The sequence below is a fragment of the Myiozetetes cayanensis genome, unplaced genomic scaffold (genome assembly GCF_022539395.1).
Source record: "Myiozetetes cayanensis isolate MyiCay16 unplaced genomic scaffold, myiCay2020 scf6-25, whole genome shotgun sequence".
In the NCBI taxonomy this organism is placed as follows: Eukaryota; Metazoa; Chordata; class Aves; order Passeriformes; family Tyrannidae; genus Myiozetetes; species Myiozetetes cayanensis.
In genome coordinates this window covers 26,173,638-26,461,995 of record NW_026087853.1, presented here as the reverse complement: position 1 = coordinate 26,461,995, position 288,358 = coordinate 26,173,638, and the positions used below count along the sequence as shown (strand labels likewise).

Here is a 288,358-nt window from a genome sequence, read left to right as displayed (position 1 = left end):
CATTTCACATGCTATTTTAAATTATTAATTCCTATTTTCACATTATTCAGTCATGACATCCTGAGATATCCAGAACACCAATTCAGTCAGGGTAGCATGGCTGGATACCAGGCATCCACCAAGAATTTCTGTCACTCTCCTTCTCTGCTGGACATGGGAGAGAAAATAAAACAAAAGTTTATGAGTTGAAAAAAATTCCAGGAAAGATCACTCACCAAATACCGTGATGGGCAAAACAGACTCAGATTGGAGATAATAACTGAATTTTATTACTAATGAAATCAGAGTAGGAAAAGGAGAAATAAAATAAATCTTAAAAAACACCTTTCCCCCACCCCTTCCTCCTACCCAAGCTCTACCTCTTCCCACCCAGAGCTGCAGGGAGACAGGGAAGGGGTTTATGGTCAGGTTGTCCCTGCCACTGCTCAGACAGAAGAGTCTTTCCCCTGCTCCATTGTGAAGTCCCTCCCATGGGAGTCAGTCCTTCACAAAACTTCTCCAATATGGGTTCATCCTACAGGCAACAGTTATCCATGAACTGCTGCAATGTGGATCACTTTTCCATGGGGTGCACTCCTTCAGGCACAGCCTGCTCCAACGTGGGTCCCCTCCAGGGCCTACTGGGAAATCTGCTCCAGAGGGGGCTCCTCCCTCCTTGGGTTAAGGGATCCCTGCCAGGACTCTGCTCCAGCACAAGCTTCCAACAGGTTCATTGCCATCCTTCGGGCATTCCCCTGCTCCAGAGTGGGTCTCCTCCACAGTCTGCAGGTGGATCTCTGCATCCCAGCAGTCCTCCATGAGCTACAGGGGCACAGCTGCTGGTACACACCACGGTCTGTACCACGGGCTGCAGGGGAACCTCAGCTCCAGCACCTGGAGCACCTCCTCCCCCTCCTTCACCAACCTTGTGTCTTCATAGTTGTGTCTCTCACATGTTCTGTCTCCACTCTTCTCTGGGTGCAATTACATCTGCACAATAATGTTTTGACTTTTTTTCTTTAAATGTTATCTCAGAGGCGTTACAACCATTTCTGATTGGCTCCGCCTTGGCCAGCATCGAATCCATCTGGGAGCCAGCTTGCATTGGCTGTACCAGACACGAAGCTACCCCTGTAGCCACACAATGTGGCCACACAAACTCAGCACAGTAAGGTTTAAAAATAATATTTTCATTTCTAGACTGAATTTACTCAGGGCTAGTTTACATCTGCTCTCTTGCAAGCATAGCTTAAATAGTTCATCCTTACTCCTGATACCTGGCTGAAGAATTTGTGTATAAGAATTATCCACCTTTTAACTTTCAATTTGCTAGATTAGACAAACCAGCAAGGTCTTTAAGCACACTTTAGACAAAACCATCTCACCAATCATCTGTTCACCCTGCTAGCCTCTCCTTACTCCTTTTCAGTTTGAATTTACCCTTTCTGAATGTTGATGTCCAGAACTGTAAAGGTGTTTCACATGAGACTTTGGATATGTGTATATATTTATTTATTTATACTAATTGCACTACCCAAATTAGTGGAAATTAGGTCAGACTCATGTTTTGCATGGGGGGATAGAGATTATGAAACTCAAATGCCAGAACAAAGTCATTTCTTGCCTTCATTTATTCCAGACATTAGGTATGAGAAACAGAAGCACACGAAAGAAAACTTGTTCATTTACAGTGCTATCTCTGTTCACTGAATTTCTCTCTAGCTACTTGGAGGTTTGTTTTTTTTTTTTTTTTTTTTTTTGCTTTTAGGCTATGAATATCCATATCTATAGCTATTTTCTATTTCATATTTTCATTTCTAAAATATCAGTTCAGTTCCCTGTAAATTTTCAATATTGTGCAGCTCATGTAATTGCATATAACAATAAATCATGCACCTTTATCATACCACTTATTCCTACTCATAACTGTCAAGAAACAACTATGCCATCATATTTCAGTTTCAGTAAAAAAAATCTTATTTTATTGTGGCTTTCACTCATTTCCAGATGTCCTCCCTTTCTTGAAAGAGACAAGTCTGGGCGATGTCAGATTAAGATGAAATATCATCATTGCAACATATTAATTTTTCTTCAGAGATCTTAAAATAGCTTTCTTATGCCTTTGCTGGAACATTTTTCATCTTGCTTCAAGGGGAAAAACACGGATAGGAAAATCAACATCATAACTTCAAATTGAGTGGTATATCCTCAAAATGTGGGCTGCAAATTTAACTGCAGTGGCACAAACACTGTGCAGAAATAAACAAATACATCCTGTTATGCTGGAGAAACATGTCCTTTTTGGAGGCTGCACCCTTTATACATAAGTAACAAGATTAATGTAAATAAGTAATATTTTCTAAGCATACTTATGAGATATATGCAAATAAGATAAAAAGGCGAACATCTTTCGTGCACATTTGAATGCTGTAGGCTTGTCTTCTGAATCAGATTTATAATTTTTAAATTCTTATAGATATATCAGCACAAATTTTGCTTGGAAAAAGTGCTCATAAAAAACACTTAGCTCAAAATCACTGACGTTATTTTCACCACTCTGGGATCTGCCAGTACCTACTTGTCTTAGTTCATATGACAGAACAGAGTTAGACTAATAAGATACAAAGTTTTACAAGGTAACTGTAGAGACATTTTCAACCAATTTAAAATAGAAAGAGAATATCAGTGCTACGTTGTACAGGAAGCTTTTAGGGTCTATGAATGTAACTGTAATTATATTTTGTTCTTGTGAAGTATTTTAAGAAAACAAACAAACAAACAAACAAACAAAAAACTTCAAAGTGGAATTACCATACAAAATATGAGAAAAATAATGAAATAAAAAGCTTTTTTTCTGGTGCTTTAATTATCAGTCAAGATAACAGTGAGGTACTGAAACACTACCAAGGAAACAATCAAGTACCAGGAAGCAAACAGGAAAAACTCATGTAAAGTTATTCTGGCAGCGAAACACCAAGTTCAGTCACTACAGGCTCTTTGTTTCAATGCTGAAGATTGAAATAGCTAATTTTGATTTTTATTTATGATTTTTCTGCCATATGCAGAACATATACTAGAGTTTCTTCATCCATTTCAGCAATTTTATGTTCTCCCTTAAGGATTAATCATTTTTGTGGCATAATAACCAACCTTAGATTTAATCTAAATACAGTTCAGATTATACTAATTATTTTTGTTAGTGAGGAGATTTTTTAAAAGAAAAGTAATTTAACTGGAGACATCTTACTTTTCTTCCATTTTGATCTTGAGAATACTGTGACTTCACACTACGATATGTTTCTTGTCGTGTTTAAGACTTAAGTGTTTCTCAATTTCTTTCTGCAGACCAGAGAGTCCATGTGACTCTCTGGTGACAAGTTCTGTCCCTCATGGTGTCACTGGGATTAGGTCTTTTCTTGGCCTGTGCAGTTGAAAAGGAGAGCTGAGAAATTAATGTAGTCCAATCTCCCAGTTTAAACATTTGCCATGTATGTAGAATAACTTAATTCACAATTTGTTGTGGTCAAGTGCAAATAGGAGGACTTACTCATGACAGCCAAAGCAGAAAACATGGTTGCAAATGTTTATAGAAGACAGAGATGCTGAAAGGGGAGGAAGAAAGCATATTTCATCTGCTTACACTAGGGATACATGAGGTTCATTGCTCTCTTTCACTTACCCAGCTGATTTTATGTCCTTCCTGAAAATGTGGCATTCAGGGCCATGGGGAGATACACTTCCCTGTGAGAAATCTGCTGTCTGAGATTTCCATCAGAGAACACTTTCAGGAGCACTCTCAAAGAGCCACCTTCAGAGGTATATTCAGGTTCTCAGGCTCAATTCCTGTGAGACATGATATTTAACTGCTCACGACCACTAAAAGTGGCAGAAAGAGGGAGAAAAGTATAAGATGAAAGGAAAATAATCTTTTTCTTTTGGCAGCAGCAATCTCTTCTGGTGAGGTAACTGCTTTTGAGATGGTAATCTTATCCCTCAGCACCCTGAGATAGCCACATTTGGTAAAAGTATATTTGCTCATACAGTTCATCTGCTTTTTGAAGTACTACTATGATTCAAAAAATTTGAAATTTTTAATTAACGTACCACAACTATAAAAATTAATAATTCATTAAAATATCATATGTAATAATAAAGATAATTGTAACAAGAAAAATAATTAGCAAACTGTGAGATTTTAAATAGCATATTGCAGGGGATTCTATATGTCCTGAAAATTTACATTAAACTTAGCCACGCAACACATGTATCAAATATTTTACTCCTTGATGATCTAAAATTTTAGCACGCAGGCAGAAGCATTCATTCACCTCAAGAGATTGCTAGATTCAATCCAGATGTTGCATTAGGAAGGCAAGAATGGATGTAATGCTGAAATTATTGAACAGAGATGCCCCCTATAAATATGTAAACCATTGGAACCTGTTATACAAAGACCAGGTCCATTCTTCTGTGCAATAGTGATGAACCTCCCTTGCTACCACTGAGTTTACCTTCTTACTGTGATTGTCCAGTGCCTCTTGCCTTTCCTTTTTTACTATAAATAATGTCCTCCAGCCTATCCATATGTCTGACTAGGAGATACACATTCCATCCACAACTTTCTGTTATGGGGTTGCTTAAAAGCCCAGCCAGGATGCACACCTTTCTTTTTATAACAGAGGGCATTGCTGTTAAATAGCTGGCATGCTAGAGAAGATCTGCAGGCTGCACAAAGTCCTTGAGCTGTATGTTATGCAGGTCTGTTCTCCAACTCAATTTTGTTTATTTTTCTGTACATCAGTAGTAGGATATGGAACTGTGATGTCTTTGCTTATTTAAATATATTAATGAATTCAAAGGCAGAGGGCTTTTAAAAATCTTTATTTCATTGATATGTTATCACTTATTTTTAATATGAATTTTTATATATGGTAGTTAGTCATCTCAGAGTAAACAACAGATGTATACACCTATATTATGGTTTAACACTGACATTACTATTAAACAATAATAAGAAAACATGTCAGAAACTTTAATGATTAATAAATGTGACAAGAAGAAGAAACACTTGAAGTTCAGTTCTGCTTTAAAAAAAATTACTGAAAAAGGCACATACTGAGTTTCAGGACATTTTAAAATACCAAAATTCCTGGTCAGACAAATATGTATTTGCTGCTATATATGGGAACTAATTTAGCACAGATTTTTTTATTATTATTATTTTCCCCCATACCATGCCTTCCCTTGCTTCTGGAGTAAATAAATACTGGAAAAAAAAAAGTTATTCCTACAGCAGCTCTAGCTATCACAAAAGTGTGTGGCTTTAGCACTGAATAAAAAGAAAGGCTTTTTAACACTTGAATGAAACCAGATTTTCTTGCTCTCTAGAAGTTTTAAGTCTCACTACTGCTCAAACCAATGTACAGCATTACCTGTGAGGTATCAAACATGAGTTGCTACCTCTGTTAAAGTAGTTGAGTAGTTCAGTCCACGTCAGTAAAAACACAGTTGTGTGACTCCAATAAGGAGAAAAGTGACTTAGTCAAAAAGTGAGAGAATGGACTTGATATGGATGACTGCAGCACCATATAAGAAATTGGTGCAGGGCCAGAGGATAGATCTGTCCATCTCAGGGTATTGGGGGAGACGTACTGAAGCATAACATATGAATAAAATTAATTTATTTTAAACATAGGCTTATTGCATAACGCTAGCCTGGACAGGAGAAAATCAAGGCCATCATCCATCAGGATGGAAATAATTTTTTATAGCTGGTTGGAGATGATGGAAAACATTTCATAAATTATTGTGTGGTAACTTACTGTCGACAAGATAGTCATGAGCACTTATGACCTGAATTGTTTAATTGTGTGTATCAATCCACTAAGCAGCACGATTTAATACTTTCTAACATGCTGTCTTTTTGTTCTCTGTAATCTCTAATAGAACTGCATTTTTAACTTGACTATCTGGGCAGGGGTAGCTCAGTGCAGGAGTAATTTTTTATAATTTCACAGCATAGGGAAAACAATGAATCAGTATTTTAAAACTGTGTCTATCTATCTGCATATACATATACACAATGCTGGATTTATTAATCGAAAAAGGTTGTATTGCAGGACTGTAGAGGCATGAAAAAATAAGTCTTGTTGATCGATGAATTGTTATATTCATTATAAGCAAGAAAAAGTAGTTTACTTTTCACTTTGCAACTAACAAACCACAACAGAGTGGTCTTAAGAAGGAGATATCAGGAAACCTTAGCTATGGAAAGATGAAAAACACCTTATCAGCAGTGTAAGGTGTTACTAACTTTTTTCCTGTCATCTACTCCATATTTGTATTCTTTCTGAGTGGTACAGTGCAGCATAAAAGTGTGTTGCAGGCAATTCTTTCAGAGTATGAGAAACATAAGTTCAGAGGGTAAATCGTTCGTCTGCACACACCCTTAATGCCTCTCAAGTTGTCCAAGTGAGGGATGCTTGCAGATAAGACAAAAGCAAGTCCTATCACATCTGCAGCTGACTGCCGAAAACTTGCAGCCTGGAGCATGGACTAGCATCCATTTAGAGAAAGACTGGACCACAGAGATATATACTTTCAGTAAATGAACTCCATGTATGTTTCATGTTCTAAAACACTCTGTATTTTTGTGAATTTTTCATATAACCGTGTTCCTCACTAATGGTTTTCCCCCATATGTCAGATTCCATGGATTCCGGGTTCCTAAAACACAAGAAAGCTTTTAGTATTATGTCCTATATCATGCACTGAGTCATCAATTAAATTAAAACTATTTGATTAATGAGGAAAAAATCTATGCTAATCAAAATGAATTTCAAATCTTGTTTAAGTCTGTCTGTAATTCCAAATCATAAGTGTAAAAACCACAACATTCTCACTAATTTGTTGTTTTTGTTCTCATTTTTTGGCATATAGATTTATCTTCTTCCAACTTCTGTGGAAAATACATTCATACAATAAACGATCATCCTTTTGTTCTGAATGTGCACATTTGTGTACAGACCTTAAAGCACTTCAGCATTGCAGCTTTACTCTTGTGATCACTTATCATCCCCTTGCTTCTGGTGATGTTTATGATGGAACAAGGAAATGTCATTCTACCTCAAACACTGGATACGATAGTACCACTTATGAATGGGTATGAAAATACTACTAGTGAGTAGCTAACCACGGTCAGCAAAGTTATCCACCTCTGCAGCTTACGACCCTTACAGCTTATCTGGAGGGGTAAGAAATAATTTAGAAAGTTTCAATTTAAGGTTCCATCCTCAGACCAGTATTGTTTAACTCATTAATCAGTTACTTGGATGAGGGGGCAGATGCCTCCTCAGCAACATCACTGATGACACAAAGCCAGGAGGAGTGGTTGATACCCCAGAGGGCTGTGTAGCCCTTCAAAAGGGACTTCAACAGGTTGGAGAGATGGGCAGAGAAGAACTGTCTAAAATTAAACAAAGGCAAATGTAGGGAGGGTCCTGAACCTGAGGAATAATAACTCCATTCACCAGTACAGGCTGGTGGCTGAACTGCTGGAAAGTAGCTCTGTTGAGAAGGACCTGGGGGTCCTGATGGACAATAGGCTGTCCATGAGACACCATTGTGTCCATGTGGCCAAGAGAGCAAATGGTATCCTGGAGTCCATTAGGAAGAGCACTGACAACAGATAGAGGGAGGTGATCTTGCCTCTCTGCTCAGCCCTTATGAGGCCACATCTGGAGTGCTGTCTCCAGTTCTGGACTCCTCAGCACAAGACAGACATGGAGCTCCTGAACCAGGTAGAGGCCAACAAAGATGATTAAGATACTGGAACGTCTCTCTTACAAGAACAGGTTGGGGGAGCTGAGGTTCAGACGGAAGCAGGATGAGAGGGGCCTCATCAGTGTATATAAGTATGTGAAGGGAAGGTGTCAAGAGGGTGGAATCAGGCTCTTCTTTGTGGTGCAAACCAACAAAAGACAATGGACAGAAACTGATGCACAGGAATTTCCATCTGAACACGAGGAAGAATTTAATGTACAGGTGACCAAGCAGTGGAACAGGTTGCCCAGAGAAACTGTAGAGTTTCGCACAGTGGAGATATTCAAGAACTGTCTGGACACAATCCTGTACCATGTGCTCTAGGATCAACCTGCTTGATAAGGGATGTTGGACCAGATGACACCCTATAGTCCCTTTCAACCTTACCCATTTTCTGATTCTGTGATTTTGTGAAATCAAATCAGTCATCTTTGTTCAGTTGTACTCTGTTGTTATAACATTTTCCATTAATTATTGAAAAACTTTCATTCACTCTTCACCTGAGTACTTGATAACTAACTGGAAAAAAATAGGTCTTGAACTTGAGCTGCAAGTGACTTAAGCACTTAGGAGGATTGTTCTATATAAGTTTAGGTTGATTTAAATTTGTAAAAGGAGTTTTGAAGATGATAGAGAATCTGTTAACCTTTGTATGATGAGTGTGAACAATGACTACTAAAGGCTATAGAAAGTCAGAATCTTTCCTGGTAAGATATTTTTAAATAAATATGGACAAAAGATTTCATGCTGAGGCTGCAAAATTGTTTTACTATACTCTAGGCAATTCATACCATTTCTGTATTTCTCAAACTGTCTATTTTCATATGACACTATCTATAACAAAATCTACATGGCTAATTTACATATATCTATGCAGTTAGTCCAAAGACATCTATGTATGTTTTTTGCATGACTATGTATATATATTAGAAAAGCTAATTACAATCTAAAAATTTATTTGAGAGCAGGTAAACTACAGAGTTAAAAGAAGTTAAAGTAATAAGTGATGGCAGTAATGAAAATTAAATACTTTATAAACTTTTTTCCAAAATAGTTGATAAGGATACGGTGACATTGGTAAAGATGATTATCCTGTTTTAAGAATGTTTTGCCAGAAATAACACTGCTGTGGTTGTCAGGCCTACTTGGTGGGGTACAGATTAAGGATAGGATGGAATTCAGTTCACCTAATTTTGGCAGACTCGGAGATGAGTGTATATGCCAATCTAAGTTATGATTGTCCACTACGGTGAACATCTTCAGAAGGCAGCTCACACCTCCTTTCTCAGATAGCTGCAGGAGCTACCCTTCTTCCCTTGACCACAACGCAAGCTTAGAAGTTGTATGCAAAGAAGATGTCTAATTTTTATATATGAAATTACATGAAATAAACATCATCTTGTGAAATATGTTTTCCAAAATAACATAAGAATTGTCTTAACTAGCAGTTTATTAGTAACCACATTTAAAACAGTAGGATGACCCAGGTGTTTTAAATACATAGGTGCCCAAATATTTTGCTTGACCTTGGTTTAAATGTGCATGTTGGGAGCATCTTTCTCTTTCAGTTGCTGAAGTTTACCAACCCTAGACTGCTTTCAGTAGCTGCCATCCACTTAGTTTTCCTGGCTGAGTTGCTGTTGAGATTGTTTTCTAGGCTATTAAAATTAAAATGAGCCAGCATAAACCATTGAAATAATAGATCGTTTCTGCTTGCCTGCTTTGCTAACTCAACTCACTTTAAAATAAATTAGGGAGTGATCACACAAGTAATTTAACCAGTGGATCTGGCAAGGCAGTATTCTCTGGCAAGAGGATGGCAACAAACAGTTGGGGGTTGGCTGGAGTTGGTAATCTCTTCAGCTGGTCCTGTGGGAGCAATAACGCAGAAACAATTACACAAAGCTCCAAACTGTATCTTCTTTCGAGGGCCATCATTTGTTTTCATCCAAGTAGTCTTCAGTCACCTCATTTACCACCAGAAATAATGCTATGGTTTCCTATTTCTCATGGGCAAAAGAAAGGACTTCATACTCTAAGTAAATAAACCTCTCAGGATATGTGACACATTTAGACCCATTTGTATCAAGAGTATGCTACCCTAAATCATAAAGAAACAAGCTTGCAGTTTACAGATCAAATTTTTGCTGAAGTTTTTTACAGAAATAGAATGCCTTGGAAATTCAAAATACCTGCCCTAATGAGGTATTATAGGAGAAACCCTGGAGTTGACATAGGCTAAAAAGAAGAAAAGAAAAAGGAAAAAAAAAAAAAAAGCTTTACCAGTGTTTTTTTGGTGGTGTCATCTTGGAGTCTGATGAGGGGGGAAAAAAACAGTATTTTTTTTTTAATTCCTGAGATATAATATGTTTAAATACTTAAACTTATTCAACAAATGGTGTGCTAATAAGTCTATTGCTGGAAAACTTGTTCAAAAAGAAGAAATCTCTACAGTTTTTATGTTGGTAATCTAGTTGTTTGACATTACTCTTGTTCTTTAAAGGAATCTAATTCTTAGACACAAGAAGGATATTCTGCTGTTCAACTCTCTTCTGCCCTTACAAGTGTCATCTTACATTGCTGCTTTATGAGTTACAGGAATGTGATCTTTTATGTGACCTGATCATCTATTAAAAAAAAACAACTTGTGGCTCAAACAAATTTTCTTTAAAAAATTTTTGCTCAGGTTTGAAAGTTCATAAAATCTCATCTGCCAGTTAAGTTTAGCATGTGTTGTTCTTTACATTTAAATAATTCACAACGTTTTATATAACTGTAGGATTGGACTTTTAAATAGTATTTCAATATAGAGTCGAGATATATTTTTTAATTAATAACTATATATGCCATTTCAAAAAATTTATTAATCAATACTTCCATAGGCATTTTTCCAATATGATTGAAATTCTGAGACATTACAGATCAATTATTTGGCAAATCTCTAAAAGGAATTCTGCTTGATACAACTCTGATACTACTTTAAGAGGTTAAATCACTTTCACACTTTCAAGGTCATTGCTTGTTTCTATCATAGATTCAAAAATATTCTCACAATTCTACCTAATTGCACAGAAAAGGTGAGCCATGAGTTTACTCAAACTAATACTAACTTTTGCTAAATATTTTCAATTTATATCTTGTGAAGAGGGTTCATATAACTTTTTACTATTCTTCTATGATATAAGTTTTACACTATTCCTAATTATTGTGAGCAATCAGAATGCCACTCTTTTCTCACTGTGGTGACTAGTCTTTGCTAGTAATTGAATGGTAGTCTTAAACAAGGTGAGGTCATGAAGCTTATTTGTCTGACACCACGAATTCTATGTAAGAGGGAAAAAGGATGGTTTTTTGCCCTCAGGGTATTAGTCATGGTCCATAGGTTCGTGGGAAAAATGTAGGAAGTCTCAAAAGTTTGTTCCTATTATTTCAAATTTTCTTAGACTTCATTTGAATCCCAAAGTGAATTTTCTATTATTCCTTTGAAGGGTACATAGGAGGGTACCAACAGTCTTTGAGGAACAACACCTGCAGTTGCATTCAAAGGCATGACTTTTCCAAGCAGTTTCTGATCTGCCTGGTATTGTCCCAGGAAGGATAAAGGCCTAGGTTTTTTACCTGACTGGCAGAACATTCCATCACCAATAGAACTCTAAACATTGTTTTAGAAGTAATGAGTCCTGCTGGTTTCATCCTGCAAGACCTTGAAATCCCACAGGGCAATGTGGATAGAAATAAAACAGAAGGCTGAGGCTTTTAATGAGTTTCCTATCCACAGATGCCATCAAGCTTTTATACTATTCATTTTATTTCTACAGCTTCAACAAAGGAACCCAGAGTTGTGGGCAATACTCTGACAAGTGCAGTTCACAAACTTGGCAGAAATCTAGACTTTAGACAATAAAAGATCATTGAAAGAAGTAATAGAAAAAGCAAAATAATAATAAAAAAAGAACTTAAATATGGGATACTTTACTTACAAAAAGCGAACATAGTGCAATTCAGACAAGTTAAACTGCTTGAAGCATTGAATGAGGATATGACTTTGAGTCTCTGTGATGTTACAGAGGTTATGATGACAAAGAAAAGTGAACTGAATAGGGCCAGTGAGAGTTCAGTGTGCATTTTGGGGATGTCCTTCAAACAACACTAAACTGACAATTTTCAAACTTTTCACTGTGCATGGATCTGAACTGTTTGAAGTCTTCCATACCATCAGAGAAAATGAAGGATGTTAATGAAGAAGCAGTATCTTTCTTATAAGAAGATGAGGGTGAGATCATCTGTGCCTATATACAAGAATATAGAACATCCATGTTTGGGAGACACTACATTTTATATCACTTTTTCCTCCTTTTACCTGTTTCACCTCTTTCACTTCCTTCTGGGCCTTCCTTAAAGGAACTTCCGTGGCATAAATAAGTACATGGTCCAAAGATCTCCAGTCCAGACTGAGTAGTGTTTTGCTGATTGCCCTTGATGCATCCTTAGTAAAATGTGGAAGATTTTGTGACTCTAAGATAAACAAACTCCACAAGTTGAAAAACTTGCCTTTCATCTTATCCTTTCAGCCCCTGTCAGATACAAATGAAAATCCTTATTGATAAGCACATGAATTTTTTTTTTTCTCATTAGTTTCTTCCTGCATTTGTTATGAACAAGTCTTGTTGAACGCTCTTGTGATGGTGGTCCAAATCAGTTCAAATGCCAGAAATTTCTTTCATTGCAACATGGGAAGGGTTATTTTTCTAAGACTTCCAGTATAATTTTGCAATCTTAGGAGCTTTCACCAAAAGATATAGATCCACTATAAACCCAATATCCATCAAGGGCAGTTTTGCTTTTTGAGTTGTGCACATTACTAGGTTTTAGATGACAAAAATATTGATGACAAATAAATTTAAGCATTTCTGAAACCAGTAACTGCATGGACTCCTTGGGTCTTTGCAATGCACAGATGTTATGCTCTAAATTTCAAGATTTGTCTTTGTTTTAGTTTCCACTGATAAAAGAAAAGAAACAATCTGCAAAAAACCTTTACAACTTGTGGACAGCTATCAGAACAGTTTACAAGTAGTCAGAACCTTCAGCATTAAATCCTGTAAATGGTATTTACTTCATATCTAGGTTTATATGTCTGTAATTTCATCTGTGGACTGTAAACACTGAGTCAGGCTTGACCTATTGACTCAGTCATGGCCAAGTAGGTTGAAATGAAGAGATGTATTTTAATGCCTCAAATTTCTGTGTGCATTCACTTTAAGAGTTTTCTAGGGCTCTCAGAAGCCCCTTACATGATCAGAATTTCTAGCTCCACATTTTGGCACTTCTCAATTCTGAACATTTCTCATTCTGTCCTCTATTAGTATCTTAGACTAATTTAGCTGTGCAATATTTAAGTTTTACTATTTAATATTGAAGGGATTCCATCCTCATTCTCTCTGTGATATTTCTCTCTCTTTTTTAAATATAAAGAAATTATGTGTTATTTGTGATTTGGTCATAAAGACAGCATTTAACAATTGGAGAATTGGCTTTTAAAGAATATATATTGTATATATACGCTATATAATCATAAATGCATGCATAGACATACATACATTCTCACATACATGATTACTATTACCAGACCTCATTGGTACAGAGCAAAATAATGCAGCATTGTAGTGTTGAACCTTTTTTAATGAAAACTTCCATCTGATTATGCATCTAATATATAATGCTGACAGTAACAACTAACCAGATATCTTCTCATAGTTCCCAATATTCATTATGTATTACAGCTTTTAATATAAAATTGAAATTACTTAATGATCAACTGGTATATTAAATATATAGCTTACAGCTACACATTCGTATCACTTTTCCCTAAATACTTCCATATTTCCCTCTACAAAGCTCAGTTTAACACCTTTTGAAATTAACTGGCACTTTTGGAATGAAATTTTGGCATTTCTCAAATCTGAACATCTCTCCTCTGTTAGCATTTTACTAACAGTGAGAAAATCATGTTTATTGATTGTAACATCTAGTTTTGTACCAAAGTCTAGAATTATATTCCAGACCTGTAACTGAATCTGCAGCATCATATGTGTCTGCTCAGCACTCCAGTTCCTTCAAGTGGGCTCTGGTTTGGTATGGGGACCTTGAGAATAATATTTGGTTTTGACAGTCTGGTATTTGGGGCATAGATCAATTTTATAAATATAGTACCTATTATATTTTGATAAAATCCTGAAAAAACAACTTAATATTTAGTAATGGGAATAAAGGAAAATAAGTAATAATGGTAAATGAATGTTCCACCTTAAGCTTATATGGCTGTTTATGGTAAAGCCACTAAAATTATTTCTTTGTCTTTCAGTGCAGTTCACATAAAAAAAAAAAAAAAAAAAAAGAAAAAAAATTAAAATATTAAAGAAGGTAGAATGAACGTTTTTCAAAAAATATGTTTTAAAATATGGGGTTTTTTCTAGTTGAGTGCAAGTTTAAGTGCTAACTAGTATTTCGAACACTTACCATGAGATATCAAACAGCATGTGCTTTCTATTTATATTGGTTACCAATCTCAGTATTCAGAGGAAGAGTGTATAAAGTTAACAAGCAATTATTTGGCAAATTAGTACTCAACAACCCTGAGTAAATAGGAAGTTTGAAACCTATCTGTTATACAGCTACTTTAATTTGCATAGCACACTGGTGTGTTTGCTTTGCAAATACTTTGCAATGAATCATCATTTGTACTATACAGTCCAAAGAAAAGCAATCAAAATTCACAGCAAGACAATGAAATTAATTATAACTGTTGAATTCTGTGGTGGTAATTCCTCCTCATGCAGGAAGATTAATTGCATTGCACTTTCCTTGCACTCCACTAAATGATCTGATGAATGTATAATCATTTACAGATTTTTCAAATGCTGAAAATTGATTACCTTTGATTAGCTCTGATCTGCACAAAGAGCTCTGACAGAGTATCAGTGAAACATTACAACATTACAGACAAAGTAACAAATGATTTAATTACCAGTGTGCTTATTAATGTTAGATTCCCTGCAGTGATCCTGGCAAATCAGAGACCTGTAATAGACCTGTGGGTTTCGCTGAATTCCATTAGGGTTTAAATAATATTTCTCACCATTTCTCAAATCCTTCTTTTCATAGCTTCTTAATAACTCTAATTAATTCTAATTTGCACAAAAATCCATTGCATCTCCATAAACTTTTAATTAGATGTAAAGTAAGATAAGTCACTGCTGTCAGAGACCAGGGAAAATGCAAACTGTGGTTTTATATGTTTCCAAATAAGTTTTTCATTAACAAAAGATATGTCTCTGTAAAGCTATTTAATGAAAGTTTTGAACTAATTTTGAATTAGGCATGTGTTTCAGCTATGCACTTTTAGTTGCAAACATAATAATAGTTGCTTATAGATTAAGCAAGTGAAAAAACAGGATGGTAAAATGTTTAGCTGACAAAATGGTAAACATAAATTTAATACTTTTTTATGTATTGCCAATATATACATTCACTCATTTTGTTAATTGTGGTAGATAAAACACTCTGATTAAGCAGCTACACTGTACAGTGAAAGACTATTTGAAAACGAAATAGCAAAGGAACACTACCCGAGTTACAGACCATGCTGAATGTTGCTGGCACAAACAAATCAAGCTCTTCCATGCTTGTACTAGTGAACACTTAGATCAATTCAGATTGGCAGCTTCTTTGGTTTTCCCTGGTTTTATGTCATTATATATGACATTAAATTATTATGAAGCAATGACAATGAAAACCCAGATGATCAGAGAAGTCAAACAGCTAAAATTAAGCTCTGTTTCTGCAAGTGTTTCTTAGAGAAAAAAATAAATGTAGGTAATTAAAAGCTTATTTAGCACTGAAGTACTAATACATAAACAACTTATAATAGTATTTTTGTATTTCAGTTGTGTAGGAAAGGAGGGACTGTAATACTGCAGGTGTTACTTTGTTATTCGTAATGCACAAGATGAAAAACTTAAAAATAGGGAATATTCAGCCCCCAGTGTGGATGATTACATTTATTACATTCACTGCTGTCAGCAGCTGAAAAGCTATCCATCACACTGAAACAGCGATAAGAGTCAGAAGTCTCTTTTTGTGGAGAAATATTGAAGTCAGATTGTTGATGTCAAAAGTCAAACTCTAGTTCAGCTATCTGTTTTATGAATCTGACTGAGACACATTGTGCCTGTGTTCAAACTGATATCTAGCAGAGCTCATTTTACCAAATGTGTGATTTAGAAGTCAGAAAAACATTCGTACCAGCAAAATATTAAGAGGAAACTGATAGGGCACTCAACAGCATTTATATTTAAATATCACATCATTCAATAATAATGCAACATTTATTTTTTCACTGATGGTTAAAAACTTGCTGTGTATGATAAAATGATGTTATTGTACTTGCATACAGTACAGTGACGACAAAAATATTTTATATTCGCAAAAGCATTTTAAATATCACCACTTTCGCTATAGTAACATAGACCTTTCTGTTGACATGGGAATAATTTTTTTTCAATTTATTTTGGATACACATACACACGCACGCACACATGGGTGTGTTTATATCTCAGGAATGATGCATTCAACTAGTTTCAAAAGGCAAGTAGAAGACTTACATGGAGGTATACTGACATAAAGATGAAGCAGTACAATAGCTGAGTGAGAAAATCCAGTATAGATATGATGAGGAAAAAAAAAAAAAAAGAATGTTTTAAACCTTTAAAGACTGATTACACGTACACCATTGGAATTATCTGTCTTTACCGACCACAGCTACGTTCACTGTACTTTAGTAGCATAAGTGAGATTCTTAGAAAAGCAATTCTTAATAAAAATACCTAAATGTATTTTCAACTCTGTCAAATTCCTCAGGTCTGACTTCAAAAAAAGTGAAATAATCAACTGCTTCTTTTCATTTCATTAGAATTTTTAAAACAGAATTTTACAAATAATTGGGAGGAAAACAGGGTCCAGATGATAAATTGTATTCCATTAAAAAGCACTAAAAATAAAACGAGAAATGTACTCACAGCTTGGAGAGTACTATTTAATATGAGTATCTTCAGTAGTTTACATCGAATATTTTAAAAGTGTTTCTTAAGGAAGGTGCTTTCTAGCTGAGAGAAAAACGTATGCGCTACACGTTATTGAACTTGCTACCGTCACTGCAGATTTTGTTCTGTTTAACAAAAACAAGCACAGTTTGTGAATTCAAGTCAGGGAGTTCCTTTTATTTTTGCTAATTTCACCATCCTTTCTCTTTTTAAGCACAGCCCTCAGGGTACATGATGTAATGGTCACCATTATAGTACAGAACAGGAAAAAAGGGTATCATGAAATGCAGAATTGAATGGTATTCTTAGAAAAGAAAAACGTATGCCAGATTTTTTCCAAGGGAGCTCTACTCAAAAACAAACAAATATGCAGATACTGTAGAAAGCTTCTTGAATCATCATTAGTGGTTAGAAAAAAAAAATTGGCAGAAAGAAAGTGGACGGTTTAAAAAAAAAAAAAAAAAGCAAGCCAAAATGGAAGGACTAATTCAATGATACCAGATGTAACACATGACTGTGGGGATTGAAGGGTCATGAGTTTGAGTCAAAACTCAACTTCGAGTTAATTGGCTGGCAGTGGGGCTGCACAAATTGCAGAGATAGAGTACTTGTTTCCTAGTGCAGTAGGTCAGCCTTCTTATGCATTTGCACTCTTTACATGGCATCCAAGAACTAACACTTTTATTTGCTAGAAAAGAGTTTTCTTGCTTGTCATCTTTTTAAGAAGAAAAAGAACTGGCTGAGCATAAAACAGAATGACACATTTAAAGAGATTCAAAAGCTGCTGTGTCTTGAACTACATGTATTTCCTTGTTCAATCTTTTTGTCTCTACAAACAATCAAGAAAACAAATGATACACATTAGTTCCAGGGAATATTTTAACCCAGTGTTATAAATTCATTGATATGGAAACCATATATGAAATATGCAATCTTAACATATTTTCACTTTTAAAAGACCAGTATAGTTCTTTCCACCTTATTCAAGTTGAAATGTTGTTATGTTTAAAAGAGGAAAATAATTGCCGTTACTGACTTTACTGGGGAAAAAAAAACTGTTCCTTAAAACATTTAAATGGGCAAGTGGGAAGAAATTTTTTTTTTAAAAAAAAAAGCTTCTAGCTGTGTGCGTGGAAACTGGCTATATGCCCGAGACATACAGCAAAAAACAACATATGGAACTCACCAGTTCCTAAAATCCCTTTCCACAAAATTCATGCCACTCCTCACCACAATAAAATGACTCACAGAGGGGTGTGTTTTATGCCTCCCAGGCAGAACTCCATAGTCCACAATTAGTCTATCTATTGAAAGGCCAAAATACCTTATTGTTTTACTTGCTGTATAATTATCTGTTATGATGAACTGTGATTCTAAGGACTATTGTCCCGAGGCTTGGATCTGTGTGTGGAGCAGTTCCCTGGATGAGACCCAGGAGTGGACCTTCCATTTAGAATCCATGCCTGAGTGATTTCCCCAGTCTCTCCCTGACTGGCTGAAACAGGGACTGTTTCTGCATGATTTCTTGGGTTGATGAGAAGCAATTATGCCTTAAATGAAGTCATTCATGTCTGCCATTTTGTTTGCATATTTTTCAGCATTCACCTGTTATTAGACCTGTTTTTAAACTGTAAACTAGTTTCAAGTAGACTTTTGTGTCTAATGCGGTTTGGTAATCAGAAAAAAATATATATGTAATGTTTTCTTCACAAATCACTCAAGCAGGAAATCTAATAGAGTGATTTGGAAGTAAAATAACATTTAAGAATTTCCCAGACATTTCATTTCTGAAGTGACAATGTATAAAGATAATAATCTCAACATATTAACTAAGATTTTTAATGTGTATTCTTTAATGTGTGTTCTTTAAATAACCTTATCTGGAAGAGATTGGCAAAACAATTATTTTACACCATTTAAAACTGGTAATACTGGTAGTGTAAACAAACTACTAGTTAATATTTAAGAATGTATTTGCATGTATGGGAAGATATTGTGTGCCATTTTTCATAATTCCTTTTGAAATGTATAATCCCTTTAAACAGACAGATTTTTTTTTTACAGAGCATTTCCTTCTGATAGCTCTTAAATGATTATAAAAATTCCTTCACTATGTATAGAATCTTCTACACAGTTAACAAATAATTTCCTGCTTTCATTCTCAGTGTCTGGTACAGCTTTTCCACAAAGCAGTTTCCAAGGTGATGTTAGGTACAATGCTGATAAAAGGTAGCCATGCCATGAAAACAAATACTGTAGAAAGAGCTTTGTCAATTTGTATTAAGCTGGATATATTTTATGCTAATTTACCAAATCTTTTGTTGATTTGTCAGGCTTCTGAATGCTTTTTTTTTTAATGAAGATGAGTGAATTTTGATAGATGCAATTTATGTCTGAGTATCTCCTCCCAAGAAACAAATTACTTTGTCACATTTTTCCCGATGGTAAATATAAAAGACAAAAAATATGTAGTCCTGACAGATCTTTATATAATTGTAAAGCTTAAAACACAAACCAATTTTCAGATATTTGAATGAATTGTATGTGCAGATCACTGATTAAAACTGTAAATGTACTTAGAAAAAAAATCCTCTTTTCATATTGAATAATCCCTATAGCTAAATATAATGAAATTAAACTGACAATATAATCTTTTTTTTTTTTTTAAGTTTATATAAAACATTGGAAGGAAGTTGTGAGTACTTTGAAGTGCATATTTTTTCACGGTAGAAAAGGGTTTTTTATTGTTGTTGTGTGCTGTTTTTTCAGAAGAGACTTGTACTAAGGTGACCTCTACTGTTTAAAAAAAAGGCTTGCAAAAGCAGCCCTCTCCTAAATCATCCAACAACCTTAAATTGTCAAGACAGACATGGATACTGCTGTGCTTAAAACTATTTGCTTAATTCACTGCCATTTGGATTACTACAAATGATTTTAAGGTTTCTTTCTCATGCATTGGAAAGTTCCCCACCATTTACTTCCTAGCCATTTGCGTGCAAATTCTGCCTGTACTGGGATCTCTGCCATTAAATTTTCTTCACACTGAAGGGTTTTCTCCGCTCCTGGCGGGGCAAAGTCATGACCCAGAAAAAAATTGATTCATGAATTCTCAGGGTGCAACTAAAGAAGAGAGGAAATATGCCTTGGCTGAGCTCCTACTAGTGACAATTTAAAACCTGTAATTAGTTTGGATTCAAGCTGCAAAAGGAATCTGAATTTAAAATGCATTAATTCAAACTGATATATTAACTTTAACAAAGTAGATCACTTATTATGTAGAATCATTATTACAGTCTGTTTTGTTAATTGTTGGATTCCAGACTTTATTAACTTAGATTTTATTAGAAAATGCAAGTAATTGCTGGTGAACACTTTATCTATGTGATGGTAAAAAAGAACTTTTTATTGGGGTTAGTTAGCTTTAACACCTCAGTTATGGATTCTATTTTTGTAAATTCCCATCATCCACATACTGCACAATGGCTGAGGCCACTTACCCCCTGCTGATATCAGGACCCCACATCCCCTTTAGCTAACTCCCTGACATTTCTATGAACTACACAGCTGAAATGTTATACAGTAATTAATGTTGATCCTAGCACACACACAGCCTCCAGTACAAATTAGGATAGAAAAGGTTATCATAATATTTTGCTAGACTGTTTGGTAGACTTGAATTGCTCCCTGTGGGGGACAAACAAGAAAAGATATTTTTAAGATTTTTATGCTGGAGGAGCATCCAGGTATTTTTATTCAGATAAAGTAAAAACTGCTTTGAACACTTGGTCTGGGAAATGTTAGTCCTTCTATTGGCATGTTCTGATACCTGCGCAGTTGCTTTCCCTTAGGAGCGGTTTGCTTGCAGTATATGTTTTTGCAAATGGAACAATGTATGGTGACTGAAACTCTTAACGAAAGCTCTGTTATCTTGTGGAGTTCAAATCCAGGTACAACCAGCAGCTGGATCCTCTCGGACTGTCAGTGGTGTCTGAAAAACACTCAGAGACTAAATAATTTAGATTACACCATTCTGACCTGTATAATTGTTTAAATGAGTAATGCAGCCACTAACTGAAAGAGGTCAACCATCTGTAGAGGAAACATAGAATTTGGTTTCATTTCCAAACAAACTTTTGAAGCCCCATACTGTGGGAGGTAGGGAAAAGTCTGCTGACAGATCAATGGCTTATCTGCTACACCAAGGTTAAAACTTCTATCACTTGTAGAAAGCAATGTTAATAGAAAATGCTTCTGAGAGAGTAGGTTTAGCACAAATAAAACTTGATCCACTCAATATGCCATTAATTGTCTTTTTTTATTTTTTGTGGTTTACAATGAATGTGCCTTAAGCAGTTGTGATTAGTATTGATGGATTCTCATTATTCATGGAGGAAGGCCACAATCTTATTTAATATTTCTGAAAAATTATATTCATCATGGAATTGCTGAATAGTGTATAGCTTGTCAGTTTTCTTTTTCAGGAGAGAAAAAACTCTAAAAAAATTGCTATTAGGTTAGAAATTACAATTTCACATCTCTTCTAAAATTGCAAAGAGAACAGGTTCCTCATCCAGAAGCAGGTATTTGTGCATATATATATATTGAATTTTTTTATTTAGCACATAAAAATGCATAATATTTGCCTTTCTACTCCCACCTTGAAATACCTATTTTCATCAGTGAAAAGGATTTTGCATGGGTAAGGGCATTTTTTTCAAATTTAAATCCAAGGTACAATTCACCTCACCAGCTTGTGCATGGGAAATTCAATGTGAAACAACATTCCCAAAGATCAATGTCCTCTATATAATTTTGATAGCATGTATATTGGTATCAAAGTTTTTTCCTGCCATTTTCTGTCTTGCTTTTTTTTTTAATTAGAGAATATATTTTATATGCAGACTGATCCTCACTTAACACTGCACAAGATTGCAACTTGACAAACGTATATTATTGAATGATGCCATTCATCACATTCAGAAACAGAAGTGAAGGCCAATTTCATTTAACAGACAGTGTGAGGATTGCCGCAGAATGCACAAATGGTACTTTGTAAATGTTGCCCCCTCATTTATTAAGGCTCTTTTAAAAGATAACTGTTCTTTAGAGACAGGAGGCAGAATCCAAGGTTTCATAGTGAAATTAAAAGAAATATGCTTTTCACATATAAGCTTATAGAAATAATACAAACTGATGAGTATGGGAAAACCACTATGATTTCTCCCCCAGTGGTGAAATTCAAATTTGTTCTCGTACAGACACTTTTTTTTGTATAGGGAACAAAATAAAGTTGGGGATTATCCCAAAGCAATGTATACCAATTCTCCTGCAAAATTCTTACATAGTAGGATGCTAGGACAATGTTCTCAAAACCCAGAATAATGATGACGAAGAAGAACCGTGTCTGTGCCTGAAAAAATATTCAATCTTTTGAAATCGAGACTGAGTTACCAAGACCCTGACTATTCTAGTAGGAAATATTCATCACAGGTCAGTGAATGAACTTGTCTCTTTTTTCACTTTATCTTTCAACTCTTTGATGTTCAGTGCCCTAACCTGAAGATGACTAAATTATGTCCCTTCTAAGATTGCTTTGTCACCAGATGCAGGTTTAAATATAGGAGCCAAGTACCTACATTCTCTAGCCTCTTCTTAAATATAACCAGATTATAAAATTTTGTTAATTGTAACAAAATGTATCAGAAACATTTTGGCTTGTAGAGATATAGTGAGACAAAACAGAAAGGGATGATTTGAGAGTCAGTCAAGAACAAGAGCATGAGCTGTAAATCTCAGTCTTTCATAGGTGCCTATGTCAAGACTCTGGAAAATCTTGGTAGGTCTATCACAAGCAGAGTATAGTATAAGAAAGTCATATGAGGAATTGACTGGGAATAGGTGTATTTCAGATATGGGCATACACACCTTGTTTTTGTAATGTCTCATTAATCTTGAAAATTTAAACTCAGAATCTTTCTACAAAAATTCAATTGTTCAAGAATAGCAATGTAACAATTGAGTCGCTGACCCATAAATATTACTCCATCAATAACCCATATCTGACATTTCAGAGAAAGGTGAAATTCCAATCACATGCCATTAATTCATTTATGTGTCCTCCACTAGGACTCAGGCCTCACATTAGCATAGTGCTATTTCAGAAATATTTGAGCCTTTTTTAATAGATCACTTTTCTGAAAAAGTTTTAGAAATGGGTTGTGGGATTTCAGCAATAGTTTTCATAAGAACATTTGAAATAGATATTCTGTCCATATATAGAGCAGATTTTTTTAGAATTACAGTTTTGAATGTAGAAGTATAAAATACTGCTTTATTAGCACAAATATGACATCATTTTTGTTACCATACATATTCTGTACTACAACACAGATTGAAAATTACGTAAATAACCACATTCTGTTATTTATGTTAAGTTAGAGTCAGTTGAGATAACTGGATTTTAACTAGTGTGACTGTGAGCTTTTGTAGGTAAGCAGAAATTGTCTTCTGTTTAAAAGACTAAGTAGGAACTAAGCGCTTCAGGGAATTTGCAAAATTGCTGCCACACACTCTGAGCACTTGACAGCTTGAACCACCAAAGCAAATGAGGTCTAAGGAATGGATATCCAGCAAGTATAAAAAGGCAGCATGATCTTCAAAATGGGCCTTGCAATCCTAGTAAGGAATGACAGATAATGACATTCAAGCAACAGATCTTCACTGCCTGTTTCTCATTCTTTTTAAAATTATCATGTTTTAATAGACAGATAGATCCACAGAGGTACAAATTAGGGTTGAGATTTACAGTCCTCATAATGACATCTGTGAACATGAATTTCTTAAAAAGAGAGAGTTCCAAATATCGTGTTAAATTTTGGCAATTTGATCTTTGCCAAAAACAGGTAGATTAATTGTAAATAAATGGTAGATTTTGTTGTAAAGGGGCTTTCTGTGGAGTTTTGTTTGTTTGATTTTCTTGGTTATGATGAATATAATAATGATACTATTATCTAATCTGGTAACTAGTAACCACAAATTTGATGCACTAAAATTCATTCTTATCATGATCATGTTCTCTGGTGCAGGTAAGGGGAATTCTTCTGGAAGTTCCAAATAGAAAACAGACTATTTAAAAAAATGAACTCGTCTTTCAGTATTAGTAGCAGAAGTACATAAGCAGATAAACAAAATTTATTCTATTTCATGGTACATTTTTCCCCTGCATGGGAGTAGTCTACATGATTTCTGCCAGTTCTTGAATATGTGCATTCCTAAACTATGGTTTATGAACATCATGAGGAACACATGCACTGCAGCTGATGTTTGTCATTATCTGTTTTATACATCATCCAAATCATGATGTAGGAGTGTCATGTTATGGTACTGTACTGACATATTTAAAAGATGGATATTTTAAAAGATGGATCTTTTAGGGTGTTTTAAAATATCCCTTAATCGATAAATCAATTTTCCACATCCTGTTTAGATGGAAAATTTCAGGATATTGATGTAACTTGATAAACTCAGTTTCACATCCCACCTAGTAGAGCTCCTTCTTATTCCTATAAGCTTGCCTGTCAGATCACATTATATGAAGAAACACCAGATGCAGACTGATAACTCAAGGTATTCACCAGTGTACTACCCACTTCCTAGTTAGTTAGGGCGTTTGCCACCTATTTTGTATTTTGAAAAGATAACTTGCTTTTAAAATGATGTGCAGAAATGCAAATTAGAATAGACTCATATAGTTGTGATGACACTTTTTCTATTTGTTACAGGCTTTGCAATATTTTGTATTTTTCTTCAAGCATAATTCTGGGGACATTTAAATATAAGGCATTAAACTGTAATTTAAAAAAAGTGTTTTGGTGAAGCGTTGGAAGGCCTAAAAGACTCAGGCGAGAGTAGGAGAATGAAAGGAACCAAAACTTTCTAGTTTCACACAAAATATTTTTATACAATTTTAATTTAATGTAATCATAGCACTGGATTATTGACAGTGTGTACTAAGGGTACGAAGTCCTGGAAAATGAAGATAGCACAATCTGCTCACATTGGTAAGACACTACTTATTTTTACATTATTTTATGCTGTAAAGATAAAAATGAAAAGATCTGGAGATTTTATAAGAGAATAGAATTTATTTAAAATCAATACAGCATAAAAAAATAGAAATAATATTCTATTTCTAATGGGAAGAAATGCTGTTTTATAATTGCAGTATACATTTGTATTTACTAGAGACAACATGCCTTCTCCTTTAAAGGATTTTAAGAACTGTTTAAGCCTCTTTTAAGTTACCAAACCTGGGACCTCTTGTACAAAACTGTGCCGTCACATCAGCATGTAAGTGCACTCTGCATAAAAAAAGATGAGGATTGATTTAGGCCGCACTACGGAGCCAACCCCAGGCTGAGAGTAGCTTTATTCTCTGCTTGTTTTCTCAGCTTTTTATTCATTTGCAATGAGGGAGTGTGGTGCTTTTTTGAAAATGACTCTCTTGATGAGGCCTCTGATTGTAAAGTACTTTCAAACTGGGAACTTCACAACCTTTGTTGCTGAGTGGATAACTTTTCCATTAAAAAATATGAACCTGCTTTCCACCAGTTCTTTTCCTCCTTTCTATTATTTTTCATGTGCATTGAAAGCGACTTTCCATACCAGAGCGCTTACAGGAAACTAGCAAAAAAGATACCATGTTCCAGTGCAATGGCACGATAGCAACCAATATTTTCATTGCCATACGGTACTAATAGAAGTTCTCTAAATGCAACTTGTGTGTTTATCTAATCCACTTTATCTCTGCAGATAGGTTTCCCTTCCCCAATTTCGTCTTACAGTACCTGTACAACCAGCATATAGATATGAAACAATTTGACGAGTTTCAGTCACAAAAGTAACTGCCTTGATGGCAGACTTTTAGTGAGAATTTGTCCCTGGAAATGCTGTCATGTCTGCAGACTACTGCTCACTACCCACAGTACTTCCACTCTTCTGATGCTTCTGCCTAAACTGAGCTCACATTGACTTACCCTCTTGCTCTCTCAGAAATAGAGACGTTTCCCTCCTCATGAAAATTGGGTGGTTTTTTCTCATTATGATTTGGAATTCGCCTCTCCTATACACTAACTTCTTCCTACTATACTATGGCTGTAGCTGTCAGATCTTCAAATCAATGGTAATTTACCAGTGAGGAAAAAAAAAAAAAAAGATAGATACTTAACATTTTAGCAAAAGTTTGGGCAATATTTAGCACTTGAGTGTTAAAAGAAGTGAGAATTCAAATTGTCAGCACTTAGCACTTTCATTCATATTCACTAATCTCAGGAAATTATGTCCTGAGAAACCAGCACATACTTAAAATTAAAACAGGCTGTTTAAAAAGGAGTCTGCATGGCATCATATTTGTCGGTATTCAAAGTAGAGATTGACTATTTTTCTTTTTCTTATTAGATTGGTAGTTGTATCTCTTAATAATTTATTGCCTCTTTGTTTGTAGCATCCCAGGACAGAATCTCTCACAACCCCTTATTGGAAGACATTACCAAACTCTGTCAAATTTGGATGTCAGATTATGTTATACATTATAAATTACAGCAGCAGATGTTCTTCGAAAAAGTTGTGGTTTCTTTAAATGATCTAGCTGATGCAACTCTTTGAGTCACTGTGGTGAGAGACAAAATTGATGACAGGTTGATTTCGTGGTGCACTTTTTAACCAACAGTTTGAAGAGATTAGAAGGTTGTCAGAAAGATATCAAGAGAGGTAAAGGGATTAATTTCAGAGGTAGTTTGAAATTAAAAAATAATGGTTAGCTTTCTTTGAAAACTCTTTTATAGCTGGGAGCACCTAAATGGAAAATGGGCTACAAAGAAATTTTTCATTTAGTATTATTTTCATTTTTTTCCTTTGGCAGATGATTTATGGATGCCCAGTAGCCTGTGAATTTTCTTGGAAAAATGTAGTGTGAACATTTCTTGGTAAGCATATTAATCAGTTAAGTTTCTTAAATATTTCTTCATCCCTGGAATGATTAAGCCTTAACAACAATAAAAGATGTCTATCAAGTCAATAGACAGGAATGTGTTTGGTTTGACAGATAAATATTTTAAATAAAATGTGAAATTGTCATTGAAGAAATAGCAATGAAGATAGAAAACTACAATTAAAATAATTTCTTTTTAAATCTGTTGCAAAGTAAATTAACGTGCAGGAAATGTTAATTAAAATATGTTTATAATTTCAAAAGAAAAAATGTTCTTATCAGAAAATGTTGGCATGGAAGATGGAATACAGATAGATTGATAACATGTGATGCAAGGCAGTGAAGCTTCCAATGGTGTAAACAAGCCATGCCTTAATAATAGTATCTGCAGGTCCAGTGTTTTTATGCCTACTCAAGTATAAAAAAAGAGGAATGGGAACTTTCAGAGACTTTTACTCTTGGATGTTTCCATGAAGTAGCTTAAATTGCCTGATTCATTGTCCCAGGTACTATTCCCAGAACTACAGTTGTTCAAGTCCTTTCCATTATAATAAATATTTTTTCAGTATGTTATAGTTTTGCCAAAATTTAGCAAACTTACCTGAACCCTACTTAAATTTCTACCTGAAATTCAGCGTTTCAGTATTTTGCTTCAAGCTATTTATATTTAATTATTTTTGCGTGCATACATGCATGTGTATATTTAAAAAAAAAAAAAAAAACCAACAAAAAAAGTAAAATAGAGCTGCTGTTTCTAAAACAAGTAGAAGGAAAAAACTCACAACAAACAAAACAAGCCCCTACCCCATTTGGTTCATGTTAAAAAATTACAGAATTATTGTAGTTCATTTGCTCTAGTACAGGGCAGGTCATGGTCCTGTCAAGAGTACCAGGGAACAAACATTTGAAGTACACATTGAAATTGGTTTCAAACTAACACCAGTGCAGGACTGTGAGAAAAATCTGAGTTCGCATGTAATCAGAGTTCTTCTCTCTGGGAAGTCCATCTCCAGTCCAAGAAAAAACCTTGGCCTTCCAGATCCCTAAGTATTGTTCCCTTTCGGCTGGCAGGCCGTGGTATGGTGGGCATAGGTCAGTATGGCCTGACTGAAGCAAGCATTTGGCCAGAATATGCAGAAATATAGCCAAAAATCAGAGGAAGGTAGCAGAACCCTGAGCAACATATTTGCAGGGGGAATAGGATCAGTATGAAGATACTGGACAATTGCAAAGGGAGGGATGAAGGAAGAAGTGAGTTGAGCACGACCAGGAAAGGCAGATTAGACTGATACATTATGTTCTACAATTAGAGTTGAGAACAGATGTCCAGAGAGCCTCACTCTTCTGCAGTTAAAAAGTAGGTATGAGGTTAATAATTTCATACACGGACCAGAGCTGGTCCACATAGAGGGTAGTTGTTGAGTTGGCATCTGATACCCTAAATTCCATAGATTCAGAAGTCTTCCTCTTGACACAAAAGTTCTTTATTTTTAGTTTGAAACTGTCCAAAATATGAGCTATTGCAAATAATACTTTGTTATAAATGCATAATGACACAGGCCTTCACTAGATAATCCTATTTGATTTCTTCCAGAGTGGCCAGATCTCTTTCAGTTAAACCAGTACTTTCTCTATGCCCCAGGTTGTCATCTGCAAAGGAGGGATAATACCACCATCTATCTTCACAGAACTTTGTGAAGACAAGTTAATTAACTTTTTATAGCATTCAGATGCCATAGTAAGTGTATCAAAATATAGAAGAAGAAATCTGTGTTGCATACTAACAAAAAAAGAGGTCACACTTTGAATAAGTGGTCAAATATTGAATAAATAACCATTCATCAAAAGAGGCAGAGACTACAAAAATAGATAGTCTCCAGTAAAGAACCATAATTGTGATACATGCATAAAGGGGTCAAATTAACATTGCTGACACTATGCTCAGTTTTAGCATTAGAAGAATGTGATTTCTTTTGCATAATCTCTTTGTAAAACCTCGAGGGTGTTATGCTATACTTCCGTCTCTGTATGAAGAATATATATGATCCACTATAGTAGCATAAATGCGTTGAAATCATCCTTTTATGTATGTTTACATCATATTCCCATGAGTTCAGAAAGGACTGTTTCTTTGCTTTTACTTTTTTAAAGTTGCTTATGAATATTCTATAAAGCACAAAAATTAGTCTGTCCTTCATTTTCCAGTTTTTCTTCAATCCATCAATCGCACTTCATTGTCTGTTTGTCCCTATTTTAAAGGAGTGTAATGTAAGAAATAGAATAAGAAAATAGTGGGTTGAAAGGTAAAGTATTAATACTAAGTAAGGAACAGCCATATGGGAATTGTAAAGTATTTCCTGGGCCCTATCTAGGAAGTGATGTATTGCCTTCTGTTCCAGTCCATGTTCATGCGTGCACGTAGTGCATTTAACTGCAAAAAAAAAGGAGGGTGAGAGGTAGGCTAATTTATCTATATACTGGTACCCTATGCTTAAACACAAAAGATGGTAAAGTGTACCATTAAGTATGTTTGAAATAATGCAGCTGGAAGCAGAAGAGTGCACTTTCTAATAATATATCTGTATTCCCACAATTATCATCTTCCAACTACTCCTACTGCCATGTAGCAGCACAGCAACTCTTTGAAGTTTTCATTAATGCAGGATTTAGCAAACTTATTTGGTATAAATTCTACTGTTCTTCATTTATGCTTGTATAATGAAAACTCTTTTGCATCATGCCACAATTCGCCACAAAAACAATGAAAATGACTGCAGTGTGAAAGCAAATATAATCTTTAGTTCACTAACCAATAGATTATTTAGATCTCAACATTACTTAATCACATTCAGGTTACAACAGAGTGGAGTAATAAATAGGACTTTTAAATATTTTGGCAGAACACATGCTCTCCCATCCATTATACCTCCCAGAGTGCTCCTATATGGCTGTCCCCTATGCTCTGCTATTAGCCACATCTAAGCAGAGGTTGTGCTACTTCAGAAACACACTCAGAGGCATACTCAGAATCATGAGCTGGCTCAGGGCCCCCAAACCTATGGTGTGCCATCAATGACACTACTATCATTACCACTTACTGTTCCTGATATTTTCATACCACCTGATTTCACATACTGCTCAGTATTTTTTAGCACTCATCATCCAAATGCTGTAAAAATCATCATCCAACTGCTTCAAAATATATATGCAATATACATATATATACCCCCACACTACCCACAAAGGAGTAGCAGAGCTGTAGGCAAGCAAAACTGAGACAGCCAAGACAGAGTGACTGAGCGGAAGGTTGGGATGCAGAGTAAGATCCAGAATATTCCTCTTGAAAGCAGAGATCAGACATAACCGTGGGCTGGGCAAATCCTTGGCCACAACAGTCTATAAGAGTGGTAAGAGCATTCTTATTCTTGTACTTAGTAGAAATCTGTCCAATATCACTGAATAGGACTGAAACCTTCATTTCATGCCTAGCAATAAGACTTAGAAATATCTCACCTGTTAATTTTGTGAGTAACTTTAAAGTTTCAGGTACTCTAGCTAGTCCTAAAATAATAGGCTTGATATAAAATCCAGCTATTTGAAATACTGTCAGCAGAGTCAGCAGTGACTCTGAAGATTGCTTAACCTGTAATTCAGTCATACTGTTCTGCTGATTATTTTGCATAGAACTTTTAGTGTACTATGTCCACTACTTGGGGTTGTTTAGTCTAAGCTCTAACAGACATAAAATATAATGTGATAAATTTGTCCAGAATATGTGGTATACAACCACCTCTTGGGGTTTGAAGGCACAAGGAGGTTGAGTGTGTACAGGCATGAAAGACCTAACACTTTAGACCTACCACAAAGAAATCAGGGCCTGCTACTCCAGGAATCTGCAATTAAATTTAAACTACTTACTCAGTTTTGTGGCTATAACATCTATTGCAACTGGAAATTTCTAGAGGTATTACATTACTCTGTTGCACTGGTGATACACATTTATATTATTAGGACTTTAGCCAATGTACCTCAGAATAAAAAGATAATATTAAAAAAAACAACCAAACAAGCAAACAAAAAAACAAAAACACAAAAACACAAAAAATTGGTGTATGACAGAAAAAGATCCAAAAGGAGTTTATGTGGAATGTAGTGTTCCTTTCCAGCAGTTCAATTACCTGGGAAGCATCATCTCCTCAGATGGTAAGATTAATGCAGAAATAGATAACAGGTTGGCAAAGGCGTACAGAGCTTTTGGTAAACTCCATAAAAGAGTGTGGCAAAACAAACTCCTGAAGAAAAGTACAAAGATCAGTGTTTACAGAGCTGTTGTACTGTCTACTCTTCTATATGGGTCCGAATCATGGGTCATTTATCGGCACCACTTGCGTCTCTTAGAATGCTTCCATCACCGCTGCCTCCGTACAATTCTAAACATCCACTGGACTGACTATGTGACCAACACGTCTGTCCTTGAACAGGCAGCAGTCACGAGCATTGAGGCCATGCTGCTGAGAACACAGCTGCGCTGGGCAGGGCACGTCTCCAGGATGCAGGACTACCGCCTCCCTAAGATCGTGCTCTATGGGGAACTTGCCACTGGCTGCCGCAAGAGAGGAGCCCCAAGAGGAGATACAAGGACTCCCTAAAACAATCCCTCAGCCTTGGCCATATTGATCACCACCATTGGTCTACCCTGGCCTCCAATCGGGAGGCCTGGAGACAGACACACCATCTATAACGCTGCTGCTGCTTTTGAGAACACACGCAGGATCACTCTCGAGGGGAAAAGACAACGCAGAAAGAATCACATCTTGTCAATATCACCTGGGGAGTCTTTCTGCTGTGCCTTCTGCAACCGGACTTGTCTATCTCGCATTGGCCTTTTTAGCCATCAGCGCGCTTGTAGCAAGCGTGGGTAGAGCCCTTCTCAAATCTTAGTTTGCAAAGCCTAGCCATGATGATGATGAGTGTTCCTTAAAGGTTCCCACAATTCAGGTATAGACACCTTTTCCATTCTTTTAAAAATTAAGTTGGAGGTAGGAGTGTTGTGGCATTTTAATTTGTTATGGTCAGAATAGGTGCAAGAGAGAGAGAAAAAAACTTGTATAATTGTCTAAACATGTTCAGTGTAAAATTTTTCATAGAATTTTCAGTACTCTCATATTAAGTTGAAGTGTTATGTAATTAACAAAATATGACATGGTTTTCCTTCTGAGAGCTCAGCAACCAGGATGGGTTCACCTTTCTATAACTCAAGTGACCCTTATTGTCTCCACTACACCATAATCAAAATGCAAAGCAACAAGAGTACCTAATGTTAATTTGGGATCTGTTTCTCTAATCATAGACTCACTTTTTAAAAATTGTTGTGGGAAAACGAAATATATCAAGTGCAAGAGGGCAAGAAATGAGGAACTATCGGATTCCTCATCCAAAGCAAGGAGTCTGCCTTGAGCAATTTCCTAGCCTAGAAATCAATTTCCAATAGCCAGCAACAGCAGTTTTGTAAGTCTACAGTAACACAGGATGCTACTGCATGTTTTCTGTTCAGAAACAGTAAGTCTGCTTCAACTAGGTTTTAAATGTCTTCCTAGTCCTGACATTATCCTAGCTACAGGGTTTGTTGAACCAAATGGTGTTTATTTTGAAACCGGTATGTTAATTACTGTAATCTGACTGCTCCTTGTAGGTCATTATCTCACCAGCAATGTACTGACCACTATACAAAAAGGTGGAAAGAGTAAAGAACCTTTAAATGATATGTTAAAGTCATGCAGTTTTGTTTGAATTATTGTGAAAGTTGTATTCATGTTTCTGTTTTCAGCTCCACTCATCAGTTGTTTGTAACTATACTAGAAAAGATTCTCTTCTGGCTGGAGCCCAGCAGATTGGTGCTCAGCTTGAGAGGAACAGTATTATTTAACTTTGAAAATATTTATTGATTCATGTTTTAATTAGCAGTAAAAAGCAATTTGTTTATTTTCAGAACATTTTCCCCCTCACATTTAAGGGCAAATTCTACTCGTTTTTGTGTTTCACTTGCATAAAGGTGACATTTTCATAGATGCTTGCTTGGCACAAGGCAGAATCATGTACTTGGTATCCTGCCCTTGCTTTTTGAAAGATTCAGAATTGGCAGCTATGGTTATGCGTAGGGGGTTTTTGCTCTCTCTATAATTTGCTACCCAGATCAAATATGGAAATTTTTAACCCATATTTTATGGCTTTACTGCATTTTTGCATTTGTAGGTGTTTTTCCTGTAATATGCTTTGTTCTGACATTTAAACACAGAACAGATATGTTTAAAATGCTTATGCCTAAAATACTATTCATCATGTTTCTAAGTTTGTACAGTGCATTCCAATGAATAGTTAACATTTTGGATCCCAAAATAATCTCTACAAAGCACCATTTCATGTAGAAGCCAGGAAAAATGGTGGCAAGTAAATCCAGGTTTAAATGATACAGCAACATGATCCAAAATCATGCATCTCGTCTATCTCAGCAGCATTCAGATAAGGAACTATTAACAATGTCACTAATGTTACTGGTACTTGTAATGAATATAAAGCACTGATAGAAAGTATTAATTATTATCATTGCGGGCTTGAAAGTTGAAGCAGTGTTATTTTATATCACAAATGCTTTAAGCATCCAACACTGGTTCTGAAACGTTAGAACTGGGCAAAATTCTCATGAGGAAGGTATTATTTATTTGTTTTCAACAACAGCAAAAAAAAAAAATTATTTTCCAACGTGCAATTGATTCAGAAGAAAATAATGACATTTTCAAAATAGTGACATTTCACTATTCATGATGTGATTATTTCCAGAAACTTGAGAAATATGTCCTTCCATACCCATATTTTCACTCATGAACATATTTAAACAACCCTAGTGAACTATATGGACAGTGGAAGCTAGCAGGTGTTGGAACACTACAGTCATTCTTATCAGACAATATTTTTAACCATTCTTTATTCACTTGAAAACTGATGCTCAGACAAGTGAAGGCATGTGCTTTGTATATCACAAGTACAAGCACTAGTATCTTGTGCTCTGTTGTTACAGTCCACAGCTGACTATGTTGTTTCTTTGCAGATTGTTTCACATGTGGAAGAGAGGAAAGAAAAGTTGATATGTATACCCACTCTCCAAACTACAACGTGCTGCTTTAATTCACTGGTGGATATTGAAGTACATGTATCAGGATGTGAAATGCAAGGCTTTATTTTGCTGACCACCTCCCCTGATGGGGTGTTAATCTCTAGCAGCAAAACACAGCAGCTAAAGAGAGGTAATAAAGTTTCTTCCTTTCTCCACTGTCATGGTAAAGAATAACAGATAACAACACAAGGCTCGCCTGAACAGCTGTTTACAGAGCAGATGTTAACTGAGTTGAATGTCACACTCAGAGTGTGTCGTGGTTTTGCCCTGGGTTAATTTGCTTTTATACCTTTCACACAACTACCATCAGTTGAGAGAAGGTTTATGCAGACAGAAGAGATTGGATTTGGGGAAAATAGTATGAGTATTTATTACTAGCAAGTTAAAATTAAAGAATTACATCTACAACAATTCTACTTAAGTAAAAATACTATGTATTTACAGAAATACTTCTCCCCACTTTATATCAGTCCAAGGAGGAAAAGCAGTCTCATTCTCCATTCTCAGAGCTCCAGCTCTCTCTCCAGTAACTTTGCAGCACCTTCATCGCAGCTGGAACTCTTTTTTTCCTTCTCTGTGTCGGCCTCCAGGGCTGGGCCTACCCCCCTCCTGGGCTAAGACCGAAGGCTGGGGGTTACCCAGGTCCTGAAGGGTCTTCTCTTCCATGGACTTGCAAGGGGACACTTGCCTACCATGGATTTTCTTCCACGGGATTACAGGGGATAATGGCTCATGAGTCCACCCCTGTTCCTTATGGAGGTCCCTCCCACGGGAGAACAGTCTTTGATAGACCTCTCCAGCATGGGTCTAGCATGGATTTCTTACTTGGATCCCCACATCTCACCCGAGCCTTTCCTGCTCCAGCATGAGGTTCTCATCTCCCTCAGGGTCATAAATCTTCAACAGCAGCAGCATGGATCTTTCACTGAGATTCCAACATCTCACCCAAGCCATTCTTGCTCCAGTGTGAGGTTCTCTCAGGGTCACAAAATTTCCAACAGGACTCTACCTTATCTCAAGTCTCTCATGAAGTCTCGGCTTCCTCATGCATCAACTTACTTCAGTGTAGGCTCTTCCACGAGCAGCACGGGGATCTCCTCACCCCAATAAACTTCCATAGGTGGCAGGGATTTATTTTTCAGTCTTTACCCTGCTGAAGGGGGAGAGCGAAAGGGGGAAGAAGCAGGCCCCCCTTCGCATTTCTCTCTCCTCTGGCTGCCAGCTTTTACCTTGGAAGTCCTTTATCTCTTCGCTGGAAATTCTCTGCAGCGGTTTCTCATCCAAGCAACCAGTCCTCTAAAGCTTTTTTCTTCTCTCTTACAACAGAGAAAGGGAGCTTCAGTGCTACACCTGCCCCCGGCCCAAGCCAGGGGAGGAGGGGGCTTTGGCCCTCCTTGGGCCTGCCACCTCTTCTACATGGCTGCTGCCCCTAATTTCAACTGCGCAATCCACCTTCTCTTCCATTTTCTTAAAGATGTAATTAACAAAGGCGTTACTGAGAGTTTTAATTGGCTTCTTGTCCAGAAATTCACCTGGACAAAACCATTCTCAGCCCCAGGGGCTGGCCGGCTGGCCAAAACCATGACAGAGTGCCTGCAAAAAAGTTCCAGCAACTATGGGCCCATGTTTGAGAAATCATCGTCCTCAAAGGCCCTTTTACATCTTGGCAACAAAGATGCCAGAATGGCTGGTGTGTCTTCTCAACCATCACTGTGACTTCAACAGGAGAATTCAGAGGCAAAAAACAGCGTGTTTGATGACAATCTTCAGAGATCCTATACTCATAAACAGTGGTCTAATTGTCAGTAATACCTTCTAGCTCATGCAAATAGTCACAAGTCTTTAGTGGTTTGCTGAAAAAAGTTTGTGAGTTTGAATTAATTCATGAATATATTACTCTCATTTTGACCCACTGGGTGAGAATCCTGATGAAACAAATCAATCCCCTCAAAATTCTTTAGATTCAATTTATATTTCTTTTTCATAGACAGAGGGGAAAAAAAATAAAAAATGTTGCTATTTTCCTGATCTGGAAGGACAATAACTCCTTTCAAGGCCCTCCCTTGCTCATCTCCTCACTTCTACCTCAGATATTTCTAACACTCTGTTGCTACCTTTGTCTAGCAGAGGAGTTCCAAAACTACCATTCAAAGTGTTTCTTTCCCCACAGATGGGATCAGATCTACTATCCATAGCATCACCAGTCTTTGTCAACCAATCTGACAGCTATGAAGTCATAAATTATAGCATCCAAAAATTCTTTCTGTTCATACTTCTTCATAATTATTTTAAAAAATATTTTAAAAATATTTATTTCAATCAATATAAACAAAAGTCTGCATTTAGCATTTCTTATAGTGAGATTCCTCTTATTCCACCATAAATCTCTAATGGCGGCAATGGAAGGGCATAATCATGGGGATTAGAGCGTGCCTGACTAGAAATAAATACCATGATTTACAGTTTATAGTGTCCTCTAAGTAAACAGTTTAGATGAGAGAAATGGTTATTTTGTATCTGACTGTTGTTTTAGCCATGCTGTGTAATTCCATGCAGTTGCACATGTAATAAACACAAAAAAGCAAACAATTTTAACCTGCAGGCCTATGCATACAGGTTATGTCTCCACTAGTGCCAAAGTTCATGTTCTGTTACTGCTGCCTTCTTGGAAAGAAACTTCAGAAACACCAAGTCCATCGCAATGCCACCACGCAGACAAACAATATATATGTGTAACTTATTAAGCCCTTAAAACTGGCTAAGTAGCTTGCCTGCACTGCACTGCAGGCAGGGTGTTCTTGATACTCACACGTGCTCCTGAATTGTTTGGAATGTCTCTCTGTACTTCATCTGTCTACACCAATCCCTTCCTGTGAGATCGAGCTCCAACCATTCCAGTAGTTCTCTTCACCAGCTTTGGTATGAGTTTATCTTCATCGCATATAGATGACCACAACAACTATATAGAGTAGTAAAAAGATCCTACCAGCTTCTTGTGCAATGGCATTAGCAAGTACACAGCCCTTCTGGAAATACCTCGATTAATTCAAAGTTAGTAAAGTAGAGGACTGTCTTTGTTTTTTAATCTATCCTTTGGCAATGAACATGAGTCAAATAAATCTAAGAAGTGCTTCTCTCCATTATTTTTTCCAGATAATGATTAATCATGCACATTTCATCACCTTTCTTTAATTTCACTTGTTAGTGATGCCTTCCTGTGGAACATTTTGATTATGATTCTCTGTCTTGTGTCATTAGAAAATTTGAAAACAAAGTTTATTTTTTTGGTCACTGTTATTAGTGAAAATACTAAGTAGCATCAGATCCCACTCAAGTCTCAGTGAAAACTGGCAATCTGATAGTTTAAACATTTGTTTTCAGTCCAGCTCATTCTTGTCTCTCTTTTAGTAATGCTACATCACCTTTACTCATTTTCCCCTTATCACATCTGTCAAGATAATCACTAGTTAAGATAACTTCAGGTGAATTCTATAATCTGCTACAATCCCATGTGAAAATGAGCGTGATGAGTTGTTGAAATGCAGTGCCTTGAGGAAAGTCTGCACTATCCTTGTGCCCCACTGGCCGTAATTGTTTTCCTCAAGTCCTAGAAACCATTGCTTTCCTCTCTCTACATTCTCTTTGTCCATTGTTTTTCATATAATTCTCATTAGACCTCTTCCACTCTTCTAGAGTGCTAAATTCTGTCTTCTCAGTGCCTTCTTCCTGATCCTATTCCTATTTCTTTTCCTAGCTAAACTCCAGACTTTGCCTTTTATGAACCCTGTAGCCTGCTTAAGTTTATTTATGTCACAGACTTTTATTCCACAAATTATTCACCAAGTTTCTCTTCTGATACTAATTTTATCTGAATTTCATTTATGAAGTAATATACCTGAAGACTACATGTGTCCAAGGTCCTTTGAGAGTGTGATTAGCTCCTTGTGGCACAAGTATTTTAGGACTATGATAACTTTATCAAATTTATGTAATTTACAAAAATTCATAAATGCTATAAAAATATGAAAGAAAAATCCTGCTTATGTCTTAAGTCTGTAAATCTTTGGCCTCTTGGATTTATGCAATGAAGAAGGAAAAAATGCAAATTGTCAATTGTCTGCATATATTTATATAGAGGCAATGTATGCATGAGTATATATATATATATTATGTATGTACATACATATATTTAAAAATATAGATGACTATAAATCTATAATACTCTTAAACTAGTTACTCCAAAGCAGTCAGCATGTATAATGCAGATTTCCATGAGGTATCATACAGCATTCAGAGAACCAAGCAAGAGACTACTACATAATTCACAGCTCTAAAAAGTTGTATAACCAAAGAAAGAAAAGATCAACTCTAACTATTGTCTTTTAAATTTTTATTTATTTATATGTTGAATATAGTTGCAATATTAAAGCATGGCCTCTGGAAGGATAGTTTTAATAAGAGTAAATTAAATATAGTTCAAGTAAAATTTTTACCAATTATGTGCACGGTCACCAAGAAGGCACTTCAGAAATTGCATCTCTTTTCTGCTACCAGTAATGTCTTTGTAACAGTCAGTGAATGGTGGATTTTTTCTGAAATAAAGGAGGTATTGTTTTATCATGTAATTCCTTATTCTAGCTTAAATATAAGGTTGTTGATTATCTGATCTGTTGATGATCTGGTGCCCAAGGTAGCCACTCATCTCCTCTTTTGTTGCTGAAATAACAGCTGAAAACACCTGAACCTTCAGGGTGAAGTAGAAAAGCAAGGCATTGGCAGCAGCAACCCCTTATTCGAGGCATATTTCATGCAATGCTCTAACAGGAGGGTTCTCCTGAACTTCAGGGCACTAAACGTGTTAACTCTAAATTCAGAGGCATCCAAACTAAGATTGTAGCTATAATTAGAAGATTCCAAGTATATGATTTCTGTTATTTTGTATTTGTATTACACAGTCAATATATTTATTGTGGTTTCTTTTGACTTGGAAACATCTGATTTATACTATATAAGTTAAACTTTTTTAGCCAATGTAGAGCATTTGGAGAAATGTCTATATTCACTCACAAGAGATAAAGGTGACTGAAGACATCGTGCAATGACATGGACTACTATAGTGTGATTGTATCATAAAAGCATGAAACAAACTGAACTGCAATCTGAAAGCCTTGGCTTACGAATACATACAAAAATTCTGCTTTGCAATAAACAAAGTACAAACTTTTTCAAAGGAAAAAAAAAGTGTGGAAAAGAAAGAGCATGTAATATACCCACATTACCAAAAAAGCATAATTTTCTTGTTACTAAATATAGGGCAATTCTCTCAACAAGGTTTCAAGACTTAAATGTATTTTTACCCATGACTGTGATCTGTTTAGAATAAAAGTTGGATGTTAAAGTCAGAACAACAATATGAAATTTAAAACAGATGTTTTCTAAAATTATGTTTTTATTTTGTTTATTTACTGAAACCTACCAACTTTGAACAAAGGAGAGTGCAAATATCAACCAAAAGAGAACATTTGTTCTTTTACTGATCTTTAGGCCTTTTCTCTTAATTTTGGAAATATTTTTCACCCTGCATTTTCTTTCCATTTAACTCATCTATTGATAAATAAAGCTCAAGTTACCACAGTTATTTAGTCATTATTATCAAATCTGGAATTTACTTTATAAGGTTTCCTGTCTAACAAATATCTCTTCAGGATTTCAGTTCTATTTTATACAGTTCATACTGACAAGGTCTCTATTTTGGGAGTACTGGGCCAAAATGACATTCTTCTTGATAAAGAAGGTACATCTAAAGATTTTATTTCATTATGAAATATGGCCACACATGAAATGCAGAGTTTTGGATATTCACTTAAACCGATAAAGAAAATTAGTTAATATTGATTTTATAAGTATTTAAGTAAATTTATATTTTGGACCTACCTATACATTTTGAATATCACAACAGCTTTTACTATCTGATCCCTAACTATTTCTTCAAAGTCTCCATCATTTTATTAGACTATTTATCATTATATTAATGGAAAGGTAGCTATTTAATAATATAAATTAGCATGTCTTCCAATATGAAAGATAAAACCATCTTTAAAAAAGTCCAGCAATGCTCGATTTTTATTCTGTTGTAGTCTTAAAAAGAACTAGCTTCTTCCTCCAACCATATACTATATATTTGTAAAACGATAAAAGAAAGCAAGCAATCTTTACTTCTTTTTTTTCCTTTTCTCATTACATTATTTTCCATGGTGGTGTGAAAATTCATGCTATAATGCAGTCAATTAATTCTAGAGAAACCAAAAATTATATTGGTCATCACTCTTTCTTCCCTCTTTGTGATTAAAAACTCCATTTACATCAAAGATTTCCATTTTTAAAAGTAGTGATTTAGTTCTCATAGCAATATGGTGTCATTCAGAACACTTCTCAGAATTCCCATAGTGAATGTAGAAGTATGTCTTGAGTTAGTCCATAAATGCCCTCTGCTGACTGTCTCAAAAAGTGCAAGCAATTTTTTCTTTAATATTACTTTTTTTAATAACCAACATGGTAGTTCAGCCAACAGAGGTTCGACTCAGCAGAAAATAAGCAAACAGCAATTTTAGAGATCAAACTTCTGTACGCAGCAAGTTGTCTTTAAGTTCTGTTTCTTTGTCAAGCCTAAGGTTTTAAGGGAAGTAATGGCAATACTAACCTGATCCAACTCAGGTCTATGGTCTTAAATTCTGTCAGAAGATAGATATGATAGATAACTTTAATTTATTTAAATAACAATTTGAAAAGCAGAGATGAAAAAATCAGAAAAATTGTCCATAAAATAAACATTTAAACATTTTTGAACCATAAAAAGGTTTACATAAAGGTCAGACTAGCAAACTGAACAGAAAGTACTTTCCTCAAAACTTCACGTAACCTATAAAATTATTAAAACAGATTAGAGCCTATTAATTCTTTCTTTAGCAAGTCATTTTCCCTATGTATTATAAATCATTGTTCCTTAGGCTGCAACAAAATTACTGAATTTGATAAATTTGATACCATTTCATCACCTGTGCAAAGAGAGCAGTTAAAGTCATAGTTTGTTCTTACAGAGTGTCCAGACTTCATCTGATGGATTTTATCAAGCTAATATAAATAAAGAGTTGAAAATTTCATTTGAAAAGCATGTAGGATTGGTAGAAAGCTCTCCAGCTTACAAAGATCACAGAATCACAGAATATTCTGAGTTGGAAAGGACCCACAAGGATCATTGAGTCCAACACGTAAGTGAATGGCCCCTATGGGAATCAAACCCGCAACCTTGGCATTATTTACACTATGTTCGAACCCATATGCACTGCATACGATTTGATTTGCTCACTCAATTGAAAATTTTCCTTGGAAGGGTTCCTTTAATTGATATCTCATTCAAGGCTAGTCAAGAAATATTTCTGAGAGAAGGTCAAGATAAGCTTTCCCAGTTTAAAAAGTCTGAAGGGGCACAGAGTGAAGACAACAGCTCACAACTGTCAGTAAAGAAAACTAAGAATTTTAGAAGTTGGAAAGGTGAGGGTAGGAAAACACGTCATTACCCACCTGATGGCCTAGTAAGAAAAAATATAATTTCCTGTCTTACTCTGACATTCAGTGGAACATATTGGGTCAATAAATACATACATTCTAATCAATCATTGTATGCCCTAATAGAAAATAATAATAAAAAAAAAAACAAAACAAAACCAAACCAAACCAACAACAAAAAAAAACAACCAAACAAAACAAAACAAAACAACAAAAAAACCCTACAATAAACAAAAACAACAAACAGATTATTCTATCCTCATTTAATTTTTTTCCTAGGAGCATTAGACATGTAATTTAAAACAATATAAAGCATTTTGTAATTATTGTGTCTAAAAGAAGATAGCCTGAGTGTATCAAGAAACATTCCAGTAAGTAGCTCACGGAATGCTCTTGTAGTAGTTGGTTTGATCGAAAATATCTGCATTGAAAAATAATTCCAAGTAATGATGGCCTTAACTCCATTACCATAACACAAGCTAATGTGATAGAATATACATAAACCAAGAAAAAGCCATATCTTGCAATTTAATTCTCTTTGGGGGAAAAAAAAAAAACAGAAAAAAAACCCTCACCCTAAAATGCTCAGCTTTTACAACGCTTTGATAATATACCAAGAGAATAAGATTTCTACATTATCTCAAATGCATCATTAAACAGTGAAAATCATGTCTTAATAAAGTCATCCTAACTGTGTCAACAACTTAATCTCAAAAAAAAAAAGGGTTTGATTTTGATTTTTACTGTGTGGGACACTATGCCAAATCCTGATGTTTCCTAAAATACAAGATTTACTATACTCAAAGTGTTCCTAAATCTTGATATGTTCAGACAACTGGTTTGCTTCATATAAGCACTGTCATGAGAGACCAAAACAGCCAAACTAAACAACAACAAAACCCCTCAACCAATCAAAACAAAACAGGAAAAACCAAACCCCACAAAAAACCCAAACAACCCCTCCCAAATCAAAACTGTTTCTATACTGTTGTAAATACAAATGGTAACATAGATGGTGTATGCTAACTTTCATTATTTTAGAAGTTAATTAAATTACCAAGAAGAGCTCAAGAAGCCTTAGTATTGACTGGAGAAATAAAATAAAATCAGAGGGGTTTTTAGGTGTCTCCTAACTGTTCCTTTCAATAAGAAATAAAAATAATTTGCTTTAGGACTCTGTGTTGTCTAGTGTCAGGGACTTGGGACATTGGAATATGTGGTACTAGATGGTCTTTAAGGTCCCTTTCAACCCAAGCCATTCTATGATTCTATGATTCAATATTTGTGCAGAATGTAATAAGTGAGTAGGTAGGTAGGTAGAGAACTCTCTAAATTTTTCAAATGAACATAAAAGTAGCTTCTGTACCAATGAGTTTTACCACTATCTTCATATTTCCCTAGTTTTTCACTTTTTAGGTAAATTCAAAAGTTTTAGAAATTTCTTTATAAAATGTTTGCCGTTTCTATCATCTGTTCCTATTTTTTTGTCACGTATCTACCTTCATGTGATTGTGATGCTGATAAATAATACTGCTTATTAGATATGGCAGGTGGAATGAAAATATTCCATTTAGACTGTAGCCCCTGGAAATGGTCAATAGCTTTATTTTTACATTGCATGTATTTTTGGTGTGGCATTGTTATAGACAAAGGAACACTGCCCAGTATGAATACCATACTTTTATCAAGATGAATCTGGAATGCTTCCTAGGTTATACATCTGCTTGCTCCATCTAATTTACATATCAGAAGATATGCTGACCAGGGGATATGGAGAGTAATTATATGTATTACAAGTTGTTAGGCTACTATTTCTACAACTGGCAAAGACTCATCACCACCACCCCCTAAATCTGAATAAGCTTCTGGTTATCTGGCTGTCAGAAGCAACTTAGACTGCTTGTGTGCCAGAAACAACTGGCTGTACTGTGTTTACATGCTATCGTGGACATATTGCAAGACTTGTCACAGGCTAAACATTTTGCCACAGACTAGAAGACAATAGATTTTAAACATTCTAACATTATATGCTGCACTTAAGATTCTTTATCCTTTTTTGACAACTTCCCATTTCTTTATTAATTGCTTTTAATAAGCTGTGTTCATCTAGTTTGTGAGCTCTGGACAAAAGCAGTGGTGGAGGCAGATTGAAAATACATGAGTTGCATTTAATGGACAGAGTCTCTTCTTACTGGTTCTCCTGTCCAGCCTAAACATGTAGGGACAGTGTCAAGACAGCAGAACACCACTCTGTAGGTGGAATGGCCTATTAAGTGGAATGACCTACTATAGTGAGGCCAACACTGGAGGAAGCCATCTAAATTTTGTTACTGTGAATGCTGCTTGACACATGCCCAACATGTGAGACTAATTATTGAGTATTGTAGTAGCTTGTACCTTACTTTTAAAGAATTTTAAATAATTTGTCTGAATGTCAGTGTTGATTAGTATTTGTCAGTACTCAGGTCAATAACTTGAGAAGAACTAGGTTTTGCATGTTTACCTTCAGAATCCAACACAAAACTTGGCTCTGTTTTCTTCCTCTCCCATTAGGAAGAGTGAAACATTAGCCTGGGTCTTTTATATTCATATAGAGTAAGTGTATAACACAGTGTCAGATACAGAATGTTTGAAAAAGAATTAGCTGGGAACATGTAGTCTTATGTAGATGTATTGCTTAGTAGTGACTGTGTCTAAGAGGCGGACTCTCATTTTCTAGATAACACGTTGATGTGTTCACTTAAACAGGTACATGTATATAAACCGTTCAGGCATGAATTTGAATTTGCACTGTGTTACATAGGTCAAAATTCTGCTCGCTGCTGACTAAATGAGAAACGTAAAATTAAATTCTGGCAGAGATTTTTCAAAAGTATCCAATATTTTTAAATGGATTTAAACCCTGATTTAGCATGAGCAGCTCAGCAGAAGGCATTGTTTCATCTACTCACCCAGTCAGGTGTTGCCTTCAGAGCAGTAGGACACTTAAATTGTCCTTAACTGCCCTTTAAAGGACAGGTAAGAAATGTGGGATGTTTGGAAGAAATGCAGGAGGTCTTTCATGTCCATGCTCTTGAAGAAATCAGGGTAAAGTTTGCCTCAGCTCTGGATTCAGATAAGAGATTACCATTTGATTTGATATAGACATACAGCTATTTCTTTGCTTATTAAAAGCGTGTGCTCAAAAAAGCACATTCCTTGAAAAAGGTTTTTCTGAATGATGTGCTAATACAGGTTCATGTTCTAAACTTCAATAGCCACTTTTGAAAAATAGTCTTTATCTTCAGAAGCATTTATATAAATCTTTCATGTTAGTAGCTTTGGCTTGTAAAAAGAGAATGACAATAATAACTGTGACGAAAAGTCCCATAGTTATGATTTTTTATGAAATAGTAGTTGATATTGAAACCTTTATTAGTGGTCATATGCTGTAGCTAGAAAACTTTCATTCATGTGATTTAAGCTACACTGAGCTAAGTTTATGAAGGGTTTTTTTTATTATCTTCAGTAGTCAGAAATCAGACAGACCCAAAGTGTTCCAAAAGTTCGGAGTCCTGAAGACGTTAGAAACCAGTTGAGATTGCAATATACAGTAGTTAAAGAATTTCTTATTTTTTAAGTGTTTTTAGTTTTTTTGAATTATCTTAAGACATCACTCCTCCTCTTTTCTTACATCATACTTTCTGTGTATAGATAACAAGATTATTGATCTGATTCTCCTGTCATACTGGTGGTGTGAAGTCTTGTCATGATGTGAAAAAAAATCTGATTACTCTACGCAGTCTTTGGATCAAATGTGCTATATAGCTCCCATAAAAGTTCTGTAACCTGCATGTTCACAACCTTTTCTCTTTGTTTTTCCTTATTAGATGTGGTCTTTAGAAATATCAAGTGTTTAGTATTGCCATGTGATCTTAAATCAGTACAACATCCAGCTTCCAGCATGGAATTTCATTTTAAAAGCTAAGAAAATGTAAACTTTAATCCCCTCAGCCAAGTTAACCGCATGTTGGATGTTAGCAGACATCTATAAAAAACTACCAATAAAGCAGAACTGGGCTTGTAGTATTGTATCTAGCAAGAGATTTTAGCTACTCTATTAGGTCTTTATAATTATAGCTATTTTATTAGCTGTAGCAAGAGATTATTATTTAAGAACCATCCAATATGAGTAATCGTATTCATTAATCTTTGAATTGCAAAATAATAATCTAAAAATATTACGATCTTAGTCTAGAAATGGAATTTCATTTTACAGGTGACAAATGCATTTAATGGCTAAAGAAACTTCAGTTAAGAGGTCTTATTTCAGACTTTAAAGACTTATTTTTATTCTTCAATAAATAAACTAAACTAAATTAAACTAAAAAAAAATATTAGGTAGCAACAAAAATTAAATACAGTATTCCAATGTTATTTTCTATGACTCTGATTCTGTTCCCTGATTGTATTCCACAAGCAACGTATTATCCATTATACTACCATACATATTTCTTTTAATTTTTCGCTACAAAAGTTGCTCACAAGACTTAATAAGATTTGATGGAAACAATTAATGAGTGACATTAGAAAGTTCCATAATTGTATTTAACTAAATCTTCTTAAAAAAAAAAGACCCCACAGCAGTACAGATTTCCTAGGTCTGGTCTCAGCACAGCTTTTGCAAGATTTCTTTATTTGTGAGAAAGTAAATTGCCCCACTATCCGTACTGTGATAAGAAATTGAATGGTATTGAAACTTTATAGGATATGTGCACTAGTCCAAATAACTGAAGAGCTGTAAACACTGCTGATGACTTATTAACTGCTTCTTTGGGATACGTGCTATGTAGAGTAGTTACACTAGGAAAATAATTTTTTCATGACAGTGATATCTAAAATGCAATGCTGTTTATTTTAGCATAAAGTGCTCAGTGTGCATACCAAATGTAAAATGTTAGTTGTTAAAAGCATTCATCTACAGGTGTTGAATGATCTAAGAACAAGTAGGGCTAAGATCATTCTGAAGATGCAGGCTATAATGAGAGGAATTACCTTTCCTCCTTCTGCACTTTTTTTTCTTATCTTTGATTTGTATCAAATCTTTGTGGTTTCTCAATTCATATTAAATATCATTTATGTCTAATGTATATAATACACACATATATACGTATTCATACGTACCTATTTCTTGAACGAATAAAATGTAAGATATGATCACTTAAGAGAACAGGATACTTTATTAGAGTATTTCAGTGGTGTTAAAATACTAAGAAACATCTGGAAGAACAGACAAAAGAGATAAATGTTTAGCTTTTGTTATGAGTAACACACTAACATACGATTAGGTTTTAATGGTTGTAACTTAACAAAACTGTTGTATGAAATATTTTGTTTAGCATTCATTAAAAACTGCTAATGTACTTGTGGCTTTTCATGGACTATATTTTTATGCATATTATTAGTGGAATACAAATATGCAAAAACCCAAACAGTTTGGTGTTATAATGTGAAAAGAAATTTACACCAATCTTATTTTTAATTTGTATGGGAACATTTTTACCACAAATTCCCTATTTTAATAATACTATCCCAACCCTATTTTTTAAACTCATTTTGTCACTGTTTTGTAACAGAAAGACTGTAAATATTATAGATGTGGTAAACTATTATACTTGTTTTCTTATAAATGAAATGATCTGTGCCAACACTGACAAAATGAATTAATGTGTTACTAAGGCAACAGTCACATTATATGCTTTCTCTTTCACAGTATGCGGTAGAGCATATGGTTTACTCTTAATGGAACACTAGCTTCTCATTAACATACCAGTAGCAATGTCAGAACTTACAAACCAGCATAACAGAGAGATGGAAAAACTTATAAATTAGACCCTTTCAGTATTATTGAGTAGAAAATGACTGATGTTCCAAGGTACAATATTTAGCTAATACAGTGCCCTTTTCTGCATCTTTCTTCTCAAGAAAAAAAAAAAAAAAAGAAACAAACAAAAAAAACCCTAACAAACCAAGAAACCAACCACTTTTCTTCTCTTCCTGTTAGAAATGCAAATATTGAGGTGCATTTCCTTTTCTATTTTAAAGTAATTGATATTCTTATCATTTTTAAAAAAATGTTTTAGTATTTTTCTTTCTCCTACCCTGTTTTACGTAAGCTTCTATTACCAGCATCTAATATACTAATACCAGCATCCTCATGGGGAAAATAAAAGTGCTCACTTCTATAATGGATTATCCCTTCAATAGATACAGTGAAATGAACAGGAATTGTAAAATGAACTGTGATGTTTCCTTGACCATTCAGGATCATACAAAAGAAATGGATACACCAGTTTGTTGGATCACCATGTGGGAACAAAATATACAGATCCTCATCAGGTTGGTTTGGTGTTGGTTACCATATTAAACTAAAGTATTTTATGTTTTTTGCCTAATGTCTTGGGAGTGCCTGTGACAGGACAGCACTATGATGTAAGTGTGTGCTGTTAAGAAGAGATTATCTAAATGTTTCTTATTTTCCGCCTTTACAAATAAATGAGTGTGAATTCTGAGTGTGATTGAACATGGCAACAGCAGAGTTAAAACCATACGTGGGATTAATATTTCCAGTTTAAAAATTGCAAACAACTAATCTTTCCCTCTGAAAGTAAAAAAACCCGAACTGTAATAATGAAGAAAATACATAATTATGCTTCATTTCCTTCAATTCAGTCCTCTTATCTTTACATCTCAATGCACCAGTGATACAGCTGGATGATGACCTGGTCGTAAGTGGTTGTGTGCTTTAAAAATCACTGCAATTTGAACTGTCTAAGACTGGGTCAGTTCAGAGTTCCATGGGAACTGAAATCTGAAGCTAAAATTTCAAGCATTTGATGCAACAAACTGTTGAATCTCCACTTTCTTGGTAGGTTGCAAAATACACTAAGGAAGAGAAAGTTCCACATCTGACTGGATTCAGCATGAGTGCTGAATTGCTGACAGTGAAACTCCTATTTCAGCAGTAGTTGATCCAGTGAATCAGTATGTGATCCAGAGAAATTATATTAAAGAACACTACAAAGACCACCACAGCCTTACCCTTTGTGTTATATTACTTTAAAAATCATAACCATAGGTGGTTTTTAGAAGTCTAGGACTGTTATACTATACTAAAGACACAAGAAAATCTTGATTAAATCTATGGGTCATTAAACATGACTTTAACATTTAAGGCAATGAAAGACTGAAAGTTTGCTCAGCTTAGTCTGCTGAGAATTTTCTTCTTATTCATTCTGTATCCACCTTTTATCTTCCCCTTTCATTTTTATTCTTTCATTTATATATTTCTTTTAATCTTGCACCATATTCTTCAGTCATTGGTGAGGTTTATACAGCTACTATTTAATGACCTAAGCTCCTTAGAGTTACTAAATAGCAACCACAGGTTAAGGGCAAAGCAAGAAAAGGCTCCATAGTCCAAAAGTAAGAACTGTTTATACCCAGGTGTGTGGGGGTGGGGGGAGGGGGAGCATCTGTGTGTGTGTGTGTAAATAAACACAGTAAGGCATACTTCATTTGTGGAATCCTATTCTTTCATTGAGAGGAAGTAATCAACAAAAAGTGTAATTATCAGACTAGCTTAGCTTCTTTTTTTTCAACTGTATTGTGTATCTGCACCTGAGTGAACCCTTATCTCACCTCATCGAGGATACCTAAGCTGCGTATCAGTTTAACTTCAAAAATACAAACTGTTACTGCAATTAGTTCTACACTAATTCAGCAGTGATGTCTGTCCTGTATATATTTTTACTAATAGAAGTAGTACATCCATATCATTTGTAGAACATAAACAGGTTAAGGAGGAGGAAACTCTGCGAACTACTTTAACTTAATGAAACACAAAGATAATTACCCTAGGTACAAATTGGTTGTTAATTCTCCATTCTTTCATGATCAACCTCTGCTAAAGAAGCACTCCTTTTTAGCATTCACCTCTGCACTTCAGTATTATAGGAAGCATAGTGCCATTTAACGGCAGTGCTGCTAACTTCTTCCACTTCAAGAAAAATAAAATGCAAAGAGCTGTTTCTTATTTCAGTATAGACTGTGTCATTACTTGATCTGTCCACTCCCTCGCTGGTCTATACTGCTTCTACAGGGAGAAATCAGTGTGAAGAAGTTGCATAGTCATTTGTAATTGTGTTACAATTCATGGCAATAAATGTCTCTGAAAGAAATTATTGATTCAAAGACATAATTAAAATGTATGCCTATCCGGCCCCATTTCCTGCCAGCTTTATGTAGCTACTATGCCACCAGCATCTTTGTTATGTTTAGACAAAGAAACTCTATGTTGTATTAACAATGAAACTCTATATTATTTTAACAATACTTAGAACAATTGCTAAAATAAACATTTGTTCCAAACTGGAGAGTGACAATACTCTTCTAATTCTGATAAGGTGTATATGGTCTTACAATGGTTTATCTTCCTAAAAAAGCATTATTTTATTGACTTTTCAAACAGTCTAGGCATCATGTAATAATAGATATTGTCTCCAAGAGAGAAAAATTAATTAGAGAGCAAAGGAAGCCAGCATGCTTATCATTTGATCAGGTCATTGACAAAAGTGCTTCACACCTAAAGCTATCTTGTACACCTGCTCAGAGGTCTCATCAATTTTATTTGAGCAGGGTAGTTCTTTTAAGCTTGTCCAGGCAAAAAGGTGGCAATTGTGATGGGGAGGGAAAAAGAGAGAAAGATGTGTTGCAAGCTCTTTATCTTGATCTCACTGTTTGTTTTTGCACTGATGTATGTAATGAAACAAAGAGGATTTAATCGTGGCAAACAGAGTCCTATTGGCACCCAGAGGGATCTCATTTTCTCTCTTACAAGTCTAATTCGTTTCAGGTTGCAACATCTTCTTTTCAACCTATCCACGAGGCTGAGTTCCTTACCTGGGGCTTAAAGTTGAGAGGCATGAAGCTCTTTTGTTTTGACAGGTGCTCTTTGTTACACATCAGCCTAGCATTGACAGCGCTAATACACAGAACAAACTTCAGATATGCTACCTGTAACTGTAACTGTTGCTACCAAAATTCTGTCTGTAATGAGTTTTATTAGTTTACTTCACCTTTAGTTCTTAGGATAAAGAGGTAAAAACAAATTGTGCCAATAGAAGAGTGAGAAAAGTGGTTGTTTGTTATGCATTGCATGGATTTCTCCAGTTTCTATAAAACTTCTGGAGTAATGGGAATATCATAAACTAGTATGTAAGAATCAGATCATAACCTCTGGCAGTATAGTATATCTGCTGCAAGGTGTTTCAAACATGAAGAAAATGTGCAGAGGAAACTTAAAATAGTCTATAATTATATGGTTTTCAAACTCTTCCAGAATGGAACATCATTTTTTTGCTGATCATCTGCCCTGAGCCTAACATATTATTTACACTTTTGATCCTTAACTAGTGGAGTAGAAGGTCATTATAATATCAATAATAAAACCTCTTTTAGAAGGAAAAGTGGACATTCAGGCCTTGAAGTTGTGAAGCAATATCCTTGTCTTGCCTTGCCTTACCTCTCCATGCCTCCCTACATCTGCCTTGCCTTGCCTTGCCATGCCTTACTTTCTCAGGAGCCTCCATCACTTATATACTCTTAGGTATATCATAGGCACAATTTGATGACTAAATATCTATTTTTATTTTGTCAATTAAATAATGTGGAGGTGATGCACATGTTGTTCTCTTGTAGTTTAGAAGGAGCTTTTAGAGCTCCCATTGTGGGGATAAAAAGCCTGAAGAAGAGTATTGGGTATGGACAAATGGCAGGAAAAAAAGAAAAGAGAGAACTCAATGTAGTAAGATGATAGAAATTAAATGCAAGGAATAACGTAGCAAAATCATTGGTAAACAATAATTCAATTACAATTTGTTTCATTTTTCTAGTGATTTCAATCCAGTTTTAGAGGGATGATTATCCCAGTGGCTTGATTTTTGTTTTCTATTTTTTTCTTTCTACTTTGAAAAAAACACAAAAAATCTGTGGAAAGTTGTAAAAACAAGAAGGTATCACTTCTCTGGAAACTATTGAGATCTCAGTGTATCAGAAGTGTCTATAAGAGGTCCACAATTCTAGTAACTTGGATTCGATGTCATCAAAGGTTTTTATTTTTCCTCACCTCCAATATTATCATATTAGTAAACTTTGGAAAAAGTTGACATTTCATTGTCCCACTAAGACATTGTCTAGAAAGGTATGTCTTGTCATCCCCATTTCAAATAATTATGAAAGAGTATGTAATAGAATCATGAAGATTGGAAAAAACCTCTAAGATCATCAAGCCCAACCATTAACACTACCAAGTCCACCAAAACCAAGGCACCAAGGGCCACATCTACATGTTTTTTGAACACTTCCAGGGATAGTAGCTTCACCACTTCCCTGAGCAGCCTGTTCCAATGCTTGACCACAATTTGAGTGAATAATTTTTCCTAATATTCAATCTGTGTATATATAGGATATCTATTGGATATGCAATATATTTCTTTCGTAATCTTGTCACTTTTGAATAAACTTGACCACTTACTATGATTAAAGCAATCATAAAACCTGAAACCAGAGTGAAGCCTCACATGTCAGAAATTGTAGGTTTTAGGCCTCAACTTTTTTTCTTAGAAAAGAAAAATTATTTTATTTAATCTGACTGAGAAACCTGAGTTTGTTAATGTCTGATGGATTTTTTGGTCAATTTTTTGGTGTTTTGTTTATTTACTTGTTTCCTGGAAGGGACTCTTGATTGTTTAAAACAAAATTTTGCATAAGCAACTTATTGGAAGTAAAATATTTGATCAGTTTTATTTATGGCTTCCAAGACCTGCATTCATACAGACTCCTACAAGGGAGAAGGAGCCTTTATTAAGACTGTGAAATTTGGAAGGGAAATTTTACCCAGGACCACCAGTACAGTACTTGCCTATGACTGAACTCTAAGGAGACATTTTAACTTAGTTCTTGCAGGTGTTCATCTCCTCACAGCAGGTTTGGCCTATTTGTTTCATAACCCTTCCAGCTTTTTTAGAGTGCAACAAAATATTCAATTTGACTTGTCTAGTTATAACTCTACTTTGAAGGAGTGTTGTATTAATCCCATATTCTAATTGGAAAAATGAAATTAATGTGTGAATCTACCAGTGTATAGTTTCTGGAGCGTAAATATTATAGATAATCCCATCAGACTGCAAAATCCACCTTGATCTCAAGTCTAAGCTATCTATTTCCCTACTTTCACTCTTCAAATTTTATTCTAGGGACTGCAGGCACAAGACCTACAACTATAAAATATAATTGCTTTAAGCAGTGGACTGACTACTTGGTAGCAGAGTTTACCTGCAAATTGCAGCAGGTGGAATAAGAAGCTTGCAGCTGATGAGGAATCCTGCTGAGGGAAGACATAGTCTTTCCCTGTCTTCCTGAAGATAGAGGAATTTTTAAGATTTTCACAAATAGGGACAGATAAAAAAAAGGCATTACATTTAGGATATTTTTTCTTTTTCCAGACCTTTATAATGTCCTCTATTTTATTCAGTAAAAAACAATCACATCTTAAAAAAGGGAGGACAAAATTTTGCTACAAGGAAAGTTGATTGCACCATATTTGGCTTTTTGGCTCTTGAAGGGTTAAATTGTAAACCAGAGAGCTCACTTTTCATGGAGATTCTAGGACTTTAGGTGACAATGCAGTTTGAATTTACTGCTGGGATAGGAAGTCGAATGGCAAGGTTCAGCTCTTATGAGAGAATCTAAGATTAAGCCAAGAGCCACAAGGTTAAAGGGCAGTGCTCAGGCTTCCCATCAGTTCCAGAGACTCCAAACATTCAGGCATTCAGTGGCTGGATTCCCTCGTGACATTCAGATGAATGGCCAGTAAGGATACAGAAATAAAACTGGTCCTGCTTTCAACTCTGTGAAACTTGCACCCTCCATTCATTTAAGTGGAGGTAATAATCAAAGAATAATTCTACTAAAAGTGATAGGCAAGAAAATTAAAGAGAAAAACTTACTTTCTCAAGTGTCTTTGAGCATAATTCCCCATGTGTCGAACCGCAAACAGAAATGCAGATAAAGCCAGTGCATGCTCTGAGAGGTCCCACTCCACTGTATCTTTTGCCACAGATGTGTTGACTAAGGTATATTTTGCCCTAAATATAGCTTTTTAAAGGACATGGCTTATCAGAACTTTTCAAAGCATGTAGTGTAGAGAGTTTACTGAAGCTCAGAGAACAAGCTGTAGTAAGCTACAACAATAAGATTAGAAGTTAGGAAAGATGAGAGCTGTTGCAGCAATCATTTTGCAGTAGAAAGACCGATTAATACTATGATGCTTATTAATGACTCCAAGCATCTAGGCAATAGGCACTGTGTGCTGCTAACCAAAAGGTTAGAATGAGAAATGTATTCTGAGTTCTGGTTGGTTACAAAGACCATGCACAATTCCTTATTTCCCTTTTCATTGTAGGTAACAAAATTGTAGGTAACATTGTAGGTAACAAAAAGGTGAGAACGTCTTTGTTCACAATTCCAGATGCTTATTGAACTGCTGAATTTTTCCCCAGCTCCTTAATTTTTGACAGGAGAATCCACAATCTCTTTGAGCAGTCTGTTTCAATGCTCTGTCACTCTCAATGTGAAGTTTTTCTTCATATTCAGATAGAAGCTTCAGTGCTCTGTCACCCTCAACATAAGGAAGCCCTTCATAACCCTTCACTGGACTCTCTTGAGGAGCTCCAGGTCTTTTGTGAACTGGGGAGTTCAGAACTGGACACAGTACTCCAAATGTGGCCTCAGCAGGGCTGAGGAAAGCGGTAGAATCACCTCCCTCTCTGTTCTGGTAGAAGAACTAAGGTTTCATATCTAGATCTTACATGGGCATTGGCAAGCTTCAAGAAAATTGTGTGCAATCTTTCTTACAACAGCATTTGCATCACATTTTTTCAGTGCAGAGTAATCAACTACACCCTGCTTGTTTTTGTGGCCTACCTTCTTTACTATAACACATATACACAGCTCCTGTCCTAACCCCACCAGAAAGTCAAAAATTGAGCCCTGGTTTTCTTTTCTTTATTCAGGCCTCTAGAAGTTCACCATGAAACCAATGAACAAGTGATAACTTAGGCATTTTAACCATGTCTAGAGGGGTTTCTATGCCAGAGCTTGACTGTCTTGTAACAGCTTACTACAATGGTTGTAAAAATCTATTTTTTACTGTTTCTGGTTGCATTTGCAGAAGACAAAAGATTTATTCATAATATCATATGCTGTGGCATATGAGAAACACAAGTTTGACAACAGATATTGGTAACAAGGGATTTTTTGTTCATTGGTTTCTTGGCAGGAAGTGATGGGGGAGACATTAAAAGAAAAAAAAAAAGGAGAAAGAGAAAAGAAAAAGAAAAAAATCTGTAAACACCAGATCTATATAATGAATCTTTTAAACCAAAGTATGTGAAATTTAGCTCTTGAGGTGCTGAAGCAATACATATAAGAGCAGTTACTATGATTCACAAAGAGCCATCTTGCCGTTTAAGTAACTCTCAGCTTCAACAGCTGTTTTGATTCATAATCTGTGCTGTAGCAAGGTTTATTTTAAAATACCAAGCAGGGGACAGGGCATTCAAACATCAATTACTTAACTGAGAGGATTCAAAACCTGACATGCTTGAAGCTGAAATGAAACACATGGCAAATATTTTGCTTCCTGTCACACAAGGGATTCGATCCTGCAAGTTGTGTCAGCAAAAAACTCCAGTTTGTCTGCAGTCAACAGGTGAAATTCTGACATTGTTGTGATCAACCAAAATCTTTCCTTCACCTTCCACAAGACCAATTTCACCACAGGGATATTCTCTGAGCAGGGTAGGGTAAGGTCTCAGAGTCTTTAAATTTTTGTCATTTAGTGCTGGGTTCCCTTCAGGCTTGTAAATATAAAATCATTTAATGATATTCTTTAGAGACTTTGAAAGAATGACAAAAATGTCATACCTTCAGTCTCTGTGAATTGAATATTTGCATTTGGCTGTTGCAGCTGTGACTAGAGCCAGTCCACATCAGCCCTTCTTTGACACTTTGCCTTCAGGTCTTCATGCGACTTAGCAGCAGTATATATGTGGTTATGTATCACTGCATCCTTTCAATCCTACTTCCAAATCTATATATATTTATCAGGGAAGAAAATGTTGGCCAGTAACTGTTAGTCTCTTCCTGTGTTTGGTAAGTCCTGATCTGCCAGCCCGAGCAAATAGGTCACCAGCGATGCAGCATGCAGAACCCTTCACCATGCCTGGGATCACTGACATGAGAGGACTGCCTGGATAAACGATTTGTGGGATTGTGCTCAGACAACACCTGGAATTGCTGAAGCGTTCAGATAAACAGATGGTTGAGAGGAACTTGTACGTGGCACTCAAATTATTTTGTTAATGGTGCCATCTCCTGGTAGCAATTTGCTAAACTCATCTTTGTCCCCACAAATTTCTTACACTTTCCATTCCAATACCATAGGACTGAAAATAGGTAAACAAAATACTTTAGATTGCTTTCTATGCTAATGTTGGTTTCATTAGTTAATAAGGAATATTCAAATAGGAAACAAGCTTTCATTAAACATTAGTGTATTTTAGAACAGAACTTTCAGGATATAAACCCAGTGCTTTTGGAAAAGATTCTATTTTTTCCCACTCAAATTGATTTCATTTATTTCTTTCCTAAGTATGAAACAATATAAAACAAGTTAGATGATACTGACAGAGAGCAGTGGGTCTGCATACCAGTGCCTGTCCTTCCCCTAATTTTGGGGAAGCAATCATGTAATTCAGAGGGGGTTAAAAATATTTGACAAATGAGCAAAGGAACTGTGCACTGAAAGACACTGATGGCACGCCTAATTCAGTAAGAAATACATCTTCAGGTTCTGAATGGGACTAGTAACGTCTGAATGCCAGAGAAGGTTCAGAGCCTTATAAGGACTCACTTTTCAAAAGATCTAGGAAATAAAGCGTGGTCGAACTTGGAAATACTCAGACATCACAGGGAAATAAGTGACATATCCAAGTAATGGGTCTAATTCCATAATACTACTCTGAGCAAAAGTGTTTTCCTGAACTTAGCCAATAATTTCTTTCACTGATACGATACAGAGGATTAGTACCTTTGCATTGTGGCAAAGATACTGTAATCTTATTTTCTGTAGTTCTTTTTCTGTTCTGGTTTTACCACAGACTATGTTGTTACTGTGAAAAAAGATGCTTAACTGAGATACATCTCAGTGTTTTTTATCAACAGAAAGAATTTGCAGCAGGATTGATGGTGGTTTGATCTTCAGACTTCTGTAAAGGTCAAATAAAATAAAGTTTTGTGAAGTGTTTCTATACTATAAAGTTCAGAGCCACACAGTAGCTAACCTAATTTGTAATACAGTTCCTGTAAATGGGTAAATTTTTAAGTAATGATGAATTTGGCTTTTACTGTACTTAGAGTTGATACATGAATTTCTCTAGGATGACAGGGTAGGTATCTTTGCACAAACATACAGTCTGCTGAATGTATGGATAACCTTTACGTACAAGGAGGAATGGACATGCATTCTGTGTAAGGACTTCACTGCTGCAGATTCCAGTTTGATGTAATTGTTTTTCTTCACATTTCTATGCTCAGAAACCAGCACCAAATTTACTCTACCCTGTACTTGAACATTGTTATACCCCAAAGTTCAATCAGCCAAAACCTCTGTCTTTTTGACTGGAGGAAAGCAGTCTTGCATTTTAATTTGCCACATATTTACCTGGTAGTTTCCATCCTGTTGCCATATAGCATCTTCTTAATCTTCCCAGCCAATCTTCCCATCTAGCAAAGGAGATGCAATGGTAATCCTGTACCAAAACAGACACTTCAGGACTGCAGCTGGTTTACCTAGACAAGTGTAAATACCTTCTAGCAGAAACGCTTTGCTAGAAGTAGGTCTTATTCAATAAATATGTAAAGGAGCCCAACCATGGCCAGTTTTGGGAGCACTCACACAAGAATCACACTGGATGATATTCCAGAAAAAAGACTATTTCTACTGCCATGTGATGCCTGATGTGCAGACAAGATGAAATGATAGCAAGGGAAATAGGGGAAATGTTGCTACCAGGTGTGTGGATTACAACAGAACAATTTGCAAGGGAGTGGAGAACTGAACTGCACACCTACTGAGAAAGGTCAGATTATGTAGGTGGCAGAATTTTTACTTGGGGAACTCCAAGAGTAGACAGATGTGAGCTACACACTAAATTACTCAATAGAGTTGAGTGTCTAGGTGTTTGTACAAAACACTTAGCTGAAGAGAGACTTTCAAAACACATAATTCGGGGGACATTACAATCAAAATGGTGAACAACAAAGCAAACTGGTTAAATTTTCAATATATATTAAAAACCAGATAGTGGACAGTTTGAAAGCAAGAGAGTGGTGGGATTGAACAGGAGGAATATCAGGAAGTAAAAAGTAAGCAGGGAAAAGAAGTCTAAGAGCAAAAATCAGCTTACATCAACTTGTAGGTAGTTTAATATCCTACCTTTATTTCTGTATTCCCAAATGCATCTCATTACAGTTTAGCTTTGTTTTCAAACTTGTTTTTCCAACTATGCTTCTATATTTCAGAGAATAATCTCTTTGATCTAGAGAAAAAAACACTGCATTTACCTTCTGTGGATGTAATTAAATGAAATTAACTTTTACGCTAATGAATACACTTTTTCTTTGACCAAATTTTCTAGAGAACTTTCAGAATCTTATTTATATTCAAATTGTTTAAACATTTTTTTAATGCAAGTTTTTAACTTCATAGACACTCTTTGTCTAACGTTAATTATCGATTAAAGGGCTAACCATTTCAATTAATTTATTTGACTTATGTATCTTACTACTGTCCTATTGATTAATGCTTTTGAACTGAAAGTGGGACATTCAGCAATGTCCCTATGCATCATTATTTTATAATTTAGCTGGAAGTGGCTGCCTGTCAGTCGCTTGGCAGCACTGCTCCGTGAACTCTGCTGACTGGAAGCTGCCAGAAGTACTATATCGATTCCTAGCTGTTGACATCTGCTTCCATATCTGAAAATAAGTTATCTCTTTGTTATGCAAATGGCAGGCAGAGGGGAACCTTATTGTTCTGAAACACAGACTAATTACCAGCGGTGGAAACTCCAAAACATTCTGACATCAGACAGGAGGAGATTTAGTACCTACCTACCTTAATACCACAGTAAGGCTGGCATATCGCATACTCCCCGTGTGCCTAAGGCTTTGTAAAAACAGAGTGATCACTGATTAATATTGGGAAAAGCCTCGGGCCTTCCGATGCATCCGAGCTGCGCTCCCGGCGGCGGTACCGCGGCTGGCCGGTAGGTGGCGAGAGCGCACGCGGCGGGACCCGCGTCTCCCGCCAGGGATGTCCCAGGGAAATTCACCGTTTCCATTTTTCTCCAAGGATGACGCCTTACTGAATATTACAGTTTAAAAACATAAAGCCTGCGCTGGGTTGGAAACAAGAAGTTGTTAATAAGCATCTAAGACCAAAAAAAAAAAAAAATTAGTCCAAAAGTATGAAAATGTATTGGGAATTGAGTGAAATCACACAGTCTCTTATTTTACAATTATCATGCAAATCAGTCAACACAAGGTAATGCTTACTGGATGGCTCAGAAAATTGGCAATGCCCTGGCATATTTGTCTTTGATCACTGGTATGAGTTCTAGAATGGTAATATTACCCACTTGGCTCCAAAGAGATTGCTTTGGTGATTTCAAGCAAATCCATGATTGTTCACATCATAAAATGATGACAGATACTTGGCAAAGTGTTTTGAAAGGGAGGCTAAGGCTTTGTCTGAACAGTAAAGTTGGGCTATTTATGAGGATTTAGTTGAAGTGATATTATTGTCTGGATCCAGTCATACTTGTATACCTATTTCAGTATAAGTAGGGATTTAACCACTATAGCTATGAGATACTTTTGTACTCATATAAATATACCTACTCTAGAAGCTGTGCCAATATTATTTTAGTGATAAATGCCCTAGCTTAGTCAAAAAAAGAGTACAAATATTAAGAGAGGATTAGAGTAATAAATTAATAATTTCATCACCCTTAAGGCTATGAATACATGAATAAGTCTGCTCAAAACAAATTAGTCAGAGTATGTCGACCATGATTTTAAATATTTGTGATAGGAGGGTTAATAAGCATGATAAATACTACATCATTTATAATACTAGTCTGGCATCCTCTGCACTACCTAGCCTTCCCCTCTGTTGTCTCCTTCCCAAAGTTGCAGAGCTCTTATCTTCATATGCTGCCTTCCCTAAGAGAGCAAGAGCTGGTAGGCAGTCTTCTTCCTTCTGTCCAAAAGCTGCCTGAGCCTCCTTTCAAGCAAAAGCACCTAGATTACAGTAGATCTGGAAACAGCCAAGGCCTGTGACATCCAAAAGGTGTTGGGTGGATGCAAGGGCTTTTGCAAGCAAAAAAAGGGGCTTTTGCAAGCAAAAAAAGCCCTTTAAAAAGGGCTTTTTAAAAGGCCAGGGGCTTTTAAAGGGAGGGTAGGGAGTGTCCCCTGCCCAAGGCACAAGAGCCTTAGGCTACAAGGTGCTTCTGAGGACATGTAAAGTCAGTTTTGGCTGGAAGGCTGGGAAAAAAAGAAGCAGAAGAAATTATATTTCTAGTATAGTCACTGACACGTCTCTCCTTTTGATCAAAAGATTGAATTATACCACGTAACCATGCTTTTTTTTTTTTTTTTTTTTTTATACAGCACTGTGGAGGATTTAAGTGCTATCATCCACCAGATAGATGGTGATGATAGACTAGTCTCTTTGTGTGTGCATTCTTTATTACACTGAGCTCCACATTTTGTACAGGGATAGGAGATGCACAGGTGCAGTTTAATCTAACACACTGTGAAACTGTATTCTATTTTGTCACAATACTTTGTTAGCAATAGGCTAAGAGATTTGTGCTAAACAAGGTTGAAAACCCATGGATCTGCCATGACTAACTAAACATACAATGCCATCAGTAGTCCTTAACTACTCATTGAAGACCTTCAATCCTATTTCAGAAGAAATCAGGAAGCCCAAGACACCTAGAAACCCTCGGGGATTCATGCTCGTAAGCATAATTCACTTCTGAGAAATGCAGTTAAGCACTCTGACCCATGACATCTGGCAAACCCAGTTACAGTAGTGTAATGCCCTCACACTCTCTCCTGCCCCTTTTCCAGATGTCAGAGTTGGCAGAACGAAGCACCACAGCTCTAATTTACAATGTGAAAAATTCACTTAAACATCAAGATAAAAGTTGTGCTTAGATGCTTCTGAGTGTCAATTAGAAAAGTTGAAATATTCTGTTTTCCCTTTGCTATAAGGCCAGTAGCAAACAGCTGAAAGCTGAGACAATAACATCTTAAACTGCTGCAGCTGTTTACTTGATAAACGTGAGCCAGGCCCCTCAAGTCAATTTTTTTTTTTTTTTGAAGACTATGCCAGTTAAGTTTCCATGTATTAAATTCAGTGACCTAACTGCTCAAATAACTCATATTTTTACATGTCTAAGTCAAGGGAGGAACCAGAATGAACTAATTGCTTTTCAAAGGGTAGTTATTGGGAATCTCTGAAAAATCAGTCTCCACTAAAAGTGTCAGAGGTCATTACCATTAAGTCAGCTGTCAAATGTATCATAATTTTATATTGAAAAATAGTTTGTCTTGATAGAAATACTTCAACAGAATCTGCCAATTTTTATCAAACTATGGTAGCATACACATGCTTACAAATTTCAACATTTGCCTTAAAGGCACATTTTCATCCTGCCTGTTTTCCTTGTAGCTCCCCTGGTTGGCACCCTGCCTGGCAGACTTCTGCAGCATGAGGCCTCAGGTTCTCCAGGCTCACAGCAGAGATAGATTCCCTTAGTTTAGGACCTCAGTGCTTGGATGCCCAAGCAAAACATTTCATTTCATGGAGCCTTTCAAAAGAGCAAGTTTTCAGTCTGAAACTGAAGTAGACTTTTGTTAAATTCTTATTTGTGAACAGCTGATGTTCAAGTTTGTAGATGTGCTCAGTAAGGTAGCAAAACGTTTATGCTTCTTATAATGTGTGTTGCCTGTTCTTCACCAAAATAAAGCAATAATTCAGCAAGAAGCACAGACAAATATTAGCTCATCCAGTAGACTCCAATTTCAGCATTCACTTGCTCCAGTTGATAGAAACAAGAGAAGCAAAAAACGAGTTGAAACTCTGCATCCTGTTCAGGTGTCAAATTTGTCAACACTGAAAAGCACCTCCTCTACCAAGACAGTTCCTCTGTTTTACGTTTGATTTGCCTGAGCTCTTTCCCAGTCTGGTATATGCACAGGAAACCCCAGGAATATGAGACTTTAGGTTCAGATGCAATAGGTCTGCTGAGGCAGAAGATGTCCAGTGCAATATGTGATGGGCTTCCTTTGTTGAATAAATTATGGCCTACTTTTCTAAGGGGGGGAAAAAAACAGTTTCTCTGTGAAAGTGATAATTTAGCAAAGTTTGCGGTGTTGAACAATTACAGGTACTGGGCGCTGGAGTATCTGCATGAAGCAGAGCTTTTCCAGGATGTCAATATTTTAGTAGACCTAGCCAAATAATAGTGCACCATAATCCATAATTACTCAACTCCAATTTTTCACCCTATGTCTTACAGACTGAAGTATTATATGGGGGTTAAGCTGCCTAGATATTTAATCTTTCAATTTCCCTAGTAGTTTTTTTCCTTTTCCTTTCTCCCTAATTTCACAAGATGCCAAGTATCTGTTCCTATTAATCCAGTAAGGGTTTAGTGTTTTTTTCAGCTTGTTAGCATTTTCCATGTCCCCTCTATGACATCATTGTCCAGAATAAATTCAGGTGTGCAGAAGAGGTGTTGATTTATCAAAAAGATGCAAAATAAATAACCTGCTTTGTTTAACCTGTCAAACAAAAAGGACCATTATTAACACAAAACCCAGATGTTTATTGCCTTGGCACAAGGGTAGGATTTACAATTTTCTATTTCATGGACAGGTGAGACTCTAGGAAGGCTTTTCAGGAGTGAGGTACAGAGGGGTAAGAAGAGGAAGAAGGGGAAGGCAGAATACCCAACTACTTTTGAAGAGATCCTGCTGAGAACAAGGAGGTTTTATGTAGCATCTGAGACAACTGGACAAAAGGCATACTGACAGGACTTCCTTCCACCCATGCGACGGTGTGGACGTTTGAATGGATGGATGGTCCCGCATGGTGGAGTACAACAGCTGTACAACAGTTGAGCTGTACAAACTGCAAAAGTCCGTGCTTTTTGCTCACCTTGTTCATTTAGTTAAACTGCCTGGATAAGACACTGGATAAACAAAGTGCATCTGAATGACTAAAGATGGTAGAAGTGAAAATAGCAACATAAATCAGAACTTCTGGCTTCCAAGTGAGTGTTGGGTACTTCTCTGTACTCCACAGCTAAGTTTTGGCACAATAAACTCACCTACAGACGTATGATTGTACACACATACTTGATATGTATAGGACATAGCATAGCACAGGAGAAAAAGCACATCCTCAGGTCAATACTTGTGTGCAGCAGAACCACTGCTGGTTTTGCTTCCATGTTGCACGTGCAGGAACTGTTTGCCTAATGTAAAATGGTAAAGGCCATGGAAACATTACTACAGAGTAGCCTACCATTCCTTTTTCCTCAGTAATGCAAGCAAGGACAACACAGTTCCACATTTGCTTCAGTACATTTTGACGCTGATGAATCTGAAAGAGCAAATTTCCATTTAGGCTTTGAGTGAGGAATCAGTGAATTCATCTGTCTGGCTGAAATGCAAACAGTTCAGATTTCACAGTGCAACATTTTTGAACAGAAGCAGGGAAAATTTTAATTTATTATATTGGGTAATGGCAATTCTTTTTTGAAAAGCAATGAATATTTGCGCAACAAGTTCCTTAAAGTGATGAAGCAAGCTTCAGTGCTCAAAAAAACCCCAAAACAGGCATGGACAGGAATAAAATATAATATGACCCTAGTAATTAAACAAGAGTTCCTTGGAAATCATATTTAGAGGTTAGTAATTTGTTTATACTTTTGTCTCTGTTCCGTTGGCAAACATTTTATCAAAAGTGCTCCATGAGATTAAATAAGTTTATTACTGTAAGTCTGTGATTAGCAAAAAAAATACACATGCTAACTGTTGTCATGGCAGAAATCAGCAGATGTTAGGATTTAGTATAAGTACTCATGTTCTTCCTTCCATGTCCTTCCAATTAAAACTTGCACTGTTTTCATTTTTGTCATCCAGTTTCTTAGAGATGCTTTTACAAGTTGCAGTGGTTTGCTTTCTCTTTTATCTCTTGACTACTGTCCATGCTTGAGAACAGAGTGACAGTATGCTATCTGATATTTTTTAGAATTTTTCTGTTGTTGAAAATTACCTTTGCTCACGAGTTGGTACACTTAATTGTAAATGAATTTTACACCCAATTACACTTAATTGTAAATGAAACCAAGCCACTAATAAAAACCTGACTTACCTAAATTGATCAGTATGAAAGCAGAGCTCTAAATCTCTGTTACTGGTTAATATAGAGGAATGAAACAAAATTAAGGCACTTTTGTGAAGTCCTGTATCCTCATGAATAGTCACAATATCAGTACCTGAACAAAGTTGGTACGATTTTGATAATTTTCCTTTTGACTTGACTCCTGGAGTCCTTCTAGAATGCAATACAATCTTTATATATTCATGAATCCACCAGTGCATCTTTAAGTGGACTTCTTTTAAACATACACGTGTTTTAAACATACACATGTCTTTTAAATATACACGTTTACTGACAGAAATTTGATAATCAGCCTGAGTCTATTTTTATGTTTACTTTACAGTTGATTGAAGATTAAGCATAAGGTTGAAAGAAAAATAAACAATGGCCAGTGATTAGCCAAATTTTAGTCTTGTAGAAATATCCTGACTGAAAATATAGATATGGCAGAAAATACAGCATGGCAGAATACTCAACACATTTGAACTCGCCCAACAAGAGCTGCTTCAGAACACGTCACAAGGCCAGTGTCATCAGAGAGCTTCTTTCAGGGTAAAACTGAAATGGAAATGGATTTCTCCTTTTTTGGTAGTGAGAGAAGAAGGTGGGCCGTAGGGAGAAGAGATTTATAAATAATTTTTCACAATACTTTTAAATTTTCTAATTTTTTTTTTTTTTTTAAATAAAGGTGCCTTTTCTTCATTTCTTCTACAGTACACACTAGCTGTCCAGCAGGGGTGCAAAACACTAAGAAAAATCCTTCTGATTTTAGTCATGTTATGTATCTGGTAAAAATTTTCTCTAGACAAAGTTCTTCTTAACAAAAGAATGGATTTATCTACCAGAGCTCATGATTGTAACAAAGCTGAGATTGGATCAGTGGAGGTTTATCATACGTTCTTCTTATCATTGCATACTTCTGCCTCTCACCCAATGTATCTTTACATTTTTAACATCAGTCTTCAATATCTACATATAAACTGTTTTTTCAGATAAAGACTGTGGCATAGAATAATTTTCAGCTTTTCACTTTTTACTCTGGCACACGTTTTACAGTGCAGCCTGAACGTTTCTCACTGTTAAAGCTAAATGGCTTAGCATTGGAACACTAATTGTTAGAAATGGCAATTAGTATCTTTCAAGTTTTCAGGGGAAGGAAAGCAAGAAAGAGCTTCAGTGCCTTCTCAGTTCAGTGAAACTGAGTGGAAAAGCAGAGGCAGCACACTTTTTTAAAAACTAAACTCCTGTTAATGCATTCTCAACTTCCCCACTTCCTTAGTATGTTTCAAAACTGATTGAATTTACAATATAAAACCAGTCTAAATGGGTTCTTACAAAATATGTTTTATAGGTACAGAGGTTAGCCAGCAGATTTTCCTACCTACTTCCACATGGTCTTCTTAATGATGAACTAATTTATTTTATCTACTTCTGGATGCCATTCCAGGGATATTTTAAATAGAAAGTTTCATCAATGAACCTATTTTAACAAGACTTTTATTGAAAACATACACAAAGTCAACACATTATTTAGCTTCTGAATGTACATACTAGAGAATATTCGTATTAGAGAAGAATATTTTAAGAAAAGGGGAAATACAAACCGACAAGCTGCAGTTTACATTACTAAGGCATTAAGGCTTAAGAGCAAGTTATACTGTGTGTATGTGTATCTGCATCTATATAGACAAACATATACACACAGGTTATCTGTTTTGAAACTGTACAGTTCTATGCAAATCATTACTGTTTGCCTTTTCTATTCTTAGGACACTAAATAAAGCACTTATCCAAATGGTAGAAGTTGTTCACAGAACAGCAGTTATAATCTACTCTTCAAGAGTTTGCTTACAATTACAATACTAACGATGCACAACAAAACCCCCAGATCTTCATGGGAAAGTTCTCTCTTACCAAAATGAGGCTCAAGAAAAATGCTAGTTTGCAAAGGCACCGTGGAGACAGGTTTTAATACATTAAATACAACATGAATCATTCACAATAACAAGTTTAGTGTTTCTGGGAACTTTTGTAAATACAACACAGTTGGTCACACAAAAATGTTTCTGTTGATTTGTCTTGGCAACTCAGATATATCAACAGTGTAACAGCATAACAGCTTTGTTCCCATCTGACAGAAAATAATGGCAGTTCTGCAAGGCAAACGTTAAACCTGACCGTATGTATTTATTAATTCCACAGTGTTTTGACAGATTATAGGGGATGCAACTTAAAGGATGCTGACACGCTCACTGAGGGCTTTCATTTCTGTTTCTTCTAGCTTGGTGTTTTCATTATGGTTAGCACTTGGACTGATAAGGTGCGCTGGATACTGCAATCCATGTTCTCCTGAATACTGTTCCCATCGGGAGTCATCACTTTCATGGGTGATGTAACGTTCCCCCATTTTACATTCCAGTTCCCTTAAATCTAACCAGGTTTGGTAGTCCTGAAATAGAATAACACTATTAGTTTTAGATTTCCTTAAATAAATTACATTCCCTTCAGCTATAAACAGTGTGCAGATGCTATTAACTCAGCTATCTAAGGGTCATTCCTATTGCACTAGAATGGAAAAATCTTATAATATATAAACACAAAATCTGCCTAAAGACAAAAATTTCATCTCTAGAGGATTGTTTGGTATTGAGATGTTACAAGTTGTTTGGTAGAATGTATGGATATGTACAGATTGCCATAATGTCTAAATGAGGCAGGGTGGTAAAGCAGTTCCTCACCCTAGTCACAAGATGAATACAGAAGAAGAAACATATTTAAATCATATATTTACATGCTAGTGATCTGTATCAGATAGTCAAGACAGCTCCTCCATCTCAGTATAATGATGCAGAACATAAATTCAGCTTGGGCTAGAAAAAACCTCCTTTTCCGAACTTGAGCAAATACTGGTGTGCTCAAAGAAACATATAAATCTAAACATCAACATACTTTGGAACTCCATGTTGACAGACAGTGAGGCTGGAAGCCTAGTTTGAGTCTCACGCTGTTTAGACCATCATTAACTGCAGCATCTGATCTGTCTAAAGTATATAACAAGTTTAATAATTTCTTTTCTTATTTCCACCCAAAGCATACATAAAGCTGCAGTAATAGACCCAATGCCAACCCCATGCAGACTAATATTTCCTCACGATCCTGTATTCAGTTCTCTTTTTATTCTGTCATCTTGTCTCAACCTAAGACACAACCTTGACCACCTAGCCAAAGCACCAGAAAGCCCAAACCCTGTAAATGCATAAAAGCCTTCATCTTTATTATCTCACATCCTTTGGCCCATTTCTTACACAGTCATCCTCTCAGAGAACACTTCTAAGTCTCACTGCCCTGTACCACTGTTACCTTTCCTTAGCCCACAAGGTAGGGCTCTTCCAGAAAGAGGATTCATCCCACCCATGATGCTAGAGCTGCTGCTGTACTGCCTCATCTTAGTTCACCTCCCCTCATTACTGCACAAGCAAAGAGGTGAAGGACCGTGTCCTGTCCTGTGAGACAGCCAGCACCCTTGCTGCAGACTGTAGTGCAGACCACCTCTGGTACCCAAAGACTCAGGCAAATGCATTATGCAATGATTGCCAGAGAGAAGAGCAGTCTTGGAGGAAGATAGGAAATCTGGGTGGAAGTAAGCCCATGATAAATGTCCCTGGGGAAGGTGGGGTGCAGGGTGGGAGGTTACACCCCTTTTCCTTCTATACCAGCAGGTCACTATCTACTTTGAGAAATAGTAGCAGCTATAAGGTACTGGAGTAGGATTCAGTGTTCTGTTTTGATACAGATTCCTTTGAAATTGTGGATTACACAATTGATCTGTGCCATGCCTGAATCACAATTACTTTCCTAGATGCAAACATGGCTCCCCTGAGAGATCTGATGGGCTGGTGTACCAGTCTGGCCTCAGCCTGTCCCCATCCCCAGAGAGTAACCCAATGCCCTGGCTACTCACTGAATGTCTTAGGCCTTGAACTTGCAGTGATTTGGCTGCTGCCAGGATAAAACCATTACCAAACGGTGAGCACAAGACAGAGGCTGCTAGCATCTCAAAAATTCCTTGCATCTAGTTTTTAGTTGAAGAATTCAACTGAAGGTGGTTAATATTTTCCTGGAAAGCATACAACCTCACTAGTTCTTCTGATGATTGTAAAGTGAAAGCCCGTTAATTAGTTTTAATAAGAAATGAATCAGGGTAAACTCCAGGCAATGATATAGTATAAGTCAAATGACTACAAGGGTGGTTTTTTATACACATAATTTTCTCAGTGGATAACTATGATAAAACATTTTTGTAGTATATTTGAAAGCACGAAACATTTCAGTATTGGAATCTAATACTTCAGAAATTAATGAGAAACTATAGGCAAATTGGTGAAGGAGCATGAGGTTCTCAGGAGCTAAAAACGTTTTTAGGTTTGCAGATTTTCTTAGATTCAACTGTGCTTAAAGATTAAGGTATTTTATATGCTTAGAGTCTGAATGCATAAGTAAAAAACATAGAATCTGTGGAAATACCTGTAACCATGGGTGACTTAATGTTTTGTCGACACTGTAGCGTTTTCTCATTTTCACTTGCAACAAATTATTTATGAGATCAATAGCTGAAAAGAAATAACATTCGAAAATGTTAGTTTAAATAGATTTGTTTCAACTAGGACACGCAAACAGAGAGCTATACACACATGGTAGTTGTAAAAAGAGGGCATTTATCCCTTCTTACTCCAGCTTTTCACAAACTGCGGTCAGTGCTGAAGTCCCTGAAGGTACCCATGCAACCTTTCCTAATGGGATTACAACTGTTTTACTGAACAGTTGCCTAAAGATAATTCTTACTTGGTTCCTGCTCAAGTGAAAAAAATCTCATGTAGGTGAGGACTATAGTATTCAGGGACCACAGTAAACATATATATATATATATTTGCTTAAGATTGTCAGTTTCACTTTTAGCTAACAGCTGCACCTTCCCAGTCACTGAATGGAGAAATCAGGCTTTGCAAGTCACCAAGTTTTGCAATACTTTCCTTTTGAACCGAGCATTGCTTCTACCCGCCAGTCAGCAGTTTGCTGTTTAGAAAAGTGAGAGAGCTTCTTTTACAAATTTCATATTTTCTGCAGCTTTGGAGTCAATGGTTCACAGAATCACAGAATGGTTTAGGTTTGAAGGGTCCCTAAAGATCATCTAGATTCAACTCCTCTACCATGGGCAGGGACATCTTCTACTAGACCAGGTTGCTCAAAGACCCATCCAACTTGATCTTGAACACTTCCATGGATGGGTCATCCACAACTTCTCTGAGCAACCTGTTCCACTGTATCACCACCCTCACAGTCAAGAATGTCCTCTTAATATCCAACCTAAACCTATCCTTTAGGTACTGGAAGGTGCTATAAAGTCTCCCTGGAGACTTCTCTTCTCTGAGCTGAACAATGACAACTCTCCTACCCTGTAGGCATGTGCGTTGCGGTGCCTGAAGGCATGAGGCCAATGAGCCAATGACCAGTGCATGAAACTGCACTGAGTGACCCATCTGGAAAAATCTCTGGAATGAGATTGCTGAGCTTTGAATGTAATTATAAAAAACATTACAAACAACAACAAAAAAATGATGGTAGCATGAAAGTTTCTATTCTTGGTGGTACGAAATATTCACCGTTGTTTTAGGGAAAAGTTACTGTTATTATAGAATAACAGACTATCCACAAGGAACAACAATATACCTGCAAATTTTCCATTTTACCACATTATCCCTTGGCTTTTCCAAAGTATTATGGTTTATATCTTTATTTCTCTGTTTATATCATGGTGACAGGGAAAGATGGTCTTGAAAGTAACACAAAAACATGGCGTCACTGAGGGGCATTGGGTCTGAAACATGTCAGATGGATACTATTGCCAGCTGGGTATTGAATCAGGTGAATAATCATCCTGTCCATTTTAAGAGTTTGAGATGGGACAGAATTCTTTAAACTGATACATCTCTGAGGTTGTATTTTGTACTGCAGTAGAGAAAAGCTTTTTTTTTTTAACAGAGACTTCCTCTCCCCAGACTTAATTTGCCAAGCAGGGCTTTATGCATGTTTCTGCCATGGGGCAGAGCACAATGAAAACAATGTACAAGAAAATGGGAATGTACACGGCAGCCTATCTGGATGTATGCAGTAAGTCTGACAGACAAACCTATTCTTAGCAATAGCAGCCTATCACTAAAGTAGCCCTGACTTCCTGGTGATGAATACTCTCTTGCAAATCAAAGCAATTGTGGGAATGACATAAAAGAAATCTCAGGACTTCAGACAAAGAAAGCATTGCCAGAGGCTCTGCCCAATCCTTCTCCTGGAACAGATGGTCCTAATTTTACTTTTCTGCTGTTTCGCATCAAGTACAGTTAATGCTAAATTCTCTAACTCGTGTTTATTTTGTTCCCTCTCAAAGTGCCAGTGAGGTGGATGTAGGATAAGAAAGTCAGTGGACAGCCAACAGGACTATTACTGATAGATAATATCACTCTGAAAACTCATTTGTTTTCCAAAACAGTGGGTTTAATCTTTTTCCTCTTTATTGGTAAGAGAAGTTCTCACATTCCAAGATATGGGGACGAGACTGGAAAGCCAGTCATGCCATGGTTTAATTACAGAGTGGCTTCTGATAACAACTGGGAGAAAGCAGTGGCCATTGTTTTTCTCTGATGCTTGGAATAGGAGAACACAGTCCCTACTCACTGCAGTAAATCTGTGTATCAGCAAACATCAGCATCTTCTGCAACACTGTCAACTTACCTCAAATTCAGCAGAATTACAATAAGACTTCAGGTTGTCTTTTGATACATAGGCCAGTGTTGAATGTGAATTCAATGGTTACCATTTCCTTATTATCTTCAGTGATATTTGGGTATACATGATCTTCAGAGATCATTTTTCATTGTTTACTATGAATCTCAGTTTGGAAAATAGGTCAAGACCTTGATGAAAGGGTTGATTGTCCTGGTAACTGCTGAGATGTAAGTGCATGCATCCCTACATGTGCCTCTGTAACTGCCAAGTACCTACTGACTACTCTTCCTGCCTTTGAGTATTGATAATGTCTCTATTATGCATCTTATGTACAACTCACTGGTAGCAGATAAGACTGTGAGCCTTAAAAGTGGTGAAATTATACATAGCTGCATACACATTAAATCTCCCTCAAGTTATAACAGGATGAGGACCCCTTTACCCCCTTTTTCACTTCAGGACAATGACATACTACATATAATAACATATTTCTTTGTATTCTTGGGGGAAATTGCCAATGGCTCGTTGGAACAGACCAGAAAGACATTGGTCTACAAAAAAATCACCAAAAAAGGTGCACAAAGAGAAACAGGGAAGAAAACTATGCCAAAAGTGAAAAGGCAGTTTCACCAGATGGTTAGAATTGTCAGTAGTGAACAATCATTTGTTCCCAAGAACAGTTTACAATAATAATCTGCTTGTTTCAACACTAGAACATTGCTGTCACTGTAACCAGTTTTGCTGTTTGTGTTTAGTTCTTTATCTAGGGTTCCTTCTGCCAAGGAAGTTTTGCGTATGACTTGCCTCTTCATAAATAAGCAGAAATAAATAAATAAGCAGAAATGCAACATGACTACTGTGAAGACTTAGTACTTAAACTATCTGATACAGTTTCATTTGCTTTAATTCTCAAAGTTTTAAAACTTAGGTGAAAAAAGAAATAAAACATGAGTTTCAACAGCAAAGAGACTTCGTTACTTTTCACCAGGAAATCACACAATCCAAGAAATGCTACTTCTCATGCACAAGAGTTCTGTCTGAGTATCAGAAGTCAAGAGGCAAGTGATGCATACGGGCAAGGTAAAAAACACTGCTGCGTCAAGCAAATAAGAAGCTGGGCAGTTCAATACTGACACTATGACTGCTGGAATTCAAATTCTTAAAGGACACATAGAAAGCTCTTGGTTACTCTCACTGTTTCAGTTTTCAAAAAAAACATATTGTTTTCACAGTGTCCAGACAGCCACTAACTTACAAAGTTTAGTCTGGCTTCAGTTCATGTAAGATGTATGAACACTAACATTCATGTTGACTCAATTTTTTAATTTAAACAAAAATCATATAATTGTTTGATGATTAAGTTTTGAGTTGTACTGATTAAAAGCACTGAGGATAAAAATTTCGAAGGTATTAACATTTATTTTAGACATGCAATTTCAGTATGATTCAGGTGACTATGCTGAGGCATCAACTGTTACAAAATTAAATATTCTGTCTAGGAAAATAAAACCATTTTGAGGAGAGGGTAGCAACTCCATTGTATTTTAAAGTAAATTTTATTCATTTTCACTAGAGACTTTTATTTTTTTTTTTAAGTCAGGTTTAAAAGTAATCTTTTCAGATATTTTAGGAGCTTTAGAAAATTTTATGGTAGTCCTCTGGGAAGTCAATCATTAAATAAATGCAGAACATTATGAAAGACCACCTGGTGGTCTGCACACCATCTTTAAGCATGCAGCAGGTTATCACCAAGGAGGCAAACTGAATGAGAGTTCTGAGAGGGCTATGGAACTGCTTTTTCTAATACTTTTATGGGTTCCTGTTTATGTTCTATAATTTAAGGATACTGTAAGCAGCCAGCTGAGGGCTTATCAAGTTCCAGGAGCTGGAAACTTTGTTAAAGGAAATAATCTAGCCAACTACTCCAGTAGAATGAGTACTGGTCATTTAGATAGGTAATCATTCAGCAGAATCCCCTCCAGGGGATTCAAATGCAACTTCAGAAAGCTCTATATCTCCTTGATTTTAGGAAAGTTGGCTCTTTAGTTTTATTTTACTGGAAAGAACCTCCAGAGTCAGGAGGTTCATGATTCTTAACTGCTTATGCAAGTTTATTAATATGGCAAATAATTAACTGTAGTAAAGACAAAGTCACGATCTTCACTCTAAGTATCAAATTAACACAGTAATTGCTTCTCATAGGAATCACTGCTTTAACTCAATTAGGGTGTGATCCGCACATAAACACAAAAGCTTACAAAATATCTGAAAACCCTATTACGAAAATACTATTCATTTAGTCCTTCCCTGCACACTTTTGCTTTTTGCATAAATTATAAACAGGAAATCATCTTAAGAATATTTTAAAAAGTAGTCATAAATTAACAATATGGTTCAGAATTTTTAAAGTACACCTATAATATTAGCTACTCTTACTGTCATTAATGTAAAAATTTAAGCTGGTGCCATTAATGTAGGAGGCCCAGGAGGTGCTGCAATTTTCTGAGAATATGTCTATGAACTACAGGTATAATTTTTTCAGACACATAAATCCCCTCCCCATTGCTGGTCAACATAGCTTTGTTAATAAACACCCTAGTGTACGTGCAGTTATTCTAGCATAAAGTAGTCTTCAACTGGCAGAGATTATTTTCAGGGACATGGATTCAGCTGTACCATCAAAAGAAATCCTTGGCAATTCTAAGCTGCACCTCTACAAAAGAGGTTTTCTAATACTAATCTATCCTAGCAAATGTGTAAGTAGAGCCAAGACCTTAGTTTTAACAGCTAGCTAAACATTTACAGAGGCAAAGAGCATCTTTGAGCTATAACATGTATTTGACCTCCTCATACTTAACGCTTGCTCGTTCATGTGACTTTCTCATTAATGTGTGAAACAGAGTTTCTATTCACATTATGCTGTAACAAGTCTGAATAAATAGTGGCTTGAAGGCAGCTGCGGTATTTATGACTCCAAAGGATCGTAACAGGCACACCATGATCAAATTTTAATGCATGGAAGGAATTCCTTTGTTTCTTCTCAAATCATTTTTATAATATTAAGTAATGTGAAGAACCTAATCAATTATGTGCACATCACATAGCTCATTAGGCTAGCAGTAATAGCTGTGTTGGTAGCTGATGAAAAAAAAATAAATATGAGTACAATGATTTATGGAAATTCCACAGCAGAACAAAATACACCATGAATAATCCAAAACTTGACATAGCAGATTTGAGGACCATATAGTTCAGAAGAACAGCCACCACAGTGAAGACATGCTAGGTAAAATATATCAAGAGGCAGACAGACAAAATCCACCAGGGAGTTCTGTCTCTATACTTAGCTACAGGTTACAAATAAGAAATACTGCTAAGTCAAAATAAATCTTTTGAGATCTTGCAAATCTGGTGGACTGAAAGGTCAAAGTTGAAAATAAAGAGTAAAGTTGTTGAAAACAGGTTTCATGTTCGAGAGACGTGAAATTTAAAGCTATAAAATAGGTAAGAATTCTGCGAGTAGATTTCTCTGTATCAATATCTAGGAAAATTTCACAATAAAATCTGAATTAAGGTCAAACTGTCATACAGCAATTCAGTGAATTTGGAAATGTAACCTGACTTAACAATCACTGAAGACAGAGCAAAAATAGCTGATTGGGCAGTGGAATGCTAAATGGCTGTTTGTTTTTAGAAAACTTGGTTTTCTAAAACATACCCAAAGTCTACCACAAAAACTGCTTATCCCCTGTAATGTCTTAAAATTCTATTTAGACATACAAACACAGTCTTGGTTTTTGGGGTGTATTCTTTCAAAAGTGTAAAGTTATTGGAAAAACATGGGAAAATGCAGCCACTTAGGTAAAAATCAGAATTCCCTATGGAGAAATCTGAGTGCTACAAAAATTGAAAGTTCTTAGTTTTCATAAGTTATATTTTAATGGTGAAAAGGACAGACAAAGCTTTACACAAAAAAAAGGCAAGAATTTCTCAGCAGGAAGAGTTGATGACATTAATCCAGAAGTTATGATATCAGATAGGCGTATTATGGAGAGAAAAGACTCATAGTCAATGACCAGATCACACTGGTGAGTGGCAGAGAAGACGGAACTGTTGATGGCAACTTAAAAACATTAGGCACTCAAAATATTAGCCTCAGATTCTGTCTTCTTTCTTGGCTTGTGATTATAGATTTTTATTTTAAGAATTGCTAGAAAATGCCACAGAAAAAGTAATTACCAAGAAAATTAACACAGACCACAATATTGCATTCATGACACACTTTTCCAAAATACAACTTATTTCCATATGCTTTTTCTCTGAACCTGTTAGACTTTAAGTGTATTTTTATCATAACCATGCAGTTTAAACTGCTACAGGTCATGTGTTTTTACAAATCTACCCACTCATCAGTGTAGTTTAAAATTTTAAAAGCCAATTTTAACTTAAGACCAATAACCAAATAAGGAACACATAAAAGGAATATTTAGGCTACTTTATCACTGTTGTTGCTTTTCCAGACATACTGTTTAGGCATGACCTTTCTCATTTTATTTTCTTTTAAGGTTTTGCTACCTTTTGCCTTCCAGCTCCCAAATTAACATGCTGCTGCTCGGCAGTTATCAGGCCAAGTATCTATTGTGCACTAAAACCAAAGTGGTGATAAACACAGCATCATTCACTCCAATTTGTGCACTGTCCATTAAATGCAAAGAAATATGTGATTTTTCCTCTCTTATTACAATCATAATAGAAGATATCAATAACTAAGTTTAGCTATTCTTAAACTTTTCACATGAGTAATGGTCTGAAGATAGCACTGAAATTACTATAGTTGCAAGTTTTACACATTTGGCTCTCTGAGCTACAGTCATAGTCATGAGCATGACACAAAAGGTTTGACTTCTGTTCTGCTTTCCTTAGCATAAATTTTTGCAATAGGCATGCAAGAGTCCCTAACCCTGCTTTCATTAGCCATTCTGCAACACATTATATACCCTTTGATAAAATCATTGTTGTACAGACACTGGCAATACTGGTTGATGATCACTTCCCTTAATCTAAACTGAAAATTGCTTAACAATGTAAAAAAACCCACAACTTTTGAAACATATACAGTTCCATTAAAAGTATATGCACAGGATTTCAATCAAATTAGTTCCTGCAGTTTAAGAAGCAGTTACCTCAGGTATATCAGCTGAATATATTTGCGATCCTAATTAGGTACAGTTGTGAAATAAACTACTCCCCCTTCTGTTGTTCTAGGGTGTCTGTCTTATCTGCCATCACTTGCCTGGCACTTCAAGTAGGATTGTTGATACAGGCAGAAATAGGTTTGAATAAATCTTTTTCTTTCTTTCTTTCTTTTCTTTCTTTCTTTCTTTCTTTCTTTCTTTCTTTCTCTTTCTTTCTTTCTTTCTTTCTTTCTTTCTTTCTTTCTTTCTTTCTTTCTTTCTCTCTCTTTCTTTCTCTTTCTTTCTCTTTCTTTCTTTTCTTCTTTCTTCCTTTCCTTTCTTTTTTTTCTTTCTTTCTTTCTTTCCTTTTTTCCTTCTTTCTTTCTCTCTCTCTTTCTCTCTCTCTCTCTTTTTCTCTCTCTCTCTTTCTTTCTTTCTTTATTACTTAGCTCAAATGTAGTTCCTTCTACTACTTGCTTTTCTGCAACAGCATTTTTAGGATAATCATTTTATCAATTCACAGCAACCAATACTAACGTATTACAGCAGTAAAAAAGAAACAGTCATATATATTAGATTTTATATGTTCAGAGAATGTGAGTGTTTTTACTGGCCTTATAAGTCAGAGAACGTCTGAATTATCTTAGATGGTGGCCTAGCTCTTCCAAGTTCACAGAATTCTCAGTTTTTGCCCGCTATTGCTGAGGCATGTAATACAGTCTCTGGATGAAGGTAGCAGTAATGTACCTAAATCTAGCTGTAATGTACTTTACATAAAGTCTGTAGTTAAAGAATGCTCGGACCCAGAACTGTGTTTTGGTCATAAAGGAAGAAAGCAAAAGGAGAAAGAAAGAACATTTACGTTAGTTTTACTTATGGTAACCTATTGACAAATCGTTCCTAGATTTCAGATTTACACAGCATAACGTTTTGAAAACATCTTTCTTACCTGCATTAAAGATAATATTTATGTTGATTTATTTTTTCTGTGACAATGACACTTATTTAATCAAGTCTGGTTTCCATTTTTAAAAATTATAGCAGTGCAGCCAAATTTTGGTTGAAGCCTTCTGTGAAGACTGTGGTTGATTATTATGTGTTAAAATTCTTTTAAATATTTGCATGAGTTTTTAAATGTCAATAATTAAACTGCATTAACTGGTGGACCTTCAACATTTTTTCTTTTTTACAAGCTAAAATCACTTACAAAATCTTGTTTAAATTTTAAAACAAAGAGTAACGCTTCTTGGAAGAAAATATCTGTGTAGATTCTTCAAGACAAACAGAAATTTCCATCATACCAACTTGAAAGAAATAGACTGATCATTGTTCATTTACAAACACCTTGCCAAATTCTGCAGCAGCATCATATTCTACGTTCTACATTCTACTCACAAGCTTGAGTGAAAGAACTAGTAGATTAATATTACCATCCTCTTGGGATAATAATATTATATAATTACGATACAGATTTCAAGGAAATAAACAGGAAATATATTGTGCCTTTAAAAGAAATCTATTCTTGATCTTTTCATAATGAAAACAAAAAATTAAAAGTAATCATAGCCATTAATGTTGAAATTTCTGTTGAGTAATGTTTAATGATTAAGAATACTGGCAAAAAGAATAACAGGGAAAATATGGCAGGGAAAATCCAGTTCATTAGCTTAACCTGTTAGGGAAGCTGGAAGAGGCTACAACAAGCTTAAGGAAGAATTTAAAGTGCACAAATGCAACCTACCGGAATTGAAACCAATTCTCTGTCTGAATTTTGTAGACTTATAGAAGAGAAGTTTATGAACCCCAGTGTCTTTGGCTTGAAATGAGTTTCACGTTACCATAGTTCACATTTAAATACACATACCTTTTCAAATTGTTTCTATTTGCAATTTTAAGTAAGCAACTTCATAAAACCTTTAAAATCATCTCTGTTTCTCCCTTAAATATTTCAATTATTTGTAGTATTAATTAACATGGCACTGTTCAGAATCATGATCCAGAGTAATGTGTTAGGACACTGGGTACAGGTTTGCATTTTAACCATGCTACATTGTCAGACATAACAGAATCTGGATGGAGCCAGCAGGTGCACAGGGCCCAACTCCTGCTCTTTTGCAAGCTATGCAGGAGAGTGGGTCAGAGAAGCTGACATAAGAAAAACATTCCCTTATTTTCCCTAAGTAATCTGGAATTTGCGTTCAAATTTGAGCTTTAAAAATCAGCATTATCAAGTAATACTTGGACAGAAATCGTGATTGTATCTCCCTGAGTTAAACATAATGGAATCTCTTCAGACTTTTTTCAGGTTTTCATTTAGTACAACAAAGTGGTTCATAAGCTAGCAATTCAAATATGTAATAAAATCACAATGTATAAGCAGACTTTAACTTAGTAATTTGTTGAAGTGGTTTTTCCCTCCCTTCTGCATGCTTGCAGCCTGGTATCCATTGACTCTTAATGAAGGCTGCAATTCTACAAATGGAGAGATAACAAGCAAGTTAGGTGAGTTTTCTGTAGGTGCTCTACTGAATCTTCACCTCTGAGCGTAAAAATTGATCTTCTGTCTACCACAGTAGAAACTTGTGGGAGACAATTTCTTGCAGCTTCCCCTGTGTTGATTGCTGTTTGCTTATCTCTAGCGACAGATAAAGCATTGCTGCCAACAGATTCTGTCAGCTTACATATCAAAGTGTGTGGAGGTTCAGGAGAACTTCAGTGTATAATTGTGCAGATTTATAGCTTTTTTTTTCCCCCAACAGATTTCAAACTTCATCTGCCACCAAGATAAAATAACAAACAATGCTCTCAGAGCATTTTTCAGCTAAGAATCTCACACGGCTATTATATTCTATGACATTTTCTCACACTGTTCCTGAAACCTCATCTACTTGGAATTGTTCTGTTTTATCTTCCCCACAAAAGACTATCAGGATATAGCATCCTATTGAACCAAAACTAAATTACTGGGACAAGTAAAACTAAATTACTGGGACAAGAAAAAGACTGTAGAGGCAATAGAGTTGAATAATGAGGTACATAAGTAAACATATGCAATGCCAATTCCAACAGCTGAGATTCCCCACAGATTCTATAAAAATCTGATCTGTAGATGGTTATGTGCCTCCTTCAAAACCTCCTAGAAAGATCCCATTAGAGGATTATGCCATATGCAGTCTATACATGCTCTGTAGGAAATGTCTAAAGCAGCTTATCGCGCAAAACAGAGACATTACATTACGGTAACTTGAAATTCTGATTTTTTTTCACTGTTATGTACAGGAAAAAATATAAATGCAAAATACAACTACCTCATTTTTAGCTTTTATAGAAAAACAGCCACAAACAGGTATTACCTTCATGAGAAATTTCTTTCCAAGGATTAGGTGGATACATGAAAGCAGCATTCTGGATTTGGTCATGTATGTCTTCATCTTCATTGAATGGAAAGGTACCACTGAGGCTTACATAAATGATGACGCCCACTGACCACATATCCAGAGATCTGTTATAGCCTTTGTTTCTCAGCACCTCTGGAGCAAGGTAGGCTGGTGTTCCTACAACTGAACGTCTAAATGATTTCTCTCCAATGATTCGGGCAAAGCCGAAATCACAAAGTTTTACCTGTTTAATGAAAAATGCTAAAGTAAGACATAAATTATTTTTATTACTAAATACATAGTTGAGGAACTTTTATCATGGTTTAGTTGCAAAATGCATCTCTACTGTTCCTTCAAGGATACTTTTTTTAAACTCATCTTTGAGAGGAATATCTTATTCCACTGAGACAATTAGTTGCTTGAAAATTCTCACTTAACAATTCAGTATAGATCCTTCCCTTCCAATTATTGGTATTGATATTATCTAAAAATTATCAATAGTACTCATTTTGAATATGGGCAGTTGAAGATTATAGATTAACTCTGCAGATCAAAGGTAAGAAAAGCTGATACAAGTAAATACCTTTTAATGAGAAATATGACCAGTCAGAAGGTATATTTAAGTATCCTGCAATCTACATGGCATTTAAATTAACAAAACGAAAGGAGGAGCAGCTCTTGTTCTTCATGAACTCTACCCCAACTGTCAGAAAAATAAGTTTCTTTCTGGATCACATCAATAAGCTAAGTAATTTGTTCTGTAATTGTGAGCAAATTAGAAACAATCATACAAGTAGCTACATCACACTTGAAAATCTAGTTGAATATTTTAGGCAAATGACAAAAGGCAAGGATTTTCAAACATGATTTCTTTGTAAAGGGTTTTGAATAAGTGATTGTTCTTTTTCTTATCTAAAAATTCTGTGTAGACAGGTCACTAATCACTTCCTTGTTTATACATAAACATTGTTAACACTTATTAATTTGAACAATTTAGCTTAAGAAAAGGGCATTTTCTACTTGCCTGTGGGAAAGGATCAGCTGATGCCAATAACACATTTTCTGGTTTGAGGTCACAATGAACAATATTTTTGAAATGAAGATGTCTTAAAGCAACAAGGATCTGTGAATAAACAAATCAAATTATGTTTGTTTGTTTTATATTGTTTTACAGTATCTGAGACCAGACAAGCAAGAACTTGTGCGAAAAAAAAACAATCTAACAAGAATGTACCTTTTATATAAATGTCAACAATGAAAAGAAAAAAAACCACCAAAAGCAAAAATGTCAGCTATTATTTGCTGTGCCTCAAGTTTTCATGATATTTCATTGCATGGAATATGAATTTTCCCTCTCCAAAGAGTTTACATTATAAACATTTTTTAAAAACTGGGTTTTAAGTATTTATTTTTTTTGTCCATGAAATCTTTGAATGTAGAAACATTTGCAGAATGATCTTCCACATCTAAATTCAACTAAAAAAAAAAAATCACAGAAATATTATATGATCCAATTTAAGTGTTTTCTTGAGGAGAGAAAGAATAAAGAGTGTTGTATGTATTTCTGTTCTGTTACATACACAAGAACACGGCAACAGAGTGTAACTGATACCCATCCTTTCTGTGTGGCTTTAACTCCATTCCTTATATTTGATTGGGACTGGCAGAATTTGCCAGGTGATGGTGAGGAGGCTGAATGAACCTGAGAATAGATTCTAGAGCTTGTGGCAGTTTTGCCCATGGACACCTTGAAACTAGGGAACCTGTTAAGTTCTACACCAAAAAATAAACTTATAATAATAAACACCATAGCACCAATGTTCCTGCTCCTTTCATTGTTCTGACTGCTAAGGCACAGGCTGCTTTGACTCTGAAGTGGCTCTCTACTCAATTGCGTATCTAAACTTAAACCAGTATTATGGACAGCTAAGGAAGCAATATAATATGACAACAGGAAGCCCCCAAAAAACCCAGATCAAATTGTTAACAGAAGCCATAAAGGAAGCCAGAGTCATTTAATCAAAAGTAGCACTGAGGTGCAATCTCAGCACTGAAAATAGGCATACCAGTGCATAGTACAAACTGCAATGGCTGGGTATGAGACAGTTCAAGAAGCTCCAATTTCTTTTTTCAGGTCTTAAACAATTTGCTTTAAGCACTTTCCATCCCTTTCTTGTGCTTCATTCTTCAAGCATATGAGAAACTGTAGCCTAATGTCCCTTTCATCCAGCAGCCAACAGCTGTATCGAGTTCTAGGTCCTCTTAATGTTTTACTACCTACCAGATAAAGTGCAGAAATGTACAGAAAGCTGTTTTACCGTCCCTGATATTACTACAACTCAGGCTTTCATAAACCAGACAGGTAAAACACATCAAAAGCAAAAGATAAGAAACAGTGATCATAATTGAACTCAAATTTCCTTCTACTTCTACAATTAATTTCTTACCTGAGTAATTAAAAACTTTGTTATTCTCTCTGGCAATCTGCCCTTTTCACTTGACAAGATCATCTCCAGCATGTCTCCATGGAGTTTTTCCATAACAACAAAGACTCTTTCCGGTGTCTCAAACATACACTCCAGATTTACAACTCCAGGATGATGAAGGTTCTATTAAAGATAAATAAAGCACTAGAGTTCCCAATATGATTGGTAGGTTTTATCACTACATGGCCAGACTTCAGATCCCGATCTAAACTGGACAATGCTTCACTACTTCATAATTTAAACTGTATGGCTAAACTGTGGACAACAGGCACAAAATTTCTCAGGACAATACAGGAGAATGTAGGAACTTCAAATCAGTTTAAGGAACATTTGTTTTCCTTATGGCACCTGGTGCTTAACACTGTAGAAATCGTAACTTCTAATGTGACATTGCAATACATTTGTTCTTGGCTGTTTATGAAGATTAAGCAGCAAAGGTACTAGTATTTTTTCAAAAACACTAGTGATTATCAGTTAAAATAATTATATTATCTGGTATTTAAGGAAATAAATAATGGAGTTAATACACTAAAAAAAAGGAAAAATTACCTGTAAAATTGCAACTTCATTTCGAAGTTGACTTTCTTGTTTAGTTGGAAATCTTAGTTTATCAATTATTTTAATGGCAACATCTCTTCCAGTTTTGCGATGTTTTCCTGCATTAATAAAACAAAAGGTCTCTAACAATTAACATCATTAATTATGAAAAGTGTTCCCCTTTCATGGATTGTACAAATGGTCACAACCAAGTAATTCTTAGAGTCCATCTGCAGCTAATTCATTATAAGTTTTCTGTCATTTCTCTTCTTTCTAGCCTTTGACAAAAGAAGTTCTTTACTGTCACCTAAGAAAGCCGTTTAAACTAGGAAGAAACATATATGGAAAGTCATCTCTGCACTTTAACAATATAGATGTAAAGTTAATTTCCTCATATCTAAATCAGCTGAAGCTGCACTGTCTGCAACTGGCCAGTTGTTGGCTTACTCCTTCATTGGTAGCTCCAGGCTAGCAAATAATGAACTAAGTGATAGCCTTTAGGCATATAAGTGCATGTCCCATGTTTATCAGAGAGTCAGAGATTCTTCAGTGAGAAATGTTAGTTCTCACTTCATACTGTCTCAAACAACAGCTGTACCTAAATACATCCCCAAAAACTGCTGAAAAAAGAAGCAAAAAGATAGAGAAAATTTACTAAGAAAAGAAAACAAGAAACAATTCTAACAAGCCACTGAAAAACAATAAAAAATACTTCACTAGAACATGTCAAGGAAAACAGAGGGAAGAATAATTTTTTTTTCCATTACAGTTCTCAAAAAGAACAACTTTCTGCACTTCACCATTTTCTTTATTAGAACTTACAGACAATATGAAGCTATTGATATACACTGACCCACTACTGGGTAGAAAACTTCAAACTACAAAAAGACTTCATCAACACAAAACATAACAATTATTTAATATATAATGCTTTTATAAAACAACAGACAGCTGATTTCTGGAACAAAACATTTCAGAGTCCAAATACTTTCACCATTCCAGAAAACTTCTATCTTAAGCACAACTGTGCAAGACAGCAAAGCCTTACCTCCATAAACAATTCCAAACTGTCCTGATCCCAATACCTCATCTGGGAAGATTTGGTATACGGTGCTAATATCCTGTTTATATAAACATAACAAATATTAAGCCCCGAGGATATGGAAACAGAATTTGTATTTCATTTGCTTTTTCTAGTGGGAAGTAGCATACATTTACTACAGTACATTTCAAAATATATTCTCTGCCAAAAAAATTCAAGCTGGTTTTCTTACAAGCCACATTAACTGTAAGTGCTGCAAAAGCTGAAAAATCTTCAACAGGTTCACTGAGAGGGGTGAAATATTCCATTTGTGCCAGAGAGGGAGTCTCATGTCTCACTGTTTCTTAGTGCCTTGATGCAGGCTAAAGCATAAGCTGTTAGCAGATTCATTTGGGACACTCAAAACATCAAATCTTGAGCTCAGTTTTATTTTCCTGATAGTTAACCAGCAGCATATATAAAAAGAGTAAAAGAATGCCTAGGAGTCGAAGATAAAGACTGTCTTGCTTCTTCTTAGGAAACAAATGGACACATCCCTAGCAGGCAATTTTGTGTCAACTACCAGAGCTGTCCCAAAGCTTGCAGGGAATAGTCCCCTTGGTTGCAGGGAATATCTATTTTTCAGCTCTGCCCATGAGACAAAAAACAAGTAGTGTTTACCTTGACCACATGTCCTGTGTCTAACTGTCCTAGCATAAAAGAAGTGTGGAGTTCTTTGTGTATTTGTAACAACACATGCAACTCTTCCTTTGGATAGAATTTAATCTTCGTACAACAGCGAATGTCTAATCTCTCAAAGATGACAGAAAATGGCATATTTATCAAGGCTTGTGGTCATCTTTAAGAAGACAAATTCCATGAAAATAATTTCTATACCTCACTTTTCCACTTGCTAATTAACATCCTGCAAGGATCCATAGTTAAAGTCTGTGTTCAGTGAAATCACCCATACATAATTCTTGCATCTCAAGTAAAGGTGCTATGAAGATGATTTTTGTCAAAAATTAACAAAGCTAATTGTTGAATTTCTACAAAATAAGTGAGAAATGGCTGATGGGAACTCCTCTAACATTCCTCTTTGCAAAACAGATCAATGATTTTGCCAGCTTAATCATAGCATGTCTAGCACCAGCATCCAGAGAACACTCACCACATTTTCTTGAACTTGGCAGTTTGACACAGAAATACTGATGGATATATCCCCTGGGGAAGAAAGCAAAATATACTTTAGATTGCTGTGCTTTTAGTTCAAACATGTAGTAATAGAAAATGACATTCACATTACATCAGTATCTACTGACAGCTCTAGAAATTGTACCAATTAGGTCAGCTTGTTCATCTACCAGCTAATATAAAATTACACCAGCCCACAAACACATGACTTGAACAACAGTTTTGCAGTGTAGGGAAAAAACCAGAATTATACATTTCATTATTAATTTTTTAATACTGGATTCTCATTTATAAGCTCCTTCTTATTGCTTTTTCCATTCTATTTTGAGGTTTTGTACCTCAAGGAAGTAACAACTGCAACTAGAGTAAACTGTTTTTATTTAGTTGATTTAATTATAATTTTTATTTACAGAGTCACCTACAATGTATTTGATGCTATTCTGATGAAGGCAAATACACATTCAAATTAGACTGCATACTGCTACAAATAATACATATTTCAACTGCCTTAACAGACATTATTAAACAGCATAATGGAAACAAAGTCTTGCACTTGTGCTTTAATACACCAAACATTAGATCCTACCTCTACCAATTCAGAGCTTAGGATGTTGTCATAAGCATTTTGAACTGCAAACCTACTGAGGGGTTCAGTAAAAACTGAGAATGTATCTACTGCTAACTGTTATACACAAAGACCAAACTTTGGGGAGGAAAGAATGCTTCTTTGTGGCATTGCCACTTCTGTCTCCTATGTAGAATCCTGTTCATGTTGACTTTCACTTTCTTAGTAAAAATTTCAGCCTTATCAAAACCAGTGGCCCCTTACTATAAATCCTGTATAACACAATGAAGGCACTCGCTACTACCCATCAGCACCAATCCTGTTGCAGTAAGTAACATGAGTAACTTCTGCTTCATGTAGCTTATTCCCTTTCCTTAGGAAGAGACTGGTTTTGGAATGGAATGTTTCAGTTACCTAGAGGATTTATTTTCAAATGTATGTACTGTTGTGTTTACATGAAAAAAAGCATGGACAAAGACATAGCCAAGTCTTACTTTGAGCAAAAGACAGAAGGTTGTTATCATTCCCACTTTCCACAGGAAATTGTTTTAAAGATCTCAGACAACCTTACTTTTTGCATATATAACCCAAAAATAACTACTAACTTGCAAAAAACATTTTTCAAACTTCCCAAGAGGGAGAGAAGACAGCTGTCATGCCCAGCCCAGCATTTCAGGTGATTTGTTCAGCTATGCTCTGCTCAAACCAGGGCCACTAGGCAACTAGTCTGATGGAAATGACATACAGAATTTGACACTATTTTATGCAAGATCCTAGTAGAGAAAGCAAAGGACATTGCCCATCTTGCCTGTTATGTGAGTTGTTGTGCCTGGAGATGCAAAGCCACAGGCTGTCATATTACTTGGTTTCCGAAGGGCTTGTGGTCTCATTAGCATTTTGTGCTGCATTAATAGCATCCAGATGTCAAGTGCTAAAGCGGGTGCATATTGCAACAAAAGGTCTAGTCCAAATTGTGTAGACATATCCAAGTTCACTTTACACTGACTAGGCTGAGCAGAAGTAACAGAGCAGCCACAGCAGCACGTGCCTAGCAGTGAGGAATTGTTTGCTCTGTGCTACTTTATTATCAGTACTCAAGCTACATTTAAACAAGCTTCATGTTTGGTTTACATAAACTGTCAACTTTGCTAAAGAATTACACAAAGGTATGTAAATTGGAGGCAATGGCATATTCATCCTTTTGTTCCTGGGTATCACACATGCCTTTTGCTTAGAATAGCTGTTCTTCACACTTGAGCTCTTTTCATCTCAGCATGGGACAATGTTTCAGGCAATTGTACAGCCAAATGTGATGACAGGGACCATATCATCTATGCTGCAGTGACCTAAAGGGTGAAGAGCTGCTTCTGCAGACAGTTAGAAATAACAATTATCAGTCAGCGAAAAGATCTATCAGTTCCAAACTGGAGCTCCAAAGACTTAATCCCTCTGAACAAGGAAGCTGTTTCTCACATCAGCAATACAAATTTGAATCAGATGCCTTACTAATATCATAACTATCTGCTCACTAACAAATCTGCACCCTGTATTAATACAGATGTCCTACTATAAACCGAAAACACATGGATGAGAAACAGTGGTGTCTAAATAATACGCAGACAAGTAATAAGCCATGACAGGATAGCCTTTACCAGCTGTGCAATACATCCTTTCAATGTGTGCAGAAGACTGAGCATGTCATTTGTGGTATAACTTTATTCATCTGAAATGGAGGAAATGAATAAACTTACTGTGCAGGCTGGGTCCTGACCCAGTCGATGCCCCTTTAGGGATGACAGGCATCAGGGCGTGCTGTATTGCCATCTCCCACATTCGTGCCACGTCGATGCCAATACCACTGCTGATAACACTGTTATTCAGTGGAACACTTGAGAGGTTTTCTATGTTTTCTCCAACATAATAGACTATATTTGCTGTGCTTATTTCAAAACAGTGAGGATTGGCCCCTTGAGGCAGCAAAGTGAAAGTTTTTGCAGGTTCCAGAGACAAAATTTCAGACAATGGGATTTCCTAAAATGAAGAAAGTATTTTACTTCCTGTGTAAAGATTATCAACATAGAAAATTAAAGCTTGAACTTTATTTAAGTAATTGATGATATTAGCCATTGTGTTTTACCACATGCTCCTTCTACAAACAAAAAGGCTCTTGTAACCTGAAACTGTGACTCAGAGGACTGTTGATGGTAAAGTACTAAAGGTTTCTTTCCAAGACCAAGTAGAACTTTGATTACTTAATTGAACTGATCAAAGAGAGTAGTGAGGTTCCTTCAGAAAAAAGGCAAGATCATGCAGATACTAACAGAACTCTATTAGAAAATAAAACCCTGTTGAGTTCTTGTATAAAACCTTTCCATTTCCACAACATCTGTTTTACAGGTCCTTGATAGCTGACATCTTTCTGATCAGAGATTTGCTTGTGAAAAGCAAAATACATATATGTAGCTTAAATAATTAAAAAACCCCATTGATAGAAGTTATACTACTAGTTTACTTTTAGTAAGTATGAATTTAGCAATTCAGTCTTTGTATTTCTCTGGTAAAAAAAGAGATTGAAAAATATTCCTTACTTTATAATATTTGCTTCCAGTATCATTTTGAAAAAGTGTAATGCATTTGCTGTCCAGTCTCCAGTAGTGTCGCTTTCTCTGCAACAAAAAAAACAAGTGAAAAATAGTTCTAGCACTTTCCAAGTAAATTAATGAAATTTTCATTTCTCAAGAACACCACTGCCAAACTGTTTCACTTTAGTTTGAAGAGGTGTATTGTGAACAACAAAGATTCATTTGCTATTACAAGACTTTAATGAAGACTTCATAACTGAATTTAAGATTTATAGGGCCATGCTCTTTTTCTTTCGGTAATAGCTCTGCTAAAATTGTACAAGTTTTAAAAATCTAAAATGTCATTTCCATGTCTGCATTACATTCAGCACAATTTGCTACCAGTATGCTCCCAGTTCATTTTTGAAGGTCATATATTAAAGGCTTTAATCCTGTTTCAGCAAGTCGGAATGAAAATGGCTTTTTTCTACGCTACACCTACTTTACAAAAGTCTCAAGTCAGCTAGCAGTATCTGTGAGACAGCAGCTGAAAGGTAAAAGCTACTTTACAGAAGTCTTAATGTGTTAACATTACGTTTTACTTCCTTCAGCATGTCTTTACATTTGGCTTCCTATAATGCAACAGACATATTCAATTGGTTTTTTGTATGTTTTAACTGTCTCCTGTTCTTATAAGCAGTACCAGTTCTTAGATATGATGAGAGTTGGGACCTTAGGAATCACAAAACTGCAAAAAATGCCTCACATGAGTGATGGTAAATTATCAGTGTATTGTTAGAATTTGAATCTGTGCAGTCATATAGTATGTACAGTAAGACAGGTCTTCCTTAACATTTCTTACCAGTGTGTCCTTGCTTGTATAGTGAACCATCCAACCCTCCTTCATTACTGTGCTACTTCTCCTTTTTGTGTGTTTCACAGACTGTACGATTCTCATTAATGGAATATTGTTGCTGGTTGAAGGGCTTAAGAATAAATCATTAAAGGCTTTTAAAAAGAAAAAAACTTTGGACAAAAAGAAAAAAACTCTTTTAAAACAGAATATATATATATATATATATATACATACACACACACACACACATACACACTATCCACATTTATTTTTATAATTGCTAGCAGACCAGGACTGCACACTATTTTGTTTTGCCATTCCAAGTATTATGAACATGAAATATTATGAAGAAAAATTATTGCAATGCTACACCATGAGAATGTCAGAGACCATATGAAGGCTTACACACACTCTTCCAAAAATATTCCTTAAGATGAGCTAAGAAAATGGGCAAATGACTAGGGGCTCAGCTAGGCTATGGGAGCCATAGCTCAAGCCTGTGCTATGTATGATTCAGACCAGTACTTGATCTTGAATCTCTCATAACCTTAGTAAACACTGTCCATTAGTTTACTGTCCTGGGATCTTCCTTGGGTTCAAACACACAATGGAGTGATGGCAATTTACAGAGTAGAAAACGTGTCAGCTGCCCAGCTGCACATGCCCTGGTCGGGCACAGCAGAGAATCTGCTGAACCTCTCAGAGGAAGAGGTTTAAGCTAACACAATTTACCCATAAAGACTTAAACTGAAACCCTACGGCCTTGCCCTGTGGGGTACGCACACTGCAACTTTCCCCCACTCAGCTGAGTTACTTACACACAGTAGGTCGGGGAGGCAGGGAACGTGACAGTGTGTCTGACAGCACCGTCACACAAAAACTGGTAGTAACCAGACTCAAGGAAACCCATCTTCCTTGCTGTTAGAGTTAACAATTCCTAAAGCAGGTTCTGTTTAGTGGAATATGGACTCAATCTACTTCAATCCAAAACATGAATGCTTAGTTATTTCTGGCAGAACTTTAAACAGTGATGTTGTATTGTATGTGAATACACAGTACATAAAGAGCTCATGTATTTTGCCCCGCTGCCAAAGCTATCAGTGCAACAACTCCAACAAAAAAAAGGTTGAAACTGCTCAGGAAAAGAATAATATGTTAAGTTTCCACAGTTGTTGTGACTATGGATGTCTGCAGATGGCCCTGCTTCACTGTAATGCATCCTGGAAACAAGAAACCTTTTATGAATTGGTAGTTTTTCCATCAAAATGCAAAAAGTGTGCTGTCTTAAATGTGTCATTAAGTCTGTAACATACAGTTAACATCTCTTTTTTGCCTAAAAATGATCAAACTATCTGCAGTTCCTATTTAACTGTTCTTGTCTGTAATGACAAAAGGTTTACTTTTTATTTGTCTTTTATAGATCACTTAAAAATATCCATTCATATGGAAACTACCCTTAGAAATAACTGGGGGAAGGTATTACTGGAAATACAGGAATGTCCCTCAAATACTAAAATGTGTTCCTTAATTATGAATTTTTATTAGTAGAACTGGGCATCTTTATTTTAAAAACCTGTAATACTGTCCATTTAATACAGCTTGGATGTTTAAAATGTTCTATGACATTGATTTTGGGATATATGCACAGGTTTACATTCCAATAATAACAAGATTGTGTACAAATCATGTCTATGCAAATAAATATGACAGTAGTTCACTGCCACAGGAAGTAAAACTGCGTATTGTTGAAATGTATTGCTTTCTATTAGTGCAACAGATGTATGATAGTAACAGAGAATTAAGGAGAACATGTTACTGAAAGAGACTCCAAGTAAGCAAACTAAAAGAGGAAATTTCAGGTCAAACAGACCTGTGAAAGAAAAATATTCTTTCGTTCTTAAAGGTCTAGATCCCTTGCATCAAGGAAATTACAGATGATATTACCTTAATTCATTTTAGGTTCTGTGACAATGAATAATCCCTACTTTTTCACTACTATTCACACAGTCCCATTAAGCGAATAATGCTTTTTTCTCTTCAGACATTTCTGAGGAATGCTTCATAACTCAATTCCTATTGTCCTTCCCGAGAAATCATTTCAATGCACTGATCTATTTTGTAACTTCCTTCTAATTACTGCTTCAAGTTTGTCAAACTTTCCTTTTTTCTAAAGGCATCTAAAAATACAAACAAACAATTCATCTAGATCTGATATACAACACCCACTTGCACAAATTTTTTTGTTGTTTATTTAAACAATCAGGCACTGTGCTATTAGTCAGGGTCAAGATGCTTTGGAAAATAAATCAGTAAAAAATAAATGAAAAAAAATTTACTATTGCTCATGCACAAATAGTTTCATGTCATTTTCATATGAGAATAGACCTGTAGAAACTATTTGTCCATCAGTTTTCAAGTGCTACTTCACCATGACAATAATTTCCAAGCTTCTCTTAAACTACTAATGCATATAATCAGTGAAGCAATCTCACTGAAATTACAGAACCACCACATATCACTAGTACTCTCCAAGCCCACGTAGATTCCCCCTTGATCCCTAGACACAATACTTACAAATAAACACAAAAGAAGATGGAAGGTACACTCACTCCTCAGCTCACCTGATCATCCTGTTGGATTCATCATGATCCAGATCAGCATCTTGCATTTCCCCGTTGTCACTATGGCATCCTGTCATGGACATCTCTGAATCCTGAGCCATAGATTCTTCCATGTCATCTATAAAACCACTGTTTCTTTCACTGTCATTGTCATCACTCCCTTCTTCCATGACCACATCAGACTCAGCCCCAGGACTAAGAAGATCTGCAATATCATTTCTCAAGTTATTATCTGAAAACGTACAATACTCTGATCACAACATCCTGGCATATTTTAAGCTTCTAAAAAACTCAGGTTCTCCTTGGAATTCTATTGCCTGTATCCATCTCTACTCAGCACATTTGTGTACTGGTGAAATGTGGCATTTAACCAGTCATTTAAAAAATCACAACAGAAAACTGAAAAAGCATCAAAGAAAATATTTTCAGAAATACAACTTTTTAATAAAAAATGCTAAAGTCAAAGCAGAATTTCTTATCCGTGGACTTCTACTGAAGATTCTATACTCATGAGCTTTATTGCTGAGATCTTCTGGCAGATTTTCTATTCAGCTTAAATGTTGTGTACTGGCTTGATGGTTGTTGACAGGCTCCAGCTGCAAAATGATGCTGGAAGCATTTCAAAACTAAAAATTTTGTAATATGATGATATGACAGTGAACTACTGAAATAACTCCCAAGACAACTACTTGTGTGAACTATGTGTTCCTTTGCACCAGGGTTTTCTGTGAAGCCTACACAAACTGGCTAAGTAGTAATGATTACTACTGAAATAGTAGTACTGATTACTACTACCCTGCCTTTAGAAAAAAAATATTAAATAAGCATGAAAATCAAAGATTTAACATATTTTACTATGGTGTAGTATTAATACCATCCTCCACCTTAAATTATATTAAACTTTCCAGTTTCAAAATTAGACATGCCTAGGCAAGATCATAGTAAGAAACAACTTTGCTGCTAGTGAATGGAATACAAAATGGAATACATTGCTGCTTTGTATCTGGAATACAAAAAGGAACAGAAAAAAAAAGTATTTACCTAAAGATTTATATTACAAAGAACCAAACAAACATCTTCCCTAAAAAAACCTCAAAATAAAAGAGCCATTTTGTTGAAACTCCACTCTACACAGGCTGTGATCTAACATGCCAAAATCATCAGTCCAGTCAGAGAGTAATGACAGCATTAGTTTTTCTGGGATGTTGTGGTGTTTCAGAAATTTGAAGTAAGGTTAAAATCACATGAAACATCAAACAGTCTCCCCTAGAAACTTTTGCCTAATTAAGCAGAGGAAGGTTCTTGACAGTCAGTGTAGGCAATGTCCCATAAGTAAAAAGCGCATTAAATTAGTTGATTTGGAATTGATGGCATTTCACTGAAATTTGAAGGGCACAGCTGAAAGGTTTGTTTTCATGTACAGTAGTCTTAAGATATTTGGACATAAATTACTGATGTGTGATTAAGAGACACATTATATTTCATGGCTAGCAGAAGTCATTCAGTCATTCACTGCAAAGTTCTCTCTTTGCTATTCCTACAACACTTTTAAGAATCTCTATTTTTAATAAACATACAATCAGTTAAAAATAACTCCCTACATTTAGTATATAATGTGTTTACTAATGGCACCATACTTGGAATTTTATTGCTTCAGCTCTTCCTTCACTTACTATTTTGGGGAAGATTTATCACACAGCAGATGGACAGTGACAGATACTGTTTTTATTTATTAAGTTTGAAAATAATGTGGATCAAATTACTGTGAAAACAGAAATGCGATACAGGATGAAACTGCCTTTGATAATCCCCAGAACTCTGTATCAGTCGTTTAAGGCACATAATTAAGAGTTCTACTGTGATCCTACAGACACATACTATGGATATTAGTGGGTGTATAAAGGCCAAATTCTATAAATGAGAGCTTCAAGGAGTATACTTGGAGTAAGCCTAGAGTACATATTCTCACCCCAAGTGACTTTGCACAAGCTTTCTTCAAACTATCACTTCTCATCAGCTCAGCATCAGGTTCATGTGCAGGACGTAAGTCCAAACAAAAGGAGCATGTTGTTTGTGAAGCAAAGGTGGGAAGAGGGCATAGAGGGTGTGCTGGAAGCATGAAATACAGCTGCCTCAGGTGGAAAGAGGGAACTTGGAGGAGTAATTCAGAAACAAATGTAAATTTTGTTCATTTAGTCTAGCTGTGCAGAAACAAAGTTTACCTTCCTTCCCGTCTTCTCATAGCACTTTAGATCAATTATTCCTCTCTAAAACTGCATTTATGCAGGAAAAAAATTATCACTTGCAAGTAGATTTAGTTACTTTCTCTGACTGGAAATCTCAGGGAAACTCTACACTGTTATCAATGGAATGAATTAACATGTCATGGTGCATATTTAGTTCTTTGATTTGAAAATCAAGCCACAAACTTCCATAAGCATCATCACTTGCTCTCCTAAAGAAAAAGTGGTATTGTGGGATGGTTAACGCTTAAATGAGGTATAAATGGTGAAAGATTAAAAAAAAAAAAAAAAAATAATAGTGACTCCAAGAGTCCAGTGTGAGGTGCATCAGAGAGGACATGCAGTAGGAGTAAATCAACTTTGCAGAAAATCATGCACCTTATCACATTTCAAATGGGATACTCAGTATCTGTAGTAATTTTGCCATTAAACATAAACGCTCTGTAGTGATACAGTCACACTACTATGAGAAATACTATGAAAAATATTAATTCACATTCCTAATTTTGGAATTTCTTGGTATGTCTTCAGTAAAGTAGATCACTTGCCTCACAAGGCAATACCTTATTAATCTCAGAAGCAGTTTAGGCTGACAACTTAACACAGTAATATGCATTAGAAACTGAACACTTCACCACACTTCTCATTCCCTTATCACATAGAAAAGTGACATTTTCAAGGCAATCAACAACTCATCTACAACCACCCTTTTTTTTCTCCAGTACCGTCTGTTGAGCCTACCCATACACCCCTATACTTAACACCAAACCAACAGCACATGCATGGGAAAATCAGCAGATAGTCAAGCCTTTATTTCTGGCAATGGATATGATTAGTTTTATGCCAACAGCAAGAGGTGGAATTTTTCCCTGGAGGGCATTCCCAGTTCTTCTAGATATCCTTTTCCTTCTCAGGAGGATTATCCTTAACCACCGTTTCCCCCCCCCCCTCAGATTAAAAGGCAATTTTGTGCTTCTATCTGACAGGTAAATGCCAACTTCTCTCACGTGTGACTTTCTTCTGGTGTTCCGCATTCAACAGGCTATCTGCATTCAATCCAGCTTTTTGCTGCTGACATCACCTCTGTGGCAAGTCACATCTTTACATTTCTCTTTTATTTAGCTAATGGTTTAAACAATGACAGGAACAACTATGAAGACAACTTACCCCCATTAATGGCAACTTCCCCCAGGCAGTTATTTGGCACTTTAGGAGCACAGCGTTTGTGACAGTTGAACCTACAGTCTGTTAAGTAAACAATAGACACAGTAAGATTATTTTTCTGTGACACAGTTATATTTTTTCCTGCTATCCAGCCTGGAGATGGCAAACCCTATAATTTCATTAACACAAGTTACATCTCCAAAGAGAGTGCACTAGCCTGGCTGCACGCTGCCTGTCAGTGGAAGGAGCAGAATGAAGATTCTAGAAGCATGTTTCCCTCAGGCGAAAAAAAAGCATTTCCAAGGATAGCTGGGTGGAGGTACTACTGCAGCCAAAGCATGTGCTCAACACATCTAGGGAAGTGATGGGGAGACCCAAGTGTTTGGCTGTAAAGCCAGAGCTGCTTTTCCAGTGAAAGAAGCAGATTGGGCAGTAGCGCATCCGCTGCAGCTTATGAGACTGACTACATATCAAACATCGATGACTGAAAATTGAAACAGGAGAAACCCAGCCAACAATTTAAAGTGAGAAAATATTTGTTCTTTACATCTCAAAGCAACTTCTAGACAGCTTGCAACTGAGGGTTCCTTCAATCCCTTCCCTGTTTTCCAGATATTTTTATTTCACTCTACTTCTTTCATCTGTGTAAGTAGCACTTCATTACATGTCATGTTAACTGTTCTCTTTTGGCTTATGAACATATTTAACTTAAACTAAGAGCTGGAACTTACTAACACACCCGTAAAAGACTCAGAAAGGAAAAAATAGGTTTTCTATATACTCATAATTATTTAACTTTAAGACTGATCCAAAAAACAACCGAGGTACAGTAGTGCCAAACTACAGGTAATTTTTTTTTTTTAATCAGGTTAATATTTGCTCAGGTCACAAGGATTCAAAATGAACTGAAACAGGTGATGTCCTTATAGAGATTTTGCTTTAGTTAAACTGAATCAGAATCACACCTTAAATGAATGCAGCTTTGAATTTCTGCAGGGTTCAAAGAAGCAACACTAAGTATACTGATTAATTGTATCATAATTATTGTTTATTTTATTGAAAGAAAGGTGATTTTAAGGATCTAATATCCAACATTAACTAACACCATAGAATGAACATTACTTTGTATTCACAGGCACTCTAGCTGGCTAATATGAGCCAGCAATCTAGGCTACAATCCAAAGGGTCTGACTCACTTCGGCATCTACTAAGGTACAACACCATGGAGATTTCAGAGCACATTAGTCACACTGAAAAAAATGTGGGTTTAAATTCCCATATAGCCAATCTTATTTTATTTCCATTACAACTTCCCCAAAACCCTGAACTGCTGGGACTCTGGTATACACTTCAATTCACACATAAGACCTTTTAGATTGAAAACAATGAAGATAAGAATACAGTCCTTTGTGTTAACTATTCAGCTGTAAGCACAGGCTCACCTAGAGCCAAATACAAGATAATCTACACCTCAATGAAACATGCAGACTACTGCAGATACACCAAAGGGTAAGAATGAACAGCCATGCAGCCAGCTCCTGCAGAATACCAATTACTGTAATTTTGACTCCAGCTTAATCCAATGTAATTGTACATGTGCCTACACCCAGATAGTTTAGTGGGGAAATCATGAATAAGACTACATAGTAACTACTCAAACACTAATTTATTAATTTCATTATGCTTAGCTTTTATGTTCCTAAAGGATATTTACTTACCTTTGCACTGCAAACCCTGTCTAAAAAGCCCTTTGAGAAGCTTCTTGCAGTACTGGCAAACTGTTGGACGTGTGTAAGAGTGGATGACAAAAGTGTGAGGAACTTTAACCTTAGATAGTAAAATCTTGTCTAGTTGAATAGGTCGTCCAATGTAAGACTGTGAATTTGACCTCTTCTCTCGCCCAGTGAATGATTCTGACGGTGTCTTTTGCTGTGAAATACATAAAAATAATTGTATTCATTTTTAAAAGAATATCATATTCATATATTCAGTCACTTTAGGAACACTAAGTCTTATGTCAGAAAAAGTCATGTAAGTGTCTTTAAGCACTAACAGAACATGCATCATTCCCCTCTCAGACTGCTTTTGAAAAATTTGAATGGTACTGAACAACAGTTTTGCCAATGCTACCATCATATGTTTTGTATTGTGACCGAAACAGGTTTTTAATTGAAAGAATAAATGTTTTTTAAGCAAAATGAAAATACTCAACAAAAATTTCTCAGAAAAGCATTTTGTATTGTAATAAAAACACAAGCCATTTTTTCCTCTATTATTTTCTGTTTTACATCAAATGTAACTTTGAAAGGTTTTATTTTTTGTATAAACATTAAGAAAATTATTTCTTTATTCTATGTGCATGCAGCTTTTTTATAGAAAAAAGATTAGCATTTTCTATCCCTTTTATTTATAATATTTGCTATCACTAACCTTGCCACATTTAGATAATGTACAGTTGTTTACAATAGGTATTTAAATGCATATATATATATAAAAATATGTATGAAGTGAGACACTCAGTAAGGTATGGAATCCAAAGAATTACTCCTGGAAGAAAAGAATTACCTTATTTTCTCTACTAAATTCATTTAGATGTACAAATGTTAATTACCCCAGAAAACAACTCACCCAGAAAACTGCTTTCCCCTAATACTTGCCCTTGAGAAACAACCAAACTACACCCACAATTAACATGGAAAGGAGAAAAAAAGGGAGAAGATGCAGCTTGATCATTTAAAACTCGGCATCTTCTGACCATCATCTGCAAATAATCTGATAACTCAAGCCTAGAAATCAAGTCATTCACGATGAGCCTGCACTGTTCAAAAACTATAGCAGCTGAAACTTAAGATAGACCTAACCTGAAAAACAGCTTAGTTTCAAACAAATAATGTTACAACCGAGAAGGCTGATTTGTTACTATTCCCTGGTCAACAAAATATAGAAATACATTTTTGTATGCTTCTGAGAATCTCGGAATAATTGCAGAAGAATCTAAGGAGTTCCAGCCTTTGCCTTCATAGTGTATGGGCCATGGGGAAAAAAACAAAATTCTTCCTTAAAAGTACAGATATATTTCTTGCTGTGAAGATAAATTCTTTTGCTTATACTGTAGAACTGTCTTTCCAAAGAAGCATATAGATGTATTGTATAAGTGCAGTCCTTTCAAATCAAGGAAAAATATGTAAAATACATTATATGAGCCGGGTACGTATGGTCATCAAAAACAAACTAGATTGAAACAACTATAGGAAAGCATGTGCCTTTTCCTTATCAAAAATAATAGTGGGAAAAGTATGAGTATGTACTTTGATATTATGTATTTACTTCCTGAGGTTTAAATCTTCACTCTGCAAAGTACTTATGCATACAAAATAACCCAAACAACAAACTAGTCTCAATTTAATATTAAATTTATTCACAATCTGTGAGCTAGCAATAAAGTTTGCTGAACATTTCCACTGCAGATTACATTAAGTCTTATGAAATCAATATGAACAGGACTGTAAAAGGGAGGACAAAAGACCATCAAGACTGAAGAATCAGCCACAAATATACTGCACAAACTGCACTGCTCAGCTACTGTGAGCCACCTGGAAATTACAGCCCTCAGTATTTGTGGACAGGGTAAAGCTCGCAATTGGAGCAAGAAATAGCAGTGTGGCCCTCTCAGTCTTATGCTTGTGTAGAACAGGAACAACCTTGGCCAGACTGATGTTACACCATGTAAACACACTAGCAATTCTTAATTTACAGTGCCTTCAGGCCAAGAGGTGAAGTTGAATTTCACCTTCTCCCATGCTAGCAGAAACAGCATTCATGGATCTGGTCTCACTCCTGCATGCCCAGGCCTGATAAAACTGACTCCACTCCCTACCTCTTCCAGCTGGAGACAATGTGCCCTTCTGCTCCTGCTCAGAGGTAGCAGGGGAAGGAGGCTGGTGACAGAGAACTCATGGTGGTAGCAATCTGAGCATCTTCCACATCCCTCTGATTACTGACTGATTAGAGAAATACCTCCTCCCCCTTGTCAGATGAGCTTCTCCTCTCAATATCCTCCAAAACTCCTGTCAATATCCCTCAACTCTTAACTTCCACCACTCCCAGCATCAGACAGATGCCACAGGTTGAAGTCCCTGAAAGCAAAGAAAACCAGGAACTATCCTATTTTCACTGCAAAAGCAAGAATCTCTTCCAAAAAGCACCTTCTTCTTCAGCTGGTATGCCTGGTTTGTTAGAAAGATGAGTTTTTCCTGGTAGTCAGCCAGACTACTGACTCAGCAAGTCTGGAAACTTCCCAGGAAATGATTGCTTAACCAGATTACACCATGGAAACTAACAGCCTGCATGGCTCCAAATACTAAACAGTCCTTTCGAACAATCAGCCCAGCAAGGTAATCTATATTTTAGCAGCTCAGAGTATGATTTTCCAAGTGACAACAAACACCAAGAAACATGTGCACATACTTAACTGTCCAGCCAAGCCAATGAAACTGATCACATCCAGATACTTCAATTCAATTATGCCTTAAACTATGAGAATATCTAATAGAATCCAGTTTGCTGACACTTTTTTGGAAAAAAAAAAAAGTTTTGTTTTTTTAAGTTCAAGAAGGGAGAGGTGCCAAGCTTTTTCCACACATAGGGCATTCCTCATGACTTATTTAGCTGATGCCTTGCCCCTCTTCTTGTTCAGTCTTCTTGAATTTTTGGAATATACTGAAGCTACCCATGTGAGTTCTGGTGAGCTTTGTTGAAAGCTATGAGAGGACACAACAATCTGATCACATTAGCTAGAAGCATAAAATCATTGTACAGAACGCTGTCATTGCAGGAAGAAGACACTCTCCCAAGGCTAAAAATAGCTCAGCAGACCTTTTCTACCTTGTCAAAATTCACTGCAAAATACAATTAAGAAACTGAAATAAATACCAATTCCCTGCCAATGGATTCAGCTGTTCTTACTACCTGGGTGAGTCTGACTGTCTTCTAGTATCACACCTGTTCCTCCCAAGCACAGAAATCAAAGAACCTTTACGGAGATGCTGAAGGGACTAATGGGAAGCAATAAAAGCTGACTGCTTGGACACAAGAGTTGGCCTCTCGGGAACAAAGACAAGGACTGACCCTGCAAATCAGCTGCACGGGCTAGTCTAAAACATAAAAGAGACTGCTGTTTGCCTGACTTATTTTAAAAGATTTTGACAGTCTCACTAAAAATGTCCCAGGGATTCTGACAAAACTTTAGCAAAAAACTTCATGTTCTACAAGAGTCAGAAAGCAACTACTTCCATTTTGACAATCACACTTGCGGAAACACGTTCAAGTCAGTAACCTTCACTCAGAAGAGAACAGGCTACACAACCTATAATCTCCTAAATATATAATTTTTCAAAACTGTTAAAAAAAAGTGCTAACCTTTTGCAGGCTCAATATCTAAAAACTATTGCAACACTGTTCCTGTGTTTTACACTGAGATATTCAATCAGAAAGAACACAGGTATTCCTACAATTTTAAAATGTTTGCCTTAACAAAAGAACAAATTATCATCAGCTAGGGTTTTTTATTTACTTGAAAAACTGAGAAAAGTGATGGATATTTCAAAAAAACCAAACAGCAACAACTGTTTGCATGAAGTTTCATTTTCAGTGTTGAAGCAGACTTGTTGAAACATGCATATCCTTCCTATATTAAAGGCAGAGGATTAAGCCTTAATATGTTCATACACAATTTCTTCACAGGAAGCTACTGTCAAATGAGGTGCTAGATATCTATGTAACCACAGGAACTCTATGTTTTTAATGCAATGCAAATGTTGACTTTCTTTGACAAATTAAACTATGTGACTGTAATTAAGTGAATTCAAGGAAACAAATCTTCAGTTAAATATACTGAAATACCACACTTAGACTGCAATCAACTGTGTTGTCTTTTGAGGCTTCTTGCACTCTTCTCTTTAAGTCAAGTGTATGATTTAATCCTACAAGCACCACAGTCAGATAGCTATGGTCTGAAAAACATTTCACTTTCACATATGTAAACACATCAAAGAACTGCCTTCAGTAGAAGCTGTTAATATTAAACTATCCACAGATGGAAATTATTATGTACGCTGCACTTCCATGTAGACATCAATACCAGCAGACAGTGGTTTGAATGCTCTGTCTGTAACTTGCCTTATTTTGGAAAGCAGCAAGAGAAGATTACTTGGTTGCAGCAGTCATTGTGTGACTATGCTGACTTGCCAGAATCAGGGAATTCCCGAAACAAAAGCCCTTTCTTGGCAAAGGATTTGCTAGTACCAGCAGGCATAGTAAGACTTACATAGCACAAAGCTTTTTCCAGCATCTTAGAGACACAGTTTCCTTTGAAACTGCAAGGTTTAGTTTGATCTTCCAACATGTACTTCATAATTTTAAGTATATTGTGTATATATATGTATATATATATAACATATATGTATATATGTAATTAATAAATTATTTTCACGTAAGTATCTTGCATTATTAGAACCCCCACATCAGAAGTCAGACTCAGCAGCTTGATTGTGCCTAATGCACAGAAATAATAAGAAGGGGAAAAAAGATACAAAGATATACCTTTGTATCACAACCAAATGAGACAATACAATTATTCAATACAATGATTCCATACAACACCCTCTTACTCATCCTATCTTATACAAATATTGCCTTTCTCCCCCTGATGTCCGTATAAATGCATCCCAGCTGACACTGCATACCATCCTTACCAACTTAGGGATAATCAGCAGGTCTTTGGGCTTAACCACAGACACTGGTTTGGAAAGTTTTGGCATTGGACAGAGGAGATCTAGACAAATGTGCTTGGTGAGGCTTGTCTATAAAGTAACTCTGGGGGCAGTAGGATGTTACCAATTCAGAAAAACAAGATTATATACTGGAAGGAAAGCACCACTGAACATATTCAGGCAATAATAATGGAGATAAAACCTTGCATTGATTGCCACTATTCCTCAAAACACAAACAGCATTTAGTGATCTTGTACCAATTCACAAGACCCAGACCAAACATGAATGATATCTCAGAGATACTACAGGGAAGTAAAATGTGTGCTGCAGTGTTTGCCCATTTTTGGTCTAGTACTTAGAAACTTTAAGAACTTAGTTCTGAGTGTATGTTTCCTTAGATGTACTACACACTCCTAAAAAAATTCCTATTGCTACAGTCACAGAGCATCTACAAATCCCCAGTTTAAGCCATGGTGACTTAGATGAAGGGTCATAAACTGACAACTATTATATGTCTTTCCTAAAAACAAAATAAGTGATTTAAGAACAAGTGGCAATTACCGGAGGACAAAAAACCTGTATCTCTCTCTTCTAAGCTGAAAAGTGAAATACCCATAAAACCTCTCCATGGGATCACTAACAAGTAGTATTCAAAAACATCAGCAGACAGAGCACATATAATAATAATGGCCAATCTTCGCGAGCGAAGATCCGGGGAAGGTCTTTACACCTTCCAGCCTGCGCATTGGATTTTTTAGGTGAGACACAGTGTGCGCGGAACTGAGCCCACCCTTTAATCCTAAGGTTCATCTGCCGGGGCCAAGCGAGCTTGGACGGTGGCAGCGAGGTCCTTAGGACGTAGGTGGGTTGCCTTTAAGGGCTAACGAGCCCCACCTGCACGGGAGTGTCCCTGACCGGGAATCGAACCCGGGTCTCCGCGGTGATAGCGCCGTGCCTTTACCACTAGACCACCAGGGGCTAGACAGAGCACATATAAAACTGCACAATATGTGCATCTTAAGTGGCTTATCATTTTCTCTTCTACCTATCTTCCTGGATATTTAAAAAATATTAGGTGCATGATGGATGCAAATTTCATTTGCTTTCCTAAATATACATCTTGTAATTTGAAATTATTGGCTTGATCATCTTTTCTATCTTATCTACTTGTACTGAACCTCTGAAACAATAATATTGGTGCAAATTTGATCAGAAAAGTGCTAATGTAGATTGAATTAGTCACAAGAAATTCAGTCCTACAGCATTTAGTGCATGGTAGATAGTACTAGGACTAGTGTTATTTTATGGCACAGCCTAAGGTAAGCCATTTCAAACTTACTTTCTGTATCCTGAAGTAATTTAATTCAGGGTTCTGCTGAACTTTGAATATCATAGACATGCAACACTTCAGGAAAAAAGGGAACTACATTTTAAATATGTTTTGTTTATCTGGTTTTGATATTCATCAAGTTTCAATATTTTAAACAGTTGCAAAAAAGCAAAAAAACTAAAAAAAAGCGTCTGATTCACTGAGTTCTCGATTATCAGTTCTGTTCAGTGCATGACCCAAGATTCACCTGGTGGATCTGGCACTAAATCAATGTGAACATTACTTAATATTGTTTTAATTACTCACAGCCTCTATTTTAGCTTCTAATATTTTTAAATGAAGTCTAGATTTTGGAGCAAATTCCAGGAGCACTATCCAAAACAGCATACAGGTTTTTATTAAATATATGAATATGCTGAAAATAAGTTCCCATTAAGACAGAGAGGACTGTGCAGTGTACATCACTGGAGCATGGGAGAATAACTTGAGGGTGACAGAATAAAACACAACTATGAGTGGTATTAATTCATAGTTAACTCGAGTGCCTTCAAGAAAAAATATTAATTTTGCCTCTGAGGATCTTTGGTCTAATGACGCCTACTTTAGCCATTAGAAAAGGACTTCTACTATTTACAAGTGGTTTAAGGCATGAAGATGCTCTCAGCTGCAGCACCCCAGCACTTCTTTAACCCTTCCCTCAAGGGCACTTTTTTCCCAGTTCAGTGATCTGGGGAGGCATACAAGGCTTGATAGAGACTGGAACTGGGAAAAGGAGACACTGCCTTCTGTAGGAGCGTGCGAAAAAAGGGCTTCTTAGAGGGGGTAGTTCTGAGTCACTGGAAACAACAACTCCTTATTTCACTGGTGTAAGAGAAAAGGGCATCTGCATTAAGTGATGGGTGCAAGGGAAGAAAGAGGAAACAGCCACCTACAACTCAAGACAATTCCCTCTTAGAGTCTACTGTCCTAGTTCTGCAGAATCACTCTTCTATATATAGCTAAAAAGCCTCAAGCCAGATCTGCTTATAATCAATCTAGAGAAGCAAGCAACACCTGGTGCTTTGTATTCTGTCAGTGATACATAAACACTCCTTTTAACTAAAACTATTTACATTTTACATTTTAAATTATTTAGCAAATAATAATTATAATTTTTGATTCTTCATCAAAAAGCAAAGATAATATGTAACATTCCACTTACCTATGCCCCATGGGACACATCATTCCTATTTTAAATGCAAAGCTGAGCTAGACTTTTTCTGAGAAATCACTTCTGATGTGTCCATAAAATGACCTTAATATATCAACATTCATTGCTTTTAGAAGAATGAAAAACCTTACCAAAACAATGGAAACATATATTTAAAAAAGAAATAAAATTCTATCCTGTTACATAAATGCATTTTGAAATAAAAACATAGATGGTTAACATATTTTCTTTTCACAGAAGAAACACAATTTTGGTTTTCCTCCAAATACCTTTTTTTCTTTTTTTTCATTACTGCCTTTAGTTACTTCTAATTTAGGGTAATCCACCATCACACAGATTGGTAGATTCATCACTTTTCAGACAGCACACAGTTAGAATAAAATTATCTTAGCTATTACAAAACCCCTGTTTAATATATACCTGTTTGTATTGTTTATGGGTATTCTGTGGAACTGGAATTCTGGGGCATACTACAATAAGAATCTATGTGTTTTAGGAAGACATTAAAACCTCATGCCTGGAAGTTTTCAATGGGGCTTTGAGAAACTGGTCTAGCGGAAGGTGGTCCTGATCATGGTAGGTGAGTTGGAATAAGACAATCTTTAAGGTCCTTTCCAACCCAAACCATTCTACGATTCTATGAAATAAAGTTATTTCTTTCAAAGAGAGAGATGTTTGGCCATGAAAATCTTCACTTCAGCATAACAAAATATTCCTCAGTTTAACTATGTAGTATTTCCAAAATAGAAAACATTTGCAAAGCCTGCTCTTCTCCAGCTGCATTTCAAATACATGTTGCAAGGGAAAGATGCCAACATTTCTTAGTTTCAGAAACTTGAAACATTAAAGGAAAATCAAACGTCTTTAGAAAATCCATACTGAAAATCAAAGAGAACAACCTTTGATATGAAGTATCCACTAAAAAAACTAGCACTGTTTTCTCATTTAGACTTGATAATCTTTTTATATAGAGCTGTAACTTATTTGTAGACTGTTCATGTTTATTTCCACAGAAATAGAGAATCCCAGACTGTTTGGGTTTTTTTAAATGCAACCATAGTCTGAAAAAAAGAGCTACCACAATAGTAGTATGGTATTAGAAGTTTAATACTGGTGAGTACTTGAAGGTTAGGTTTGTTCAGCTTAAAAATAAAATCTTTATTTTCTACATTACTGCAGCAAATTCCCAAGTCAAGTTCAAAAGTCAAGTTCAAATTTTCTTCCCATATGTTACTACCAGTATAAAGTAGGGCTTCAATCTAACCAATGACCTCTGTCATGGCTAAGAAGTGAAGAGGTCACATTTGTTTTGAAATATTTTAATGTTGTTAATTTTACTGTTTAGTAGAAGAATTATGATCCCCACTTTGGAATCCGGACTTTAGTATTCTGATTTAATTCCTGCATTTTTCCACATTCATACTGATAATCCTAAATGAGAATGTTGCAGATAGTACAATAGGGAGTAAATTCAGTACATACCTCATAGCCAGGGCTGACAGGAGACTGAGACAGGAAGTTGGAAAGAAACAAAAAAACGGAACAAAGAATTAAGGGGGAGAAAAAGACAGAAAACAATGTTACTTTAGAAGCAAGCATGAATGTGGAATCATATTATACTCTCATTCTTTGTTATAGAATAGAATGTGGAAGAATTGCATTTGAGCTATGATACGTAAATACTGGGGTTTACCTCATTTTTAGCATTTCTGTTGATGAGTTTCACACTACTAAGTTAAGAATTAAAAAAAGATATTGTCCAAATTTTAGATGTTTTAAGCTGTACTCAAATACAGTCCCCATTCAATTTTCAGCTCAAATGAAATGCTTTATTGGCTAATGAAAACACTTATACCCAAACTGAAACCGTTTCTGTTTTTTAATTATGCAGGGCTAATTAAAGTAAAAGTGTGTTTTGCATGATTCTACATTACTTTGTCTCAAAGCTTTTTCAAATGACACAATTTCATATGATACGTCATAACTTATTCACTTTATAAGTGTCATTTTTCCAGAGGGTAGACTTACATGCTTAATTCAACATTGTGACCTAAAGTTGGCTCCTTTTAGGGGCACACGACATCAACAACAAAAAAAAACTCCTGAGTTTAATAATTACATCTATCAAAGATCTCCAGGAATCTCATCTCTCTCCACTACTTTGACTCTACGTGGTAATTAGGGGTGAAAATATATTTATTTTAGTCCTATTTAAAGAATTGACAGATATCTGATTGAATTCAGTGCTCCTAAACAGAGCTTGTATTTTGTTAGCAGTGATTCAAGTGACACATCAATGTTATAAAGAATGATAAAATTTTGTAAATGAGGACGGTGTTTTTTCAGTATATTCACACAGACTTTAAGAAAATGAAAGAAATTTCAAAGTTCAAGCTTTGCTTGGCACCACTGTATAAACTGCCATAAAACTTATCTCAGAATTACTGCAGAAGAATGGAGTCCAAAGGACAGATCTGATACAGGAGAACTGACAAAGCTTATGCACATGTAAAAAGAGCAGAATGGGGAGAGGGAATTGAAATACATTCAATGCAACAAAACCCCAAAAGGGAACAAAAGACATATAGAACCCATATGTGAGAGCATTTCTGAAAATCTAGTAAATGATACCATGATTTCATGAAATAAAAGTGAAATCAGAAAGCTATTTGATTTCTCTAGGCTAATGTCCATCCCTTTACCTAGTGTAAATATATTTAGTTTGTGCATGCACAGGTGTGCCCATGTGTGATGTTCAGAATCATCAACACAGGTACACCAGTGATTACAAGTCCTTAGAGAAGTATAGCCTGCAGTATAGATGAAACTTACTGTATATCTTCACTGGCAGTTTAATGTTTTCAACCATTTTGCAATACATAGCTTATCCAAACAAGTATTTTATATAAGAATGTATCCGCAAACAACACAGCCATATAATTAAAAATGTTTTCAAATTGAAATTTTTTTGCTACGTTGTAACTGTACAGTGCAGTGAACATTTACAGAGTGTATAGGAACATGCTCACTCATACAACTTTTTAAGCAAAATTTCAGAAAAAAAAATCAGAATTAGGGCCAGCCTATGTAAAAATTTTCTGTCTTGGCCTAAGCAATTTCTGAAACAACCTGTTGAGAATGATGATTAATCTGTAAACATTTGTTGCTGTAGTTTGCAGAACTTAAGCACCTTACTCATTTATGCAGCTTTTAAATTAAAAATACAGATTCATAATGTTAACCTTAATTTCCAAGTAGCTTTAGACTAATGATAATCAGTAGCATAAGTACATAATTATGGTTCGTAGATGGTACTGCATCTAACACCAGGTCTACATAATTTGCAATAGTGTCCTTTTAGTATGTCAAGTTTAATAAGTTTAATATTCTAATTGAGAGGAAAACATGATAATTGTTGTGTGTACTTATAAATTCTTTCCTCTCTTTTAAACCTTAAGGTTTTCAAAACTTTCACTTAGAAGTGGATTCATTTACACGTTGTGTAAAATCTTAACTATTCAAGTATATTATGACCATCAGTGTCATGACAAAGATAAATAATACATATTTTCATCAATTACTCCAGACAACATTTTGTTCCCAGATGAGTTGATTTCATTACAGAAAACAAATAACTTAATGCATATACATGTATACCATATATTGACACGTGCTTGTGTGTATACTGTACATTTATATATACATCTACACACACACACACATCTTTGTACACTGACCACAAAGACCTGTTTAAGGATCTAATGGAGATTTCTCCTATTTTCTTCTGAACACTCAGAAACATGCTAAATACACAGGCTCCAACTAATTAACTATAGCCTCGGCTGTGCCAGATACTCAGTTTGATACTGTGCTGTCTGGGTCACAGTGTTCTAATGCGGCAAACCTCTCCCGTACAATAAACCAAGGGACATAATGGCCCAATACAGAAGAAATTCAACTTCTAGTTCCAGAGAAGTCATTCTCCAAGATACAGCTATTCATGTTAGCATGGATAGCAGTTTCATACCTCAAAAATAACCTAATTCTTGACAAAGGAGGAGACTCTTGGGAGTATGAGAAGTGGCACATACCTCAAATCCACATACCTTAAGGTAGTGACCTCCCTTTTATGTCAAGATGCCTTTTCTCACTTTATAATTTATATACCACCCTCCTCTGTAGTCTATAACAGGCAAAACCAGATTCTATAGCACTAAATATCATTGTTTCTTATCAGCTCCTCCCACAGCCTTTACAGCTAGGGAATCCCATACCAGAAGCACTTCATCCGGCACACTGGGTGAGGGTTCTGCAGAAACTGTACGAACACTGCTGAGTCCTGTTAGGGAGACATTTGACAGGCGTCTTTTCCGTACACCACTGCAGTTGTTTGGGATTTTAAATGCACATCTCTTATGGTAGTTTAGACCACATCCTGAAAAGAGAAATTTAAAACCATCTGATTATGGCTCATTACTGTAAAAAAAGCCAATAATTCTGGACTTTTTCAAAAACAAGAATCCAAAAATACTACCTTTATTTTAGACTAAACTTTTTTCCTCTATTCTGTTCCTATATTCTAACGAATTTTTAGAGAGATAATGTTATCAGTTCCAAATAGTTACATCTACAACAGTGCTTTGTCTTTGATCTTTCAAAACCCATGGTCTCAAAAAGCAGGAAATTTCTTGATCAGCATTTGGGAGGTAAGGAAGTCTTTCACGGCAAACGGTATATTCTACCGGATACAGTCTATCAGAAGTCAAATAGTTGTGGCAAAATGAGAAAACATAACTATTACAACCTCCTATGGACTGACGGTAATTACAGTTAAATAATCTGCATTAATGTGATACAGAATGAGATAAAGACTGAGACTCATAAGGAAAGTAGAGTGAAGAACAGACAGCCTTTTCTTAAAAATACCTATAGACCATTTTTTTTGCACTTCAGGTTACAGAGCCATTTCTAGGAGGCCTCAGAGCAGTCAAAAGGATCAGTTTTTTAATTACTTTGATAGGTCTTACTGTTTCTAACCAATCTAAAAGCAGCATCAGAGACAACATATAGAAACAGAATGGACAAGTCTCTTCTTAAGGCTGAAAAACTGCATCTTGCTGTAGCTTACCTTCACATTTGAGTCCCTGGCGCACCAGCCCCCACAGCATCTCTCCACAATGGTCACAAAAGGCTGGCGCTCGATACGAATGAACAAACAGAGCATGGGGCCGGATTTGAAAGTCTTCAAATGTAGCAGAAGCTGTAACAGCAAGATCATTTAAAAATTAATAGAATTACTAACGTAACTAATATTCTTCATTTATGTAGTACTTCATCACAGAACAAAGCAAAACTCTTTTTGGTCACTATCATGATGAACCTTGAATTTGGTATTGTTCACTGTACTACACTTTGAAGATAAAAAGATTGACGATATACCTTCATACTACAATGACCACTGCAAAAAGCATAAAGCTGCATTTACAAACCTGCAGCAGTAACATCTCTGAAAGTATTTTTCCAATAAAAACACAGGAGGATAATAGCATATCAAATATTTACCAAAATTGACAGAGTTTAATTAAATGTCAGAAATTTTTCAAAATACTCTTTTACAGGCTTGACTCTCTACACCTAAAGGTATAGATACATAAAATAAACCGAACACATTCAGTAAAGAAATACTGTAAGGTTTTTTTGACAAGTAAACGAAAATGTATCCAAAATAGGCCATTTCTGCTGCTGATTTGGTCTATTTGATTCAGCATCCTATGTTGGTCGCGGTGAACTGATCACTTGAGTAAAAAATTCTTATTAGAGCTTAAAAAGAAAACATGTAACGATAGACCCAATTATCAATACAGAAAAAACCCTTGCAGAGCAGCCTGGAAGATGCTTGTGCATTTCCTGAAGCATCAAATCCCCTCAAAGTGACATGAGCCTGCAACTAGTGTAACAGCTGCAGAAGTTAAGAGGGGCTAGTAAAAGGCACTGGTGGAAACTGTGAACAACTACAATGTTTTAAGAACTATTTTTAATACAGAGACAACCAGTACCACAATATTTTTAAAAATACACTTAAATGAATTTTTTTCTTTTTCTTATTAAATATGTTAAACATGTATCTGATAGTCTACTGAAAAATAATACCTTTCAAATGTGGTTAAAGATTAATCACATATGCAAACATTCAATCTCATTCGGACTGCCATTTAAACAGGTTATTTAAGTGTGTGCTTACTGTTCACAGATATCAGTATGAATGAACCGGGTATGTAGCCACTTAACAGAAATATTCTGCCTTTCAACAGAAATACATTCCTGATTTGCAACAGAAAGAAAAAAGAAGGAAAGAAGAAACCAACAGAAAACATAACCCTTTTTTTTATTGGTTCCGTTCAAAGGAATTCCTAAAAGATCCAAATATCCTGGCTTGTTCCTTTTCTGCTAATGAAAAGAGAACCAAAAATCTGCATACCAATCAAGCAGAGGCTGTTAACTAAGTAGAGTACCAATAAAGACCTACACCCTGGACTCAGTTCCTTCTTTGAAAAGAACTGCTACTCTTAGGAAAAACTTTTCCAGAACTGTCCACAGAAAAATATTTCTAGTCTCAACCAGTCTTGGGATCTATTAATACAGCTATATGGAATATGCACCATCCAATTACTCCAGTAATATCAAACCTCCCCTTTCTTAAATTCTTATTATAACAATCCAAATCAGTAACAGTTTTTTTAATTGAGCATTTCACTTTCTTCCAGAATTATTTCAAAAAAGCCATACTAAAAAAGCTTACTTAATTCATAAAATTAGGACTTCATAAAACAGTCCAACATATTAGAACATCGTGACACTAAATTAAATAGTTTTATATTTATTTAAAAATGTTAGGTCAGGCATATTTTTCAGACTCAAGGGCTTTCAAACACATAAGGATACTTGTTCAAATATGTTATTTTTCTATTTTTTTCCAGACTTCAGTGGTCAAGTTCATTGTTAAGATAATGTTCACTCTGTAATAACGATGGTCTCCATCGTTATCTCCATGGTCTACTAGAAAACACGGAATCACAGAATGGGTCAGGTTGGAAGGTAACACAGCAGGTTATCTGATCCAACCTCCCTGCTCAAGCAGGGCCATCCTAGAGCACATTTCACAGGACTGCATCCAGACAGTTCTTGTATATCTCAAGTGAGGGAGACCCCACAACCTCTCTGGGTAATCTGTTCCAGTGTTCAGTCACCCACACATTAAAGAAGTTCTTCCTCATATCCAGATGGAATTTCCTGTGCATCAGTTTCTGTCCATTGCCTTTTGTCCTATTGCTTGGCACCACCAACAAGAGTCTGGCTCCATCCTCTTGACACCCTCCCTTCAGAACAGATTTTTAGATATTGAACAGATCTCTTGTGATTTTACTTTGTCTAGGACTTAGAGTGAACCACCTTTTTGTGCATATTACCAGATGTTTTTCTGTATTTCCAACCAAATCAAAGAATATGTTGGAAAAATCAAGCACTCACACTTTAAAACATATTTTGACATTACTTAAAATATGAAAATACAGTTATAGTCTTCACTTGTACAAAGAGAACAAAATACAGACATATTAACTTCCCTATTTAATTTCATATTCAAGACAGGAATTAGGACAACTCATCCCCAGCAGATCACTGGTCTGTAGAGTTTGAGAAGGATTTGTTTTTCTGGGCCTCTATTATCACAGCACACAGCCACGAGGAGGAAAAGTTGCCACAATCAGACAGCAGACACCTCTATGGTCCTAATACATATAGGTATCAACTGAGCTGTGACAGGTCAGCAGCTGGATGAGATCAAATTACACATGAAAATCATACTGACCCTTGGTAATTCACTTCATCTCCTCTTGCCTCATATATGAAATCGTGATATACATGTGAAGACACGGTCCTCAGCATTCTGGAAACTTGTCACATGACATGCTAAGACATACTACCTCAGCAACTCAGGCCACTACAAACACATTGCTAAACCTTCCCATCTCTTTACTTGTCTACCTCAGACTTTCCATCTAAAGTTCAAAGCCTCAGGTCTTCTGTTTCAGACTTTTGCTCCTGAATTTTACAAGGCATATTTACCTACAACTTTATGAATAATATCGTGATTAACATCTCTGATTCTTTGCATAACAAAATGATCATGGAAAAGCTATGTATCTAGGAACTTTCTCACAAAACTGGAACAGTGTGCCCTACCAGTTTCCAACAGAACGGTAATGTACACTTTTTTGTGACTGTCTCTCTAGTTTAAATTTGCACATACAAATATAAAATCAAGCCGCTCACAAAAAGATACTCGGTGAGCATGCATTTCTCTCCCAGTGAAAAGACAAGAAAGACCCTACTGGAAGACCTTCAAGCCATGATAGCCATGAATTTTGATTATATATATATATATATATGTGAATTTTAGAGATGCAAACTTTTTGTTTATAAAAATAGACTTCCCTAAGGTTGTTTCTCAAAGCATAAAAGTAATAATCAAAGCACTATTAAAAGAAAAGTGATACATACAATAAGAACAGTCTAAACCTCAATCTAGCAAAGGATTTAAGTACATGTGTAAGTTCATGTCAATTTCATTGAATAAACACCTAAAGCTATGCATGTATTTAAGTTCTATTTTGTGTAAATGATGCTTGCTAAGTTGGAAGACTGGGGAGGAATTTTATATTGATTTACCATGTAGTTTTTCAAATAGTATGAACAGTACAGTAAAACACAAGTAGTTTTGCCTTAGGGATCTATCTAATCATTTGGCTCTTTTCCTGTGCTCTGAATCCAGTTCCATCTGAAGCTGTTGAGTGGATGGAATGTATTTTGTTGTTGAGTGTCATTTTCTCAACTGTAATTTTATTGTACTGGTCTCCTCCCAGGTTCCACCGCCCCTTCATAAATGGTGAAAAATAATTTATATCATTTCCATTAAAGCTGTAACTGAACCTCCCAGTCTCCTTGCAAGTCAATTAATTGGTTATCATGGCTCATGCTCTTGTAATAAAAAAACATTTCCAGTCCCAAAGCAAAAAAATTTAGAAATTACTTTATTCTATCTTCTGTTTAGTTTATGTTGTAAAATATATGAATAAATAAACTCCAAACTTAGCAGTAATAGCATTAATGTAGTTATAGGGAAGCAGAAATCAAATGTAAAGAACCCTCCTGAAGTACAGAACTTGAAGTTGTTGTGGCAGTTATTATAAACACACATACAGTATTGTGTACCTAGGTTTTTCAACTGCTTTCAATTTAAATATCCTTAGAATTTCTTGTACATCACACAATGAAAAACAGAGATGATAAATTTTGAAAAGAATTGCCTTTCAAAGGAAGCTTAAATTTTGCCTGTTTAATTGGTTACTGAATTAAGATTGTGATCATTGACAGAAAAGTAAATTGTCTCTGCTGAATTATTGCTGGATTTAAGTAGCTCTGTGGCTGGTTAGGCTGTTGTTTTCATGGTGAACTCACCCTCCTGTATCCACCATAGCTGCTGTGTATTTACTAGAGTTAAGACTCAGCAGGGATGAGCTGACTGGCAAAACTGTTCACCTACCATGACCTGAACTGTATTTTCTGTGACAGTAAGCAAGCAAAAACCAGTCATGAAGGGTCCATCTGAACTGAAAGGTCCTGAAAGTTATGCTCAGAAGCTCTAGGAACCCAAGATCACAGAAAGGTACAAAATGGTTTCAGGGAACAGCAAAGGATCGTTAAATCCTACATCTGTATGAGATTTTGAGGCTGGAATAAAAGGGTGTGCAGACCACTATTACAACAAATCATTACTAAATTACTTACTCCACAGGCAAATATATTCTTAGGCACTACCCATACAAGTGGTCAGCAAGAACCTGAACTTAGCAGACAAGAAACATCAACCTGTTGGTTGAAAAAGTAACTGAGGTAAGTTCTAAGCATTCTCAAAAAGAGATACCAATGGTATAAGCAGTGATAAATACCATTCTTCTTCTACATTTCAACCATCCTAACCGAGTAACTGCAACTTATAATATCATTTTATTTAATTATATATTTAAAAATCTGTATTATTTTATACTGACATCATAAATATTCAAAAGTAAAAGGCAGGGAGGTAAAACGCATTTTATTTTAAATAAGCTTTAATTCTGGCAAGTATATATTGCAGAATACAGCAATATGAAGAACACAAAACATCACTCTTTCTCATTCTTTTGAAACTGTTTTGGCAATGTTCCATTCTGTTGAAAGGCATGGAAGTGTTTTGTGGTTTAATTTTTAAGGTAAAAACAGTGATTTTCCAGGCTTCAGATTTACATGTTCTCATCAGCATCAACAGACAGCATTCTGCTTCCTCTTCTCATGAAATGATGTTATGTCAGATCACTATTCACTGAAACTAATATGTCATCAGGGCTTGATCTGGAAATATGTCAGCTAGTAAGTTACACAAATCTTCAATCTGTATTAACATGCCTAATTCATATTTCTCGTTCTGCCACCAGTACAGCGCAATTGACCTTCTGTGGCTAAAAGTATCACAGCTTCAATTTTCAGAGTATGCAATTCCAGAAGCAGTCCTTTATGAATTAGATCCTTCTTTTATACTTCTTCCATCATCTTGCAAGTCCTAAGTTTTTTAAATTATATGACCAAAAAGCCTTTCATGTAGCCACTAACATTTAAAGTTTTACCTTTCAGAATATTCCTGTTATGCATTGAAAAAATAAAAGTCCTACTGATGAAAGATTTTTTTTTCCAAATTAAATGGAGACCTTTCTTATTAACAGAAAAGCTTCTGTAATCACGCTATCCTTTTGCTTTAACAAAGCACTGATGGGGTGAAGACAATTTTCTAACTGTATGTAAAATTGTGTAGCATAAAAGGGAGGGCCTCCAAATATGCCTATATATATGCATATATACCCTGTATAACTTACTACTCTGCAGAAAAGTTTGCATTATTATGTTCTAATATGACACTCTCTAATATGTTAGCTCTCAGGCTAACTAGTCATCATTTATTAAAGCTTTCCTAGTATCACCAAAACACAGACATTAAAACTACAACAGTTTTGACAAGACTATTTCATCAAATCTGTTAAGGACTCGGCTATTAATGGTTAGTACTCCTTGTTCTGGGTTTAGGGGCAGATCTATCATTCAGCACAGCTGTAAAGGAAAGCAAGACGTAAATGAGAGAGGCAAGGTCTTGCTTTCAGAAGGATGCAAATGATTTACTCATCATTTTGTGCATCAAACCCAAAAGGCCTTTGAACTATTAGCAGAGGTGAGATCCTGCTAATATGAGTAACAGAGCTGCACATAATGGGCACTGTAATCTAGCATCCACAACTCTCATAAGCAGAAGAAATCATCAACCACAAGACTAGACATATCTTGCAGCTATGAAAAGCAGGCATTTTCCTGCTACCCTCCCTAACTTGCAAAGCATTTAAGAGTAATATATCCTGTTGACTTCCCACAGGCATTTGTAACTGAGCACACAGTTACAAGAAGTGCTGGCATTCGGGTAATTAGCTGCAGGAGGAGAGGATGGAGTGAGAGAAATTCAGAACTGAATTTGGAACTCTTGAGCAGAAGACTGCTACTTGCTAACTCCAGCCTAGTTGCAATTTTTTTATACCATTAGAATCATCAAAAGTGGCATGTCCTCAATCCTCCAATGAGAGAGACAGGAAACTGAATCACCTGCTACAAGGCTGATTACATACTGGGCTTCCGCACATGAACTGTTTAGTTTGGAAACGTGACAAGGTTGGGTGTCTTCTAGCTGAGGAGCTAGAAGAGAAAGGTCCCCGAAAACAAGCAGTCATCTCAGAAAAAAGGGAGGCTGGAAAGGTGATGCCAAAGGTTGGCAGCTGTAAGAGCAGTGGCACACCAGGAACAAACAAGACTTTGCACTCAGCCTTCTGTGGCCAGCAGCTTCCTCCTTACTGGGAAGCACAGTGGGAAGCTGGCAAATGTTAGACTAGGAAGGAAGCAAATGAGCTGGTGTGGGAGGCATCCAAGTAAGGTCAAGGTTCTCATCTCCCTGGTTCCTAAAATCCAGTATCCAGATTCACTATGTGCTGTTGTTTACACTGTCTCATTGATGATGTGCTATTTAAGAAATAAACTAAAGGAGACACCAAACCATTTGCAATCATTTGTCCAGTGCTAGCTCAGACCTTTAAGGAGATTTTTAAGAAAAGATTAAAATTAATGAGTCAACATGCTTGACTCATCTGTACCCTCTGAATTTTTGAACTTCAGTTTTCATGTACTTGTATTCATTTCTGAATGATTCCACAGTTTCAAACCTACAAACTAGACAGCACAGTAGGTTTAACTGCATTTGAAGTCCCATCACACAATTCGTTCATCATGAATTTACCCATTTTTCAGCCAAGTGGAAGAAAACAGCAATACCTTAGTTCACAGATTCAGGCCCTGTCAATCATTAAGCACTGCAGAAGTATCAATTTAGCATAGGAAAACAAAATTAAATACTCCAGAAGTTTACTGGAGCTATTGATGCAGTGTTCAAATTAGTCCTGACTACTGGCAGTAAGGTGCAGCTCCAAACAAAAAATAAAGTCTCTTGTTCCTTTTCTATGTTCTGACTCATCTAAATCAATATCAAAAGTATATGCTGCAAGTTCTTCACATCTTTATTTCCTCTTTCTTTAAGTTCTTCACATCTCTTTTTCAAGGACTCTGAATAAAAACCTCTTCTTCAAAAAGAAGAGGTGCTTAAAAAAAATTAGTAGCACTTGTAAAACTTACTTAATTCCCACAAGTTTCTTTAATAAAAGTTTAAGAAATTTTTGGTTACTTGGTGAATAAATGCTACTGGTTAAAAGAGTAAGTCTAATGGAATTAGAAATACAATCTTATGTTGAATTCACTAAGGAACAACGGAATTTCTGCACATATTAAACTATTTTTAACACACTTTACTATTAACTATCTGCAAAAGTCTAGATATCTTTTAGAATTACCCTAAGAATTCATAACTATATACCTCTACAGATTAAACACATGCAGGGTTTTTGCATGGTATCATTTGGATGTCCACGGGCCCTGATGGGTTATACCCAGAAGTGCTGAGAGAACTGGCTGATGTCCTTGCGAGGCCACTCTCAGTAATCTTTGAATTATGGTGATTGGAAGAAGTGCTCAAATTCTGGAAGAAACCAAATGTCACTTCTACCTTCAAGAAGGGTAAAAAAGAGGATTCAAGGGAACCACATGCCAGTTAGCCTCACATGAAGCCCCTGGAAAAGAATGAAACAACTAATCCTGGAAATATATGAACACTTCAGAATATGCTTTAGTGTCTGTCTCATTAATAAAGCTTTTTCCAGGCCTCAGATTTTTGATATGGGGCCATCAGAGGGAAGGAACAGAAGCATGACTGTATATATGAGTTTTCTCAGCCCTACTTGTATCTTTCTGGATAAAACTAGAAAAGGAAGAAGAGAAATCAAAAATGCTAAAAAAATGCACAAGATGACATAACCTGAAAGAAATAAATTAATTATTGCTCTGAATTGTGGATGATTTTCTAAAATGGATTAAAACAATTCAAGAATTACTCATCACGAAAACATCCCCACTGCCTGACCAGGTAGATCAGAAGGTCAAAAAAAGCAAAATGTGTAGTTGCTCCACTTAAGACAACAGAAGTGTTCTACTGACTTAACAAGTTTACCCAGTATTTCACCTATGCACAAAAATAAGTAGAAATTAACATTGGGAAATGGTGACACCAATATTCTCTACTTGACATTCTGTGTTCAGTTTCTCTAAGAGAGATCCAAAAAGTTGTATGGTAAGAGAGAGAAAACTGACAAATGAGGAAAACCACTGGAGGCATGGAAGAGACTTCCATATAAGGAGAGATTAAAAGATTGGAATTGTTTTGTTTGGAGAGGAAGTGAGTAAGAGTTTACTGGATTCAAGAAGGGGAGGAAGCAAAAAAAAAAAAATCAAACCAGGAAACAAAAATAACTGCTGTAGACTAACGTTCTGCACCAACAAACTATCACAAGAGTGATAGGAGTCTTCATGTCCTAAGAAGTAGGAAAGCTCACCAAAATTCTTTTTGGCAAGTCACATCTTAACTATGTTAACAGAAACATTCTTGGGGCCTCTTTAAAAGCCAGAGTGAGACAGATTTCAGTTGGAATGACACTGTCTTCAGGCTTGAGTTATGCTATCATCCAGATATAAAACCCAGCAGACTACAACCTGTGGCAGTTCCTGAGTCTCTTCCTCCTTAGGTTCCGTTTCAAATTGTGATATCCCCCAAGGGAAGGAGGTTTGCTTGTTTGTGCTCAGACCTCCTTTAGCTACAAACCTCAAGCACTTCCTAAAAGAAGATGTGTATCTTACCACAAAGGGCTGCAAATATCATTTACTGGAAATTACCATGGACTATTTGCTCTTTCAAAATCAAAGCCAGCAGTCAGCCAGTAGAAGTGAATTCGGTGAGTTCAATAGTGATATTGAAAGATGTATTTTTTACATTAAGCCATTTGAAAGCAATTTGAAACCTACTGGAACACCAAGTTATGGAGACCATGACTTCAGAAAGACTGAAAATGCAGAGAGATTCTCCCAATAGATTTTTTTATTCGTGATATACATCCAAGCAGTGTAGAATACACTGTTATATAATACAATTCATCCGATGGGCAAGTTATTCCAAGTTACCTTTCATTTTTCAATATGCTGAATCATTTACAGCTAAGAGCCATTCAAGGCTCACTACCATAATTTAAAAAATACACTGATACAAATGTTTCATCAAGTATGTATTGGTCAAAGAAACTGTTAAACAAATCTATCAAACAAAAGACTGTAAGACAAATCGAAGAGTTTTCTGCTTAGCCAAAGCAAAGCTTGTTCCCCATTAAATTTGTAGCTAATGAGAATGAACAAGGGAGGTTATTATTTGACGAAAAGAGAATTCTTCAAATGGTAGCTGAAAGAATATGAAGAACAGAGAGAAGGAGAAAAAAATTTAATTGAAGTTTTCTTACTCAAATATTTTAAAAAAGATGATTTAAATTTCCGAAAGAGGTGAGAATCTTTTTCCTAATAAACGACTTCAAGTGACCCTATAGCAGCGATCTTCAAAGTCAGGTGCACACATCCCTGGGTCCACACAAGACAATTCATTAGGGTGCAGAAAGAAAATATTAGAACTTAATCAACATACATAAATTATAACAAAATAAATATACATATATTGAGGGTGTATGCTCAATGATTTTTAGTGATGGGGTGCACAATAAAAAAGTTTGGACTTTGCAATTGCCTTTAAGAATAGCTCAAGTGTTTTTAAGGACACGTCCCCTGAAAGAATTTATAGCTATGTCCAAGTTTCACACACCACAGAGGTAAGGAAAGACTAAACAGATTAAGTAAATTTGTAAAACAGTAAACAGAGTTGATTTATCCTTTAACGAAAATACATTTTAATTATCATGCACTTTTTTTCTATCATTCCCTTTTTAATTATAAGAATTTCATACTGATTCAGACGACTAATCAGATCATAACATTGTAATGTAAGACTAAATAAGCATAAAAATATCCAGTAATATATAAGAAAATGTACTTCAGACTCCAAGTTTCATTCATCACCTCAGGTCTTTTGAGAAAGGATCAGCTGAAGTGTGGGCTGCTGAAGTATAATACTTGAATAACCTATTGAGATACTTTTACTGAGGGAATTGTGTTAAACTCAGTAAAAATTATAATATCTAAAACCTTTTAGAAAAGGCTAAATGTGGTATGTATCACATTAAGAAAACTGAGTAAAAATTAATATGAAATATTTTTAAAATTTCTTCACTGAACTAAGATGTTTTAAGGAGAATAAGGGCTTTTTTTAACTCCAAAGTCTTTAAAGTATATATTTAGCACAAAATTAAAACCAAGAATTAATTTGAAGCTGATAGATATTTTTTAAAAACATTAACTGCAATTAATGTAGTTAATCAGTTTTAATTCCACCTTTCTTGGAAAGCTGGCTATGCAACTTACTGATGCATAACAATTAAAAATCATGTAATCGCTTTTTCTATCTTAATCATAACGACACGGAAATATGCAGGCATTGAGGTTATCCTGTTAAACTGATGTAACAAGAAATACGTTTCTTTTCAGTGAAATCATGTCATAAGAACACAAAAGCATAAGAATGACTGGATCAGACAAAAACCTAAGCCTGGAATCCTGTCTTTGAAAAAGAGGAGTTCCTAAAGCAGCATCAGCATTCTCTGAAGCAGAGAAGGTAACAAAGGTAGATGACACAAGGGCAGTGACATTACAAGCCATTTTCTGTTTTGCTGCCATTGCTGACACCTTACACTTTACTAGTCATGCTTTCATGATCATTCATGAATGTATTTTAACAGCACAGACCTACAGACCTTGCTGGTAACCTGCTTCCACTGTGAAAACAGCATGCTTTTCTACCCTTTGTTTCCCAAGTCATAAATAGTTATCCATTTGAGTATCTATCCTCTTCTTTCATGAAAGCATAGTTTCTTTATGAGCATTTGGGAAAAAAAGTGTTTGCATTAAATCTGGAGAACCAAATAAACTACCTCAAATGAACAGAAAATTTTATTAAACAGCATACAAATAAATTGAAAATGTATTATCTCAAAAAACTGGACAATCAAAGGTGAATAAGGCAGGATGTCTGATCTGATCTATTAGCTTGCAGTGGAACAGTGATCTCTCATGTACAGGCCCTGTCTTGACAGAAGGTTTTGTGCAGCTTTAAGAGAATTAACCTTCCATATCAACAGTATTTTTAAACAACATTTACTTTAATTTTTTCTAAATAGAAATTGACATTATTTAGAATTACCAACTAATCAAGCTTTAAAAATGACATCTAAAATCTTGAGTGAGAAATCATTAAAGTTCAAAAAGCTTACTTAAAAATGTAATTTTGTTCCTTTGATGAAATACACAGTTGCACATCCACATTCACAAAATCTTGCCATTATTTCAGAGTTTCTACTGCTGAAATAATCATTAAATACTAAAAACATATAGAAAGGCCCAAGGAAGAACAACTAGCATGGCCTGTATTTCTGCAAGGGTGCTAGGAGTAAAGTTGACACATTAGGTGTTTCACTACTAACATTTGCCTGTCACATATCACTTTTTACTCAGTGTGTACTGTCAGTAATGCAGACAGAGAATATAAGGGAATTATGCTGATATATATTTTTTCATCCTATTTTTACCTACTCTCTCTTGCAGCAGAAAGAAAATAATAGGAGGGCAAGACAGGAGAGGGAGTTCAGAATAACTCTGCTTATGTAGAAAAAAATACAAACTTTGAGGTCTGTATCCAGAAGGTAAAAATTACCACACTTATAAACAGAAGAAAAGACAGTGAGACAAACACAAACAAAGAAGGAAATAATCTTTTAGTCCTTAAGAACTTCAAACACAAAGTCTATCTGAAATTCATGATCCAGGAACAATGTAGACCAACAAACAGTGAGGGATACAAAATCAACCCACTTTAGCCTAATCATAAGTCTTACTTCTACAGAAATAATAAAATAGATGACAGATAGAGGATGACTAATTGCTAAAGATACCATCTTAGACAGAATAGAAAAATTATATCTGTATTTCTCAAAACACAGGAAAAGAGCAAGTTAACATAGCCATGAAGGCACCAAGAGAAAAAGGATGCTCTTCAATCACAACTAAGCAAAATCATAAACTGTGACCATCTATGGAAGTATTATAAAATTATGTTCAAAGATATAACATCATAGTGTTTTATCTCAAGGAGCTGGCAGCTGAACTAACATTCCAATACAGTTGTGTTAATATATGGCATTTACTGTAATTCTATGGCTATCCACAGCTTTTATTCAGTTAAAAGTATTTTAATATAGACAGTATAAGCTGTACTGAATCCAAATAAAATGTCCACGTTAACAACCAGGTGATGTATCATCCATGTGATACTAAAACAGAAACAGCTTCTTAACAAAAGCAGTGGATCAATTTGTGCCCTCATCAGCTCAGCAAGGGAACATAAAATAGCTGCTATTTGACTTTCTCACTTCAGGAATCCTGCCAAGTTAAACTCAACTGCTCACAGCAAGCAGATGAAGTACATTCCACTAATTCGCACAAGAGGCTTATGTTTCATTGTCCGCCTTCCAGCAGCAGACAAAAACCTCTTACATTCCAATGTAACTTTGCCCCAATAAAAACAAGCTAGATTTTTTTATAAGCAAACTCACATTAAAACTGTAACTATACCATTGGGTTTTTTTCTCTATATCATGAATAGACTTAGCAAATTTACATAGCAGTTTTTAATAAACTTCATGAACGAGGTATAGGATAGGACATAAACTATGCTGGCAAGAACATAAGTCTAAAGGCACCTAAAGCAATTGTTTCCTTGAAGTCTTAGAAAAACAGAACTCAAAAAGAGAATACAGATGTACAGAGTCCCAGCTCTCATCTGTCAGCTTGTTCTGCACAGTAAGTGCCTCCATTTAAGGGAAAAAGAGCAAATACAGTTAACTTGAAAAAGGTCACGGGTACACATGTGAAGTGCTACCTACAGACAGCTTAAAATAGTAACTTCAAAACATCTTTCCTTTTAGAAAGGGGTTAACTTCACCCAGAGGGTGGTTGGGCACTGGAACAGGCTCCCCAAGGGAAGTAGTCACAGCACAAGCCTGACAGAGTTCAAGAAGTGTTCGGACAATACTCTCAGACACATGGTGTGACTCTTGGGGATGGTCCCGTGCAAGACCAGAGTTGGACTCAATGATCCTTGTGGGTCCCTTCCAACTCAGCATATTCTGTGATCCTCTGATTTACAATCTAGATCTCATGTAACAACTTAATGTAAAAACTTGTTAATTATTTACCTTCTCCAGAAAGAAAGGGTATGAAGGACAGCATCTCTCTATCATTAATATCAATTCATCAGCATTAACAAATTGCAGTTGAAAAAATTATTTTTAAAATCTAGTCAAAATAACACTTAATATCTCCAAAAACCTAGGAGCTAACTTCAAGAAGAGAGTTTATCACAGCAAAAATATTCCATTCTGTTCAAATCCATTGTGAATTTTACATTATGCTATTTTGGTAATTCATGTTTGCATCCTTTATTTCACAAGTGAAACATGAAAGTTAACTTTTCAGAGCTTCAGTTGAAGCTTCTGGCAAATATTACTTGATAACATCAAGCCTGAAGAACATTTTTCAGATTCAACTCACTTCACACAGATCTGCTTCCTTTTCCTGAGCAAACACTAAGACTGCATTTTAGAGAGAGAGAGAGACCTAAACAGATGCAACTTCTGGTTTCTCTTCCTGTCAGTGTTTATAAATGACTGACTACTCATTTACAGACATCTTTGATTGTAACTTTGACTGCAACTTCTATACCTTGTTTCCTGATTTTGGGCTGCCTACTCATTTCTGACAGTATTAGAACCAAAAGGAATCCTTCCTACAAATATACCTTGATAAAATCCTTTCTTAAAAGATTTGTATCCCTTTCAGTCTGAAATGCAATAAAACGAAGTACATGCTGGATTCAATAAGCACATTAGTGGAGATTTCCACAGCAGTAGTGAAGGATTTTCCTCTTTTGTGCATATGAAGACAAGATGAACTTTCCAACATTTTGGAGAAAAATGAAATAGAAAATGCACAGCTAAGAAAACAGAAACATATAAAGCTCTACATTACTGACAGAAGGGTATTAGCGGTACTGTTCAATGAATGCCCAGGAGTGCAGCCTAAGAAACCAATGCATTCAACACACAAATTTGTGGGTTTAATACATTTTTCAAGTGTCCCCATGTTATTATACAAATACTATCAAGAATCCCATATAGTCAACTGAAACAAAGTGTTCAGATATTTTAAAAAAACATATAGAAAGAAGAAAATAAGAAGTTAAAACTGTATTTATGAGAGCTACTAATGTTCATAACAAAAGTTCTCTTTTCCTCTTTTAATGTGCAGCTAACCAAATCTGCAACTCAACACACAGTTATGCTTCCACTCTTACAATAATGCCAGTCCTTTCACTTCCAGAATGCCAGAATCTATACTGGCACTGAACCACAATTCATCTGGCTGACTGCAACAGCCTGTGCTTATCTCCTCCGGACCAGTCAGTAGACTGACACACAACACTTGTTCAGCAGCTTACATGATTCTTGCACTCTATTAAAATCCTACTGCATACTTCTCCAATGCAGAAAGCAAGTAATAATGTTCATTAGGAATAAGAAAGCACAGCAGGTGCTGCATTCTGACTTGAATAAATATTTTGTGTTTCACCAGAAATGTCTAACACAAACTGTTTCTGTTATACAGCATGACATCCACAAGTACAATTTTCTTCTCTAAAATGGACTAAATTGCTTCAGCTACAGTGAGCAACCCCTCTCTACTATAAGTTTTTGTAGATAACTTTCAACTCTTTTAAGAACCTACAATATAAGCTCTAAACCAGATGATGATCACACTTATTAATGTTTAAACCTTGAAGAACATAAGAGGAATAAGAAAAAAGAAAACACTACAGGTTGTCCAGCCTTTTAAAAAAAAAAACTTGTTATTGAGTAAACAACAATGAAAATTAGAAAATGCATACCACTAGGATATGAACTGATTGTATAACCCTGTAGTAACTAGGACTAACAATTCAGTTTTCTCTACTCTGCCCAGTATTGACCTGTGCAATAAAAAATGAAGGCAGTCAATCAGTGCAGCTTTTGACATCAGATATCAGTGCCTCAGGGGATATTGACCCAAAGCACAAGGAGATTTCAGCAGCTAAGCTGCAGCACTAACACTGTGTTCAACTCTCTTTCAAATGTGCCATTCAAGAACAACTGTTATAATAAACCTTGCTTTTACAGGACTTTAGAATGCATATTCTGTTTAGAAATTTTTAATGAAGGCTGGAAATAAAACACTTCAACCAGTTCAATATATGCATCTGAACATATATTGCATTTCATTTTCCTTCCCACTGTTTAAGTGCTCAGTATCACACACTGTAGTGCTCAAAGCAATCTCTCCCGTTTTCAGGTTTTTTCTCCCTTCAAAATAATTTTTCATCGTACGTTATTAAACATCCTGAAAAAGATTTCTTATGGCCCTGCATTTAGACACTTTTTCTTTTAATTAAAAATGAGAGATAACCCATCTACAGTTGACTTGACAGGCACTATCACAAATTACATCACAAATTGCCAAAATCTTTGGTAATTTGAAACTACGTCTGGATATTTTTCAACAAAAACTGCCTGCATTAGTTTGAATAATTCCCCACATATTACAGACTGCTTATGCAGTTCCTTCTCTTCTTCAGTGCTGCAGAACTCGAAATACCTTCCTCCCCTACATAACACAGGAACTGTCTGCAAAAATGAATTGCTGCATTTAGTTAAGGCTCATCTGTGGAAGGGCACTGATGCTCTTAAGTGTTTACACAGGAAATGTGTTTAACTTCTTGAATAATTTGAGACATCTGAATAGTGCCATCAGTTAGGCCATGACATATTACAAGTTTCATTTGCTGTCCTTCGCTCTTAAAGATTAAACACCTACTTGCCTAATTTTGGCAAACTAGAAGATACATGGTCTCCATTTCAAAAGCAATAAACAATATATCAAATAAAGTACTAAAGTCTTTGATATCTTCTTTTTTCACTGCATCCTAATTACTGATGTGGAGTAATTACTTTATGTGGGAAATATTAAAGAGAAAATTGATATATTTTGGAAAGGGAAAAAATTGTTTCCTGATATGGAAAAGATGAATAATGACCTAAGGAATGACTTGCATTACTCCTTATTGTACTTTTTCCTATTCGAATCAAAGAGTATAGAATAGGGTGCTACACAAGAAAACTATATTTAAAAGCTCAGTTAACTTAGATTAGATTATGTGACCTAAGTCTTACTTCTTCCACTCTTTTCAGCATCCATTAAGACTTTGCCTTTCTCTTCACTAATCCTACACTCTCCTATAGTTTCAATTTCTACTTTCATATGACATATGCTTTTCTGTATTTTTTAGCCTCTTTCCAGACGCTCTAACTGCATGTTGCAATTGCAAAAATACAGCCTTTCAGCCATCTTCCAAGTTTTATTTGTCAAATAACACCTCTACATCTTCACAATTCCAGCATTCACTCTACTGCATGTCCTTGTAAACTCTGCATCAATCCTAGTCACATACCTCATATCTTAGATGTAAGCTTTTGACAAGTCTTATTGACATTCCACGACATCCCTAGACTTCCTCCATATTCCAGTCACATAATTTGTGCTTATTTCCTTCTTCAGTTATAGCAATCCATTCTTCATGACTACTCTGCTGGCCAAACATGCTTCTAAAATCCATTTGCCATTTGACTGCCTCCAAAATTTGGCCTTTTACCTCATGATTCACTCATACTACATCTCTTCTCAAATCCCCCTTCACCTTCTAGTCACCTTCAGACTACAACTTTCATTCCCTGGCTTTGCATGACCTTCTTCCCTCTGACTTTTTTATTTCCTAGGTCCTAAATAGTTATTCTCTTTTGTTCCACCTTTTCAATTTCCATATCTTTCACAGAATCAATAATTGTGTACATGAAGCATCCAGCACTCATTTTGGACAGTCATCCACACAAAGCATATCTTTTTTTTTTCTTTTCTACTTAGAATTTAAATTTTTCTCTCCCTTTCCTCTCATAAGTTTAAAAAAATAAATCATGTAAAGAGTCAAAGCAGTCCTCGCAGACATAATTACACAAGGCTTTGAGAAAGCAATTACTATATTTCCAGTGGACAATCTCATGGCACTTCACATAAAGTAAAAGTTTATTAACATTAACCCACTACTTAAATAGTAACATGTACAAAAGAGGGTTTTACAAAGTATACAGTGCAAGAGGAAAAAAAAAAGGCATAATATGCCTATAGGCATCTGAGAGAGGAATCAAGAAAAAGGAAATTTTATTTCTATGGACTCTCACCTATGCTGGATCAAAATCTAACCAGGAGAAAACTACTGTGGATATTTTCAGTTGCAAAAGCAGGACAGTAATTTTTTACTGTTTTTTAGTTACCTGATAAGACAACTTCAACTAGGTCTCCTTCTTGGATATCTGCAGCTGATTTCACCAACTGGAGAATGTTTTCAGAGGTAGGGTCATGGCGGAAGAGCAGGATTTTGTCATACATTCCGTAGAAACCACATTCAGGAAACTGCAATACAAACCCATCAGAATTTACTATGCTGTGAAATACATCACTGTACGCTACAAATAATGTATAATAAAATTCTGAGGACAGACTGGACCATTTGTCAGACTAGTACCAAATAGGATATATATTTTTTCATGTATGAAAATATTTATCACTATATTCTGAAAATGTTTTTTTCCCTAAGCAAGAAAGTTCATTTGCCTTCCTGTGAGCAAGGCAGTATCCACTAGCAAATGAGAGAGAAGTAAGTGTGTCCCTTAGCTACTGCTGATAATTTTTTCAAACACAAGCTCCTGAGTAAGATGATTTAATTAGACCCTCCTGGAGCAGATGTCCTCCATATTATATTATTCCATGATTCTATGATCTCTCCCCAGACAATTGCCAAAAACATGCCTTGAGGCCAAAAGAAATACATTTCAGCTCTGCCTAAGATGCAATGCCTAAATGATAGCTCATTATGAAATACCTATTTCTTGAGACTGAAATTACTAGGCACATAAAGCAATGCTTCCAAACTTAATCACAATCATTTACTTCAATGCAGAGAAGTTGTAGCTTTGAAATCAGATTACATGCTGTTTAAACTAAAAAAGATTTTTAAAAACCCTGAGGTAATATAGGTAACTTGTGTTTTTTCCTTTTTCTTTTCTGCAGCACAAAAGTTACTGAAAGTTTTTTTCATGCCCCCAGCCTAAAGAACTAAGACTTTGTTCTGAAAACACAACCGAGAAACTCTTCATCTGTTACAAAAGATTCTGTTCAGTCTTACATCAATGCACTACTCTGTTTTATCACATGCAGTGAAAAAAACACAATTATAGCCACAGCTTGAGACATAAACTGGTATGTTTTGCAGTAGTGTAATTTCCAGAATGCAGAATAAAAGGAACGCAACAAAAAGTACTTTAAAACAATATATTCATTACTGATTACTGGAAGCTTTGGAATCTATCCAAGTATCCCAAGTTTTGAAGCATGTACCAAAAAGAGAGAGAGAGAAAAAAAATTGTCAGATCTCTGGTTTGAATGAAATACATCTAAATGAAGTTTTTTTCTGTCTTCTTATTCCAGGTTATACTGTAAATACCAACACACTCCTAATTCTTGATGGGGCAGATTACCTGCCTAAAATAAAAACAGTTAGTGAATTTAGTTACTCAGACAGGTTTTATACCGAACAGAAAGAATTTATATACCAAGAACATAGGAATTACTCACAGAATATCTGCAAAGTCAGCTACAGTACATATATTTAAAGATGCACAAATCTGGTTCACATCCACTACCCACCACGTTAAAAATCGACAGATCATTTCTGTATATGACATGAGAGACTAATTAAAGTCTGTTTCCTTGAGTACCTTTATCATCCACCAATTACAAACTGAAAGAGTTGGCAATCTATTGTCAAACTTTGCGAAGGCTGGCACCAACGAGTGCACTTCTGAACGTGCATTACAAAGAACCTTAATTGTCAAGGCAGTAGTTCCTAAACTCTGTTAAACAATAAATTATTCGACCTATAGTCAAAAGCATTTCTCTAGGTCAAGAACAAAATAAATTATGGCTCAGATGTAAAACAGTTGCTTTAGCTTTCAAAGAAATTTGCTTTACATTAAGCATAAGTGGGAGTGAATCAAAGCTTTTGAAGGGAGATGTAACCTGAACTGCAATTACACTCTGCATCCATACTGGTTCTAACGTAGCCTAGGTAATAGCGGATGACACAGGCACTGACACCTGAGTGTCTAACGGAGTCATTCAATGTCCAACCCACTAAGCTGAGCAGAACCTGAAAGCCTGGTGGATCCACTGAGATGGCTGTGTCACGAGGCTCTACAGCTGAACAAGCACTTCTTCCCTCACCCCGGTGCCACTGGCAGCAGCAGATTGACTCTTCTCCTAAATATTTTAAATTTAGAACATTCATGAGAAAGTAATCCTGGTAGAATTGTAATTTTAATTCATAAAATTCCTATCTTGCCACAGTATACAAACCTAATGGGAGTCCTAAGAATTTCCTTTTACAAAAGCAGTGAAATACCAGCCAATCCTTTTCTGTAAGACACTGTAAGATTTTTCTAATTTCATTGATTTCAGAGATATCACAGGCATTTCCTTCTAAACTCATTATGACTTAAATTGGTTGCTCCCTCTACATATTCCCATTCCATTTGCTTTTTTCAAATCAGGTCCATTTCTTCTATCTAAAAAAGGTATTTGAGATATTATACATGTACGTACGTGTGTATAAATATGTGTATTTTGAGGTATCATTTATTATACTCTGTAGAGAAAAGTAAATTCAATCACAACATTTTTTGATAAATTATATAAAATAATTATTTTTTGTATTTGAATTAGTTTTCCCCAGATAAACAACTTTCATGTCAGGAAAGCATTTTCAATGGTGAAATTCTTCAAACATTATATAAGGACCAAGTGTTGCAACAATGAAAGAAATTCCCTTAGCTAAATTCATTCCTGCCAACAATAATGTTGATTAGGACAGACAAAAGTAAACAAAAACCAGCCACATAGCTTGGTACTACAACACTATAAACAGCATTCTGTTTTGCTAAACACAGAACAAAATAAGGAAACAATGGTATTGGAGCTAAATTCCCCAATGCTAATAAAAAGCCTTTTTTGCAACTTAAGAGCTGCCTAAAGTGGAATTACCACAGTTAAATGGTAATTGTAATTGCCATAATGAGGAAATGCAATATTTCTCTAAGAATGTGTAAAACTGCTAATGTAGGGTTCAAAACCAGGATCTATTTCTGGGTGCTTAAGAAGTCATCAGTAGCCATTAAGACATCACAACTGTCCATAAACACCTTGTTTGCCTACTCCAAGTGTGAAATAGAATGTATTACTTAAATGACTTTCAATATGGTTCAATCTAAGGTGCAGTAGTTTAAAATGAAACAGGATAAATGACCTTTTACAGCATAATAACTTGTTAAACTGCTACGGTTTAGCTGTGTATTTCAAATGAGCCCCCTCAGCTCCCTTTTTTTTTAAATAAAAATATCAAGTCTCTAACATGATCACTTGCCAAAAATTTTTGGTTCCAGATTTACAATTTAGCAGAATTTCTGTACTAATACAAGTCTATCCCCAGTCTTGTTGTTATTTAGTAGGTACATTCCAGTGTAGAAAGAATACTGGACAACATTCTTGGTCTAAGAATGAAAGGTTCAGTGCATTTGAGCATAGGCTGAAAATGTCGTTTGCTATAGACACTGGAGTTCTGGAAAAGTTAACCTAATTTTTTAATAAAACGACCTAGAAAAAATATTATAAGAAAACACAAATAAGAAGGTATGCAATTACTACTGAAGAGACTATCCAATGTGCAATGTGAATCTCTTTATTTCTGTTTTCCAAATTTGTACTTTCAATTTTGCTACTTTAGGTCAAATTATGAGAGATGTCTAAGACCATTAGGAAGAGACATCATATTAGTTAAATCCTCCATAAAAATGGAGGTTCTTTAGCCTAGACACATGCAGTCGCTGTCTGGGATCAGGACATAATCAGTTACAGTCTTTAAATACATAAAAGACTGGTTTCAATAGGAAGAGATCAATCTGTTTCTCCTCTGCATGGAACATTACGGATCAGCAAATCCAGAAAACAGGAAGGGATACAATACAGGGAATTAGATTGGAGACAAGGAAAGCTTTGTAAGTGTAAGAATAAGAGAATCTCTATTAGTGAAGAAGTTTTTAAAATACCATGTTATATAAATGACAGGAACCTGATAGTTGATCTTTCTGTGTTAGGATAGAAAGAAGCAGATAACTTCATACGATCGAATCATCATGATGCTGAAAAATTTACTATGGGGAATTTTGATCACAAGTATGGCTAAATGTGTATTACTTTTATCTTATTTATTTACTTATTTATTACATATAAGTCTCTCTGTCCACAAGCAATGTTATCTTGCAGGTGCCTATAAACAGTGATACTACATAAAAAAAATGTGCTAAACTTGGCATGATTGTTCTCAATAAAACTGTTATTATCATACACAGGACACTCTGTACTATACATCTACAAGTTTTGTTCATTAATTTACAAAATCAAAAGTAATATATACAACTTTTTTTAAAATTAAAACATAAACCTATCCTAAGAAGATGAACAAGTATTATATTTTACTAAAAGAGCAGTTAATGTTGTCCAGCCTTGCTGTGTAGATGCCATTCATTATTATGTTTATATCAGTGCAATGGAGTTATAGTGGAAGCTCAGTATTATTCCCTCATTCTGTATTACGTGCAAGCAGCCTGTAACATACCATATCAGAGGACACTGTCAGAAAACTGTTGCAAAGGTAATACCACATATAAACAACTACTACTCCCAAAGTAAACTATTGTCTAATCTTCCACTTCTTCTGCGGAAATGGAAATATAATCTGCTGTTTTTCATCATACTGACAATTACATTAAAAAGAAAAAAATTAATTACTCCCATGAAGAAACAAAATTCTGACAGTAAGTAAATATTTACCAGGCTTAAAACTTTAAGGAAGATCTACGTCCTGGAAAGTTGCACTGAATTGACTTAAGGTTTGACTGGTACTGATCAGTGTGACTATTTATAAAACAGATACATGTAAGCTTGCAGGGTAACAGTTTCAGTCCTTAGTGTAAAATAGCATTCATATAGACAAATACACAGTATAGTCAAATTGATTTCAGACAGCTTGATGAGGAAAACTTGTAGTTTAGAGGTCATCTCCATGTAAAATCAGCTTTCAGGGATAGCAGAAGGGGACTGTTTGAAGTTTTAGCAAGAAGATGTTTCTGGATCAAGCCGCAAGTTATTTTTTCACTTGTCCACTTTAAAATTAAAATATAAATATTCTGTTAAGAAGAAGCATTCATTACTGTTGCTCCTAGTTATTACAAATAAATTACACTTTATATTATAGCAGCTTTTATGGTAAAAAGAGGGAACATTACTACCATTTGAAGTCAGCCATAATAAGCACGCACTAAAGCTGTTTGCTTCTTTCACTTTCTAAAAATATCACACCACCATTATCTACCCATAAGACTTAAAAAAAAAATTTTAAAAATCACTTTTTCAGATGAAAAAGACTGTTGATCAGGATCTCAAATAATAACTTGTTATTGCCCAGTTTGTGAGCACTATGGCAGAAGATTGTCCATAAAACATAAGCAAAAGGAGCTTCAGCACTAACCTTTCCTCAGCAGATATCAAAACAGAAGCAATCATTGCAGTGTTTTTACCCTTAGCAACTATCAACATCTCAAGAAAATCCACCAAAATATTTCACCAATAACTATATATAAGTCAAATGACTACGCAAATTCTGGATTTTCATTTAAAAAGCCTTCAGGTGATACCAAGAAAAAACTGCAGACTCGAACTTCAATAATTAGAACCTCTAATTATAAGTATTCAGTAATTCATTTAATCCATTGCACCAGTCAATAATTTCAATGGCCTATGTCCCTCCACATGCAAACACAAGTTGAACTATGTACATCCATAATCATGCTGTCCTATTAACAGCTCTTCTCAAAACAAGGATCAAAGGCAAACTGACAGAAAGCAAGATTAGTCATATGTAAACTCTATCCACTTACTGTGGAGCCCCTGGTGGTCCAGTGGTAAAGGCGCCGCGCTATCACCGCGGAGACCCGGGTTCGATTCCCGGTCAGGGCCACTCCCGGGCAGGTGGGGCTCGTTAGCCCTTAAAGGCAACCCACCTACGTCCTAAGGACCTCGCTGCCACCGTCCAAGCTCGCTTGGCCCCGGCAGATGAACCTTAGGATTAAAGGGTGGGCTCAGTTCCGCGCACACTGTGTCTCACCTAAAAAATCCAATGCGCAGGCTGGAAGGTGTAAAGACCTTCCCCGGATCTTCGCTCGCGAAGACTGGCCATTATTATTACTGTGACAGTCAAATGGTTTTATTATTACAGAAATTTAGAATACCTGATATAGCTAAGTGCTAACGTATTTTCCAGTTGAATTGTAAGGTTTTCAAAAATTAATAATAACAAGCCATATACACAGTTATCTGAATGGAGAACCTATTCACCCTTCTTTGCTGGGTTAAAACAAAATTTCAAATAGAAATTAACTTAAAGGAAAGGTGAGACTGTCTATAGTGAGACAACTCTCTCATCAATTTGGTTTAAAAATTATGTATTTGGAAGATTAGCATAGTAAGTATCTCAAATGAAAAACAGATGAGAAATAAATTTCTTCCACATGAAGTACTTTATTTGGAAGAACTGGAAAATACATACTCTAAATGCTGATGATGGTTTCAGTGCAATTACTAATGCATTCCAATAGTGAAAAAAGTCTGTTGCTGTGATAATTTTGCAAAAAGTCTTCTTTCAACATAATAAAATTGGAATGTTTTTGTAACATACAGGTAGATAGATTCACAGTGCTATGGGTGAACAAGAAAAAAGAAAAAATAGTCCTCTTCTTGTTTCTGCCTTTTTGTATTTTACTACAGTTTTCTCCTGTAAGGGTTAGTGTCTCTTGCTTTATTCTAGGAAGTAATGAGAGTTGTCTTTTTGATTTTTTCAGCCCCTGATGACCTTTTCCTTAACATGAAATTGAACTACGTCTTCTTTAGTGATGACTGCATTTTTCTTCTAAATTAGTTAGCTTTTTACAAGCCATGCACTTAGAGAAGTCCTTAGTGATTACTGTAATAACAACTGCAACCAGAACCTTGATAAAACCTGGAAGTCTTTCACAGCACAAAGATAATGATCCAGCACACTAAAGACTGCAGGATAAACAATGTCTTCACACAGCATATGGAGAAGCTGAGTCACACTGAATGTTTGTTGACTTAACTTGCTCAAACACAAGTAACCTTGACCTAACCAAAACACGATTGTTGAACTGGTCCTAATATGTGCATAAATAAATTAATGGTCTTACACTGATACAACTGGTTTAATATAAAGATATAAATGTACAGAATTTTTGAAACCATCATGTTAACCAAACTGAAACATTCTTCTTTTATATTCTTAAAATAACAACACATTTTATTTTTAGAAGTCAGAATTTCCTTTCTCTGCAGAGGTCAGAATACAGAAAAATCATGACACTGAAGAGCCAATTTGTGACCAAGAGGACTGTCTAAATTTTCACCTAGCTGTGGCAGTCACTAATAACTCACTTTCAAAACTCAAGACATTTTTTTAAAGGCTCTATTTACCAAGCACAAAGGTATCATGAAAATATTTGTCTCTCTTTTATGCATAAACAAAATACCACAAGACTACATGGTTTTGTTGTAAGAAACATCACCTATTACTCAAAGACTTTCTTGAATATACACCACTACAGTTACTACAAACTAACACAAACACTGGAGTTTAAATAGAAGTTTACGCTATGGCTAGCCAGAGTATATGTAGTAACATCTCAGTAATAACAGGAGGTGCACTTGCCAGGCAGATAAACGGCAAGGATAGGCAGTAGACTGATATTTCTTTCCCTTTCTTTCCTTATTTTATTTTCCCCAGGAAACCAGTCTTCAGTTATACAGGAAAGAATAGGGTCCAAAAATATAAGGAATAGTACTGATCAACTTGTTGCTGCCAATGTTGAAGTACTAATCAAGACAGGCTCTGGTCAAGCCCTCATGTCACACATACAGAAAGACAGATTATGAACAAATATCTTGCACTGGAAAGTTAAAGGAGCAACTGAAGAAATCTTGATGGGCTAGGAAGAGAGATGACCAGAGTAAGGAAAATACACTTAGAACAGGTACATAGGAAAGACTGATTGTCTCGTGAGCACTGAGAATAGCAGCAAGGACCCAGATTTATGAGGGTTAAAGTGATGAATAAGAAGAGCACTATAGGTCTTTGCTTCCATTTTGCCTTTGCCTTCTTAAAAAAGTATTAGAAGTTTTGCTTCCAATCTAATTACTAAGTGAATCATATAAGTTGCTAAGAATATACCCAGTATACCAGCCAGGAACCATTCTCTGGATCCACAGGTAAGCGGCACAAAAATGGCTCACTGCCACACAGCTGACTGCTTTCTTCAGATGCTGGGAGACAACATTCCCACTGCTTATTTTAAAAAGTCTCTTACACATGCTAGGACCCAAACCAGAAAGTTTCTGTGATTTTGGGCCAGTGCTTGAGCCTGCATTCTCACTTAGGTTTATTTCACAGATATATTTTTGGAGGTAACTTCAGAGAACCATTTACCATTTGATACATTCCTAACATCCATTAAGCTTCTTAATGCTTTACTGTGGGCAGTGTCATTCCTTATTTACTTTCTTTTTACTTTTTTACTACAATTCTTTATTAATTATATGTTCTATAAAGTACTTGCAGCCTGCAGAATAGAACTTAGTAAGCTTTTTCCAAGTGGGCCATCAGAAAGAAGCAAATTTCTTACTGACTTCTTTATGTTGTAAACAACATTTTAGAAAACAAGTATATTCATAAAAGTATTTTGCTGCTTTGTTTACTGCAGTGATCTGCTGCAGAAGTAAGATTCCTTCATCTCTCTCAGACCAGGAAGAGAGTACATTGCCCACACACACTGACTTGGACAATGAAGATCCACAGAGGAAAAATTCAGCTGAGCTCCATCACAGAAGTATCCACGAAAAAGAAAAAACATGGCCACGGTGAGACATAAGAACATGGCTATTGTGGAGAGAGCCTGAACTCCGAACAACCTTTTCATAAGCCTTTTACAATACAGATTGTTCCCTGTGGCTATTCAGAGTAGGAGTTGCTTCCTTTGCATAGTATCTTGAAACAGGTTCTCTTGCTACCTATGCTTCCTGCCACTGTGTGTCAGCTTGCCTTCTCTCATTCAAATTGCTTGCTGCCAAAAATACTGAGTATATCCCATATTACTCATGCTACTTCAACGCAGAGTTTAAAAACTCCCAGTTCAGGGCAAGCAGTCCTGAGTCTTCTCTCACTGCTATTGAACCAAGTCTGGCAAGTGGCTGTTGGGTGGCATCAAACCACCACAACTCAATGCAACTAATCATAAGAAATCTTAAATAATAACACTTCTCTCTCAAACAAAGAGAACTACAGCATAATTAGTCCAACTTTATTTGTGCTACCACAGGACACCAATTTAACTATCTCCGTTTCCATTAAAAAGATTGGATTTAGTTTTCATTGAAACTTCTAAGAAAGCATTTTATTCTCAATTACATGTGATAGATTACCAAAAATATGGCGATTATGTCTTGGAAGTTGATTTTCATTAATACCATGCAAAGACTACTTAATTTAAAACAGCCCTTGTCTCTTAAATATAATCCATCTTCTCCAGGAGTTGTATCTTTTTCACTATTACTTCTTCAGCATTTTGTGAATATTCTATTACAGCTTTCAATGCAATGAAGATGAGGCAGCATCAAGAAGATGTAAAGAAAGAATAAGTTCAATATTTCATAAATTGAGAAAACACTCAAATAATTTTGTCACATAAAAGTTCTAAAACTTAAGGTGCCATGCTGACTGCTGTGTATGTAGCTGACTGCTCTATTATACATTAGAAGGTTAATTCAGTAGAAACATTTAGAAAAGTAATAATAATTAAAACACAATGAGACTCAAAAGATAAACTGGTCTTTGCACCCTGTTGTTGTTGGCAAAAACATTATTACATTAGTACATCTACCATATCTGCATATGCTACATAACTTCCCTGAGAACTTTCACTAGCAGAAGCACTGAGGGAGAGCACTAACAGTTTCTATCTTCTCAGTTGTTTCACGCTGAATTTGGGAGCACCGTTCTAATAACACAGATCCTTTAATGCCATGTTTCTCTTAAAGACAACAGGAGAACCTCAGCAGAAAGGTTCACACAGTTCCTGTACATGTTCTCTGAGCAGCCCAACACTGTCCACCTCTGTGCAGAATTCTGGAGCTTCCCGTAAAACATTTAGGAGAAGAACGTGACAAGTGTCAGATTGTTGACAGGCATCCATTTATGTAGCTACTTCACAAACAGACTGCATTTGTCACCAAGGAGGTTGAGAAATGGAGCAGATACTTTCATGCCCTTCAGCAAACAGGCAGAAAAAAGATGATGAATCACTAAAAAAATCAAGTCTTTCTCTAAGTTCCTTTAATCCAAAAAAAGTCTAAAGACTAAAAAGTCCCTTGCTCACAAGCATTGACTATTTCTGAAGCTGTAGTCTTACTAGTTCTATGCCATATATTACATCTGGGAAAACAGATTCCTAAGTTCAGAAAGGTGAAAAGAAACCAATTCTAGAGCAATATCCATACAATATTTTATTAAAAAAAAACAACAAAAAAAAAAACACAAAACACCAAAAAACCCATACAAACGAACAAACAAACAAAAAAACCACAACAAAGCGCAAGCCCCCACCAGACGCATTTCAGCTATCTCTGACCGAGCATTACATCAGTTCTGGACACTCAGTCACCAGTCACATACATCCCTCAGACTACACAGATTGCCCAACACATAAACTACTTACATACACTCAAAGTTTCTGTGAATGAGGCAAGAAATTTAGACAGATCCAGTAAAGGTAAGAGATCTACAGATCACTATAATTTCTTCATACCTCTGTTCTCCTCTAAAAATCGACTTCCTTTCCTTCAAGATAGATGCCAGTCTCCATAACTGCTTAAAGATTAATTTTTTTTTTCTTTGGCACAGAAAGGAAAACAAAATAGCTCTGATCAAAAGTACTGTTTTAAATAAAGTATGTGGTTTCCTCCTGATAAAGCAGAATTCTCTCAAATTTTAAGTAAAGTATTAAGAGATATTTTGAAAATTCATTACTCTTTCATCCACTCCCAACATCAATTCTATATTCCAGGAAACACACTAAGAGCCATTTGAAAAATACTTGGTAAGGGCTCTCTTCAACTGAATTTGACAGAAATGTGAATGTATAAGAAGCATGTTCGTTCAGCTTTTAGTACTTTCATACTTTTTAGTACTAATAACTAGTTTGCTCCTTGGTCAGTTGTCAATTTTACTTCCATTTATTAATAACTAGGATCCTTATTAATAAAGGACAAAGACAACACAAAGTAGCAGGATTACTGGCACCCTAATCCTATAAGGAATATAACCTGGAGGGAACTATAGCAGAAGAAATGGATGAGGGTGTTGATGTGGGACATCAGTTTAGCATGAGCCCACTAAAACCAGGTTTGCATTGGGTGTCAGATGAGTAACTTCTAATAAGAACTCCTAATATTATGTTATACACATTCATTCCAAATTCCAGGTGTTGCTTAGAAAGCCAAAATACTGAGAGGAAGCTGTCCAGAACGAAAGTAAAGAACATTAGGACAAAAATGTCTGTAAACTGTTGTTTCATGCCAATTTAGCATTGCTTTTTAGCTCTGAGTAAGCCATGCCACGGCAAGTTTGAGATTTATTGTCCAAAACACCCAAAAGGACTTTCATTGCCAAACACCTGTTTAGGGATAGGAAAACAGCATTACTTATTCTATTTACACATGACAAAAACTGCAGCTTTTATATAATAGTACTAGAGATATACAGACCTCTAGACAGTGAATGACTTAGGAAGAGGCCATCTGGATTCCAGGCCTTTTTACCTGAAAGTTTCAAAGGTGGACTGTACGACTCTTCAAACACAGTCCTAATCATGACACTAGGATCAGTAAAGAAATGGAAACCACTGAAAGGCAAATAGGATTACAAGCAGATCACAACAAAGTTTCTGTCTCTGTTATGGGCACTCAAAAGAAACTGGAGAGTTAAGAAATAAAAATCCCGTCCCCAAACACTTTGTCAACAATACTGTTTCTTAACAGAAGTGCTTGTAGCTGCTGTGGTTCCATCTGCAACCAGTAATTCTTTTAATTACATGTATTCACTGCAGGAAAACCTGTCAGCACACAGAGGCATAAAGATTCAACATATGTCTAAGCCTTCTGTGAACCTAGAAACACTTTGACAAAACAAGAAAAATAATTTAAAGAGAAGTATGCAAATAAACCTTAAGGAGAATTATTTTTTTCAATGCTTTCAAAAAAGCGAATGCATTAAACAGAGAAATTGCCAGGTTGCAAAAGGAGCTTTAAAGTGTGTGTCTCATACATATAGAAATACAACATTCAAAACAGAAATCTGATAGCAACAGATACAAATAGAAACTTAAGAGTTGTAGAAAACCACTCAGGAAAGCCCAAAGATACGTGTAAATGTCACTGTCAGCACACTTAAGGCACATTAAAAGTTTTGCTAATACTTTAGGAACAAAAAGAATTTTAACAATTCTACCGCCTATAAATATTTATCAAACACTTTCCCCTTTTGGGACAAGGTTTTATTGGGTATTATTGGGTATTATTGATTAAACACTTCGCATTCTAACATCAGTTGATATGGATGTTGAAGAGGTCTCACTGAAGCTGCACAGTCATATTGTCAAGTCAGAAAAACTTTAAAGAGAAACTGAAATAGCTGAAAAGTCAATGGTTGGGTTCTGGAGTAATCAAGATGAGGAAACTAGTATGCTGCTCTTTACAAAGGGACACAGAGATGTAGACTTCTCACAGTAACAGAAAAAATTAAAAAGAAGGGCAGTACTACTATTTTACCTCGGCTTATGGAAAAACTAGATAACCTGGCAATGCAACAAGGAGACTGCACAAGTATAGCTTAACAGCAACACAGATTCAGACTTTGCAAAATATTATGTCAGGCACGTGGCAACATGGAACACAAGCTGCTCTAATGTAACAGGGACTCTATTCTGAAAAGCAAAAATGCAATTTAGTTTATGTAGTGGGTAATTGGATGACCATGTATTCTTAATGAAATGGTTTTGCCATAAACTGGGCAGAATACAGATTTACCACCTCTGCTTTGCAACCACAACTGAAAGTCTACCCACACCTAGTATTTAAAATTCAAAAATTTTAATTTCAAAAATTTCTCCAGACCACTGGAAAAAGGATTCAGGGAAGAATAACAGAATAATTAAGGAATTGAGAAACACTGTATCCTGTACATGGCAACAAGGGATTAAACTTCAATTTCTAAAGGCTGACTCGGATGTGATTTGATCATTTTTGAAAAGTATCAGTACTAGAAGGTGAATTTCATTATCTATTGATTTAGATAAAGAAACTGCAAGTTCCAATTTCTGACAGCTGAGGCTATGTAGAATTAGATTACACAACAATTATTTGGTGGCCCAACTTCTTTTTTTGCTTAATTTAAGTATCTAAAAATCTATGTATCTTACTGAAAAATCAATAAGTTCATGCTATTTCAATATTATTGGATTTCTCTTTCTAAAAGAGGCACTCTATTTGAAAAGGAGTTAATTCAGACAATTCCTATGGCTCTCTTATACAATAAAATATTAGAACAAATTACCATAATGTCATAATCTGCAAAAACAATCACTATCAGGCTAAATTGGAGAAAGTTAACAGCTTTTTTGGGACTTTTCTCAGACTATCTTTTTCTTTCAGACTCAGAACATCAAAAGAGTTACTTAATACATCAGGTATCCAACATTATCCTGACACTAATTTTGGCATTGACAAGGCCTCTAATGTAACAGTCTAGTTTTGTGTGTCCAAAGACAGTCCAATGGCAAATCTGCAGAATGCATTATAAAATGCAAGATTTAAAGAGCTAACCAATGACTACGGGAAAGAAGACAGATTGAAGGAAACTTCTACGGTCTTTAGTTCTGCCTTTAGACAGGCAGTAAAGGAGGGTATATAAAGGGAACTAACAGTCAATATTAAGAATAAAGGACAGTTTAACACTGGCAACAACTTTTTAGGGAGCTTGTGGTATCTCCATCACTGAACATTCTCAGAACAGGTTAGACAGAGAACAGTGCAGATACTGATCCTGACTTGAAACATGAGTGTCAGGAACATGAGTTTCAAGTCTTTCTAAGTCGGTATCTACAACTCTTCTGAAGATGTGAAGAAAAAAAAAAACTACTTTCAGTTCAGAGTAGGAAAACTACATAAGGTACATTCCTACAGTTTAATGTTCCTTTCTGTAAATCACATTCCTGTGACTTTCCTTTCTGATTATCTAAAATTCCAAGTGTAAGTTCAGCTGAATAAATACTTCCCCATTTCAAATCCTGAACTGTTGTGTAGAGCTCCTCTGCAACATTACATAGCTGTCACATTTCACAAGGGAAGTATTTGCATCTCAGTGTGGGTGAATACATGTCCACCCCCATCTAACTAGTACTGACAGATTATTTGACAGTTTAATTTCAGTCAGACCTATCTGCCTCAAGAATATTTTTAAACATCAAGACAAAAGTTGCCTTAAAGTTTAATGTGTCTGGGATGTGCATCTTAGAAATCTTATATCTAACACATGAAATGAACACAGTTACAACCCCAAATTCCTGCATGGGTTTGATTGTTCAAATAACCACTCCCATACTGTCCTACTTAAGTATTTTAATTTCTCAGTAAAGAATTTCACACTCACTAAATTTCACCTCTCCTCCAACAATGGAAATTATATTTGACAGTATTATCCTCAGAGACAACAAGGGACTGGAACTTTTGTCATGGCTCTGCCCCTCTTATTTTAAATAGGTTAAATAGGTTCCTCCCTATTGTTTTTTACTGAATTAAAACTCTCCTGCTGCTAAAAAATTGTAAATGCTTTTGTGAAAACATATTCACTTAAACACATCTCTGAATACTTAATTTCAAGTGTTGGCTCCTGCCTTCTTGCAAACTGTATTAAAAAAAAAAAAGTGTTGTGCAATGATACAATTTTCAGATGCATAAATGTGTTCCACAATTGATGCTGAAACTTTTAAGATTTTTTTTTCTTTTTTTAGAGTCATCATCCTAACAATTGCTTAAACAAGGCCACAAAATAAAGAAATAAGATTATTTTTTTTCTTACTTAAAGTCAGAACTATTAACTTACAAAGATGCAGAAAAGAAATTTACACAGAACAAAAAGGTGAATCAGCTCTTTGAAGCTACTGGTTCACAGGATATTTTCATACAGAATATCATATTAAAAATATATTGCTTACAGTAAGGAAATGATGGCTTCCTGCCTTTTACTGAGAAATTGAAGTCTCTGGCATTAACCACAATATTTGAAGAGCATTACAAGCAAAGTCAAAATTCTGTTCCTGCCAGGGGATAAGCAGCTGTCTCAAACTAAGAAAACTTCTCAGACCTTCATTTAAAATATAAAGAAACCCTTCCAAGTTCTAATAACAAACAAGTCATTGTAAAGTAATCTCATTTGCTTGAAGTCTCAGCCATTTGGCACCCAGCCATCTGGGGGTGAAACGACAGACATTTAATACACAAAGATTCTAGCAACTACAAGTCTGCAGGGAGCAGGAGATGTTATCGCCAGCAGCTAAGTGAACAAGACCTCAGATTTAAAAAGGGAATATACAAAATTAGGTTTTCTTGGGCTCCCTTAGTCTTTTGGAACAGATCAGAAGCAGGAAGATGGGCAGTAATGTTCATAGTCAAAGAAAGCTGTATGTCACGTAAGCTCCATGACCATACAAATGTGGAGTAAAAATGTCAGGAGACTAACTTCTGATGAAAGGAAAATAGAGGTAACAACACAGCCAGCCTCATTCATCACCATTTTAAAACCTAGTTATTCAGTTAAGCTGCTTGAATTTTCTTCTCCTAGTTGAGACAGTCACCTTTCCTAACAAGACAAAGACAAAAACAAAAACAACAGAAAAAAAAACCAAACAAACAAACAAAAAAAAACCACCACAACACTAAGTTGAGTTGTTTGAACTTTCAATTCTCCCCCCAACCCCACCTCTTCTTACACAGCAGAAGCAAAGGGCAGCAAGTAAAAAGACAAGTTTAAAAAAAAAAAAAAAAGAGTAATTTCTTTTTTTACTCAGAAATAGTGGTGGTTAACCCATTTAGTTCTGACCACATACATTTTTCTTGAGTATGGTAGCAAGCCATGAATTCTCAGTGCCCCCTACAAGGAACAGACTCCTGGCCTGCGGATTCTGACAATACACCAGAGTCCAAACTAAGCCAGAGTAGCTGCAGCTGGGCACTTCTGGTCTACATTCTTTATGAGTGATACCCACCCTGCATTTTTCATGTTCAATATTGAACATTCAAGGTGCTCCATACACATCTATCGCCACATGCTCACTACTGCATGCCACCCAACAGCCTTCATGCCACCCAGCTCCCAATATTTTTACCCTCTCCTCCAGCACTGCAGGGGGCACTGTAACCATAAAAACGTTTATCATTTAGAAGCATAAATCTAAGTATTTTCCCACAGCATGTTCAACCATTTTGATTCTCTACAAGTAGCAGTGTTCTTATTATGCATCATCAAGGCATAAAATAATGGATGGATGTGTTATTAAGATTATGACAAACACATCCTTTCATTATATCAGATCCTCTGTAACTGCATAGAGGAAATTTGGAGGTTTTGTCCCTGCAATGTTTACAAAAGTACTTTAGAGACAATATTTGTCCTTCTTGAATGGCTTCACTTCTTTCCCTCACAGCAACAAATACTTTTACTCAACTAATTACATATCATCAGCAGGTAATTTCACTTCTATTACTTTTTACCTCTAAAGCTAGCAGGTACACAACTGAGCGAGAACAAAGGTATAATAAGCATTTCAAATAAGCCCTGATCTGACTGCAGTGATCCAGCATGCTATCTTGAACTGCCAACATATATGGCTTCAATAATAACAAAAAATGACATTTCAGAATCCTAAAGCAGTCACCGCAGAATGGGTTATATCACCTTTGATTCACTTTATGCAATGTACCATTAGAAGCATATGTTGGTCATCAATTGCTATGCTCCAGAAAGGTAAATAAGCATTTGTAACTGGATACGATGCACTGACAGACCAGTTTGACTTTCTGAATTTTTAGTAGGGTAAAATAAAAACCAAGGCCATGATTTTAAAAGCATCTGGTAATTGTTCTTTTGCATGCCAAGTTAAAATTGATTATTAGGAACTAGATTAAGTTGGTTAACATTCTTTTTTTTTTTGCTGTGCTGAACATTTGGAACCTATATCACACTGAACCTACAATGTAATAAGAAAGCTAAAAAAAGTCCAGTGAAAAGAATCACATATATGACTGTCCATTTAGTGGGTGCATACAAGCAAAGTTTCTGTTCTATATGTTCAATCACATTTTCCACACCAAATGATTCACCAGCACCATCATTTCTACCACTGTTAACCATGCACAGAGGAAAAAGGTGTTTGTTTTATTATTCACAAATAAACTCAAACTAGTAAAATAAACAAAACTTAACAAGTAGTAAAAAGAAAGCTTACTGAAGTAAAAATAAAATGCCTGTATTATTATGTAGAGTCAAATCCGAATATAGACCAAAATACTACAGACAGAAACAATTTTGCATGCACAGATGTGGAACCATGGGCAGGTGCATTTTCAAATTATATGCACATTTACATTGTGGTTCTTGGTTTCTAACCATTCTCCCCCTCCCCACCCACTGGTCTCTCTTGGGCCAATCTGATTAGAGACTGAAGATCATCTCAGCCCACAGCCATAAACCTGGTTGTTGCAATTTCTGTTTACAGCCTACAAAAGTCTGTGCAGATAATCTCCTACAAAAAGCAAAAAAATTCACCACTCAGAAAAAATTACATTACAGAGAAAGCCATGATAACCGATTATTTCCAATGATACAGTACAAAATACAGATATGCATGGTTTCAAAGATAATTAAACAAGGAGTAGTCTAGAAATACTCTTTGCAACTATTTTTATTTTCTTGTAAAGGGAAGAAAACAAAATGCTTAATGTTCTTTAGTGCATTGGTAATACTTCTGTCATTCCTCAACATTACTCAAGATCATTCCAATTTGCAAACTTGCCTATATTTTGCTAAATCTCTTGTCTTAAATAAAGTCTAATTCCTTTCTTGTTCCAAAGATTTTGCAACCACATAAGTGGAGGAAAGTGACCACTTTGCACTGGTTGCCTCATAAAAAAAGGCTGGGCAAGGACAAATCACCCGCAGCTTTGTCTGCCTACTCGGTATAACAACCAAAGAGTCCATGCCAACTTCCCTCTGAACTACAGCTGGCTTCGAGAGAAAAGCACTTGATTTCACCCAAAAGCCCACACAACCAAAACAATGGAATCATCCAATCCTGAATGGAATTGGTTGTATTTATGAAAAAGCTGAAGGGGAAAAAAAAAACCAACACTGAACGATCTATGCTGTAAAGGGGAATTATTAAACAGAAAGAGAAATCTTCACACTGGTATTTTTAAAAGTACAAAAAAAAATAAAATAAAATCTGCCAATGATTACTTCTGCCAAGCTGGAAAAAAGTCCATCTTGTTAAAATGAAATATGCATAAATATACAGGAGTGACAAAAGACTATTTTTTTGCTTTCAGAGCACTGTAATTTTACTTAAATGGTAGGTGTTCTTTCTAAACAGAATGGCATTTCAAAGAGACACCCAATCCTGTATTTCAAATGCAACAGTCATATCTGAAATAGGGTCTTTAAAAAAACTTCAAAATAGAAAGAAGCAAATTAGTAAAAAAAAACTTATCAACTCTACTTTGAATAAAAACAGAATCATGAGGAAACAAATGTACCTCTCCCCCCCTTCTCCATCCTCCAAAGTCTGTGCCTGCACAAAGATATAAGAAGACACTAAACCACAGAGTCCCATGCCTGCCAACCACAATGGCTAAATGACTCGCCATGTATTCAGCATCATTTTACACGAATGTATTCCCTTGAGATTTGGAAAAAATTAAAAATGTATATAGCAAAGTGGTCACTGAAATTAAATGAGAAAATTTTAAAAATCTTTTAACAATTAATTATTCTTTACTGAAAAAAAGTGAGTTTTATTATCATACAATGCATCTCTTTACAGTGGCTTGAGTAGGTCATCAGGTCAGATCGCTTTTTCCCTAATGACAAAAATAGCAAACTTTCTACGTAGATTATTTTTACTAATTGATTGTAATTGTTTAACCTTCAAATAACTATGATTAAAGGAAGAAGAAATAGGAGAGAAGATAGAGAATTCAAGGCTTCAGAATTACAAGTAAGGAAGATCTTACTCTCATACCCAGCAACTACCCCTCTCCTCCTCCTAATGATGAGCAGAAAGAAGCATTTTAGACTCTGTCTTCCAAACAGCATTCTTTGCAAGGCCTGAGTGTGTGGATATTTATATCCACAGTTACAGTATATCAAAGGCCACTGACAGCGGTTCAAATTCAAAGACTTCTTAGGTTGTTACTTTCATTTAGCTATTTCATTTATGTCATGCTTACTTTTTAAAAAATATTAGTGATATCCTTCACACACTGCTATCCAATATATGAGCTAATATATCTTTTTAGCACTAAGACACAAAAAACAAAGGGCTTTTTGTGTCTTAGTGTTGAAAAGATATAGTAGCTACGGAAATGGAAGAGAGACTGCTTCTCCTCCTGAACCGATATAAGGGGGGAGGGGTATTTCTGTAAATGCATAGTATTTTTGCCTAGTTAGAATTGTACATATAGTTCTTTAGTTTTTATCTTACTAGTAATAAATCCTAATACTATTCTCCCCAATCAGATCTCTTTTGTCTGCATAAACCTTCCCTCAACTTATAGCAATTGTGTGGGGGGTGAGAGAAATCAGTCCAGAGCAAACCCACGACAAACCAGAGACAATGCCCCCTCTATCACGCAAGCAGAAGTTATAAAACACTGATTTAGAGGAGCCTGTGATGTCAAGTAACCTCTTCCAGCGTCTTTTAAACACAGCTTTAGAAGTCAAAATTCTTTCAGAAACAACTTTTGTGTTCACAATTACTTACTAAATTAGACATCAACACTCTGCCTCATCATATCCGGTAGAAACACATTGTTAAATTGTTAAACAATGGCCTGCTGACCTCACACTCATCAGAAACTGAATCATAAAAGAACGTTTTGAAATAGATTTTGTAAGTCAATTAACAATGAAGATTTTCACTGAAATCAAAATATTTGTATTTATAGTAAAGCCCATATAGAAACACCTCTTTTAAGATATGCTATATGAGGATGCAAGGTCCGACAGTAATTTTGTTAACCTACAGACTTTTACCATGAAGTATAATGTTGCATTTAATATAAACCAACTATAGAAGCCAAGTAAAAGAATGGAGGTGTGCCTCTACAAGCAAAAATCTATACTTTTGATTCTAAGCATATTCAATAGAGAAAGATCATACTCTAGGAAAAAGCATTGGTAAGACTTCAGTGTGGGTATGATGCATAAACCCTACACTCCATTGCCAATGAATAAAAAAATAAAATATCAAATAGATTGTTTGGAAAGATGATAAAAATATTATAATTCAGGAGATACTGTATCTTATGAGATAAGACAAAGTTTTGTTTGGTTAATCTGTCTCAATGAACTTGAAAAAGAAAGTAATAGAAGCTTACAGAGATATCAAGATCTAGAACAGAAGGAAAATAACAAGAAAAACCAAGATACAGCCAACGAAAGTGACTCTCAGGTGACTAGGAAGAGACTCAAGCTGCATACTTAAAAAATGTGGACAGTTATTTCAAGTAAAGCCCCAAGGGCAGAAACCCAAATCTTCTTAAAAGTCGAGTTTGACAATTTCATGATACAAGTTAAATGATACAACTCACTGCAACACAGGAGATCCTTTCCAGTCCTAGAATCCTATTTAAATGTAAAGGTAAAAAGAAAAAAAAAAACCACAACACATCCACTTTTCTACTAATCTTACCAAAATACTAAATTATTACTAATCTGTTATTCAGTTTTATCCTCTTAGAAGTAGGCATAAAGAATAAGCTGCTGAGGCAAGCTGAAATCTTTTGAACCAAGCCAATATTAAAGGTGAAATCTCTTAGAGATTTTCACAATGTTTTATACTAGCTTAACGTAAAGAAATGATGTAGAAAGCATTAACTTTTACTAATGCACAAATACGTTAATACATATTATAAATAATTCAAATAATGCACTTTTCCTCCAGAAAGTTCTTAAAGATTAATAGTAATATAAAACCAAACTCATTAGTTCTCCTTTCATCAGCCCAGAAATTTTTTCCTATTGATCTGAGAAGTTTTATAATATTTTTCTACATAATATAGCTATTTGCATTACATTATAGTAATACATATTATACCTATAACTGTATTATATTCCCTCTGATGTTCCACTACCTATATACTAAATGAAAATTTAGTTTAGATATTTTTATAACAAGATACTTCTGTTAATAGTAAATGTTCAAGTGAGTTTTTTGTACACAGAAGATTTATTTCAGAGGTTTTATCACACAGGTGCACTGAATTCCATATCTAGACTGAACTTATCAGAGCTGGTAATTGAACCACTGGGAAAAAGAAGGGAAGAAAAATAAAGTAGTGCTGCAGTTGTGATGATGCAGGAGTTCAAACAATCCTTAGTGTTGTACAAGGAATAACTACTTGTCTTTCTCTTCCTTTACAGACACTGACAAACTTACCAACACTTCCTTCACTAATATTTCTCTCTATCTACAGGTTCCAACCTTTTCACTGAAACCTGGATTAACATACTAAGAAAATTTCAGAACAACTGCTCTCAGCTCTACTTACTTGTACAGCCACCAGTTATTTAAACCCTAATGAAGGGCTGGCATGATCTTTCCAAATCGATATTTTCCAAATATTGGTTAATGTAGGTACAAAAACGTTACCACTCCTTGCCACAAAGACCATAGTTTTAAATGTTTTCTATCTAATTTTTTTTACTTTTACAATGAAACTATATAAATAGTCTCTCATACTTTAGAAAGCCTTCAGACACCTCTACAACAGAGGTGCTAGGTACTTCACCAGGCTTAAGTGCATCTTTCCAGCTTCATTGCTACTGCTGACATCCATTCCTTCTGTGTTGTTTCAAATATTCAAATTGTCATCATCTCTTGTTTTAAATTTTATTCCCTTTGACAGTGTTTTTCAATGGGCTAGATATTGCAACTTACTATTCCTATATGCAATTACTACAAAAGTTTCTGCTTAGTGCTTATGTTATTCTTTTGGATTCTTCATATGACAGTGATTTAATTTGCTTATACAATTGTAATAATTTTTATATTTATGTTTATTTTAATTGTATTTTAATAATCTGAAATTTTATAACATACCTTCATTTATTCTTTAAAAATTTATTTATTCTTACCTAATTATTTTCATAACTTCATATTCTGCATCTCCAGCAAGTCTTCTGACAACTTCCCCACATGATTTTCAACTGCAGTCTAAATAGACTCAAAGTAAACTAATCTGAAGAAAATTCATTGGGACTGAGGGTTGATAGAGCTGCATGACTTCATTTAGTCATACATATCTGCCAAATCACGTACACATTGTTAAAGAATGATTTACTGTTTATTTTTTAAAAGACAGTTTTCTGTGTTAACATCACCTTAGTCACTACCTCTGAAAACAGACAAACCAATCTTACAGAAAGAGGCTACAATAGCACTAACACATCCCACATTTATACCACAATGAATGCAGACATGTTTAGCAATACCAATGCACTGAAACAAGAAGCAGCATTTTGTCACAACTTGAGGAACAATAAGGGGTACCAGTCCTAAGAGGGTTTACGTTTCTTTTTGAGAATTCAATTAATACTTTGTTTTTTAAGCACCTCAAGCCAAAGAGGCTGCACTAACATCACACAACTTTTGATTGTCCTCTGAATGAGCAGTGTATTTATCTGCTTGCTAAATCTACCTGACACAATACCTAATCAATTGTTGCCAGAAATTCGTCCCTGCAAGAACTTCAATCTTGAAGAAAGCAAAAGGCAAAGCAATGTTGCATTTCAGTCTAAGAAACTGAAAAACAAAATCCAGTCTAAATTTCTAGAAAGTAAAGTCTCCCATTTCTCTTCTAAATGAATGTGATCTCTAGAACATCCCCGGTGGTTTAAGGAATATTCATTTGTGCATAGTTAGCATCATCAGGAAACTGGAAACTGTGGTTATACAAAGTCTTCCCCATTCTTTCTCCTGCTCCTCGGAACAGGGTTACCACAGCAAAAAGTGAACATCTACCCAGCAACTAATGCCATGAGTGTATGTTTGCCATTGTAGAGTGGAGTCCACTGACAATACATCTAAAGACTTGAATATCATCAGACACAAAGAGTTTTAGGAAAAGTAAAAACAATTCAATAAGAACTTTAGCTGAGCTGATTTTGCCCCACAAACTACTCCAACAGAAAACATTCCAAGCAGAGTATTTGCAGTAAGTTTTAACATCACTCTCTTCAGCCCTCTCTTGTGGCTGACAAAAGTTTAAACATTGTTATACGTACATATATGTATGTATTTACATCTGAATGTACATTTATATACACAAAATAAAAATAAACATGTTTAATATTTGTAAGCATGAAGGGAGGGATGAAAGAGATCACAGTAGCACAGGACTAATATTTTCCTTTGGTAAACCATTATAAACTGGAACAAGATGCACTGTGTCATGTGGGTTGGCCCAGCCCAATCTCCCCGAGACATCCAAACTTCCCCAAGACATCAGCATCTTTCTGGTATGCCTATACTTAGGTTTTACTTCACACAACAACATAAGAATTTACATTGAACAAATATAAATGTCAAGAAGTCTGAGCTTGACTTGTTTGAACAAGGTTGCCTTAAGAGCAGAAGGATGGAGCAGTAGCAGTCTTGTTTGAAAGACAGGTTGCAACCTGCAGCTTAGGCTTGAGAAGAAGGAAAGGTAAGGGTCCTTTAGCTACAAGATACTGGAGGAAAGCACCAACTTCTGTCTCTGCTGTGTGAAAGCACTATAATAATGTCTCTTGCTTGCCACATCTTTGTAACAAAGCCACAACTAGCCCCTTGGCATCCCTTCCACTGTACAGACCACAACTCTCATGCCACATCAGGGAAAAGAGAAAGGTAAAGTTCATGGGAAAGTACTTTTCTTATCTGGGCAGAATATTTTGCTGATGATCCACCTACCATGGGATGCCTGAGAGATCACAATATCAGTTAATTCACATCTTGAGTCCTTTCTCACCTGTCCTACCCACCAAACCAATTGCCCACATAAAGATTCACTGAAGCTGTGCTTCCACACCACAATAAATACTTGGAGAGCTAGACCACCAGTATTTCATATTATTATATCAAAAAAATTCTTTCAAATCTGAAGCCATAAAAGAGCTCACAGTTGAAGCCTATAATGTCCACAGCCTCCCATCATACCCTTCTATAATACACATAAGTTTTCCCAGGAATTTATGTGGCATGGCACCTATGAAAGGCATCTTCTAACAGCATAACTGAAATACAGTAAGAAAACATTAAGTCACGAGGCTTCCTGGGATCCCTTTAGAAGGCTACACTATTTACGGTGCATCTTGTTTCTCTGTATTCTCCAGTTGCCTTCCTAATGGAACTAATTATAACAAGCAGTCTTAACAGTGAGTAAGCAGGACAATGGCTTACCATGGAACCCACCAACACAGAATCATTCAAGTTGGAAGAGACCTTTGGAGTACATCTAGTCTAATCTCCTGCTTCAAGCATGACAGTATCGACAAACCTTTAGAATTAAATGTTGGATTACCTGGTCCAAAACCAGTGCAGTAAAACTTTTAAGTAAAAATCTATCATCTCTTTAACATTCATTTTATTAAGACAAGACAATGAAATATTTACATAATACTAGACTTCACTGTAAGTCATCGTTCCACTGCAACACTTTTGTTTGCATTGGTAGCTAGGGAATGCATTTCTTACTCCTTTACTGTGTCAGTGAAATAGATTATACACCTCAGCTGTAAAACAATTCTTCTCACAACTTATGAAACAGCTTGGAAGAATAACTGCTTCATACAAAGACAGGGTACACCTGAAGAATATACACTCAAAATCCCCATGAGCAATGCAGATGTCATTAAATGTCTAGTAAGGGTAGTATTGCGAATTGAGAGGTTAAATACAGCTAACTTGAAAGTGTGAATACATGACACATTATCTAGCTACATAACAAAAAAACCCAGATGTTTTCACCCCAGTAGATCTGACATCTACTCCAAAAACTATATATGTAATCTACAAACAATAAAACAAAACAAACAGAAAACCACCAAACACAAAACTCCACACTGTTTTCTCAGGGGGCCATGGTTTAAAATTTTTGCTCAATCTTAGTATCATAACAAAAATATTATCTTGCATTCCTGCTCTAAAACTGATATGACAAAAACAAACTGCTAAAAGAAGCACTAATAAGGAACACTGTGTAAAATGCTAAGTAACTTTAAAAGTTTTAATAAATATTCATGTTGGACTATCCCCTGCCACAACAAAAAGAAAAAAAACATAAATATGCTTTCAGCATAAAACAATCATTAATTTCAAGTGGTACTTAATTAGCGAGTCTGGAACAAATTTACATAAATTCTCATTATAATATAAAGCACATTTATTTCCACCTTCTAAATAAAGCTAACTGTGGGTAAATTAAGGGTTTGACCTTCCTATGTCAGCATGGTGGTTAATGCTTCATCTCCTGTTTTCCAAAGTTTCAGTTTTCTGACACTGTACTTTCTGCAACAACTCACAGTTCTATCAGCAAAATCAGGTTTGTTTTGACAAAAAAAAATTTACTAGTGAATTCAACATCTTTTATAGAAATAGTAATTACAATTCTACATATGTGATAGGCAACCCATGCCTCGCCTTCCATTTTCCAGACTGCTACTTCAGGCTACTTCCACCTTCCCCACCATTTTCAGTCTTAATAGTCCATTAATGATTATTAACAACTAGGTAGAGCTGCTCCTTGCAGATTTAGCATCATATCCTCATTGTAAATTTATCTAATCTCCATAGTTTATACCATGTGTTGAGTCATGCCTGCCTCCCTGCTGGGATCACCCAGGACTACTCTACCACGTGCCTTGACCAACCAGTTGTTCTACTGAACAGTTTCTACACTATATTCCAAAGACAATATAGAACATGCAATATATATAATAATGTTTTATTTCTCAGTTTCCATAGGTTTAAATTTCAGTTATCTTCATGATGTCATCCCATACTGTGAGTACCACTGGAATATTTCACGAGGACATAAACTAATATTACAGGGTAGCATCTTTCCAAATGCAAGCATACAGAAGGAGCACTAAAATCAAGAGCATGGTTCTTCCATCTTTGTTGATCCACATGGAGTAAATAACAAAACAGCTGGAAATGTAACAAACTTCCTGTGATTTGACACATCATAGAAGCTGCCCTTACTTAAACTCCTCCATTGCAAAAAGGGGTACAACGCTGCACTTGCTTCAGACATCCTCAACTTTTTTGTCCCAATACATTGTTTTACACTTCCATACGAAAGTACAAAGGGCTCATAGTGCTAATTTTTATTTTGCAGTACCTGTATTTTTAATAAAATCTTAATATTTAATCTTAATGTTTATTAAATATGTGCAAATGACTGAAATTAAAATTTCATCTTTAGTGAAAGTATCAGAAAACAGAAAAAAAAGTAAAACAACCAAAAACCTCACAAAACTAAACATATCCAGAAGTAAAAAACAAAATAAAACAAAAACCAACACCACTAGTCTGATCTCCTTGTTTCATAAAATTCTTTGGGATCCCTCACTTCTTCATTTTTATCTTCTTCGAGTGTTTCAACAACAAAAAAGTGTATCAAAACAAAAAAGGTTTAAAAAATGGTCAAAGCTTTGAAGGAAAGCACGGTCACCATGAAAAATAGCAAGCCTCTGAAAGGGAATGGTAATTTAGCAATATGTTCTAGGCAGTTATTAGTATCAATGTACTGTAAGCTTTCAAAGTTTGAGTGGCTAGTTTACTGTATGTACTTTGCCCTATAATACAGTGATTCCAAATTCTGTCATTTGTTTCCTCATAAAATTTTCCATTTTTTCATCTGGCACCAAGGACAGCTCAAAATTTGATAAACTGTTTTGCCAGATTTTGTACACAAAATCCCATCTTCACTGACACAGGTTTATATCGACTTATTTTCACCTCCTGTACAGCTATGCAGATTCTGCTATATATGTAAATGCATCTTGTGACAGTTTTACACTTTGGCAGATTGCAAATGCTGTCAGATTAGAGCTGGTGTCTTTAATAAAGTAAATAAGTTACAGGGAATCACTACAGGAAGGGGCAGTGGGTATGAATGCCCACATTAGTACTTGATGCTGAAGCTCTCAGCTGAACAGTCATGCCTAAAGGCTAGGTGTTGCTGCTTATCATTTAAAACTCTGGTTTACATAAAGCAGGAATACATTTGACACTTGCTTTTATCACTTTTTTAATCCCTGTACAAAGGTTCCAGTAGTTCCCCATAAGGTATATAAAACAGAGAAGTAAAAAAAAAAACAACAAAAAAACAATGCACAGTATAAAAAACCCAAGCATGCAAGGGTCGGAAGTGATACTAGATCACAAAAAACCTATTTCTGGGTCTCAATCTTCTTTCTTTTAATACCAAACTCATTGTGAGCCCATAGCTGTAGCTCTGAGAATACCCTTGCAAACTGACAAATTCTGCATCATTACAGATTGTTGTTAAGAGTATGACAGAAGTATTTATAGCAACAGACAGGAGACAAAGCAACCTCCTGTGACAGCCCCAAGCACTAAATCTTCAATGGGTTAAAGGCAACAACACAAAAGCAGAAAGCATATATATGTGTGTGTATACATAAAAACACTAAACATATTGAGTGACAGCTTTCTACATAATTTCAGGAAATGTATCTAAAAATTTCAAGTAGGTGGTTAAAGCTGGTGCTATGAATACCTTCCATGCAGTTATCACCAACACACACTAACCTTTACCTTCAGCAAATGCTGAGGAAACCCCCTAAAACCCACTGGGAGTAAGCAAAGCTGCAGACTTAGAATATGGACAGATGGATAGGTGTGTTCAGAGTTTCTTGCACTTTCTAATTCCAGGAACGGCTGTACCTACGCACAGAAGAGCCTGAGGAAAGATCTGCACATAAACAACTTTGGACCACCAAGAAGACCACATTACAAAAAAAGAGTTGTGAGCATGTGCAGTATGGAAGAAATTGAGACAATTCAGTACTCCCAAATGGTTTGCCTCCATGTTTCCTATCCCCTTCTACTTCTAGGTGGGGTTTGGCTTGTTGTTTTTTGGTTTTGTTTTTTTGTTGTTTTTTTATTGTTTTGTTTCGTTATTTCCCAGAACACTCACTATGGTTCGTTTCCCAGACAAAAGTAAAACATTTCTTTCCAGAGCTCTTCACTTATTTGCACTTCCTGTATTGTACACTAGCTTAACATTCCTTACCATCTTATTCTCATCTTACTCGCTCCCTTTCTGCTTCTACTTCTCAGATTTCTTTCAAACAGTTGCCCTCCCTGACCTAGATCCTATCATTTTACCTCACTTAAGTGTCCTCTGAGATCAATTTTCTTCTGTTCTCCACCAAAAAAAAACATTTCAGGGGCAAACACCAAGCTCTAGATGCAGGCAGGTCCTCATACTATCACTAGGCTCTTTAATTCCATCACTATTCACCCGAGAGCCACAGCACCACCATAGCTTCCACAGCCAACACAGCTTCCTGCATTTCCATTTCAGAAGGAAGCCTTGCTGACAGTGAGGCTGAAGATGCTCCAAATCAGTTGCTTAAATTCTTCTCATAGGAGAATTCTGTTGTAATTAACACAACAAAAGGATCAACGGAAATATTATGGTGTTACAGAAACATTGTTCTACTGCTTATATTATTCTCTTATCCAGCAACAGTCAAAACATGAGTCAAAAAAGAGATCATTTATTAAATAATCTATCCAAGGAGCACAATGAAAGTCAGAAAACAGAATATAACTACAAATAGTGCAGCTTTTATACAGTTCCCCAAATAACAACATACTCCACTGAAACACAACAATACTCATAACAGGGACAGCCTACTCTAACATCCACCTTCCTCTTAACTGCAGTTCTTTTCTATATTACAAACATTTGGCTAATGCTGTTCTCAAGTAAGGAACTGTAAAGTGTTGATTTTCAAACAGAAAAAAATCTAATTTAGTTTTAAAACATAAAGTTTAATGTTCTGAGAAAAATCAAGTGGAAATTATTCCAATTTGGAGAAATCTGTATTTGGTCCTGACACTAGTCTTGAAGAAGGAAAAGCAGATGTGACTTTATTTACAAAAATAAGAACTTTCTAAGGACACATTAATTTTAATGCCAGTGTTCAAGCAGAGCTACAATTACCGCCAATATTACCACCAACACTAATTCATTCCAAGAGAATGACTGGACCGGAGGGAAAAACAGGGGGAAGTTGCACTTTAACAGCAGATTTTGTCACTGTTTTAGCTAAATGTGATTGTCAGTGAACTTAGAAACAAATTCATTTTATCTAGCTTTACGAATTTTCAAGTATTTTCACTCTTTCGGCAGCAGAATAAACTTCAGATCTTGGAGTTCTACAGAAAGAGAAATACATTTTACACCAGAATATCCAACAGCTACTCACCAGCACTTTCAGGAGGTTTAAATCTGTGTTTTGGTGCTAGTGCTCCCCAACTCAAATAACAAATTTCAGTTCTGTTACTATAATAATAATAATGGCCAGTCTTCGCGAGCGAAGATCCGGGGAAGGTCTTTACACCTTCCAGCCTGCGCATTGGATTTTTTAGGTGAGACACAGTGTGCGTGGAACTGAGCCCACCCTTTAATCCTAAGGTTCATCTGCCGGGGCCAAGCGAGCTTGGACGGTGGCAGCGAGGTCCTTAGGACGTAGGTGGGTTGCCTTTAAGGGCTAACGAGCCCCACCTGCCCGGGAGTGGCCCTGACCGGGAATCGAACCCGGGTCTCCGCGGTGATAGCGCGGCGCCTTTACCACTGGACCACCATTATTATTGTTACTATAGTACCAAAGTTTTTCTACAGTTTAATTCCTCCTTGCTGACCACCATTAATTCCTAGGTTTTGGTTTTCCTTTTTTAAAAAGAAAGAAAAAAAAAAAGGAAAGAAAAAAGAAGAAAGAAAGAAAAAAAAACACAAAAAAAACCCACCAAAAACCCCCACAACCCACAACACAACTCTGTCTAAATCAGTGTAAAAATATCCTTAAAAACAGATATTAGAGTGAAAAACCATCTGTCAATTATGGCACAATAACAGTTTGTATTGATAACTGCAAATAACAGTTCTGCTTTTGGGTCATTTTTCACACATTTTGATGTCTTCTATCACACACACTGGCAGGCTCGAAAGTTGAAAGGTATGATAGCAAAGCTTTAGTGAAATCAGAGCCATCTTTCATACTGCAATTTTAGGCCTACTAGAGACAGTACTAAATGCTGATTTCCACAAAGTTCATCTAATAATCAGGAAACTGCAAGCAATTTTACTGAAGTCCTGCTACTCCCATTTTTATGTACAAGAATCTTAGGTAATCATCAATATTACAGGAGAAATTTGAGGCTTTGTTCCCATTCATAACTTCATTTGCAATCTAATTTCTTTAAGAGCTAATGACGAAAGTGGAACTATACTGCCAATCATTTGCTAGCAAGCGGGTTGGTAAAATGGTTCTTGAGTTGAACATCATTGATTTTAACTACTTTAATGTTAAATCCATGTAGAAGTAAAAATAAGTCATGGAATAGTTACCAGTTTACTATTTATTTAATAATAACAACAAGAAGTTTATTTAAATGAAAAATCCAACCCAATATTGGTGAAAAATCTTTCACATTTCAAAAGGTGACTAGCCAATAGTTAGATTTTCTAAAAGAAAAAAGCCTATTTAGTTTGCATAGAATTTCTCTCTTTGCAGTGCAAAATCTGAAATGTGTATACGCTATAGATAATAAGCCAGAAAATTCTGAACTGGAAGCAAACCAAATCTACAAACATAAAGAAAAATACCACAGAATAAAGGACTACTTGTAGTTTTCTTCACTCACACCTCATACCAATTTAATGTCACAATCAGTATTTATACTGATATATAAAATATCCAGTATTTATACTGATAAAAAAAATATCCATACTTATAATCAGTTACTGTGAACCAGTGCTGAAAACTAGCTCAGTGAATCCAGTTCTTGTGCATTCAAGGATTCCTTGACTGCATCCACAAGTATCTAGCTCACGGATTATACTCGGTCACTCTTCTCCCATCAGCACAGAAAACAACCTACTTTTCTGGATGAAAGATTTGAATAAATAATGCATACCTGTTTAATGAAAAGTATTCATTACATTCAAGATTAAGAGCTCAGTCAGCAGCAGATCAAATTTAGTAACTCCAACAACTAATACAGTGACTTTACTACCCTCTTTATACTCCATGTCTAATAATGTGATCTGGTATCATTGACAGTCACCTGCCTAACTTAAATTCCAGCAATATAGTTTGCACCTTAATAAGAAAATATGGTAAGGTAATCTATAACAGCATTCCTTCTGTAATTTCCAATTCCATCTTAAAGATTAATTTTAAAAATAATTAATGCTCCTCCTTCAGAAACTGCTTATATATTGACAATCCTTCAGTAAACAAGTAAGAGTGTAAGATCATTCCAGTAAAAAAACCTAAAACTTACATAATCTTACAAAATATTAGCCTCAATAGGCAAAACTGAGGAAACATTTAGCCATGACAACAGGATTCAGTGAACTGTCTAGTCTGTGCTATTAGGTATACATCTAGTATTTATACAGAGAGTATATGAAAATTGAACTCCTGTACTGTGAACTATGCAGTTTAAAAGCCCATTCATACCTGAGACTATTAAGCCCATTTTTCTCTATTACCAGTTCTATTACACAATTAGTACTGAGCAGGGCAACACCAAATGTCTGCCTGTTCTCCATGAGCAAAGTTCCCAGAGCACACTGGGAGCAGCAATCAGAATGAGCACAGCTGGGAGTCAGCGCTCAAGGCACTTCAGTAGTTCAATCAATCCATGTGCATTTTAAGTGACTTATCTGCAACAAGAATGATGGTATATTTCCAGCAGTGGTTACAGTGTAAGTCTGAGTAAACAATCAAGAGCAAAAATGTTTTCATATTAGGGAATGTGAGGTATGGAAAAAATAACACAATTTTTTTTCTTTTTTTTAAAATATTCTTCAAATGGATATCCATGCTCCACTGACACTCCACTGCCTCCATTTCCTCTGCACACTTAACTCAGTGCTGGATGTGAAGATTTTAGCCTATATTAAGACACTTGATTTATAGTTTGGCAATACAAATCTGATATATTTGTACCACCATCTTCAATAACTGCAGCTGGACTGCTCAATAGTGAAGATTAGCTTTCAGCATGCTGGTATTATGCAATCTTAACTTTGTACTAAATAATCTTAAATTTGGAAAAATGTCTTATCTTCTTTTTGTTTGGAGATATTTATTTTTTTTTAATGTATATTTTGCAGTCTTCCAGACACTTGGGTGAAAATTCTCCAAACCAATACAAGCAAAAACATTAACAGTTAATTAACATTAACCATTTCATACTCATAGATTAAGTACTCTGCAGTACTTAAAGGGTGGGTAAAATGAGGACAGAGACTTCCCTCTTCACAAGGAGCCATGTGGAGAAAACAAGGGGAACAGGTACAAGCTGCACAGGGAAAGGTTCCACCTCATTATAAGTGCTCTCTACAGTAAGAGCAATCAAACACTCCAATGACCTCCCCAAGTGCATGGTACAGTCCCCATCACTGGGCATTTTCAAGATGTGATTGGAGAGGGCGCTAGAAAATTTCATCTAGGCTGCCTTTCCCACAAAAGGTAGAGCCAGATGATTTTTCAAGGTTCCTTCCAACCTGGTCTGTTCCATGATTCTATGATATAAAAATCTGTCAATCAGAAAAAGAAAATAAAGGAAAATATACAAAATATTGTCAGTACAGCTAACAATCAACCAGTAATGATTTTGAAATAACATGATCAGTTAAATCAAATGAACAAACAAAAATTTTTTTTCATGCTGTCTTTGTCACCAGAGAAGGATAATATATAACAATGTTACTTCACTCTCTTGGGTTTACATATACTGGTTGTTTTCTGCCTGCAAGCCTGCTCCATAGCTGTCCTCCATCAATTTGGAATGTACTGGAACCATCATTTGCTGCAGGAACCCACTCAAAGTCTACTTGTATTCAGCAAGGCTATAATAATAAAAGGTGGAGACTTTTGACTAGGTATCAAGGAGAAGAGGTTCACTGAGATACAATTTTTTATTACATGAAACAAAGAAAAGTAAACCATTACTGAGTGGCCTGTCATTCCTGATTTAAAAAGATATTTTGTAACATACTCAACTGCAGTATATATATAGCTCCTATAACTCAAAGTAACCCAAGACAACAGAGATCCAACAAGTAGTGTTTGTTAGCAAGACACACATTTTAAGTCAATTATTTTAAACTAAACATATTTTATCTTTAATTTTAAGGATTAAAAATTATATGTTACAAAGTATTCAATAAAAAGATATTTTTGTAAGAGTTACAATTACTTAATTAAAGCAAATTAAAAATACTGGCCCAACTGGCAGTGAAACAACCTATCTGCCAAAATTGTAAAATTTTTAGCATTTAAACAAACAGAAAGAAGTTCTACTTAAAATTTAACTATGTTCATTATTGTTCAAAATGTGCTAATCAGTCCTTGGTGATCACAACTTGCACTGCCCTCCTAGTGAAATAAACAAACAAAAAAGGCCTCTGACTTAGATACCCTTTGTTGTTGATGGAATTCACATAAAGGTTTTATTTATAGACACACATACGTATATAAAATATTAATGAAGTAACAGTGTTACATGCAGACACTGCCTACTTTGTCTCTTTCACTGGTAAATACATTTTAAATGAGCTAATGGAGACAACACATTTGCAACTGCTGTTGCTTTTTCTCCAGCTTTTATTCACAATTCAAATCTTAAAATAGCTAATCTACAGCATTCTGGGGATAATCTATGGATACTTTACTTAGAGTGCATTGTTTGAGCATCTGGAAACCTAAAAATCTAGTAAATAGCCAGCCTCCTAAACATATGATTAGAGAATAAAAATCTTAGTTGAAATGGTTTGAAACTATATACTGCAAACTGCACTTACTTCTGCTGAATATATATTTTTTTAAGTATTTTATTTAAAGATTTTATTTAGTCCTATTTGAAATCTGGTCTGGAAAAGGACATTCACCTCATCCAATCTACTTACTGAAGGTTTAAATTATTTCTGTTAAAAAACTATGTAGGAAATGTGATTTTTAAATATTAACTTAATTCCAAGAGATTGTATGGTATCAGTCTGCCTTGGTAATGTCTTTGTGCAACAAGCCATTTGATGGGCACCAAAATATTAATTTCCTGACATCAGTCTACAGTCAAGGTTCAACTACTTATTACTAAATAATAATAGTGATTAAAATGACACATTATGGATACATTGTTTTAAGGTTGTTGAACTTTTTAAAGAAAAAATGTATAATTAATGTTTTATTCATTTGAAACAACAATGTTACTGAAACCGCTATGAAAAATTGGGCTAACATTGAAATACATCTGAAGAGAAAAATCTCTTCATAGAGTACATAATGAAAAGAAGATATACATTTTATTGAAATTTTTCTTATTGGTACAGCTTCATGAGATGCATATCTCATTTCTATGAGGACATTTGGATGACAATTATTATATTTGACTATGAAACGTAATGACTAAGCTCTAAACTGCATGAATTTACAGATGTAATTATTCAGCATGTACCATACAGTATAAGACAAATAAGTCAGAAGGCATATTAATCTAGTTTAAATACAATGATAGTGTGGTAGAAACGACATCCAGCAAATTAAAGTGTTCTAATATTGTGACCTAATATTATTGAAAAAAATCTCAATATATTTAAAAGAGTTCCTACTCATTTGATAGGACTCAATCACACCACCACCAACAGCCCGGGAGGGTGACTACATTAGATGGCACACAGGCCATTAGGGCAAATCCTGAGGTACTGTAAATTGCATTTTTCTCCAACTTACTTCCCCCCACCACTATGCAGAAGAGACTAGATTATTTTATGTCTTTCTCTTGAGTATCCTGCCAACTCTACAGCTGACCTAATTACAGTGCTACCAGGACAGCAAACCTGGTAACTGTACCACCATATTTACGTATTTCAGCTAATGGTAACCTGGCATTACAGTATTTATCTCGGCAGACACAGAAGGAATTAACATCACTCTAAGCAAAATATTCAGTTAGCCTCAGAAGAGAAGCTGCAGTTCTAGAAGTCTTAGTAACACCTTTTTAGTTTTTCCTATTTCTTTTAATTCTGAAACAGTGCTTCCTGGCTTTCATCATGCTTACTCAATTTTACAGTAGACAAAAGCATTAATGAACTCCTTAATCATCTAATCATAATTGAATGTAAAGAGGCTACCTATATTTACTATGTGTACAAAAAACTTTTTTGAAGATCATATAGAAAAGACTGAAAGACCTGCTGACTGACTTGTTGACTGAATGCTAGCTTCACTGTTTCCATAAACCAGGGGTAAAAGGTAGAAGGATCAATCAACCCAAAACACAAATCTCTTAAATTATACTTAACTTAGACTTCAGCAATAGCTGCTTCTATTCCCTATGGAGACAAGGCCCCTGAAACAGACATGATTTTCAGATTGACCTGCAGTGTAATTTTATGAAGCAATGCTGGCAGTTTACTTCATTTCTTTTTAAACATACAAATATCCTCATGAATAAGGCATCTTCTAAAAAGCTGTGAAATTAGCATATTTAGTTTCCCTTGAAAACATTATGCAGATTTATGAATATCATATGAGAAAAATAATAGAATTCATCTTTGTATAATCAAACATCCTGGGAAAGACATTCTTTTTCTCCTCAAAAATGTGAAAAAAAAAACAAGAGAAGGCAAAATAGGAAAAAGGCTACCATCAGTTTGGCAATGTAAGTAAAAAATGTAAATGAAATAAATTTACTCCTGATCACCTTTACCTATATGTTACACGCAAATGATAATATCAAATATGTACAAGATTTGAGTTCCGTAAGGTAATTTTAATGGTAAAATCTGAGAAAGCAGTTCAGATTTTTGAATAAAAGATTTAAAAGGCAGTATAGTTACAAGGCAACCAATCAGTAAATGATATATTCAACTGCTCCTAGTCCCAATCTAGCAGGACAAGCCATGATGGCTCATATTCTGAAATTCTTAAACTATTTCTCCTAGAAAACTAGAAAAGACAGGACAAAGTATCCACATAAAAACCTAGCAAAATGTTAAGCAGAGAAGTCCCCACAGCATAAAAAAAAGGCAAGGAAACATCTTGGAAACTGTTTTCACTGTACAAGTAAAATTAATACTGGGAAAAAAAAGCCTATTGTCTGAAAAATAAAACTGAAACTGATAAAATGGCTTTGAATATAGATACTTATCTCCTTCCTGAGTTTTGCCTTTACTGATAGCTCAGGCAAGAAAATGTGTCTTTTACTCCCATTTTTTCACAACTCAGTTAACTACTGAGTTGTTTTTCAACTCAGTTGACTATCGAGGTTCTCCTCCTCACTTCTTTCACCAGAATCTAGCTTGCTATATATGAATCTAAAATGTCACACACTCTGTGAACCCTAGCTATAGGAAATCCTGACTCTCTCTTTATATATAGATATAGATATAGATATAGATATACACATATGCACACATTTGTATAATGTTCTATCATTGTACTTTTACACTTCAGGAATCTACATAGCATAATAAGATGTCTTCAGCAATATCCGAAATAGATACTCAGACCTATAATTTACCCATAGCTTGTATAAGTACAATATAATAGGTATACACATAAACAAGAATATTCCAAAACTGTTTTCCTCAGTGAATATTATTGAGGATGTATAAAAATATGCTAATGAATCACGGCTTCCAGGAAAAAAAAAATAAAAAAGGGAATGTCATCCATATTTAAGAAATTAAACTGAAGAACATCCAACAACCAAAATCTTCACTATCTACTGCATACTGTTCACATACTATGAACTAAAAATACTGTTTTGCTTGACAAGGTAATACTCACTTTTCAAACTTGTGTCACTTTTTAGGGAAGTGGGGGGTGGAGGGGAACAGGAAAGAGATACAATGAAAGCAAACACTATTGTTTGTACACCTGTTGCTTAGCAATACACCATATGAATGTAGCAGAAACAGTGACATTGGTCCCCACTTGAATTTGCAAACATTAAACGTGCGCCACTGAAAGAGGTGTGAATGTCAAGTGTCAGGTCTATAACTTACAACAATACAGGCACAGTAGCACACATCATTCTAACATCTAAGCAGAAATGTCACTTGTTCATAGTATAGAAAAGCCTAGAGCTTCACTTCAGAATTGATATGAACTAAAATTTAAGTAATTTTCCTGATAGGTACTCTAATGAATTGTATTCCTATAACAATTATTAAATATGTATCTTTAAAATACCCATTTCCCACATAGAAACATTTTCCTTGTAGCACTAATTTTTCTACATACTTTATTAATCATCTATTTTTATTCTGAATAGAAATAAATTTTTAAAATAATTAAATACTACTACTATTACCAGTAACACTCCTGTAAGCTTTGCCTGCTGATCTCAAAGTACATAGTTGCAGAAAGACTGAAATATAGTTGACTTTCCAAATAAGAAAATATAGAGGCACTTATATGAAAGCTTCAAAGAGGAAAATTTTCACAACAGAGACAAAGTATTAACAGCAATAATAACATCAACACTTTCATACCACATTTCACACCACGGTCCATAAGTAAGGTCAGTTCTATCTACAGTATCTCAAAGTACAGAGATCAAACACTTAGGGATGAATGGCTACGGCTTAAAATTTTTACAGATTTTAGACACACTTCTGAACACATTAGCCAGACACATACAGAACAAGTGTATGCATATTCCTTTTCTTATTAAAGTGCAATCTTTAGAAGACAGTTGAGGAAATTTCCTAAGAAGTTTCCTAAAGCCCAGTATATTTAACAAATGAGAGGAGAGAAAAAAAATTGGAAACAAAAACATTTTTTAAAAGATTCAGTGTAAGACAGTATATGTTTTGATCCCAGTAATGTGCAACAGCAAAAAAAGAAAAATTTAAAAAAAACCAACAAAAGATACAGTAACTGTATACTATAACGCCTTGTTGTTACACAGCCAAACTTCTTAAGAACAATTATTTTTCAAGTAAGCAGTGATTCAGAGTTGAAAGGTCATCATATGACACGAATTCCACATTAAATATACAAAGCAAGAATGCAATCTACACAATGAGAAAACAAATATCACTCTATCAGTAGATAAAGTCTTTTTTTTTAAAGCAGTGTTTCAGTAGGGGTTTTTGTAATTCACAATAATGAAAATTCATATGCTCTATTTCTATTTCCACTTACTGTTTTTCACATACATAGCAAATAGTTAAACAGTTAAAAACAAAAAAAAACCTGCCAGATTGTCTCTTTCAGCTGTGGATCCATATTTGTGTAGCACATGTCACTGAGTATTCAGTCTGACAAGACAGAAACAATGAGTATCACTGATCTGTTGGGGATGTGAGGTCAAAGAAAAACACGTAAAAATCTCGATAGCCTGCCCAGTGCCACTTAAGAGTATATCATCCTACTACCTTGTGAGCAGCATCCTCGCTGCCTTTCAGAAGACAAATCCCTACACTACTGCGAAGTAGACATTCCCGTTATTTCCTCATCTGAAACAGCTGTAATTGTCCAAGTCATTCTTTTTGTGACACCAGATCAATTGAGTTGGAAAAATGATGTAAACTTGAAATGCTTCAGGATACAAAAAATTCTGCAGATTATTGTTCCATCCTGAAACTTTTATTTCTGAACAATTAAATCTCTATTCTTTACCTATATTAATAAACATAATTTTAAAGCAAGCATGTTTGCTAGTGTGTATGTTCAGGTGTATCTCTTTCTTCATCATCTGAATTACGATGGCTCAGAGATGCATAATGAAACTTCAAAATTTAAAGAAACATTTCATTCAACATAACACATTACAAAGTAAAAGAACAAATCTCCCAAAAAAAAGGCATTACAAATAGCAAATTGGAAACTGTTGTATGACAGACACTCCCAGATAGCCAAAAATGTAAAGAGGTTTCTCATATTCTGTTCAGAAGCAACTATTACAGTAAATATACAGGAAGCTTTTACATACATTATCATAGTGAGGTGTCCCAAGTACTTAGCTTTTTAGGCTTCCTGGAAAAAAACCTGAAAAATCTAGTATTCTTGCGGTATTCAATTCAGGCCCAAGAAAACCAAATCATAATGAAATTTGATTGATGGATAAACAAATGACAGGTGCTTGCATTATGACTTAAACAACATGTTCTACTTGCAATTGAGATAAACTGAAAATACACAGTTACAGCATCAAGTATGACTGAGAATTTAACCACACTTCATTAACTGTCCACACTCCAGCTAGGTCATACTAAATCAACCCAAGCAGACTTGAAATAACCAGTATCTAATTCCTCAGTACATATGATTATCTTCTTACCCTACCAGTAGCATCCATCACAAAGCAAAGGATGACTGCATTTTCCCCCACATTAAAACTGTACATGCAACTGTTGAGTATCTGCAAGGATACAGGGTGCAAGGCACAGTTGTGACACACCACACCCACTGATTGGGCTGCATTCACCACTCACTTTATTAAGGCCCATAGTTCCAAAACCTCCTGGTGTATTCCCAGAATACAGTGCAAAATACTCACGATGACTACAAGATATGGGGAAACTATCCCTGATGAGAGAATAAGATTTACACACACAGCTCTCAGCACGTTCCACCTGACAAGTATTGACAACCCTTTGCCTCTAACTGGAAATACCACCCTAGCAAGAAATGCCTCAGGTTCCTTACAAAGAGAGCACACAAGACTTACAGAAAATTTCTAAGCTCTTTTTATAGAGATCATATAGGGATCTTCTGGAATTTATACCATGAAAGTGTAGAAGCAGAAACATCAACAGGATCAAAAACACATTAGACAAATAAAACACAGGTCCAAAACTGATCCAAAAATAAGAATGGATGCGCCCTCTAAAATAATGAATAAATGATAGAGACCCAGGGGGCAGCATGGGAAATAAGCTCCTAAGAGGGGCCAGGTGTGAAATGCCTCTTTAATGAGCTTCTCCTAACTACTACTGCTGGAGACTGCCATACTTGGCTAGACTTGGCTAGATTTTTGGTGTGCTGAAGTTGTTATGTCCAAGAGGCAAGCTGGTGCAGTGTGGAGACCAGAAGAAAAATCAAGTATCATTTTACAAAATTTAAAAAACCAGAACAAACCTTTTAATTTTTCAACACCAGAGCTATAAATGTGATGGCCATTTTAATCCATTTCCTACATTCCTCCCTTAAGCAAAAAACAAGTGAAGGCAACTGAGGAGAAAGGAAACAATTTCTCTTGCAGATGTTCTAAGTAGAAGAATGTCAGTAATAGCATGCACATTTTACATCCTTCATGAAGCAGGCAATTTTTTTAAACCTCCTTCCTAGTACAGACAGTACTTGCCTCAGGGGACCCAAATAAAAGAAACTTCCAAATCCTGTACAGATTTGCAGAAGGGACAGACAACACATGTCATTGCCCAGAAGAAGTAAAGTTAATTGCACCATGCAGTTCCATATCACTGGAATGGAAGAGTGATGGATGGACTTGATGTAAGATTATGAGGTTGAATTCAATTTACTATGCTGCCTATTAACATTAGTTACCATATACTGGGAGCAAATTAGATTTAAAATAGATTCATTTAAAATACTAGTGCTCTTAAACCAAACACATACAATATACTTTTTAAGTATAAGATCTAAGTACAAATTAGAACTGTTTCTGAATACAAATCTGATTAATGTATGAAGAGTATACTTCATAAGAACCATATGACACAATCGTGAAGTCTTTATCCTGGCACTGACTTTCTTCTGCTATACTGTTCAACAAATGACCCAGAAAAACAAAAACAGACAGTTTGATCACCTGAACTACTTACCCAAACCAGTTTGGCAAAAATATTTAACTATAGCACTATCTCTAAATTTTTCTAAATGTGAAGGGTTCACAGATATTTTTTAAGCAAAATTAAGGCTGCCTATGAAAACTCCATCTGCTTTGTAGGACCATAATACCAAGTCATTACACTTATAATTATACTACTTGTGATGCCTACATCACCTTTGTGCACGGCACTGAATGGTTCTTCTTCCTGCTGCTTTGATACGGTATGGAGCAACTCATTGCAAGATGCTGATCATCTTTTTCAAATAACATTTGGATAAATTTTCTCAATTACTTTTGTATGCTATAGTATATTAATATTTCAAAAAATATTTTTGTGGTAACAGTAACACAAAATAAGAAATATGATTATGTCCTTTTGTATTATCAGGAACTTAGTAAAAGCAAGAGTAAACAGAAAGTAGCTGTCTAAGCCCAGTTTGATCTTTCATGTTCGTCTGTCTTCCAAAGTACCTCCCATTATACGTGGTAAATGCAAACCCAGAAATTAAGGTGGCACATCCTCCCTATCACAAAGTGAACGGTGAGAGAAAATGCTCTTCACAGCACTGCAAGTTAAAGTGATGAAGGACAATGGAAGATAATCCAGTAGATAATGCCACAACAGTTACCTCCCTTGTGCTCCTTTGCTATGCCCAAAATAAGTCTCTATTTTTTACATGGTACTTTAATTCATTCAATGAAGCACTTCTTAAAGTAGTAGCTGCAGGCTCTGACACTTTTGCAAGCCAGGGCTCACAAACTGAGCAAACAGAAAGTAACAGTGCGGTATTAGCAAAGTTACTTGGCTTGCTCCACAAAGCAATTTAGCAGCAGGTATGGGGATAAATACAATCCCACAAAATGGCATCCAGCTTCCTAAATTATGCCATTATCTCTTCTCTTTTTCCAGTTTTTTCCCTGCCTTGCTCACCACATACACTTCAAAATTTGCAACAAATCATCCTGGAGAAGAGATTTCATGGAGACCTCCTAGCAACCTTCCAGTATCCAAAGGGAACCTAACAAGGAAAGCTGGAAAGTGACTCTTCATCAGGAACTGTAGTGATAGGACAAGGAGTAATGGATGCAAATTGAAAAAGGGGAGATTTAGATCAGATATTAGGATGAAATTCTTCACTGTGGGGGTGGTGAGATACTGGAACATGTTCCCAGGACACTGTGGATGCCCCAACCCTGGTGGTATTCAAAGCCAGGTTGGATAAGGCCTTGAGCAACCTGGTCTAGTGGGAGAGGGGGTTGGGACTAGATGATTTTTAAGATCATCCCAACCCCTTAACATTCTATGATTCTATATTCTCATGTTGGCAACAGCCTCCTTCACTATCCACTCCCAGTTCAACCTCAGAGCCACAAAATGTTTTATCTGTAAAAAATACAGTTTACACAGATCTGTACTCCTCTGCGTGTGTTCTACGTTTTGGTTTAGTTTAGTACTGCAGTGCATGATACAGGTCTTATTCTGGAGACATTTTTGCTCATCTTCTGTTCATTATAAAAAAAGAAATTGCAACTGCTTTCTTTACCAGTGAAACATCTGGCACAGACCTATCGCGTAGATCTACTACATGTTTACTACTTCGAGGTACTTGCGCAGTGACCTGGACAGAAATTACTTCCTGCTCTACCACTCCAAATAAATTAGGACATAGCATGTAAAGGGTTCCAGATACAGAGGTTGCATAGAGAACCAAATGTCAGCAGTTTTACACCTCTGTACTCATAGTTTTTTATTTTTTCAAAGGTCAATCTCAGTTTGCACACTTTATAGAGTATCTTGTTCTCAGGTTAAAAATTTAATTGATATTTTTATTAAAATTTTCAAAAAATGGTTACACTTCTTCATGAATTATTTCAGTCAGTAAATTCCACTATATTCTTGTCCACTAGCTTTCACAAAAAAAGTTCTAGTCAGTAATCAGATGCTGGGGAGAGGCTCTGAAAATTTGTTTCTTTCAGTAGTTGTCTCTTGCAGCTACACCAGCACAGGCACTGACTAGTACAAACTCACTGTCATGTTAATTGTGTCTCCTCAAACTGACCATCTGAGTATTTCTAGGGCTTTGAAAGAATTGTTGGGCTTGCACAAAAAGAATCCTAAAGGTAAAAGAAGAAAAAAAACCTCAGGTTCCCCAGGAAACAGATTCCTTTTGTAGATACACAATCTCAAGTGCCCTCAAGTGCTGGCTGACATTCAGGGAGCTATGCAAGAAGCATGCATGTGCAAACAGTTGACGGAAAAACAAACACAGAACAACCTAACACTGGAAGCATATGGCAAATTAAAAAGTTCACAGACAACTATTTCTCCAGCCTTGGAGATCAGATTTAAATGACTACTTCCATTCAGGCTCAAGTGTTTATTTTATTATTGCTTAACTTACTTTAAGGAATGTAGAAGACTATCCTCATCCTGACAGAAATGTAGAAAATCTGTGGCAGTTACAGAGAACACTAAGGATATTGCCATGTTTATAATCAGTAAAAGACCTGCTTTAGAAATACTTATATTCTTAACATGTAAAGTCAAACAACAGTAAAGTTTTAGAGCTTCAAACTCTAACTAAGGTAAAAGTGCAGTATTTTTCTAGGTCAGTTTAAGTCAAATTTGTTCTCCTTGGAAAAATGCAGTCAAGATTAAAACGCTACATTCAAGCTGAACTAAAATTGTGTACAGTGTTTCCTTCTTTCTTTTTTAGCATACTATTCCAGAATTTAATTATACCTTATACATTGCATGAAACTTAATATTTATACTTGTCTGTGGGAATAAATTACATCCTCTAAACAGAAAGAGTTGTAAATAAAAATGTAACTGATACTCTTCCGTTATGCTCCTCAGCTCCAGTTGCAAAGGTTTCTTGAGATAAACTAATTTGATAAGTTAAATCTTCAATTCTGTTGCTGAATTCTTCTTCTACACTCTCTTCTTCATAAAGACAAACCAAAATGCTCCAGAATGCTACATCTAAGCTAAGCCTGCACTTTTGAAGTTTCTGTAGTTTAAAAAAATTGTCCTTGCTTTCACTTATAAAAATAAATAATTCCAAAACATAAATTCATTCCCAGCTATTCTTTCTCATCATGCTCCCTTAAGTTACCTATCTCAATTGCATTGGGCATTGCTTACTCAACTGATTTCCCATTTCATGACAACACAGCTTCTGCTTCAGGATTACACTAAGAAGGTATTGTAAATTGTAATTCCTTTTTTAATTGGAGAGAGAGGAAAAAAATGAGTGCAATCAGAAATTATTAGATTAGAACCGTGGTTCAAATTTCCTCCACATTTCACTAGACAAAGACTGACCAAATTAGGTTTAGTGTATGATGAGCAAAAGGACACCTCTTCAGCTGCAGCTCTTTTTCACAGGCGTTCATGCATACTAATATCATAAAAAAAAAATGTTTGAGTTGAAGATAACTTCAGAGTGTCTGGTTTTTGCTCGAAGGATTTACTATTATAAGCACAAATAATGTGACAAACAGTTTTAAATTTACATCTACTGCTTTATCCTAAGGTGTCCAACATTTATGAAACATGAATCAATTTATCCTATTAAAGCATGGTACTTTTCTGTACATTTTTAGACAAGCCAATCTGCTTACATCAGAAGATTCTGGAAAACCATTCCAGCTTGTTGCTTTCAAACAAAAGGATTTTCCACTTTTAACAAGCAACTTCACAAATACAAAAAAACTAATTCTTAGTTTTCAATTGAGAGACAGCACAAATTACTATGTGCAACGTATCTACAGCCACTAGGTTACTGCAAAGCCTAATCTAAGAAACCTTCTTAATCTTGCAGACATCCTAAATATTTTAGCAAAAAAATCATGGCTGCACTTTTCTGACTCTTGTCCAATAGGAAAAAGGAGAGTGTTTAGAAACACTGAGAGATACATTTGATAATTTTAGGATGTAGATGCCAAACTGCCTGAGTATGCATTGTTCAACAACCATCCTGTTTACCTAATAGCTCCTACAGAGAATATTATTGGTGGATTAAAAGTTGTTACTCAAACATCTTCATGTAGCCCTGAAACTGACAGGTTCATAAAATTGATTTTCACTTTTTTGATTTTGTGGAGGAAGAATCACCTTTCAATTTTTATATATATGTATGGATTTCTATTGATAAGTCCCAATTACATTCAGTTTATTTTAAAAAGATCTCTATAGAGTTTGCACAAAGTATCATTGAAAAAAGTATGCAAATGTAGCATATTTTCACATTTTATTAATATGTCAGAACTTAGAGAAAAAACTGCGTAAGGTACAGGCATTCTTCAGGGAAAACACAAGACAATCTACTGTTTCAGATGATCTGTAACTTCGATCAAATCTGTAACATAAAACCAAGTAATTAAAACTCATGTGGATAAACATAAAATTCATTATCTTCTCTTAAATCCTTCAGGCTCTTTTCTTGGTCAGCTATGGTCAAAACAGAGATTTTTTATTTTTCGTAAAAAAGGGGGTCAGCATGGCCATTGTGGCACTTTAAAAAATTGTAACATATATTCAGTAGGTAAAATAATGCAAGAAAAACTACTTATTTAGTTCCTACCTGTAGAAAGATGGTGCTTCTGGTAAGAAAGGAAAATACACATACAATTTTCAAATCTTGAAGTAGGACCAAGAAAAGTAGAAAATAAGAAAATTTTGCTTGGAAAATCATGGCACTACACAGCTTTATAAACAATTTGAAATTCAATATTTGAATTTGAAGACATTTATGAACACTCTATTACAGCTACATCCAAGATAACTCCAGATGTATGAGTCACATTTGATTCACTTGTAGCAGTAAGTTTTAAAAATGGGTTGAAAAATAAATTGAGGAGCTGTAGGAACTTTTAACAAAATACAGCCATGTACACATTTCTAAGTCTTAAGCTTTTACACATACTATTAATTTATATGTTTGACTATTTTTCTTCTCTTTCAATAAAGTGATTACATGCAGATCACTCATTTCCTCAGAAACAGTCTGATTAATTTTTAAAGCACCACTTTGTCATTAGTTATGGATTTGACAGAGGACGACAGCTGAGACACATTGATGTAGTTTCAGAAAGCAGTGGGTGGAAAGCAAACAGTGTCTGAAACTGCGGGATACAAGCGAGTCTGCACACAAGGAAACAGAAATGTGAAAATAAATACAGGTAAAGTGGTGGAAAGGTATTCAATTTTTTTCCCCTGTCAGAAGAGAACACGTATCTACTAAGACAAATAACTACTTCCAAATCATACTCTTGTTTCTACAGCTGCTAGCTGAAATTTGTCTTTGTAGCAAGAGGTTTGCTTATCTAGCTGTACTACAAACTAGCACATAGTTGAAGACATAGAGCAAACATATTCCACAACGAACAGAAGAACAAGTGTGCTACACTTTTTTCTTTTTTTGAGCTAGCTCTTTTTTCAACTAAGAGATCAAAAAAACTTTTTCTCCCCCTGAAAGTTTACTTCCATATATGTATTCAATGCTTTTTGTTTTCTTTTTGCATTTAACCAACATTATCAGTTGATAATTACCTAAAAACACGGACAACAGTTGCCAATATGCTGTTCACTTATACTGACACAGCTAGTCAGGGAGATCTCCAACAGCCACTCAACTTTCTCAATGCAAGACTCCATGCAAGACTCAGAGCCTTCTTGGGCTGAGTGCACCAAACCTCACCTGCACTCGGAAGCCCTGGACCTGGCTTAAACACCATTCAGAAATCCTTGACATCAGACACAACCCAAGCAATCAAAACTTTAAGAACATCAGACTATAGATACCAAACACACTAATGGGAGGGAGGGGGAAAGGGGGGAAGTCTAAAAGTAAGACAGTAACAACTCAGAATGTTGCCTAGAACACATTGCTAAATTAGATCTTTGGTAAAACTTTTAGATGGTTGAAAGACTACTCTTTCTATACCTCCAACTGGTCTACAGTGGTTTAAGAATTAGACTTTCAAACACTGCAGGTATCATATGAAAGCTCAAAAGCTCTATTAAAACCTGCGAGAACTTATTTTTCATCTTTGCATCAGTGTACTGTTAATAAAGCCAGCCCTGCAAGCTGAGCAAATACGCAGTGTTGGTACAACAGCAGCACGGTCCCTCAGTAGCATAGCTTAGAATGCTTTTTCTGGACAATTCTCTTTGACAAGATTTAGAAAAAAGCTGTAAGCTTTGCATAAATCACAGTACATGCAGACAAGTGCTGGTCCAAACATATTTGATCCCATAACAATAAATAAAATGAGTTTATCATATTTGTGGACACCCAGAAACACTCAAAAAAATTGCCAGGAAAGAAGTCCAGGCAAAATGGTTACATTTCCAGGAGTTGTTCTGTTTCAGCAGTTGACACATTCCACACTAGAAAGGCAGAAGTTTTCTATCCCTGTCTTTTACCTTATTTCACAAAATCATGGAACAGTTGAGGTTGAGACTTCCAGAGGCCCTCTAATCTAACTTCCATGCTCAAGCAAGGGCACCTGTAGCCAGCTGCAGAGGACCATTTCCAGATGGCTTTTGAGTAGTATACTTAACATATTTGCTTATCTCTATTTATGCAGGTTTTTTTTTTACCTCATCCAAGATGCTTTGAGGGTATTTTCATTACCATTTTGCTTGATTTCTCTGAAAAGTCATATTAAATTTAAAAAAAAAAAAAAGGCATCTTTGAGAACCCAAATTTTCATGTTTCATTAGCAATGTAAGTGGTTTATATTATTTTATAGTCATGACCATTCAAGAATATGTCCAGCATGTATTTCAGGTCACTTTTTTTTGTTACTACATGGATTCCAAACAAAAATATATGTACACAGGTAACTTCGATAGGTATTCTTCACTAGGTACACTTCATGTTTTCTGTCCAGCTTTCCCAACCTAAGTCACTGCATGACAGCCTTCAGTACTTCTTTTCTGGGGGAACATTTATTTGCAGAATTTTCCTTCACCTCTTCATTGTTGTGTGATTTTTAAAACACAAAAGTTGTCACCGTGTCTTGACATAAAACTGCAAGAACGGAAACTGGACTTTTCATTATGAATCCTCTTTTGCCTGAAGAAGTGTTCTGTAAAATACAGATTAGTTCCATTACTTGTATGACATCCCTGTATCTGCCTTCGATCTAGTTTATTTCAATAGTGTCCCCTCTGTTCACCTGTCACTTGTTCCCATTCCCCTGCTGTCTTTCAGAGCAGCTGTGCAGTACCCTGAATCAGGTAGCAGATAGAGAAAAGTTGCTTAAGTGCAAGACGCATAATATTCAGGTAAAAAGAAAAACTAAGTGTTCTCAAAACCCAAACATTTATATACTGGGCAGTTACTCTAATCCCTATTACACAAAACAAAGGGAAACTGATCTATGTTTGAATTAGATGAAAAAGACCATGCAGACTGCCACTGGCTGCCACAAGAGAGGAGCCCCGAAGAGGAGATACAAGGACTGCCTAAAACAATCCCTCAGCCTTGGCCATATTGATCACCACCATTGGTCTACCCTGGCCTCCAATCGGGAGGCCTGGAGACACACCATCTATAACGCTGCTGCTGCTTTTGAGAACACACACAGGATCACTCTCGAGGAGAAAAGACAACGCAGAAAGAATCGCGTCTCGTCTGTATCACCTGGGGAGTCTTTCTACTGTGCCTTCTGCAACCAGACTTGTCTATCTCGCATTGGCCTTTTCAGCCATCAGCGCGCTTGTAGCAAGCGTGGGTAGAGCCCTTCTCAAATCTTCATTCGCAAAGCCTAGCCATGATGATGATGATGATATAGGGTGCATAAACAGAAGCTGAGACTTATGGAACTGAAAAACCTTTGCTGTCAATTTTTTTAATACAAGAAAAATTGTAAGCAATACGCAACACTTGATTACCTCAGGGTACGGAATTATATGCACAAATAACAGAAAATTATAATTTCTCTTTTTTAACATTTCCTCCTTATGTTATCTTTTTAGGAGACCCAAGCATGAAAATATAAATAACTTACTTGACAACAATTTTATTTCTAGATTTTCCCTAGATGTTAAAAAAATTTTTTAAAAATCCATAGTTTTTTTAAAAAAATATAAAATCCATAAAACACTACTGAAAAATATCATTTTAATTCCAAAAGAAAAGAAAGATTAAATGGCACAATAAAGTGCACATGGGAAGCTTCAGTTATTTGAAACTTGACAGAAAATTCAATATAAAATATATAAAACAGATGAATCTGCAAGATGTGATCTCCAATACTGCCAGCTAAGAAACTTCAAAGGAGGAGTAAATTGAGATTATTTTATTGCACAAAACTACAGATTGTAAAGCAGAAAATGTAAATCTTACACAATAATGGAAAGAGCTTTTTTCTTTTCCAAATTTTGTGCTTTGTAGCTGCAGGGACCATTGGAAATCATCTAGTCCAATCGGCTGCTTGCAGTAGAATCAACACTGAATTCAGATGAATTAGAATGACCTAAATTAGAAAACGATAGGTTTATGGGTCAAAAAAGCAGAGCTGACTGCAACAGTAAGAGTTTACAGCTCCAGTTTCATTGAAAAGAAGCTCAGTGTGACCTGGCAATGTGCACTTGCTGCCTAGAAAGCCAAACATATCTGGGCTGCAACAATAGAAGGGTGGTCACCAGGTCATGGGAGGTGATTCTCTCCCTTTACTTGGCCCTGGAAAGACCCCACCTCTCCTTATAATTAGGAATTAATTCAAAGGAACTGTTTTTAAAAACAAAGAAAAATAATAAATGGGGTAAAAAAAATCTTATTTTTCTATATAAACATAACAAGTAAAATTTTGGGTATTAAAATATGTTCTAAAAAAATTTACAAAGTTATGTGAAAGCACCTTGATTTTTCCTGCAAACTGACATTATTTTCCTGTTGAGAAACATTTGAAAAACAATTTTTTACACCCATACTCTGATATAACTGCAACAAGAAAAAAGTTTCAAAAATCCCAAGTAAAACTGTCATTTCAAAATACTGTCATTTTATGTCATATACACAAAAAATGCTACCAATATCCGAAATTATGAATCATTTCTTTTCTTGAAAGAGGTAATAAATATTTTGCTGAAATTTGCTTTCCATTGAGATTTTAGTTACAGTTTTCTATCTTACAAAAAAAATGCATTAAAAAAACCAGTCCCTTCCACAGTATATTTCTGTGTGTAGAAATTATTGAAGAACACTAAGAAATTATAAATCAGAAAAATTTACAATATACCGGAATGAAGGACAACTTCATTTTACCAGAAGAAACTGTAACAAATGCATTTCCAACTGCATAATTTGCAAACAAAATATGAATATTTGACCTAAGAACTACTTCAGAGAATTCTACCAGGACTCTTATGGTCAGAAAGTTACCTAAAAGCATACTTGACATTCCATACAAATTTCTCATGCGATTTAAAACCAATCCTCAATATGCAACTATCAAGCAATATACTAATAGTCATCATATCCTAATATTTTAGACACATTCTAATGATATATTACATAACTATTCATCAATATTTCTGGTTGCATACACATACCTTTGTACTGTAAATTCTAAGATTCATCTAAAATCACTTTTTTACACACTTCCACATATTAAATTCTTAAATATTTTACACTGAGTAAACAATTATTTTAAGATTATTCAGCCAAAAGCCTGCTTTATTCATGTTTCAACCTCCTCAATATATCAATATGCTATTCAGAAAGGGAAACAACTATGTTAGGGAAGAAAGTAACTTTTTCAGTGGCATCTCTGGTCAGCATAAGTCAGCAAAATGATCAGGTACATGTTTCCTACATTCAATATTTTCCGTATCCCTTAATACCAAAGTTTGTAAAGCCACCAGTGTGCTTATTTTCATAATTCTAATACAGCAGATTATTTCAATTCAGACAAATTAATGTGTGTGTAGATAAAGCAGAAGTTCTCTCCCAATGCTACATTCATATACATACAAAATTCTTTCTATGTCCAGAGAAAGAACAAAAATACAGATTATTCTAATTTAAAGCTTCATGTATTTTCAAACTGTCACAGAGCTGGTTGATAGTCTATTTCATGAGAATCTGTATGCAAACTTTGGAATCAAATAAAAGCATCTTTCCTGGATTAAAAGAAAACGGTTATTAATATTTATAAATGTAGTTATTGCAAGGTTCAATTTCAGTATTTTTTTTAACTCTTGGCCTATTGTTGATCTGTACTCATACAAGCAACCTCTCAACATGGCAAGTGACATTCAACATTCATTTTTGTCTGAAACATATAGGGAAAAGAAAGGGATAACAATCAAGCCACACCAGTCACGGATTTTTACACATTCCTATTCAGAAGATGGAAATTAGGCTTTGACTTGCTCTTTGGAAAGTCTCTCCCTTGTTGTATAACAATTTCTGTTGTTTTCAGAACCTCCCTCTTGCACTGTTAAATAGAGAGGGGAAAGAGTGACATTATTATTAAAAAATTCATTTAACAGAAAAAAATTATGCTTCAATGTATCCTCACTTCATGCAGCAACAGATGAGATATACTCCATATTTCAGTGAGATCAACAAAGGGCTTCTTTTTTTCCATTCAGATCTTTTCCTGAGGCATCTCCCACTTTTAACATACTGATTATTTACCTCTTGAATAAGGAAGCAGATGCTTACTGACCACTTAAACTGACCAGATGAAGTTTTTTGTTCTTAGGCCATCTTTGAACAAACAGGTCTGATTTTCAGTAGCTTTAAAAGTTTAGAAATTCTTGTCTCACGCTTCAGTCTTCAAAAGAGTTTTCATTCTTATTCTCTCAGCTATGTAATAGCCAAAAACATGAAACTTGTCAAACTGTCAGTAAAACTGCCACAAATTTGTTTTTCCTTTTTTAACAACATAAAGCACTTACTTCTCGGTAAAACAAGGTATTTAACAAAATTACGTGACTGCAGTATGAAAAGGTACTCTGAATGTTACAAGAATGTTAACATTCTTCAATTTAAACATACAATTGCACATACAATTATGTGCTATCTGTGAATGCACAACACTTAAGATATGTTGAAAAATCAGAAGCCAAATTTTAGCTTGAACTGCATGCCATTAGTTTAATCAGTGGCTGTCCATCAGTCCAGGACATTCAGATGCCTAAATAGCGTGACCATCCACTAAAAGCCTGTTAAGAAGCACAGGAAAAATGAGCACAGGCGGAAGAAGAGTTAAAACAAAAAGCAAAAGAACAAACACTAACTTTAGTTTTGCTGTTACCTTGGTCTTCCCTCTAAGCCCTAACAGCAAGGTGGGGTCTAAACAATGCATCTTTTGTCCTGCAGATCATCTCTAAGATGCACATGTCCTCCCTGCGAAGATATATCAAACATGTCCTCATCAGTTCACTTCTCAAGCAATGTACCATCTTCCTTCCTTGAAAAGTTACACATTGTTGCATATGAAACAAACTTTAGAGTAGATGGATTACTTCAGTTTATCAATTCTTCCTTTCATCCCTGCACAGACCAACCCTTCACCATTCCACAAGGACAGATAACTCAGCAGGGCACTGCCCTACCTAATTATTTTTTATCTCTAATCCATAACATTTGAGGTCTTATGTCATATTGAATGGGCTGGTGGTTTTTACTAACCATTTTTGCTAACCACAGGTTTCCCTGAGGAACTACTGTGCTTTTGCCCACAGCCTAAGACAGATTCTCATAGGGTTTTTTTTCTAAGATACTGCTAATAAACTGCTGAATTTAAATGCTGAGGTATCATTCCATGGGGTTTAAGATGTGGTGTAATAATCAGATGTCCATTACACCTTGAGTGCAAAGTACTGAAGGGAAGGACTCCTTCCCTGTACACAATATAGCATATAACAAGGCTCTATCATGTTACAGGCTGCTTAATATCTATTAGGCATTAATGTAACAAATGTAAAGATATAAACAAAGATGCAAAAGCACCATTTGAAGTTGGAAGTAGTGTTTTCCAGCTGTTTTTTCTACCTCCTCTTTGACAGGCATATTTAACCACTAGCAATACCTTTTGATTTTTAGCAGATGTAACTTTTCATTTTTAAATATTTAAATCAGAGACAAACAAGACGACAGATAAAACACAACGAATGAGTAAGAAAAGCACAGATTGATTAAAGCTATATACAGGCTGTGTCAACCGCTGAACAACTTTTAGCTGGGTCTAATAGGGAAATGCCACTACTTTAGCTTGAATATTAGTTTAATTATTAACCACGAAGCACTGCATACTCTGGGAATCACAGAAACATCAGAACCTCAGAAGTTATCTAGTCTGACTTCTCACTTACAGCAAGACTATCACCAACACAAGGTTTTGTTTACCCAACTCCAAAAATGAAGGATGAAGTCTCCAACACCTCTCCAGGTACCTGTCCCAATGATACTGCACTACAGCCCTACCAAAACTTTTTTTCGTAATGTCCAATCTGAATCTCTTTCCAACTGTAACTCGTAGTCTTTGCTCTTGATTTCAGCCTCTGTCACCAGCTACAAGAGTTTAGCTCTATCATCTTTGTAACTCCTCATAAGTATTTAGTTCACATCAAGAACCAATTCAGCATCAGAATACAGCTCAGAACCTCCCCGTTTCTGTGGGAGTTGCCAAATAAAAGTAGTCAAAGAAAAGGAAGAGAGAGGAGGTTTATATTGTATAATAATTTAACTTAGATTAAGAATTGAAAGTCAGGACACTGGCATTTCCTTGTAGATTTGAAAAATGTGTCATTCCCTGGGTCAAGTTTACATGGCATGAAAACAAAATACATGATCATAAACACAGATTAAAGATACCCTAGAGACACATGCACAAGCATTTATTTTCCAAACTGTTTATTTTACTAATATTTTCTGCCTGACAATGTTATGATTACCTGAACTCTTGCTGCTACAGTGACTTACCAAGCTTCTTGTGACAAAGTGGTCAGTGGACATACTGTTATATAAGGATAACAGAGACAGCAATGTTTAATTTTCCTGCAGAAACCAGGATAAAAACACATAGTACAAAATTTAGAGATCTTCTTCCCTAAACTAATCTCTTCACCCTCATACAAGCACACACACAGATTCTGACCAGATTGTCTTAATTTTCATTCCATTTTTTTGTTTTGTTTTTTTGGGGGTTTTTGTATATGTGTAGGACAGCCAACTTTTTAGGAAAACATGCAGTGAAAGCTGTGTGGGTTTGGAACTGGACAGACTCCTACTCATATTTTAAATATTTTGCTGCATTCTTTCTTTTTAAAGGCAGGTATAATAAACATAACAGAACAAACAAAAACGTGTAAGTTCACACACATGGTAAATATCTAAAATGTTTCTTTTTATTACTCTGGTGTGTAGTTTTCCCATTTTCCTAGATGTAGTTTGACTTTTGGTGGCAATATTAAATCCTCAGACAGGTAAGATCAGCACTTGCAACATCAGACAGCATGGTCAGCACATCTGGAGTCACATCATGTAAACAGAGAGCAAACTTGTAACACAGCCCTTTAAAGCTGATGCAGAGGGGGGCTGAACTTCAGAGCAGAATGTGAAAATTATTAAAGCTAAACTGAAAACATCATCAACAACTCACACTGAAGTTTCCCTCACCCCACAGACTCTCATCTCATGGATCAGTACCACAATTTAAGAAGTTGAAACCACATAAACAATCCTTTGTGGCCCCAAGGATATATGGTACTTTCAGAAATGTTTCAGCCTGAATACCGATCCTAGCCTAGCACCCATAAATTATATAACGATATTCAGTGCTGCAAAGAGGGAGACCATGGTATACTTGAACATGATGGCCCACTAGTAATTTCTATTTTTAAGGAGAAGGATTTCTCAGGTGGTAAAAGAGAAGATCAGGTAATACGAAAGTTGCCATTTTTAAGGATAAGCATCTTTCAGGCAAGTTGCCTCATAGCCAGAATGCTCTCCCAGTCCCAGATGTGTCTTGTCTGTACTTTTGCATCTAACAAGATGTTAACAAAAACTATTATCTAACACTTAGGAATAAAATAATTTCTCAAGGTTGCCTTTTTTTTTTTTTTGTAACTTGAAGAAAGAAGAAATAGAGCATGCTTTCAGGCTGCACAGGATGTGTTCAGACACAGTTCTTTTAAAATGTACAAAGATAAAAGTTTACAGCCTGCAACTGTGGTCATGGTTTGCAGCTTCTCCTAGTATACCTTTGTATACACATTGTGCTTAAAATTACATTGGGAAGGCCTTTTTATGCCCACCAGTAATAAGTCTCTAAATGACTCTTTTCTTCACTTACGAAACAGCCAAGATCCGGATTAGATTACATATGCTCATGTTTCTTTTTTTTTTAAATAATGAAATTTGATAAATTTTTCTCAAAATAATTAGCTATGTTCTAGTTTTAATGTCATAATACTGTTTCTGAGCTGGTTCTGACTGCAGGTGAGGCACACATAACAGGTTACATAAGAGAGACAACCTCTATATAAATACATTGCTTGGCTGGAGAAGTGAAAGCTTATCTCTTGACCAAGGTTTTCTCAGCTGAAGAAGAAACCAGAAATACAAGGAAGAAGTAAAAGGAAGCCGCAAATACATGGAGGAAGACAAAGTAGACAACAGTGATATAGACTGAAATTTATGTCTAACTTTATGGCTATGCATATATCACTGCAATATATCCACATCATTATCTTTACATTATTCCACCTAAATATCAGGAAGAACTTCTTTACTGTCTGGGTGACTGAGGACCGGAACAGGTTGATCAGAGAGGTTTTAAAGTCTTCCTCGCTGGACATATTCAATAACCACCTGGTTGGAATCCTGTGCCATGTGCTCTAGGATGACCCTACTTGAGCAGGGAGGTTGGACCAGATGACTCAGTGTGGTACCTTCTACCCTGACCAATTCTGTGATTCTGTGACCTTTACAGTTCCTTCCAAGCCTAACCATTCTATGATTTTACTAGAAAACATCCTAAAGCAGACTTCTGACAATTTGATATTATGCAAAAAGCATGTAGTAGCTCCAGAAGAAAGTGAAGTCCTCATTCAAGGAGTAAGAGCCAAATATAGTCAATTGCTAACACTGATTAAAGGCACACTGTTGTAATGGGAAGAATAATCAAATATTTTAGAGAAAAGTTCACCCTAGACTCTGGATAAACACTTGAAAAAAGATTTTAATTATATACTTGATTGCAACTATGGAACTGCAACCATATTACATAATGTCAATATAAACCTGTCTGATGTCAAACAGAGGACAAAGTCAAGAAGCCACTGATGGTCTGTAGCATTGTACAGAAGTAATTTTCAAAAATCTGCAAACAATGCCTGTGCTTATCACAGGTTGCTAGAGACAGACAACTCTCAGCCTCAATATCCTCAATGTATCAGGTGTAATTTTTAATTCTACATAGCCCTGTCTTAAAAATTCCACAGATGTCCTTAAAATAATTGCTAGCGTCATCACTAAAAAAAAAAAAAAAACACCAAAACCACCAAAAAGACATATGGCAAAAGTTTTTAACTGAAATATGTTCATAAACAAAACACAGTAAAAATAAGAAACCAGAAGTAAAAATACGCAGATTTCAGTAAGTGTGTTTGCTTATTTACAAATAACCACAATATAAAACACATGGTAACCATACAGACAAATTTCTCCAAAGATAGGGGAAAAAAAATCTAGGTAAGAAGAACAAATAGCTTCAGATGTTTGTGAGGGATTTCCACAAATCACGGGAAAACACCTATGGACAAAGTCTGCACAAATCCATAAAGGGATCTGACACATAGCAGGGTGTTTTACACATAGCACAGATCACCTACATACAAGCATAAACTCACCACACTTTCAGGACACACTGGGTTTTCAGTGCATTCTCAGATAATTGTGTCATTTACACCCAGTAAGTCTTCTATGGGACAGAGAGTCAGACCTCAGCTATTTCAAATTCACCAAGCACATGCCATACTACGTCCACATAAGCACCTCTGTCTGGAAAATGTTGCAACTTTATTACTAAATTCCTTCCTCTGGCAATAGACCTGAATCTCATCAGCAATGAGAGAAGCATGCCATATGTTTATTCATCTTCTGCTTTCTTTAAATTATTATGGAAATTAGGTATTTCCTGAGGGAACAATCAGTAAAAGTAACACAAGATCAACACACTTCTTTTGTAATTCCTTCAAAAATTTAGATATGAACTGCTTTGGTTACAAGCCTGTCCTCCATCTAGAGCCCTAACTTATTTCTTACTCTATGATAATTCATTTAATAACCTTTAATTTTTGGCTAGGAATTTCTCAAATACATAGGTTTGGGGCAGTTGTCCCATCTTCTTCATCTGGATGTCTAACGGGTTATATAATAAGGTTAACATTTCTTAAAAAAAAAAACAAAACAAAACATTTTTTTAAATGCAATTCAGACTGACTCCCTTTCATTGAAGCTACGTTTTTTCTAGCGTCCTCTCACATAGGCTCCAAAAGTAATTTTAACTAAGCTACAAACTGATGTGACATACACTGACTTACAGTTTCCAGGGTGGAGAACAATAAATGTAAAGTCAATAAAAGATTAAACTGTAAACATTAAAAGTCTCCCTTGAGATTGTAAGGTAGAGATTACTAGGAAACTACTTTCGCTTTGGAACTTGTTTATATGCGTAATGACAAGGCCCCTAGCATTCCTCAAATTAAATTTAACAACTTGGTGCTTTCACAACACAGGCAGAGGAAAGCATTCAGTGTGGAGAAAGGCTCACTTCAGGGGAAAAAAATTAACACTTTGTTACCAGTGTACACCAGTAAAAGACAATGTCAACAACATTGTGGAATACGTGAAATGTCTACATATTTTTGAATGAAGATATATGACTTTTGTTCAGCATGATAAAAAACTGTCACAGTTTCTCTGTTTATCCTGAGGCTAAAAATCTTCCTAGTATATTATTTACCCTGAGTTCCTATCCCACTCCAAAGGAATTGATTTCATTACCACCAGGCTCTTGTTTATTTTAGGAGAATTTGTAGATTTGGGAGAAAAAACAACAAAAAAAACCCAAAGAAAAAAAAGCACTCACAAAACAAACAAAAAATCATTTGTTCAAACAAACTCCATATATTTTCCATGGTTGCCTGAAATCCTTGCATAAAAGGTTAAGCATAATTTCACGTCAACCTTTAGAAAAGGTTTTCTTCTTTCTTTGCTCAGACCACAAGTTTAGAGATCGCAGCCCAAAAAAACAAAACTGAGCTCATTTTTGTTTACCTATTTTATTTTCTTAAGAGTAAGTTAGATTTTCCTTATAATGACAACCAGAAGCGCAAGCGGATGCATACCTTCTCCTGAATCTGTTTCATTAAGTTCTCTGGGAGACTCTAAAAAGGCTCTTTACTTTGTAGCAATTCTCCTAATTTAACACCAAACACCTTATGTAAAGATGAATCTGGGTACAGTATTCCAGCTGCAGTATGCTAGGTGAACCATCCTTTTATTACTTTTCTTTTTGTCCTTTTCCCTTCCCAAAACAGCCTTCCTGTTCACTATTTTTTCCCTACTGTGAAATTTCAGAATTATCCCAACCACTGAATCATCTACAACATTACTTTTATAAATCAGTCTGAACTACACACAGACTATGCAGTTCAAACCTTGCTTCCTCTGTTTCACATCAACTTTTTTCTTATGTTTTTTGTATGTTTTTCATATTGCTCACAACTCCTAAGCCTTTAAGTGCTCAGAAGGTCTATACAGTATATGACCTAAATGGCTGACCTAAGGGTTATTTTACAAAACCAACATTCTCCAGTCAAATAACATTATGCATTTACTTGAAAACTCAAAAGTTTTCACAACTTGCCAATTTCACTACAGTACCCCAACACATCATATGTGAGGTATAATGATGACAAAGAATTTCAATAAACACAAAATACAAATAATAACTACATTCCTCTTTGAATTAAATTTCTATGAATTTGTATTTAAAGAATTGTGTAAAGATTACTTCCTTTTTCTTTTTAGTAAAAAGTCTTTGGTAACATGGTAATTCCAGATAATTAAAGTGCTCTTTGCATTACACTTTTGCCCTGGAGAAGCGCTTTTACTGTATGCAGCTAACCCAAAAAGGTCAATAATTCATACTATTCATCTTTAGAAAACAAAGATCATATTTTACAGTATCCTCCCACTGTTCTTGTGGGGGAGTCAGCCTAGAAGTCAAACACTGGCACACGTTTTACAGTTGATCCTCATTTCTTGTCAACTACATCATCATTGAAAAGTTAAAACCCCACTGACAAGTCTCAAGGTTTTCATGTCCCTGGTTCTAAGCAAGACAAAAAAAATACACGAACTCGGAGGAATCAAATTTCCTTGTCTTCAGAACAGCTCTTAACAGATTTAAATGTATTTGAATTTATGCCAGAAACTGGCATGTACCATTTTGATCTTCAGATTTCGTAACAGAAGTGTCTATACAGTATCTATACAGGCATGGAATTCCTGAAAGAATGCCTTTCATGGACAATAAAGACACACTTTGCTTATTCCATTTTTCACATCATGTACATTAGATTATTTGTATAACTATACTCTCTACCAAAATTAGAAAACCTAAACAGCATCTGAAGTGCAAAAGTTAGCCCTCTAGGGCAAATAAATGCGAATCCATGTTTGTACAGAAATATAAACTTCTAAATTACACAGAGCTTTGAATTTTACATATGTGAACCCACATGTATATTATTCCTATACAAAACCACCTTCTAAAGATATATAGTGGGTTTATACATATACACACACACACATTCATAAATACAACTATATATACATACACTATATATTAACATACTACTCAGGCCTACACGTGCTCCACTCTTCACACTTTCAGAAGTTTAGTTCAACTTAACATACATTTTGAGCAGGATTAAATAAGGAAGGTGTATAAACCCATGCAGAATAAGCATCATAATTATCTCGAATCAGGTATACCCACATTACCACAAAAGAGGCTGTCTATAAACAGATCATCTGACACTGATACTGAAGAAAATTCAGCACAATCCTATAAATAAAGTTGTGTAAAAGACAACTGCTTAAATATTTAAGAGCACACTACAGACACAGTGTTGATTTATGCAGTCAAAGATGACAGCCATAGAGAAAAATAAAATCACAATTTCTCATCCTTATATACTGCTGGAACAATCCAGACCAAATACAGAGTTTGGAAGAAAATTGTTAACTGGTAGGCCACTACTTCACAGACCCTAAGAAACTTGAAAATAGTGTGAGATTTCAACAAAATATACTTTGCAGTGTAGTTTCCTGCTTGATTGTAATAAGCAAATGCATCTTTCTCATAAAATCAAGAGTAAGTAACACTTCAAATCATTTCAGGATAAGAGAAAATCATGAACCTAAAACACAGAAATAGCTACCTCATAACAGTTCTAAATATCACATAATTTTTTTTAACATCTCTGCCCGTATGTTTAATGACTTTGATTATGCAAACCATCCTGTCAGGTTTAGTGAAACGGATGCGTGCTAATGAAATCGTATACAGACATACTTGCAGCCTTAAGCTTAAGGTCACCACTTGACAAGAAAAGAAAAAAGAAAAAAAAAAACTATCTTTCTTCCAGTTTTCCATGTCTTTGAGCCAATTCCTTCTCAACAGCCTTGGGAAAGCAGACATTTCGGCTCTGAGAAACTGTGACTAGAAGAAAGTTCCTCATTCAAGTGTGCCCTGCAGAGAAGCAGCTAAATGATGCTTTCTTTTATGTAGTCAAGAAACTGCAACAAATTAGTGTTCAAAATTTTTATATCAGTACTTACTCAAATAAGTTTGAGTCTTTGAGCACAGGCCAGTGCATTTAGTCTTCTTTACACAATGGTGCATTGTTAGGAAACTGGGTTTAAAATCAAGTTACAGTAAACCCATGAAATTAACAAACTACTCAAGCATAAAAAATAGAAACAATGAATACAACAATCTTAGCCTTTCCATTACTGATAGCACATTCCTGCGCATATATGAGCAAGTGACAAGCATTGGCCTAGGTTTGAAAACAAATATGGTAATGGGAAACAAAAGGGTGCACCTTTCTCCAGAATTTAATTTAATAAAGCAGGTAACCACTTCTTAAACTATGAAGAATAGAAAATTTAGAAATAAGGATGGGTATTCCATACTTTTTTGGAAACACTTCATTAGTTCTCTTTGACAAAAAAAAGTTCCACTATTTAGTGAAGTTCAGATTGATGTGATCTACAAAGAGATGTAAGGTAAAAAAATCAACTTAAAAAATAATAAAATCCCTGCCTGAAATTATTTTCCCTCAGTAAAAACAAGGGGGGAGGAGGAAGCCAATTTTTTTCCATTATAACTATCCTAAATATTCAGGCTGCCTTTTCTCTCCTTTCCAATCACTATGATATTTTTACGTGGGTCTTTCACACAAGAAACACGTATAAAGTAAAACTTTATTATTACAATTCGATTATTAAAACAGAGAAGTCGGAGAAGTCAAAGGCAGCCTAGGGTCAGGCAGAAGTGTGGTGGACTTCAGCGTGTTGCGCGAGTTTACCGGAGCGCAGGTGAACTGCGCCTGATGACGGCACCGCTCTAGAGGGGCTGCGGTGAGTGCCACCCCCGCGGGCTGTGCCACCCCCGCACCAGTGACACATCTCCGCCCGCAGGAGCCGCCACTCACGGCGGACTCAGTCCCGTCCTGCGCGGCGGCAACCTGCCAGCCCCAGGGCTGACACCCAGCGCCGTCCCCCGTGCCCGGCGCAGCGCTCGCCGCCGCGGCCGGACAGGAGAGGGGCGCTGCGGGGCCCCAGCCCCAAGGGGCGGCTCCGCCGGCCTGCCCAGTACAAGGGCAGGCGTGCGAAGCACTGCGCGCCGCTTTGAATCCTGGGCTCTCGGGGTTGGTTTTCCCTTGTTACCGTTCGGTGTTTTGTTTTTTGTTTGTTTGTTTTTTTCAGTGGAAACTTTCCTCTCCCAGCAGAGGCCGGGACAGCGTGAACTGCCCCGGGGCGCCGCGCTGCCATCACAGTTGACAGCTTTCTGCCCCCCCGCGCTCCCCCTTCCGCAGCATTAAAAAGCGGCAGATACATCCGGCCGGAGTTTGTTTTTAATAACGGCTGTTAGTTAGCACAGCTAATTGCCTCCACTGCCAGCAAAATAAAAGTCAAGCTCCATGTCATGGAGCTCCATACGAGCATCCCGCATGGAGCCCACTCCGCACCGGGGTCGGGGCGAGGGGTGGGGTGGTAAGGGGGAGGGCGGCAGAGAGGCAAGCGGAGCGCCGGGGTGATGGAAGCGGGGCCGGCGGCAGGAAAGTTGGAATGGTTTTCGTTTAAGCCCGGAGCAGAGCCACCGGGAAAGTTCACAGCCACCAAGAGCGCCCGCGGGCAGCGGGAGGGGGTTCGCTTGGGGGCTTTCTTTTTACCTTCTGGTCTACGATGGAGCAAGCCATTTCCCGGACGTGGGCGAGACTGAAGTCCCCCGAGGAGTCCTGCAGCAGCAGCACCGGCTCCCGGCTCAGCCCGATCTGGAGGTGGAAGGCGACGCCGCCGCCGGCAGCAGCCCCCGGCGGCGGCAGCGGGCTGGGCGGCCGGATCAGCGGAGGGGCGCTCATCGGAAACTTCCCGCGGGAGCAGCCGCCGCAGCCGAAGGGCCAGGGACGGAGAGGGAGAGGCGGGCGCCGCCGCAAAAAGTTTGTGGGGGCCCCCCGGAGGCGCCAGGCGAGTTCCCCCGCGAAGTTTCAGGAAAGTCCCGTCGATCTCCTCCCGGGTGAAAATGGCGTGGGGGTGGGGGGGAGGACCGGAGAGGATGCAGACAGGAAAAGGCGGCGAGAAAGACGCGAAAGGGGAGCCCGGCCCAGCGCCGCCGCCGAGGTGGTGCCGCCGCTCGGGCTGTTGGCGCCGTGCGCGGCGCGGGGGCGGGACGGGCCGCGCCCTCCGCCGGGCCGGGCCGGGCCGGGCCGCGCCGCTCCGCCACCAAACGGGCGGCCCCGGCAGGCGAGGGCGCCCTGGGGTCCGCTGGTTCCCCGCGGCGGAGCTTGGCTTCAGCCGTCTTTGGTCTCCCCACCTGGCCCAGTCAGAGGGCTGCGGTGCTGGCGGGGGCTGAGAGCCTCCGCTTCCCCCGTCACTTCAAGACGCAGGTGAGAAGAGTCGAAGATTTCCTTGCTGGCAGGCAGCACGGTGGTCTCTCCCGGGCAGGGCGGTGGCGGCGGCTGCCCCCGAGGACGGAAAGCAGTGCCAAGAGAGCAGGAGCTCCGGTCTGGCCCCGGCTCTTGTGCCTGGCCTCGGCCGGCTGCTCCCGTCAGCATCGTATCGCCGCCTCCACCAGTCCATTCAGAGGTTTTGGGAAGAAGCAAGGGACAGCTTGCATCCATCTCTTCTCTAAAACAGCTTGCAGTTTCAGGTACAGTCTCTGCAAAGGAGAAGTACCCTGCCACTCAGAGTTACTCTTCCCAAATCTTGGGATGGGTGCAAGCCTCATGGGTTTGCACAAGCGGCGCCGCTGACAAGGCAAAGTTTGGTCTAAAAGATCCGTCTTGAATCTCTTCTTGGAGATGTGTGATGGCAGTGGAAACGTGAACTGTCAGTATTTTAGATATCAAGAGAGAAACTCTTCAACTAGATATATGTGGCACCTGTAAGGATGACAGTACTACCTGTATGTTTGTAAATACAGTGGCTGATCAGATTTACAACCTGTTTCGTTGCAAACTACTTTTTTGACCAAAATGTAGCAGTGTTGTTTTATTTTTTTAGCGGTCTTATTAGGACCTATTTTACTGTTGTCAGCTTATTTCCAAACTGGGAACTACTGCAAGCTTCCCATAATCCCATGACCCAGCCAGCTTTTCTATACATCGTGAGAGAAACAGACTATCTTGCAGCCTTGCTTCATTGTTGAGTCTGAGGTTCAGAGTGGAGCCCCCTTGCTTTCTAAGCTTGATGAGAGCTTAGATGTGGCTAGGTTGAATCTTTGTCTCAGACTTTGTCAGTAGTTCATATCTAAAGGATATAAAATAATATTTAAAGCACTCGACAGGAAGGTCTCCCTTATGCTTTGTGTCTTCGTTCTCTAAGTTGTCCTAGCTCAATTCTAATTCCATTTGCCTTTGTATGTTTCATCCATATAATAAGTAATAGAGTGAACTTTGCCATCAGACTTCGTTAAGTTGTGCTTTTAGAAATTCATATTAAACCTACTTTTGCTGATGCCTTTGATGGTGATTCTTTAAGTGACCTAAATCACTCATTCATGACACAGCTCTTTTGCACACTTCAAATAATAAGAGCAGAAGTAGCGGTAATAAAACTGAGAACTGGATATCCTTGGTTTTCTTATCTATGAGAAATCAAGTGATAAAATTCATATGTTGTGACTTAACCTGCAAATCTTGTGTGCAGACACAAGTTTTTCTTCAAAAAGAAAGGTTGCAGTATTTTTTAAAAGTTGTAGGTTGCTGCATTTTTTGTTTAGTGTGCCAGCTATGTTGGAATACATTTGTAAATCAGAATAGATGAGGGTAGGATTTCTTCAGTGCTGTGTCAGCCAGTCATATACAAGGACCATTTATAAAAGGATTCAGTGGAACGACATGATGTGATCCCAAGTACAACCTGGCCTGTTGTACTGACTGAAATGTCATCTGTTTCATGAGATGGGAGAATTACTGTGCTGATGCCTGGGAAGGGAAAAGACCATTCGCAGCGGCCTGTTTTGTTCCCTGTGACCTGACACAGTGTGCATGCCTGGTTAATAAACTGTGCATGCACAGTTGAAAAAACCACTGGAAGTTTAGGTTTCACTGCACCTGTACAGATCAATTCAGCAGTTAGCAGTACATCAACTGTCACCTTGAACTTGCAGGGGAAAAACTGAGTTTGTCACACATGGTTACACAGTTTATGCATGTGACTACCTCCAGGAAGAGGGCAGTCAGGAGAAGATGTCACTGTAACGTCACCTTACGAAAACCTCTCCCAGTTGCCCCCACGGTATCGTTGCTGTAATGTTACTTTTAATTGCTCTGTATTGCCACAGTATGAAGGGTGAATAGTGGTCTTTGTATGTTCTCATGCATTGTATACTTGACCCTTCACTTAGATGTATTTCTGAAGCTGTTATCTTCTGTTCTTTCGGCTTACTGCGTTGTATAGATGGAATTCTGTTCCATGCATTGGCATCCATCCCCTCATAAAATTTTTATTGCTTTCTGCTTTTCTCTATCTAGGATGTAACTGGTCCTTTTTGAACAGCTAAAAAAAAAAAAAAAAAAAAAAAATTCAAACATCCAGCAAAGAATAATGCAGGATATGCCTAAGCAGTGGAGAATATTCTGTAAGACAGTTTCTTTGACACAGATGTCTAAGTTTTTAGGTTAAACTTGTTCCTAAAATTTAGTTCTTGTATGTTTAAAAAGAGAGTAGAACACGTGATTACAAGGAGATGTTCACTACTGGTTTTGTGAGGCAGATAGTGCAATATCCTATCTAGTTCTTTCATCAGTATTTGAAAAATAGGTTGCTTGGCAGTATGCTCAATAGTATAATGTATCTTGGCAAGGAGAAAAGAACAGAACAAAAGCAAATAAAGAGTAAGAAGAACCAGTTGCTGGAAACTGGGTAGAAAGTAATCCTGAAAATAAAGCTCATATTTTAACTGTGAAAATAAGTAGTCATTAGCATGAATAAGCAAAGAAAGTGACAGGTAACATCTTTTAATTTTTCAGATTTAGGCTGTTTACTTAGAAGGTTTTTGGGCTTCGTACTGTAGTAACTTCTTTAGTTTCCCAATGTCAGAGTGGAAGACATCTACCTTTAGCTGTTTGTTATGTTCCTAATGGGATCCCAAAAAGACAGTGCACATGAATTCAAAGATGTAAAGATAGTAATTTTTCTTTCTCCCTTGAAAGTAATGTATCTTTTCTATCTCAGAGGGAAGGCAGCATCTGTCTAGGAAGAAAGTGAGTCGGCATAAGCCCTTTGTGCCTTAGTTCCATATGTTTGCCTCTGCTGGACTTCATAACCAGTTCCATGCAGAGTAGGAGCCTGTAGAAGAGGAATTTTCCAAGCCACTGCTGAAGATAACAGCTTTTCATCCTTGAAAATTTGTCTTCTCAGTCTGCAACAAGACATCAAAGATTAAAGTAGGCAAAGACACTTTTTGTTGCTGAATCAGGCCAATACCCATTTTTTGCATTCTGACACTAAAAATTTTTTTTTCCCTCATCTTACACATTGCCAAACTACACACACACTTCTGTGTTTGAGCAGGAACCTCAAATTTTACAAAGAGTAGCTTTCATGTCTAGTTGTGGTTTACATATTCTTTATATAGACATAGATTTTAACATTGAACATTCAGCTGAATCTATTTATGTTTAGACTCTGTGAACTTATCCTGTTTCTACAGTTAAAAACTTTGGTATTTGCATTCTTACTAAGCAGCAAAACATTCTTTATTAAAAACAGGTCTAGAAAAGTGAAAGCTTTTTTTTCTGCTGTTTTCAGATGCTGAAATGATATTTAAAATGGACTTCATGGCCCCATAATCTCTCTCCTGAAACAAAAGCAGAGCACTGAAAAAAATTAACCAAGGAAGAAAGAGAAAAACCAACTGGTAAACACAACAAGGAAGATGTGTAAACTGTGATGGAAAGTAAAAGGACACTAGAACTGGAAATGCAAATGTCTCTGGATCTGGGATTGGTACTGTGTTAAGGCCGAATTGGTAAAGAAAATGAAGCTGATATCTGAAATACTGACAATATAGTTTCACAGATAAGTTCCTGGGTACTCATTTGGAGAGAAGAAGCAGATGTTAGCTGTACAATTGGTTAGGGATTTTCTGATGAGCTAGTTATGTCTATGAGAAAATGATAACATTTTAAAATCTAAATTGTTGTTGTGAATACTGTCACTAAATATCCCAGATTGTTTTGTTTGTTGTTTTGTTTTTATTTGTGTTTTTTTTAATGTTTCCAATTGTTAAAATTGCTTCAGCATTTCTAAAAGGAAAGGAATATTATCTTCCATGAATTTCTGTTAAATGTTGTAGATAATTAGGACAAAATATGTAAAAAAAATTAAGCTTAAAAATCAAAATTCAAGTTTAAAAATCTCAACAACTCAATGTAGTATTTTTTATAAACGAGTCACCAAAAAAATTGAATTTTTTTATCTTTATAATATCTTGGAAGTGGAAGTTAAAGTCTGATTTAGGCTGGCAAAACCATTTTCTGCCTATGGGCAAACTGATCATGGACATATAAGGTAGATAACATTGAAATAGAATCTAAAATATTGCAGGATGAAGCTTCTTTATGTCAGATATCATATTCTGTTTCTTTGAGCAAAACGTGTGCTGCTTTGGGAGGGAAGAGGTTTTTTTTGTTTTCTTTATTCACTGTGCTCCAAACTGATCTCACTATACTTGAACAATTTTGGGACAGGACAGCCTCTGTTTATCCCAAAGTATGCTTTGAGGATGTTTGCTATGGCTTGATCATAGAATAACTGCTGCATTTAGATAAGCGTGAGTATCTTGGCACTGTGCATATTTGTGCAAATTGTCTTCACTGGCTCTCTGGTTCTTATGAGCACAGTGCATCTGGAATAGGCCAGTCATTGCTGCTTAAAACTGCTGAGAGACATTTCCCATTCTGGGAATACTAAAAGTAAGGTAGTCATTGTGCACAGTTTTATTCAGTAATTTCTTAATACTATTTCTTAGATGTTTTTTGAATAGGGTACCCTCTGTGAAGGACATTTTTTTTATTGCTTACATAGCACTATTTCACTAAACAGTCTCCTGAATGTCACTGACACATAATTCTACAGAATTCTGGGCTGCACTGACCTGAAATCTCTGGGTCCCAGGATCATACTTTTTCATAGTATATAACACGTCTTTCCTCTTTAGAAATGATTGCATGATTTTCACTATTCAGGTGAGGATAATTTTCAACAAGCAACTAGTGTGTTCGTTGTAGTTTTGTAATTTTCTCGAAACTAGATTGATAATTCCGTTAGCAAAATAAATATGCTATTAAAAATCAGTTATACTGGTTTGTAGCTACTTTTTTTTAATTACAGCAAATTCCTTGTTCACTTATTAATACATACAAGCATCCAATTTACAAGCTTTGTTCTTTTACACATCAAGAGTGGGTTATGTTGTTACTTGGTGCTAGTATTTTGGTGGCTGCTGTCCATGCCTCCATGTCATTTCCACTGAAATTCTTCAACAGTTCAAAAAATAATCCAGGGCCTGTGAATTAAAGTATTGCCCAGGCAGAATCACATATGTATGTTGTGATTTATGCATGATTTTGACCTGTAGGAATGGGTGTCATAGTATTTCTGTGAGCGGATAAAGCCTAAAGAAAGAGTCTGTTAACTATCCACCAACAGTTGTTTCTAAAGCTTATGGAGTCAAAGTAGAGAACAAGCAGAATGGCTAAGAGTAAGTAAGGGTGACAGAGGTTTATTTGTGAGTTAAGCAATATCCAACAGTATGGAAAGGACACAGGTTTACAGGCAGTTTTAAAATTGAGCTAGAAATTTATCAAGGTGCTAGATACTTCTGAAATGATCACTAACTTTCTTCTCTGATATTTAAAAAGATGCTAAGTGAGCTTGTCAGATTAATTAGTCCCACTATCACTTGTTTTATCATACGTTTATGTGGTTTGATATTTTTGTCCACAAAATTTGTTACACAATATAATTTGAATAAATTAAATTGTAGTTAACCTAAACTATTTGCTTAATTAAATGATTGCTGCATGAATGCTAAGACCACACACACATCCAGGTAAAACTTAGGTGGGGTTGTTGAGACATAGATATAAGACTGTCAATAAACACCATTCCTGTATTCTTTTGTGGAAGTTTCCTTGCTTGTAATGATTTAATGAGTTAAGAGAGACTGCCTATAGGAATAGGGAATTGATAGATTTCTTACCTAAATTATCATTGATCTTTTAATGTTTATTGATGTTAGTCACTGCTGCTGCTTTGGTTTCACTGCATGACACTGAAAAGCCATAGCTAAGAGCAAGAGGAAACCTGATATTTTTACACAGGAGGAGAGAGAATGAAGGAATGGAATGATGGAGGGGATCACAAACAACCTGCAGAACAGAGGAAAGTTAAAATGGGAAGAGCGAAGATTCACAGGAAAGGAATTTATTGCAAGGAGTACTACCTTTGTGCATCATAGTTTCTTACTTGAAAATATTTGGATTTTAAAATTGGACTTTAATAGTTCAGCAGGCTGGTTTTTAAATTAATTAGAAATATATTTTCCTTTTATTTACAGTCACTGTCTTGCAATCTTAACTTCACTTTATCATAGCTTTTCAGTTTGGAGTTCAAATTAAGAAACATTTCATTTAATTTTTATTTTCAACAAATAAAAGACTGGTAAACCATGTAAGCATACACTGCGTACTTTAGAAACACTTAAAGTTGTTCCATACAAGCCCTGTAAACAACTTAATGAAGTTCACTCTTACACCAGTTGCATCATATGTTTATTTAGGATAACCTCATAGAACTAAGTACACACAGGAAACAAAACTTCTGTTCCTGTGTCTTACTCTTTCCTGTGTCTTGCTACAAAATGAAAAAAAAAAAATAAAAAAAAGTACACATTAAAAAGGCTTAGTTGCTGAATACTTCAAGTAATAAAAGGCCTTTTCATTTAAACCACAATTCAGGCTTAATCACAGGGAGAAAAAAAAGTGTATCTTTTCCCTGTCATAGTAGACAAACATTTCACCATGAAGCCCTACACAATGCTGCAGCATTGTCACCCTGGGTTATATAAACAAGGAAATCGTAAGATAGAGTAGGAAGACGTTTCAAACAGATTAACAGTGTTTGATTATGCTTAAATTTAACGAATCTTGACACGATGAAGCATGTGAAGAGAGTCTTAAAAATAACTTCATTAGAATAATGTCTTTCAGGGATATAAGAGAATGTAACTGTGAAATTAGAGGGTAGACAAACAGAAGAATATAAAAAATAAAAATAAAAATAAAATAAAAATAAAAATAAACATAACTAATCTGGTCTTGATCATGCTATATATTATCAAGAATAAAGTTTTTTTAGGGAAAAAAGATGATATTTAAAAAAAACCTTGCATATGGAAATCAAACATAGAAATAAGGCACATTTTTTCACCTTTCCTCTTGGAGTCTTGCAAATAAAGTGGGCAAATTCATATGTGGATATCTTCCAAACACAAGTGGATGATTTTCTAAAAGTTGTACATTTGTTACTACACATTATTAGTGTAATGAACAAGAAAGCATCAGGCTAACGTGGGTCTGTGTTGTAAAAACAAGATAATATATTTTTCTCTGGAATCTCTCTTCTAAAGGTCCAGAGGCAGATTTTTTTCTCATTTCTCAAGAACTTACCAACAATTTTCTTTTAACTCCAGAACTAGGAGACAACTTGGTTGTGTGAGTATCAAGCTCTTGGATGTGTGTATTTTTCTAACCACTGAAAGCCTATTTTGGGGGATTTGGGGGAATTTTTTTTATATTCCAAGTATAGAACCCAGTCCTCTAATTGATTTTGCATAGGTAGCAAGACTATCAAGAGGCTTCAATGTATTTTTTGTGAGCACAAAGATCCAATTGTAGACTTGAAAATCTCCTAAGCATTACACCTCCTAGACAAAGAAGCATAAAAAGGAGCCTGTAGAGCCTAGAGAATTTTCCATGCAATGTTAAACTAAAACAGCGTAAAGAACTTAATCTGAATTCAGGATTCTGAGAGATGCTCTTTAGTTGTCACCAGACACAAGGACAGTGTACGTATCAAGAAGTATTTTAATATGGCTACACCTTTTTCAGACAGAGAGAATGCTGGAAGAGCAACCATTATCATCAGATCCTGATATGTCATTGAGCAGCTGCAGCATACATTGATGCCAAGCATCATGCACAACAATATACCTGGTATTGCTAGGATACAAAATACATTCTAAGCTACAGAGATGCACTGCCTGTACTGACCCTCATGTGTTCATTTGGTTTTGAGATAGGTACCTGCTCTTAAATGTAAACCTGTATGGATTCTATTCCTTCTGCCCAGAATGAATGAAATCAAAAGTACATTTTGAATGTGGCGTTTATCCCCAAGGGGAAATTTACCCTGTATTGTTCTCTGGTGCAGTAGTTATTGGAGCAACTCTAAGTCTTCACCTGGAGGCTTAGCCAATAAGGCAAAGAATAGGTCTTCTTTGGTGAGATTCTGCAGGGTAGCAGGGCACATATATAGAGAAAGATCAAACGACAAAGTTTTAGGTCCTGATACAGTATGCTGTACTCCTTCTAGTAGGTGTCCCCAGAGTCAGGCAGTTTCCTCTCTGTAAGTTATAGTAGCTAGAACTTGGTGTGTAAATGTTTATGGGCAATCAGAAAATCTGGTCTTCAGGGTACCACTAGTGTCATTGTACGGTGATACTTTCAGCACAGCTGCATAGTAAGACACTGAGAGGTAAAGAAAAGATTGCTAAATATTTCACTCAGGATCTCAGGTTTCTTTGTGTTCATTTTTTAACCTGATTCTGAACAACTTCTGTTTAAAAAAATTCTTCATCACTGAAAAATGGATTAAAAAAACAACCCACAGTCAAAAATTGGTAATGTGGCTGAATCAATAAATGTATATGTGGAAATATATATCCCTAATATCAAAAATATAATGATGGAATGCTGTGCTGACAGAGAAATGCTGCTGTGGTGCATAGGGGTCAGCTGCAGTGGCACAAGAAAATGTTATTTGTTAAAAATTATTTGTATCAATGAGTAAATTACAGCCAACTTTGCAGCACAGAACACATAGATGGATTTAGCTTTTTCCTGTATTACTGATCAGGACTAACAAGAGTCTTCCATCACCTTTGTGATGCTAGAGTTAATTTTCATGCATTATGAAAATAACACACAAGACAGTTTTAGGAAGCTGCTCCAAAATTTCTAAAGAGAAGCCACTTCCTTTTTGGTTTAATTCAGAAACCATTTAATTACTTGAGTTGTGCAATGGTAAAGGATTTTTACTTTGCAGAAGTAAGTGGTTCAATCTGAATAAAGGGATTTCTGTGATGTGGACAGCTAACGTGTCTTTGTGATTTAATCCTCCCTATATGCTACACATTTCATGTAAATACTCTTTGTCCCTTTGCCATCACAATATTTTCATATAATAGTTATGGGTAAAGAGTTACTTCTAGTGTTTGTAAAAGTAAGAAAAATATCCATTCCCTTCATGTTTTTCAGACCTACTCTGAAGACAAATCTTTGCTAAGGAAACAAATCAGTGGACTTCACTGGCTATCTTGCAGGTATTAGAGTAGCAATGTATTTTAGAATTCTAAGCATTCATCCTATGCCATCTGAATCCATCACTATTTTTGAAGTATATTTTTACAGCAGCTTTGCAAAGCAGAGCAAGACTATTATTTCCATACTGAGTGCCGTGGAATAAAGCATATTTTTTTGGAAAAAAAAAATGCAGTCTTGCTTTAAACATAGTATATATGTAAGATTTATACTTTTGCAGTTAGCCAGCTACATAGACACAAATTAATTTATTTAAAGCTGAATTTCATACCAGTGCACTGTGCTTTACAGCTGAGACAATTTCTCATAAATTATGGACCACATTGTTCTGTAATAGAGAAGGGAATTGAATGTAGGTATTGCCAATGTCAAATTAACTCAATAACCACTTGCCCCCTACCTGCCTCCTGCCTAGAAAGAAAGAAAATGCTCTCCTCAGGAGCAGACGTGTGTTGGTGCAAATTTTCAAATGCTTCTTTCCATTCAGACATGAGTACACAGCATGCAGAGGACTCTTTTATAAATGTCTACATAATGTGTTATGCGTTGGGATTTTTTTAATAAATCTGATTTATTTTAAGAAATGTTATGAAAATAATAGTTTTAGGTAACTCTATATCTTCTTTCTTTAAGACTCTGAGATGTGAAAGTCCTCACAGATGTAGTAAAGAGCAGGTATTTGTCTAAAGCTTGACTCATTAAGATCCTCGGTGGTCCTGTTTGGCTGGTCCATATTAATTGCAGCAATGACATTTGGGGTCAGGGGATCATGGACCAGCCGGTCTGTATTACTTTGACCTAATCTGAGGTGATGTGGTCTAGGAAACAGTTAATTATATTTTTCAACACCCCAGTGACTCACATCTTTAATATTGGGGTGATTGATCTTTGGGCATTGTAGACCCTTGCAGCTGTTCCTCATCATAAGCTTTCTTCTCTGTATTCACCACAATAGTTAAATACATTCAGTTAAGTTTCATAAATTATATGAGTCCTCAAGCATCAGTGTGGTATCTAAAAGTAAGCAAATACAAATCATTCAGGAACAAAGCTCTACTGGAAACTCTAGGGACTGTGAAGGGAAAAGAGAAGCAAATTATCAGAAAACATTTTTTCTCATTTCAATCAATCCCCTCTCCCCAGGGGTTTCAGTTAAAGTTTAGAATATGTTATCTTTTTAGGCATTTTGCAGTAGACAAAGCATACAAACCAGGAACTGAAAATATCAGCTATGAATATAAAGATTTGAAGTACATTTAATATACAGCACTTCATTAAATTGAGTCAGTAGTTGGTGGATTACATAGGTGCTTTCCAATGAAAAATCATCTGTTTTTCTGAAAGCCAAAACAATTCAGTGTGGAATGCCAAATATTATATTCATTACAAATATTTATGTTAATTCAAGAGGATATGAACAATGTGCAGAAGCCAGGAAATTGAATTTTATGTTTTTCACAGTGCCTGTCACTTAACTGCATTGTAGCCACAGCAGCATATCCTTACAGCATTGATCCAATAAAATTCAGTGTCTCTACAAAGACACTCAATACCAATGGCCGTGAGAACCTGTATTATGTATTTCCTGAGTCTGTCATATTTAAATTTTCATCTATAACACTAGATTAAATTAAATCTTTATGTTGAATATATGGTAAGAAACTGGATTAAGCTCTAAATTCTCTAGTTAATACTCACAAAGTGCTTCTTGTAATAATACCAGTTGGATTATTTATCCTGTATACTGTTCATGAAGATTGATGTTTAACATTTCTGCCAGAACTTTTCATCAAAAGTTTATTCTGCCTGTGAAAAAGTTCAGCTGTTGTCAAAGAAGTGTTTCATTGCAAAGCTCTGAGACCACTTCCCTTATTCCTGTCAGGAATACAATAACAAATGTTTGGAGGGATAGGAATCACATGATGCTCATGAACATTATCCAACAGATTATAATTTGCAAAAGAGAGACAGGCTTTTATTACCATTTTGAAAATATATTTTCAAAGTTTTAGCTGGGGCTATAGAATTATATTTTCTTTTTACCACATTATATATTCTTTTTTACTACATTATATTTTCTTTTTACTATATTCTCTTTTCACTACATTGCATTAAAACATCAAAACATAAATATTAGACAAGGATTTCAAAAATACTTCTTAAATATATTTTAAGCATTAAATAAATAAATTTTCATTCATATACATGCATAAAAATTCTGTTCTTTTTCCACAGTACTATGTGTTTTAATGACAAAAATATTCACAGAAAATCAGTAAACTTCAACAATCACGGTCATATGTGCATGTAATATAACTTACAATAAATTCATCCAATTAGGATTTCTCTTAGATATCACACTTAAGCAAGAAGTCTGGATAGCAACTTTTAATGTCTATTCATGATAAACAGAAGTTTAAAAAGTAGTTTGAAAAGAATTAGGTGATCTTGGCTGAAGAATAATTAGACTTAACTGTAATCTGCTTAAAGACATTTCCACAGACAAAAAGCTTTCTGCAGAAGAAAAGAAAAAAAAAAAAAAAAAAATAATAACTTCATAGTTCTTTGAGGTCTTTTAAATATTCTGCATATGAAAACAACAGCTTTTATACCAACATGATTCTTCTCATATGAGATTCTGGTATTTATGTACATTGTACACTTTTGATATTAAAAATTTTGAAAGTTCTAAGCATTCTTTCTGGATGCAGTTGACCTTTCTATTTTAAATATACATATTGGAAAGAAGAGCCTACTCAGAGTAGCACTTGTCTGCCAATTTGTTCTCCTGTGAATTCAGCACTTCTTTTGCAGTGAATTACATATCAGAGATACAGAACAAAAGGAAGATCCACCATGTTTCCTGATCAAAGTTTAGTACACAGGTTTCTTTGCATCAAAACTCTCCAAAATGCTGGTGTTGTTTTTCTTCAGTGTTCCTTCTCTGTTCCACTGCTATTGAAAAATTACTCCAAATCCTGTATCTGGTCCATATTAATACTGAATGTCTTTATATCCTTCCCCCTGAACTTTTTGAACTAAACAAACTAGAGATCCATTTGTATGTCAGTTCAGATGAATACCATGTCTCTTAATGCACTTAATAAAGGTTCCTGTAAGTGAATTATTCGAAGTACCTTAGATTGTCAATGGTGAGAGAGAGGCACCTCTGTGTATTTTATGAACTGACTCAGCCTCTGGGGCTTCTTGTCTCTCTCCGTTGTCTATACAGGGATGCTGAATAAACATGTTCTTCAATCCTGTATTCTGCTATCATTGTTTGGAGAATTTGTGCCAGCATTCATGCTTTTTAAAAAGTTTCAAAATGGTCCTGTTACTCTGATCACACACCCAGTTTCAGAGAGAGCTAGCTGCTGTTTTTCAAATAATGATTTTAAAAATTCCAGTAAATGTCTACTTCATGTTTTTTTCCTCATAATTCAATGACCTAATATCCTAAAACTGATGGCTACCACTTCCACACATGTGTTCTTGATTAGATTTTTGGCTGAAACCACTAGAGAACAGGAAACTTGGTTTTGATGTCTACATGTAAACAAGAAGTTCTGGGCTGCTTTAGAGCTCTGGCTGAGTAGAGAGCCTCAAGAGGTGATGATACTCTCTGCTGCATTTGTCACAAGGAGAAAAAGTGATTAGGGCAGGCCTATTTCCACTACACCTGTGTTGTGGGTTGGAGCATTTCAGTTGAAGCAGATCTTGTTTGGAGGGCAAAAATTAGTTTTTATTATCCTCTTCTGAGAGAACAAGTGACAGAAGACTGAACAGTGTGCGCCAGCTAAGGGGGAAGAAGCTAGTACAACTGTTTGTGCAGCTTTTCAGTAAAATGACTCAAATTACTAACAACCATGATTTGTGGGAGATTTGGGGTTTGGCTTTTGCATCTGCTTTTTGGAGAGTTGTGGTTATTTGTTGGGTTTTTTTTCCGTAAACTGCTAGTAAACTGAAGAGTCTCCCAGTGTAGTTTTTTGAAGCTACACAAACAAGATAATTTTGTTGTTGTTGTTGTTGGGTGGGGTTTTTTTCAATTTTCAGGAATTTTATCATCTGATAATGTTTACTGAAAATTTACATAGCAGGATATTTACACTGAAGTATACAGGATATTTCATAAATTAGTTTAAATTCAGATATTACTGTTCTCTTTTGTGTTAGTCTTTTTAATGTATTACTGTGCATCTTTTGTGGGGCTTATTGCTTTATATACTGGTGACATATTAAAGATTTGCATTGTAGGAGAATCTTGCAGTTTTCTATGTTATTCTCCTACTGGATGGTAATGAGGAAAAGAATTAAAATGTGATGGAAATTAGTTCCTGAGGAATACTTTGCAGTTGATAATCAAACAAAGGAAGAGCATTTAGGGTACATTCAGTGCTACCATGCTGCAAGAGGTGTGTAAAAAAAAAAAAAGTTATTGTTGTATAGTGTTATCCCTAAATACACATTCAGAGCTTTAGTTCTAGATCTGTTTGACATATTTAGAGCATGTGACAAGATCTTCAAAAATTTTCCACTTTCTCAACTAGCCTTCAACACTTGTAAAATAAACTGACTACTGAGTGCCATGTTAAAGCTCCATTCTCTCTTTTTTTAACAGTAATATGTTCACAGGGAATAGATTCAAGACTCTGGACTGAATTAGGCTGACAAAGTCTTGCAGTATTATCAAGTAGGGAACATTGTTTGTTTTGGCCTACTTCCTGAAGTCTTTTGTTCTTTTTTTGCTTACTCTTTTTCTGTACTCTCAGGGAAAAATTATTTTTCCCAAGTGAAATCAAATGGCAAAAATATGGAAGATGGCTGAAGTTAATAGTGCTACTCAATTCTAATGAAAAATTATGTCCTTTCATCAGCAGCAGCATTAAGCATCTTTATTATCCAAAAATGTAATTGTCCTTTTCATATTTGAATGGTGTCATTTTGTTATCTTGCATAGCCTGTAACATGTATATGCAGTAAACCATTAAAATAAAAACTGATTAGCTAGAATTTTTAAAGAAATGTGCAAACTCCATTTTCTTATCAAAAGAAGTTCCACTTTTAAAAAGCTAATATTAGGTTCACAGTTCTCTTAAAAGTGTCTACTGTCTGAGGACTTAAGCAGTTGAGACTGATGTATAATTGGTGTTCATATTTTTTATTGTATTTATAGAGGAAACCTCTCAATGTTCATAAAAAATGTATTTAAAGGGGCATTACTTTAGAGATTATATTACATGTTATGTCTATATGTGTGAGAGGGCAGCAAAAAGTATCACAAAAAATGAAATGCTACAGAATTCCAAAAAAATGCTGGGAACCTGATCTGCAAAAACAACAACAACAACAAACACCAAAACAACAACAAAAACCACCTTGTAAGCAGCTTTTTGTTCTGATTGCTACTGGGGCATGCTGGGGCAAGGCAGCACATAGGCCAAGATAGTACCTCCTAAGAACAACAACACATTTTTGTGCTTTTTTGATAAATAAATAATGTTGCATTAAAGACATAATTTTTTTCTCTAGAAATGTTTCTTCTACTTAAATCAAACCAACTCTGGTGATCCAAATTATTACCTCACTGCAATGGCTGATGGGAAATAGACAGAATGCAGATGCAACACTGGGAAAGTTATGAGAAGTGGGTTTTTTTCTATAAGGCTATTGTTACCTTGTGCTTTCTATGAACACATACTAAATGCAGATCTGGTATCATCACCTGGTGTTTTAATAAGGTTGCCTTCCTATTATGTGTGTCATACAACTTTATGTAATTTATCAATTTCTCTAAAATCTTTCATGTTTGGCACCTGCATGAGAATTTATTTTGTTTTATTTTTTAATTCAGACAAGCCTAAATGCATGGTTTCCAAGAACAAAGCTGAGGAAAAATACTTAGCGTGTAAAAATTTTTCCTGCTCTTTTCCTCAAAAAACTTTGCAACTCACATATTTATAATCAGAAAAGGTGATTCATCAGCCTTTTATTAATATGGAAACCTTCCAATTTTCTTTAAACAGGAAAATTGTTCAAGTGACAGGATTTTAGGGAACTTCACTTTGTACACACTCAGTAGATGTTCCATAAAGTTCAGTGTTGATTCCATTATCACTTGTGTCTTTCACACCTCTTATTACTGACAAAATTGGATTTTTGCCACCTTCATGATGGGACTGAGCAGGCAAACTTTAGAGTTCCTCACAAAAGTCAGGTTTCCTTGCATGAGCTTTTCCATTTAGAGAAAGAGTCAATAGTAGGCTCTGGACACATATTGATATGTTCAGGATCATCTGTTACTGGTTTTTTTCATGATATGGTGTTAATACCTTGTTTTGTGATTTCCACACAGCAGAAAGAAGGAAAGCATCTCATTGAAGTCTGGCATCTTAGAACTGGAGTGAAGGGACTCATAGCTCCCGAGTCTAGGAGAAATAGGGAAGGCAGGAGGAGGGACCCAGGTGTCTAAACTGTGAAACATTGAACATGGCTGATGAATTGCCATTAAAATAAAAACAAAATCAAAATTGATTACAGAGGAAGATTGAAACAAGATACTAGTATATTGTTTTCAGGGAATGTTGGAGGAGGGATAAGAACTACAGCCTGACTTGGAATGTGGAGGAAGAAGAGAAGCAGCTGTCTATAAGAAGCCGGGGAGAAGGCTGGATGGAACGAAAACAAAAAGGTAAAGTGTTGATTGTCAATAATGGTTAGAGAACAGTAGAGTTAACTAAGTACATAGATAAACTATCTGGAATTTAATGAGAAGTGGTTGGGGGACATGAGCTCCAAGACAGGAAATAGGCAGAATAATTAATATTCATATAGTGAGTTTGAGCTGAGAAACCAAGAACAGTAAATGTGCTGGTGGGATTACTCCACCCCTTCTTTTGGTGCTATGTGACCAACAGTGGACAACTAGGGAAAACACCTAGAAAGTAGGTGCTATTCTATTTCACACAGAAGAGGGAATAAGACATGGAATAGAGAGAACATAAGGTATGGCTTCATTATGATGAGGAGGAACTTGTCTGAAAAATTGTCTTTGGATGGTGATTTTAATGGCAGTTTGTGTGTGATGTTAGTCTTTTCCTTTAAACCATCAATCTGATTCTCACTAGGTGTGCAATTATCTTATTTTTCGTTCAACTTGCAATCATGACTGAAATGAAAATTAGTACAAAATCTTTTTAACATATTTGTGCTACTATAATGCTTAACATGTACCACCACCACCAAAAAGCAGACAATCCAGTGAACATTTGCAAATACTTTTGACCTTAATTTCAAAGCATCTCAGTTTTCCCCTTTCTAAAACAGAGAAGATAGCAGAAAGTCAACTAACCAAAACTTGGTCAAGATAAAGTGGCATTCATGGTGCTATTAAACTGAACAGCATGGAAAAAAGCGCTCTATAGGACTTGATAAGGTAGGCTTCAGAGTGGTTTGGAGTTTTAGCACTGCGCAGTGAACAAGGCATGGAGTCACATAATGAACAGTGGAGAGAAAATTAAAGGGTTTTTCCCTAATCTGTAACTGAATATTAGCTATCCTGTGCTCTGAGAGGGGGGGACTCCTCTGCTACAAGTAGGATTTTATTACTCAATCTTGCATTAAAAAAAATCATCATTTCTTGTGTATGTTGATCTTGGTTTAACCAACAACCTTACTGCTCAAATCTCTGAATTTATAAAATCTTGACAGTCATATCATGGTTCTTAATTTTTGAGTGACACATAACAGAAAATTGAAAGTTCCTATTTTAAGATTTCTGATTGTGGCTTTTATTTTATTTTGAATATTATTCTAAGCATTCCTGTTCTTTATGCATGTTATTCAATATGTTCTTTTTATTTTTATTACATTTTAATTTGTTTTCAGTTCTTAATATATTTTTATTAAACATTTCACTTCATCTTGGTATATCTTCCATAATGATATTAAATATAACAATACACATATATGGAAAGGACTGCATTATAAGCAAAATTTCCTTGATACTAGCATCTAATTGTTTAAAAAAGTTTTGTGACATTTTAGAAGTTCGAAGTACTATACCTGCCATCTACTGGAAGTACAAGGACAACGCATTTAAGTTGTGTCATGTTGACTGTTCAGCAAATATATGTATTGGCTACTACTCTGTTATTTGACTTTTTCCAGTAAAAAAAAAACAACAACAACAATTAATTTAAACATGCATTATTTCATTTATTAATTTATTAATTTATTTAAATATCGAAGTCTTAAAATTAACTCAGTTTTTCAGCTCCTCAACTTCCACAGATTTTCAATTAATCCAGAGTAAAATCTAAACAAGTATTAGGAATCAAATGTAAGAAAAGCCTTTGCCTTATTTCCTGCCCCATTCTGCATCACCATTCAGGTTTATGGATCTGTAAAATTTGTACAACTGAATACAGACAAAAAAGTTTTCAGATACTTAGTTTTATATTTCTTTAGAAAAGAATTGTTAAAATTACGCCTTACATAAGCAGGTGGTCTTGTTGTTGTTAAAATATGTTGGTTTAATATGGGGCACATTTTAAGAGACTGTTAAATTACATTAGGTCCATTTTTATCTCTTGACTCTTCATTCTGGTCCCATAAATCACAGTAATTTCTTTCCAGAAGGGTCACTTGGACTGATTAAAAATCTGACAAAGTTGTATAAACATGAAGATATCCATTAGTCTTTTGTTGACACTGGATTTGGGACAGTCTGACTTAAATATCATTTGATCTAGTAATCCAAAAGTACTTGGAACAGAAAGAAAAAGATTAGTCATTGCTGCCACAAGGTTCCCAAGGTTCCATGCAATCCAACAGAGTCCATTTTGATATGAGAAACAGTATTTTTCCTGCATATTAACAGCAAAATCTATTATAAATTGTTTGGTAAACTTGGTTTCCATCAGATCAAACTGTGAAAAGGAAGAGAAATAATTAAGTGTATATTTATCTTTTTAAAATCTATTGTTAACCAAACCATGACAGGCCTGAAAGAAAAACAAAGAAAGTCACCAGTTGTCATCAAGGAAGTATTGCTGAATTCCTAAGAGATTATCGTGGAAATAAACATTTTCAGCCCTGGGAAGGTTCTTTGACAAGACTATAATACTGGATACCATTTAATTTTGGGTACTGCTCACTTTTATTGTCCATTTTAGGACACTCTCAGAGTAATTCATTCTGAATAATTTATGGCTATAGTTGTTATACTTTTCTAGAACTGTTGCTAGAAATTACACGTTTATTCTTCTCTGTTTGCTTTCTTTTAGTTTATTAACCTATATCAGTATATATTTTATCACTTTAGTGGAGAAGGAATGATTAGGCAGTAAATTTAATTTTCACTCTCTTTAAAATTGAATTTCTTCTTTCTCTCATTGGACTAGGAAACATTTGAAATCTGTATGCCAAAAACAGACAAACTTGGACAATAGTTACTTTCATTGGGAAATATAAATGCTTTAGGCAAAGAAGATTTTGAACTTTTGCCTTCTGTTTGAACTGTATATATGCTAGTTTGCAGGAGTACACAGTGTCTGGCTTCTATAGTAGTTATTTTCTTATTAAAATAACATATTTATTTGTTTATTAAACTAAACTTATTCATTGTGAATCATGAACATATTTTATTAGAGTAATTTATTGTAAAATATGTAAAGCCCTTTTTGAATAATGGCAAATTCACTTAATCTGGGAGACAGAATTAGGCTCCATGCTGAGGCTAGAATTCCTCTGTGCAAAGCTAACCACATGTAACCACCTAAACTTCTGAAAACCACAGACATCTAAGAGACCATTTTCATAAATGCTTTGTGTATACTCCCCTGACAACCTCTAATTCCAAGCTCCATTGTGCAGTATTCCTGGTTTACAGATATTTTAATACAAGTAACTCTAAGGCTCACAGGCTTCTCAGTATGATCTATAAACTTTTTACTTTCTTTCTCTGCACATTCTGGGAAAAAGATATTTCACATGAGCAATCTTCATATTTTCCAGAAATATTTTTTTTTCTCTCTCTCTTTGGCTTAGAAAAGAAGAAATTGAAGGGCAATAGAGGGGTTTTTGTTTATGGATGTTTTCCCCAGATCTGCACAGCTCTAGACCAGACGTAGTTAACCATTACCAGTTTAAATTAAACACTTCACATGCATAATGAAAAACAGGTCTCTCGTGTTGCTGCTGAAACAGAATGGTTCTCTTTATTCAATATGTGCTTTGATAGTATTCCAAATTCATCTTTTTGCATTTATATAGGTTAAATGGTGCCTGATGGATGATTTGCACATTATTCCAAACAGTCCACAGCAAAAGAGGAAATATTAAAATATGGTTTTCTTTTTTAAGGAAAATGTCATCCCAAGCTTAATATCCATGTGGAGCCGACATATGCTCATTCTACATTTCCCCATCAGAACTGCTCTTTTACTTCATGTCAGGCAGATTTCTTGCTATTGGCTTCCCCACAGATGTTCATCTACTGCCACCTCCTAGGAAAAAAGTCTCACCACTATCTACTCAGTTGATTTCCCACAAATGTTACTTTAGGGTTCTGTAATCCATTTGTTCTTTAAATCTCTGAAGTTATGTTTTCATCATAGCAACCTACAGTGTGAGATGTCCCCAAGCATGCAAGAGTCTTACCAGATAGATTTACTAAAATCAGAGGAGAAGAAAAATAAAATGTTTCCATAAACTTCATGCATGCAAATTTTTATTTTTTCTGAACTAAATTAAATTAAGTTAAACTGTATAATTGTCTTTTCATGGAATAAATAGTTTGTTTCTTTTCCTTTCAGTAGTCTGGGTTCTCCTCTTCAGTAACTTTGGGGTTGGACTCTAGGAAAAGCATCAGAAAAAAATTCAGTTTTGGTTTTATGCTGCCTATCTTTAACACTAATTCTGTCAATGGGGTTTGCTAAGTTACTTCATCTCTGTCTTTACAAAAAAGTTATTTCTTGAAGTTGCTTTTGTCATGGATGAGCATTTTTTTAAATTTCTTTTTATTTTGGATCTTTGTCTAACAGCATTTCTTACATTAATGTTGTTATTACTTAATGTAATTACCAATATAGCACAGAGGATTTCAATGCTAATCTTGTTTTCTTGGAGAAGAAATTCTGGGGTAGTGTAACAGGACTTTTTCTTAACCATTTAGTTAGTGATAATCCACCTTTTTTTTGTTTGGTTTTTTTTGTTGTTTTGTTTTTTCCCATTTTCTGCATTAAATCTTTGCAGGATAGAAAGAAGAGATTATAAGTATCTTTTTTAATAGAGCAAGTTAAAAATTGAAAATTGATTTATTCAGCAAGGCTTTCCCCTAGAATGGACTGTGTATTTGCTGGAGTGTATGATCACATTATTTAATAATCTGAAATACCTGGAGGACCCTTAAGATCATACTGCTGAGAACTCTGCTACCTACACTCCAGGGCTCCTTTTATCATCCTTGATGGAAGGTCTGAAAACTTCTCTAAAAATTAAGAAAATACAAAAAGATACTTAAATAAGATTGGTCAAATTAAAATGAAAAACAATAAAAAAGAAAAAGAAGAAAAAACACAACGAAATTGAAATGTTATTTTTAAAGCATTCCCTAAAGAGTTTGTTAAGCATTCCAAAATCATAAATTGGTGAGAAACTTGTATGTAGCAGAAGTGAGAAACAGACTAAAGGAAGCTATAACACATTAAATCAGATTTGGCCTCGTAGTTATGCCTGCAGAATAAGCATTCAAGACTGGCTCTACAGAAGAGATTTTTTCCTGAGGTACCAAGTAGAACATGATCAGCCTTTTCTTTGATAAAGATAGTATTATTTCCCCTGTTGAGGCCATTCAGAACCAGATGCACTTCTGTCTGATATGTGCCATCTGTAAGATGATAAAAGAGTGAAAATCATACCAATTCGATGCACACATTTCACCAACTTGAGTGGATCAAAGAAAATTAATGACTGGTAAATGATTCTTGGAACTAGCAATGGCATCCCAGAACAGTTGTATTTACCTGGTTAATAAAAGGGTAAAGAAGAGAACTGCGAAGAAGTCAGGTGTCTATGGCTTGATCACAACATGAAGCCTATATGCCCAAACTGAATTTCCAGGTCTCACATACAGAGCACGCCAGTTAATCTTTTGTATACTCCAGCTTTGTACCATCAGTGATGATGGTATTTCTCCTATCTCCCCAGAGTTTCTGGAGGAACTTTGCAATAAAAAGTTCTATCTAGAAGTGACAAACCAAAACTAAAAAATTACTTTGTATCTTTAGACAAATAAGTAGTGCTTTTTTATAATTTTGGTATTTTAAAAAAATTAGACCTAAAAATATGACCTGGATAATAATTTTTTGAGTAAATCATTTATTGTTATATTTATTTGTCTATACTCCTTATAATCACCACCTTAATTTCTAGTCAAAATTTCTGTTTCACTTAAGTTGATTATTCATTTCATGTATCTAGTAATGTGGGTCATTAACTACCAAAAAAATATAAAAAAAGAACTTAATGTTTTTCTTCAAGTTACATCTAGTCTCCTAGAAAACCATTTCCCTTTTCAGAACACATTTCATATAGAAATAAGATTTCTTTCAGCAGCAGTGTATCTAGGATAAATGACACTTTCCACCTCTGTATTTTGTTGGGTGCCTAGGAATAATGTAGACAACCAGCATCTGTGCTACACATGAGCTTTTACAGAGAAGCTCCCAAACAGAGTGAAAGGATCGTTAACAGCCCAAATTTCAATCTTCTTTATGCAGCTCAGGTACCGAATGAGTAATTTGCTGTCCATAGCTTTGAGAAGCTCAAATATAAAATCTACAAGAGACAGGATAATGGTATCTTAGTGATTACACTGTTTTTCTAACTACTTCCAAGGCTTGTGCTTTCACTTCTGCCTTAACAAAAGATAAGCCTGAAAATGAGCCAGGTCCTTATTAAAAGCATAGCATATGTCTAGGGAAAAAGGGTCTTGCTGTTCAGATTTATGTCTTTTGGCAGATTTATAAGGTGTTTATGTGTAGTAGATTTAATCCCATGGACAAGTGCTGAAGGCTTTGCTTAATTCCCTAAGTGTTTAGAAATTCTGATTAAAAGATGTTCTTGATAATAATAAGACTGAATGCTTCGTAACAATACTTTTCAGGATCAATAAAGGTGTTGCTTTTACCTTATTACAATAAGCATGTTTCACGATCACAGCTGAAAGGACCAACCCATAAGGAAAGGATGAGTTACATGCTACATCCGTTCAAACTTTGACATGCTAATACTCTAGTGAACATATCATTTATCATTATTTTTTATTCATGCATATACTCAGTAGGCAGTGGGATAAGATCATGAATTCCAGACAAGTTGCTGTTATAACTAGCTTTGTTATAGACAGGAATTTGTTGCAGGTGTCTGCTGAAATGTTTTTAGACCATAGTAATTAACCTAGAATCAACTCTGAATCTTTCTTCCAGATGCTTTTTGCTAAGTAGAACAGTACTTCAGGGATTTATATTCTAAGTATACATAATCATGGATTTCAAAAAGTATATGCATGTGGAAGTGAAATAATTCAGAAAAGGAGTATATGTGAAATGTATTCATCCTGCAATCTACTGCTTTTACTTATTTACCATAGGGGAACTGTTTCATAAGTATTTTTGGTAAAGGTTGCAGAAACATTTGTCTAATCACATGGTTAAATATTTGCTTGTGGCAAAGGATACTCAGAGTGACATAATAAAAAGTGTATACAAAACTTGGACTGAAGATTTGCTAAACCTCTAAATTGCAGATTTAATATGTTCCATATCTTAATATTTATTATTCTGTAAAGACAAAAAAACCCAACCCAAACCAAACCAAAAACAAACAAACAAACAACAAAACCAACAACAAAACAAAACCGAAAACAAACAAACAAACAAACAAAACACAAAAACTTTTAGATATTACTGTTCTCACATAGTGACCCAAGTCACTACTTTTTGTTCATTTGGTAAAATTGAAGTTGTAATGTAGTACTGCAAATAATGAAATATATAGAATACTATCTGGAATACCTCATTATTTTTAGCAGCTCATATATGAATCTGAGTTTTCAGATATGGGTTTTCTCCTGCTGTCTTTGTTACAGTATTTCTTTCCTCTTATTGTTCTCCATATGTCTACAATAATGGTGTAAAACTTGAACATCTTCAATATGCAATTTTTCAACCTTAACAGTTCTAGCACCACTTAGAAAAAGATGTGGGATAAAAGCATTCAGATGCCTTCACTGTAAGACAGTTTCAGTATTTCAAATAAAATTCACAGAGAAATGCACAACACAGATGGCCCCTAAGGTAACGTAATTTCACCACAATGTTATTCCACTATATTTCTGTCAAAAGCTAGCATTCCTTATCATGCAACTGGAGAAAACAAATCAAGACTCTCTTCCTGTATATAATCAAATGTTTGCAGAGAATCGCAACATTTAAAACTTTTTTTTTTTTTCAGTTTTCTTGTATCAATGAAGAACAAATGGTTATATAAGAAATGGAAGACAGAAAGGGTTCTGATAACAATCACTTTTAAGACTGGAACAACACTAGCTTCATAAGCCTTTCCATTACAGTTCTTTTTTTTTGAAGAAATCAAATCAGTAAATTATATCTTAAATACTATGAACTACTCTGCATTTCTCCCTCCCTCTGCTAACCCTAAACTTCTTCTCTAGATTTAGTCCACGTGGCTGGTAGAACAACACTCCTACTCCTCTCTCCTTTGACACCACTCCTTGACATTTATCATTTATCTATGCACTCTAGTTAGTAATGTTTTCAAATTACTATTCCATGTTCCACCAAGGTAGGAATCCACAGAAAGCCCAAAATCTTGCTATCAAAAACCAGGTACTGTATCTCAGCTTCATCTAGTGCTCCATGTATTATTTCCCTGGTGTGATGCTTTGGATATCTTCTACCAGTTTCTCAACAAAGCCGAAAAGTTAGTTTAGAAGCAACTGAAAATGTGCTCTGTTGAGAGGGGAGTAGATATGTAGATATCCTATGCAGATAGCTTTCTGCTAATCCAAGTGATGGTCTCAGGGAATTACTATTATTGTTGTTGTTGTTGACCTCTTTATGGTTCTCTAAATGTTGTCTCCAGACTGTTAATGCAATTGTGTAGAGAAGTAGAAAGAAAATACTAACTCTGATCTCAGTGAAGTAAGTGGGAATTTGGAGGTTTTACAAAAGTGCAGATTATCGTGTTTATCTAAAAAGGTACTTTTGTGGAGGAAAGACCGTTGTTAGTTACTTAATTGCAAGCTATGGGCCTGAGAAGGCAAAGGTACATTCAAGATAAATAAAGTTGTGTAGTTAATTAAAAGTGTACTCAGCAATCATAAATTACAGGTGCTACTACTAAAATTACAGCATCTTTTGAAGTATCTTATATCTTCTGAAAAGTCTGATGGTTTAGAGGTAGCACATTTCTTTTTATTTCCTGCATCATCTGATGAGCTTTACAATCTTTGTGATCTTTTCTAAATTGATACAATTTTAAATAGAGATTTTTGTATCTGCAGGTTACATTTATTAAGCTTAAGAAATGACAAAGCTCATAATAAACCCGACTTCAAAACTAGGTTTATAAATTCAGAGGCATTCACCATAAACTCGGTCATACTGGGAATTTTACTTCAGTCCAGGAACTGAATACTCATCAACACTTATCTTATAAACTGTACTGAGTAACAGACGAGCAAAAGTTCAGGGATTAAACTGAGTTAACTTCAGCTATGTTGTTGACAGTACCAATACCATTTATTATAACCAATACTGATTGGTTATAAAAATACTCAACAAAATTCATCAGAATTTGTATGTCATCAGTGCCTAATATAAACCTTACTAATAATTGTACAGGCATACTGAAATTCAATCTTAGTCTTTAAATATCTGTAAATATTTTGTCATAAACACTTTATGTTTCAGCTAAAGCAATGTGCTATTTCTTTTCTTAAGCAGTGCAAGTCACAAAATTTACTGTACGTGTTCAGTGTAGAATAAAAACAATTGGATGTGCAATGACAAATACATGCTGGAGTTTGCAAGTGAATTCCCTGAGATGTAAAGTCTTTTATATATGGTAAACTAGGTCCCAACCTCTGGGTCAAATGTTGCTGTGAATTATAATAATTGCAATTTATGGTAAAGACTAGAATAAGGTTTGAAACTTGTCAGCACATATCATGAAGTAGAAATAAATTACAGCTTGTCAAAAATGACAGATTTCTGTTAGGTGCTTTCTTTCACTTTGACTGCATCAGACCTTTATACACCCAGCAATTAACTTTATTCACATTAATATTCAGCAGTGTTGACAAGACTGACACAGTAAAACTCAGTTTGTATAAAAGTAAAGACAGTTTGATGTAGAGTTATTATATTGTCTCATAATTCACTGTTGAGAGGCAGATCTTGATAAATGAAGAACAAAGCTATTGACTCTGGTGTTGACTTACTGTGCCAAAAAGGATTCTGATTTTCTGTTTCTCAAGATACACAGATTTTTGTTTGGAAATAAACAGTAATTGTATCTAAAGCCTTAGTAAAAATAATATTAATACACTGGTATCTTCCTGTTTATTATTTCTATATATCCACCCAGATATTTTTTAATATTTAGAATAATTGTGATTATATATAATGTTAAATGAGGCCAACCATACATCTTTAAAGCATGGTTTTAACTTCTCTGGGAATGCATAATATGTATACTATTTCTACCCCTGCTAGGTTATGGCCTTACAAAAGGAAAAAGAAACTTTTCAACTACAGTGCAACAGAAATAACTCCTGAAAACAAAAAAAAGTCCTGACAGTTGGTATACCCATCCTTTATAATATTACCCATCAAGGAGTTAATCATGTGAGGGAGAGCAAGTTTCCAAATGTTTAAAAGAAGCTTTACAGATGTTAAAAGATTTAACAGCTGCTCTTTTTTAGGTTTATAACATTTACTCAAACTGCATTTACAGATTTTCTGATGCACTGTTGAAGCCGTTACACAGACAAAAACATTAAATTAAAGTACAGATACAGGCTTTCTTTTGGTATCATTTTATTTTCATAATATCTCTTATGGAAGAATCAGAAAGCCCTTCTGATTTTCTCTTCTTGGTCCAACAATCTTAAAATTGCTTACCCACAGTGGAAGTTTGACCCAGAATGCTTTATAATCTCTGTGCATGTTCTCTATGCACACAGAATAAAAGAAATGAGAGAGAGCTGCTTAGATGCAAAGTTGACCTCTCAGGTCTTCATTCTGCTAAATGAAAGCCCTAACCACTGAGGGCAAAGCAGGACAACCTTCAAAAGTCTTCTCTTGGCCTTTAAGGTCCCATTTTCTGTCTGCATTTTAAAAATGTCCTTAAATGTCACTTTAAGGGTAAAGTTCCACTTTGGGTCCAACATTTGTGTGTCTTTTGGAGACTGCCAGGAACAGAGAGACAGAAATAAGATTAAGCAAACTACAGAATCACAGAATTGGCTGAATTCTGGTCCATTCTCCCTGCTCAAGCAGGGTCATCCTAGAGCACATTGCACAGAATTGCATCCAGAGGGTTGTTGAATATCTCCAGTGGGGGAGATTCCATGATCTTTCTGGGCACCTGTTTCAAATGCACAACTAGGGAAAAACAAAAAAAAAAAATAAATAAATAGATGGGTTGACTGCACTAAACTGCTCTCAAATTCTTCATATTGTATTGGTTATTGGAGTAATCCTTTTAAATGTAACACAGTCTATGATGTACATCTTTTTTGTAATTGTCAGCCTAGTGTTGTCAAAAAAAAAGCTATGAAGGAAGAGTACTTTCATTTGGATTTTACTCTATTAGCAACATTATAATGACTATGCGAGTATAAACCCCACACTTTTTAATTGTTATCCAGATGTTATGCCAAGGTGTTGCCCATATTACAATATGAAAAGCACTGTTGGTATTCTATATTAGTGTAAACATTAGAGTATACAGTGTGGATCTTCAAGAGTATCATCAGGAGTCATTCAGTCTTTCCTAACTTCATTAACAACAAACCTTCATTTACATATTTGTATCTTGATTCTGAAACACTTAGACTCACTTTTTCTCAGCTTTCCAGCGTTAATGTAGTATCTTCTTATCTTTTAGGATTTGAATGATTTGCCATATCTTTCTAAATGTATTGATTCCTTTAACTTTAGTACAAGCCTTAGAGCATATTTGTGTGAACATTGTCTGCTGCGCTGCTTTCTTTTCCACATTGGAGTAAATGTGAAGCAACAGCAAGACAGACTTCTTTGTGACTTTGTGCCTGCTGGTTACGCAACTTGGTTCACCTTGAGAATGGTAAAGTTCTTATTTTTGTGACTCCCACTGTCAGTGGCTGAGTATGGCTGTTGTAAAAAACTATCACTAAGATCTTTTTATCCGTTACTTAATGCTCCGCCTTTATCATCAGGGTGTTGTTGGCTAGAACGTGGTTTCTTTTTAATAGCAACTGATTAGGCTGTAACTTAGTTAAATTTCGTAAACCACAAACTGGCTGCAAGCCTGGAAACACTGAAACTTTTGCCTAATTGGAAGCAATTGCTTTTGTGTTTATACTGGATTACAATGTTATTGGCTCAATTACGTTTGCGGAAACAAATTGTTGATGCTTTGGCTGAGCAGCTGTAACAATGCAAAAATGAAAAAAAATAAAGACATTAAGATAACAGGCACAGCCTGTCTAGCATTGCTAAAGCCATTGACCTTATCATGGAGAAATGGCTTCAAGCCAAGAGAAGCTCATTTGGACAAGATGGAAGAGAAGAATTGTGGAGTGTTAGTGAATTTTGCAAATGCAAAAGATATGTTTACACTGTTGCACTGGTCCCTGTTTATTGCCAACGTCCTAATATATTACTGTTCATGCTGCATGGATGTTAATGTGCATGCAAGCTCTGTTCCAGAATGAACTAAATATTTCTCTTGATGGGAAACACTACCCGTGGGATCTCTGTGGCCACAGACTATGCTGACTTCTTAACCCCACAATGTGCACTAAGAGTATAAGACATGTTAGCTACACTTTAGACACCTCTTTGTATGGGTTTGGAGAGATCTTATTATCTTTCTAGGAGCATCAAACCCCTATGCCCATTCCCTGTGTAATGTTATAAGAATAAAATTCCATCAACCCCAAGAAGGAAGAACTTTTAACAGTTTACTAAAGAAGGCAGGTTGGCTTCTTCTTTCCCTCTATATCTCATCAGTACTCACCTGACTCTCTTTTCCTGCAGTCCATTAGAATTCTACAGAAATAGGTGCACTTAAGGCTGTGCCTTCTGACTTAAGTCCGTGCAGTCCATGTACACTTGCCAGCAGCTGCTGTCATCTTGGACCTTTTTTGGTAATTGTTCTCAAGGGCTACAAAGCAATAGATATATCTGGGCTTAGGCAGCCACTTAGACATTTGTGAAGTTTACTCAGGGTTGAGTATGGGGCATCTGTTGCGTGTCACACACATTGCTTTCTGAACAGCAGTGCAGTGCATCGTGTGTTAACAGGCATATCATGTGTCATCAAACACTTCCAAGAATTGGTGTACTTGTTGTTTTTTTTTAGCTCTACTTACTGATAGTGGAGAAACTTGGAATTAGTTGTCTGCCTACTGTAAGACCTGATGACAGAACAAGGGAAATGCAAGAGAAATCTTTCTCACTCAGGCTGGGAAGATTGGGGGTGATAGAGACAGATGTGGAGAGATACCTGCAGAGAGCACAGAAAAAGAAGTTACCTATGTGGAGGTGGCCTGGAAGGCAGTGTGACTACACTTCTACATGTGGCATGAAAGCTTTTTTGAGGCAAGCTGGGCCAAGTCATCCCACTCAAAGCTGGGCTTTGAGTGCAACAGTGCCAAATTCATCCTTGAGAACCTGCCTTCCTTCTGTCAGGCAGCTAGACTCATGCTTGACCTCTCTCCCTAGAAGTTTTAGATAAAGTATTTTAATGGGGTGAAGGTCTTCTGATGGAAAATGAGAGTGTTTCAGAAAAATAGGAGTGTTATATATCTGACAGGAATGTGGTAAACCAAGGGTTTTGAACTATTACTGACTGAGGGGAAAAAAACCCCAAACCACCAAAAAAACTAATTAAAAACCCAAAAAACAATCTACATCTCTGGCTTGAGCTTTCAGCTGAGAAAAACCAGACACCCATACAACAGGACATACGTGCTTATTTGCTTTGCTTCAATATTGATGCAATGGTATATTCAGATTTCATAGGTTTTAACCTTAACCTTAAAAAGAAACCCAAGCTGTTGAGGTTCCTTCAAAGCAAAACATAAAGTAATGCAAACTGTGTTTGCAGACAGACTGAAACCATGAGTGCAATGTATGAGCATTTCCCATCTGTCATTAACCTCATTGTGACATTTAGCTCTAAAGCCTGATGATGTTCTGTTAGCAACCATATTCACTGTCTTAGGAGTGATTATTTTAGTGTACATACCACAGAAGGAAAGGAGGCAAAACTGTTGGGAGATATTAAGACTTTTTCATTGAATAAAATATAGAAGGAAAGAATGAATTCGGACAGAAGCAAACATGAAAGAACTGAGAAAATATAGCAGGGGGGAAGAAAAGATAAAATTTTAACTCTTAAAATGAACTCTTTTCTCACAGGAATCCTGCATGTCACATAAAGGCACTAAAGAAAGGTAAACAACAAAAACTCAGTCTGATATCTTCCTTAATCACTAGGTTTGTCACTGATATCATAAAGTGTTTCACTAGGAATTGAGAGCAAACCTGAATTCATTGAAAGCTGACAGGAAACTCAGCTATCCCCTTAGAAAACATTTGACATTCTTGTCCTAGCCTGTCTGAAACAATAATTCTGCAAGAAGCCTTACATTTCCTCTGTACAAAATAATGTGGTGGTCTGTAAACTCTGATTTTGATGACTTAGATGCTAACACTGCTAATTGCTTCTGTGCTGAAAGAGGCAGCAGATGTATTTATCAAATGTTTTTATCCAGACAGACCTGACACACCTTAGAATTGCACTCACCTGAGCAGAAGTATTAAAGAAACAGCACTGAAAAAAAGCTTAAAAAGTGAGGGGAAAGTGCCTCACTTTCGCTCTCTACAGCTTCCTGAGGAGTAAAACTGGAGAGGGAGGCACTGACCTCTTCTACCTGGGATCCAGAGACTAGGTATGTGGGAATGGTTCAAAGCTGAGTGAGGGAAAGTTTAGACAGGATATCAGAAACCATTACTTTACCAAGGGACTGATCAAACACTGCAGCAGGCTCCCTAGAGAGGTTGTTGATGCCCCAAGCCTGTCAACATTTGAGTCATGTGGACAATGCCCTTAATGATGTACTTTAACTTTTGGTGAGTCCTGATTTGGTCAGGCATTTGGGCTAGATGATGTTGTAAAACACTTCCAACTGAAATGGTCTATTCTATTATATTGTTGGGGTTTCTGTGATTTTTCTTTTTTCTGAGACATTCCCTATTTTCTCAGTAAGTGACTGTTAGAATTCCTAAATCCAAATTTGGGCATAGCACTGAAATGATTACAACTATATCAGTTTACTCAGGTAAGAACATCCATTTTCAAGTGTATTAGTTTCAGGTACGACCATGAATACACAGTGATTTGACAACACAGTGATTAAGTGATCAATTTTTGTTGCACTTTTTTCATTGAACAAATTTTTACAAAAGGTGGAGAAGGTTTTCAATTTTACTGAGCAGCATTACAGCTTCTCTTTGCAATACGTCATGCAAAACCATAAAATTGGAGATGGGGAATGGTGATAAAGGTGTGAGTAAGAAATCTGAGTCCTTACTTTAAATATCAGTCTGAACACATTTTGTTTCCAAATTCTAATGGATAATTTGCCATCTCAAAGATGACAGCTTCCAAAGTACTGCAGCAACAAGAGAACCCAATCAGAAAAATTACATGTATTTTTCTAACACCTTTTCACTAAACTGATTTAAAGCTTCTTTTTTTAATAACTTGTGTTGAGATGTATTTTCTGTGTTGGTTCTAGTGCCTGTGCATTTCAGCAGCTAAGTCTCTAACGCGACATTGTCACTCTAACGATTATTGGCACAAAGGAAAAAATTGGATTAGATGTCATGAAACCTTTCCTCACTTGCCTCCCTTGCTTCCTTCCTTCCCCTTCAGCCAATTAACATGCCCTGTAACTTGTTAAACAAATATAATTAAATAAAAAGAGATATCTTTTTCTGTATCTACAGCTTAAAAAAGACACTCAAATCATGAAACTGCAGATATATGCTAAACAGTCTGTGAGCATTTATTTAAGTAATTATTACTTGGGACAAAAGAGACAACTTATCTGCTCATTGTTTACCTTTACAATTTCAGCTATGCAACTTGTGAAAAGACCCTAAACAGACTCATTTCTTTGTATTCTGTCACACATTTACATAAACCCTTCAGCCCACTGAGGATGCTCATTTTTGTAAAAACTTGCTAAGTGGAACCTGTAAGAAACTTGAAAGCAAACCAAAACGTGACACAAATCCTCCCCTGTGGAGCTGGCTTACCTTCCTCTTGTCCATGCTGCCCCAGATGGGTGGACAATCAGTTGTTGTTGCAGCACAAGGGCAGGGCTGACAAGTAGAAGCTGGGACATTCTGTTCTGCAAGGTTAAAGGGATGTTCATGGGTAGGATTAGGCATTCAGCACATGCACTGTCCTCACTTTCCTTGTCATGATTCATGCTGTGGTTCTCTTTGCAGTTTGAGTTTAAATGTTTTGAGTTGTCGTCAGGAGGCTGATATCAAGTAAGACAGATTATCTGTTGCCGCTAAATCAACCTGAAATATAAAAATGAAAGGTACTACACTATTAGAAATTGCTGACCACCACAGTGGATTTGCTGGAAGACATGGCGCTGTCTGTCATAAAAAAATGATGAGGAGGAAGTTACAGTGTTAACTTTCAGCACCCAACATTCCTCACATCATCATATATTTACTAATTCAGAACATGTTAAAATCAGGAATTTCCTTGGTCTTGGCAAATTGTGGATTACCCAGTTCAGTAACTGGGGTTTATCACAAAAGGATTTTAAAACTGTAAATAATTTAGACCTTTTTTCAGTTTTCCTTGAATAAGAGTATTAGATGAAAAAGAATTTTCCCCCTGTGAACATAACTGCCTCTTTTCTCAAAATTGTTCTAATTATTAACTCCAACATATTTTATAGTAATTCTTTTACATATTGTTATGCAACAACCCTGCTCATTATTGAATATGTGTAGCAACTGAATCCCACAGTTTATCAGATAGGAGCACAAGTTTTTTCTACCTAAAGAAGACTAGGTATTTGTGGTTCCTTGATTCTTGGCTTCAGGAAGGAGGCTATCCTGGAGAGCAGAGCAATTGCAAGTGTAGCAAATAACTTACAAAGACAAAACTTAACTGTCACAGAAAAGTAGGAAGACAGTAAATAATAAAATACCTTCTCAGTCCGGCATTTGTAGAGAGGCCTGCTATTTTTCAGGATAAGTGCAAATAATGTTATCACTGATATTTTTTTTCCCCTGAAGAATGTGAGAATTTAATAATGAAGTTTCTTTATTGTTCTTGTCCTGTTTGACTTTTTTCTTTATTGTATTTTTCCCTTACTGTCCTTTTACTTTACTTACAGTTATTCTACAAAATCTTAATCTGTCAGGTAAGCCAGGAACTAGAAACTTTTGAGGTTTTCTGAGGTATTTTTTTCAGGCAAACCATGACACTCCCTTAAACCAACTCCATTAAAACAGCCCCAGTTTGTAGAATCATAGAATTGTTTAGGTTGGAAGGGACCTTTAAAGATCACCTAGTCCAACTCCCTGGTAGTGAACAGAGACATCTTCAACAAGATCAGGTTGCTCACAGCCTTATACAACCATCTACCACGTCTTTGGGCAACTTCTGCCAGTGTTTCACCACCCTCATCATTAAAAAATTCCTTATGTGCAATCTAAATCTATAATCTTTTAGTTTAAAACCATTATCCCTTGTCCTATCACAACAAGCCCCACTAAAAAGACTGTCCCCATCTTTCTTAGAAGCCCTCTTTATACACTGAGAGACTGCAATAAGGTCTCTCCAGACCCTTCTCCTCCCTGGGCCAAACAACCCAGCTTTCTCAGCCTTTCACCACAGGAAAGGTGCTCCAATCATCGGATCATTTTTGTAGACCTCCTCTGGACTCGCTGCAGCATATCCACAACTTTCTTATTTTGGGGTCCCAGAGCAGAGTAGAGGGGCAAAATCACCTCCCTTGACCTGCTGGCCTCACTTCTTTTGATGCAGCTCAGGACACAATTGGCTTTCTGGGCTGCAAGTGCACATTGCTGTGTCATGTCCAGCCTCTCATCCACCAGACCTCCAAGTCCTTCTTGACAGGGCTGCTCTCGATCCCTTCAGCTCCCAGCTCGCTTAGCTTGATACTGGATGGAAACAGTAAATACTGTGTGTTGGCTCAGGAAGTCATTTAAGGATGTGCAAGCAATTAGTGTAATAAATAGGCCTTTGTAACTTTTGGCTATTAGGTAAACCATGACAACTCATCACCTGCCTGTTGTGTTGTCTTTGTTTCATATGCCTTACAGAACAGTAATTACAGTAGATTTTCAGAAAAGGGTACAGAAGGGTATGGAGTCTTGCTACACAATTTGAATATTCTGGTTTATGTTAAATATATATCTGTGAATAAGAAGACTAAAGGTCTAGATAATCATGTCCACTCTGCAAATAACCTCTACAGATTTTTGTCTTGTGTTTTGCTATAACTTCTCCATAAAGCAGTAAAAAATTTACTTTGGATACATTGTATTCTTAAATTTAAGAAAAATAAGAAAATCTTAGGGCATTTAAGTTTTATGGCAGGAAATTATGATGCGGTGGTTACACTGTGCTGATGGGAATTTTTTTTTTGAGTGCTCTTCTGTAATCATGCACCAAGCACAATAAAATTACCTGTATTCTATTGAATATTCACTTTTGTCAAAGGTTAATAGAAAGGTTCAAATTCAATCAGTGTAAGAGGCTTTAGCTTTGATGGGTTTCAAGGATACTTTCAACTTTTCAGTGGAAAGGTATGAATCTCACTTTGGCCTTGAAATAGCATTAGTAAGTTTTTGCTCAAACCTTCATGCTTGAAAAATTCTTGGCATTCGAGATGTCACATCTTGAGATCTGTTCAATTTTCCTTTTTTTGTTACATACTTTTTCTCCTCTGCAAGGCATACACAATTTGAACAATAGTTGGAACATGAGAAAATTTGAGCTAGGATTTCAAAATTATTAGACCAAAGTGAATCCATCAAAACAAAAGCTTTGAGACCAAAGCAAACACATTTCAATCTTGATAATGAGCATATGTTGTTTTGAATAGCCACTGAGAATTCTCTGAAGCTGTATAGACTGTGTTGCGTCTTTGCTGTTATGAGTCATGGATGGCAACAGGACCTTTGACAATTGCATTAAGCTGACACATTTGTTAAGCTATTGTTTACCAACTGTCCTCCATATCACAGCCAATATGAACTCAGCATGATCATGCATAGTTGCATGCAGCAATATGCTGTATTTGCATCCTGCACAGACTTTTTTGAATCTTTAATAGACTAAATATTGTTTGTCTGTCTCAGAATGAGAATTATTTATCTGACTGGCCATCTATAGCTGAACATCTTTTGAGTTTTTTTGACTGCAGTCAGTCTACTTAAACTTAGTTCTGAATCACAAAGACTTATTTTTAATAGGAATGTAAATCAGATAAAAAATGAGAGCAACCAGAGTTGAAATGGAAATGCGTCAGAGCATAAATAATCTGCTTTTCTGTTTAAACTGAGCAATGAGAATTTTTCTACATTGATTTATAGAGAAAAATATTTAGGGATGTGAAAAAAAAAAAACAAATAAGACACAAAATGTTCCAAAGTTGGTAATAAATAAATTCACTGTAAAGAAACAGCATTGAAAAGAATAAAAGCAATAAAAATTCAAGTGCTTAACTGAGTTCTGAAGCAACTGTAAGCACTCAGCAAAATCTTGGGTATCATGACAGACATTGCAGTGAAAATCTTTTCTTGTATAATATTCTTGTTTCATGTATAAATGATAAAAAGAAATTGCTAGAAACAACATTTCAAAGATAAATTCAAATCTAGTTAGGACATCTGATTTTCTGTTTCCTAAACTTCCCCTCAACTTTTCCCTTTATTTTAAGAGGATGTCACATGATTTTACCTATCAATAGAAAGACCATCAAAATGCTTTAAGTAATATTTTTACACTGACATATTTATGTTTGTGGGGGTGGATTTCTTGTTGGAGTTGGCTTGAATGTGGCCATAAATCTTAGATTAGCTGTCATTTCATGAGTCAGTAATCTGATGACTTTTAGGAGGAGCTTTCAGCTTCTCTGAATACACAGGGGCATACCTTTAGAGCATCTTTTAAGTGGTGCTGAATGAAGACACCAAATGTGGTAAGAACAGGAATTTATGGTGGATAAGTAGCTAAAGGATGATGAAATTCTGAATGGTAGACTACAAAGGGAAGAAAATGAACCTCCGGTAATGATCACTTGCTATCCAGAAGTCACAGATCTGAAGTCACAGTACCTACAATGATTAACTGTACTTTGTGTTATCTATCCAATAATCATACACAAAGTGTCAAAACTGATCCATGTGAAACAGGTTCATGTGAATATCATTATTATTTGATTTTATAGATTCTAGAAGATTTTAATGAGATTATAAGGGCAGGCTCATTTCTTATTTGGCAATGTAAACTATATTTAAGATTTACTTTACCTTTTAACTGAAATAGGAAAGTGAGTAAGTATAGGAAGCATTGGCAAGCAGGTGAAGAGAAAAAAGATAAGTGCTAGAAAGGCTTAAAATCACTGTTGAATAGTCCTGTGCATGCAATCCATTAAATTTCTATTGAATTGCAGAATGGCTTCAGACAATCTTAAAACTTTTTCCAGACTAATTCCTACCTGATCCTAATCTCTAAATCAAGGAATTGAATATACTATGAAAGATACCCTCTTACAAAGATGGCATTCTGTTTATGAGTTTAGTTATTTTTTTTATCCTACCCTAGACCTTAATGATGAAAGCTTCATTCTAAAATTACAGATCTTTGATTTTTACTGGCTTTTAAGGAAGCTAGTAGTTTTATTTTTATTGGAAATAACCCACTAGTGTGGATAAAATTTGACTCAAGATACATCAATGTTTGAATAACTCAAGGAAAGCAAAACCAGAAACATAAAATCAGATATTTTTTTTTTTAATACTTGCAGCATGTTTTTTACATACTGCAATCAAGTACAACTCAACCCCATCAGAAGCCAAGGTTAGGTTCTAGAAAATGAACTACATATGTAATCATTTCACCAATTGCAGAAATAAGTGTAATAGGAATCTAAAACCAGCAAGGAACAGAAGATAGCTTATTAGAGATTCAATGACCAAAAAGGGCAGATAAAAATCTTTTGTCTGATACAGGTGTACCTCCCAAGCATTATCAGTGAACAACAGGGAGAATGCTAATGACAAGGAAAAGGTGCCTGCATTAGTAGACTTATAAAACATGACCATGGCCACCACAAGCTTTGAAGGCACAGATCATCAATTATTGCACTAATTGTTTGTTCTGTTTGTGTCTCAGGTTAAAAGAAAAGAGTCACTGAAGCAAAAATGAGACACACAGAATTACAACCTCAGTGACAGTTCAGTTTCACCATCTCATTATTCATTACTTGTTTTGCTGTGCATATGTGACTTTAAGTTGGTGGACTCAAGTATTCTCCAAGATGCATACTGTGCAACACTGGTGAAATCATTACATACATTATTCTGCAACTCCAGACATGAAAGTTTTTTTTTAAATTCTGCCAGCTTCTTTATTAGCTTTTGTTTCCAACCCAAGTAAGAAGTACCAAAGCTGCCAATTTTAGGGTTTGGGTATCTCTATTTAGGTTTGAAATGCAGGTGTGAGCAAGCACATTTCCAGGAGGAAAATACCTCCATCTGAACAAGTGCATCTTTTGACACAACTTAGAAAATAGGTTTATTTTTAAGTCCTAACTCATCCATCCCTCTGAAAAGGACACAATTACAATGTGTTAGCAGTAATATTGCCCAAAAAATAAAATAGTGATCTAAGAAAATTCAAAAAGGACATAACAATCAATAATAGAAGCTTCCTTGATTATGACCAAGAAGAATACTTTTCAAATTATGATGTATTGTGAACATTACAGTATATACTAAATATGCAGAAAAGTGGTAAGAGTGATCTGGTAGAAGACTTGTCTGCTTTGCTATCAAGAGAGCTACAGTCCTTCACTAGCAATGCATCATACTGACTCTTAGCTTCTGTAATTTTCTTTAAAATTTTACTTGGCTTTAAATCCTATATTTTTTTCATTCACAAAAAAATGGCTCAATTATTGTAAGTCTGCAGGAGAAAATATACATATCTACCTATAAGATAGGCTTTCAATGATTGTGATAGAAAGTCTTTCTGAGAGACTTACCCCCCTCTCAAAAAGTACATTTTTAAAAAGTAAGGACTCTTCTTGCCTGGTTTAATTAGATGAATGAGTCTGATTTTTAAAAGTCAGTAGTGATACTTCTGTATATAGAATCTTTTTAATTGTTCCTTCCCAGCACTAACAACCCTTGCTTGAAGAACATCTGAAAAACTATCATATTCAAATTGTATTCAGCTTCCAAAGTGTGAAGAAAATATTTTCTTGACTTTAAGGTCCTGTTATTTCCTTGCAGAAATTTCTTTAAAATCAAGTGTTAATTTAAAGAAAAGATACAGTATTGCAAATATGCAAAAGTCTTATGTTCATTTGGTTTTCATTTAATATTCAGCAACTATATGGTTTTAAATGTTTAATTATTTAGAATTTTGTATTCAATGTTTATAATTGAATTCTGATTGTGTGACTCAAACTATGTATTACATAAATCTTTTCATGTATAATTTACTTTAAAATATTCCAAATAACTCAGACATATGGTAATCTACATCTATGTAGTTAAACAGGGATAAGAATTACATTCAAGAATAGCCTTACATTTTCTCATATATCATGGTTTGACAATATTACACGTATCACTTAAATGTTCAGAAAGAATTCACAATTTGAATAAGTATTAAAATTAGATTATATTTTTCATGACAGGAAGTTAAACTTTTTTGGCAATGTACTTACATTTCAGTGGTGAATTGGAAAACAATCCTACAATTATTTGAAAGACTATTACTCTTTAATATTCTAAATCTAGGAATGACATCCTAATATGAATGAAAACTCTATGTGAAATGTCATTTGAGATATGTACCCAGATGTATTAGATGATTCTTTTTTTCTCTCATGTACTTCTTGAAGCAAAAGGTAGATTTTTTTTTTTTTTTAAATGCACAGAACTAATTGATGTGGATCAAAACAATATTGATAGACCAGTCACACTGCTTCAGACCAAAATTTCATCTAGTCCTCTTTATCTGTTTCTGCCTGGGCCTGTACAGCAACTGACATTTCAGGCAGAGCCTGTGTGCTGCTGAGTCCAGGCCAGTCTGATAGTTCTCAACCACTTATCAAAAGCTCTGGGCAGTCAATACCAACTGTGAGGAGAAAGTCTGAGCTGATGGGCTGCTCCTCCAGGAGCAGGGTAGGAGTCTTTAGACTGATCGTCACCTGTGGAGTGCTAGTAGTGGTTTACTGATCTGAAGGGGAAAAGAAGACTGGCTACAGGAGTGTTCATGGAGAAACAACAGGGCATGCATGTATCCTCATAATTCTCTTCTAAGAGTGTCCCAGGCTGTCCTAGGGAATTTCTTGAGCATTATAAAGTTTGTCACTGTGGTGTGGTTTATCATTTACAGAAGTGTGAACTTGCTGATAACAGAAAGTTTGTCGAGATGTCTGTGACAGCGTAGCTGGATCAAAGAACTCTGCGAAACAGAGAGAAGTACATTAAGAGGAAGCTTATCTTTGTGTTTATAGATTTGGAAGTTCCAAGGAAAAACACTTCATTTTTATGGATCACACTTTATTTTGAAGTCATTCTACTTGTGTGGGTTTGTACCAACTTAGTAAAATATAATAAATAATCCTTAAATATGATATTATACAACGTAATTTAGGTTGAACTCTGAGTAAACTAAATGTAAAGGTTCACCTGCTGTACATATATTGAGTACTAGTAATTCTATGAATAATTTATCAGCATCAACTTCAAGCCTTTTTCCTTTTAATAATCCAGCGAGAGCTAAATCTGTGAAAAATCTCTGTTCATATAAATTCCTTAGAGGAAAGTTCTTAAAGGTTGTCTTTACAGGGAGAATATTTTTATCCACTTTCTAAATGGACCATTTTATGACACTCCTGAAGATAAATTTAAAGACATGACAGGAAAAGAAAAATTGACAAAACAAACCCAGAGAAGATCTAGGGGTTTTGCTGGTAAACAGGAAACTGCCTTTGTGCAGCTTTCCTACAGAATTACTGTTCTCCCTTGTTTACCTTTAAGCACATAATCAATGCTTCTGTGTGCACTAAGTCAGACATGACAGACTAGTCACGCTCTGTAGCCAAATTTTCAGTAGTGTTTGGGACTGAGATGGTTGTTTGCAGCAGCTAAAACTGAAATAGATTTCTGAGTTTTGACCGTGACAGCTTTTTTCATTATGCAGTCTCAAAGGGTCCCAAGTTTCCAAATAGGAATGGGAAATAATTGTGTAGAGAACGGAAATTAGGATGTTCCTCATCTTAAGACATAAAAATAAGAAAGAAACCATGGTGGTGAAGGGCTATAGGCAAGGAAATGAAACTGGTGCAAGGTTAAAAATTGTTTAAAAGCAGGAAGAGTCTCTGTGATTCTGTAGTTGTTTCACTAGCCAAAGTATTCAACATCTCTACATAAAATATTACTAAATTTCCTGAAAACTCATTCCAACTAGAAATGGACAAGTGCTATATTATATGGAGGAGATTTATATTAGCATACAAATGAGCACTGATAATGCCTCCCTACTCTGTGTGAATCTTTCAGATATCATTACTTCCTACTTATCATCTTGCTGAATGGTTGCTGCTCAAACATTTTAACGACTTCTTATCATGATTCAGAATTACCCTCCAGCATGTAATACAATGAAAACATGAAAGAAGTAATGGAAAAGAGTGGGTAGAAAGTGTAAAGAACTGCGTATATATTTAATTTATTTTACTGTTTAAGATTCTATAGTACTTAATTTTGCTTAGTCTATTTTGTGCACCTTCTTATATAGTTATCTGACTTTTAATTGTCCAGCCATCAAATTGACAATTTAAAATTTATGTGCCAGAGATTTGTTCTTGGTTTGCAACAAAATAAAAAATAAAATTTAAAAAAACTCAAACACCCCAAAAACCCCAAAACAAAACAAGCCAAAAAAAACCAAAACAAAACAAAAACAAAACAAAAACAAAACCAAAAAAACCCACACCCCACAAACAAACAACGAACATTATACAACCTAAGATTCACAGAATGGTTGAGTTTAAAAGAGACCCCTGGAGATCATCTTGTTGGACCCCCCTTCTCCCCTTTTGAGCAAAGATCTGGAAGAAGTATATTCTGCCCTGCCCTCATAAAGTTGTTCAAATCCATTTCACTGACTTACAAGAAGAGTACTGTAAGTAGCTAGATTTAATTTAGAGCTATTACCAGTGTCTCTTATGGACTATTATGGACTGATCTTTCCATCACTGCTACAATTTTGTTAAGCTAATAATTGATTAAGGCAGTGAAACTGGTGTGTTCCTAGTATATCAAATGTCTTCATTTGAATACTTTTAGTGTAACTCATGAAATAATTAAGTAGTGCCTGCAAAATAGAGCAAATAGGTTAGCATGAGCAAATGGGACAAACATGTCCTTACAGTGCAATATAGTGGACAGAACATATTGATGAAGTCTTGGAAACCCTCATGAAGGACTTGAAGTTTTCCATGTTGCATGTAAGAGATACAATCATCGAATGCTTACATGAATAACAAACTATTATCAGCAAAATAAAACTATAATGTGGTATTTATTACACTCTGAAAATTAAATGTTTAAAAATGTTGAAATTTATGTTTGAAATTTAAATATGGTGTCACTTCTGTTTCCTCATAATTTGACCAGTAAATTTAAATCAAATTTGCTAAATAATGTCATTGCCTTGACTGTGTTTTGTAGTACATGTGTATTTTACTCAGAAGTTATGTTATTCTTTAATGGAAAAGTTTATTCATGTGGTTTTTTTAATTATACACCATCATAAGTTATTATTATTTCCCACCTGCATTATTTTTTGGTTTCTCTTAAAGGTATGATTTCAAGTGTACAGAGCTAAGATAAAGGAAAGCCTCTGCTATGGTTTTACCACGTCTGAGTTGTTTCACAGGACTGAGTTTCAGTTGTTATCCCTCAAGAACAACAGTACTCCCAATGATAAAAATAATAGTGCAGATAAAGTTCTAGAAATTTGAGATTAGTCTTGGTTCTAGCTGAGTTCTGTGAATCTGCAACACTTAACTGAGTGTTTCTGAAGAATATTTAATATTTCTGAATAGATTTAGTAAATATCACTTTGGTATATATATATATAAATAATGGCCAGTCTTCGCGAGCGAAGATCCGGGGAAGGTCTTTCCACCTTCCAGCCTGCGCATTGGATTTTTTAGGTGAGACACAGTGTGCGCGGAACTGAGCCCACCCTTTAATCCTAAGGTTCATCTGCCGGGGCCAAGCGAGCTTGGACGGTGGCAGCGAGGTCCTTAGGACGTAGGTGGGTTGCCTTTAAGGGCTAACGAGCTCCACCTGCCCGGGAGTGGCCCTGACCGGGAATCGAACCCGGGTCTCCGCGGTGATAGCGCGGCGCCTTTACACTTTGGTATAGCTGTCTGACATTTCTATTTGCATTCTTGTCTATAGGCAGTCCATTCAGTAATAAAGGAGAGATATCCATTTCTTCATTTAGGGATCCAGAAATATCAGTACTGCACTGAAGTAATTTTTGATCAAGTGCTCTTTTGCAAACATTTTACTTCCCTATTTGGCTGTCCCTTCTTTTACCCATTTGAATTCTAGCTTGGTAAGAACATTTTTCCATGATCTACCACAACATAAAATGGTCTTTACTTTGCCAGTAGGGCAAGAATTATACCATTTGTTCTTTAATTTAACAAAAGAAATGAAAGAAAATGCCTCAACTAGCAAAATAAGTTCTGATAAACTAGGATGCAACCTAAGAGACAGCATACACAAATCTTCAGTGTTGTACTTTTGTTAAATTTACATGAATTCTGATGTTATAGATCAAATCTTAAGGCTTATTAGAAAGTAAAGCATGGCATCCTCAGTTCATCATATGGGCACAACTTCACAGAGAACACAAGCTTTTCAGTAAATACACTGACTTTAGCAAACTGTAAATCATCTGCGAGCCACTACTGTTCTACTAATTACAGCAAGAAGCTGTGCTCATTAGCTGTTCTCATCTGGTTCACTGCACGAGCTAAATAGGCCGTAAATGAGCTAGCAATTATTGCTGTATTACTGCTACCAGCTCTGTTCATATCAAAATATCTTCACCAAATGTTGTGCTTCTTAGTATTATCATGTTAAGAATTTCACAATTTCATGTTGAAGCAGTTAATTGGGAGGTTGTTCTTGGAAGATGGAGGAGCTTCTATAACTTCTATGAATGACTGGCTCTCATAAACATCTTCAGCCCATTTATGACAACCTCTTTAAACCAGGCATCTACATGAATACATAAATATTGTACTTGATGAACTAAGAAAGAAAATGCACATCTTGCTATTCATCCTCAGTTTTCTTCTAATAGTAAACTTTGGTTAGATACTAAGATTTAAAATATTTAATTAGGAAGAAGAACCTTTATGGACTTCATAAGCAGTGAGATAAATTAGTTGTATGAGAGTTTTTAGTGGTATATATACTGAATTATGTGAAAGAGAAAATATGAACTTACTGTTGTATTCCTAGTGGCACCTTCAACAGAAAGATTTTTATGACAACAACCTGTATGCCAAATACAACCTGTATGTCCCATCCAAGTGGCCTGTAGATAAGTTTTCATATGGGAACGTGTACTTCAGACTCAGAAGGATAAGTAGGGGGTACGAGTTTCCCTTTTCTTACCTCCAGTCTCACACATATACTAAGATGTAACCATTTATCCCCTGTTGTTCTGGGTACATCTTCCTCTGTTTTTTGACTTACTCTCATTTTAAAAATTCAGAAGTTCCTTGCAGTAGAATTTACACTGAGTCTTTTGTGTTGGTTGAAAGGCCACCCATTTGCTCTCCCCATTTTTATCAATGAAGTTCAGACTTACTCCTTCTTACTCCCTCTGTAGTTCAGGAGAGTTTTGCCACAACACATAACTAGAATAACTTTTCACATGGGGCACTTTATGATGTTCCTGAGAGAGAAAGCATTCAGAGAGGAAATAAATATGATCTGAAAGATATGGCTTGTCTCTCAGAATGTCGAAAAAGTACTAGAAAAGGAGTTCCTAAACTACAGCAAATTTCATGAACCTTGTAAATTTGATGATTTAAATAATGTGGTAGTAGCAGGATAAAAAACAGTAGTTGCAATTACCAAGATCTTCCTATAAGAACATATGAAGTTATGAAGGTATCTGTCCTTTAATATATGTGAGTTGCTCTGTACAACTTCAAATAACACAAGTACAATTCATTCAACTCAACTGGCACACACCAGTGTGTCTTGCTTCGTAGTTCTGGACTAAGGCTTGTGAAGCTAGGAGCATTAACACATTAAAGCAGAAACTACCATAAGCAGTCACTGGATAGTTGCATTCACGTATTTTCAAATCTAGCTCCAGGATTGGGGTGCGTGTCCCTGAGAAGTCTTTACAGTACATGATGAGTGACACCTTTCCCTACCAGGAAAGTAGGGCCTGCCTAGCAGTGACTGCTGTCCTCCTGTGGCTGCTTCTCGGTCAGGAATGTTAGGCATCAGGAACACTTCAGGTTCAGCCTGTGACAGGATTCTTCCAAAGGATCTTACAGTGAGTGAAGATAAAACAGGAGAGAGCATCAGGAAGTGGTTATTTGGAAAAAGAAGGCATAAGAAAGTATTTTGAAGTATAGTGGTAGAAATATGCAGACTAATGAGGATTACAGAATTCCCAGTTTATTAGAATATTTATTGTCTTCTTTACATTTTGGTAGTCAAGTAAGCCAAAGAAAGATGACTTAATTATGATTGTGGTAACTGCACTGCTCTGAGGCATAATTTTAAATGAGGAGTAACAAGGTGAAAAAAAAACCAACTTTCTACATAATTTGCATTTTCCTAATTTGATTATCCTGCACTTGCAATAGAATTATATGCACTTGCATATTCTGAAGCCACAGAGTCCCATTACAAATAGAATAGGTGGGAACTATTTTTTTGGAGAGCATTCAAGTGTATCCTAGTCTAATACTGGTTATATTACCCCTAATCCCAAACCCTCTACTCTTATTCCCATTAAAATATGGCTAAACCTACAGATTGGCAATCAATAGTTGTCATCGTTTCTTTCTGTGGCAATCATAAGTGATTGACCATATTATTTTCTTGGCAGTTTCTCTAATACTGTTTTAAATCAGGATCTGACAGAAAATCAAACTACTATCTTTCAGAAAATTCTGAGGATTGTAAAACTATTTTATCTTGCATTAGAGAGAAACCAAACCCATCCAGAAATAGCGTGAAGAATATAATGTGAGCAGAAGAGGTGTAATGCAAAGGAAACAGAAGAGAAGAACTTAGAGATATGGGAATCCTTACAGAAAATCTCATATTTAACGCTCCTGTAAAAAAATAATTTTATATATATATATATATATAAAAGATTTAGGTTTAAATTTAAACCTTCTTCCATTGACACACTTTTTTCTGATGATAAACATGTTGTCAAAATATTTTGATACAGCTCTGGTTAGGACTTCTTCATATCAAGTAGTTGTTCTGGACTTAGATACTATTACACCTGAATGTGGCAAGTTGACCCTGGCTGGATGCCATGTGCCCACCAAAGCCACTCTGTCACTCCCTCCCTCATCAGGACATGGGAGAGAAAATATAAGGAAAGATTCCTGGGTTGAGAAAAGGACAGAGAGAGATCACTCAGCAGTTGCCATCATGGGCAAAACAGACTCACCTCGGGGAAATTCATGTAATTTAGTGCCAATCTAATCAGAGCAGGATAATGAGAAACTAAACCGAATCTTAAAATACCTTCCGCCCACCTCTCCCTTTGTCTCAGGCCTAACTTCAGTCTTGATCTTCTCTACCTCCTCCTGCCCAGCAGTACACAGGAGTGGAGTATGGGACAGTTTCCATCACCTCAATATAAGAAAGATATTAAGGTCTTAGAGAGCATCCAAAGGACGGCAATGAAGATGGTGAAGGGCCTTGAGGGGAAGCCATGTGAGGAGCAGCTGAGATCACTTGGTCTGTTCAGCCTGGAGGAGACTGAGGAGAGACCCCATAGTATTCTACAAATTCCTCGTGAGGGGAAGAGGAGGGGCAGGCATTGACCTCTTCCCTGTTGTGACCAGTGACAGGACCCAAGGGAATGGCCTGAAGTTGTGTGAGGGGAGGTTTAGGTTGGATATTAGAAAAAGGTTCTTCAGCTAGAGGGTGGTTGAGTGCTGGAACAGGTTCCCCAGAGAAGTGGTCACAGCACCAAGCCTGACAGAGTTTAAAAAGGATTTGGATGATACTCTTGGGCACATGGGGTGACTCTTGGGGATGGTCAGTTCTTCAGGTGTTCGCTTCTGCTACTTCCTCCTCAGATGGAGGACTCCTCACACTCTTCCCCTGCTCCAACATGTGTTCCCTCCCATGGGGTGCAGTCCTGCAGGCACAGCTGGCTCTAATGTGCATCTCCCATGGAGTCTCATGTCCCACCAGCAAACCTTCTCCAGCATGGAGTCCTCTCTGCATGAGTCCCCAGTCCTCAGCAGGAGCCTGCTCCAGCAGGCTTCCCACAGGGTAACAGCCTTCTTCAAATATCCATCTGTCCCACTGTGGTCTTCCCCATGGGCTGCGGGGAAAGTCTGCACTGGTGCCATAAGTCCCTCCTCCCCCTCCTTCTTCACTGACCTGAGTGTCTGCAGGGCAGTTGCTTTTATACAAGCTCACTACTCTCTTCTCTGGCTGTTGCTGTGTAAGAGGTTCCCCCTGCCACCCCTTCTTTACGATGCGATCCCTGAGGCACTGCCGCCGTTCCTGACAGGCTCGGCCTTCACCAATGGCGGGTCCATCTTGGCACTGTCTCTATCAAACACAGGGGAAACTTCTGGCAATTTGTCACAGAAGTCACCCCTGTAGCATCCCACTATCAAAACCTTGCCACACAAACCCAATACAAAAGTAAATTATCACAAACTACTTGAACTGACTAAGTAGCCTGATTTTTCTTTTAAGGGAGTTTTTGGCATGAAGTGATGTGGAGATGGCTTTGAAATAATTTATCATTCTCAGATGGAAAAAGCCAGATGCAATGCAGTACTCACACTGACATCTTCTTTAAGAAGTTAACCAGAAAATCATCAGTGGTGAGTGTATTGTGCAAATGTTGTTCTTTGAGAACTTAAGATCCACATTTTATACAAGTTGTTTTGACCTGTTTAAAAGTACATTACATTGAACTAACTGCTGTTCAGCAGAAGAAATAAAGCGCAATTGGTGCATGTCATTGTAAAAGGTATCTGCAGCCAATAAGTAATCACCTATTTTGATGAAACCTTGTTGGATTTAGCAGTCTTTTCTCTCATTCTTCATTTTAACAAATGTAGTTAATTTTCATGAAAAAGAATCTAGTGTAGATCATCCTTCCTTTTGTTGTCATTTTTACAGGCAGCAACAAACAAATCAAGGGACAGGGATACAAAAACAGGGTTGCAGTGAAGCAAAATGTCATGTGCGGATGTTTCACATTGATTTTGGAGAATTATTAGTTGCACAGTGACTGGCACACTCAACAGTACCTTCATGAGTCATTTGCCAGTCACTCTACAATTATTCCAGGTGCTGCTGGGGAAATGACTCTCAAGTTTTATAGAAGTAATCAGCATATAAATGTTGGCAGGATAAAACCTCCAACACAGGCTTCAGGTGCAGCACTCAATGCAGATGGAAATACTTCAGTGACTTCTTAAAGGCAGTGGTTATATCTTGGCTGAAAAAACAAATGTTCTGGTGAAACCTTGGGTTTTAGCCTAATCTTATCTGAAAAATGTAACAGAAAGTAGAAATTAAGACATTTTTTACTGTTTGAAAATGAAGAACTGATTTTTTCTAAAGTAAGTCCTTTGTGTAAGCAACAAATAAGAAATCAGAATAAAGAATGTTGGAGTTCAGGGTGGTGGGGTGTATTATTCTTATTTAAAGGAGTGCCTGCCTGATCTTTCTAGTTCCTTTTCTTCAGTAAAATAATCAGTGATGCTAATGTGGCTCAGGTCAAGGGAAATATCGGCAGCATGCTGCTATTTAAGTCTGTTCTCATTCTCTTCCTTTGGGCCCATTTTAAAAGACAACATAATAAATACAATACAGGCAGCCAGCCTAATATACAAATACCACTGACATAAAAATGTAACAAAGATTCTTCTTTCACAAGATTTTAAATGAAAATGCCTCATATCCAAAACATTAAAAAGATGGAAAACATGGAAAAATATATTTTCATTCTGTATTCATTGAAAGATCCAATAGTTTGTCTCATGCCTCTGTTTATGATATAGATTAACGAGATGAATCTGAGTTGAATCCACTGAGGTAGACATTATATCATTTTAGAGTATGAAATGTCTTAGAACAGAGTACAAGCACCTAAAAACAACTTTGAAATTAAATTATTTTGCTTTAATTTTTTTCTCCAAAAAATAATGATTTTTTGTCTCTAAAAAAAAATTGTAGAAATTAAACTCACTCAATTATGAAACTAAAGGAAATAACATAATGCCACTGTTCCTTAAAAAAGATTTGAAGGTAGCTGTAAATTAAAGAGTCATTGGTTTCTTTTGCTGAACTCTGATTAATTCACACATTCGTTTCATCCAGTGAATCTTAGGCTTAGTTTGGAAATTAACTGCCATTTTCTTTTTAAAAAGCAACTGAATGAGTATATCTTTAAGTATATCTTCATGTCTTTGGCTCATCTAAGCTATCAAGGTGAGAGGATGCATCAGTCGGATTCCCACCCCTGCTCTGAATAGCATTGGAAGTTATATAGATAACACAGTAGCATTACCCCACTACTATTAGAAACCATGAGGCAGGGTCTTGTTAAAACAAAGTATCAGAAAAAAAAACTTTATATGGGAAAGTATTTACTGACAAATGAAAAATTGAAGTGAAAAGAACAAAATGAATATAACAGTTCTAAAATCTCTGTGTGGCGTAGGTGAACTGAGCAAGACCTAGGCCTGAGGACTACTCTTCTCTACTTGCACAAGGACTGAAAAAAAATGTGTGCCTTTCTAAAGCTTTATATAAATAATTTGTTATCTTTGTGATGCTAACTTCTTCACCAATCATAAAATAATATCACCTTTAATCTCTTACACAGGTTTGGGCTTTACACTGTGTCTTGCACCAGTATTGGTTTTGCAACTGTGGCAATATCTCATAGGACAGCCACAAATTCAGTATCTTCCATGTTGCTCAGGTTCATGCCTCTAAGAAGCACAAGGAATGCATGGACTGGGTCAGCAACTTGCTGACTGTCGATGCAACAGGATTCAGGAAGACTGTAACCATATACACTGATGTTTTTCAGACACAGAAAAGTGATGTCAGAGGAATGTCTTTTACATTTTGCTTTAAGACTTTAAAAGAAAGGGCTATTCCAATTTAAATTTTTAGAAATAGTCTGAGTTCCAAATTTATTGCCAAAACCTTTTCACTGTCAGGGCACAACTGTTAACACTGTGACTGGTTGTTCTATGGAGTGCAGTTGTCATAAGTTTAAACATTGGAAAAAAGCTTTCTTGGGCATAACCTGGACAAACTTTGCTTCAATGGACCTTAATTTCCCATGCTGTTCTGTATTCTCCATCAGTCATTTGAGAAAAATCTTCATTTTTTCTGTGAAAAAAATATTTTTACATTTTCAGTTCTGAAGATGAGTGCTCTGAAACCTTTTCAAGTGGTTGCTTACACAACTGCGAAATTATGAAATAGAGGACAGCCTGTCTACATGGATGCATCAATAACACATCAATATGTCACAGGATTAAGGACCCTGTTAGAAGGCAATTAACATCCTCACAGTTATACTTCTGTGCAGAGTTAAAGGACGGGTAGGAACTTTGCTGTTATGACGCAATGTGTAAATAGGGAAAAAATGTGAACCACAGTCCCTTATAAACTTAGTACAAGAAGACATTGAGGCAATGCATTTCAGTGACTTTTCAGTTCCTACAAACTGTATTGCTTCCGAAAATTAATGGATTTACACTACTCCTGGAAGCCTTTACAAGTATAAATACTAAGAATTTGTCAACAATGACAAAAACTTCTAATTATTCATTTTTTTATTCATTACAGGTTTCAGTGGGAGAAAAATGTTCAGTTGGAGAAGGATTAAGAACCTAGGGTGTCATTTCAAAATACTTTGAAAAGTTGTGGAAGTAGAATATGAAGCTAGTGTTGACAAGGAGACACTATGAGACTTCTTGTTAGTATATGATGAAAACTGCCTTATATGTTCAAAGTTCACACCATTAATTAATACGCAGTTGAAGTGCCAAAACAGATAAAGCCAAGTCATCTTCAGATTTTCTACACTCTGAAGGCTGATCAGATTACTGCAGGTTGAATTAAACATGTCAAAACAATGACCTTTTTTAATTAAATGACATTACCTTGTCATCTTGATTTGCTCATGAAATAGCTGAACTTAGTCATTTGGATCAAATTTATGTGGTCTTTTCTTCCTCTACCACATTTCAGGCATGCAGTACTACTAGTGCCTTTGAATCCACTGTCATTTCACAAAGATCTTCAGGGATATTAAGGGTATGGAGTTAACACAAACTATTTGTGAGTTTTCTGAAGTACTTATCTAATATGAAACCTCATAAGTGTTCCAGAAATAAAACAGACCATTGTTTTTCCTGTGTATGTGCATCATTCAGTGACATTCTCTCTTCTATTTCTAGCATTTAGTGTACTCAGTTGCTTCCATGACCTCCCCAAGAACCAAAGTGCAACTTTTGTACTTATGTAGTAATGAATCTTTCAAATTACTAAATGAAAACTGCACCCTTCCCTTCCCTTCCCTTCTCTTCCCTTCCCTTCCCTTCCCTTCCCTTCCCTTCCCTTCCCTTCCCTTCCCTTCCCTTCCCTTCCCATGACAGAATGTGAACATCCTGGAACTATTTTTTTCTCTACCAGGTGATGGTTATGCATGTCTACTCTTTAGAAAGTTCCCCTCAGAGGTGATTCTCTCATATGATCTTCACAAACTCTTAGCAACAGGGAGGATCTCCATTTTTCCAGGTGGAATTTCTTTTGTCTGAGCATTACCCTTTGAAGATCAGATGGGAGAATGAAAAAAAATTAATAGTGTAGCCAGGCCAGAAACCTGTACCACTTTCCAAAGAGAACTCCAGTTCCCATCATAATATAAACTTTATAATTTTTTGTGAAATACTGTATCAAATGGTTTCATTTCTTCAACTAGCTGAGTCCATTCTCTCATAACACTTGACAGGCATTGTTGCAGGCAAAAAATAACAATGAGAGGATCTTTTGTGTTCCATAGGAAATGTTTTCTGTTATCTTATTGTCCTTCATGTGCTGAGAGAGTTTTGGCACAGTTAAAAAAAATAATAGACTATGATGTGGAAACTAACTCTTAAGTACCCACTGAATTGAACTGTCCAGTTGTCTCACTGGCTGGAGTAGTGATAATATGGATGCCCCGGTTTTTCTTGGGAAAGATTGCATCAAATTATATGATAATTACACTGTATTACCACCATTTCTCATGTCTTGGTTTAAGCTTTATATACACAAGTTAAACTTGCATCACTCACATGCTGCCATCCCCACAATAGAAAGGTTGCATTGCATAGGCTGTGAGAAAATCTTGGTAAACTCCTACTATTTAGGTACCTGCAAAGGCTACAGTCTGTGTAAAATAACCTGATATCCTCAAGAAAATTTGTGTGACCAAGTAAGGAATAAATAGGCCACGTGGGCTGACTGGGAAACTGATTACACTGAATCTTTTCAGAAGCTAAGTTTAAGAGCAGTTTGTCTGCAGCTGACTGTAAGTCTAACTGGTAATGGACCATCCATTAGGAGTATAAGTAAACCCCTCCAGTTGCTCAACAGGTACTTACAGGGTCCAGAATAGCTCTGATTTGAGTGCCTCTTGTACCTCTGCCTCTGGCCTCCCATCATTTACTCCTCAGTTCCCACTCACCTTCTGAAAAAGAGTCCTCTTGACAGGTACATTCTTGGTTTTTTCCTTTCTTTTTTGTAGGCTGATTTGAATTACAACTTTCACTTCCTTTTTTAGTCTTATCTGGAAGTCTAATTCCATGTCACCACCATAGACAGTTCGCAAAATAATGCTTTAGTGTATTGCACATCTTTGGAGAGAGAGCCTACAATAATAAAAGACACAAAACTCATAAATGCCTCTTCTTAAGACTTATTTCTGATCCCATGTTTTGTACCAGTCTATATTTTGCAGGTCTTTCACTTAAATGACACAGGCCCAGCCAGCAGAGAGAGTGTAGACTGTGTTACTTGAGTATTATATGAGTATTATGTGAACATAAAAGTTGGTTTCCCATGGAAGCAAAATTATCAGAAGATGACAGACATTCAGTAACTGCTGACTGCAGGTGGTTGACATGGAGATTTTCTGATTTCTCTAAAGTCAGTAAAAGGCAACTGGTGTTTTACAGGAAATACCCCCCCAGTATTTCTCCTGACATTTTACTGAGTTTTCTCTAAACATTCTTATGCTAAGGATTTTTAAGAAAATAGATTAATAATTACTCAAACAATTACATGGTTAAACTAATAGAACAATATGATTTTTTAATTAGCCAAAGTGTAGCTCATATTAAACTACAATTAAAAGTATCCTTCCGTGCTGTTAGCTAGCAGTCAAATATATCTATCCTGGATGTCAACATAATTCAGATCATCAACATTTGATAAAAGGTGGATAATACTTTAGCATGGACTCATTGTCCTGTCAGTGAGGAAATAAAATTGGTTTTAGCTTATGCTGCTGCTAGAGAAAATAGAAATTATAGAGGGGGTTTATACAACATCGTATAATGCTATGCATAAACTTAAAACTTTTTAACATATAGGTTCAGTTGAAACTTGACATTGCATTCATCAACCAAACCATGGAAGAAGTGATGATGGAGAAAATCAGTCGGCTTACTAGATGAGGGTTTTTTTTTGGTAACAGGAAAAATAAATTTGATTTATTTACTTACTGATAAGTTCAATAGTGTTTTGCTTGGTTCCTTTTTATTACAGTTGTCTTCTGGGAGGCTTTTGTTAGATCAGCATCCCCAGTGTAAACAACATCTTGCTATAGTAAAGTCAGGAGAATAGATGATGTATTACTGCTTAAATCAATATAGCATAGCTAGGTTCTGTTTTTCAAAAACCTGACTGCTCATATCTATTGACACAAACTCAAATAATTTAATAGACTTCCACACCCCCCTATTTCTCAGGCAGATGGAAGGAAAAACAAAACAGTGAAAAGCCTATGTTCTTTGCAAAAGCATATTTTTCAGTCTGGAGAATTTCTCCTCTCTACTTAGCAATTGGTGAATTCGCATGTTTACTCTCTTGTTAGGCTTTGCTGGCAAAGGTGCTGTACCTGCATAGCAAAAAGTAAAGCATACATCCACCATGTAGTCCTTTCCACAAATCATATCACCTGTCAGGCCTCTAAATTGAGTAGTTGCTTGAAGGTATTTTTAGAGAGCAGGTACAATGCTACAGGAAGCTTTTCTTCTGTTTGATTAAACACTTTTTTCCTAAGTGAGCTTTGTAGCATTTTGTCAGGTTTTAAAGATTACTTCCATCCTTTCTACTAAGAAGGAGTAAGTAAGCTCTTAAATTCTTGACTTAACTTTAAAATTCTCCCTTGTTATGAGGTTGTTTTGATACCTGAGGTAAGAAATACAATTTTAAGCCACAGCAACCTGTATTACCTACAAATTCTAACATTGTTAATTAGAACCTGCCTAGAGTAGGGAAAAAAATCTGGCATACCCATACAGAATAGTAATGTAGACACTTTCCCATTGAATTAAGCCCTCAGTTTTGGTAATTACATATTGGACAAGTCTCCCAGGAAACATTGCTCCCACTGTTTTTAACCTGACCTAACTTTAGAAACATTTCTGCTTGTCAAGCTGGGTAGAATTCAACAGACTCCAGAGCTATCTCTAATTCTAGCCTAACACTATGTTAGAAAGCAGACATATTTAATATTATTTTTTCTAATATTGCAAGGTGTAACTTTAAAGCTAAATGACACTTACATTGAAAACAGTAAACCTATCTGCTCAGCTGTTAGGAAGTATGAAATAACTAGAACTATAAGTAAAACACCACCTCAGTACAGTTTCTCTCTCCATTTTCCTAAAGTCTCCCTGAGAGACTCTCCCTATGTCCTTTATTCGAAGGCCTCTCAATTCTGACTCCACTGCTTCACTTTTACTTTTGCTTTCTGTTTCTATAATGAAATAACTCATAGCAACCCAGGATATTGAGTCCCACTATGTGCAACTGCAAAAAACAGAGAACAAGCAAAGAATTGTCCACAAGGCCTGATACTTATTTTTTCTGTTTTTCTTGGGAATGTCAATATTCCAGGATGCAATATTGTTAAAGGAGAGCAATCTGTTCAGCAGTACTGTCTGAAGCAACCACATTATTTCGATAGCCTTACATATTCGTAGATTCAAGAAGACTCTGCTTCCATCCGCAGCATGCGAAGTTTAATTGACCTGGAAATGTTAGTAATAAAAACGAAAGTAATTACATGAACTGCCATATATACTCTCTAGTCATATGTGATTTTAGTCTTCATTTTCTTTCTTATAACAGGAGTGAGGAACAGTTAATTGAATGTAGCCTAGAGGATGACTCCATCTGTCTGCTACCTTTGAGTCTGAAGTATTAAGAAAGAGCTAAAAATAGTAAATGAATGCTAACAGCATTCCCACAGCAATGCCCACATTGGCATCCATGGCCAAGCATTAGAGGCAGAAGTAGTTATACTGAAACTCTTTAGTCTGTGAGAGAATACCATAATTGAACTCAGCCTTCTTTTCAGGGAAGATGGATTACCTTGTTTTGTCAGATGAAGTGAACTGCTTTTATACTTGGTAGGGTTTTTTAATGTATTTCTGTTTCATTTACTCTCTTTTCACGTGGTATTAGAACTTAGGGATTTCAGTTTGCTTTGGCCCACATTTTGGTTACGAATAATTTCATTCTAATTGGAAACTATCAGCTGGTACAGCTGCAGGAATCTGAACAATAACAACTCATCTCTAAGAGCCAGTGTCATTTACTGTAGCTCCAGGGCTTATTTTCTTTACTAAATAAATATGGGCTCTTCACATCTCAGCCATTGCTTTACCCCTCTGCTAACTCTGAAAGGAATTCTTCTGTGATTTATACTGAAGCACACTTTCTCAGGTTCCTTCCTGTTTTGTCTAAAGACTTGTTAAAAATGAAAGCTTGGATGCCAAGTAGCGGGTTGGCTTGTCTGTATACTCATAGTGTCATCTTGCCTTACAAATGGTTGTTAGCAATCCCGTAGCTGGAGAACAGCTCCTGTTGTGGGAGGTCCCATGCCACTGAAATCTTTGCATCATGTAGTGTATTTTGCTTCTGCTAAATGTAAACAGCATGCATGTTTTAGAGGTACTGGAAACATTTTCATGTCTCCTCTAGGGCTCACTTACAATTTTCTTTCAACACATTAACTTTAGCATAACTGCACATTCATGCAAGATACACTGTTCCAGTTGCTAGAAAACCATACTAAAGACAACTGAAATTACTCCTTTAGTTTTAGGTAGTTAATTAAAGAGCATTTTAAATCTAAAACGTAATCTGGTGACTTTCCACTCCAGCTGATAATGTAATCTGCTAGACCCACTGCAGCAGCAGCAGTGACTGAGGGAAGTGGGGTGTTGAGGGTTGGATCAAGCCCTACAGGCGGGTTCCCAAGCTCAGGGACAACCCAACAGCAACCCCGAGCCCCATCAGGACCCAGAAGATTTCGAAAGCCAATCAGATGTAGAGGGAGCATTACCAGGAGCAATGACGGAGATTCAAACAATTCTAAGGAATGCGGAGAAGAAACAAGGACGTGGCCCGGCACTGAGGGCGTGGCACTGCGGTTTGCGCTGCAGTTCATGCAGGCGGTGTGGGAAGGTGCGGTCTTCCTCCCATCAGCTCAAGAGGAATAGTTTCCACTTTGACAGGGCACTAGGTCCTCTGAATGTGCCAGGGCAGATGTGACAACACAAACAGAAACATACAGGGGTCAAGGTATCAGGCTGCAGGGAGTGCCAGAGCCAGGCACTGGCATCAGGGAGTAACATAACACCTGTGTGAGGTGCAAACAGGTCCATTAACTGCTCTGCTTGGTGCTACAACTCAAAAGAGGAGGTGGAAAGGTTGAGGAGCATTAGGACATCTGGGGAAGAGACTGACTTATGGAACTGTTCTCTACCTGCCCTGAGGCAAATGCACCAACCAAATACACCTTGGGAAGTGGAGGATCCTCCGTCCTCTGCACAACAAGCAGGAGGGGACCAAGGAGATAGGGGAAATAGAGGCAGGTCTCTGCTTGTGGTGGCAGTGAATCCCCTCCTGGCCTCTCTGCCCTCTCCCCACCCCCCTGCAGAATAGGTAGGAGGCTCTGGAAACTGCGGGCCAGGAAACCGATCTGGATGAAGGCAACCTCATCTAATCAGTTGTCTAAGAAGAATCAGCCAAAAAGACGTATTGCAGCCACCTCAAAAAATGAAAAAAGAAGGGAAATTTTTATAGGTGACCCCTGTGAGGGGAATCAATGGCCCAATATGTGGACTGGCCCAAACCCACAGGGAAGTCTGCTTCTTTCCTGGGGCGCAGTAAGGGATGTAGTCAGGAAGCTGCCTTATTTGGTGGGGCCTCTGACTACTACACTCTACTAGTATTCCAGGTGGGTAGGGAAGAGACTTAAGGAAGAAGTCTCAGAGAAATCAGAAGGGACTTCAGGGCACTGGGGCATTTAGTTAGTGTGAAGGTAGTATTCTCCTCAATTCCTTCACTACTAGGGAAAAATACTGAAAGGAATAGGAAAACTCAAAAGATCTATGCATGGTTGAGAGGATGTTGTCATAGGTGGAATTTGGAAGTTTTGACCACAGCACCAGGCCTGATCATGTCAGATGGGGTACACCTGACTCAGAGGACAAAAAGGATTGTGGCCTGGGAGTTTGCAGGGCTGATTGAGAGGTCTTTAAACTACACTCGAAGGGGGAAGAGGATAAGACCAGGGTCACCAGAGGTGAGCCTAGGGGTGGCAGGCCAGCTGAAGTGGATGTACACCAATGCATGTAGTACGGGCAGCAAGCAGGAGGAGCAGGAAGCCACTGTTCAGCAGGAAAGATATGATATAGTTGCTATCACAGAAATGTGCTGGCATGACTCTCATGACTGGAATGCTGCAATGGATGGCTACAAGCTCTTCAGAAGAGACAGGTGAAACAGGAGAGGCGGTGGGGTAACACTGTATGTTAGGGAGTGTTTTGATTGTATTGAAATTGACAACAATGACGATGACAATGCCTCTGGGTAAAGACTGGGGAGAAGGTCAGCAGGGTGCACATCAGGTGAGAGTCTGTTATAGACCACCCAACCAGGATAAACAGACTGATGAGGAATTCTACAAGCAGCTGGCAGAAGTCTCACAGTCACCAGGACCTGTGCTTGTTGGTGACTTCAACTTGTCAGACGTCTGCTGGAAATACAATACAGCAGAGGGGAAGCAGTCTAGGAGGTTTGTGGAGTGTGTGGAAGACAACTTCACAACACAACTGGTAAGTAAGCCTGATAGAGGAGGTGCCTTGATAGACTTGTTGTTTATGATCAAAGAAGGACTGGTGTTGGTTGTCATCTGTCTCGGGCATAGCAATCACAAAATGTTAGAGTTTTCTATACTGGATGAAGTGAGAAGGGGCACCAGCAGAACTTCCACCTTGGACTTCTAGTGGGCAGACTTTGGTCTTTTTAGGACACTGATGAACAGAGTACCTTGCGAGTCAGTCCTGAAGGACAAAGGAGTCCAGGAAGGCTGGATATGTTTTAAAAAAGAATTGTCAAATATTCAGGAGAAGGCTCTCCCCATGTGTAGGAAGACAAGTCACCAGAGAAAAAGACTGGCATGGTTAAACAGAGAACTTAGGGGAAAAAAAGAACCTATTGTCTCCAGAAGGAGGGACAGGTAATTTGGAAGGACTACAAGGATGTCCCAAGGTTGTGTAAAAATAAGATTAGAACAGCTGAAGCCCAACGAGAACTTGATTTGGCTGTCTCCATCATTTGTGGAATGCAGAAGGTAGTGTAGTGACAGGGGATGATGAAAAGGCAGAGGTACGTAATGCCTTCTCTGCCTCAGTCTTCAATATCAAGACTGGTTGTCCTCAGGACACCTGGCTCCCGGAGCTGGAAGTTGGTGATGGAGAGATGCGTGAAGCCCCCATAATCCAGGAGGAGACAGTTATGACCTGCTATGCCAATTAGACATGCACAAATCTATGGGCCCTGATGGGATTCACCCTAGAGTATTGAGGGACTGGCAAAAGAACTCACCAAAATGCTCTCAATCATCTACCTTCAGTCCTGGTTAACTGGAGAAGTTCCAGCTGACTGGAAATTGGCAAATGAAATGCCCATCTACAAGAGGGGTCTGGGGAACAACAGGCCTCTCAGCCTAATCTCGGTTCTAGGCAAGGTTAAAGAAAGGGACATTCTGAATGCCATTGCATGGCACATGCAGGACAATCGAGGAATCAAACCCAGCCAACATGAATTTGTGAAAGGCAGGTCCTGCTTGACCAACCTGATCTCCTTCAGTGACAAGGCGATCCTGTTGGTGGATGAGGGGATGGCTGTAGATGTGTTATATCTGCACTTCAGCAAAGCATTTGACACCATCTCCCACAGCATTCTCCTAGAAAAACTGGCTGTTAGTGGCTTGGATGAGTGGAATCTTTGATGGGTAAAAAACTGGCTGGATGGCCAGGCCCAGGGAGTTATAGTGAATGGAGCTAAACACAGTTGGCAGCCAGTCATCAGTCACTAGTAGTGTTCCCCAGCCCCAGGCTGAGGGAGCTGGGTTTGTTTAGTCTCAGGAAGAGGAGGAGGCTCAAGGGGGACCTCATCACTCTCTACAACTACCTGAAAGGAGGTCATAGTGATGTGGGGGCCAGTCTCTTCTGCAATACCTACAGTGAGAGGACCAGAAGAAGAGGCCTTTAACTGAGACAGGAGAGATTAAGATTAGACATCAGAAAAAAATTTTCACCATTAGAGTGGTCAGGCAGTGGAATAGGTTGTCCAGGAAGGTGGTGGAGTCATCCCTGGAGGTGTTTAAGAGGAGTCTGGATCTGTTGCTGGGTGGTATGTTTCAGTGGTTTAAGGGTTACAGTGGTAGTGCTGAGTTGACTTTTGGACATGATGGTCTTAAAGGTCTCTTCCAGCCTGGAAAATTCTATGATTCTATGGTCTTTTCCCTATTTAATAGTCTTCTCTCTATTTAGGTGATTCTTGTATGGAGGCAAGTTAAATGATTCAAATACTACTTATTTTGTTTCTCTTCAGTATGCATGTGCAGCTCCTATGAATTGTAATGGGTACTATGTACAGTTGTCATGGGTAGAATATTAGGCAATTACTATTTCTTAACAACACCCCTCACACCCCTTCATTAACATTTGCTTAGATTTACACACATAAGCACATAATCCTGGATTCTTATAAGCAATCATTTTAATGTTACTTAGGCTGATGTCATCTGTAAATTGATTTTAGTAAAAAATGTCATAATGGGTGAGGAGGCAAAGTGATGGTAATTACCAGTGAATGACACGTGATATGATATATCACCAAATATCTACTTGCCTCCAAAACAAGTCCAACTTGATAATACTTAATTTTATTAAATCTTATGCATTTCCATGAAAATAAATATCTAGAAAAAGTCATATTAAAGAATTGCACTCTGTTGTTTGAACACTTCATATTACCATGATTTAACCCCAAGCACATGACCATGCTGACACACTAGTAATTTGAATCAATTCTTTTAATATTATTTTGCTTAGCGATAGGAAATCCATTTGCTACAATTTCAATAAGATTCTGATACAGAAATCTGTCTCTATCGTACTAGATCTTAAATACTGATTTTATTCAAAGAACTCAAATCCTATATAACATTTCAGTCATGAAAAGATGAGGTACACAGTCTTATGAGGAGCAATTGAGAGAATTGGAGTTGTTTAGCCTGGAGAAAAGGAGGCTTAGGGGAGACCTTATTTCTCACTACAACTACCTGAAAGAAGGTGGTAGTGAGGTGGATGTTGGTATCCCATCTAACAAGCAATAAGGCTAGAGGAAATGACCTCAAGTTGAATCAAGGGAAGTTTCAACTGGATATTAGGGAAAATATCTTCACCTAAAGCATTGTCAAGCATTGGAATGGGCTGCCCAAGGAAGGAGTGGAGTCACTACACACAGAGGTATTTAAAAGATGGATAGACACGGTGCTTAGGGCCATACTTTGTGGAGGACTTAGTATGGGTTAATGATGGACTCAATACCCATAAGGGTCTTTTCAAACCTAAATGTTTCTATGATTCTATGAATCTTTAAAGATATACGTGTCTCCAGTTACTATTTTTTTCAGGTATACCTGCAATAATTCTAAATAGCTTGCTCTTTCCCTTATTCCACTATATCCTTTCTTTATATACATACATTTGCTGTCATACTGCTAGAACATTTAGTGTATCTCCCTGTGATGATTTTGGTCTAGGCCTTGCTGGTAACCAGCTCATAACCAAGGAAGTGGCCATGTACCCAGTATTCCATACGATTTTTACGTAAACCAGGGTATAAACAAGATAGAGATTAGAGACCTTGCTCTCTTCTCTTCTGGCAAGGTCCAGGAGCAGTGGGTCCTTGCACTGGCCTCGCTTATCCAGAGGCTGAGGCCTGCAGTGACCACTGGTCTGCCACATGGGAGATTAGAGAGTGCTGCCCTTGTCTGCCAATCTTGTTTATCTGAGGGACGTGGTGAGATTTGTTTTGCTAGTTATTTTGCTAGTTCTTGAGTTTGATTGTGTATATCTGCATATCCTATTTTTGTCCCTTTTTTCCCCTTTCCCTTTCCCTTCGGGGGTGTTTAGATCCCCTTTGCTGTGTACATAGTATTTTAATTGTATATAACTGTAATATATGTTAAAATACATATTTTTATATAATTAGATTGATTTCAGACTCTTCAATTTTTATAGTTGTTTTTCCTTTGCCCTAAGAAAAGAAGGGAGGGGGAAGGGGTTATTACTGTGAGTTCAGGCATTTGGCAGGGAGCCAAGGCTGAACCATCACACTCCCTCTGCCCTAATGGGTGCACATGACCCTTAGAATCGCTGGTTACTTTTAGTGCAGATATATTTTGGGGCATATAAATGTGTAAGGAGGTTTTAAGTGTTCCCAAGGTGTTCAGAGGGGAAAAAAATCTTCAACTTTTGTCTCTATTCCATGCAACGTTGCTGTCTCCTGTTTGATTCCTTTCTGTGCATACATGGAGTGCTCGTGGTTGTTTACCCCTAGTGCAGCTCCATCCTACACATACACACATTCCACAAATGTACTGTAACTTGGTGAAAGAATGCAACTGAAATAAATATGTGAACTTGAAAAATTCTAAATTTGATTGTTTTTATGGAAACACTATCCAATAAATGTATTTGTAACAAAAGTGCAGTCTGCTACCTAAATAATTATTTAAATAACTTCTGAGACAACATTACACCTGGTTAAATAATGAATGTATATATTCATTAACAACATTCATATACAAAACTATTTTGGTCATATGTGCAGACCACTGAGATAAATTGTGCCATTGAATTGTCCAGTTTGGAAGCTTGAATACCATATGCAAAATTAAGTATTTTTAATATTAATATTTCTCCATTTATTAATTTCTTTATTCATTTACAAATTAATCTTTAAAAGTGAGATTACTTCCCAGAGAAAAAACTCCTTTTTCCTCTACCACGGGTTACCCACACACTTCCCAGTATTCCAATTAACAATTTGTGCAAACTTTTCTAATGTTTAGTGCTTGCAAAGTATTATTCTTCTGATTATAAATAAAGCATATCTACATGCCTATACTTGTAGTAAATATTGAGTTGCTTGGCCTGATGCTCTGAAAGATGAACAACTTAATTCTAGGTAGTGCACATTTTTCTCACCTGCTTTTGGGAAAGCAGCCTGACACAGTGTTTGTTAATAACATTACTTTTTAATTTTAATTTATTGGTTTGTTTTTTTTTTCTCTAAGATGTGCAATCAGCTGCAGCAGTTTTATACATAGAACCACAGGTATCATTCGCAGCTGTCACAGTCCGGCGCTGAACTGGCGGCCTGCAGTGACATCTAGTGGGAGCTGCAAATCCCGCTCCTCGCCGCCCCTGTTGCAGCCTCGGCTTCCAAAATGACAGAACTGGGAACACCGATAACCAACGTTTGGAATATTTTTGGTTATTTTTTAAAAAATACTTTTACATGCATTCTACAAGTATTTTGTCTTAGGCAGAAGCGTGACTGGATGACCTTTATACTTGTTATCCTTGAGGTCTTAGGTGTCGTCACAGAAAAATAAAAGAAAGTTTATTTAGGACAAGTTGAACAGGCAGATGGTCACTTACCTTTTTTTGAGGCTTTTTTTTCTCTTTTTCATCTCCCCTGTTTTCATTACTTAATATTATCTCTAAAAATAAACCTTAAAAATAAAATTTCATTAGTCATATTTTATTAATAAATAATTCTTTTAAAAAGGTATTTATCTACATCACTTTTACTTTATATGATCAATGTTTAGGTATAACTCTGATAAACAAATCTAAATCAAATTGCAGTCTATATTACTTGATTCATGTTTAAGTAATTTTTATTTTTAACCCACAGCCCAAAGTAGGTTGGCCATGTTTGATACTGTTCATAAAGTATTACTGTGGATTTCAGTCCCATACTTTGCTACCCCCCAGAAGAAGATGTAAAATATAAAGGCTTTTAAATCTCAACAAGATTAACACAATTCCACCTCACACTAAGAAGATTATTCATGTGGTGAAGAGCCTTTATTTTGATCCATTTTCTTTCCACCCTCTCTTCGCTCTCAACTCAGTAAGCCAATTCCCTGAAGAAAAATCTCTTTAAAACACACAAACTACTGTAATACAGAACAGGCTGATAGGAACATGAACACATAAGCCTTTCCTTTGCTTAACAAAATTAAGGCTGTTAGTGTCAGGCATCATCCTGTCTGTAAAAAGTATTGCCGCCAGTTCCCTACGTAGCAATTTTCTAAAAATACATATCTTGGCCTCCTCTCAAATGTATTCCTGAATGTTGTACGTGGCTCTCTGGAGATTTGTTTGTTATTCAGCATACTTGTAAAACAGTGTCTGTTAAATACAAAGAAACTGCCATTCTGCTTCTATGATATTGCATTGCAAAATGAAAAGTTTTTCATTTTTATAAACCATTCTGTAACAGATATTTTTCTGTGACAGACATGAGACTGCAGCAGAACTGATTGAGCAGAGATTAATAACATACCTGAAAAATAGTCTAGAATTACAATAATATTTTTCAGGGTTCATGGGAAACCATGGGAATTTTCTTAAAACTCAAATTACCTCCATCACCAAAGATCACAATCTATTTCATTTCACAGAATAGCAATGAACTGCGGAGACTTAAGCAGAGTCTTGGAAATCTCCCCTGTACTTGACATGGATTTTTTATTTCCCTTAGAGCATAGATAATTTTTAAATCACAAATAAACAGAAAAAAACCCCATCAAAACCATCAGAGAGATGGAGAGGAATAATCAGAATAATTCTGGTTCATCTTCTCTTTGGTGAGATCTTTCAACACAATCTGAGACAGAAAATTTAGCCTCTGTAGTGATGGGCCACATGTGTTGTAGTATATTTTATCTGCCTCTTATTTGACTCTGAATATTGTCTGAGAAAAAGAACTTTATACCAAGTTGTTGTTATTGATTACAATAGATTTCAAAGTTTGGAACCATGTAATAATGATGCTTGTGGAGTCAATTTTTTTTTTTTAAATTTAGAAAAAGTAAGTTAAAGTAAGAAATCTAGGAATACTGGACTCTAATTTGGAAGAGTAGAAAACCAGATTAATTTAAGAGTCAATTATATATACAAAATCTGTATCATTAAGACAAAAACTACAAGAAAATTCCCATCAGTATTTTGAACAGATTCTCTGATTCTTTCTCTCTGTCAGGGATGATACAGAAAGATTATCTAAGAATAATGAAAAAATTTTGTTTGGGTTTGCATAGTCAGCTTAAATATTTAAAGCAATGGTTTTTCTAATAGTTAGAATAAACCTATGTGGAATCAGAGAAATATAAGAAAAAGAGAAATACTCAGCACATTTCTTTGGCATAAGACATATGTAGGACCTTTTCCTGAAGCACATTTCTTTTTGTCAACCTCAGTTTAAAAATTCTCTTTTGATGGCATTTCCATCATTTCCCTCAGGAAATCACTCCACCAGAGAGTGTATCATTTTGTCAGGGAACTTTTCTTATGATCAGCCTAAATATTTTCTTTTTTCATTTGGCTAATTAGCTTAGCCACCTTCCCACAGATTTTATCCCTCAGCTAGCAGCACTGTGGCCTTATATGCAAGGGCTATTTGACTTAATATATTTCTTGTGATTAAACACCATGCAAGTGTCATCTCATGGGAAGGATAAGTCAGGAAAACCATTTGTATCTTCAACTTCTGGACATTAGAACTTTTGAGATGTAAAAACTTACTAATTTTCATGTTTCTCAGTAGTAAGGTGCCCTACTCTGTATTTGGAGAATGAGCTCTTGTCCCTTGTCTCTTAGCAGAAAACTGTCTGAAGGCTCTAGGATGAAACTGGGGGTGGAATGCTGATTGCCACATATTCAGTTTTACTGCTGTGTGGTGCCACAACAACTCTCCAAGTTTTCATACTGTGAATATAACGTTTGGGAGAAGCCACATCAGGCACATAGGGCCTCAAGTTACAAAGAAGGTGTGGTGCTACTTGTGTTTTTGTCATGACATCACTAATGGAGGCCAAAAATCAAAGGCATGATTCTTGATGTGCCAAGTTTTAGAGTTGTCAGACTGAAGTGAAGAAAGGACACAGGGAACCTCCACTATCCTGTTCAGAAATTCAGTGATGCTCCAGAGAACACACTGAAGAGACAGGGCATACCAGGATTACTACTGGGTGACAATGACGTGGTCATACTGAGGGCTGTGATACGAGATTGCTCAAATTATTAATCTGTTCTCCAAAAATTGGTGGATCCAAGTTTATTAACTCTGGAGGTACATAGGTGTGCATATGTAAAGTTGCTGTGTAAACGCACTGTGTATTTGAGGCATTCTGAGAAAAAATCAGCACAGTCATAGAGGAACTTACTGTGTATGTGCTCTAGTTTTGACCTTTTCAGGATATATTTGATTCACTTCAGAAATAGCAAGGCCTTTTTGCGTATGTATACTGGACATTCAATATAGACCTGGAAATCCAGCAGATCATCATCAAAATGGGTAAAGTGAAAGGTTAAAGGCAGAAGTCTATTGTCAAAACAAATGACTGGCAGATTTTTTTTCTTTTTTTTTTGTGTTTGCTCTTCGTGGACCTGACTGGTTTTGTGTGCTTCTTCTCTTGTCAAAGATTTATCTGTGCATATTAGTTTGTGAAGTGACCCTTAACATGAGCTTTCTCACCTGGATGGACGATTGCATCTCCAGTTTTAAGCTGTATCTTACTGAATCCTGAACTACAATTTTACTAGTAGTTATTTATCTTTCCATGTCTCCCTTACAGAAATTGTACCTTCTGTATTTAAAAGTGATGAAAATGCCCCAGGTGTTTTAAATATATTTTAGTTAAAATTTACTCACTTTACTGTTTGCATACCCCTCCTTTTATGACCTTTTGGAAAGATGTAATGGAATATTTGAAGTAAGATTTATGTAAAGAAGACATTTTTTCATAACATGGCTAAAGATTAGGTATATGAATTGACGATTAGCATTTATGACTTCCACAGATTAAATAAAAATATAAATGTCTTTTAAGATCTAAGCAATCATTTGGAAGTCTTAATAAAATGTGTCATCATGCTCAAGTTAGATTACAAATAACGGGAAGCTACAGTTATGATATTTTCCTTATATATTTTATATATTCAAAGAAGACATGAACAGAAGTGAAACAGCTGGAGAGGAAAATGAAATGTGTATTTTCTCTCAAGTGAAGGAATATGTACATGTAAGAAGATGACAATACTAGAGCCTTCAGAGATATAGATGAAGCTTCTTTCCTGGGAGAAAGGAATATATTTTCAACCTCATAGATGGAATTTCCTTAGGAAGAAAAAATTCATATAATTAGACTAAAAAAAATGTATGAATGTATGTTGAGAACTTGGAATACAATATCCCATTTTCAGCAGACATAAGAAAACATAAGCAATATTTTGAGTTTTGGAACTTTGATAGTAAAGGTAGAACTAAACAAAACAGAAAAATAAAAAATTACAGATTTGCTTTTATTTCACATGTATAGTTCAGTCTATGAATTTTGCCATTCCAGTAAAACACTTATAATAAATATTTGAATAATCCCATTATAATAAGTGAAATTATTCATGCTTAAAATTAAGCATATAACAAATGAGTCATGGATCTCAACTGTATTCAAGTGTATTCCCAAACATTTAAAAAATGCAGCATCCAGGGAAGGGCATCTATTCCAATCTTTTTCCAGTTCATTTTCAGTAGCATCTATGGCCACAGGCAATTCAATATTGTTTTCTATTTAAGAGACAGAAAAATTCATCAGTTCTGTATTAAGAAGCAAGATTGTTGATCCTAATGTGTCCTTTGAAACAAGGATAAATTTTTAGCAATAACAATTTTACTGTTGAGAGCATCACAACAGTTATTTCATGAGAGTGTGCGTGTGTGAGTGTGTGTATGTTGTCTTCCATTTCTATTAGGGTTTTTCTATGGCATTACAACTGTTTGTCCTTTTCTGCACAATTGCAGGGAGACAACCTTTCTTCTCAGAACCTAAGGAAAGAGAAATGACATCCATAGATTTTATAAGTCTTATGTGATGCCTTTTGTTAAACTATCTCCATGTTTTTCCTTCAAAAATAATAAGGCAGGAACGTACTCCTTAACTGAACTTACATTAAAAAATAAGCAAATAAAACAAATTACTTAAAAGATATAAGTCAATCACAAAATCACATACAGTTAAAAAATATATGATGACTACATATATAAGTGTTACCAGATTGATGCAGAAGATTATCCTGTCTATCTCAGGTGTTGCACATGCCAGGTTTGCATTAGACACACTAAGGTGTCCCTACTCCCTAAGAAATCAATCAGATGTAAAATTAAAATGCAGATCTTCATTCCCTACACCATCTTTTAAATGAGGACAAACTCCAGAAAGAGTCTTCAAAATACAACTCCATGAAGCCTACTAACAATGTACTATGCCAGCAGGTTGTCAAGAATGAAAAACAAAGATTAGCTCAGTTGGTAAGAGCATGGTGCTAAGAACATCAAGGTTGCGGGTTCACTTAGGAGTTGGACTTGACAATTCCAACTCAGAATAATCTGAGAAATTTAGGGCCTAAAGACTTCTTTGCATTATGAAAACCTGAAATGTTTATTATGCATGTTTTGGTTTTTAAAATAATCCTTGGGTTTTTTTCAGTTGATGAAGTCTAATGTCTACTGGGGTTTTTTATACATTAAATTACTTTTAGGGCCATGGGGTTTAGAGACCTTGGGTTTTAAATACCAGCTCTTGCTGCTGTGAAGTGTAACCTAAATTGCATTTTTTTCTTTTAAATAAATTATTGCACTGAATAAGGAAGAGACTATAGCATTCTTTCAACAGAAACAAACTATGATCCCTTCTTTCAGGATCAGGGAATGTGAAAAATGCAACCAAAAAAAGATTTTTCTTTCAACTGTTTGTTAGACATTTATAAAAATCATTGCAGAGTTGAATTAAATTGTAAGGATCTTTAAAAAGTCTTTTAAAAATGTTTTCTTATTCAGCTTGACAGCTTCAACTAAAAATTTTTCCTATATTGTTCTAGTACCTATTCTAAATTCCTGTTCATCCCAAGCAAAGCTTAGGTGGGCTAACCAGCTCAACAGGATAAATGCAACCAATTCCTAGAGGTGTGTAACATGGCATGCCATCCCTAAATGTGGAGACATCTACCTGTACCACAGTCTGGAACATCTAAAGATCAGACTTACGTAACTTTAATACCTTTGACACACATACTGGCTCCCCTTCATTAACTCTTCCGTCTCTAAGCAGGTCGTCACTGCCTCTGTGAGCAATTACTGAATCTGTCATCCTCTAAGTGGCACTGGGTCCCTGTTTTGCTGTCATGCCATACATGCCATACACGAAAAGATTGTGTCAAACTGCACAGAGAACCACAAAAGCTCCAGTTGACTGAATAACCAAAGGGTTCTCTGGCTGTTGTCACATAGAAAATTGGATCTGGCTTTTAGTAAACATTCCTTCTCAGTAATGTCCATGCTTGCTAACGTCTTATTCATCTCTAGACACACTGCTTTACTTGTAAATGCTTGTAGAAATGAAAAATGCCCTTTCTGACATATCTGAGAGCACTTTCTGGTTTTCCTGCTTGCTTCAACCTAAATGTCAAAGTAAAACCACATTAAATTAATAGAGAAAGGAGTGCTACTGTTCAGACTCATCCTCATCATCTTCATCAGCCTGACATAGTAAAGATGTCTTTCGAAACCATCTGTCACAGAATGCTCTAGAAGGTGCTCTTGCCTGGTACAAGACAACAGAAGAACCTATATACACCCAGCTATTATTTTTCTATCTAATTCTACTTCCAGGGTCATGACTCTAAGATTATATCTCACTCTATCAAAGACAGGATTCACCTGAGCTAGTCTCTTTTTTTTTTTCCTTATTCTGAAGGAAGATGGAAAATCCTCCTTTTCCTGATGCATCTCTGATAGCCAGAAATACAGCTGAAAAATATCATGCTTGCTGGTCTCAGGTTTGCCTGCAAACAGGTAGCTGTGAAGGTCAGGTTACCTGTGACTCCCAGCTTGCCAGACTCAGCCCCTTTCAGCATTGTGCTATGCCACTGAAACACTGAAATGAAAATGGAAAATGATAACCTGATCAGAAAAGCACTGACCTATACACCTGTAAGTTCACACACTGAAATTGAAGGAATGAGTTGGCAGGAACAGGACTAAATATGACACTTTGTAAAACACATGCCACCAGGTCTTATTCATGACCAAATCAAATGAGTAACATATGACCGGTATGCAACACTTGCAACATTTACCCAATAATAAGTTTCAGGGGGAACAAAAGTGATACATCAGCCTATATTCATATGGCCCTTGCTAACCATCAAACCAATGGAGAAGAGTTGGTTTGGTAACTTCTGAACACTGCAATTACCTTGTTATGGTCCTAATCTTCCATAACAGGTCGAGAGTGTGTTAAGTGTCCTAACACCTTATGGGTTCGTAATGGATTGAAAGTCCTGTGTCGTAGGACATTGATTCCTCAAAATCCACCAGACATAGAAAGAGCCACCTATTAGCAAGTCTGGAGTACACTGTGATAAGATTAACCACAGGTTCCTATGTTTAATTTGTGTTCTGGGTCTCAGTTCCATGCATCTCAGATCTAGAGTTTTCTCTTAATATACCTTGATAAAGATTACATCATTTGTCTTTTTTCTAACTATATACATCATATGAATTAAAGAAAGACCAATAACCATTAAGCAACTGATATGAAGACTGAAAACCATTTGCAGGAGGGCAGCTGGTCCCTACATGCCCTGGGTTCTGCCTAATTCTTACTCATTTCCTTTCTTTCCTCACACAATTGATGTCTTTCAACAGTGTACTGGAGATGCCAAATCAGAGCTACGTTTAGGTATTTCAGATTTGCCTAGAACACCAAGTTGGTTCAAATAGCAGGTTTCACATTCTACTTCTTTGCCAAAAGTAGCAAACCAGCCTACTGATCTCTGCCTCCTACCTGTACATTCAGATAATGTCAACATAGCTGTTCATCAGCCCCTGAAGCTGAAGTAATCATTAAAACCAAACATCTTTTCTAGTTCTTTAACACTAGAAAGACAAATCACTACTCTCTGTCTCTCATCCTATCTTACAGCCTCAGAAGTATAGTTTTATCTTTAGCATTAGGGAACTAAAATCAGTTACCACTGCTGAGAAGTCTTGAGCTGTCTCTGAGTCACTTCTGCCAACCTCTGAATTCTGTTCAAAAAGTCCTCACTGACAGTAAGCCTATTTTTTTAGAAGCATTGCAGACCCCAGAGTAGGCAGATGAAACTGCAATGATGATGTGATGCATTTAAAATAAATTTCCTTTGCTTTCCAATCTTATTACTTTTTTCCTAACTTGGTTTCCAAAATGTTTCTTCCCAAATTTTCTTTTGATCTGAGAGGCAAGAGGAAATGTCTGGAACTTTGAATTAATCATCAGCACTACTGCCTATACCTGGGCAGCAGATAGCTTGTCGTTGGATTAGATCTGCTCTTACCCACAGTAAACCAACCAGGGAATATAAAGAACACAGCCCTAGACTCAAGAGACAAGTAAAAAGCCCTGCTTACATCCTGGACTTATGTCACTTCATGCAATGCTGGGTGGCTGGTAAGTTAGTTCCTGCATCCAAGAAGAAAGCCATGTGACATCCTACAGTTTCTGTAAAGAGTTAAGTAACTCCTTCAGCATGTCATTGGATTCATTCCTAGGCTCTCTAGTGGGGTCCTACTCCTACCCCAGCTGCTGTGTTATATGAGTACCCTTTCAGTGTGGTAATCTCCCATTTAGTTACATATCTTCCTACTTATCTTCTTCTTGACATGATCAGTTCTACCAGATCTAAGTCTGAACTGAATTATGGCTCATAGAATTTACTGTTGACACATTTGAGACAAAAAAATAGCCACTCAAATGCTCTTCAAGGAGGTATTCCAAAGGGATGTGAGAATTATCCACCAGTCATAAAGCTTTCAGGAAAAAAGACAATTCCATAATATTTCTATAAAAAACTGCTGAAAAAATAGCTAGAAGAATGAAAAATTAAAAAAAAAAAATCCTCAGGTTTTCTTTTTATCATATACAGAAAAGTCAAAACAAATAAAAGTGCACAATTATTTTTTTCCTTAAACCAGTCACCTATAAACTACAATTTTATTTTTAATCCTCTTCTGTTTAAACAGCAGACCTGTTTTTATGCATTACTTCTGTTGGCAATTTTCCTCCAAGTGCTTTGAATGTGTTCATAATAAGAGCGTTAGTTTAGTGATTGCTGCACTAATGTGATGTAAGGAATGAAAAGAATAATTCATTTCATATTCTAAAGCTTTAAATACAAATTAGCACACACAAAAAAAGCCCCACTAATCTTCTTGGGGGGGATTTAGATGTTACAGTATTACACAGGCTACTAAAAAGCAATAAAAGAAATAACCTTAGAAAATTAAGCAAAATGAATTTTCAATTAGTTCCAGAAACCTCGACAAATGCATTTTGAAAGGAAAGAGTAAAATGCAACTTTGTTCAGTAAATTGAAATTGCCTTTTGTGCTTAATATAGTTCACTTATAATTAGCTGAAGATTTTGTTCTGGTTTGAAACAAAGTTCCATCTTGAGATTACTATGTACTGTGTACACAGAACTTTTATCAAGAAAGGCTGGTGCTGCAGGGTTTGCTTTGACAGCCTTTATCATAGCTTTATAGAAATGAAAAGTGAAAGAACACAGCTGGTTTTAACAATGGGGCGTGTTCAACATTAGACCAAAACACATTAGATATTGCAAAATATTGCACATCATATTTATAGCTCCATGAAAGTTTTTGAAATTCATGCTGATGCTGCTCTAATCCAGCTTCTTAGAACAATCTGTCCCCTAATGATGGAATTAGATTTCAATTTGAGAAACTACTTTTTAAACTGGTGGCAGAAGGGTTTGATCCAGAGCAACAAGAACAAAATAATTAATTCAAGCATATTCTAAAATCACATTGTGGTGCAATTTGAAGGTCTCTATCAGACACTGAAATCTGCAGCAGTCTATTTTTCATTATGCCTCACTGTTTTTGAAAATACCATTCTGTGAACTTCCTGGCGCTCAGCCATGAGTTCCTTCAAATTATGCTTATAGTAAAAACATTTAGGATGGCATTTCACAAATAGGTTGAGATTTCCCAAATACATTTATTAAACAGCAGGTCCAACATTTAAACATCACTGAAAGATTCAGAAAACTAACTTATTGCTTCATCATCCTTGAATTACCTAAATTCCATATATTCTGCTGAACACACAGACACACAAAAGGTCACTCAAATCCTGAGGTCCCCAATCAGTGCAACATTTAAATCTTTTCAAATAAATTAATAAATCAGGTACTTTTGTTTTGTTTGGGGGCACAGGGCATTTAGCTATTCAGAGCACACCGCATCAAAGAGCTTTATTTTTCCTAGCAGACTACTGGTTAAAATCTTCACCAAAAATGAGAAACTGAAAACCTAATTTCAGTTCTTCCTGTTTAGGAGACATTTCAACACAGACCTAGTGTCTATGGAACCATTTTTAATATAATAAAAATGAGGGAATGGCTCATAGAAGAAAGTGGCTGTACAGCAGTAAATGAGAAGCTTTGAAGTATATCAGTGCATGAAGAGATTTAAGGAGCAGTCCATAAATCACTAAAGTAATTGAAAGACTAAAATTTCAAAGTTCTGATCTTTATTTTATAAGCCCCTCTGGTTTATATAAGACTTTTAGAATGAAATGAAAATGAAGGACTGTACCTTTGCCAGTGAGAAGGTTCACCTAAGTATGAATTTGTCCCCTAAGAAATCTTGGACTGTGGAAATAATGGAAATAGTAGCTCTAGAAGTTATCACAGCCTCAGAGAACAATACCATTTTCTGTCTGTCCTCTTTCCTTCTCTTCTTTTTCCAGAACTTTCATGAAGTTACTAATTCCAGTGTTTTGGGACTTTTATTAGACTTTTGTCATGGAGGAAGGAATTGCCACTTTTCTAAGACTGATGACAATCTCAAGGATTGGCGTAGCCCAAGAGAAAAACTATTCTCAGGCCCTTGGGGTGAAAATTTTAGTGAAGGAATTCTGAGCTGACCAGTTTGTTTTCACATAAAATAATGGCAGAAAAAAATTGCTATATTGTACTATCTTTTCTGTAGATGAGTAGCATTCATTACTGAAATATCATAGACCAAGTTTAAGGTTTAAACCTGGCAGCACTTTATTTTGTATATTTCAGATGAAGTAACTGTACAAAACATTTAAAATGTTTTGTTAGAAATGTCTCTCTTGTTGAAGGTGTAGTTCAGTTTAGTCAGTTTGGCAATGATTCTCCATCATTTTTAGTGGCAATATGGAAGTGTTGCTAATGCCCAGTGCTAATGAAACCCTTCTTCTCCCACTGCACGGTATGGGCAGATCACTTCTGCTGTCCCTATGGAAGTCTCCTGAGAGCAGTTCCCTGCCCAGATGTAAGGTATAACATAGGTATTCTTCCCAAGAATGCCAAGGCAGTGGAGGGATTAAAAAAAGTTTATTCCAGATGCAAGGATGACTTCTTAACGATGCTGCATACATCAGACCACCCAGGGGAAAAAAGCAATGTCCTCCCTTCTCCAAGGCTTTTTGTACCTTCTCTCTCTCCTCCCCCACCCTCTCTGGCCTTGTACATGTGTGCAAACATGTTCTCTCTCTGTGCACCAGGGAGACAGAGAGCTTGCTCACAGGTTCTCCCTGCAACTTTCTCTGAAATGCTGAAGGAAGGAAAAAAAAATTAATCTAACCCATTTGAGAAGGCGTTTTGCAGTCTTCCTAAGCAAAATGAAGTTCAAGCTTTCCATCACAAATTCTTCCAAAATCGTACCTATCCCTACACCAGATCATGCACCATGCCTGCTCCTGACAATAAGAATGCCAGCTGATCCAGGCCAAAAACACAATGTACAGTTAAACAATGTGGATGATCACATGAGAGTGCCAGACTCTAGCCCTGAATTGCTTATATAAGATATTATAGGTAGGCCTGCTCCTGATTTACCACAAAAGTGAAAGTATATTGAAATCTAATGTGAAACAGGCTGCTTTTTGTGGTGTTTGGAAGAGATTACAATATGCCACTGCAAAATCAAACTTATTCCAGATTGAATCTTTTTATCTGATTGCATGTGATCAAAAGAACTCAGTGAAAATAATTTTTCCGTGAAATACTGAGATAATACTCTTGTGCTTTAGTATTTTTGCTTATATTTGTAGTCAGGCTTTGAATCCATTATTATGAACTTGACAATAGACAACTCCTGAAACTGAATTAACAAGACTAATATTTATAAATTCTATAAAATATCATTGTCTACCCAGTAGCATACTGAATGTAATTTCCATATTAGAAGGCAATCCTATGTCATTAAGAATAAAATAATGAACACTTTCTGTATGTAAGGAATACATTGCATTGCTGAGCTCTGGAATGCCAGCTTCATGTTCTCTAGTTTGATTCTACTGATGTTAGCCACTCAGATGACCTGGCAGGCAGTCTGGTGATCCACTATGAAAATTCAATCTCTTTACAAGCATGAATATCAAAATAATTGTCTTGACAAAGGATTTTTAATAATGAAGTATTATATAAATATTTTAGCCTATTTAGTGTTACACTGGTAGTTGTACTCAAGAAGTACAAATGCTAGGTGTAAAGTTACTTGATAGACTGTGAAGATATAAATAATGGATATTTACAAACACTGTGGGTTTCAAATCAGAAATTGTCACTATTAAGATAGTTAGGATGTACCTGTGGTTACATGAAGTGATTAAGCATGGTCTTTTTTTGTTAATTTTTTGTTAGTGGAGTTATTACACTAAGGGTAGCATATGAAAACTTGAAAAAATTGTAAATCTTACAATTTCCATCACCCCAATAACTAGATCAATTTTTTAAATTAGGGATAAGAACATGATTTTGGACTTTGCTTAACTCAACTGTTGGGTGCCAACAAAAAAAATATTAAATGTGAGAAGGCTTAGAAGGTGGATATTCAGTGCAGCCAAACTCCCTACTTCATATCTACAGTCACCTTTCTGCAATTTGTGGTTGATGTTTATGTTTCAAGAACTGCTTGGTAAAAAAGGTAATTTGCTTATTCCATGCACTGTGTGAAGTTTTTTTACTTGTAATATAGGTTATTTCTACAAAGACTAATGTCTGGCTATGTGAATGATTTGATATGCATCTTTAACTGTATTAGTTCATCATGTGTCATTAAAGTTCAGGAGAAAATTGTTTTCTCTTCTGTTGGTTTTCATTTTCTAAAGACCAGTTTTGTCTTGGTAAGAACAAGTTTTCATTATTATGCTGAACCAGGATAATGATAATGTTTCATTTAGGTGTAGTAATTCACATTTATGGTTGCAAAAATCAGAGTCCTCAAAATCTTCATGATTAACTTGGCAGTAACAATGTTGTTGTTCTGCACAAAAAGGAGCATCACTTACTGCTTATGGGAACAAAAATAATTTATTTTCCCTGCTTTTTTGTTTGTTTTTTTTTTTATCTTAACTTGCTGTACAAAACATCTTGCATAATAAATTAGACTGATAATAAAATTCTAAATGAATGTATGCTGCAAATAAATTATTATATGGCCATTTTATATCTTAGTCATATGCATCCTTTTAGTGTTTGGTTATAGAAAAAATATTATATTGGCTAGTCATATCCTGTAACAATTTTTTTCTGGTTTAAGTATTTATGAAACCAAAGCATGAGGTGGAAATACCGTTAATGACTCTAATATCAGAAGTCTGTTTAACAGGTACAAGAAACATAGACATAACACACTTTTTGATATGAGCAAATCTGATGAAGACAAGTGTGGCATTTTTATAGTAATACAATTTTTATACTAATATTGATTGGACTGGAATTTTACTCAAAGTCTTCCCTTCCTACTTTGAAGATAATAGTACATGTCTGAAATGTTTGGTATCTGGATAATGACATTCTATCCTAATCAAGAAAAAAAATCTTGAAGTGTAAGTGTGGTAGGATAGAGCAGAACAGTAACAGGAATTAAAAATATTGACAGAGAAATTGTAACAACCTTTACTGCACATCAGAAAGCATTTCTATAAGTTTCCTATCATAGAAAATTGGGGTATATGTGTTCTTACCGTTTACTGTGTCTACAAGTATGGCTCATGATTGTGAATGTGGAGATGTGCCCACCACCAAAGATTGGAAAACACTGCTTCAAATCAGTGTAGTTGTCTGACATATGATAAAGCTGCAATTTAATTATACAAGTGCATATGAAGTGTGAAGCCCAAAACATCAAACAATTATGAGTATGCACAGAAGACCTAAAATGTTACTATATAGATAATCCATCAAGATGACATTAATCTTTATGTACAGTGTTTCATTTTATGTTCATACAGAAATATGGGAAATAGCTATTTATTGCAAATATAAACATAAAAGCATTGAGATAGTATAAGTTTATGATCTAATTTTTTCAAATCAAAGCTATGAAAAAAGCAAGAAATTTAAGAAACTGACCTCTGAACAATATGCCTTTATATTAAAATATTAGGTATGCTAGCATCAATTTTGCTGAAAAAATCCTACTGTTACATTTTGCTGGAGAATTTTGAAATGTGAAATATTTATATGAATAGAAATCCACATATTGTTTGACGGTTGTGGGTATATAGCATATACAACTAGGAGGCAATGCCATTGATCAGTTTTCTGAGTTATCATTTAGGTTACTGAATAGTCAAGTGTATAAACAAAGTAAATAAGGCATTACAGATGCCTGAGTGAATCCAATATGCCCATGGCATTCTTGCTAATGTTTCTGTCTTAGCCAAACTTGAATAAGCAAATAAATAAAAAAATGGACTTTGAAGTGAACCTCATAATCCAAGACAGGAGGCCTCCAATTCATTAAGATACAAAACCAAGCCATACCCTGCTGGGGTTGGACTAGAAAGTTTGGCCATCTGTCTCTGACAACAGCAATAGGAGATGATCTTTACTGGAAGTAAGTGAGCCTGGCCATGTCCTGCAGTCCAGCCCCTTCCCAGTACCCACGGTTGTTTTGGGGACTGCTAGTAAGTACATCCCTGTCTGTTTTAATTAGTATTTGTTTATGAACCTTTGTGAATTCACTTAATTCTTTTTCGGATGAGACTTTTGTACTTAGGAAAGATCCAAGTTACCCTCACCGAGTGTACTGGCTCTGGCAGAGATGAAGTTCATCACAGCAGCCCTCACAGTGCTGTGCTTTGCATCGATAGCAAGAAAGGGTTTGATAGCACACCAGTGTTTTGGCTACTGCTGAGTAGTGCTCACTCAGCACTGAGTGCCTTTCCAGCATTCCAGCCCCCATCAATAGGCTGAGCGTGGGCAAGATCCTGGGAGGGGAAACAACTAGGAGAGCTGCCCAAATGGACCAAAGGAGTATTTTATGCCATATGATATCAGCTCAGATATAAAACCTAAGGAAAGGAGAAGAAAGGAGGGATATTCACTATTTACCATGTTTTCCTTTCAGAGCAACCACTCTGGTCATGCTGAACCACTATACATGCTGAAGCTCTGCTTCCAGGCAGAACACAGCTTGCTGATGGGAAGTAGAGAATAATTTATTTTTTTTCTTCTTAGTTTGTACCCACACAATCTTTCACTTTTGCTTTAGTATCCTAAGTATGCTTATCTCAACCTACGAGTTTTCTTCCATTTTATTTTGTCTGTCCTGCCCAGATGAGAAGGGGAGTGACAGAGTGGCTTGGTAGGCACCTGGCATCCAGCCAAGGTCAGCCCACAACATTAAGCCACTTCATGTTTACACTAGGTTGCTCAGCAGATTTTAGTTTCTGCCAGTAGAAAGAACAAAGAGAAAAGCAGTCATCTAACACAGTGAAGTCAAGACCAATTATTGAATAACTTAGCAAATAAAGTATTAGGCAGTACCTGAAAACAAATAAGAAAATCACTGCACTTATTACATCAGAAAAGGTGCATGTTATTACATTACTAGTCCAAAATGTGCTGTGATCCAGAACTGTGAGAGAATTCTAAACTGTTGCACTTTGCAGTCAACAAAGGAAGTTGTAGGAGCTAAGAGATACTGAGTATTATACCTAATACTCATGGAAAAATACTTGACTGTAATGACCAGAAATTTAAGAAAAAAATCCCACACCTATTACCTCTTTCTTAAGTGATTTCCTGAATATGGAATTCAGTTTGATGAAAAGTCTTAGTAGAGATGACGTAGTATGAGTCAAGATAGGTCAAAAATGAAGGAAGCTCAATTAATTTCGTATCTCAGAGTTTCAGTTTTGAACATTGTACTTTCTAGTAAAACAAATCAGTATAGTCAATAAATACCTTTCACTTAGCTGCAAAAATAAAGTCCTGACAAATATAGAGATTGTTTAAATATGTTTTTATTTTCCTTTGGATTCCTATCAGATATGACTTTAAGTAATAGTATACATCTGTGAATCAGACTATGACTTTTCTACCTTTCGAGTAGAGCTGCTCTTCCATAATTTTCTGTCAATTTTTTCAGGAAAGAAAAATTTTGAGTTAGTTGAAAATAACAGAATTAATGTAGATTTTGCCATAAGCAATGGAGGTAGGACTGCCTAACTTCCAGTTTTGGGTATGTTGATAACCCTGTAATGCTAAGGTTTTTGAAGGTGGTAATTTTTCATATTTTTTTGCAACATTGTATAAGCTGATGTATTTGTTAATAATATGTTAATAATGTTATAGCTGTGTTATCTATGTATTTATATAATGATATGTGTTATTTTTGTACAGAACCTATCATATCCTTTTATATTCATAATAGTAAACCAAGACTTACTAATGAGGATAAGGCAAATGGTTCCTACTTCCATAATCTTTCCATAAAACCTATCAAGTATGAAAATATGTTTGATAAATGAGTCAGGCATCCAAAAGAGATATTTTGAATGTGATTTGGTGAAATTAAGATTTTGTTATTTCATCATCAGAATACCAAAACTGGTAAAGACTGTTAGAACAGTAAACTATAAGAATAGATTTGATCCTTGCTCATAATTTTTTCCCATTTCTTGTCTTCTTTAAGATATTAATATTAGAACATATTTTGCAACAGAAAGACAATGAACTACAGGCAACAAAGTGTTAACATGTACTTCAAATACACATGTGGACGTGATGTAGGATGAGCTTGGGTTCAGAAATTAAAATTCATTATAACTTTAGACAAAAATGATTGGGTAGTTGCATAGAATACTTCATCCAAAAGGATTCCTTCATCATCTTTAAAATACCGTGAGCCATTCTTTTTCAATAAACCTATAAAGAAATGGTTTTTACCTTTGTGCTTATGTTTATTTTAGTCCTTTCGAGGAAAAATCATCTTTAATTTTCTGTTCCTGTTATTTCTTTCAGCTTCTGCAGCACAATCTCTATGTACACACAATCTTCCTCAAGTGTATCTTAAATCAATTGATCACTAATTACAGAATGATAGCATTTATAATATATCTGTTCTCTTCTATTTAACTCTGTGAAGCTCACTGGTAAAGCACACATAATAAAAACACTTTGTAAAGACTTATATGAATGTATTTCTTAATTCCTTCCTCTTTTGCATATTTTGACTCGCAGTCTAGTCTACTGATAAAAATAGCAGATTCCTAGTTTTCAAATTGGACTATCTTGTTTGCCAATCATAAGAAAGACATCTTTACTAGTTCTAGTGTGTTTTATAGTACTTGGGAAAGCATGAGATTGGTGGCCTCAAAGTCTGACCTTTTCCACCACCAAAGGATGGGGGTGGTGGGAAGTGGGGGAATTTGGAATTCTTCACATTCCTTTACAAGAGTTAAATCACGATACACTGGCAAACAATGCTTTGAAGGACTAGCTCGCAGCCTTTCAATAAGAACATTGAACTTTTCTTAAAACCATGATAAATGAAATACAGAAACTGAGCAATATATTATGTAACAGAGACTTGGTTAAGTGGTACTGCCCATACATGCCTGAAAATTCAGGACCTATGGAAAAGATATGGAAGGAAACTATTCAAGCTGTTCCAGCCCTTGCCTTTTCCATTAAAAATGTCTTTATTCTGTATCTCAAAAATTTCATAGTTCATAAATGGTAAACTAATGAACATACAGAATTGTAAATGTTTTTTCTATTAAATATCAGCAAGCCTGCCTTGCAAACAATAGCATGTCTGTTATTAGCTGTTCTCTGTACCAATGAAATTTGTTGTATTAAAGGACATATCACCATTTATGCTCTTGTTTTGCTATGTTATAATAGATTTTCAGACTATCAGATATTTACTGTAACTTTGAGTCCTATTGAAAAAAGACCTGAGGTTGCCTTCCTAGATATCCTCCAGCCCTGCAGAACAGGATTGGTCACTGTACAGAAAGGTTGGGCTGTACTATTTTTCTGTGAGCCAGAAGTTGTACAGGCCATTTTTATTAGTTACAGTTAATAATAAGCCATTAAGGAGAGATACTTAATGGCTTAAAGGAGAGATACTTAATCTTCAAAAGTTCTCAACCTTATAAAAGTCAGTTGAGAAAATTTCTCATTCAAGCATTTTGTTGACTGTAGAAAATTTTGTACCTAATGTCATAAAGGTTATACAATATCACTGATCCTGTCAGTAGGGTACATAGTACCTATGAAGGCATTTAAAACAAAATCAAAGCAGTAAGAGATAAGAGAGTCAATGCCATGTCCCTGAATATTCTTGTTAAGGGGAGTTGAGTAAATTGTGCTTACTTCTCTACTCATTTTTTTATGGTGGGTTGTTTGGTTTTTTTAATGCCTAGGTTTTCTTCTTCTAGTGTATATACAGTAAAGATAGGGTCTGGTGGTGAGACTTTGGGGGAGGGAGTAATTGTCTCTATAATCCTTGTTATTATATCAAAAGTGATAGTTGAGGGCTAGGAGCTGAAACAATATTTTATGAAAGTATCATGTTGAAGTTTTTGCAGGTTTCAAAATATTTAAATATGTAAATCTCAATGAAGAGACTTCAGATTTTTTGATAGCCTAATGATTTTAAGCATCTCATTTCTAGTCAAACACTGACAAAAGATGTTCAGATTGCAGTGTGAGATGGTTTCTATGGTTACAGTTGTTTCCTAGCATTTTAGTGACATCTTTTGTGAGCATTGGCTGCTTCACTTATTTGTCACTAATGTATGTGTAGAACTATAGTTAATAGCCTTGGGCGGACAATTTTTTTTTCTCTGAATGGTGGTATTGTTTTTTAACAGCATTTTTCAATAAGGTGACAATGCACTAGAATACTAATGGTATGTATGGTATTTTAAGATGTCAAGTTTTCAATAAAATGGTAATGGAAATTTTGCATTTCATTTAATAGCTAAATATTCATGATTTTTTCACAGCACGATCAAGTGAGCAAAAAAATAAAGGAACTGTATAATGTGTAATACTAAACATCATAAATTTAACTTCTTTTCATAGAATCTATTGAAGACTTTTTAATAAGTAGGTCTTTATAGATTTCAACCAGCTGTAATAAAGGTGTATAAAATCAAACCTTTATTTTATATAGATCTTGTTTGTGTCGTATTGTGAATGAAAAATACATTATGAATAATATTCTACATGTGTAGAAAAACTGTTATGGCCAAAGGCTGGGCACTTATGTGTGATAAATGAGGGTAAACAATTATATATTCAGATGAAAAGACCACTCACTATAAGTTTGCGACTATTTTGTTAGAAATATTTTGATTTATTTGAATGTATTTAATCGCAGTGTTAAAGTGTGAAATATGGTCAGCTATGAAGAAATGGATGTAGGATTATAATTTGTAGAGCACAGTGCTATTAATTCCTGAGCATATTAAGAGTTTGGTTCTGTTTCTATGTTAAACGGTAGGAGTTTCTGTTGTGTTTAACAGAAGCTGAATTGGGTTATCAAATGAGTTAATCCCCTATATATTGCCAGTGCCAGTAACCATATGTGCAGTGATTTATAAGATGATGTCCCTCCTTAGTATCTACTTACAAAGCTTTCTTTTGCTGAAATGTAGTCACTCTAAGATGGGCATATTTTGTCAGCCAAGTCAATATTTTAAATGTAGATTTTTAAAACGGAACTATGAAATGCATTATTCAGGAGCAACACTGGGCAAAGTGTTGTTTTTCCTCTGCATATGAGGGAACTTTCTATGGATTCAATTCCAAATCATAAGAATCTGTACCATACAGTACCATCAACTCTATCACTGTTGCATGATTGCAAGGTATATTTTTCTTTACCTCTAATTTAATTTTTTTTTTCACAGGCTGGATTGTTATTTCAAGTTCAATTTATTCTACATATCTTCCCCTACAAAAAAATAGTACAAGTATATGTATATACAGCATCATATCTCCCGGAAGACTTGCTTAGAATACAGACATGCTCTAGAGCAATGGAATGTATAGTCAGTTTGCTCCATTACCAACCTGTTGGTTGGGTTGGATTCAAGATCTATACAAAATTACATGATTCAAATTGTTGGGACAACATAGGCAAAATCAATGCAGGGGACAGAGAGATCAGCTATATATAAATGGAGGTGATAGAGTAACATGCATTCTCTGCCTAAGGAAGCACTAATGCTGTGAGGAAGGCAACTATTCCTGTATAGAGCATCAATTCTCACTTTCATGACATAGTCAAGACAGCTACAGGGCCACAAAAAACCAAAAGCCTCTGATTATCTGGCACTTGCTTCTGACCAAACTGTTTGCTCTAGCCTACCGTCCTGACTCTCATTACATGCAACTATACTGAATTTTTTATACAGATAGGGCCTGAGATCACAATTATTTTTTTGTTGTTGTTGTTTTAATATGCCTGAACACAGACAAAAGAGTAGAAAAATCAAACCTTTAATCTAATTTAGATCCTGTCTTCCTTCCTGACCTTTGGAAAATAGTTAAATTTTTCACCTTATAGGGTTTTTTGCATATTTATTTAGTCTCTTTTTCCTGTGTCATTTTAGGGAACTGTTATTTATTAAGATAGCTAATTGACTGAGACTGATTTGAGTGGTAGAATTATCCAAAGGTCTCTTGCTAATTTGCTTTTAATAGCAACTGTTTCAGGTTTAGCAGTAACACAATTAGATCATGTGCCCATCAAATACATCTACTTGAGTGACTCAGATATTCTTAACAGAAGAATCAAATTCAGTATGTACAGATAGGATTGGTTATATATAAATCTTCTTCCTTATAATTCATGCATCAATATGCCATCTTAAGCCAGAGCAGTGGCATGTGCCTATTTAAAAGGGGACTAATATACTGAGATTTTTTTATGTAATCTTCAGCTGATAACTACACTTTCTGATTTCTAACAAAAATGGAGTAAGAATGGCTCTTAATGATCATACCTGCAGGAGAAGAAAGCTCACTTCCTATATGGTTAAAAAACCAGATCTTCATGAGTTATACTCTAATATTCTGTTTAGGCATGTCACACTGATTTCCTGTTTTACACACCAAAGGAACTGACTAAACACAATGGAATAAATACCCAAACTGTACTTCACAGGTTTATTGACTGAGCGATTTTGGATTTGACATACATTCCTCATTAACTTCTTCATTCAAAGATCCTCTTGTTCACAAGTTCTGTCTTGGACTAGAAATATAATACTCCGTTATTGTTAGAACAGTGCAGTTCAGTTTTAACTACTCAATAACTTGGATAATCAGAGGCATGGGAGAAAATTTAAAATCTATGAGTAAATTTAGTGTAACTGGGATATAAGTGCATTGTACTTGCATATAAGATATGGACTCTTTCACTGGTAGAAGCTTAACTATAATCTGTCAACCATATCAGTAAAGTTCCTTTAAGCACGCACACAAAAAAAGGCTTTTAAGAGTGCTTTATGAACTGCACAAACCTAAAATGAAAAACCCACCTTCCAGCAGAGGCAGTACTGTTTTGGATTGTTACATTAATATAGCAAAGACTGTAATTAGATGTTTCTTTCTGCAATTTTAAGCATCTTAGAAAACATTATTTTATTGAGCATAAAAGTGACATTAGGTTTTTGACTGAGTAATCCTTCAACAAGGTACATATGGACAAAATGTCCTCACAAGGATTTCTTCTGTAGAAGGATATGCATATTGATGAAGTGTATGCTGACAAAATATAGTATTTGTGGACCGGAGAAACTTTAAACAAAGATGTAACCTTTTCTTTTATACAGTGCTGAAAGCTATCTTAGTCCTTTGAATACAGATTGTACTAAGAGTGCCATATTTAGGACATCTGATGCTGCAGTAGTTCATAGGATGTCCTGGTCACCACCCTCAACTTACCAAATATTGAATACAGGCAAAGGTGCAATGGTAAGCCCTGAAGTGAAAGTTAATTTTTTATTTAATAATTTTTTTATTTAATGTTTCAAAGCACAGCCTGCCCCTAAGCTGACACACATCATACATGCTGGAGAAATAGGCTACCACATGCCACTACATGGCTTTTCTTTAAAGGTGTTTTTCTTCTGTGTGTTCTTCCTGGGAACACAGTGAAATACATGTAATTAACCTGAAGACAAGCTTGTGTTATAATTGAAGATTGTTGCCTCCTCCAAGCTGCTCTTTGGAGAGAGAGAAATCTTTCTTCAGAATTTGTATGAAAGCTTCACATCAGACAAAGGAATATTTAGTCTCTGGGAAAATCAGCAAGCTGCTCCAGCTCATTACACTTATGAGAGGAGCAGGTGGCACATGGTGGTTCCTAAAAATCAAAGAATCCCCAAGTTGATGAAACTGCACTTTTTAAACACTTTGATTGAAAAATGCAGCTTTTTGTTGTATGTTTTCTAGAGTTTCGGAGGTCTACTGGATGTAGCACCACAACACAGGTCTGTGGGACAGGTGGCCAAGCACAGTCACGGGTGACAGGGCCCAGCCCTATGGCCCCAGAGTGGGCAACCAGAGGCCAGATCATCAGGTACATATCTGCTGACAAAGCAGGTCCAAGACCAAGCCATGATGGCAATCCACAGGTCAGGATCAGGGCTGGCAGGGATAACCTGAGTCAGGTACATCCCAGCCTGGGTAAGCCCAGTTCTCCCCCAGCCTGGTGCTGCAGCTCAGGCAAGCAGTGAGAACACAGACATAGGTTAAGCTGAGCCCTTGGGCCTGTGGGCAGAGGGTTTGGGTGGAAGTGGCAGAGGACTTCACTCAGGACTGTCAAGACCTGTCACAGTGCACTCAAGGCCCTGGTAGAGTCTTCTCCTCTTCTTACCTGCACTAGGGGAGCCTCCAGAAGGGTATCATATCACAGGCTGGTGCCTATGTAAAGGGAACACACAGACTGCTTTCTTTAGAATAGGCTAAAAACAATGCTTAAATTACATATGACCTCAGAAAAAATAGGATATCCAATGCCCTCAGTGTGAGATTGAACATTTGAGAGATGTATGTGCATGAAACCCCACATTTTCCATGTCACAAAATGTTCTGCAAGCCCAGCAATAGTATTGCACCAATACCGGTCACAGAAGTATTAGGCATGAACTCTGTGCTATACAAATGTGACGTAAAAAGTATATTTAACATATCTTCACCACTCGTATTCAGAGTAACTGGATTTTGACAGTAGACTTTTTTTTTTTAAGTCTGTATTTCTTTATGCATACACTGGGTTTTTTTTAAGAACAACAGTAGCTGTTTTTATCCACTGTGCATTCCTATTCAGCAATATTATATAGTTTTATAAATGTTTAATGACAGTAACTATTTACTATCAATGCTTCTGGGAGATAGACTACGAAATTTTGTAACATGCAAGTAAGAGTAGGGTCAGTGTTTAAAAAAAATTGAAGATTAGTCAAAAAATCTTGAAATATTCTCTGGAAAATCATGAAATCTTTCTGGAAAGTTTCCTTGCTCAAATGTGCTGCAAATCCTGTTTCTGCCAAGGATTATTTTTACAAGACAGCTCTCTACTAATAGGGAGGACCTCCATGTGTGCCTACTACTGACAGCTAAGGGTTTGTTTTTTCCTATTCACTATTCATAGTAGATTTTGAATTGTTTTTGTGCCCATGAAACTGAAGACTAGCAGTCTCTGGAGCCAAACATAGTCTTTTTGTTGGGTAGAAATAACGCCTACAGGAGAGGATGGATGTGCTTAGCCTCCCAGCAAGTGGCTTGAGATGAAGTGATATTGGCAGGATTCAGACTGAAATTATTACAAAACATGAATGCCACATGTGCAACTGCTGCCTGGCTGTTTCTGTGCTTCTCTCCTTTTGTTAAAAAATGCTATCTTAAAAAATACTATTAACCTTGATCTTGTGCCATTGCTATCTGAAAATTGCAGGGTCTTACAGATCCCAGGATCAAGGGAGAAAATGATTGTTCTGCCAAACATGAAGCTTTTGTAATGACAGCATTGTGTATTTCTTCCATAGAACAAGCCCCCTCTTTGGCTTAGCTGGTAAACTAGCCTTACCTAGAAGTTTGGTGGCATGCTGCCTCCTTCCGAAAACAATCTGAGAAGCTATTAATGGTTACTATCCAAGTCTGTCAGTTATTAACAGTAGATTGGTATATTTTCAGTTTTACTCATTTGGGTTGTGATAATATGAAGTTATGTGGGATTTGTTTTAGGTTAGATAATCACACTAGATACTGTGATATTAAAATGAAGAAAAGCACTGTCTTAAACCAGTTGTAGACAGGCTTCCTCAATCCTGCCAGTACTCCTCAATCCTAATTGTGCTATCCCTTTTAGTCAGTCCCAGGTTTGTCAACAAGAACTCATGTCAGCTGAGTAGTGGGTTTGTGATAAGAACAGTTAGAAATTAATGTGAGATCATTTTAACCTTAGAAAGAATATGAATCTTGTTTCAAAGTGAAAAGTTGGTACATCGTTGTCTTTTGTTCCTCTTTTGTGAAAGAATGTCAGCTTCTTCTACCATGACCTTCATTCTTCCCAGTATCATGTGCCAATCTATTTTTGTTAGTACAAAAGTTCATTATACTTATGTTAATTACAGAGTCATGGAAGCTAAATGAAAGTCTTGACTTCATCAGAAATGTTTTAGTAGCCATGTAGATGAAAGATAATGAAAATATCTTAGTAGTTATACTATGGTCTGAAATTAAAAGCAAGGGCATTACTGAAGGCCTAACTGCATTCCTTGATCCAAAGCATTTAATTCATTGCTGAACTGATACCATTATTTAAGCCCAATTGCATTTATTAATCCCAGTACTGTTTAGGAGAAAGAACAGCTACCATGACTTCTTTAGTAATGTTACCCATTTTGAAGTTACTGCCTATGCATCTTAATTATGATCACATGCTCAGGCATGACTCTGTAATAAACTCACTGTTTTAGGACAAGCCTGGTAATTGTTCTAGAAAATGCATTTTCTTGGCATTGCTCCAGAAAGCCAAGCATTTGGTACTTGGTTTCTCAGTCCAAATTATTTAACATCCTCTTCCTTCTCATGTATCAATATCTTTCAACAGATCATGACATGTTTCAGCACTGAAACTCTTTTGTTATTAAACTCAGATTTCCGTTTAAGTTCCTCCACTATTTTTGTTCTTAATCTTACTTAGTCTTTTCTCTCTGAAGATGACTTCTCTCCTAGTACACTCTTTTTTGAGTTGTGCCTTTCTCATTCCAGATGGAATCATTTTGGTAGTCAGATTCCCTTTAACACTTTCTTTCCATTTCTTGGCTTATGTAAAATGTTGCCAGCCTCAGTCTCTAGTATAGTGCCATGCAGGCACTGTACTCGTCAACTGTCTAGTAATGGTTAATAGAATCTGAAGAATCTAAATTTCTGTGATTCTGTCCCTTCATATATTGGGTTAGCCAATACAACAGGGTATTGCCTTCATTCTGAATCACCAAAATTCGAGATGAGTTGCAGTCTGTTAATTTTCAACTGCTGCATAATTTTTAAGTGAATGGGAAAAGTCTGGATTTTTAGCCTGTCATTTGCAGGTAAAAATAAAGACAGGATTACTGATATTACCACCCAAAGTATAGGGTACCATTTTTTACCTTTATTCTTGTGTAGTCTGAGAATATATTTACATTATTTTTAAATCCTGTCCTTGAAGCAATGAATGTCATATTGACATGTGAATAGGGTATTTACTAAATTAATTAATTTAGCTTTTGTACAACATAAAGAACTAAGCATCATGTTTTGTCTTTTTCTCTAACGATTACTGGCGCTTTACAAGCATGTGTTGAAAATAAAAGTTAGAACACTGTTGGGTTTCCAGCTGCTTTTTGATGATCATCCTAATTTTTCTTCATCCTTAAAGTGTGACAAATCTAGAGCAAGTCTACAGAGATTGTTGGGGTTTATAGTTTCCTTCATCTGTCAGACCTGCTTCGGATTAATTTTGTTTGCATATTTCTGAAAGCTATGTATAGAGGGAAATCTTGCTCAAGTTTTCTATTGGAAATTTTTGTTAGTAACTACTCTCTCTTTCCTTCTTTTCCTCTAATAGATTAGTTTCAATTGCTTTTTGTAATTTTACTATTTTAGAAACTATAATCTAAAATATATTGGGCTCTATTACTCCTTTGGACTCTAATAGTAACCACACATTCAGTCTAAACATAAGTTTTGACTATAGTTATAAACTTACAGTTTCATGTGATTCAATTAACTGTGCTATAATATAATACAATATAACATAATATAATTTTACATTCTAGTATTTATGATATCTGAGAGTTCCTATTTCTACCTAGCTCTTGGTAAATTTTGTGTTCATGACTCTGCTTCCTTCCCTTTAATTTTACCTCGACTGATGATACAGAAATGACTCAGTCAATCACCAACATTTTTTAAATTGAAATAAAAAGTAATTTACATGATTGACAATACTAGCACAATGTGATTTTAAATGTTTTCTATAAAGTGCTTGTGAAGAGATGCTGTAGAATGTCAAGTGCTGAGGCATACATTTAAATGTATTTTATTACTGCTTCCAATTTAAATTAAATATGAAATATATAGCATTACTAGAATACAGTTGTGATCTAAAAGAGCAGTTTGGAACAATCAGGAACTATATTTATGGAGCTGAAGATGGAAATCTCTGTATCTATTTAGTAAAGGAATTAATTCACAGCTGTTAATTTTGGGTGAGGAGATCTTCCACAGAGACATTTACAGCAAATATGAAGAAAACGAGAAATACCAACTTTCACTTCTGTGGACCTTTTCAAAGTGTTTGTATAGAACAATTTTCTGGTTTTTGACAGGTAATGAGAAGAAATTATTATTATGGTAGCACATATTTTAGATCAATTTTATCCAGGGGACAATAAAAGGAAAAGGACCTGTTTGATGTTGATATGATGTTGTTTTTCACGGAGTAAGTCATCTGTAGACTAGAAAATAAAGAAAAAATTATACATAATTTGGACTATTACATTCTGTGCATTTCAAAGAGTCTATAGTTTAATTTTCAAGGCCCTATACAGACTTTTTGCCAAGGGATAGCTATCCCTGATATGATGTAGCTCAAAAGCTGCAGCAGCCATAGCTCATTTGTAATTGTCATTTCTATTTTGGGTTTCCAGAAACTGTTATTAGTATAATTTATGTATCAGAGTAGATTTCTAAAACAGTAACTTGTAAGAAAAAAAAATTATTTCCACCGAGAGCTGACCATTATCGGAGGAGTCTTTCTTTTTTTCTTTCTGCTGACTGAGCTGAGAAGGTGAACATAGTTAAGATCAGTAAATACTGCTTTTCATGTGAACGGTTACTAGCTGCCACAACAGAATTATGGGACATGAGGTTGCCAGAGCAGTTGTGGCATATCTGTGCTTGCATACATTAAAAAATTCAACTGGGTTTGTAACTTAGAATTTGACTCTCACTTCAAAGTTGACTCTGCTTTGAGCAGAGGACTGGAATAGATGACCTCCAGAGGTACCTTCCAGCGTGGATTATTCTATGATTCTGAGTCTGCATGATTGCTGTAGAAAGAGTTATCTTCTGGAAAAATAAGCTTAAAATATTTTCAAATTTCTTGTTTAAATTTTCTAGTTCTGCGTTCAGAATTTGATTGATACTTAGTAAATATATAATGCATAATACTCCATAATAATTATAATCTTCTTGATTTGTGATTAATGTGTCAGGTCAGCATCACAGTGCACTTAATTTTCAGAAACATTTTTTCCTACCTTATGACCAAGTTTAACATTTTATAATCTTGTAACCCTATAAAGGGAATATCAAATTTCTTGCTGATTTCTATATCTTGTTTAATCGATTTTATAGTGACTTTATGATGAGATTCCTTTCAAATATAAACTGTGCCAAGAAGGTTTTAGGCAGTGTATCTTGAATACCTACATATTCACAGAAAATATGCCCAATAGGAAAGCAAATACCAAAATCAATTTCAAATGATAAATGGTAAATATTCCATTTGCATAAATGACAATTTGCCTTAATATTCTCAGCAAGATATCAATTCCAGGTCTTGATAGTAGATGTAATGTAGATGACTGGTTATCACAAAGACGCCATTTTATCAGAGCACTCTATTATACTAGACCATTTATTTTTTTTTAGCTGACACTTCCCTGTAAGACACTAAAGTTGTTGAATTCAATATTAAATTCACTGACAGTTTGAGTTTTAAAGAAAATTTTATAAACTGTAAAAAATTGGTTTTTGTTTTCTTCAAAAAAGTGCTTATGGCTTTGTCCTAACAGCATTGAAATTCAAGAGAAGCTGTTACTGACATCCTCTCAAACTGGAGGCATGGATGTATTTTTCTTGAGCAATATGACCCATTTTCCAAAAGCCTCATCTTACAAATCCATATTCTCTGAGAAACTGGAGTCTATTTTTATATTGCACATGATGGTCATGTATTGTTCTTCAAAACAGTTAGAAATCTGTTGATACTCCATAGTGGAGTTCAACACACCTCCCTCGAAATTTAGATCAGAGTTTGAGCTGGTGTCCATAAAACTTTTTGTATGGGGACGGAAGGTTTGGGAAAGCTGATGCACAGATTACTGCATATTTTTTTCTTGGCAGAGAAAGATCTTTCTTCTACTCCAGGACAGCCTTTTTTAAATTTGCCATATTTTGATTTTAACCTTCTCCTCTATCTTCATATTATGAATTTTTACAACAGTAACGCATGCTTTGAAAATACAGCTAACATAATTGAGCAATCTCCAGTCTTTATTATTGAAAGTTTTTCAACTCAATGTGTGTTTTGTACCAATCAATTTTTTCAATTTTTTTTTTTTTCCTTTTAAACTGAAATGGCAAATTTAAAAGCATGACAGCTCTCAAAACCTGATAGGCCCAGGAATGTGAACTGTGACAAGAACTCTTCTACAATGTATTGTAGTCAATCATCTTCTGATTTCATTAAATTTTTGCCTGTGTATTTCAGCGCAGCATCTTTCATAGAATCACAGAATCATAGAACATGCTGAGTTGGAAGGGACCCACAAGGATCATCAATTCCAACTCCTGGTCCCTGCACAAAACCATCCCCAAGAGTCACACCATGTGCCTGAGAGTGTTGTCCAAGTGCTTCTTGATCTCTGTCAGGTGCTGTGACCACTTCCCTGGGGAGCCTGTTCCAGTCCCCAGCCACCCTCTGGGGTGAAACACCTTTTCCTAATATCCAGCTTAAACTTCCCCTAACTCAGCTTCATACCATTCCCTCAGGTCCCATCAGTGGTCTCCAAAAAGAAGAGACCAGCACATTTCAGGTGGAGCTGTGGTAAGAATGTCTTTAGGAAGCTGTTAGGATTCTTTCTTGTTTGCTGAAATAGATGAGTTTATGAAAGCTACTGTAACTGTAATGTTTTTGTCCACTTAGTGAAAGTCTGTAAAAAGTCTGACATTTTCTGTGCCATATTATTATTATTCATCATGCAGATTCAGTAAATTTGCTATTACAGGACTGTTCTGGAATTTGTTGATAGTGCTGGTAATGCTTGGGTTTTTTGAAGACAGAAAAGAGTACTTAATCATGTATTTAAAGAAACCCTTCAGTAAATAATTTCATGGTCTGTAAAAACAGCATATTAATGAAAAAAGAAAAAAGAAAAAACAGAGTAATAATAAACCAATTTGAATTTTTTTCATGGAAGTTGGCTTTTAGTTTTGGGAATGTTCAGTAATTCTGTTTAATACTGCAGAGACTTGTGCTGAGAAAATCAGTATGATGTATCATTTTTCATGTTACAAAACAATCATTTATCATATATATAAAACATTGCTTATTATATGTTTTCACACATAAATATATTCTTGCAATTTTGATTAACCTACACAATCAGAAGGTGAAAATGCTTTTGTCAAGGGGTAGCCAGTTCACTTAACTGAAAATTTTTTCTTCAGTCATTTCCAGATAACACAGAATATGTTATTAAAGTATTGATGGTTGATTGAAGCATTCTTACATATGCTTTTTATTTTTGACTCATCCATATGATAATTTTTTTCTGTTCTCCATAGTGATGGCCCATAATCATTGCCACAATTTTTCAGCAGTATCATGTGATAAGTAAAAGATGGTTAATGTCACCCATTCCAGGCTAGTCTGAAAGAAGAAAAAAGAAAAAGTGTATTACCTCCACTTTCTCTCTACTATAAGGAGTAAGAATATAAATATATGTATATAGTATACTATAACCTTATTCAAAGGTTAACACAATCTGTTGTACCTCACAGTGATTCAAGTAAAGTTATTTCATAATACCTAAATCTATAAATGTAATAGCTAGCAGACTGTAACACTAGTTTTATTCAGAAGGCTTTATGATTCTTCACTGACTTCCTGTTCCACTAACATTGGATAATTTTCTGTTACTCCCTTAAACACAACGTACTGCACAGAAGACTTCATTGATGTTATTTCACCTATGTTTACACAGGTTTGTCCTCAGAGAAATTAAAACTGCAGAAGGATCTGAGTCTTACAGCAGCTTAAGCAGTTGTGTTACTGTTTCCTAAACTGAACTGCAGCAACAACTGGAGATTCAGTGGCAAGATCTGGTCACAAAACATGTTATTAATACTGTGAGAGCAAGGGTCTGACGTGATTGTTCAAAATCTATGTTTTTTTCTTTTTCATCAAGTTAAAAAATCTTTGAAGTAAAACTGTGCATTATATCTTTCATTTTCCCACCAGTCAATTTGCTTAAAAATCTGTATAATACTTTTAAAAAGTAAATATATATTGTAGCCCTCAATGTCCACTTTTGTAAAGTCTGAAATAGATGTGAATAAAAAACTTGAATGATTCAAAGACAAAATATGTTCAGGAAATATGTGGGACTTCAGTAATGAGTTTAACTGTAGAAAACCTCTTTGTGAGTAAAGATCTTCACATGAAAGTGATAATGTATGGAAGACTGTACTGGTGACTGGAACCAAATATGAAACAGCACATTTTCAGTCCTGCAACTCAACCCAGCAGGCTTTCTAGAAAGTGATATCACTATTATGGACTGGCAGAAATGCATTAAATACTTTTCTCAAAGTTCAGGTAGTATGGATATTGCACTTTTGAGTCTGTTTTCCCATTAGGAGCTCTCTGGAAGAAAAGATAGTATCTTGAACTGTGAAAATAATAAGTACTTCCCTTATTGAGTCATTATAGCATATAACTGATGATCCTCATTGAACACTCACATGTTCACAAAAAAATGTTCTTCGTACTTTTATTTGAGAAGCTTGTTCAGTATTTGTGTGTTGCTGGTCATAAACTATACATTTTTTTTATTTATACATAGGAAATATTTTTAGAAATTAGGACCTCAAGTTGGATTTTTCAGATATTTAATTTTGAAGCCTCATCTAGCTGACAATGTAAAAGCTGAACGATGGCACCTACTATTTCATTCTTATTTTAGAAAAATTTTGAAATGCCACCATGCGTCATGGTAGGAAATACATAGAAATACAATAAGTAGGAACAATAGGACAATAGATATAAGGTCCAAATAAGGAAAGAAGTAGCTCTAACATGAAAGGAAAAAAAAAAAGAGGTAAAAGAACTCATGGCCTGTGAAAGAAATGCATGAATCACAGTGCACTGGGAATGAGCAGGAGATTGATTACAGCTCTGTTAGGCAATTCCCAAATGCTGGAAGTCAAGCAGGAGAGACAGAAAGCTGGCTTGGCTGAGCAGGCATCTTCTCTTGGAAATAAGGTAAAAAAAAAGGTGTATGCCCAGTGGAAGCAAGATCAAGGGACATGGGCAGAATTCAGAAATTCTGCTTGTTGCTTTAGGGAGAAAATTTGTGTGGCCCAAGCTCAACTGGAGTTGAAGCTGCCAGAAATGTGGGAGACAATAAAAAATTCATTCAAATATATTAATGGCAATAGACAATACAGAAATATCATTAGCCCATTACAGGATGAGGATGGTCACCTCACAAGCAAGGACAGAGACAGGGCAGAGGTGTTTAATGCTTTCTTTGCCTCTGTCTTCAACATGGATGAGGGAACAAGGGGGTCTCAGTGCCCTGAGCTGGAGGACCATGACTGCAAGAATTATTAACTCCCAGTCGACCCTGAAACTTTGTGGCATCTGCTGCTCCAGCTGGATTCCTACAAGTCCATGTGGTCTGATGGGATTTACCCCAGAATCCTCAAAGAGCTGGCTGATGTCATTGCACAACCTCTCTCAATGATTTTTTAGTGGTCTTGAGAATTTGGAGAGGTCCCAGCTGACTGAAAACTAACAGACATTGTCCTAGTTTTCAAGAAGGGCAAAAAGGAAGACCCCAGAAACTACAGGCCTATCAGTCTCACTTCACTGCCTGGTAAAGCTATGGAGAAGATTATTCTGGGAGGTACTGAGATACACCTGAGAGACAATGCAGTCATTGGTCACAGCCAACATGAGCTTCATGAGAGGAAAGTCCTTCTTATTCAAACAGATTTCCTTCTATGACAAGGTAATCCAATCTAGTTGATTGAGGGAAGCCAGTTGATGTAATCTTTTTGGATTCCAGTAAACTTCTTGATACTGTCACTCACAATATCCTTCTGGACAAAATATCCAGCACACAACTGGATAAACAAGTGGTGGGAGACCAACTGGCTCACAGGTCGAGCACAGAGGGTAACAGTGAATGGGGTCACATCAGACCAGTGACCTGTCACTAGTGGGGTTCCACAGGGCTTCATCTTGGGCCCTGTACTCTTCAACATCTCCATAAAAGACACAGGACTGGAAGAAATACTGAGCAAGTTTGCAGCTGACACAAAACTGGGAGGATCTGTTGACTCCCTCAAAGGCAGGGAGACCCTGCAGAGAGACCTCAACAACTTAGAGGACTGGGTAACCACCAACCATATGAAGTTCAACAAGGGAAAGTGCTGGATTTTTCACCTGGGATGGGGCAACCTCAGTGTTTGTACAGACTGGGGAATGAGATGTTCAAAGTAGCACCATGGAAAGGGACCTTGAGGTCCTGGTCAAATGGCAAGTTGAATATGAGTCATCAACATGCCTTGGTAGCCAGGAGGGCCAACCACGTCCTGTGGGGCATCAGGCAAAGCATCGGCAGCTGGGCAAGGGAGGGGATTGTCCTGCTCTGCTATGCACTGATGTAGCCTCACCTTGAACACTGTGCAGGTTTGGGCACTGCAATATAATAAAGATATTAAGCTATTAGTGAGTGTCCACAGGAGGGCAATGAAGATGGTGAAGGGACTTGAGGGGAAGCCATATGAGGAGTGACTGAGGTCACTTGTCCTGTTCAGCCTGGAGGAGACTGAGAGGAGACATACCAGTCTACAACTTCCACATGAGGGAAAGAGGGGCAGGCACTGATCTCTTCTCTGTGGTGACCATTGATAGGACCCAAGGGAATGGTCTGAAGTTGTGTCAGGGGAGGTTTAAGTTGGATATAAGAAAAAAGTTGTTTACCCAGAGGGTGGTTGGGCACTGGAACAGGTTCTCCAGGGAAGTGGTCACAGCACCAAGCCTGACAGAGTTCAAGAAATGTTTGGATGATACTCTCAGGCACATGGTGTGACTCTTGGGGATGGTTTTGTGCAGGGCCAGGAGTTAGACTCAGTGATCCTTGTGGGTCCCTTCCCACTCAGCATATTCTGTGATTCTCTGATCTCATTAAATCTACACCTAATAAAGCTGCATTACAACAAGAAACCTGGTTTTCAGAGGAAATTGGAATTTTGTGAAAATTTGGCCAGGTATATGAAGGATCAACTTCCATATGAAAAACAGAGAGTAAACATTTTTTTTGGACTTTTTTGTGCTTAAATGAAAAGCTAAGCCAAAAAAATGAATTAATTTTAAGCAGATATTACTTGTGATCTCTGCAGTTAATCTCTATTCTGTCTTGGTTGTTAATTTGCATGTCTCAAGTCGTAATGGCTGTGTGAATTAGTGGTATGAGGAAGACTTTTTTTTCTAATGCCTTCTTAAAAAATAATTGTTAGTATAACTGCATGTCAAAACCAAATAAGTATTTATAATGCCCTGATTTATATTAAGACACTTGAGAATAGTCTATCCAGTACCATTGCAAAATCTGAAGTATGTTTCTTTCCTTTGTATAAGGTTTTGCCTGAGCAAATGATATTTTTTCTTAATCATTGCACAGTAATGTTCTCTTTGGTTCTGATAGTCTGAAATACCAAGAAATCTGCAGGTTTCCATTCCAATTATTGTGAATGCTAGGATAGAAAAAATGGGGACGACACAACATTTAAAAAATATTTAATAGTTTTGGCTGCTCCTTGAATAAATTTGGAAATGTTTTAGCCTTGCATCAGCAAAATGTGCTAGTAAGATTGTTTAATTATTTGTAAGACTATATGTATTTGACATTGATAATATGTGTGTCACATCTATATTAGATTCATTAGTGTACTAATTATGTGATCCTATTTGATCTAAACTATAAACATATCTCCCTAATGAACAGAACAGCGTTTGGAATTCTTGGTGTTGTTATTACAGCAGTTCTGAGTCCTAGACTAAGGTTCTGCAGTTTTCATCTGCAGGTGAAGACCCTTGATTTTAAGGATTTTCAGTATTCAAAAGCAAGTTAATTAAAAAGCAAGTTAATTCAAACATAAGTGTAATAGTGTTTAATAAAGAATCTGGACTTTGCAAATTGTTGAAGATAATTTTCTTTCTTTCTTCCACAGTCGTCATAGAGAGTGGGATGAAAGGTTGGTGGACAGGATCCTGTTACAAACATACAGTTCAGCTTTTCTATTTCATAAGTTCCATGAGCTATATTACTTGCTAACTGCATAAGATAATCTAAAGTAGTCCAGCTATGTGGTATTATCTATGTTCCAGATTTAATAGCACAGTACGCCTAGTTCACTTTAATA

The 288,358-nt window shown here is 36.0% G+C and overlaps 1 protein-coding gene across 2 annotated transcripts; it reads right to left on the bottom strand.

The window, feature by feature from the left end:
- Positions 1-63,796: 63,796 nt before the first annotated feature.
- PRKD1 (protein kinase D1) lies at positions 63,797-190,723 on the bottom strand. 2 transcript variants are annotated; one of them, XM_050335613.1, is made up of 19 exons: positions 190,250-190,723; positions 127,336-127,474; positions 109,272-109,403; positions 108,418-108,578; positions 105,626-105,649; positions 96,551-96,761; positions 94,836-94,913; positions 91,426-91,630; positions 88,811-88,934; positions 87,976-88,053; positions 87,139-87,418; positions 84,800-84,852; positions 83,656-83,728; positions 82,620-82,726; positions 82,032-82,193; positions 80,609-80,707; positions 79,561-79,828; positions 68,778-68,863; positions 63,797-66,702 (listed from the first exon to the last, which is right to left on the bottom strand). In XM_050335613.1, exons 1-19 carry the CDS (start codon positions 190,436-190,438, stop codon positions 66,484-66,486), a joined length of 2,688 nt encoding a protein of 895 aa, XP_050191570.1. In that variant the 5' UTR covers positions 190,439-190,723; the 3' UTR covers positions 63,797-66,483. The 2 variants fall into 2 exon arrangements, with proteins under 2 accessions (XP_050191570.1, XP_050191571.1); XM_050335614.1 differs by lacking the exon at positions 105,626-105,649.
- Positions 190,724-288,358: the final 97,635 nt, after the last annotated feature.

What these genes read in the sequence shown, in the direction of transcription:
- PRKD1 (XM_050335613.1), bottom strand. Translation starts at nt 190,438, where the DNA reads ATGAGCGCCCCTCCGCTGATCCGGCCGCCCAGCCCGCTGCCGCCGCCG. An exon ending in GGAAGTTGCCATTAATGGGG is followed by an intron (nt 91,631 to 94,835) that starts GTAAGTTGTCTT and finishes ATGATATTGCAG; the next exon opens with ATCTTCTTAGTCCTGGGGCT. An exon ending in CAAAGTTTTTAATTACTCAG is followed by an intron (nt 80,708 to 82,031) that starts GTAAGAAATTAA and finishes GTTTATTCACAG; the next exon opens with ATCCTTGTTGCTTTAAGACA.